Here is a 278652-nt window from a genome sequence, read left to right as displayed (position 1 = left end):
AGACTTTATGGTATAATTGCATATGTTAAATTACCCAGATCTTCAGTGCATTGTTCACTGAATTTTAATGGCCTTGTGCATTTATTTTCTGTTGCTATAACTGAAAACCACAGAACTGAGAATTTTGTCCAGAACAGAGACTCATTTAGCTCAAAGGTCTGGCAAGCTTCATGGTGCCAGTGTCTGCTAAGCATGAGTGAGGGCAACCCCAGTGGGTCATGACATAGCAAAGGGCAGCACATGGCAATAGAGCAAATATGCCAGGGGGAGCTTCAAACAAGGCTACTTTATGACCCATTAATCCACAAATCTGTGAGTGGATTACTCCATTCACAAGTGCATCTAGTGCATAGCCCTCATGGCCCAACCTTGTCCCAAAGGTCCTACTTCCAAATTCTATAAACCATGAATTTGGAGAGCAAATTCCTAATATAAGAAATCTGGGGATACATTCAAACCATAGCATGTTTACACCCATTACACAATACCTAAGGTACAGAATTTCTATTCCTCCCTCCCTTCCTCCTTTCCTCCCTCCCTCCTTCCTTCTCTTTCTCTTCTGCCTCTCTCCTCTTCCTCTTCCTTATCCATTCTGTCCCATCTTTTTTTTTTTTTTTTCTTGCTGTTGTTTTGTTTTCTAGACATGGTCTCACTGTGTAACACAGGCTGGCCTTGGACTCAGAGCAATTCTCCTGTCTCAACCTTTCACAAGCTTGGATTACAGGCGTGAGCTACCACACCCAGCTCTACCTTTCTTTTCTCTGCCTTTTTTTGTATCACTTTCCCTTGTGGCTGGGACAGAATACCCAATTTCAGGAAGAAAGCATTTATTGTGGCTCAGGTTTGAGGATCTAGTCCTCATGAAGAGAGAAGGGTAACCCAAGATCCCCCATAGTTGTGGCGAAGGAGTGGAGGCCGCATGGCAGTCATAGTCAGAAAGCCCAGGGGGTGGGGCTGCTGCCCACATTCAGGGCAAGCCTTCCCTCCTCAACTAAAGCCCTCTAGAAAAACTCATAGACACACCCCATGCTGTCTCCTAGGTGATTGAAAACCCAGTGAAATTGACAAAGATTAACTATCAGGCCTTTTACAAAATATGTGTTTATTTAGCTGGGCATGGTGGTGCACGCCTTTAATTGCAGCACTGGGGAAGCAGAGGTAAGGTGGCTGTGAATTCGAGGCCACCCTGAGAATACATAGTGAATTCCAGGTCAGCCTGGGCTAGAGAGCAAGGCCCTACCTCGAACAACAACAACAAAAAAGGAACTTACCTATTTATTTTATTTGTGGGGATAGAGAGAGAAAGAGAAAGCAAGTATGAGGTTCCCAGGGCTTCTAGCCACTCCAACAAACTCCAGATGCATGTGCCCTTTTTGCATCTGACTTTACGTGGGTGCTTGGGAATTGAACCTTGGCCATTAGGCTTAGCAAGCAAGTGTTTTAGCTACTGAGCCATCTCCCCAGTCCCATGAGACCTTTAAACTCAGAACTTTGCACATACTAGACAAGTACTCAGTCACTGAGATACAACACCCCCAGTTTTTGTTTGCTTATTTATTTAGTTTTTGGTTTTTTGAAGTAGGGGCTCGCTCATACCCAGGCTGACCTGGAATTCACTATGTAGTCTCAGGGTGGCCTCAAACTCACAGCGATCCTCCTCCTACCTTGGCCACCTCAGTGCTGGGATTAAAGAAAGGCATGTGCCTCCACACCTGGCTTGAATTTTTTTTTTTCCAAATGTTTATTGTTCATATCTACAGTGGCTCTTATATATCATATTCTTTTTAAAAATATTTTTTTTCTTTTTATTTATTTATTTGCAAGCAGAGAGCAAGAGAGATAGAAGAGAGACAGACAGAGAGAGAATGGGAATGCCAGGGCCTCCAGCCACTGAAAATGAACTCCAGATGCATGTGCCTCTTGTGCATCTGGCTTATGTGGGTCCTGGAGAATTGAAACTGGGTCCTTTGGCTTCGCAGTCAAATGCCTTGCCACTAAGCCATCTCTCCAGCCCCATATCCATATCCTTTTTCATTTATTATGGTAGATTATGTGTCCTTATTAATTCATAAGGGCTTTAAAAGGCAGGCTACATATCAGTTCTTTGTTTCCTATGTATTACTGAAATTCAGAAACCCAGTCAGTTGCTTTTTTTTTTTTTTTTCCATAGCTAGGCAAGGACCTGGCTCATGCTTTGGAGGTGCTCCAAAGTGGAACTACTTCCTGAGATCCACTTGCTTGTGTCTGTCTGTTTGCTTGAGACAGGGTGTCATGTTGAATCTGAGGATTACCTTGGACTCCTAATCCTCCTGCCTCTACCTCCCAAGTACTGAGGTTACAGGTGTGCGCCACCATGCTGGTACCCTTGCTTGTTTCATAGTCTTGTTGATGACGCATATTTTTCTTAGTACCTGGGAACTAGCCTGGTACAGGACATCAGTGAGAGAAAGAGTCAAAGGTCGCTGTTAGTTCATGACTTGGATCTAATCAGGAGATTGCTTTCGACTTTATTTCAAAAGCTTGGCTGGTAGTTGGCATGATACCATCACCAAGGAAGCCCTGCTTTGGCCTTTGCTTGGGAAATACTTCTAAGGTTCTGGGTACCTGGTGCCAGGTTCTGAAAGAATTTGTAGATCTTGCCTAGGGCTCGAAGCAGTTTGAGCTTCCTGCAGGGTCACGGTTGTCCACTTATTAACTCCTGGTCCAAGTCCTAAAACCCTCCACCCAGCAGGTAGGATTTCAGGAAGTAAAACAAACACCTTCTCCCCTTGAGCATGTTTGCTCAGGCTTTACCAATATCCCTGACTCTCTGGGTCCCCGTTCTGCTTGTGTTCTGTGACCCTGGAAAATCATGTAATACTCTGTGTCCGCCGTGACTGCTAGTCCTACCTTTAGTTGCCTGCCCCGGGATGTCACAGAATGCCACAGCTGTCCTACCTGGGTTTCCCTGACCCAACTAGCTCACGTTTTCTGTCCAGGTCTTGTGAGAATAGACCAAATAGGGAACATAAGGCCCTGTGGGTTAGCTGAGAGCTACGCAGGCTGGGTTCCAAGGACTTGTAGGTTTGACCAGGAGGGCAGGAGAGTGAGCTAAGTTAATGAAATCAAATGAGCCAGCATGGTGGCGCACACCTTTAATCCCAGCACTCGGGAGGCAGAGGTAGGAGGATCACTGTGAGTTCGAGGCCACCCTGAGACTCCATAGTGAATTCCAGGTCAGCCTGAGCTAGAGTGAGACCCTGCCTCAAAAAAACAAATAAATAAATAAATAAAAATGAAATAATAACAATAAAATAAATAAATCAAATGCACAAATAAATTATGGAATGAACCCATATATACTTGAAGGCATTTGGGGGTACCCTACTGGGAACACATGCTGAAAGTACTGCTCTTGGAAATTTCCACAGACCTGTGGCATTTGGTGGACTCTGTGTAATGAGGGAGGCTGGGTGGAAAGGGTCCAAGTTTGCAGCAAGTGTTGAAACCTTCAAAACATACCTCTGAGCCGGGCGTGGTGGTGCACACCTTTAATCTCAGCCATTGGGAGGCAGAAGTAGGAGGATCGCCATGAGTTTGAGGTCACCCTGAGACCCTACCTCAAAAAAGACACCTCTTATGTCAGGCGTCGTGCCTCATGCCTTCAGACCCAGCACGTGGGAGGCAGAGGCAGGAGACCACCGTGAGGTCCTGGCCAGCCTGAGACTAGAGTGCATTCCAGGTAGTCTGGGCTAGAACAAGACCCTACCTCCAAAAACAAAACAAAAAACACCTCTTGCTGTTTTGCTTTCTTTTTAAAATTATTATTATTGGCCTGACGAGATGGCTCAGCGGTTAAGGTACTTGCCTGCAAAGCCTAAGGACCCAGGTTCGATTCCCCAGTACCCACAGAAAGCCAGATACACAAAGTGGTGCATGCATCTAGAGTTTGTTTGCAGTGGCTAGTGGTCCTGGCATGCCCATTCTCTCTCTCGCTCCTAAATAAACAAATAAATAAAATATTTAAGATGATGATGATGATGATGATGATTGTTGGTTTTTCAAGGTAGGGTCTCACTCTGGTCCAGGCTGACCTGGAATTCACTATGCAGTCTCAGGGTGGCCTCAAACTCACGGTGATCCTCCTACCTCTGCCTCCCAAGTGAGTGCTGGGATTAAAGGCATGAGCCACCACATGCAACCAAATCAGACTTTTTTAAATTTATTTGTTTGCAAGCAGAGAGAGAGAGACAGAGATAGTATGGGTGTGCCAGGGCTACTGCAAACAAACCCCAGATACGTGTGCCACTACTGGAGAATCAAAACCAGGTTGTTAGTATTTGCAGGCCAGCGACTTCACGCTGAGCCAGTTCCACCTTTTTGACAGGATCTTGACACGTTTAACTTCTCAGTTTCCGTTTTTGTCCCCCCCACCCCATAAAGGCCTTTGTCTCCTACAATTGTTGAACCAATTAGCCTAGAAAACCAGCTGGCTAGTGGGTATGGTGGTGCACGCCTGCAATCCCAGCACTTTGGAGGCAGAGGTAGAGTTTGAGGCTGGCCTGGGACTACAGAGTGAGTTCCAGGTCATCCTGAGCTAGAGTGAGACCCTACCTGGAAACAAACAGAAAAAAAGGAATTCTCAAGTAATTTCTAAGGTAGAAATTACCAGCAGATGTATTTTCTTGGTTATCCCAGCATTGGTTATTAATGTATGTACATATTTTCACAGAAGTAATGTGTGTTGATTTTATTTTTACTTTTTAAAAATATCTTATATCTTTATTTATTTGAGAGAGAAAGAGGAAGAGGCAGAGAGAGAGAATGGGCATGCCAGGGCCTCCAGCCGCTGCAAATGAACTCTAGACACATGCGTCCCCTGTGCATTTGGCTTATGTGGGTCCTAGGGAATTGAACCGGGGTCCTTAAGCCTTGCAGGCAAACGCCTTAACCACTAAGCTATTTCCCAGCCCTGATTTTATTTATTTATTCATTTTAAAAATAATTGGAACTAGATCCAACAATCTGTTGTTAAATTTAGTTTATTATGCCGGGCCTGGTGGCGCATGCCTTTAATCCCAGCACTTGTCAGGCAGAGAGGTAGGAGGATCCTTGTTAGTTCAGGGCCACCCTTGGACTACAGAGTAAATTCCAGGTCAGCCTGAGCTACCGTGAGACCCTACCTTGGAAAAGCCAAAAACAAATTTAGTTTATTATTATATATCAACAAGGATTTTTTTTTTTTGAGGCAAGCCCACAGACTGACCTTTTTTTTTTTTAATGTGAGAAATCAAGAAAGAGAGAGAATTGGCACACCAGGGCCTCCAGCCATTGCAATTGAACTCCAGTTCTGTGTGCCACCGTGTGCACATGTGCAACCTTGCACACTTGTGTCATCTTGTACCTCTGGCTTACATGGGATCTGGAGAGTTGAACATGGGTCCTTAGACTTCACAGGAAAGCACCTTAACCGCTAAGCCATCTCTCCAGCCTTTAAAAAAAAAAATAATAATATATATATATATGTGTGTGTGTGTGTTATAAATATATATATGTATTATTTATTTATTTATTTGAGAGAGAGAAAGGGGGGATTGAAGAAGAGAATGGGCACACCAGGGCCTCCAGCCACTGCAAAGGAACTCCAGATGCATGTGCCCCCTTGTGCATCTGGCTAACGTGGGTCCTGGGGAATCAAACCTGGGCCTTTGGCTTTGCAGGCAAATGCCTTAACCACTAAGCAATCTCTCCAGTTCTCCAGCTTTTTTTGTTTGTTTGTTTGTTCATTCGTTTTTCAAGGTAGGGTCTCACTCAACTTTCCCATCCCCCATTCCTGGAATTCACTATGTAGCTTCAGACTGGCCTTGAACTGATGGCGATCCTCCTACCTCTGCCTCCCAAATGCTGGTACTAAAGGCATGCACCACCATGCCCAGCTTGTTTTTGTTTTTGTTTTTTTTCTCAAATTTTATTAATATTTTCCATGGTTATAAAAAGTATCCCATGGTAATACCCTCCCTTCTCCCCCCACCTTTTTTTTTTTTCCTTTTTGTATTTCAAGGTAGGATCTCACTCTACCTCAGGCTGACCTGGAATTCACTATGTAGTCTCAGGGTGGCCTTGAACTCATGGCGATCCTCCTACCTCTGCCTCCCGAGTGCTGGGATTAAAGGCGTGCACCACCACGACTGGCTTATTGTTTTTTTGTTTTTTTTTTTTTGAGGTAGGCCTCACTATAGCCCAAGCAGACCTGGAACTCACTCTGTAGTCCCAGGCTGGCCCTTATGTATCTGGCTAACATGGGTTCTGGAGAATCAAACCGGGAGCCTAGGCAAATGCCTTAACCACTAAGCAATCCCTCCAGTCCTACAAGGATTTTTTTTTTAATTTTTGGTTTATTTTTATTTTATTTGAAAGCGACAGAGAAAGAGGTAGAAAGAGAGAGAGAGAGAGAATGGGCACGCCAGGGCTTCCAGCCACTGCAGATGAATTCCAGATGCGTGCGCCCCCTTGTGCATCTGGCTAATGTGGGTCCTGGGAAATCGAGCCTCGGACCGGGGTCCTTAGGCTTCACAGGCAAGTGCTTAACCACTAAGCCATCTCTCCAGCCCCCTACAAGGATTTTTTAAAACCTTTGTATTGAGGTATATCATATATATCTAGGAACATATGCTTATTTAAATGTCTTATTGTCCCCAGATGCATGTGCCACTTTGTTCATCTGATTTTGGGTACTGGGGTAATCAAACACAGGCTGGCCTTGTACTCCTGGTGATTCTTTTATTTCAGCCTCTTGAGTGCTGGGATTAAAGGCTTGAGCTCCCATGACTGAGAAGCAGATTTTTTTATTTGTTTTTTGTTTTTTGAGGTAGAGTCTCACTCTAGCTCAGGCTGGCCTGGAATTCACTATGTAGTCTCAGGGTGGCCTCGAACTCATGGTGATCTTCATACCTCTGCCTCCCGAGTGCTGGGATTAAAGGTGTGCACCACCATGCCAGGCTCTGAGTCTTAAGTATCTTAACAGTAGCCAAGTGTAAGAGTTTGGTAGCTGTTTTTCTTCTTTTTCTCTTTTTTTGCCCCCTTTTCTCCCTCTGTCCCTTTTTTCCTCCTCCCTTCCTTTTTATTTTTGTTTTGTTTTTTTGAGACAAGGTCTCCTGTGATCCTTCTAGATTTTGGTGGCGTCTGAGAATTACACTGTTCACAGGGTTCCTAAGGAACTTTTTACTAATAAGTTTTGGTGAATGAGGTCAAGGTTTGATAGGTCACAGGGGATTAAGACGTGTTTTTACTGTTAACAAGATCAGTAAGAGGCTGGGGATGTCCATCATTCTTAGGGTGCTTGCCTAGTATGAGGAAGGTTCTGGTTTCAACCCTCCTCCTGCACTGCAAGAAATCAAACAAGGTTAGTGATCTTGTTTGTGAGTCTCAGAGACTTACAGGTTTTTACAGCTGGGTAGGAGTCAGGTTACAAGGAAAGGTCAGGCACTTAAGCTTTTTTTAAATTTTTTTTTTTATTATTTATTTGAGAGCGACAGAGACAGAGAGAAAGACAGATAGAGGGAGAGAGAGAGAATGGGCGCGCCAGGGCTTCCAGCCTCTGCAAACGAACTCCAGACGCGTGCACCCCCTTGTGCATCTGGCTAACGTGGGACCTGGGGAACCGAGCCTCAAACCCGGGTCCTTAGGCTTCACAGGCAAGCGCTTAATCACTAAGCCATGCCTTTTAAAAAAAAGATGGTCTGGGGCTGGAGAGATGGCTTAGCGGTTAAGTGCTTGCCTGTGAAGCCTAAGGAGCCAGAGGCTGGAAGCCCTGGCTCACCCACTCTCCTCTCTCTCTGCCTCTTTCTCTCTCTGTCACTCTCAAATAAATAAATAAACAAATAAATAAAATAAATGCATTTAGTTAATTAACTAATTTCATTGACAACTGCCATACTTACAGACAAAAAACCATGATAATTCCTTCCCCCTCTTTCCCCTTCACAAATCCACTTTCCATCCCATCCCCTCCCTCTCTCCATAAGTCTTTTATTTTGATGTCATCATCTTTTCCTCCTATTATGCGGGTCTTGTGAAGGTAGTGCCAGGCACTGCGAGGTCATGGATATCGAGGCCAGTTTCTGTCTGGACAATTTCATTGTAAGCAGTTCTACCTTTCCTTGGGCTGCTTAAGCTTTTAAGCATGGTTTGCCAGAACCCACATAAGCCAGATACACATGGTGGTGCATGTGTCTGGAGTTTGTTTGCAGTGGCTGGAGGCCCTGGTGCGCCATTCTCTGTCTCTCTGTGTGTGTCTAATAAATAAATAAAATAAAAATATTTAGCCAGGCGTGGTGGCACACGCCTTTAATCCCAGCACTCAGGAGGCAGAGGTAGGAGGATCTCTGTGGGTTCCAGGCCACCCTGAGAATACAGAGTGAATTCCAGGTCAGCCTGGACTAGAGTGAGACCCTACCTCAAAATAAAATAAAATAGATAGATAAATAAAATAAATTAAAAATTAAAAAAAGAAGACAACTTGCTGAGGAGAGGGAAATATACACAGCAGCTTTTTTTTTTGGGGGGGGGGGGTTAGGGTTTCACCTTGGTCCAGGCTGACCTGGAATTCACTATGTAGTCTCAGGGTGGCCTCGAACTCACGGTGATCGTCCTACCTCTGCCTCCCTAGTGCTGGGTTAAAGGCGTGTTGCCACCATGCTCAGCTTACCAGCCTCGGTTTTATGCGGTGCTGGGGATCAAACTCACTCTGAGCTGAGTGCTACAGCTGAGCTAATACCCAGCCCCATATTTTAAATACTTTAATTTGGCTTCTGTTCATTTCCAGGACAGCACATTCCATAAAATCAAGTAAGTGTACAATGGGATGAGGAAAAGAGGTCAGCTGTATAAACAGATGGAATGATATAATAAAAGACAAAGAACAGAGCTGGAGGGATGGCTTAGCGGTTAAGGCACTTGCTTGCAAAGCCAAAGGACATTGGTTCGATTCCCCAGGACCCATGTAAGCCAGATGTACAAGGTGGTGCATGCATCTGGGGTTTGTTTGCAGTGGCTGGAAGCCCTGGTGCGCCCATTTTCTCTCTCTCTCTCTGCCTCTCTGCCTCTTTCCCTCTTTCAAATAAATAAATAAAAATAAAATATTTTTAAAAAGAGGGCTGGAGGGATGGCTTAGCAGGTAAGGTGTTTGCCTGCAAAGCCAAAGGACCCAGGTTTGATTCCCCAGGACCCACATTAGCCAGATGCTCAAGGGGGCGCACGTGTCTGGAGTTCATATGCACTGGCTAGAGGCCCTCACGTGCCCATTCTTTCTCTCTCTCTTCCTCTTTCTCTGTCAACTAAATAAATATAATTTTTTAAAGAAAATGATGTTAAAAGAATATCCTTTTTTAAAAAAGGTGTGCACCACAACATCTTTAAAAACAAAAGAACAAAAGAAGATTGTTGTTTTCTTTTTTCTTTTCTTTTTTTTTTTTTTGTTTATTTTTATTTATTTGAGAGTGACAGAGAGAGAATGGGTGCGCCAGGGCCTCCAGCCACTGCAAACTAACTCCAGATGCATGCGCCCCCTTGTGCATCTGGCTTAAGTGGGTCCTGGGGAATCGAGCCTTGAACTGGGGTCCTTAGGCTTCACAGGCAAGTGCTTAACCACTAAGCCATCCCTCCAGCCCCTTTAAAAAAAATTATTTATTTTTGACAATTTCCATGATTGTAAATAATATCCCCTGGTAATTCCCTCTCTCCCCTCTCCCACTTTCCCCTTTGAAACTCCACTCTCCCTCATAACCCCTCCCCCTCTCAATCAGTGTCTCTTTATTTTGATGTCATGATCATTTCCTCGTATTATGGTGGTCTTGTGTAGGTAGTGTCAGGCACGGTGAAGTCATGGAAATCCAGGCCATTTTGTGTCTGGAGGAGCATGTTGTAAGGAGTCCTACCCTTCCTTTGGCTCTTACATTTTTTCTGCCACCTCTTCTGCAATAGACCCTGAGCCGTGGAAGGTGTGATAGAGATATTTCAGTGCTGAGCATTCCTCTGTCACTTCTGAGCACCATGGTGCCTTCTGAGTCATCCCAAGGTCACTGCCATCTGAAAAGAGAAGTTTCTCTAATCAAAAATGAGAGTAGCATTATTATGTGGATATGAACATTAAGAGAAGTGCTTACTGGGCAGTTTGGTGAGCATAGTATATACATTTAGCCAGAAAGCAGCAGATATTACACCCCTAGGACTCATGACTACCCCTGTTGTATGTTTTCAGTATCAGGGATATATTCCCTCCCATGGAGTAGGCTTCTAGTCAAATTAAAGGGTGGTTGTTTCTCCCATAACAGATGTGCCACTATTGCACTCATTGGCTCATTTGGCCTGACTGGCCAAATATAAGGCTTGCAGTGTCCACTGTTGAGTATCTTCACTGGTGATTTCTCTCTCTCCCATTGAACTGCATGCAGCATAGCTTTTTCCAGCTTTCTGTCTGCTGGTCTACATGGAGGAGATTTTCAGCTCAGCTCCAACAGGATTTCTCAGTGGCCTTGCAGCCCAAGTGTGTGGAGTCTTCAGCAATAAGGTCTTACCATCTATTCCTGGTGGGAAACCAAGGGCTTTGGCAATGGCCTGTAATGTTTTTGGGGCATCAGGGACCTCCCTGGCCAACAACTCACTGGAAGGTATCCCATCCCTGGCACTGAAACTTTTCTAGTAACAATCTATGTCTATGTGTTTCATTGTCCAAAAACGTAGGTATGAAGATTGATCTTTTTCAAATCAGCTTTCTTTGTAAAGCCTAGACAGAGAACAGGACATTTGAGGTTACTTTTTTCTTTGTTTCTTATTAAAAATTGTATTTATTTATTTATTTATTTGAGAGATGGAAAGAGAAAGACAGAGAGGGTGAGTGAGTATGGGCATGCCAGGACCTCCTGGCATTGCAAATGAACTCCAGACACATGTGCCACTTTGTGCATTTGGCTTTTTGTGAATACTGGTGAGTCGAACCTGGGCTGACATACTTTGCAAGCAAGTTCCTTTAACTGCTGAGCCATCTCCTTAACCCAGTAGTGATTTTAATTTTCATTTCATAAACTTGTTGGAAAAATATCTATTCAAATTCTTTGCTATTTTTCTTTTCTTTTTACAGTGCTGGGAATTGAACTAGGGCCTCAAACACTGGTAGGCAAGTGCTCTGCCAGTGAGCTACACCCCTCAATCCCTTTTGCATGTATGTGTACACACACACACACTCATATATATATATATATGCATGTATGTATATATGTATTTTTTTCAACGTAGCATCTCACTCTAGCTCAGGCTGACCTGGAATTCACTATGTTGTCTCAGGGTGGCCTTGAACTCATGGCAATCCTCCTACCTCTGCCTCCCGAGTGCTGGGATTAAAGGCGTGTGCCACCACACCTGCCCCCCCCCACTTTTACCCATATTTTAATTGAGTCATCATTCATTCATCTGGTCATTCACTGGAGTGCATGTTGTGTTCCAGACACTGGGGCACTGGGAATAAAGCAAAGAATGCGTTACTTGCCAACACTGAGAAATTGTCAAGAAAGAAAATATTTTTAACTTCGTTATTCTTGATTTTTCTTATGAAATCAGGTCTGGGCTTTGGTTCCCATGCCAACTCTATTTTTTTTTTTTTTTTTTTTTTTGTCCTTCGAGGTAGGGTTTCACTTTAGTCCAGGCTGACCTGGAATCCATTATGTAGTCTCAGGGTGGCCTCTCACGGAGATCCTCCTACCTCTGCCTCCCAAGCGCTGAGATTCAAGGAACGCGCCACCATGTCCTACTCCATGCCAACTCTTCTTTTTTATTGTTTTTAATATTTTTGGGATTCTTTTTTGTTATTATTTATTTACTTAAGAGAGAGAGAGGGAGAAAATGTGCATGCCAGGGCCTATGAACTCCAGATGCCTGCGCCCCCTTTTGTATCTGTCTTACATGGGTCCTGGAGAATCGAACGGGTATCCTTTGGCTTTGAAGGCAAACATCTTAACTACTAAGCCATCTCTCCAGCCCCATGCCATCTTCTTAAAGGGCATCCTAGGGGAGGCTGTGCCTCCTCATACCACCTACTTGGCTTCAGTCTCACCTGGTTACTCAGGGCCTTGGGTTCTTCATTTCCAGTCGAAATAACAGTTGTCTTTGTTTAGTTCTTTTTATTTTCTGCTTTTTGGTTTCTCAAGGTAGGATCTTTAGCCCAGGCTGACCTGGAACTCACTCTGTAGTCCCAGGCTGGCCTCAAACTCACAGCGATCCTCCTACATCTGCCTCTTGAGTACCGGGTTAAAGGTCTGCACCACCACACCTGGCTTCTTTTTTTTTTTTTTAATTTTTATTAACATTTTCCATGATTACAAAATAAATCCCATGGCACTTCCCTCCCTCCCCACCCCCACCTTTTTTAATTAATTTATTTATTTGCAAGGAGAGCTGGAGAGAAAGAGACAGGAGAGAGAGAGAGAGAGCAAGCGCGAGCATGGGCATGCCATGGCCTCCAGATGTTGCAAACACACTCCAAATACATGCACCACTTTGTGCATCTGGCTTTATGTGGGTACTGGGGAGTCAACCCCTGGTCGTTAGGCTTTGCAGGCAAGAGCCTTAACCACTGAACCATGTGTGCAGCCCCTTCCTTTCGTTCTTTCATGTGAGACCAGGGGGTATTGCAGGTTTTCCTCCAACTCCTTCAGCTTCCTCCTTCCACTTTAAAAACAACCCACAAACTTTTCTTAAAACCTCCCTGCTCTCTCTCTCTGTATGTGTATATATATGTATGTATGTATATATGTATGTGTGTGTGTATATATATATATATATATATACACATACATACATATATATATATATATATATGGATAGATATATATATATGGATGGATGGATGTATATGTATATATGTATACTTTTTTTTTTTGGAGGTAGGGTTTCACTGTATCCCAGGCTGACCTGGAATTCACTTATGTAGTCTCAGGGTGGCCTCGAACTCTTGGTGATCCCTCCTACCTTTGTCTCCCAAGTGCAGGGATTAAAGACGTGCGCCACCACGCCAGGCTCAGGGATCATTTCTAGAGCTCATCACCAGAGAAGCTTCTGACTGTGCAGAGCACCGGAAACCACGAGCGCGGCGGCGCGTTCTCTCCCGAGCGTGAAGCCCGCTCTTGGTGTTGCTTTGCTGCAACTGCCACTTGCCATTGGTGGTCGTTCCTGCCCTCGTTCCGGGCAGCTGGAGGGAGAGGACGCAGGCTGAGTAAAAAAAAGCAGCAGCTACCCCTTTGCACCCAGGTGTTTGGGGTGTGTGCAGAGAAGGAAAACCAGCTTGTTGGTGCTTGGGCTTTGAAATGACTAAATGACTGGGATGGTTCCTATGTTTATGAGCAAATTGCCTTGGTTGGAGTTTCTAGAACTCTTTTAACTCTTTGCAGGAGCTGCGTATTTCCCCCCTCAGTGCTGCCCTGCCCTCTTCCATTGCCTAATAGAAGCATAGAAAGACTAAATTGAGGTTGGATACTCTCTGACGACCAGTCCAGGGCTAAATCTGGGGCTTTCTTCCCTGGGTGAGGTGGGCAGAGCACGTCTGGCTCTGAATTCCCTTTCCAGCTCCATAATTTTCCCTCTGTTGACACCTGACCTCTTTGTACGTCAGCATCCTTACCTTGAGAAAGGGAGTTTGTAATTCTCCCTTGAACTTTAGCATCTCGTGGAGTAGCCCTGGCTGACATAGCTCACTATGTAGTTCAGACTGTGCTCAAGCCTGCCGAGCTCCTCTTGCCTCAGCCTCCCAAGGACTGGGATCAGAGGTGTATCACCAAAGTAGGGGCTTACACACTGAAGGTAGAGTCAAGGAAATGGGAGTTTGTTTTGGGGGGAAGTCCATTTGTGGCTGATAAAGGACATCCTTACTGAGATATTAGCTCCTTTTCTCTTGTTCTCTCTCTCTCTCTTTTTTCAAGGTAGGGTCTCCCCTCTAGCCCAGGCTGACCTGGACTTCACTGTGTAGTCTCAGGGTGGCCTCGAACTCACAGCAATCCTACCTCTGCCTCCGAGTGTTGGGATTAAAGGCATGCACCACCGTGCCCGGCTTCTCTCTTGTTCTCTGGCTCATTGGGTGGTCCAGGAGCTACTGTTCTGTTCCCATTGCAACTCTCTCTGCTTTGCAGCAACAGCTGGGAGTGGAGTGGGAGCATGTGTCTAGATGTCATTAGAACATGGGGCTCTCTTTATCTTCAGGCACCCAGCCTTTTGCTGATGACTTCCAGCTGCCTTTCTGTAGGGCAACGACTTGCCTGGTAAAGCCCTTGCCTATTCTGTCTTTGAACCTCAGGACAGAAGAGAGAAACCGACCCACTGAGAAACCAAGAAACCCTAGGGTTCCAACCCTTGGTCCAAGCATGGGCTTCACTCATTCTTCAGGAAGCACGCTTTACCTCCAGGGTTAGGCAGGGGCTAGGGGTACAGAAGCAATGGTCCCTTGTAAGATATGTCTCTCTGTGGAATAGGCTTGCCCATGCTTCTCTGCATACCTCATCTTTACCAGGAAAGTACAGGAATTTCTTTGTGCCCAACTTAGGGTAGGCTTGACCCCATCTTGCTGCCTTGGATTTGGCTTGAGGTTAGGAAAAGGGTCAAGGTCAGGAGTGATGTAAGCTAAACAAGAAAATCTGGAAAGTCAGATGTAATGGTGCACGCCTTTAATCCCAGCACTTGGGAGGCAGAATGTGGTGGTTTGATTCAGGTGTCCCCCATAGACTTAGGTGTTCAGAATGCTAGGTTCCCAGCTGATGAAGATTTGGGAATTAACACCTCCAGGAGGCAGGGTATTGTTGGGGGGGTGGGCTTATGGTGTTATAGCCAGTTTCCCCATGCCAGTGTTTGGCACACTCTCCTGTTGCTATTGTCCACCTTAGGTTGGCCAAGGGGTGATGTCCACCCTCTGCTCATGTCATCATTTTCCCCTGCCATCATGGAGCTTCCCCCTCAAGCCTGTAAGCCAAAATAAATCCTTTTTTCCCACAAGCTGCTCTTAGTTGGGTGATTTCTACCAGCAATGCAAACCTGACTGCAACAGTAAAGTGGTACTGAGGAGTGGGATTGCTGCTAGACACCTGACTGTGGCTTTGACCTTTTGGAGCTGATTTTCAACAGGAATGTGAAAGGATCTGAAACCTTGGCCTAAGAGATGCCTTGCAGTGCTGTAAATACAGCTTGATGGAGTATTCTGGTCAGAGTTGAAAGACCTGAGTGCAGTAAGAACTATGGGCTGTGAGGTTTGACTTACGAGGGTGAGAAAAAGCTTTGCCTGGACTGGGCTAGCAGTTTCTGTGAGAAGCTTGCTGATATGCTTGGGTCCTGAGAAGTTGTGCAGGGTTGCTTTGCGTAGAAATGAACTGGTGTGAGCAGAGGGATACGGCACAGAAAGAAAATTCTTTGGGGTAAACTGTTGCCTGTTCAGCTGCAACTGAGAGATTACAACCTTTGAGACTGGGCTAGCTGACCTGCACTGGGCAACAGGAAGAATGTAGACTCTTTTGAAGGGGCCTGAGTGCTCAAGGAGTGTCCTGTTCTTCAAAGTCTGCTTTATTCCCCCTGGATTAACAAATTGGCACCCTACCCAGTATTGGAGAGCATAAGAAATGCAGGAAAGAGAGGGTCATTGAGTTTGCAACACGCTCTTGTGTTTTGGAAATGGCCATGGGCAGTGTGAAGCTGGTTTGCAGGATGCCTGCATAGAGACCCTGCATGGGGCCATGAGGATGAACCATGGATTGCAGTGGAGACCCAGTGGAGATGCCAAGACCATGAGATGGCTGCTAAGGAAAACTGTCGGCCCCGAAGAAGTTTCCCAGGACTGAGTAGCCTAGCTGGAGGGGCAGAAGTGGAATGCCAGAGACTTGTTGCTGGTTAGAATTATCAGACTTGGAGATTTGTCACTGGCTAGAGTTTTTGGACTTGGAGCTACGGAGTTTGATGTTTGCCCTGGTTGTTTTAAATTTTTTTGTTTTGTTTTGTTTTTTGAGGTAAGGTCTGGCTGTAGCCCAGACTGACCTGGAATTCACTATGGAGTCTCAGGGTGGCCTCAAACTCATGGCAATTCTCCTACCTCTGCCTCCCAAGTGCTAGGATTAAAGGCGTGCGCCACCACGCCTAGCTTACTTAAATCTTATATTGGCTGAATATTTCTTTGCTATGCCCAATGCTATTTTTTGCAGTGTGAATGTTTATTCTGTGCCATTGTGGGGTTTTGGAGGATTTTTTTTTTTTTTTTTTTTTTTTTTTTGTATCATGGCTCAGTTAAAAGATCTTGTGGGCTGGAGAGATGGCTTAGCGGTTAAGCGCTTGCCTGTGAAGCCTAAGGACCCCGGTTCGAGGCTCGGTTCCCCAGGTCCCACATTAGCCAGATGCACAAGGGGGCGCACACGTCTGGAGTTCGTTTGCAGAGGCTGGAAGCCCTGGCGCACCCATTCTCTCTCTCCCTCTCTATCTGTCTTTCTCTCTGTGTCTGTCACTCTCAAATAAATAAAAAATTGAACAAATATTTAAAAAAAGAAAGATCTTGGATTATGGGGATGTATGAACATCATTGGAATTGATAAAAACTAAAAACTATGGGGACTTTTAAAGTTGGACTGAATGCATTGTATTTTACATCACGTATGGCTGTCAATTTATGGGGGCCAGGGGCAGAATGTGGTGGTTTGATTCAGGTGTTCCCCATAAACTTAGGTGTTCTGAATGCTAGGTTCCCAGCTGATGAAGATTTGGGAATTAACACCTCCAGGAGGCAGGGTATTGTTGGGGGTGGGCTTATGGGTGTTATAGCCAGTTTCACCAAGCCAGTCCTGTTGCTGTTGGCCAGGGGGGTAATGTCCACCCTCTGCTCATGTCATCATTTCCCCTGCCATTGTGGAGCTTCCCCTTGAGCCTGTAAGCCAAAATAAATCCTTTTTTCCCACAAGCTGCTCTTAGTTGGGTGATTTCTACCAGTAATGTGAACCTGACGGCTACATAGAGGTAGGAGGATTGCCATGAGTTCAAGGCCAACCTGAGACTACCTAGTGAATTCTAGATTAGCCTGGGCTAGAGTGAAACCCTACCTGGAAAAAAAGAAAAGATCTAGAGAGAATAATGATGCAGCTCCGTCAATACAGTGCTTGCCTGAAGCAATGCATGAAGCCCTGGGTTAGGTTCTAGCACTTCATAAAGTAGATGTGGTGGCTCAAGCCCATGATCCCCATTCTTGGGAGGTAGAGGCAGGAAGGTCAGAAGTTCAAGATCCTCTTTAGCTACCTAGCAATTTCAAGGCCCAGGCTACATGAGAATCTGTCTCAAAAAAAAAAAAGTAGGTTAGGTGTGGTAATGCACACCTTTAGTCCCAGCACTCGGGAAGCTGAGGTTGGAGGATTGCTATGAGTTCGAGGCCAGCCTGGAACTACAGAGTAAATGCCAGGTCAGCCTAAGCTAGAGTGAGATCCTATCTTTAAAAAAAAAAATGCCTTGAGGATGCCAGGCCCCTGGTGCCTTAGTGCCAGGGAGGCCCAGCCTGCCACCATCCAGCTATGACCCTGACCCCTCTCCCAACAGTTCCGTACAGGTAGACTGCACCAGCCCCTTGCCTATTGGAGGCCTCAGCTATGTCCAGGGCCATACCAACCTCCATCTTGTCAACACAACTGTGGGTGGGTGCCTGGATGCCACGGCACAGAAGTTCCCCAACCGAGAGGCCTTGATCATCATGCATGAAAACATCAGGCTGACTTTTGCCCAGCTCAAGGAGGAGGTGGGTATTGACCTGGAACCCTCAGAGGGCAGCTTCGAGTCCCCAGGCTGCCATGGTTGTGTGGTGCTGGAGAGTGGGCACATGGATGTGGGGCAGTGAGCTGGAGTGGCCTGAGGACTCCAGAGGATGACAGCAGAAGGAGACGGAGGCAAAGGCCTTGATGCCTCCTCTCCTGTAGCTCCTGGAGTTCTTGTTGACCTCATGGACACCCACCTCCACCACAGGTCCATTGAGACCCTGAATGAAATCTTCCTGTCCCCCTTGTTCCTGGTGATTCTGATGTGAAGCCCTGGGGCCAAAGGTAAGGGTTGGAATCAGAGATCTCTTCCTGTTTGCTTTCACCTCACCCTTTGCTTCCGTTTGTACCAGGTGGACAAAACTGCTTCCGGCCTCCTGAGCGTTGGCCTCCGCAAGGGTGACCGGCTAGGCATGTGGGGGCCCAACTCCTATGCATGGGTACTCATGCAGCTGGCCACTGCCCAGGCGGGCATCATCCTGGTGAGAAGGGGTCTGCCTAGTACAATGGGGGTGCGTGGAGGGTTGTCATTTCAAGTGCAAGTTCTTAGGCACAGGTCCACACCAGGGCCTGGCTGGCTTTAGATTTGGTCTGACTCTCTCCAAAGGCTTATCAAGGAGCCCTGGTGTGGTGTAGGGTGTTACTTTGGTACTTCGGAGAGTGGAGAAGCGGCAAAAGGGTGGACCATCTATCCAGGACACTGACATTGACTCTGTTCCCCTAGGTGTCTGTGAACCCAGCCTACCAGGCCATGGAGCTGGAGTATGTCCTCAGAAAGGTAGGATTGCTCCTGGGGGAGGGGTTCGGCTGGTGTCTGGCTCAGGGGACCTCTGGCTTGTGGAAGCAGAGGACAGGCGTGTACCCGTGGATAACATTAGAGTGCCCATTCTCAAGCTCTGTGTGGTGGGAAGGAGGTATCAGCTCTACGGAGAGAGTATGGCTCAGTCACGAGGCCAACGTGAATGTGGGGGGGGGGGCGTGCTTCAGGGAGGTAGTGTGCATGTGTGCATGATGCATGGGTGTCTTGGGGTGTGGTGTGCATGTCTTGAAGTGGGGTGCATGTGAGTACACTAGAGGAAGTGTGTGTATCCATGTGTCTGTGGGTGCTACAAGGGTGTGTCAGAGCAGCTATACATGGGTATGAATGAGAAAGACAGTAATCAATTAATTAGAGAGGGTTCCCCTGGCTCCCCAGTCTGAGACTTCCTGCTGACCACAGGTAGGGGCCCTTCCCTTCCACAGGTGGGCTGCAAAGCCCTTGTGTTCCCTAAGCAATTCAAGACGCAGCAATACTACAACATCCTGAGGCAGATCTGTCCAGAGCTGGAAAAGGCCCAGCCAGGGGCCTTGAAGAGTAAGAGGTGGGCATGTCCTGGGTTTGGGGAGCAGCAGTGACATTCCAGACTCTCACACCTACTGAACCCCAGGGCAAGGCTGGACCGTCCCTTCGCCTCAGCCTTAGGCAGCGCTGCTCAGCATGCTCCCTGTCTCCCAGGCTCCCAGACCTCACCACAGTCATCTCAGTGGATGACCCTTTGCCGGGGACCTTGTTGTTGGATGACGTGGTGGCCGTTGGTAGCAAGAAACAGCATCTGGACACGCTGCGGTACACTCAGCAGTTCCTGTCCTGCCATGACCCCATCAACATCCAGTTCACTTCGGTAGGACAAAGGTCTCCAGGCCCTAGCCTAGCTGACACATATGCCCCTTGATCCTGTGACCCTCCTCTGGGGACCGGGACTCAGCAGAGGTCAGGAAGCCACACTCTCTCAGGACACTGATCTGTACGCTTTGAAAACTCAGCCCACTGGTGTGCTTATCACACATCCCTTCTGGGTTCTCTCTTTTTTTTTTTTCCGAGGTAGGGTCTTGCTCTAGTCCAGGCTGACTTGGAATTCACTATGGAGTCTCAGGGTGGCCTTGAACTCATAGTGATCCTCCTACCACTGCCTCCCAAGAGCTGGGATTAAAGGGGTGCGCCCCCACGCCCAGCCGGGTCCTCTTGCTCCCAGTGCAGTGCAGCTTCTCGGAGCTACCGGGGTTCAGAGCAGCAGAGTGGGTGGAATCTTCCCTCACTCAGCCCATGGATGGGGGATTCAGAGGCTCAAAGAGGAAGTTTTCCCAAGCGTGTGCAGGTAGTCAGCGGTGAAGCCTCTGAGCCACCTTATGTGACATGCCAATGATTGGGACCAGGACGGTGGCCTCTTCCTTATTTCTGGGTCCTAGTGTCGGCCCTGCGCAGTACATTGTGTCTAAGCAGAAGAAAAGTGCAGGGTAACAACCTCGTCCTGGCTGCCTAACTTCCAGTCCCCCAGCTTTGGGAAGTGGCCTAGGGTCAGAAGGAGATGGAAAGAGGCCAAGCGGTCCCCTGCTTGTCTTTTTCAGGGGACGACGGGCAGTCCTAAGGGAGCCACTCTCTCCCACTACAACATTGTGAACAACGCCTACCTGGTCGGCCAGCGCCTGAAGATGCCCACGAAGGTGCGGTGGGGCTGAGCCCTGGCAAGACTTACGTGCACGCTGCTGGGCAGGAGCTGGACAGCTTGCTGGGCTCCCCCTGCTGGCCTGATGAACTGGCTCTGTGATAGACCCAGTCTCCTATCTCTATCTCCATCTCCAGACCCCAGAGGAGCTGCGGGTGGTCGTGCCCAGCCCTCTGTACCACTGCCTGGGCTCCGTGGGGGGCACCATGGTGTGTGTGATACATGGTGCCACCCTCCTCCTGTCCTCTCCGAGCTTCAATGGCAAGAAGGCGCTGGAGGCCATCAGCAAAGAGAAGTGGGCATTGGTGGATTGGCCATTCATGGGGTTGATGAGACCCTCCGAGTCCCCACCCCCTTTCTGGGATGCATCTTTCCTCTCTTGCCAGGAACCCTGGGATGGGGAACTCTCAGGAGCCCTTCCTGCCTGTTCCCAACAGCTCTCTGGTCTTGGGCCTTGCTGTAGCTTCATGGTAGGGTGGGGGTGGGGGGTAGGAGAGGGAATTCCTTTCCATTTCCAACCTGATTTTGAGTCCCTCCTTTGTACAGGGGCTCCTTTCTGTACGGCACCCCCACGATGTTTGTGGATGTTCTCAACCAGCCAGACTTCTCCAGTTATGACTTCTCATCCATACGTGGAGGTGGGGCGGGGGTCAAGGGAAAACCAGGCTTGGGGAGGGGACTGCTTCCCCTAAGGAGCCAATCTTATATGCAGGAGGCAGGAAAGGCATTATAGAAATGTGGATGGGAGGGGAGCAAATCACCAGTGTTCCTGGACACCAGGCCAGAAGTTCAGCTTTGAGGTGTTGGGCCAGGTCCAGGGCCAGGAAAGAATTCATACTTTGCCTTTAAATGGTGGAGGGGTCCACTGGGCCTGGGGCATGGGAAACTTCATCTGCTTCTGATCCTTCTCTAACACTGGCAGTCAAGCCCAGGGCCCGGTGCACGCAGGCAAGCATTCCACCATGGGGGGCTGGCTACGTCCCCAGACCTCGCTTGCACCTGTTTTTTTTTTTTCATTTTGAATTTTGAAGCAAAGTTTCACTCAGTTACCCAGGCAGGATTTGAACTTGCAATCTTCTTGCCTCAGCCTCCCAAGTACTTTGCTTATACCTCTAATCCTATCTGCCTCTTTTTTGTTTCTGTTTTTGGTTTTTGTTTTGTTTTGTTTTGTTTCCAAGGTAGGGTCTCACTGTGGCTCAGGCTGACCTGGAATTAACTATGTAGTCTCAGGGTGGCCTCGAACTCAGTGATCCTCCTACTTCTGCCTCCCCAGTGCTGGGATTAAAGGCATATGCCACCACGCCTGGCTCTCTGCCTCTCTTTTGAATTCAGGCTTGATTGCTGGGTCCCCTGCGCCCCCGGAGCTGATCAGAGCCATCATCAAAAAACTGAACATGAAGGAGCTGGTGGTGAGTGGTGGCTGGAGCCAGGGTGAGGTAGGGGAAGGCAAGGCCTGGAGTGAGGATGAACTGACAAGTCAGGCCAGACGCCCTGAGGAGGGCCAAGACACTGACCTCATCAGCACCTGGCGAGCCACGGAGATAGGTGCGAGGGGAGTGAATAGTATACAATACATAAATTTATATTTATAGAAATCTGGGGCAGAAACGCAGCATGGTGGGATGTGCAGCTAAGCACCTGTGTCCTGTTCGCATGTCCTGGCAGGTGGGGCCCAGCCAAGTTGAGGATGGACTTGTGAGACCCTTTCTGGAAACGAGACTGGGACAGGGGCCTGATGTTTGTTTCCAAATGGCAAGGAGGGAGGGTGCTGATTTGGGGAGGGTGGCCATCCTGATGACCAGGTACTCGGTGTGGCCCTGGTGGATTTGGGGTCCAGGGTTAGAAATAGCTTCTCTGGGAGGAGCTATGGCAGGGCCCAGGCACATTGGCTGGGGAGGAGGTCTGTGTCCTCCCTGAGACTCCACTGGGTGGAGCTGGGATCATTCTGGAAAGCCAGGTGCCCCTAGCCAGGACATGTCTAAATGTGGGCAGCTCTGTGCATCAGCAGAGGCCATGGGGAGAAGGTGTGGATGGCGAGGGACGGTCAGTAGTTTCTCCAGCTGAAGGCAGGGGCCAGTCACCAGGACTGGCTGGGTCAGGACCTGCAGTGAGGCAAGGATCGTGTTAGGATTCCAAGTCCAGACAGTGTTGGAGTGGACGATGGGAGACCGAGGCAAATCCCTGGGTGGGGGGCAGAATCCCCTCTTCTCCCCACCCTACCTCCAGAGGTGAGGGTGTCATGAGGGATACTAGCCTTCTGGACAGACACTCCAAAGACTGGCAAGGATGGCCTGCCTGCTCGCACCCACCTGCTTAATGGCGGCCAGCTTTCTTGGATCTCTTGGTGGGGAACTTGCAGCTGCGGAGGGCGTCTGTGTCACGGATGTGCTGGCCCTTGAACTTGGCTGGTGAGGCGCAGGTAGCATCTGGGCGAGAGGTCTTGGCTTCTAACCACCTGAGTTTGGGGAAGATGGATGGGAATGCTTGGGGAAGGCCAAGATGGACTTGGCCCCAGGATAGGTTGGAGCTGTCATCTTCATTATAAAAATGGGAAAACTGAGGCTCTTGGGATCCCAGGCCTACCAGGTAGCAGATCCAGAATGTGTGTATGCCCAGGATGTCATACTGCAGAGCCATCAAGTGAGAGAGGAATCTGGGGTGATAAGGTGGGTAGTCTTACCGTCGAAGACCCCGGAGCTGGCAGGTGCATTTCCAGGGGTTGTTGGTGAGAGTGAGAGTCTCCAAGTTGTCAAAGGGGAAGTTGGAAGGCAGCTGGTTCAGGCGGTTGTTCTCCAGATGGACGTGTTTCAGTGTGGTCACACCCAGGAAGGCACCATCTGAGAACTGGGGAGGTGAGGCGAGCGGCAGGTGTGAACACCCAACTCCAGTGTCCACACTCGCCTGGCTTTATCTCCCCATAGGGGTGGGGTCTTTCCCTGGTCATAAACACTGGACCCTTGAAGAGTTGTACTTTTTCTTTTTTTTTAATTTTTAAATTTTTATTAACATTTTCCATAATTATAAAAATATATCCCATGGTAATTCCCTCCCTCCCTACCCCCACACTTTCCCCTTTGAAATTACATTCTCCATCATACTACCTCCTCATTACAATCATTGTACTTACATATATACAATATCAACCTATTAAGTATCCTCCTCTAAGTTGTACCTTTTTTAATTTTAATTTTATTTATTTGAGAGAGAGGCAGATAGAGAGAGGGAATGGGCATGCCAAGGTATTCAGCGACTGCAAACAAACTCCAGAAGCATGTGCCACCTTGTGCATCTGGCTTACCTGGGTCCTGGGGAATTGAACCTGGGTCCTTTGGCTAAGCCATTTCTCCAGCCCTGTACTTTTCTTTTTTTTGGCGGGGGGAGGGGAGTTTTGAGGTAAGGTCTCATCTGGCACAGGCTGACCTGGAATTGTCTCAGGCCAGCCTTGAACTCATAGTGATCCCCTCCCAAGTGCTGCGGAGTTGAACTTTTCTTAGTAATTTTTTTTTAATTTTTTATTTATTTATTTGAGAACGACAGACATAGAGAGAAAGACAGATAGAGGGAGAGAGAGAGAATGGGCGTGCCAGGGCTTCCAGCCTCTGCAAATGAACTCCAGATGCGTGCGCCCCCTTGTGCATCTGGCTAACGTGGGACCTGGGGAACCAAGCCTCGAACCGGGGTCCTTAGGCTTCACAGGCAAGCGCTTAACCGCTAAGCCATCTCTCCAGCCCCGGAGTTGAACTTTTCAAAGCAGAGTGACCAAGTTGTTTAGGAGAGGTAATCTACAGGGCTTCTCTTTCCTCCCTCCCTCCTTCCTTCCCTTCTTTCCTTCCTTCCTTTCTTTTCTGTGGTAGGGTTTTGCTGTAGCCCAGGCTGTTCTGAATTCATTCTGTATTCTCAAGGTGGCCTCGAAGTCACTGTGATCCTCCTACTTCTGCCTCCCAAGTGCTGGGATTAAAGGTGTGTGCCACCACACCCAGCCACAGGGCTCCTTTTAAGATAGGAGTAGTGACTTCCAAAATACAAATGGAAAACTGGAAAAAAAGTTGGTCCTCTGGCTAGGGTCATGCTAGTGAGTAAATAGTAGCTGTGGAACCACAGCCCCTTGGGCAGTACACTCCCTACATAAACACTGTGCTGGGGTGCAGCCCGGGCTGGCACACAGTGAACCTGGTCAGTGTTTGGTGGGGTTGGCAGTGGGCCCAGGCTCTCCACAGCCCCAGGGTCCCAGGATTTCCCTCAGTGCTCTCCTCACTGCTCTTCTGCTACCTGCCAGGTTCTGTTTGCGGAGCTGGCCAGGTTGGATGGCTCCAGAGGAAATGTTCTATTGGTGCCTACATCTTGCCTTAGGCACCATAATTCCTGCCTGACCGCCTCTGCCTCAGATCAGTCCCTGGTGTGCTGTTCTACTGACCACCAAAAGACCATTCTGGTACTGGTGGGCCATCAGGGAGGGTGTGTCTGCCTTTAGCTGGGGTGGGGCCTGGCAGGCTCCATCCTTCCAGGGAAAGGATGGCCGTTGTCCAGGTGGGATTCTGCCCCCTGTTCCCTGTCTGTGCTTCCTCCCACAGCCTTGTTTGGGATGGGATGGTTTCTAGCAACAGGACAGCCCTCTACCTTATCCTGACCCTTGCCTAATCCTCCTGGCTGAAACCCCTATTCCAGGGTGATTTTCCACTTCCAAGAAAGGAATTCTGCCCCCACCCAATACGCCCCACCTGGCCAGACTAGACATTCCACAGGAGGAAGGAGCGAGGGAGAAGGTGGGCAGGGGATTAGTCTAGTGACTGGGACAGACAAAGGACAGACAGTAGTCCGAGGGTCAGTGAGACACAGCCAGTCCTGAGAGGAGATAGCTGGGGTCTTGTTCCAAGGACTGACAACAGCGTGCTCGCCTCTGCTCCTTCATGGACCCCCACACCTGCAACCTGGGGCAGCCTCCATCCCCTACGACTTGAGACCCATACTCAGTTGAAATGGACCCAAGGATGCGGCGGATTGAGCATGTAACACCCCCCCCGCCCCGCCCCGGGGGAACAGGACACTCATTAGGGTCTCTGGGGGTTTGGAAGCAATGTTCCTCAGGTATTTGCTCCCTCACCCATCAGGCCAGCCCCCTCCAGGAACAGGCTCTCTTTGTGAGTCTGACCCTCCCAGCTTCTCTGGAAGCCTCTTCAGCAGACAAGCCTTCCTTTATAGGGCTGGAGCCTGGGGAAAGGCAGCAGAGGAGGGGAGGGGTGTGGAAGGCCCAACAGGAAGAGGTGGCTGCTGCTCACAGTGGGGGTTTGGGCGCACTTGGAGGTGCCTCCTCAGAGGTCATTTGTGAGGACAGCGCAGACCCCTCTGCTCTCACAAAGAAGTCCCAGAGGGCAGTGGCGGAGGTTCAGCTAGACAGGGAATCAGGTGGCCATGCGACGAGGCGACGGAGAGAGGTGGCAGGGGAGATAGCCAGAGGGACAAGGTTTGGGGGGCCCTGGCCTTTGGGAGAGGAAGAAGGAAGCAGATGGCACCCCAGAGCCAAGCCTCACCTTCTCCAGGTTGGTGTTGTCCAGCCAGAGCGTCTCCAGGTATCTGCCGAAGGACTGGAAGGCGTGGTCGGGGATGCTCTTCAGAGGGTTGTGCGAGAGCTTCAGCTCCTCCACCACGCGCAGTTTGCTCAGGGCCGCCGAGGGGTAGCTGGAAAGCTGGTTCCTGTCCAGGTGGAACTTGGCCAGGTTCTCCACGTCCTCCAGGGCCCCGGGCTGCAGCGAGCTGAGGGCGTTTTCCGACAGGTAGAGCCAGCGCAGGTCCTTGGCCCCCTGGAAGGCGCCGGCTCGAAGCTCGCGGATCTTGTTGTTGTTGAGTTGTAGGATGAAGAGGTTGACCAGAGGGGACAGCAGCCCCCGGGGCAGCTCCGTCACCTTGTTGTGGTCCAGGTAGAGGTAGGTGAGCTCAGTGAGGTCATCGAACGCACCCGCGCGCAGCACGCGGATGTCGTTGTGGGACAGGTACAGGTAGATCAGCTGCTTGAGGCCGCGGAAGGCGCCCGCAGCCACCTCTCGGATTTGGCAGTGTTGCAGGTGCAGGGATACCAAGTTGGGCATGGTCCGGAACGAGTCGGCCGCCAGCACGGGGAAGTTATTGCGCTGCAAGTTGAGCAGCTGGGTCTTTTCTGACACCTTGGGGATCTTCTGCAGTCCCACCTTGTCGCAGATGACATGCTGCAGGTCCCCGTGACAGTGGCAGTTCGGGGGGCAGGCGGCCAGCAGCGGCAGCAGGCTGCCCAAGATGCCCAGACTGAGGAACAGCGTGCGGGCCATGGCCAGGGTGGCTGGAGCCGGAGCCGGCGGGGGTGGCGGGGGGTGCTGCGGGGCGCAGACAGCAGCAAGTCCCGGGCCCTCCGGGTCTCCCGTCCTATTTATAGGACGGCCCCAACCGCAACCAGCATCCGAGCCAGCTATTACGTGGAGCGTCCAGTCCACCCGACTTAACCCCCTCGTATCCAAAGATGCTCTCCTGCCCTCGACGGCTAGGGTCCTTCCCACAGCTGGCGACCATGCATGCATGCATGGGTGGGGGAGACCTTACCCTGAGCCGGAGCCCCTGCCCCTCCCCTGCTTCCCGCTTTCAGACGCCTTGCTATCCCCCCACCTCTTCTACCTGGACCCCCACTCCCACCCCTTCTCAGGTGATGGATGTGTCTAGGGCCCTGAGTTTACACCAGAGCAAGGGAGGTGTTGCCTGGACTTATTTATTTGCTCAAATTTGAGTCTCCACGCCCCCTCACCCCATGCACCCGCCGCGGGCAGGGCAGGGTGCCCTGGACAGGAGGAGGGAGGAAGCGAGGAGGTCCGACAGCCGGATGCGTCTCGCTGCGGTTGGCGATTTAATGGGGCTCTTGTGCGGCGCCGGCGGAGCGTGAGAGCCGCTCTGGCGTGCGTCCGTTCCCCAGTCCTGGCTGGACATCCCAGAGCCCACCCCAGGAAGATGCGAGGTTTCATTCACACCGGTGCCCTCGCCTCTGCTGCTTCCCAGAACCCATAGGCCCGTGGCCCGCATCAGCCCAGGTGGTGAGCGCACCTCTGCGCCCTCCCTCTGTCTGAGATTGGCATTCTGTCCCTTGCCTAGCCATGCCCCCCTCCTTTCCAGGGCTGGGAGAAAAGTGGTAACCGCAGTGGGGGGAGGGTGTTGACCCACAGGATTGGCAAAAACTCCGGAGACTACAGGCCACTAATGAGCACAGTCGTATCTTCCTCTTCTTAATGTCCCCCAAATGTCCTCACCCCCTCCATGATGGTTAGGACCAGCCCCTGAGGGGGGGGGTGTCTCAGGGTGGCAAACCCACTGGCGCCAAGGTGTACTTGGCAGAAGCCACACTTGGGCAAAGGCCCCAGGGCTGTGAGGACGACTGAGGTGGAGGGTGGGTTAGGTCCTGGCTAAACGTAGCCAGCCCCGGGTGGCTCCGGCTGCCAGAAGCCAGGCTATGGGCAGCCCCACCCCAGAGGGCCACTTTCCGTGCACTCCCTTACTAGCTGCTGTGCCTGGTGTCCTGTGGGTGGGGGAGGGTGAGCAGGCAGGTCACAGCTCTGGCCCAGGGTGAGCCCTGGGCTGCCTGGCAGGAGATGTCTGCTTTGGGGGAGGTAAGAGGGGGAAACCAGAACCCAGCTCACCAGAGCTTCACCCTTTGATACTCAGGAATGGGGGCTACCGGCCGAGATCTAATAGAGTAAGCGTAGCTAGCTCTGCTCCAGTGGTGGCAGTGGTGGTGGTGTTTGGGGGCTTGGTCTCCAGGGTCTGTTCTCCCAATCCCCTCCTTACCCCTTGTCTCTAGACTAGGGATCATGCTTGGCCTAGAACATTCCATGATGGCATTTAGGCTGGCTTCTGGTTTTTCTGTTGCTCAGGATGTTCTGACCACTGAAGGGAGGTGGTGGGTTGCCACAGGCCTTTAAAAATCCCTTTCTGGCTGTATTTTTATTTTGATGAAAATAGATGTACAAGGAAGTCTCCAGAGCTTGTGGGAGGGGGGTCACCCACCTTAAGACCAGGCACTTGGCCCTGGCTGAGGGAGAGTGTTGTCTGTACCACTCCTAGCTGGGCCAAGGGCTGGCTTTCTCATCAAGCTTTTGGGACCTTTGGCTTGGAAGGAAGGGCCAGGGGATGTCACGGCCTGAAAACAGGAAGTTGGGACTAAAGCAACGTGGGGACAGGGGGGCAAGAAGTTTGAGAGCCGTAATGGCAGGAGCCATGGGCACAGACAGACTGATCAAGGAGGGCAGGGCACTCAGAGAGCCCCGGCTAAGAGAGGCTGGCTTTCCTCCTCTCAATTTGATTTCAAATCCAGGATCCTTCAGAGATCAGCACATCTGGCTCCTGACCTGCCCTCTCTGCCCTACTGTGATACTGTCTGGGTCCTCAGGGGAGCTTGCTATCACTGACTTCCCTCCAAGTACTCTTTCTGGACCCTCTAGGTGGTTTATGGAACCACAGAGAACAGTCCTGTGACCTTCATGAACTTCCCTGAGGACAGCCTGGAGCAGAAGGCGGAAAGTGTGGGCAGAATTATGCCTCACACAGAGGTGAGCCCCTGACCGGGACCCCCCACCACCCACCGTTCAGTGATGCGTGTTGTTTTCCATGAGGGATCCAAACGGCTCCCTGAGATGCAGAAGGCCCCTGGTAGCAGGGGCTTGCTGGGCCTGGCAGTGCCCTGTCTGTGGGCTCAAGCAGGAAAGGGAAGAGTTGGGACAGCAGCCCTGAGCAGCCGCCAGTGGAGCCTCTCCACAGCCTCCCTTCCTGTCTGAGGTGTGTTTTTGCCAAGCCCACTGTCTGTCTAGGGCGGCCAGGGCAGTCTCAAAGAGGAGCCAGAGCACAGAGATTTTTTTCCTACCCAGCTCTTTCTTCCCCACAGGCCCCTGCCTCACTTCACTGAGTTCCTGTTTTGGCTGGACAGAAACCCCTTTACTTGCTTTCTATCCTTGAGGGTCCTGTGCACTTCAAAGGCCTCCCCAAAGCACACCTCCATCTCAGAGTCTTAGCTATGACTCCTTCCTTGCTCCAACCATGGGGCTTTATGCAGACAGCTCCAAAGTGTCCCTGTCCCTGTGGGGTTAGTGCCAAGGTGCCCACACGATTGCACCTTTATGGGTTGGCCCTTGCTCCTAGCACAGGTTTTTTTCCCTGCTCTGTCCTCTGTAGCAGTCCTTCGGGAAGGAAGGAATGTGCAGGATGAGTGTATCCATGATGCCCCTACCCCCTCCCTGTGTTCTGACTGTCTCACTAGCCCCCCACCCCCTTTGGGATGGGCCCTGCAAGTTGGTGGAGCAGGCATCATCAGTGTACCCCATACCCCAGAGGCCGACACCAAGGTACACAGACCCAGCCGCCCTTGGCATGTTGGCTGTGGCTCTTTGTCTACTAGGCTTTCAGGCTGCCTGCTCACATGGCACTGCCACGCCACCCTTTTCGGCCTGTTTTGTTGCCTCGTGGGAAGTGAGCAGAGAAGACTGCCTTCCCTTCTGCCTGGTTTATCTCGGCAGCTGGCCTGGTCCTCCGCAGAGGCCTCCTCCTTCACAGCAACTCCCTGTGGGGTTCTGTCCTCAGCACCCTGCTCAGTGCATCAGCTGTTCTTTCAAACCCAGCTTGAGTCTCTGCCTGGGGATGGGTCAACCCTGGCATTTCTCTCCCTTCCTCGGATCGGCATTGGTAGAACCATGGGCCTTGATTCCTTGGGTGGGGGGAGGAAAGGCAAGGCTCTTCCCGTTCCTGGGGCAGCCCCTCCTAACACAAGAGGGTGGGAGGCCCAGAGTCTGAAACTGACTTGCCCCAGGCCCAGATTGTGAACAGCGCGACAGGGGAGCTGGCTAAGCTGAACACGCCAGGAGAGCTGTGCATCCGAGGGTACTGCGTCATGCAGGGCTACTGGGGCGAGCCCATGAAGACCTTTGAATCAGTTGGACAAGACAAGTGGTATCGGACAGGGTGAGGCGACAAGACGGGGCTGGCACGCCGGCTGCCAAGTGGGGCTGTGATCCTCAGGCTAAGGTGGGACAATTAAACTAACGCAGGAGACACAGGTGCTAAGACGGTCCCTTCCATCTTAGAAATTTGATATCCAGAATTTGGCTGAGGTTATAGATCAATAGTAGAGCACTTGCTTAGTGTGTGTGAGAGTCCTGGATTCAATCCTCAGTACCATTTTTTTAAAAACTTACTTATTTATTTATTTAGTTAGTTTTTTGAGATAGGGTTTCACTCTAGCTCAGGCTGACCTGGAATTCACTATGGAGTCTCAAGCTGTCCTCGAACTCATAGTGATCCTCTTCCCTCTGTCTCCTGAGTGCTGGGATTAAAGGCGTGAGCCACCATGCCTAGCCTCAGTACCATTTAAAAAACAACAACAGAAAAAGGCAGGCCAGGAATGGTGGTGCACTAGGTAGGAGGATCACCATAAATTTGAGGCCAGTTCGGGACTGTAGAGTGAGTGCCAGACCAGCCTGGGCTAATGTGAGACCCTACCTTGAAGTAGAAGAAAAAGAAAAAAAAAGAAAGAAAAGGGGGGAAAAAAAAACCCTCGGAACCAGATAGAATAGGTGTGCTGGCTCATTTCTGTGATCGCAGCACTGGGGTGGAAGAGGCAGAAGGATTAGAAACTCAAGGTCACCTTCTGTTTGAAGCCAATCAGGGATACATGAGACCCTGTTTCAAAACAAACATTCCCACAAACCAAAATATGTACCAAGGAGGTGGATAATCCTATCTGGCATGGAGGCAAAGCACTAGGACAGCATGACACTTGTACCCCAAATTCCGAGCCCGAATTCAGTCTCATTTATCAGCTTAGCGCATCCTTGGTACACACCTGCCGTGTGACATGCCAGCGCTGTTCTCGACCCTGACGGGCCGGTGGAAGCAAGATGAGAAGGACCCTGCTTCCACTTCTCCCATGTCTGCTGGAGGGAGACAGATCATTTCAGACATCAAAAATTTAAATAGGGTTACAGGAGAGGAAGTGTCTGTGGCGGAGAAGGGAGCTTTTCTTAGACCAGGTGGTCAAATTTTAGCTGAGACCTAAATGATTTTTTTAAAAAAGAAGAAAAAGAAGCCATCCATAAAAGCAAAGTAATGTATAAATAGGAAGAAAGGGGGAGAGAGAGAAAAAAGAAAAATTCCAAGGAACGTGTCTTGCTCCAGCTGTGACTCCAGGAGCGGTGGGGGACAGGTGGCAAGTGTTCAGTAAATGTTTGGTGACTGAGGGCGCTGGGGGGCTAGCCCCGTGGAGCAGGGATGGCAAGAGATCATTCCCAAGCTTTCCTTAGAGACATCGCGTGCATGGATGAGCAAGGCTTCTGCAAGATCGTGGGCCGCTCCAAGGACATGATCATCCGGGGCGGTGAGAACATCTACCCCGCAGAGCTGGAAGACTTCTTTCATACGCATCCACAGGTGCAGGAAGTGCAGGTGAGGCACTCACCCTAGGGGAGTCCAGGGAGATCCAATGGGATCATGGACAGATCCCACTCAGCGAGCTGATGCTTGACTCTGATCCTGAAAGGTGGTGGGGGTCAAGGACAAACGGATGGGGGAGGAAATCTGTGCCTGCATCCGGCTAAAGAGCGGGGAGACCACCACGGAGGAGGAGGTCAAAGCTTTCTGCAAAGGGAAGGTGAGAGCCCCCAGCCGCCCCTTGCCTACTCACCTGCCTCTCCCTGCCAGCCAGCTGGGGTGGAGATGTGCTGTCCTGAGGAACCTGACTCCCCAGCCAAGTGAGCCCTCTTGCCCTCCCCTAACCCTGAGAGCTTGCCCAGCCTCGTGCATTCCCTGTCTGGTCTGCAGATCTCCCACTTCAAGATTCCCCGCTACATCGTGTTTGTGGACGACTACCCCCTCACCATCTCAGGGAAGGTGTGTGCAATGGAGGGGGGGGGGTACTGGTGAGGGGCAGGGCATTTCTGGGGCTGGTGGACTCAGGTGCAGAAGTGCCAGGTGGCCCTCACCTATGCCTCTTTCAGCAATGAGCAGGCAAGGCTGGCAGTAGAGGGACCAACTGGTCACTTCATCCTGGTTTGACTCCAGTTAAGCACTCCAAGCCCGAGGGCCCTCCTCCCCCACAGTGGCTGGCAAACCACGCTGGTTGGTCACCATAGTGGCAGACTCTCACTTTGTTTTTGTTCTAGATCCAGAAATTCAAACTCCGGGAGCAGATGGAACAGCATCTAAAACTGTGAAGCAACGGAGGAGGGGGGCCTTCCTGGCCCTCCCTAATCCTCCCCCACCCCCTGGTCATCTTTGTGACTTGGCATAAAAAGTTCTGTTTGGCTGGCGTCTAAATGTGTCCTTTCTGCAGTTCCATGGGATGGAGAAGGGAAGAGACAGGAAGGGAGCCAAGCCATTCAGACCTGCTGCTCTGGGCACTTTCAATGCATCATCTATTAAGTTACCCTTTACGCCATCCCTTTGAGATTCCAAGTCTGGGGTTTTATTTCATTTTACTTTTTAAAATTTTCTCTTAAAGGCTTTACTCAATTCCTTTTCACATATGTTGCCGCATATTAGTCCAGCAAGAATTTACCTTCATCAATGTGTAAACACTGTCATCCCCTCGGTAAGAAACTGTACTCTTCCAAGTGTGGTGGTACATGCCTGTAATCCCAGGATGGGAGGCAGAAGTGGGGGTATTTTCCAAATTTAAGTACAGCCTTGGCTACATAATGACTATATACAAAAGATGTTTTGTTGTGATTTCTTCAAGGTAGGGTCTCACTCTAGCCCAGGTTAACCTGAAACTCACTCTGTAGTCCCAGGCTGGCCTTGAATTCACAGTGATCCTCCTACCTCTGCCTCCTGAGTGCTGAGATTAAAGGTGTGCACTACCACACCTGACCTAAAAAAATTTTTTTTTGTTTTTTGAGGTAGGGTCTTGCTCTAGCCCAGGCTGACCTGGAATTCAGTATGGAGTCTCAGGGTGGCCTTGAACTCACGGTGATCCTCCTATCTCTGCCTCCCGAGTGCTGGGATTAAAGGTGTACGCCACCATGCCCGGCTTCACAAACATATTTTTGATCATAGCGAAAAGGCTGAGAAGCGGTACAAACACATTTTTGAGAAATGAAAGACAAGTTGAATGATTTAACTGGAGAAAGAATAGAAAAGAGGCAGGTCTGAGAGTGGGGTACTTAGGAGCATCCTGTTTAGCCCAGGTTGGCCTCCTGATCCTAAGATATTGTGGGGATAAAAGACCTTACACAATGAAGTCAGGGCTTCTGTGGTTTTCTCTGGGTCTACTTACCTACTACCTTTGGGCCTCCTGGCGTCCTTCCATCTTGACCCATTTTGCTTTCTCATTCTGTCTGAGAATGAATGGGCACGTTTGTTTATTTACTACTGAGAGAGAGAATGAATGGGCATGTCAGGGCCTTCAGCTGCTCACAAAGGAACTCCAGATGCATGCACTATTATGTGCGGCTGGCTGACTTGAGTTCTGAGGAACTGAACCTGAGTCTTTACTCTTAAGTTTTTCTTTTCTTTCTTTTCGAGGTAGGGTCTCACTCTGGCTCAGGCTGACCTGGAATTCACTATGTATTCTCAGGGTGGCCTCGAACTCACAGCGATCCTCCTACCTCTGCCTCCCGAGTGCAGGGATTAAAGGCGTGCACCACCACGCCCGGCATGAGTCTTTACTCTTTGAAAGCAAGTGCCTTAACTGCTAAGCCATCTCTCCAGCCCCCCCCCCATTTTTTTTTTTAAATCAGTGAACCTGGGGCTTTTCTCATACATACAACCAGATAAAGCAAGCTGTAGCTTGACTCAAGAACTGAAAGATAGCTGGATTTCACAAGGCACATGGGTATTATTACCAAACTACACCCATTTTGCCTCTTGCACAACATGCCAATCACTGAAATAATGAGCTTTGTGAAAAAGAAAGTTTATTCGTGAGTCATAAAGTAGCCAAGCATGTCAGACACCCACCCACTTTGCGGAGGGTAAGGCTTGGCATCTTAATCTCTGACTTTGTAATGTAGTCCACACTGAGTGTCTTAGCCTCCTGAACACTGAGATTGCACTGTCAGCCGTCTTGCCAAGTCAGGTTAGTGGGTATTAACAGGATCAAGAAGCAGAATGAGGGCTGGGGAGATTGCTCAATGGTTAAAAGTGCTTGCTCTTAATGCCTTCTGACCTGGGTTCAATTCCTCAGTAGCCATATAAAGCCAGATACACAAAGTATCTGTGTACGCAGCTGGAATTAGTTTGCAGTAGCAGAAGGCCCTGGCACACCCATTCTCTCTCTTTCAAACAATTTTTTGTTTATTTTACTTATTTGAGAGTGACAGAGAAAGAGGCATATATAGAGAGAATGGGTGCACCAGGGCCTCCAGCCACTGTAAACGAACTCCAGATATGCATGCGCCACCTTGTGCATCTGGCTTACATGGGTCCGGGGGAATTGAGCCTCGAACCAGTGTCCTCAAATGTCACAAGCAAGCGCTTAACCCCTAAGCCATCTCTCTGGCCCTAATCTTTTTGGTTTATTTTTTATTTTTAAGAAGCAGGGTGAGCCGGGTGTTGTGATGCAGGTCTGTAATCCCAGCACTTGGGAGGTAAAAGGCAGGAGAAGCAAAATTCAAGGTTATTCTTAACTGCATAGTTTGAGGCCACTGTAGGCTACATGAGAACTTGTTTCAGAAAGCAAAAACAAGAGTTAGGGAGATTGCCTAGCAGTTAAAGGCTCTTGCTTGCAAAGCCTAGTGGCCCAGGTTTGGATTCCTAGTATCCACCTAAAAGCTAGATGTACAAAGTGGGCATGTGTCTGAACTTTGTAAGTCCAGGAGGCCCTAGCATGCCCATGTGTGCTCTCTCCCAAGCCCTCTCTTTCACAAAACTAAATACAATGATATTTTAAAAAATCAATAGCCAGTGGGGCATGGTGGCATACACCTTTAATCCCAGCACTTGTGAGGCAGACATAGGTGGATTGCCACGAGTTCAAGGCCACACTGAGACTACATAGTGAATTCTAGGTCAGCCTGGGCTAGAGTGAGGAGACTCTACCTCAGGGGAAAAAAAAGAGAGGGGCTGGAAAGATGGCTAAGTGGTTAAGGCACTTGCCTGTGAAACCTAAGGACCCAGGTTTGATTTCCCAGTACCCACATACACCAGATGCACATGGTGGTACATGTGTCTGGAGTTCATTTGCAGTGGCAAGAGGCCCTGATGCATCCATTCTCTATCTCTCTTTGCCTCCTCTCTCAAATGAATAAATAAAAATTAAAATTAAAAAAAGGGTGATGACTGGTGTGGTGCAAGATGATTGGCTGTGAAGTGGCATGCACGTGTCCTGTTGACACTTCATGGGTCACTTGTTTGGAAATCGCATTGGCCAGATCTGGGGGTCGAGTTTTTCGTCCTCAGTTGTCAAACGGTCACCTACTTGAAGTGGGGCATGGTGGTACATGCCTTTGGATGGAAGGATCACCATGAGTTTGAGGACGGCCTGGGACTGCACAGTGAGTTTCAGTTCAGCCTGGACTAGAGTGAGGACCAATTGTGAGATTGGGTGGAGGGGGGGAAAGGAGAATGTCACCCACTGGATATTTAAGCAATCCCAGATGTCAGGTCCCCTCAAAAGTAAATGTAGGCAACTATTATTATGATCACAGTTCAGGGGTGTCAGCTACAACAAAGCTGGTGGGAAAATATAAATAATGGTTCAGCTGTGTGACCACCAAAATCAGAGATGAATGTTTATACTAAAAGGGATGCAATCTACAGGGCCTCTCCCCAGCGAGGCCGGCGTTCTACCACTGCATCTTGCTACATCCCCACGATAGTTATTGTTTCTTTGAGTTAGGGTCTCAAGGATCCCAGGCTGGTCTCCAAGTCACTGTGTAGGATGATCTTAAACTGATTCTCCTGCCTCCATCTCCCAAGTTCTAGGATTACAGGCGTGTACTACCAGGGCTGGCTCCTAGTTGTTGATTTTTTGTTGTTTTGAGGTAGAGTCTCACTCTAGCCCAGGCTGACCTGGAATTTGGTGTAGTCTGAGGGTGGCCTCAAACTCAAGATGATTTTCCTACCTCTGCCTCCTGAGTACTAGGATTAAAGACATACACCACCACACCCTGCTCCAGTTGTGTTTAAAGTTAAATAAATGCAGGTGACTGAAAGCAAGTAAAGCTACATTGTATTCAGGTTTTCCTTCAATGTTGGTTCCTAGTAAGAAGAGAGAAACTGGGCTGGAGAGACGGCTTAGCGGTTAAGCGCTTGCCTGTGAAGCCTAAGGAGCCCAGTTCGAGGCTTGGTTCCCCAGGTCCCACGCTAGCCAGATGCACAAGGGGGCGCACGCGTCTGGAGTTCGTTTGCAGAGGCTGGAAGCCCTGGCGCACCCATTCTCTCTCTCTCCCTCTATCTGTCTTTCTCTCTGTGTCTGTCGCTCTCAAATAAATAAATAATTAATTAAAAAAAAAAAAAGCAAAAAAAGAAGAGAGAAACTTTGCTCTTGCAAGCAAGCCTGGACCTCCCAGCATGTCTGTTCCCTCTCACTCCCCAAAGCAGCCAGTGGTGCCTCCTTACCTTTAAGAACCGTGTACTGTTTAAGCTGCTCATTAAGGGCCAGGCACAGTACTAGATGCTTTCACATATATCTCTTGAGATCTTCCCAACAGCCTCATTCAGTAAAGCATCAACACTCCATTGATGTCTAACTTAAACCACAAGGAAGTCCAGGGCTGTGAAGCCTCCTCGTGAAACCTCCCCAGCATTTGTTAAATTCTCTCCAACTTAGATTTTATGTTCTTCCCTCCTTTTTTTTTTTTTTTTTTTTTTTTTTTAATGAGAGAGAGAATTGGTGTTACAGAGCCTCCAGTCACTAAAATTGAACTCCAGATGTGTGCGCCAACTTGTGAGCATGTGTGGCCTTGTACACTTGCATCACTTTGTGTGGCTGGCTGACATGGGACCTGGAGAGTTGAACCTGGGTCCTCAAGCTTCGCAGGCAAGCACTTTAACCACTAGCCCATCTCTCCAGCCTTTGTTTTTTTTTTCCTTTTTTTGTGAGGCAGGACACCTAGGTTGGCCTTGATCTCATTCCATCCTCTGCTTCAGCCTCCCCTGTGTTGGGATTACAAGCGTTTGTTGTTGATTTTGTGTTCTTTTCTTCTTGTGGTTGAACTATACATCTAGGCTATATAGAAACATTAATCCCTGCACTGCCCCACCCAAGTACTCCCTAAACCAAGCTACTGGAAAACTTGCACACCTGGCGATGACATGAGGTAGATGTTGGAGCAGGAATTGGCCTAACATGGGCTGGTGAGAGCTGGAGAGATGGCTTAGTGGTTAAGGCACTTGCCTGCAAAGCACAGGACCCATGTAAGCCAGATGCAGAAGGTGGCGCATATGTCCGGAGTTTATTTGCAGTGATTGGAAGCCCTGGTGTGCCCATTCTCTCTCTCTCTCAAATAAATAAAAGAAAAAAAAAAGGAAGTGTCCGCTGGGCATGGTGGTGCACGTCTTTAATCCCAGCACTCAGGAGGCAGAGGTAGGAGGATTGCCAAGAGTTCGAGGCTACCCTGAGACTACATAGTTAATTCCAGGTCAGCCTGGACCAGAGTGAGACCCTACCTCGAAAAACTCAAAAAAAAAAAAGGAAGTGTCCTAATAAAAACCAGATATGGGGTTGGAGAGATGGCTTAGTGGTCAAGGCACTTGCTTGTGAAGCCTAAAGACCCAGGTTCAATTCCCTGGTACACATGTAAGCCAGATGCACAAAGTAGCCCATGTGTCTGGAGTTCGTTTGTAGTGGCTGAAGGCCCTGGCATGCCCATTCACTCCCCCCCCCCACTCCTCTGTCTGAGCCCTCTCAAATATTATTGTACATGAATAAAGAAAAAAAAGGAAATTACAACCTACTCTCTTGGACAAGCCAATCCCCTAAGGAATTCTCTCTCTTTCTCTCTCTCCTACTTTTTTATTGACAATTTCCACAATTGTAAACAATATCCCATGGTAATTCCCTCCCTCCCCCCACTTTCCCTTTGAGACTCCACTCTCCATCATCCCCTCCCCCTTTCAATCAGTCTCTCTTTTATTTCGATGTCATGATCTTTTCCTCCTATTATGATGGTCTTGTGTAGGTAGTGTCAGGCACTGTGAGGTCATGGATATCCAGGCCATTTTGTGTCTGGAGGAGCATGTTGTAAGGAGTCCTACCCTTCCTTTGGCTCTTACATTCTTTCTACCACCTCTTCCACAATGGACCCTGATCCTTGGAAGGTGTGATAGAGATATTTCAGAGCTGAGCACTCCTCTGTCACTTCTTCTCAGCACCATGGTGCCTTCTGAGTCATCCCAAGGTCACTGCCATCTGAAAAGAGAAGTTTCTGTGGCCAAAACAGAGTAGCATTAATATATAGATATGAACATTAAGAGAAGTGCTTACTGGGCGATTTGGTGAGTACAGTATATACATTTAGCCAGACAGCTGCAGATGTTACACCCCTAGGACTCATGATTACCCCGTTGTAGATTTTCACTATCAGGGATGTACTCCCTTCCGTGGAGTGGGCCTCCAGTCCAATTAGAGGGCAGTTGGTTTCCCCCATAACAGGATCCGCTATTGCGCCCATTGGCTCATTTTGCCTGGCTGGCCAAATATAAGTCCACTGTTGAGTATCTTCATTGGTGATTTCTCTCTGTCCCATTGAACTGCATGCAGCATGGCTTCTTCCATCTTTCTGACAGCTGGTCTACATGGAGGAGCTTTTCAGCTCAGCTCCAGCAGGATTTCTCAGTGACAAGTATGTGGAGTCTTCAGCAATAGGATCTTACCATTTATTCCTGGTGGGAAACCAAGGGCTTTGGCAATGGCCTATAATGATTTGGGGGCATCAGGGACTTCCCTGTCCAACAACTCACTGGAAGGTATCCCATCCCTGGCACTGAAAAATTTCTAGTAACAATCTATGGCTCCTGAGTGTTCCATTGTCCACAAAAAAAGTAGATTTCCATATAACTTATTCTCTTGGTTTTTTTTATTTTTTTAATATTTATGAGAGAAAGAGAGAATGGGCATGCCAGGGCCTCTAGCCACTGCAAACAAACTCAGATCCATGCACTGCCTTGTTCATCTGGCTTACGTGGAACCTAGGGAATCAAACCTGGATTCTTAGGCTTTGCAGGCAAGTGCCTTAACTGAGAGATCTCCATCCTCCTGTTTAGATTTTGATTAGTCCTCACTGCACCTTTCCTTTACTCAATCTCTTCCCCGACCTCACTTAGGCCTTTTCACCCCCATTAATCTGTTCTTCTGTTTACATATCAACAATACCATCCTGTTAAGTTCCCCTCCCTTCCTTTCTATTCCCTTTATGTCCACTTTGTAGCTTACTGGAATCTCCTTCTGAATTTTATTCCTACTCACAAAGAAGTTCAATCATTTGTAGCTAGGATCCACATATGAGATTTGAATGGGTAGCTTTGCAGGATAAACCAACCTTGGTTGACAGTTGTTATCTTTCAGAACTTGGTATACTTCACTCCAAGCCCTTCTGGCTTTTAAAGTTTGTATTGAGTAATCAATCTGCTGTGATCCTGATGGGCTTGCCTTTGTATGTGACTTGATTGTTGTCTAATTGCTTTCAATATATTTTCTTTGGTTTGTATGTTTCGTAGTTTAATTATAATATGGTGAGGAAAGGTTCTTTCCAGGTTTTGTCTGTTTGGTGTTCTAAAGGCTTCCTGTTTCTGCATTGGCATTTCTTTCCCAATTTGGGGGAAGTTTTCTTCTATGATTTTGTTGAAGATGCCTACTATGCCTTTGAAGTGAAATTTCTCCTTCTACTATACCCTGAATTCTTATGTTTGATCTTTTCATAGCATCCCAAATATCTTGAAATTCCCATTCATACTTTTCTATAAGTTTGTCTTTCTCTTTGTTGGACTGTATTAGATCTGCCACCTGGTCTTCTAGGTTAGATAGTCTGTCCTCTCCTTCATCCATTCTACTGGTGAGATTTTCTAATACAGAGTTTTTTATTTCACTGTCTGTGTTCTTCATTGTTAGTGTTTCTGACTGGTTTTTCTTTATTATTTCTACTTCCTTATTTATATCTTGTATTGTCCTCCTTATTTCATTAAATTGGTTTTTTATGTCTTCTTTCATTTCTTTAATTTCCTCAAACATATTGATAACCATTGTTTTGAAATCTTTCTCAGGCATTTCCTCTAAATCATTCTCACTGGAGGTCATTTCTGATGCGTTAATACGTTTTGGTGGATTTATATTGTCTTGATTTTTTGTGTTTGTGCTAAAATGTACATATTTTTGCATCTTGGATTAATTTAATGCTTGGACTTTCTAATTATCTGCAGTATTATTAGATGTATCAATCAATTTGATGTTATATATTTTCAGGGTAGGAGCTTAAGGTGCTAGGTGTGTCTCTGAGGACTCTCAGAGTAACTACAAAAGTGATCCTAGATGTTGGGTTTGCCTGCTATGAGAGTATTCAAGTAGACTGAGTGGAACAAAATACAGGCAGATTCTAAAATTTAACTAAACAATGTACACATTCAATGCAAAACAGCACAGAGCATTTATGCAAGAGTAAGTATTATGACAACCAGATCCTCTAAAAAAGTCATTGTCCCTTATGATGTATGTTGACCCACACCCTTAATCCCATCAACTAGGAGGCTAAGATTTCTGGTCTGTTGAGGGTTCCAAGTCAGCTTGTAACCAAGCAAGACCCTTCCCTAACAAATGACAGAAGAGGAAACAAAGGCACTATAAACCAGAAAGCAACAAATGACAAGCCCCAAAATAGCTTATTTAAGAATGGCAAATCCTGCCATCCATCATATTTAACATATAATTTATCCTGACATGGAAGGTGCAATTAGCACTTCTGATTCAGGCCTATATGCCAAGTTTATTTGGTGGGTACTGACCTTGTGTAATCCCGTTTACCTTTTGGGATGGTTTTGGTCTCAATTATGCTGCGCTTCTGCTTGGTTCCCTCTTTGCTGTGCTGTGGGCTCAGATAGGCTGGTGCGTCAGTGGATCACTGGATCACTGCTCCGATCTCCTGTGCTGGGTGCTGTGTGAGTAAGCTGCCTTCCCCAGGTTTCTGGTGCTTGGGCTGGCGGTGGGGGAGGGGAGGCTGTGGATGGTGGCTGAAGGTCTCCCACTGGTCCTCACTAGTTGGTCCCTGCTGTCTTCTCTTCACGTTTCTTGAGTTTGCGAGGAGGCTGGTGTGAGTGGAGAATCTCCTCACCTGCCTTTTCCTGTGGCTCAAGCCAAGCTGTAGCCACTCAGACCTGGTTCCGCCACTGCCTGAGCTGCTTCTGTGGACTCTAGACGCTCTGGATCTCTCCTGCTTCTCTGCTGCAGTTGATGATTTCTATACACCTCACTTTTTAGTAGAAGAGTGCATTTTGCTAGGGCCTTCCTTCCTTGCTTCTTTCCTTCCTTCCTTCCTTCCTCCTTCCTTCCTTCCTTCCTTCCTTCCTTCCTTCTCTCTCTCTCTCCCTCTCTCTCTCTCTCTCTCTCTCTCTCTTTCTTTCTTTTTGGCTTTTTCTCCCCTAGGCTGTTTTGGTGTAGTTCTAGAGTGAAACCTTACCTCAAAAAAAAAAAAAAGGCAAAACAAAAAGAGCTCAGGTAGTTTAGGTTGCCCTCAAGCTTATAACCTTGGATGACATTAACTCCTGATCTTCTGGCCTCTATTCCCAAGTGCTGGAATTATAGGATTGTGCCAATAGGCCAAAAAGAAAAGAATTTTTTGGGAGAGTGTCATATATTATGTTGCTAGCCCCGAAATCACCATGAGGATGACCTTGAGCTTGTGTCCTCCCTGCCTCCTCCTGAGAGCTAGGGCCACAGGAATGGGTGCTGCCGCTTCTGGTTTATGGGTGTTGGGGATGGAGTCGGTGCTAGACAGGCACTTTATCCACTGGGCCTCATCCTCAGCCTTCTTTGATGTTTTTTCTTTAATATTTTTGTTTGAGAGAGAGTAAGGGGCACCGGGGCCTCTTGCCACTGAAACAAATTCCAGATACATGCACCAGTCTGTACATCTGGTTTATATATGTACTAGGGAATCAAACTGGGGTCATCAGTCTTAACAAGTGAGTGCCTTTAACCACTGGGCAATCTCTCCAGCCTGTCTTTTGGTTGTATTTTGGTATGTGTTTTTTCAAGGTAGGGTCTCTTTTAGCCCAGGCTGACCTGGAATTCACTATGTAGTCTTAGGGTGGCCTCTAACTCACAGTGTTATTCCTACCTGGGCCTCCCAAGTGCTGGGATTAAAGGCATGCGCCACCACACCCAGCTGTTTTTTTTTTTTTTTTTTTTTTCTAGACAGGGGTCTCGCACTGTACCTCAGGCTAGTCTGGAACTCACAACAATCCTCTTGCCACAGCCTCTCAAGTGCAAGGATTACAAATGTGAGCCACCACCCTTGGCTCCTGCGGGATTCTCTGTTTCTCTAACATGGAGCCCAAGATCTTCCTCCCCGGTGACTCCTATGCCCTTGTAACCTACTGTCCCACAGCCCTGAGCAGCGCGTCCAGACTTGTGGGTTGGCTTTTCACCTGTTAGACGGGTGTCCCGATCTCAGGCCCCAGGGTGTCCCCAGCTCAGAGTTCCCGCAGGAGTCGCCGGGACCCTGGGGAAAGGACAGACCGAGAGCTCCCGCCGGCGTCCGGCAGGTGGCGCCTCAGTGCCGCGGCCCCGCGCCGGGGGAGGCGGGCAGAGGTCGCACGGACCTTTCCTCCTTCCGCCGGGACGCCGCGCTCGGCCCGGAGCTCTGCGCGTGGGTGCCCCGAGCGGAGCGCGCCTCGGGCTCCGATCCCAGCGCCATGGTTCTCCCGGGGCTGCAGGCCCGCAGATGGCTGAGCACGGCCGCGACGGCTCGGAGGCGCCACCGTACGGAGGACACCCCGAGTCCCGAGCCCCCGGGCCGGCGCGCTGCGCTTTACGTGCACGTGAGTGGGCGTGGGGAGGGCGGAGCGCGGAGGTGGCGTCCCAGAACCGGGGTGTCGGGGTCACGCCGAGGCCACCCGCTCCCTCGGGATAGGCTCTGCCCCTCGCCACCACCTGCCCCGCAGAGACCTCACGTCTGGTACCCTCCATCCCGGTGGCCATTCCGAGCCTGTTGTGTCGCCCATTGAAGTAGGTACAGTGAGCTCACTGCCACCTGCCTCGGGCCGTAGAGCGGCTTAGATGTCACAAGCATCGTTGAGAGAGCTCAGAGTGGGGATGTGTGGCAGGGACCCTGCAGGTGTCCAGAGCCGCCTCGAGTGGCGCCTCAGCCCGCCCCTGCACCCTCCTGTCCCCCCAGTGGCCCTATTGCGAGAAGCGCTGCAGCTACTGCAACTTCAATAAGTACATCGCGCGCGGCGCGGACGAGGCGGCCGTGCGGGACTGCCTGGTGACCGAGGCCCGGACGCTGCTGCGTCTCAGCGGGGTGCGAAGGTCGGTTCTGGGCGTGGGGAGGGGTGTAGGCGGGGTGCAATGTGCCTCTCCTCCCTCCCCAAGGCCTCACCTGCCATCCTCTTCTTCTAGGGTGGATTCTGTGTTCTTTGGTGGGGGGACCCCTAGTCTGGCCAGTCCTCACACTGTGGCTGCTGTCCTGGAGGCTGTGGCCCAGGCAGCCCACCTGCCTGCAGACACGGAAGTCACGTTGGAAGCCAATCCCACTTCGGCTCCAGGTCCCAAGCTGGCAGCTTTCGGGACAGCGGGGATCAACAGGTTGTCCATTGGCTTGCAGGTAACCCGTCTCACCACCTTGTCTATCTCAGTGCACCCAAACCTTCAAGGCAGTCTCCTTTAGGCTGGTGCTTATTTTATTTTAGTTTTTATGTTTTGAGGTAGGGTCTTGCTATCTAGCCCAGGCTGACTTGGAATTTACTATGTAGGGTGGCTTCAAACTCATGACAGTCCTCCTCCATCTGCCTTCTGAGTGCTGGGATTAAAGGTGTGTGCCACCCCACTCGGCTGCTGGGATGATGTTTAAGCATTGGACAAACATTTCTGGGTGCCAGGGCCCAGTAGTCAGCAGCCCCTGTGGTAACATCTTTTTTTTTAAACTACTTTGGAGGCTGGAGAGATGGCTCAGCCGTTAAACGTAAGGACCAGGATTCAATTCCCCAGTACCCACCTAATACAGATGCACAAGGTGGCACGTGTGTCTGGAGTTTGTTTGGTGGCTGAAGGCCCTGGCATGCCCATTCTCTCTTTTTTATGAATTAACTAATTTTTAAGTATTTTTGTGAGGCAATCCCAACAGACTGGTCTTTTTCTATGTGTGAGAGAGAGAGAGAGAGAGAATGGGCACACCAGGACCTCGTCCACACAAGGACTGTGCGACCTTGCATGCTGTGTCACCTCATGCGTCCCGCTTACATGGGACCTGGAGAGTCAGACGTGAGTCCTTAGGCTTTGCAGGCAAGTGCCTTAACCACCAAGCCATCTCTCTAGCCCTCTGTCTTTATCTATTTGCCTCTCTCTTGCTCTCAAATTAAATGAATAAATAATAAATTAACTGCTTTGTTGCTATGCTGGTCCATAAGCTTCCTGAGGCAGGCCTTGCCTCCCTTACTTATTATTTTATTTTCACAAGGGTTATGCCATTTTATTCAAGTTTGTCGTTCCGTTTTGAACCTCCACAACAAAAGCAAATTGACAACCAATACACAAGGGGTTAGCTTGTCAAAGTAGACTTCCTTGTGTTAATTTTAAGGGTTTTTTTTTTCTTACTATATTTGTCTTACAAGCAGATACAGGTAGATGTATGAAAATTTGCCTGTAAAATTTGCATTTATAAGTGTTTTGCCAGTGGGTCACATGGGCCTGTACACATACCAATTATTGTGACGACTTTCATCTTAAAATCAAATCTAGGCTGGGTGTGGTGGCACACGCCTTCAGTCCCATACTTATTATTGTTATTAATATTAATTATTTTAAGATAATGTCTCACATCAGCTTTCTTGTCTCAGCCTCTTCCTCTGAGCACTGGGATTACAAAGGTGAGGCCCAGCTAGGATGCCCTTCTATACTTCAGATACCCAGCATTGTGCCTGGCACACAGTAGGTAAACAAAGAGAGGGAGAGTAACCGGCTAGAGAAAGATCCTACCAAACCAAAAGGAGAGATTGATTGATTATTGTGTGATTGGAGACATTGTTGTGGTCTGGCAAGCACTGCCTCTAGAGGGGAATCCCTACAGAAGCCTTTCAGAGTATACTCTGAAGGGAAGCCCCGCCTGATGAAATCCTGGAAGCTTGCCTAGAGGAGGTGATGTGTGAGTGAGACAGAGCAGGTGTTCACCAAGTGAGAAGGTGGAGCAGGAAAAGACAGGATATGGAAAGGTTCTGGATATCTGGGGGCAGCCGTGAGTCATTTATTCCTTGTAACTCAGAAGGCTGGAGACAAGGCTACCAGATGGGGTCTGAAAGCCTTTAGCTCCTATGGAGTTTGGGTTTCTCCCAGTGTGATATAGGAGCCAATGGAGGTCTGTAAGCCAGGAGAAACCTCTTCTGACTGGTTGACCTCTAATGTCACCACTTTTCACTATCACCACTTGCCAGGAGTGCCTCATGCTGGGTTTGAAGTCATGAGCTTTGTCCTGGTAGAATAGACTGAGATGTTCTTGCCCAAAATGCATATATTGAAACTAATGGTGAGAAAACATTAGCTAGACCTTTTTGAGGTAAAGTCTCATTCTAGTCCAGGATGACCTGGAATTCACTATGTAGTCTCAGGGTGGACTCGAACTCATGGTGATCCTGATGGAGGTGTTTTTAAAAAAATATTTTATTTATTGGAATGAGAGGGAAAGGGAGAAAGAGCGGGAATGCAAATGGGTGCACCAGGGCCTTAGCCGCTGCACACTAACTCCAGACACATGTACCACCTAGTGCATCTGGCTTACATGGCTACTGGGTCTTTAGGCTCCACAGGCAAGCACCTTAACCACTAAGCCATCTCTCCAACCCCTGATGGAGGTACTTTTTATGCTCTTTCAACTTTTCTATAGGTCTGAGTTATTTATTTCTTTTCTTTTCTTTTTTTTTTTTCTTGGTTTGAGTTATTTCAAAATAGAAGTAAAAGGGTGCTCAGGAGAAGCTCAGTGGGTTAAGGCTTGCTTTGGAAGTTCAGATCTCCATCACCCACAAGAGCCAAGTGTAACAATGTAACAGGATCCTAGTGCTGGGGAGATAGAGATGGTAGGATCCCTAGGGCTTGCTGGCTCGCTAGTCTAGCCTAATTGGTGAGCTGTAGGTTCAGTGTGGGACCCTGGCTCCAAAAAAGAAAAAAAAGGGGGAAGCTGGAGAGATTTCTTGGTTTTGTTTTGTTTTGTTTTTTTCGAGGTAGGGTCTCACTCTGGCCCAGACTGACCTGGAATTCACTATGGAGTCTCACGGTGACCACAAACTCACGGCAATCCTCCCACCTCTGCCTCCTGAGTGCTGGGATTAAAGGCGTGCGCCACCACGCCTGGCTTGGAGAGATTTCTTAGTGGTTAAGGGGCTTGCCTGCAAAACCAAAGGACCTAGGTTCAGTTCCCTAGAACCCATGTAAGGCAGATGCACAAAGTGGCGCATGTGGCTGGAGGCCCTGCTGTACCCATTCTCTCTTTCTCTTTCTCTTTCTCTTTCTCTTTCTCTTTCTCTTTCTCTTTCTGCCTCTTCATCTCTGTCTCTCTTAAATAAATAAGTAAAAATAAAAAATATTTTTTTAAAAAGGTGAAGAGTGACTGAGGAAGATACCGGACATCAACCTCTGACTCCATAACACATGTACCTGTATACATGTGAATGTACACACACACACACACACACACACGAAAGGAAGAGCTGGGTGTGGTGGCACAGGCACTTGGTAGGAGGATTGCTGTGAGTTTGAGGCCAGCCTGGAACTACAGAGTGAGCTAGATCCAGGTCAGCCTTGGATAGAGTGAAACCCTATCTCAAAGAAAAGAAGAAAGTCTATTAGATTTGCCCAAAATTCTATGTCTGATGACAGTTGTTTGGCCCCAAGTCAGTTACTTAATCTCTGAACTTCAGCTTTCTCATCTGTAAAATGGAGCTATTATCAGAGGGTTGTGCCAGTCGATGAACAGCAGTTCTGGGTACTGCCTTGATCACCCCTCACCTCATCCCAGCTCCCTTCTGTGTGTTGTGGATGCAGTAAGGCAGAAACTTTTGGTCTCCCCCTGAGCTGGCCTGCATGTTCACTTCCGAACCTCTCCCCCCTTGTCCAGTCCTTGGATGGTACTGAACTGCGGCTGCTGGGGCGGACACACTCAGCCCGCGACGCACTGAGGACGCTGGCGGAGGCCAGGCACCTCTTCCCTGGACGGGTATCTGTGGACCTAATGTTGGGGCTGCCTCAACAAAAGGTGGGGCCCTGGCTCCGACAGCTGCAGGAACTGCTGAGCTGCTGCGATGACCACCTCTCCCTGTACCAGCTGACCCTGGAGCGGGGCACCACACTCTTCGCCCAGGTGCAACAAGGGGTCCTTCCTGCCCCTGACCCGGAGCTGGCTGCTGAGATGTACCAGGAGGGCAGGACAGTCCTCCGAGAAGCTGGCTTTCGTCAATATGAGGTTTCCAACTTCGCCCGGAACGTGAGTGCTGGGCTGATGCTGGAGGTGTGGAATGGGTCTGCTGAGGTGTGACCAGGGGACAAGGCCTGCTGAAGAGAAGGGCTGTGTTGGGCGTCACCGGCCATGTACCCCTTCCCCGAGCGGAACCAGGCTAGGGTTAGGGACCTGCACTGACTGTTCCCTCCTTCCCTGCAGGGGGCGCTCAGTACCCACAATTGGACTTACTGGCAGTGCGGTCAGTACCTTGGCATTGGGCCTGGTGAGTTGCCTGTGAAAGAAAGGAGGAATGATTCAGGAAAGGAATGTCCTGGCTATGTGAACTTGGGTTGCTGATTTAACTTCTCCAAGTCTGTATTTCCTCATATGCAAAATGTGGCAAAACCTAATACCTACCTTGTACATCTGTGGAGTGACTGTTTAAGAATGAGAAATCTGACCATCCATCAGATTTAACATATAATTTATCCTGATATGGAAGGTGCAATTAGCACTTCCGGTTCAGGCCTGTATACGAGGTTTATTAGGTGGCCTGGTGCAATCCCAGTTACCTTTTGGGATGATTCTGGTCTCAGTTATGCTGCGCTCCTGTTTGGGTCCCTCTTAGGTGCGTTGTGGGTTCAAGTAGGCAGGCTGGGTCGTTGGATCTCTGCTTTGGTCACCGGTGCTGGGTGCTGTGATCTCCCTTCCGCTGGTCTCTGGTGCTTGCTGGCGCTTGCACTGGCGGCGGGGAAGAGAGACGGATCTGCTCCTCCGTTGTTCACTGTGGTTCTTCCTTCACATTTCTTGAGTTTGGGAAGAGCTCCGGTGTGAGTGGAAAATCCCCTCACCTGGCTTTTCCTGCCGCTCAAGCCGAGCCTGGCGGCTGTGGCCCCGCAGACCTGGTGCCCCCGCAGCTGGAGCCGCTTCTGCCCGCCTGTGTGGGCTCTGGATGCTCTGGATCTCTCCTACTTCTCTGCTGCCTTTTTGATTTCCTATACACCTCACTTTTTTAGGAGAAAAGTGTGTTTTGCTGTTTTGTTTTGTTTTTCTTTTTTCTCCTTTCTCCCTTAGGCTGCTTTGGCATGGTTCCTATGCCCCCATCTTAACTGGAAGTCTAGAGTGACTGTTGTGAGGCCCTTGACATACTGTCTGGTGCTGTGGTTGAGTCTTTAGCATGTATCAAAAGACCCTCCAAGGATTGTTGCAACCCAGAATGCTGCCCCCCCATCCAGAATTTCTCATCGGCCAGAGCTGGAACAGGGTTTACATTTAAAGCTTATTGGATGCGGTTCCTCCAGGGATGATTGATTAGCCCTGATTTAAATCAAGTAGGGGTTGGAAAGATGGCTTAGTGGTTAAGGCACATGCCTGCAAAGCCTGAGGACCCAGGTTCAGTTCAGTTCTCCAGATCCCATGTAAGCCAGATGCACAAGGGGGCGCACACGTCTGGATCTCGTTTACAGTGGTTGAGGATTTTGTTTACAGTGGTTGAGGCCCTGGTGTGCCCATTCTCCCTCCCTCTCTTTCTCTCCCTCCCTCTCTAATAAAATAAATAAATAAATCTTTAAAAGTACATATTTAAATCAAGTAGCTCACCACATCTCCTCCTAGGGGCACATGGGCGGTTTGCACCCCAGGGGCCTGGCAGTCACGCCCGGGAGGCACGGATCCAGACTCTGGAACCGGATAACTGGATGAAGGAAGTAATGCTGTTTGGTCATGGTACCCGGAAGCGCACCTCCCTGGGCAATCTGGAGCTGTGAGTACTTGAGGCACAGGGCTCTTCACCTAGGGTCCCCTGTACTCCAGGAGCTCCTTCATGTGGACATCTTTATTCCCTGCCTTGTCTCCCTATCCCCGTCTCATAAAGCATGAGCCCCAGAGCTCACCCAGCAGCAAGTCCTGGCACTGGGGTTGGAGAGTGTGAGGGCTGCAGGTCTCTCTCAGAGCCCTGGTGACTTCTCTTTCAGGCTGGAGGAGGTTCTGGCCATGGGGCTACGCACTGATGTGGGAGTCACTCACCAGGTAAGGGGTTGGGGGGTTCTTGCAAACCATTTGCTCCTCAGTCTTGCAGAATTGATCAGTTCCCAGACCTCCCCTTCCCTCTCCCCCTTCCTCATAGTCCTCCCCATCCGCTGGGTTGGCAGCTGGAGGTTGGGACCTTGGGCCAGCTGAGGCCCAATGGCAGAAGCATTAGGCAGTGTGGGGCAATGGTGAGAACTTCGGACTAGCGCTGCAGAGACCTGGTTCTGGGCCTCATTCTACTGTAACCTTGAGCACAGATTCTTCTACCTCTCCACATCTCCATTTCCCAGCTATGTGCGGGACTAAAGTAGATAAAGAGTTTTAAAGGATTTCCAAATGTATATATTTATTTAAGAGAGAGAGGGAGGGAGAGAATGGGCACGCCAGAACCTTCAGCCACTGCAAATGAACTCCGAATGCATGCACCAGCCACCTTGTGCATCTGGCTTATGTGGGTCCTGGGGAATCTGGGTCCTTTGGCTTTTCAGGCAAACACCTTAACCACCAAGTCATCTCTCTAGCTCCCCTTTTTTTTGGTGATACAAAGGATTTAACGTAGGGCCTCACATAGGCTAAGCAAGTGCTGTACCCCGACTTGTATCCCCAGCCCTTCAAATGTCCTTAAGCACCCTGAAACCTCATCTTGGAAGTACAGTAGACAGTAACTGATCAGTATCAGCTACTGTGGATAAAGTCAGGGCCATGAAATGTTGACCATTCAAAGGGACAAGGGGAGAAATAGAGGAGGAGGAGGAGGAGACCTGGCTTGGCTGGAAGCTAAGTTTGTGCCTGCCCATAAAGCAGGAGTGCAGGTGCTGACCTCTCCAGCTCACTGACCTTTCCCAGCGTTCGTGAGTGTCAGCCAGCTCATCACCCCGACTCTTCTGGTTTCCAGCACTGGCAGCAGTTTGAGCCCCAGATGACCCTGTGGGATGTGTTTGGAGCAAGCAAGGAAGTGAAGGAGCTCTTAGAACAGAACCTGTTGCTGTTGGACCACAGGTGTGTTTGGGACATGGACAGTGGGAGCTTAGAGATCCTCGGGAGCCCTGACTGCAAATCTAGAGACCCTAGAGAAATGAGAAAGATCACTGTGGAGGGATCTGTGGGGTGCGGGGCTTCTCCACAGATGGGGATGGGCTTGAATGTAGTAAGGTGAAGGAGTGAGTCATGCCCGGGTCTCTTGGTTTTCCAGGGGTCTGCGGTGTTCCTGGGACGGTCTGGCTGTGCTGGATTCTCTGTTGTTGACCCTACTGCCTCAACTCCAAGAGGCTTGGCAACAGAGAGGCCCACCCCATGTGCCAGGAGGATGACCGAATGTTCCTGTGCTGCCAAGCCACGGCGTGTGTGGACTCCAGGCGCTGGGCGGCCCCGCAGGCATCTCTCCCCTGCCGCAGGTGCTGCTCTGCTTCGAGCTGTCACTCACTGCCTGGCCCTGGTCTCCTTGGGGAAGGACACTGCTGGATGGGACACTGACATTCTACCCAGCGTCTCAGGACTCACAAGCCAATGTGTATTCCCTGGCTGAGAGTTGCTCTTCAGACACACCAGCTTTTGTTGGCCTTCTTAGGTACCAGATCACAAGCAGTGTTTGGAAGTTTTTTTTTTTTTTTTTTACAAGGGATCACTGCCATAAGAGGAGCCCTCCTCACACTGCAGTGAGGCCCTGCGATAGCTTGTGTGAGTCAGTAAAACCAAATCCTCTCCAGGTATCTTCAGAAGAAAGGGATTTATGATAGGAATGAAGTATTTATAAAACCATTGAATCTTTCAGTCAAAGCCACATCTCCTGTGGAAAGTGTCCCACATTCTAACTATGTCTGATTGTTTCCCAAGTATTGGATTTAATGTTTAGTGTTAGCAAGAATATTACATGGATCCGGGCGTGGTGGTGCACGCCTTTAATCTCAGCACTCAGGAGGCAGAGGTAGGAGGATTGCCGTGAGCTCAAGGCCACCCTGAGACTCCATAGTGAATTCCAGGTCAGCCTGGGCTAGAGTGAGACCTTACCTCAAAAATAAAAAAATAAAATAAAATAAAAATTACATGGGGGGTGGGGAGGTGGCTCGGCATTGAAGTTGCTTGCTTGCAGAGCCAGCCGGCATGGGTTCAATTCCCAAGTCACCCATGTAAGCTAGATGCAAAAAGTGGTGTGAGCATCTGGTGTTCATTTGCAGCAGCAAGAGGCCCTGGCAGTCCCATACATGTACACATGCGTGTGTGCACATAGGTGCAAATAAGTAATTTAGTTTTGCTTTGTTTTTTCGAGGTAGGGTTTCACTCTGGTCCAGGCTGACCTGGAATTCACATGTAGTCTCAGGGTGGCCTTGAACTCATGGCAATCCTCTTACCTCTGCCTCCCGAGTGCTGGAATTAAAGGTGTGTGCCACCATGCCCAGCTAATAATTTTTTGTTGTTTTTCTGAGGTGGGGGTCTCACTCTAGTCCAGGCTGACCTAGAATTTAATTTGTAGTCTCAGAGTGGCCTTCGGCTCATGGTAATCCTCCCACCTCTGTCTCCCAAATGCTGGGATTAAAGGCATGCACCACCATGCCTGGAAAATAATTTTTATTAAATTACTTTGATATTTTCTTACTGTATTTTTCTTTATTTGTCAGAGAAAGAAAGAAGCAGAGAAAGAGAGAGAATGGGCATGCCAGGGACTCTAGTCACTACAAACAAACTCCAGACACATGCGCCACCTTGTGCATCTGGCTTATATGGGTCCTGTGGAATGGAACCTAGGTCCTTTGGCTTCGCAGACAAGAGCCTTAGCCGCTAAGCCATCTCCCCAACCTCTATAAAATTAATTTTATTTATTATTTACAAGCAGAGAGAGAGAGAGAGAGAGAGAGAGCACACGCATACCAGGGCCTCAAGCCACTGCCAACAAACTTCAGATGCACTTTGTACATCTGGCTTTACATGGACACTGGGGAATGAACCCGGGCCATTATGCTTTACAGGTAACTACCTTAACTACTGAGCCATCTCTCCAGCCTATGTATGTATGTATGTAGTACACACACACACACATACATATGTATGTATGTATATGTATATCTAATTTTTTTTTGGGGGGGGGTTGATTTTCTGAGGTAGGGTCTCTCTGTACCTCAGGCTGACCTGGAATTTACTATGTAGTCTCAGAGTGGCCTCCAGCTCTGGGCAAACCTCCTCCTCCTGCTTCCCAAGCGCTGGATTAAAGGCATATCCACTCCCGACCTCCATATTTTTTTAAAGAATACTGTATAGATGTTTAGCAGTGCCCGTGGGGCCCGGTCAACCGCTGTCACAAGTTTGATCACTTGGGAAGGTGACAAGGGGAGGATGTCCTGTGTCTCCATTGTGTGGCTGTGTCTTTTCCTTGAAATGAAGTCACTCATCTTCTGTGGCATAATACCTTGAGACCAACAAGTGAGCCTCCCGATCCCTGACGATCATTTGCCCAATGACTTTGGCATCGATTGATTCTTGTCCGAGTGACTTCTCAAATTGAAGGTTGCCAAATGTTAGTTTCTGACTCTGTTATCCTTTTGACATTCATTCTTTGCCATTTCCCCATTAAAAAAAAAAAAAAAAAAAGCTTTTCTTTTATTGTTGTAGTGTTGAGGATCCAACCCACGGCCTTGCTCAGGTTAGACTACTGCTGCTCCACAGAGCTACACGCATGGTTTCTGCTTCCTTCTTTTCTTGTTTAAAGGGATGAGCTTCACCTGGAAACCTTATGGGGTGTGTGTGTATGCACGCTTATGTGTAATGAGAGTCATTTTCTTGAAAAGAGACTCTAAAATTTGTTTGTTTATTTTTTGGTGCAAGGGACAGAACCCAGGGCCTCTTGCATGATAGGTAAGCCTCTATTACTGAGCTATACCCTCAGCCCAAGACTGTGTAACTTTATTGTTTTTTGTTGCTGTTGTTGTTTTTCTTAAAAATTTTTTGTTTTTATTTATTTATTTGAGAGCGACAGACAGAGAAAGAGGCAGAGAGAGAGAGAGAGACAGGGAGGGAGAGAGGAGAGAGTGGGTGCACCAGGGCTTCCAGCCACTGCAAATGAACTCCAGACGGGACGCGTGCGCCCCCTTGTGCATCTGGCTAATGTGGGTCCTGGGGAATCGAGCCTCGAACTGGGGTCCTTAGGCTTCACAGGCAAGCGTTTAACCACTAAGCCATCTCTCCAGCCCTGTTTTTTATTTTTCTAGGTAGGGTCTCACTCTAGTTCAGGCGGACCTGGAATTCACTACATAATCTACGGTGGCCTCGAACTCACAGCAATCCTCCTATTTCTGCCTCCAGAGTGCTAGGATTAAAGGCGTGTGCCACCATGCCCGATGCTGTGTAACTTTAATTTCTTTTTCTTTTATTTATTTATTTTGGTTTTGGTTTTTCGAGGTAGGGTATTCCTGCATCCCTGAGAGACCTGGAATTCGCTATGTTGTTCCAGGGTGACCTTGAACTCATGGTGATCCTCCTACCTCTACCTCTTGAGTTCTGGGATTAAAGGCATGTGCCACCGTGCCTGGCTAACTTCCATCATGTCAAAGGGTACCATGGTGCCAAAGTAGTTTAGTACCTCAGCAGGTGGAGCCATGCAAGGCTCAGCCTCTTGTGGGTGATGGAGGGTGGGGTTCCCTCACCTCTCAGAACTGAGCACGTGCATTTCCTGTGTGCCAGTGGGTGTGGATGTCAGCCCTTCTGTGACCCTGCAGTAACATGGTGTTACTCCCTCTCCTGTATTCATGAACTATTCATCTGGGGCACCAGTGGTGTGCCGGGCACTGTTCTGGGCGCAAAGAGAGGAACAAGTCCTGTTGCAGCTGTCAAGGAACTTGCTGCCATGTTGGCAGATGTGCAGAGAGATCAAACCCAAGGGCTGTCAATCAAGGCGTGCACGCATCTCTGGGAGGCTGGAGCACATTTGCTTCTGAGTGCCTAGGAGAATTTTTTTTTTTTTTTCTCTTTACCAATTCCTGTTACCCCTAGCAGCCTGGAAGTCCCAGCCTTAGGGCAGCTTGTGGGTGGTCCATGCTGCCTAAGGAGACCTTTTCCTGAACCTTCCACTGATCTTGATATTCAAGTAGCTAACACGGGGCCAAAGCAGGTGCGCCATCAGATAAGGCATGCCCACTCGGGTTTCTCCCAACTGCCCAGGCTCGTGCCACCTGAGAGGTATGGGCCCTCCCTGTTCAGGCACCTCTCAGAGCCTGTGCAGAGGGCTGGATGAGAGCCAGACCCAGGTCAAGGTGGCCCAGATCGCCTTCCATGACTCATCTCTATCCCCACCCTTCCTTAGTGAATCAGAACCTCCTGGAGGTGGAGCCCAGGGGTCTAGCTGTTGGCTGCTTCCTCAGTGGCTCCCGTGACCCGTCTGCTTTGGGACATACCAGTGCCCTAGCTGCAGTCTCTGGCCTCCATCCTGGGTGGGAGGAGGCACATGGCTGCTTCCAGACATGGCAGTTGGGGGAGGGGGACCTTCTGTCCTCATCTGTACCGTGAGGCCTACCTGTCAGAAGTCTCCTCCGCCCTGGGACTTTGGTGTTACCTTCTCAGCTGCCCTACGTGTATGTGAACACATACTAGGGGTGAATGCCCATTTTGGTAATAAGATGAAGAGAGAATCTGGGGACATGTATGAATGAATGAGTGGTTACAGCAAGAAGGACCAAGCCTTCCATATCGAAGAGCGCTAACCTTTTCCTTCCTCTCCCCTTCCCTCTATTTCTTTCCTCTCTCCTTTTCCCTCCCTCCTGCCCGTCTTGCTCTCTTTTTCTCTCTCCTCCTTCTTTCCTTTCTATTTTTAAAAATATTTTATATTTATTTGTTTATCTGAGAGAGGGAAAGAGGCAGAGTGAGAGAGAGAATGGGCATGCCAGGGCTTCCAGCCATTGCAAATGAACTCCAGATGCATGTGCCACCTTGTGCATCTGGCTTACGTGGATCCTGAGGAACCGAGGTCCTTTGGCTTTGAAGGCAAGCACTTTGACTGCTAAGCCATCGCTCCAGCCCCTCTTTCTATTTTGAGGCAGGGTCTCACTCTAACCTGGACTGACCTGGAATTCACTTTAGCCCAGGCTGACCACAACTTACAGCCATCCTTGAACAGACTCCCAAGTGCTGGGATTAAAGGCATGCACCACCACGGCTGGCTGTTTTTATTTTTTATTTATTTTTAAGCAGAAACAGAGAGAAAGAAACAGAGAATGGGTGCATCAGAGCCTCTAGCTGCTGCAAACGCAGTCCAGATACATGTGTCCCTTTGTGCATCTGGCTTTATGTGGGTATTAGTTATTCATTTACAAGTGGAGAGGGAGAAAGTCTGGATACAGCAGTGCTCTTCCATAGTAAACCAACTCCAGATGCGTGCACCACTCTGCATCTGCTTTACAAGGGTACTGAGGAATCAAACCCAGGCTGTCAGGCTTTGCAAGCAAGGGCCCTTAACGTCTGAGCCATCTCTAGCCTGAACACTGACAATTTTAATGTCTTATAATTGAGACCCCCCCCACAGTGTAAAATGGCAGAACATCTATTTTAATTTAATTTCCATTTTTGCAGAGGGAAACATTCAAAAAGATTTTTTTTTTTTTTGAGGCAGGGTCTCAGGCTAGCTCAGAAATTCACTATGTAGTCTCAAGGAGGCCTCAAACTCACTCTGCCTCCCGAGTCCTGGGATTAAAGGTGTGTGCCACCATGCCTGGCTTAAAAAAGGTTCTTTAATTTTTTTTTCAATATATTATTTTTTATTTAGTTGAGATAGGGAGAGAGAGAGAACAGGCACACCAGGGCCTCCAGCCACTGCAGACAAACTTCAGATATATACGCCCCCTCTTTTTTTTTGTTTTTTTGAGGTAGGGTCTCACTCAAACTCTGACCGACCTGGAATTCACTATGTCATTTCAGGATGGCCTCGAACTCATGGCAGTCCTCCTACCTCTGCCTCCCAAGTGATGGGATTAAAGGCGTGCACCACCACACCTGGCTTTCAAAAAGAGTCTTGATCTGGTAAACGCAGTCATGTGTCAATAATGGGGATGTGTTCTAAGAAACACCTGGTTAGAAACTGGGCATGATGTTGTCTTACGTGCTCTGCCACATCCCAGAGCTTAGGAGGCAGGAGCAGGAAGATCATGAGTTCAAGGCCAGCCTGGAACACACAGTGAGATCCGTTCCTCCACAGTGACTTGATAGATGGTATTACTGTTTTGTGAACATTATAAAGTAGTACTCACACAAGTTGAGATGTCTAGTATATCACCTGAGGACCACCACCAACTATATGGTCTGTCATTGACTGAAATGTATAGTGGTAGCAGACACTACCATCCAGAACTTTCTGTTCCATCATTTAATAATTACTTTGGGCCCAGGTCAATTGGCCTGCCTTTATTTTGTAGTATTCTTTTTCCTTTTTTTCTATTTTTCAAGATAGGGTCTCACTCTAGCTCAGGCTGATCTACAATTCACTATGTAGTCTCAGGGTGGCCTCAAACTTCTGGTGATCCTCCTACCTCTGCTTCCCAAGTGCTGGGATTAAAGGAGTCTACCACCACACTCGTTTGTTTGTTTGTTTTTTTTTTTTTTTTTGCTTTTTTAAGGTAGGGTTTCTTTCTAACCCAGGCTGACCTGGAATTTACTATGTAATTTCAGGCTGGCCTTGAACTCATGGAGATCCTTCTACCTCTGCCTCCGGAGTGCTGGGATTAAAGGTGTGTGCCACCATGCCCTGCATGTGTTTCCTTTTTTTCAGGTGGCTCAGGTTGACCTTGAATTTCTGATCCTCCTGCCTGTACCTCCTGAGTATTGGAAGTAGGTGTGCACCAGCAGGCCCAGTTTGTTGGACTGGGGACCAGACTCAGTGCTTTGCAAATGGCAGGCAAGCATGCTACCAAATGAGCCACATCCCCAGCCCCTGCTGAGACAAGGTCTTGTGTAGCCGAGGCTGGTCTCAGACTTGCCATGTAGCTGAGGATCACCTTGAGATCCTGGTTCTCCTGCCTCCAATCCCCAAGTGCTGGCATAATAGGTATGCAGTACCACGCCTGGCCTCCTCTCCTATCCTTAAAATTCAAGTCATCTCTAGGTTATATGCAATACTTAATACACTATAAATGCTGTGTAAATAGTTATATTGTTTAGAGAATGACAAGGAAGAAAGTTGAAACATGTTTGGTACAAGAGACATTTTTTTTCCTCCTGAATATTTGCCATTGGGAATTGGTTGAATTTGCAGACGTGGAGCCCACAACAACAAAGACGCACTCCGTTTAAAACCTCTCCTTGATCAGCTCTGTGTTACATGTTCCTCTGGGCCCCACCTTCCTGATGCATCCATTTTCTGGGCTAGACCTGTGCTCTTCTTGACCCATTCCACAAAGAAAGGAGCATAAAGCCACAGGATGAAACTGATGTGGTTCAGTGTTTGCTGCTGTTCCTTGGAATGTGGGAGGATCCTTATTGAACTTGGGACGGGTATGAGACTTGCCCAGCCCTAGTGTAAAGAAGTGGTGGGTACACTGTCTTTGTTGTCCCTCTGTCACAGTGACCTGCACTGTGGATCCCAGAGTCAACACTGGGCAGAGGAGCAGCTGGCCATGGTAGATGAACAGTAGACAGAAAAGAACACTTGCTCTGTGACCAGTAGATGTTTTAGGCTGTTAGTGCAGCAGAACTGAGATAAGCAGGCAGTGGTCTGTAGTTCCACTGTCCAGAGCTTAGCCATGGTTGGGCTTGAGGTTGTGGCTCAGTGGGAGACTGTTTACCTAGCGTGCACAAAGCTACACCCAGCACCAAGGGGGAAAATGAACTACTATTAAGATTATGGGCTGGGCGTGGCTGCACACGCCTTTAATCCCAGCACTTGGGAGGCAGAGGTAGGTGGAGCGCTGTGAGTTTGAGGCCATCCTGAGACTACATAGTGAGTTCCAGGTCAGCCTGGACTAGAGTGAGACCCTACCTCGAAAAACAAAAAACAAACAAACAAACAAACAATATATATATATATATATATATATATATATATATATATATATATATGTATATGTGTGTGTGTGTGTGTGTGTGTGTGTGTGTATGATTATGGAGCCAGGCGTGGTGGTGCACACCTGCCTTTTTAAAAAAATATTTTATTTATCTGAGAGAGAGAGAGAGAGCGAGCTAGGCAGAGAGAAAATGGGTATGTCAGGGCATCTAGCCACTGCAAACGCAATCCAAACACATGCCATCTTGTGCACCTGGCTTACATGGGTACTGGGGAATCAAACCTGGGTCTTTAGGTTTCACAGGCAAGCATCTTAACTGTTAAGCCATCTCTCCAACCTTTGTGTTTTTTTGTTTTTTCTTTTTTGGAGTCTCACTCTAGACCAGATTGACCTAAAACTCACTGTGTAGTCCCTAGCTGGTCTCAAACTCACAAAGATCCTCCTACCTCTACCCCCAAGTGCTGAGATTAAAGGTGTGAGCCACCATGCCTGGATCCATGGGGTTATTTTAACGAAAATTCATTTATTCTTTTGGCTTTTCGAGGTAGGGTCTCACTCTAGCCCAGGCTGACCTGAAATTCACTACATAGTCTCAGGGTGGCCTTGAACTCACTGCAATCATCCTACCTCTACCTCCCAAATCCTGGGTTCAAAAGCGTGTGCCACCACACCCGGCAGAAATTCTTTTTTTTCAAGGTAGGGTCTCACTCTAACCTAGGCTAGAATTATGGCCTGGAATTCGGTAATCCACTATGTAGTTTTAGGCTGGCCTCAAACTCACAGGGATCTAATCTCTGCCTCCCAAGTACTGGGATTAAAGGCATGCGCCACCACGCCCAGGTAATTACCTTTTAAAAAATGTTTATCCATTTAAGAGAGACAGAGAATGGGCACTCCAGGGCCTACAACCACTGGAAATGAACTCCAGACTCATGTGCCACCTTGTGCATCTGGCTTACATGGGTACTGGGAAATCGAACCTGGGTCCTTAGGCGTCACAGGCAAGTGCCTTAACCACTAAGCCATCTCTCTAGCACCCCCAGTGAATCCCCTTTGAATTTCTCTTACCCAGAAGCCTCCTTCCCCATTGGAAGAATCCCAGATCTCCCTTCTGTCTTCTTCCTGCCTTCTATTCTTGTCCCTGAGGGGAATCTTAAAGCCAACATTTGAATTATTATTAGACAAGCAACATAATAGAGTCATTCGTATTCTGGGGCTGGGGAGATGGCTCAGGGGCTTCAGGTGCTTGCTTCCAAAGCCACCCATGTGAATACCGGGCGGGCATTTGTTTGCGGTAAGAGACGCTGGCGCGCGGGCACATGCAGACCTGGGCGATGGGGTGTGTTCTCATTTGCTTGGCCCCTCTCCTGTCCTTGTCAGACACCTGTGACGTTTTTGCTGAGTCTCCAGACGCAGGCCTAATTTTTGCATTCTGTCCCCTTTCGCTTCTCATTTTTCATGAGCACTTTTCCACTGTGCTCTGTGGTCACCATCTTTCTCTTTTAATTGTTGCACAGTGTTCCAATGAGGGAATAATTTAATAATCATTACCCTAATGCAAGTCGCTTACATGGTTACTTGATTCTCTCTCTTATGAATAATGGTGCTGCGTGTGTTTTTACGGCCCTGGCTTCTTCCTTTATTTGGATTACTGCCTCAGGTCAATGCTCTGGAGAGAGATAGCCCGGTTAAAGGGTATGAGTATTCAGTGATTCTTGGCATGAATTGTTATATTATTTTCCAAAGAATTTTCCTTTAAGACAAAAAAAAAAATTTCCTGCTTCAAAAAAAATATGCAAGTTCCTTTTCAACCCTGTAGAAGCAAAAATTATACTACAGAAATTACTACATTTGGATGACAGTCCTTCCAGACTTCTTCTCTTGGTGCACAGATATACATATAGATGGGGAAACAAAAATAATTTTTCACAAAAGAAATCAGACTTCTGTGCCAATTTTTCAGGCTTTTTTTTTCTTTTTCTCAACAACATGTTCTGGGGTTTTCTAAATGGTTCTGTCACTAGCTATGCCTAGGTGGTGACATAATGTAGCATGGTAATTGCTATAAGACAGCCACTGGATTTTATCTGAGTTAGCTCATTTATGTGCCACAAGAACCCAGTGAGGGATCTGGGGAGATGGCTCAGCTATTAAAGTGCTTGTCTACAAAACTTACCGACCGGGGTTTGATTCCCAGTTCCCATGTAAAGCCAGATACACAAAGGAGTGCATGTGTTTGGGGTGCCTTTGCAGCTGCAAGAGGCCCTGGCAAGGCCATTTTCTCTTTCCCTTCCTCTCTCATTCTCTCTCTTTCTCTCTCAAAAAATTTTTTAAAAATATTTTTAAAAGCAGGGCGTGGTGGTACATGCCTACAATCTCAGCACTCAGGAGATAGACACAGGAGGATCACTGTGAGTTTGAGGCCAGACTTAGACTACATAGTAAATTCCAGGTCAGCCTGGGCTAGAGTGAGACCTTTCCTTAAAAAACAAAAAAACAGAGCTGGGCGTGGTAGCACACGCCTTTAATCCCAGCACTCAGGAGGCAGAGGCAGGAGGATCGCCGTGAGTTTGAGGCCACCCTGAGACTACATAGTGAATTCCAGGTCAGCCTGGGCTACAAGGGAGACCCCCACCTCCAAATACATTTTAAAAAGTAACTTGGAAGAGTGTGAAAGCCCCTTTCTACAGAAGTTGGGTGAGTGTATCAGGTGTATGAGTTTAGCTTCACTTACATACAGAGAAAACCAAAATACCATAGGCTTAAACAAGGTAGAAGTTTACTTCCCCCCTCTCCTACGTGAAAGAGGTCTGGGTAGTTTCTATACCCATGGCCATTGATCATTGCGAACCCAAGCTTTTCACTTCATGCTCTGCATCCACAGTTCACGGCCCCTCTTGCCAAGGTCTGCACATGGTTTCCTCGAGTCCCCAGAGCTCCAGCCCCCATGTCTGCACTCCAGGCAATGAGAAGGAGAAAGGCTGGAGGGGCGGAGTGTGCGCCCTCCCAGCGGAATCTGCCTCCCCTAAAGTCTGCCCCAGGGTGTCAGCTTACTTCTGATTGGTCATCTTTCTCCACAAGGAAGCCTGGGAGGTATAGTTTTTAACCACCTTGCTGCTTCTCCACCTCCCACTGCTCATAATGAAAGAGCCTAGTTAATAAAAAGATCTTGGTTAATAAAAAGAGCTTGGCTAATAATAGGAATGGGAGTGTGGATATTAAGAGTCAACAAGATAACTGCTATCATTTATATTCTTCCCAGTACTTTTCTACAAATTTAGATTATGTACATTTATAAGACATGTAAATGGTACCTTTTAAATTCACACTTTGAAGGTTTACTGACTAGATTAAACATTGCCTATTAAAAATTTATTTCAAGCCAGATGTGGTGGCACACGCCTTTAATCCCAGCACTCAGGAGGCAGGGGTAGGAGGATCACCATGAATTCAAGGCCACCCTGAGACTCCATAGTGAATTCCAGGTCAGCCTGGTCTAGAGTGAGACCCTACCTCGAAAAAACAAAATAAAAAAAAATTTTTATTTCAGTTTTCATATTGAGTGCACATTTAAGTTCATTGCTAATTTAGCCAATTAGAGCGCCAGTCTGTCATTCTCTCTCTATCCCTCTTTCCCAGACTGACCTCAAACTCCCTATGAAGGTGATCTTAAAATCAGATCCTCTTGACTCTATCTCCCAAGAGCTGAGATTACAGGCATGCACGACCATGCCTAGTTTATCCTGTAGGTGCTGGGGATTGAACCCAAGGCCTCATGTGTACCACTAGGCAAGCACACTACCAGCTGAGTCATATCCCAGCTCCAGCTCCAAGTGTTGCTTTCATGGTCAACTTAAATGAACTGTCTAGACAGATGGATGGATGGATGGGTAGATAGCTAGCTGGCTGCTATAATCATATTATCTCTTTGCCTTTCTTTTTTACATTCTCTTTCTGTTTACTGAGGCAGGGTCTCACTGTAGCCCATGGTGACCTTGAACTCACAGTATCCTCCTGCCTCAGCCTCCCAAGGGCTGGGATTAAAGGTGTGAGCCACCTTGCCTGGCTGTTTGCCCTTCTTGCTACAAATATTGCTTCCAATGTTCTACCTTTATCTTCTTTTTTTTTAATGCTACCCTTTTGTATTGTTTGTTTTTGGAGGGAGTTTCACTTATGCTTGGTCTTCCTCCTACATGCTGAGAAGACAATCATGCTTGTCTCATTGCTACCCCTTAAAAAAATGTATTTATAAACTGGGCCTGGTGCCTTTAATCCCAACACTAGAGCAGCAGAGGTAGGAGGATTGCTGTGAGTTCGAGACCATCCTGAGACTACATAGTGAATTCCAGGTCAGCCTGAGATAGAGTGAGATCCTACCTTGAAAACCAAAACAAACAAACAGAAATGTATTTATAAACTGGACCTAGCACTAGGGAGGAGACATAAGAGGATCGTCATGAGTTCAAGGCCACCCTGAGACTACCTAGTGAGTTTCAAGTCAGCCGGGACTAGAGTAAGAACCTACCTTGAATCCCCCCCCCCCCCAACAAAAAGTATTGATTTGCTCGAGGGACAGGAGAGAGAGAAAGAGAGAATATGGGCACACCAAGGCCTCTTGTCAATGCAAAACAACTCCAGGCACATGTGCTACTTTGTGCATCTGGCTTTATGTGGGTGCTGGGGAATCGAACCTAGGATGACAGACTTTGCAAGCACCTTTAACTGTTGAGCCATCTCCCTAGTCCCCCCCCTCCAGGCAGGGTCTCACTCTGATCTGTAATTCACTCTGTAACCCCAGGCTGACCTCAAACTCATGGTGATCCTCCTACCTCAGCCTCCCAAGTGCTGGGACCAAAGGTATGCACCACCATGCCTGGCTTATTGCTACCCTTTTTATCCTTGGTAGATTTTTACTCTTTTTTTTAAATTTTTTGTTCATTTAAAATTATTTATTTGAGAATGACAGAGAGAGAAAGAGGAAGATAGATAGAGAGAGAGAGAGAGAGAGAGAGAGGGAGAGAGAGAGAGAATGGGCATGCCAGGGCTTCCAGCCACTGCAAATAAACTCCAGACACATGTGCCCCCTTGTGCATCTGGCTAACGTGGGTCCTGGAGAATCGAGCCTCGAACCGGGGTCCTTAGGCTTCACAAGCAAGCGCTTAACCGCTAAGCCATCTTTCCAGCCCGATTTTCACTCTTTTTAAAATTGAGTTTTCTAGAAGTTTCAACTATATGTTGTTGAATCCATCTGTTCCCTCCTGTAGAAATCTGGTCAGTGCTTGAGAAGTTGGCTGTCTCCTCCCAGAAGAGGCAGTCTAATGGTGGTGTTGGGTAGGTCTCCTGGCTCTGAATCTTTACCCTGTCTCTCCCCACCTGTGTAACTAGGTGGGACTTTGTTCTGTGGGTTCTGAGCTTCCTGAGTATGGAAAGGCTTGGACCAGCCCCAGGTCCTCACATTTGTGTATGCATCAGAAGCTCCATAAAATGTGCTTTTGTGCTTGCTTCAGTGGGTCTCCAGAATCCACATTTCCGAACGTGTGGTTTCCCAAGCTCTCTCATGAGCTCCCGCTCAGATCTGCTTCAGAGTCACAGGACCAACCAGAGTTGTGATGGCTTCCTAAGCAGACTCTAAGCGGTCAGTGAGTGAGAGAGGCCAACAGTGGCCTTCGTGTTCTGGAGTTGGTGGCTCTGCCTCTTCCTCTTGGCCAGAACTTCTACTTTCATATCTAGCCTAGACAACAGCCTGATTCTTGCCTCCTTGGGAAGGGAGGAGAGGTGAGGGGTGGTGGGAATCTTGAGGGCTGCTTATTGTTGGGGGTGGGCTTATGGGTGTCATAGCCAGTTTCCTCTTGCCTGTGTCTGGCACATTCTCCTGTTCCTATTGTCCACCTGATATTGGCCAGGAGATGATGTCCACTCTCAGCTCATGCTGTCATTCTCCCCTGCCATTGTGGAGCTTCCCCTCAAGTCTTTAAGCCAAAATAAACCTTTTTTCCCTCACAATATGCTCTTGGTCAGGTATTTTCTGCTAGCAATGGGAACCTGACTGCAGCAGTAAAGTTGGTACCGAGAGTGGGGTCATTTGCTGCTCAACACCTGGCTGTGTGGCTTTGGCCTTTTGGAGCTGATTTTCAAGAGGAATGTGGGAATATTTGAAACCTTAGCCTAAGAGATGCCTTGCAGTGCTGTAAGTATAGCTTCATGGACTATTCTGGTCAGTCTTGAAAGACCTGAATGTGGTAAGAACTACGGACTGTGAGGTTTGGCTTATGAAGGTGAGAAAGAGCTTTGCTTGGACTCGACTAGAAGCAGTTTGTTTAAGAGGCTTGCTATTATGCCATTGTCCTAAGAATTTGTACAGGATTGCTTTGCTTAGAAATGGACTGGTGTAAGCAGAGGCATATGGCACAGAAAAAATGAAATTTTAGGACCAAAACTGCTACCTGTTTAGCTGCATTTGTATGAGAGATTATAACCATTGAGATTGGGCCAGATGACCTGCATTGGGACAACAGAAAGAATGTAGTCTTTTGAAGGGGTCTGAGTGCTGAAGGAGTGTCCTGTTCTTCCAAGTCTGCTCTCTCCCCCTCCACCTGCCCCCTGGATTAACAAATTGGCACCCTACCTGGTATTGTGGAGTATAAGAAATGCAAGAAGGAGAGGGTCATTGAGTTTGCAATGCGATCTTGTGTTTTGGAAATGGCCATGGGCAGGGTGAAGCAGATTTGCTGGATGCCTGCACGGAACTGTGAGGATGGACCATGGGTTGTAGTGGAGACCCACTGGAGATGTCGGGACCACGAGATGGCTGCTAAGGAGAGCTGCCAACCCTCAATGAAGTTTTCCAAGACTGTGAGTAGCCTATCTGGAGGGGTGGAATTAGAAATCCAGAGACTTGTTGCTGGTTAGAATTATTGGACTTGGAGATTTGTTATTGACTAGAGTTGTTAGACTTGGAGCTACAGAGTTTGATGATTGCTTTGCTTAAATCTTTTTTGTTGTTGTTGTTTTGTTTTTTCGAGGTAGGGTTTCACTCTAGCCCAGGCTAACCTGGAATTCACTATGGAGTCTCAGGGTGGCCTCAAACTCACAGTGATCTTCCTACCTCTGCCTCCCAAGTGCTGGGATAAAAGGCGTGCGCCACCACGCCTGGCTTTTGTTTAAATCTTGTATTGGTTGAATATTTCTTTGCTATGCGTAATGTCATATTTTGCAGTGTGTTTATTCTGTGCCATTATGGTTCTTTGGGGGATTTTTTTGGTATTATGGTTCAGTTAAAAGGTCTTGGACTATGGGTATGTTTGAACATCATTGGGATTGATAAAAACTATGGGGACTTTTAAAGTTGGACTGAATGCATTGTTGTTGTTGTGGGGTTTTTTTTTGATGTTGTTGTTTGTTGGTTTGTTTTTTGTTTTCCAGGGTAGGGTCTCACTCTAGCTCAGGCTGACCTGGAATTCACTATATAGTCTCAGGGTTGCCTTCAACCCACAGTAATCCTCCTACCTCTGCCTCCCAAGTGCTGGGATTAAAGATGCACCACCACGCCTGGCTGCACAGACAAAAGTAATAAGTCAGGAAAATGTGACAAACAAAGGGGCTTGGATTAGAGGAGTTAGCTGAGTGGAGAAGGGACATTCAGATTTTCTTTGATCTCAACTTCCCATCTTTTTTAGAGAGAGAAAGAGATAGAGAGTTGGTGTGCCGGGGCCTCAGTCACCACAACCAAACTCCAGATGCTCGTGCTACCTAGTGGGCATGTTCAAACTTGCACTTGCCTCGCCTTTTGTGTGTCTGGCTTATTTGGGATCTGGAGAGTTGAACATGGGTCCTTAGGCTACACAGGCAAGCGTCTTAACCACTAAGTGGTCCCTCCAGCCCATCAACTCCCCATCTTTGATGGTGAGAATTATATTGCTCTTTTGGGACAGAGGCCATTGTTCAAATGGGAATTTTTGTTTATTTGTGTGCTTTATTTTTTTGTTTTGTTTTTCAAATATTTTATTTATTTAATTATTTGCTTATTTGAGAGAAAGAAAGAGGTAGGTAGGTAGGTAGGTAGGTAGGTAGATAGATAGATAGATAGACAGACAGAGGATGGGTATACCAGGGCCTCCAGCCACTGCAAAAGAACTCCAGGCACATGTGCCACCTTGTGCATCTGGCTTATGTGGGTTCTGGGGAGTTGAACTTGGGTCGTTAGGCTTCACAGGCAAGCACCTTAACTGCTAAGCCATCTTTTCAGCCCCAAGTTTTTTTGTGTGTGTATGTGAAATAGGGTCCCACTGTGGCCCAGGCTGACCTGGAATTCACTATGTAGTCTCACTATGTAGGCCCAGCTGACCTGGAATTCACTATGTAGGCTGGCCTCAAACTCACAGTGATACTCCTACATCAGCCTCCAAAATGCTCAGATTAAAGCCGTGGGCCAATACACCCAGTGGGGATTTTATTTAAAAATATTTTATTTATTTGAGAGGGAGGGAGGGAGAGAGAGAATGGGCACAACCAGAGCTTCTAGCTGCTGCAAATGATCTCCAGATGCATGCACCACTTTGTGCATCTGGCTTTACATGGGTACTGGGAATCCAGGTTGTTAGACTTTGTAGGTAAACACCTTAACAGTTGAATTATCTCTCCAGCTGCACAGAATTTTTTTTTTTTTAAGACAGTAGCCCAGTGATCTTGGACAATCAATTCTCCTGCCTCAGTCACAGGTATGCGTGTGTCATCATGCCCAGACGACATGGGAACATCATTTACTTTTTCTTTTTTAATTTTGCATTGCTGGTGAGGTTACCTTCCCATTGCTAGAATCTAACACCCAACCCAAAGCAGCTGATGGGAGGAAAGTTTTTACTTTAGCTAACAGTCACAAGAGAAGCTCCCTGAAGCAGGGGACAGCATGGCACGAGCAGAGGCTGGACGTCACCTCTGCCACAGCAGATGGACAACAGAAGCAGGAGAGTGAGCTGATCTCAGGCGAGAGGAAGCTGGATTATAACACCCCTAAGTCTGCCCCCACAACACACCTTGGCTCCACCAGCAAGACTCTACCTCCTAAACTGTCACCAGGCTGGAGACCAAGCACTCAGAACACATGCATTTACAGGGGACCTCTGATTCAAACCACCACAGCTGGGGACGAGCCTAGGGCCTCATGCTAGGCAAGCACTCTACCAAGTTTTTGGTTTCCTGAGTGTTGAAAGTGCTGGACAAGGCCCAGGTCCTCAAATTTATTTATGCATCAGAAACTCCATAAAATGTGCTTTCCTGCCCGCTCCATCAGCGCTGCAGAACCCAAACCTCTGAAGCCAGCAGTGTGCAGTTTCCTAAGCTTTCCCGGGAGCTCCTGCCTACACCTGCTTTATCTCTACCTCAGCCTCTCATCTGCTGCCCTCGAGAAGAATGAGGAAGGTCAGAACCATCTTGCAATTGCTGTTTTTCTAACACCTTTAACTCAAAATAGTCAATATGCTGAGCGTGGTGGCATACGCTTTTAAAATTTTTATTTATTTATTTGAGAGTGACAGACAGAGAGAGAGGGAAAGAGGGAGGGAGAGGGAGAGAGAGAGAGAGAGAAGGAGGGAAAGAATGGGCACGCCAGGGCCTCCAGCCACTGCAAACGAACTCCAGATGCATGTGCCCCCTTGTGCATCTGGCTTACGTGGGTCCTGGGGAATTGAAACTGGGACCTTTGGCTTTGCAGGCAGAAGCCTTAACCGCTAAGCCATCTCTCCAGCCCCTAATTTCTTGTTTATAATAGCCACATGAGTATGAGAGAATTACTAGCACCATTTTTGCAGATGAGGAAACTGAGGCACAGAATGGCTAAGAGTCTTGCCCAAGATGAGCAGCAGAGCTGGGCTGTAAACTCATACTCACATGCTGTAGGACTCCAAGTGAGAGCCATTTATGGGTCCTGCGTTCAAGCTGGGGAGCACGAGTGTGGCCCACACTCTGCCCAGGGACCTCCAAGTTTTATTGAAGATTAGGACTGTCAGCCTGATGGCTTTCATAGATCATTTATTGTTTATTAATATGAATACTTACCTGCAAAGCCTGCTGGCCTAGGTACCACAACGTGCACATGCATCTGGAGTTTGTTTACCATGCCTAGAGATCCTGGCATGCCCATTCTCTCTTTTGCAAATTGATAAATGAATTAATTTAAAATATTAAGCTAGGGCTAGACACAGTGGTGCACGTCTTTAATGTCAGCACTTGGGAGGCATTCTCTAATGGCAAGTGAGTTCAAGGCCAGTCTGAGACAAGTCAGTGAATTCCAGGTTAGCCTGGGTTATAGCAAGACCCTACCCCGAAAAATTATATATATGATATATATATTCGGGCTGGAGAGATGGCTTAGCAGTTAAGACACTTGCCTGTGAAGCCTAAGGACCCAGGTTCAAGTCCTACATCCCACGTAAAGCCAGATGCACAAGGTGGTGTGTGTTTCGGGAGTTCGGTTGCAGTGGATGAAGGCCCTGGAGTGTCCATTCTCTCTATATATATCTGCCTTTTTCACCCTATCTCTCTCAAATAAATAAATAAATTACACACACACACACACACACACACACTCTAGAGATAGGTGACTCAGAGGCTAAGGCACTTGCCTGCAAAGACTAATGACCCAGGTTGAATTCTCCAGTATTCACATAAAGCCAGATACACAAAGTAGTGCACGTATCTAGAGTTTATTTGCAGTAGCTAGAGGCTCTGGTGCATGCCCGTTCTCTCTCTCTCTCTGCCTTTTTTTTTTTTTTTTTTTTTTTTGAGATAGGGTTTCACTCTAGTCCAGGCTGACCTGGAATTCACTAGGTAGTCTCAGAGTAATCTTGAACTCACAGCCATCCTTCTACCTCTGCCTCCTGAGTGCTGCGACTAAAGGTGTGTGACAACATGCCTGGCTTCTCTGCCTCTTTTTAAAGATATTTTATTTTATTTTGATACATTTATTTGAGAGAGAGAGAGAGAGAGAATGAGAATGTCAGGGCCTCTAGCCACTGCAAATGAACTCCAGATGCATGCACCATCTTGTGTATTTGGCTTAGGTGGGTACTAGAGAATCGAACCTGGGTTCTTAGGCTTTGCAGGCAAGCACCTTAACTGCTAAGCCATCTCTCCAGCCTCTCTCTCTCTCTCTCTCTCTGCTTCTTTTTTGCTCTCACTCTCATAAATAAATAAATAAATAAATAAATAAATAAATATTGGTGATGGCAGTTAAGCGCCTGCCTGTGAATCCTAAGGACCCTGGTTTGAGGCTTGATAACCAGAACCCACATTAGGCAGATGCACAAGGGGGCGCATGCATCTGGAGCTCATTTGCAGTGGCTGGAGGCACTGGCGCGCCCATTCTCTCTCTCTCTCCCTCTCTCTCTCTCTCTCTCTCTCTCTCTCTCTCTCTGTATCTGCCTACTTCTCTCTGTCTATCACTCTCAAGTAAATAAATAAAAATAAACAAAAAATTTAAAAATATATTTTTTTCTTTTTTCATTAAGGAGGCAGTGAGAGAGAGCCTCCAGCCACTACAGACAAACTCCAGATGGGTGCGCTACCTTGAGGATCTGGCTTATGTGGGTTCTGGGGAATTAAACCTGGGTCCTTAGGCTTCACAAGCAAACACCTTAACTGCTAAGCCATCTCTCCAGCCTATTAAAAAAAATAATCTAAGCCGGGCATGGTGGCACACACCTTTTTTATATATTTATTTTTTAAAAGTTTATTTTAAAATCTAATTACATATCAATACATCCTTGTTATAGTAAATTTGCAAAACAGAAAAAATTGAATAAAGAACATACAGATCACCAGTAATTTCAGCACTCAAATATAATCATTATTGGCATTTTGTTGTCCTTTGTTCTCTTTTCTTATGCACATTTACAAATATGTTTCAAACAAGCCTCAGAGTTTGCCATATAAACAAAGCACACACCTTTAATCCCAGCACTCAGGAGGCAGACGTAGGAAGATCGCTGTGAGTTCAAGGTCACCCTGAGACTACATAGGGAATTCCAGGTTAACCTGGGCTAGAGTGAGACCCTACCTCGAAAAACAAAACAAAGCAAAACAAAAAAATCTAAAGAGGCCATGTTTGACAGGGACTGGAAGGAGGCATATTTCCATGGCAACTTCCTTAATGACCAAAAGATGAGACTCTACCTATTTTTGCCCACTTATTAGGGAGGCCAACACCCTTAGTAAAGGATCCTGACCTCTCCCTGGGTAAGAAAGCTCAGAAAAGCCCTTGAGGCCTCTGTAAGTTGGTTAGATCCAAGTACAGGGAGCAGTCTCAGGCTAAGTCAGAATGGCAAGAATGGAGATGAGGAGGTCTAAAGTTTGGAGAAGGAGACCAGAAGAGACATGATCCAGAGGTGGGCACACAGGAAAGACTTACTCTAGGCAGCCCAGGGATCAGGGGTCTGGGAAGCAGATGGGGGAAGTCCTGGACTGAACACCACCTGAGGAATGGGGTCATTCCTGTCAGACCTGCTGGGGACAGCAAGAGCACCCAGTGAGGAGTCACACACGCCGGTGCCCACTGCCTGGAGCTGGCTAGTCGTTCTGTGGCACACACCCTCTGAGCTAACCAGGAGGGAACAAGTTCTCCACTGTGCCATAGAGAAAAATTTCCAGGTGCCAAGGACTCCCTGCTGACAAGTTTCTGTCTCCCGGGGAAATGACAGAGCTTGCTCTGTGTCGTCAGACAGCAGGAATCCCCGCTGTGGATCCGCATTCCCCAGGGCTGGCATGCCCAGGACGTGCTGAAGGCCTTAAGAACATGCTGCCCCAGAACAGGCCACATGGGCATATTGAAGTTTTTTTCTTCTGTTTTTTCGTTTCTTCGAGGTAGGATCTCACTCTGGCCCAGGCTGACCTGGAATTCTCTGTGTAGTCTCAGGGTGGCCTCGAACTCACAGAGATCCTCCTACCTCTGCCTCCTGGGATTAAAGGCCAGCCACCACGCCCGGCCCTGTTTTGCTTTTGTTGTTGTTTGTTTTTCGAGGTAGGGTCTTGCTCTAGCCCAGGCTGACCTGGAATTCACTATGTAGTCTCAGGGGGGCCTTGAACTCACAGCAATACTTCTACCTCTGCCTCCCAAATGCTGGGATTAAAGGTGTGCGCCACCATGCCTGGCCTTTTTTGATTTTTCAAGGTGGGGTCTCACTCTAGTTTAGGCTGACCTGGAATTCACTATGTAGTCTCAGGGTGGCCTTGAACTCACACCGATCCTTCTACCTCTGCCTCGCAAATGCTGGGATTAAAGGCATAAATCACACCTGGCTAAAACTTTTTTTTTTTTTTTTTTTGAGACAGGGTTTTGCATAGCCCAGGCTCATCTCAAACTCCTGATAATCCTGCCTTTATCTGCCAGCTGTTGAAATTACAGGTGTGTGCCACTGCACCTGACTAATAAAACATTTAAATTAATTAATTTGTAAACGGGGGGGGGGGAGAGGAAGGCGGGCATGGGAGGAGCGCACCAGGGCCTCCAGCCACTCTGAACAAACTCCAGATGGTGTGTCGCTTTGTGCATCTGGCTTTACGTGGGTACTGGGGAATTGAACCTGGGTGGGGAGGCTTTGCAGATAAGTGTCAACTACTGAGCCATTGCTCCAGCCCCTGGAACATCTTTATTTTAAAGATCACTGTCAAGATAATCAGCTGGGGGCTGGAGAGATGGTTCAGAGGTTAAAGGTGCTTGCTTGCAAAGCCTTGATGGCTCAGGTTTGATTCCCTAGTTCCTACATAAAGCCAGAAGGAGGCAGAGATAGGAGGATTGCTGTGAGTTCTAGGCCAGCCAGGGACTACAGAGTGAGTTCCAGGTCAGCCTGGATTAGGGTGAGACCCTAACCCCAAAACAAACAAACCAACCAAAAGGGCAAAGTGGTGGTGTGTGCAACTACAAATCCCAATGTGCCTATAGCAGTGGGAAGCAGAGCCAGGCGAATCCACAGGGTGCAAGGGAGGCAACTAGTCTGGCACATACTTAGTGGTAAAAACAAGAGAGAATCTATTTCCAAAAAAAAAAAAATAAATAAAAAGAAGGTGAAAGTCGGGTGTGGTGGCGCACGCCTTTCATCCCAGCACTCAGGATGTAGAGGTAGGAGGATGGCTGTGAGTTCGAGGCCACCCTGAGAATACAGAGTGAGTTCCAGGTCAGCCTGGGCTAGAGTGAGACCCTACCTCAATAAACTAAAACAGAGAAAAAGAAGAAATAAGTACTCTGAGTTTGTCCTCTGACCTCCATACCTGCCCCATTACATGCATGCACGCACACAAACAACAAGTTTTTTCACACACAAAGTTGTTTTTTGGTTTTTTGAGGTAGGGTCTCACTCTAGCCCAGGCTGACCTAGAATTCACTATGTAGTCTCAGGGTGGCCTTGAGCTCTTGGTGATCCTCCTACCTCTGCCTCCCGTGTGCTGGGATTAAAGGCATATGCCACCACGCATGGCTCATGATCATAACTTTTTTTTTCTTTTCAAATTTTTTAACAACTTCCATGATTATAAAAAATATCCCGTGGTAATGCCCTCCCTCCCCCCACTTTCCCCTTTGAAACTCCATTCTCCGTCATATCCCCCCCGCCCAATCAGTCTCTTTTATGTTGCTTCATGATATTTTCTTCCTATTACGATGGTCTTGTATAGGTAGTGTCAGGCATTGTGAGGTCATGGATATCCAGGCCATTTTGTCACACACAAGTTTGTTTTTTTTTTTTTACACACAAGTTTTTAAATGGGAAAATAATTTGAATAAGCATTTCTGCAGAGAAAATACCCAAATATCTAGTAAACACATGACACGGATGCTCAGCATCATTAGGCAGGAAAGAAATGGAAATCGCAACCATAGCGAGATGCTGCTGCACACCCAGCAGGGTGCTTACAATCTTTTTGTTTATGTTTTTTTAACTTTCCTTTCTTCCTTTCTTCCTTTCCATTTTTTTTCAAGGTAGGTCTCACTCTAGGCCAGGCTGATCTGGCATTCACTATGGAGTCTCAGGGTGGCCTCGATCTCCTGCCTTTGCCTCCTGAGTGCTGGGATTAGTCGCCACCACTCCTGGCCTTGTGTTTTTAAGTTTCTATTGACAACTTCTATAGAGACAATATAACATGATCATAATCCTCTCCCACCATCCCCCCTCCCTCCTTCCCAGTCTCCCCACCACTGAACCCCATCTTTTTTCCAACTAAGCATCTCTTTTATTTTGGTGTCATCTTTTTTTTTTTTTTTTTTTTTTGAAGCAGAATCTCACTCTATCCCAGGCTGGCCTTGAACTCACGGTGATTCTCCTACCTCAGCCTCCCCAGGGCTGAGATTGAAGGGATGCACCACAAGGCCCAGGATAGGGATGTAGTTCGGTGGTAGAGCTCTTGCCTGGCATGTGCAAAGATCCATCCCAGCACCCACATAAGAAAGGGAAAATAAATGTTGATTAGGATGAGAAGACAGAATCGCATACACTACTGGTGGAAATGCGCAATGGGCAGTGTTACAGATCCTCAAAGAGCTAACCGTGGGGCTGGGACATGGCCCCGTGGATGAGTGCTTCAGCTCAAGCTGGAGTGCCTGAGTTGCATCCCCAGAATCTACATGTGAAAAAGAAAAAGCACCAGGTGTGGTGGCACATGCCTTTAAATCCCAGTAGAGGGGCTGGAGAGATGGCTTAGCAGTTAAGGTGCTTGCCTGTGAAGTCTAAGGACCCAGGTTACATTCTCCAGGGCCCACATATGCCAGATGCACAAAGGGGTGCATGCATTTTGAGTTTATTTGCAGTGGCTGGAGGCCCTGGTGTGCCCATTCGCTGTGTCTCTCTGTAAATAAAAACCTTAAAAAGTGTTTAAAAAATAAATTCCACCATAGGCAGTGGTAGGAGAATTGCTATGAGTTTGAGGGCAGCCTGGGCTACAGTGAGACCCTACCTCAAAAAAAAAAAAAAAAAGAAAGAAAGAAAGAAAGAAAAAGCCAGCAGCTGGGATAGGTTCCGCAACTAGAGTAAAGCTGATGCTGACTGAAATTTTGGAGTTGGAGACAGGCAAATTTCCCAGAAGCTCGTGGTGAGGAGCTTAATAAAGAACCACAAAGAAGGGCTAAAGAGTCAGGCGTGGTGGCACACGCCTTTAATCCCAGCACAGAGGCAGAGGTAGGAGGATTTCTGTGAGTTCGAGGACACCCTGAGACACAGAGTGAATTCCAGGTCAGCCTGGGCCAGAGTGAGACCCTACCTTGAAAAACCAAAAAAAAAAAAAAAAAAAAAAAAAGAAAAGAAAAAAAGATGGTTCTTGCCTGTGAAGCCTAAGGATTCACGTTTGACTCTCCAGATCCCACGTAAGCCAGATGAAGTGACACAAATGCACAATGTCACACATCTGCGCAAGGGGGTGCCCGTAGCCTCTGGAGTTTGGTTACAGTGCCTGAAGGTCCTGGCACACCATTTCTCTCTCTCTATCTCTAACTTACACACACACATAAAAAAATAAAATCAGGGCTGGAGAGATGGCTTAGCCATTAAGCGCTTGCCTGTGAAGCCTAAGGACTCCGGTTCGAGGCTCGGTTCCCCAGGTCCCACGTTAGCCAGATGCACAAGGGGGCGCACGCGTCTGGAGTTCGTTTACAGAGGCTGGAAGCCCTGGCGTGCCCATTCTCTCTCTCTCCCTCTATCTGTCTTTCTCTCTGTGTCTGTCGCTCTCAAATAAATAAATAAAATAAAATCAGTCTGTTGGGCTTGCCTAAAAAAAATCCCAAAAATCAGCAGAGCAAAAATCCAGTGAGGTGGAAGGGCTGAGGACTGACCCCAAAGTCATTCTCTGACCTCCACATGTGTGCCAAGGCTCCCCCACTCATACACACATGGACATGCACACACACACAATAATAAACAATAAATTTAAACCTAGAATTAGCATATGAACTAGCAATTCCACCCCTACGCATGTGTGCATATACACACCCAAGAGAGTGTAAATATATGGTCATTTATGCACAAATGTTCATAGCAGCCTTGTAGACCTCCCTACAGCCCTTGGCAGATTAATAGATTAAATAAAATGTGGTGTAGCATACAGTAAAATATTATTCATCAATAACAAGAAGTAAAGCAATACTTTGTGGTTGAACCTTGAAAACATGATGCTACAATGAAAGACACCAGACACAAAAGGCTACACACTGCATGACTTAGTATGTATGAGGCATCTAGAATAGGAGCGTTCACGCAGACAAAGCATAGATTAGTGGTTTGCGGGGATTAGAGGAGAAGAGGGAATGGGGATGTCTAATAGGTATAGGGTTTCCTTTAGGGTGGTGGAAATGTTCTGGAATTGGATAGTGGTGACAATTGCACAACCTTGTGAATGTATCAAACACACACACACACACACACACACACACACACACACACACGGTGAATTCTGTGTCCTATAAAAATTTGTTATGTGAATTGTCTCAATTTAAAAAAAATATTTCATTTAAAAAAATACATTTTTTTTAATTTTAAATTTTTTTCATTAACAACTTCCATGATTATAAAAAATACCCCATGGTGATACCCTCCCTCCCCCCACTTACCCCTTTGAAACTCCATTCTCCATCATGCCCCCTCCCCATCTCAATCAGTCTCTCTTACTTTTGATGTCTTGATCCTTTCCTCCTCTTATGATGGTCTTATGCAGGTAGTGTCAGGCACTGTGAGGCCATGGATATCCAGGCCATTTTGTGTCTGGAGGGAGAATGTTGTATGGAGTCCTGCCCTTCCTTTGGCTCTTACATTCTTTCCGCCACCTCTTCTGCATTAGACCCTGAGCCTTGGAAGGTGTGATACAGATATTGCAGTACTGAGCACTGTGGTCATTTCTTTCCATCACCATGATACCTTCTGAGTTGTTCCAAGGTCACTGCCATCTGAAAAGAGAAGATTCTCAACCAAAAGTGAGAGTAGCATTAATATAAGGGTGTGAACATTAACAGAAGTGCTTACTGGGCAGTTTGATAAGCATAGTATATACATTTGGCCAGACAACAGCAGACGTTACACCCCTAGGGCTTATGACTACCCCTGTTTTAGGTTTTCAGTATCAGGGATGTATTCCCTTCCCTTGGAGCAGGCCTCCAGTCCAATTAGAGGGCAGTTGGTTTCCCTCATAACAGATGTGCCACTGTTGCACCTGTTGGCTCATTTGGCCTGGCTGAAAAATTTAAGGCTTGCAGTGTCCATTGATGAGTATCTTCACTGGTGATTTCTCTCTCTCCCATTGAACTGCATGCTGAATGGCTTCTTCCAGCTTTCTGTCAGCTGGTCTACAAGGAGGAGGTTATCAGCTCAGTTCCAGCAAGATTTCTCAGTGGCCTTGCAACCCAAGTATATGGAGTCCAAGTATATAGGGTCTTACCATCTATTCCTGGTGGGAAACCAAGGGCCTCGGCAATGGTCTATAATGTTTTGGGGGCATCAGGGATCTCCCTGGCCAACAACTCACTGAAAGATATCCCATCCCTGGCACTGAAAATTTTCTAGCAACAATCTACATACGGCTCCTGAGTGTTCCATTGTCCAAAAAAGTAGGATTACGATGTTTTATTTATATCCTCTTAGATTTTGATTAGCTGTCCCTCCACCTTTCCTTTACTCAATCTCTTTCCCATACCTTATTTTGGCCCTTTTCACCTCCATTAATCTATTCTTCTACTTACATATATACAATACCATCCTATTAAGTACCCACCTCCCTTTCTGTCTCTTCCCTTTCTATCTCTTTTCTAGCTTACTGGCCTCTGCTACTGAGATTTTTCCTTCTCACATAGAAGCCCAGTCATCTGTAGCTAGGATCCACATATGAGAGAGAACATTCAATGCTTGGCTTTCTGGGCCTGGGTTACCTCACTTAGTATAATCCTTTCTAGATCCATCCATTTTCCTGCAAATTTCATAACTTCATTTTTCTTTACTGCTGAGTAGAACTCCATTATATAAATGTGTCATATCTTCATTATCCATTCATCAGTTGAGGGACATCTAGGCTGGTTCCATTTCCCAGCTATTGTGAATTTAGCAGCAATAAATATGGTAGATCATGTACTTCTAAGGAAATGAGATGAGTCCTTAGGATATATGCCTAGGAGTGCTATAGCTGGGTCATATGGTAGATCAATTTTTAGCTGTCTTAGGAACCTCCACACTGATTTCCACAATGGCTGGACCAGATTGCATTCCCACCAGCAGTGTAGAAGGGTTCCTCTTTTTCCACATCCTCACCAGCATTTATGGTCGTTTGTTTTCATGATGGTAGCCAATCTGACAGGAGTGAGATGGAATCTCAATGTAATTTTAATCTGCATTTCCCTGATGAGTAGGGATGTAGAACATTTTTTTAGATGCTTATATGCCATTTGTATTTCTTCTTTTGAGAATTCTGTATTTAGTTCCATAGCCAATTTTTTAACTGGCTTGTTTGATTTCTTATTATTTAACTTTTTGAGTTCTTTGTATATCCTAGATATTAATCCTCTATCAGATGTATAGCCGGCAAAGATTTTTCCCATTCTGTAGTTTGCCTCTTTGCTTTATTCGCAGTGTCCTTTGCTGTACAAAATCTTTGTAATTTCATGAGGTCCCAGCAGTCAATCTGTGGCTTTATTGCCTGAGCAATTGGGGTTATATTCAGAATGTCTTTGCCAAGACCAATATGTTGAAGGGTTTCCCCTACTTTTTCCTCTAGCAGTTTCAGAGTTTCAGATCTGATGTTAAGGTCTTTAATCCATTTGGACTTAATTCTTGTGCATGGAGAGAGAGAAGAATCTATTTTCATCTTTCTACAGATAAATATCCAGTTTTCCCAGCACCATTTGCTGAAGGCTGTCTTTTCTCCAATGAGTATTTTGGCATAAAAAATACTTTATTTATTTATTTGACAGAGAAAGAAAGAGGGAGGGAGAGACTGAGAGAGAGAGAGAGAGAGAATGGGCACGCCAGGGCTTCCAGCCACTGCAAATGAACTCCAGACTCATGCGCCCCCTTGTGCATCTGGCTAATGTGGGTCCTGGGGAATAGAACCTGAGTCCTTTGGCTTTGCAGGCAAATGCCTTAACCTCTAGGCCATCCCTCCAACACTGTCTCAATTTTTTAAAGGCGTAAGAATGTATCAAATGCTCAGAAGGCTGCTGTATCCATGAATTCTCAGAAGAGTTAGTCATTTCATTTAGACTATACTGGATTTGGGGGCTGGCTCAGATAAGGTAAAAGAGAAGCATAATTCTAAAATGACAACATCCTTTAGAGATGATTTTTCTTATTTTATTTTTAAATTTTTTATTTGTCTATGTTAATTATGCATTCATTATACCCTGTCTTTTCCCTTTCCCACTCCTAGTAATGGCATTTTTCCCAACTAGTCTCCCGTCTACTGTCAATCTTTTTTTTTTTTTTTTTTAAGTGACCCATGAGTTTAATTAGGGTTGCTTACAGAGGCATGGGTGAGGGGTTATTTATTGAACATGGGCTACTTGCCAGTGACTACACCACCGGAGAAAATGTCTCTCCCCACAGCAACCACGAACTGCCTATAGATCCTCAGGAAGGAGTGAGGTTTCATGGGTTCCTCTACTGTTTTGAGTTTTTGGGACAGGCTCTCATATAATCCAGGCTGGCCTCAAAATCAGTATGGTTGGGTGTGGTGGTCCATGTCTTTATTCCCAGCACTTGACTTTAATCCCAGCACTTGGAAGACAGAGGTAGGAGGATTGCTGTGAGTGCAAGGCCACCCTGAGACTACATAGTGAATTTCCAGGTCAGCCTGGGCTAGAGTGAGACCTTACCTAGGGAAAACAAAACAACAGCAAAAAACTAAAAACTAAAAAATAAAAATCACTATGTAGTTAACTGTCCTTGAACTCCTGATCTTCCTGCCTCTACCTTCCAAGAGCTGAGATTACCAGTATGTGCCACCATATCATGCTAGAGACTGAAATGTCATAGTTAATATATGTTGAAGCACTTATTTGCATATTTAATCTTGATTTTTTTACATACTTTATATGTGTGAGTTCATTTATAACACAAGCATTTTTGGTGCTTGCTAGCACATATACTAAACTTGGAACAATACAGAGAAGAGTATAACATAATCATTTATGCCCAGGTACACACCTGTGATCCCAACACTTAAAAGAGGATCAGGTTTACCAGGTTTTGAAGTCTGCCTGGGATATATAAGACCCTGTTCCAAACAAGAGTGAGTGTGTGGTTAAAGGTGTTTGCTTGCAAAGCCTGCTGGCCTGGGTTCAGTTTCCCAATCCCCACTTAAAGCCAGAAGCACAAAGTGGCACACGCATCTGTAGTTTTTGTTGTTGTTGTTTTATTTTTATTTGAGAGTGACAGACACAGAGAGAAAGAGGCAGATAGACAGAGAGAGAAAGAGAGAGAGAATGGGCGCATCAGAGCCTCCAGCCACTGCAAACGAACTCCAGATGCTTGCGCCCCCTTGTGCATCTGGCTAACGTGGGTCCTGGGGAATCGAGCCTCGAACCAGGATCCTTAGGCTTCACAGGCAAGCGCTTAACCGCTAAGCCATCTCTCCAGCCCGCATCTGTAGTTTTTTTTGCAATGACAGGAGGCACTAGTATTCCTGTCCTCTCTCTGTCTCTGTCTCTGTCTCTCATGCTCTCTCAAATAAATAAATAAATGCATTAAAAATATTTATTTATTTTATGAGAGAGAGAGAGAGAGTTGGCACACCAGGGCCTCCAGATGTGTGTGCCACCTTGTGTGCATGTGTGATCTTGTGTACATGTGTCACCTTGTGCGTCTGGGGTTTACATGGATTCTGGAGAGTCAAGCCTGGGTCCTTAGGCTTTGCAGGCAAGCACCTTAATCTCTAAATCATCTCTCCAGCCCTGAATTTTTTTGTTTTTGAGGTAGGGTCTTGCTCTAGCCTCGGCTGACCTGGAATTCACTATGGAGTCTCAGGGTGGCCTCGAACTCACAATGAACCTTCTACTCCTGCCTCCTGAATGCTGGGATTAACGGCGTGTGCCACCACACCCGGCTTTATTTGGGTAGTTTTTGAGAGAGGGTCTTGATACATAGCCCAAGCATAGCTCAAACTGGTCTGGAACCCATGATCCTCCTGCCTCCAGTGTTGGAATTACAGGTGTAGTCCCCCACGCCCAGCTGCTTATGTTAGTTCTTATTACTGCCATAACAAGTGACCACAAACTGATCGGCTTACAACAACACAACATCTTATCTAACATTCTGAAGGTCAGAGGTCTGCAGTGGCTAAATTAAGTTGTCAGCAGAGCTACATTCCCCCTGGGGCTCTAGAAAAAAAATAATTGGTTCCCCAGTCTTCCCAGCTCCTCAAGGCTGCTGCACTCCCTGGCTTTTGGCCACCATTACCGACTTCTGCTTCTGTCATCCTGTCACTAACTCTGACCCCTCTACCTCCTTTTTAATGACCTTGTGATTATTGAGGTCACTGGATAATCCAGGACAATCTCTGAATCTCAAGATCCTCAATCACATCTGCCAAATCCTTTGTCCTACATCAGGGAACATATTCACAGCTTCCAGCAATTAGGAAAGGAACAGCTTTGGGGAGTCACTATTCTGCCTACCAAGCTGCCTAAGAGAAATTATGTGGTGGATTTGAGTGTCCTGGGCCTTAAGTATAATCTCTTTCATCTGGAGAGATTTTAGAGTGCTTTCAAATACACGCTTCCCCCTCCTTGAATTGATCCTGGGAAATCAATGATGGAAGAACAAAGCTTACACTGTAAAAGGTAGATGGAACTCAAGGGAGGCACATAGCTGCTGCAAAATGACTCAGGCCAAGAGCTGAGCGTGAATACGGAAGCTAAACATTAGACCCAGGGCCCCGGATGTGATAGGCAAAGAAATATGCTCTACCAATAAGCAATTTCCCCAGCCCTTGTTTTTTTTTTTTAAGATTTATTTTTTATGTATTTATTAGAAATACACACAGAGAGAAATAGTGAGAATGGGCGCGCCAGGGCTTCCAGCCACTGCAAATGAACTCTACGCCTGCGCCACCATGTGCACCTGGCTTACATGGGACCTGGAGAATCAAATGTGGATCCTTAGGCTTTGCAGGCATGCTCCTTAACCACTGAGCCATCTCTTCAGCCCAAGCCCTTGCTTTTTTGACAGGGTTTTTGGTATGGTCACCAGTTTGGCTTTAGCTTTTCATTTTTATTTTATTTATTTGAGAGAGAGAAAAAGAACTAGATAAAGAAAGAATGGGCACATCAGGACCTCCAGCCACTGCAAATGAACTCCAGATACATGTGTCACCTTGTGCATCTAGCTTATGTGGGTCCTGGGAGGTCAAACCTGGGTCCTTAGGCTTTGCAGGCAAGGGCCTTCACTGCTGAGCCATCTCTCCAGCCCCAGGCTGGCTTTCGATCTGTGGTCCTCCCAAGTGCTAGGATTGCAAGTGTGACCACTCGACCCAGCCCTAAGAGCTTTTATTTTCATTTTCTTTATTTGAGATGTGGGAACTCACTATGTGGCAAAGGATGGCCTTGAATTTCTGATCCACTTCCCAAGTGCTGAGGTCACATTACATGTGCCACCATGCCGGCTTTTATGCAGAATTCATGTGTACTAGGTGAACCCTTCTACTGACTAAGCTATAACCCCAGTCCCCGAAGTAATGATGCTTCTTTTTTCCCAGAAGTAGGCCAGATTAAACCCGGGGCTTTGTGAATGCTAAGCAAGCGCTCTACTACTCAGCTCTATCCCATTCAGAGTCCACACTTTTGTTGTTGTTTGTTTGTTTGTTTTTCAAGTTAGGGTCTCACGCAAGCCCAGGCTGACTTGGACTTCACTATGTAATCTCAGTGTGGCCTTGAACTCATGGTGATCCTTCTACCTCTGCCTCCCAAGTGCTGGGATTAAAGGTGTGTGCCACCACACCTGGCAAGAGTTCAAAGATTTTTTTTTAAATTAGTTTATTTATTTGAGAGAGATAGACAGAGAAAGAGAGGGAGAGAGAGAGAGAGAGAGAGAGAGAGAATGGGGATGTCAAGGCATCCAGCAACTGAAAATGAATTCCAGATGCATGTGCCACCTTGTACATTTGACTTATGTGGGTCCTGGGGAATCGAACCTGGGTCCTTTAGCTTTTAAATGCCTTAATCGCTAAGACATCTCTCCGGCCCAAGAGTCCAAACTTTCAATTCAGTTCTCTTACCCACAGTTTCCAGCCATGCACTTCTAGAACAATGTTCTCCCTGGTGCAGTGGGGTGACTCCACCAGAGGCCCGCAGTCTGTAGGACGAAGCCCCGTGAGCTGTTCCCTCAGCTTGGTTGCGCCCGCAGGAGGCAGCCCTGTGGCTAGGACAGGCAGGGAGAGGGCTGGCAGGAAAGCTTCTTTGTGTGGCCTCCCTTGGCACAGAGCCCCAGAACTCAGTGTTCATCCATCTAGGACATGTCCCCCACAGCAACCCGAGCTGGAACCCCACATGCCTGGAGAGGGCTCGGATTCTTAGAAAAGTCTTCTAAGAGAAATCTCCCAGAACTGTCTTGGTATGGTTTATGGTTTCGCCCTTGGGTGCTGCTGTGTGAGGAAAGCCAGCTCTGTCGGCCACACACATGCTGGAAGAAGCTGCCACCAAGCTGGACACACCTCCAGGCAGGCGCCCTCCTCCACTCTGTCCACTACGACGGCCTGGGAGTGCCAGGCTGTTCCAGGAACTGGGGTGCGTTGGATCTGACATCAAGGCCCTGCTCCCTGGCTTGTCTGCTTCAGTGGGGATGCATGGATCCCGTGCAAGTGCATGTGATAAGGGCTCTGAGGAGAACAAAACGGGGCTGGCATAGAAGGTGACTGGGGCCTTGTGCTCAGACAACGTCCCGCTCTAAAGATGACAGCCAGGAAAGGGATGGACTGCTCGGGAACCCAGGAGCCCATCCCTCTTAATTGCAGCGGCCTCCAGAAAGGATACTTTGTGTCCCTGTCAAGAAGGCAAGAAAGCCAGGCGTGGTGGCCCACACCTTTAATCCCAGCATTCAGGAGGCAGAGGTAGGAGGATTACTGTGAACTCAAGAACAGTCCGAGGCTACATAATGAATTCCAGAATTCCAGGTCAGCCTGTGCTAGAGTAAGATCCTACCTTGGAAAACCAAAAGAAAAAAAAAAAAAAAAAGGAAGAAGAGGGCTGGAGAGATGGCTCAGTGGTTAAAGGTGGTTGCTTTCAAAGCCTTCCAGCCTTTAATTCTCCAGTTCTCACGTAAAGCCGGATGTACAAAGTGGCACATGCGTGCGGAGTTTGTCTGCAGCAGCAAGAGGCCTCTCATGCACCCGTACTCTCTTTCTCTTGCTCTCTCAAATAAATAAACAAAAAGTCTATTTTAAAACGTTTTTAGGGCTGGAGAGATGGCTTAGCAGTTAAGGCATTTGCCTGCAAAGCCAAAGGACACGGGTTCGACTCCCCAGGACCCACGTAAGCCAGATGCACAAGGGGGCGCATGCATCTGCAGTTTATTTGCAGTGGCTGGAGGCCCTGACATGTTCATTCTCTATCTGCCTCTTTCTCTCCTTCACTCTTGCCCAAATAAATAAATAAAAATTAAATACTAAAAAAACTTTGTAAAGGTTTTTAAAGGCTGGAGAGATGGCTTAGCAGTTAAGGCAGTTACCAGTAAAGCCAAAGGACCTAGGTTCGACTCCCCAGGACCCATGTAAGCCAGATGTACAAGGGGGTGTACATATCTGGAGTGGCTGTAGGCGGCCCTAGCACGCCCATTTCTCTCTCTCTCTCTCTCTACCTGCCTATTTCTGTATCTCTCTCTATCAAAAATAAATAAATAAAAATCAAATACTTTAAAATGGTTTTAAAGTGCCAAGTGTGGTGGTGCATGCCTTTTAATCCTAGGGAGGCAGAGGTAGGAGGATCCCCATGAGTTCAAGGCCACCCTGAGACTGCAGAGTGAATTCCACGTCAGTCTGAGCTAGAGTGAGACCCTACCTCAAAAAAAAAAAAAAAAAAAGAAGGGAAGAGGAATCCAGGCAGGGTGCCCACTCCAGGAGGCTGGGTGATCACTGGCATGAGGACCTGGGCTAGACCCCAAGAACCCCCCACAAAAATCCAGGTGTGATAGTGCGTGCTGACAACCCTAGAGCTAGGGACACAGGGGCTCCCGGGGCTTGCTGGTTAGTCTAGCCTAATTGGCTAGCTACAGGCCAATGAGAGACTTAGTCTTTAAAAACAGAAAGAAAGAAAGACCAGTCTCTAGGAGTGGGGGGGGTAAAGAGTTTTGGCCTGGGGCGGTGTCTGGTCCATGTGGAATCTGAGGCTGGGATCTGCCCACTGGGCGAATGCCTGGCTGTGGCCTGCAGTAACGTAAGACGCTGGCGGTGTGTTCGAAACAAGGCTGCAGAGAGGAGGCAGCGCCTTTAAGAAAGGTGGCAGCCAGATGTGCGGAGAGTGAGCCAGCTGTGGAGAGCCTGAGTGCTGTGAGCGGGGGATGGCCAAGTCCAGGAGGGCTGGAGAAGGTGGGGGGATGAGGCAGGTGTCTACAGAGGCGGGACAAAGTGGGGAGCCAGAGGATGAGCCACGTGTAAGAAGCCTGAAGACAGGTCACTCCAGCTTAGGCTTCAGGAGGTGTCTGCCTTTGGGTAGTGGATGATGTGGCCTGGGTGTTTAGCTGCTGGAAAAGACGAGCTGACAACATCCATTGCACCTGGCTGGGTGGAAATAAACAGACATGAAGCAATCGTTTATTTTGTGCCTTCTGTCAACCCAGTCACCTCCTCCTCCCTGGGCTACAGGAAGTTGCACAGTAATGCCATCTGGGAGGAGACCTCAGGAGTGGTGCCTTCAAGTGGAGCTTCCTCCTTGTGGGCCTTGGCACCTGCGTGTCGCCGCCTGGAGTGCTTGCCACTCACCCTGTCTAGAGAACGCAAACATTACAGCCTCTAAAGCTTGGCTACTCTCCTTTCAGATGTTCTCCGGCTGCCCCTAAGCGTCTCTGCCCTTCCCTGGCACATAGCTTCAGAGCAGGAAACCTGCTTCCAGGCCACCCAGCTCCGGGGTTAAAGTACACTAACTTTTCTTTCTCTGTCCCCACCCAGGGACACATGAATGAGTTTTGGGGAATTCTTGTGGTTGAATAGGAGTTGTGCAGATGAACGGATAAACTGTGGTATATACTGTGTACTGTTCAGCCATGAAAAGAAACAAAGCTACCTGCTAAGCCAAATAATACCAAATAACTTATATAACAGTACTTTAGTGGTTGACAGGGTCTGGAAGATGGGGAAATGGGGTGTGTGTGTGTGTGTGTGTGTGTGTGCGCTTAAGAAACACAGAGCTGGGCATGATGGTGCAAACCTTTAATGCCAGCACTCCAGTTGCAGAGGTAGGAGGATTACTATGAGTTCAAGGCCAACCTAGGTCTATAGAGTGAGTTCCATGTCAGCCTAGGCTAGAGTGAGACTCTACCTTAAAAAACCAAAATGACATATAAATACATAAATAAATAAAGTTAAATAAAAAAGAGCTGGGCATGGTGGCACATGCCTGTAATACCAGAACTTGGGAGGCAGAGGTAGGAGGATCATCATGAGTTCTAGGCCACCCTGAGACTATATGAAGAATTCCAAGTCAGCCTGAGCTAAAGTGAGACCCTGCCTCGAAAAACCAATAAACAAACAAACAAACAAACAAATAAATAAATAAATAAAAAGAGAGATAGAGATACAGGCTTTTGGGCTGGATTGAGGGGAGAAAAAGGGATAACCCAATGGGAATATGATAAATTTGCAATATGTTCATATATCAAAGTCTCTAATAAATATTAAGAAAGAAACATAGGATTGCCTTCTGGGAGGATGAAAATATTTTAGTACTAAATATCAAGGATTAGCTGGGCATGGTGGTGCACACCTTTAATCCCAGCATTCAGGAGGCAGAGGTCTACATAGTGAACTCTAGGTCAGTCTGGACTAGAGTGAAACCCTACTTTGAAAAACAAAAACAAAACAAACAGTAACAACAACAGACAAAAAACTAACTAAATATCAGTGGTGGCTGTACGACACAGGGTCTATACTAAATGCAGCCAAGTCATTTAGATTAAAAATGACAACTTTTAAGTGACCTGTATTTTGCCATATTAAAAAAAGTCAAATGCACATTCCTGGGAAAGGATTCTTAACTTTGATCAGATTCTCAAAAAGTTAGATGGCTGTGATCTGGTCCAGCACTTTCATGAGGCACAGAGGGAATGAGACCTGTGCAAGGTCACTCAGGGGCTGGTGGCAGAGCCCAGGCAGGTTGCATATCTGCCTGACCATACCCTCCTACACCCTCCCTTCCCTTGCCTTTAATCCCACTGCAGCCTCCTATCCAGGCTATCCACAGCTGTATAACTCAGCCAAGTTTTGTTCAAAGGCCTCCAGGAAGCTGGGAGTGGATTCGAGTTTCAAAAGTGCTTGTCTTTTCTCTCGGTGGACGCGGAGCACTGCGGGGGCAAAAGGAGACCCCTCACACTTTCCCTCATATCTCAGGCAGCTCCTGAGGCGGCCCGAGGGCTGAGTGGTCCTGTCTCCTTTCAAGAAAGAAGTTGCTGCTCACCCAAGTGGAGGGCACTTAGCTGGCAGCCTCTGAGGCGCATTCTTTGTCCAGAGGACATACTGGTGACCTAGACTTTGTCAGGTTTGCAGTAGTCTCGGGCTCTTCTCACCAAGGCCTGCTGCCTACCCCTTAATATTTGTGAGGGTTTTTTTTTTTCTTTTTTTTTTTTTTTTCCCTTTTCACTCTAGCCCAGCCTGGCCTTGAACTATACCTCAGCCTCTTGAGTGCTACTAAGCCCAGCCATATTTTAAAGTTTTTATCATTTATATTTGCATGGAAAGAGAGAAACCAAGAGAATGGATGCACCAGGGTGTCCTGCAAAAAAAAAAAAAAAAAAAAAAGCCTGCACCAGATGCATGCACCACTTTGTGCATCTGGCTTTATGTGGGTACTGGGAAATTGAACCCAGACCATCAGGTTTTGCAAGCAAGCATCTTTAACCACTGAGGCATTTTTCCAACCCTATCTTTTTTTTTTTTTTTTTTTTGCGGGGGGGATTGAGGTAGGGTTTCACTCTAGCTCAGGCTGACCTGGAATTCACTGTGGAGTCTCAGGGTGTCCTTGAACTCACAGCGATCCTCCTACCGCTGCCTCCCAAGTGCTGGTATTAAAGGTGTGCATCACCATGCCCAGCCAACACCATCTTTTTAATTTTTTAATTTTAATTTTTTTTGTGTGTGTGTGTGGCCAGGCATACTGGTGCACACCTATAATTCCAGCACTTGGAAGGCAGAAGTAGGAGGATCACCATGAGTTTGAGGACACCCTGAGACTACATAGTAAATTCTAGGTCACCCTGGGCCAGAGTGAAAGAAACCCTACCTCAAAAAAAAATTGTGTATGTAATGTGTATGGCGTGTGTATATGGGCACATACATGTCAGGGCAGACCACATGTAGAGATCAGAGGACAACCTTGGGGTATTTCTCCTCTCCTTCCACCTTATTTTTATTTTTATTTTTTAGGCAGGGTCTCATTCTAGCCCAGGCTCACCTAGAATTCACACTATAGTCCCAAGCTGGCCTTGAACACACAGTGGTCCTCCTACCTCTTCCAGAACTTCTTGCCACTGCAAATGAGCACTAGACAGATATGCCACTTTGTGCATTTGGTTTTACATGGGTATTGGGGACCTGAACCTAGGCCAGCGGTCTCTGCAACTGCTAAGACATCTCTGCAGTCTCCATCTTTTTATTTTTATTTTATTTTTTTACTTTGTGAGGCAGGGTCATGCTATGTTGCACAGCTGGCATGGAACTCACTCAGGCTGGCCTCACACTTGAAATTCTGCTACCTCCTCACCAGGGCTGGGATTACAGGCATAAATAACCAGGCCTGCTAAAATTTTATTTTATTTCTAATCAACAGATAATAGTTGCGTATGGAGTACAGTGTGATGTTTTCAGTCTCCTTCCTTTATTGGCCCTCCTGAAGATGCACATAAACCTCCAACCACTGAGAACCAATTTTCAGAAGTTTCTATCTTCTCTCTCCTGTAGATTAACCACACAATAAAGTTAGCCAGGAATGTGCAAACTCTCCCTTTCTAGGCCCTTGCCTAGGCCCAAGTTGCAGGAGAAGGTCACATGGTCACCCCTGGAAGGGTGCTTGCCAGAAATGCTGACCACAGAAGAACACACAGACACAGACACACACACACATTACTTTAACCAATACAAAAATTTTGGTCATTTATATCTTTTGGTGGGGAGAGAGGGAGGGAAGGATCTTGTGTAGCTCAGGCTGGCCTTGAACTATGTAGCTGAGGATGACCTTGAATTTCTGTTCCCTACTGCTAACTCCCAAGTGCTGGGATCACAGTCATGTGCCACAACACCTGATTCATTTCTGTCTTCTTTAGATCCACTGGTCTACAACTCTTGAGACCTACGAGAATGAGATAAGATGTAGAGCCCACCCTTCAGAAAGGCTATTTTATGAAACACTGGGCAATTGAAATCCTACTTGTCTGGTATTCACATACAGTCCCTTGCTGAGCATGTAGCTCAGTGGCAAAGTACTTGAGGAGCAGGCACAATACACAAGGCCCTGGGTTCAATCTCCAGCACTTAAACTAAAAGAAGGGCTGGAGAGATGGCTTAGTGGTTAAGGCGTTTGCTGGTGAAGCCAAAGGACTCAGGTTCAATTCCTCAGGACCCATGTAAGCCTGATGCACAAGGGAGTTCGTTTGCAGTGGCTGGATGCCCTGGCGTGCCCATTCTCTCTCTCTCTCCCCTCTCTCTCTGCTTGCAAATAAATAAATAAAATAATAATGAAAAGTGTTATTTTAAAAAAAACCTTTATTTTCAAATATTTTATTTATTTGAGAGAGAAAGAAAGAAAGAAGCAGAGAGAGAGATGCAGATAGAGAAAGAATGGGCACACCAGGGCCTCCAGCTGCTGTAACTGAACTCCAGACACATGTGCCATCTTGTGTATCTGGCTTATGTGGATTCTGGGGAATTGAACCTAGGTCCTTTGGCTTTGTAGGCTAGTGCCTTAATTTCTCTCCCCTAAGCCATCTCTCTAGCCACCCCCCCCCCCGCCTTTTCTGAGGTAAGGTGTCATTCAGGCTGACCTGGAATTCACTCTGTAGTCTCAGGGTAGCCTTGAACTCACTGAGATCCTCTACCTCAGCCTCCTATGTGCTGGGATTAAACCATGCTTGGCCCAAGCAACCTTTTAGGCAGGCATTGTTCTGCATGCATGTAACCCCAATACTTGGGAGGTGGAGGCAGAAGAATCAGGGGCTCAAAGCCAGCCTTCGCTACATACAGTTTGAAGGCAGCTTGAGTTACGAGACCCCACATCTCAAAAAAAAAAAAAAAAATCGCAAGACTCTTAGGGCAAATTGTCAGATGGTCATGGTTGCCAAGGAAGCTCTTTCTCCATCAATCACTTACTTCATTACCTAAACCCCATCTCTTCCTGCTACAAACCTCTCCCTTCTATCTCCATCCCAGTACCTGCTTCCTGGAAGGTTCCTGAAACAGCACCCTCCGGATGTGCCCTACGTGGAGTGAACTTAACTGGAGACTCTCCGGCGGTTGAGGGAGGCTGGTGCCTGTCTGTGCCCCCTCAGGACGGGGCCACCTTGGAGGATGTGTCAGTCATGAGCAGTGAGGTCTAGAGGGGCTGTGGAGAAGGGCCCTGGCGCTGGAGAGGTGCCCAGCAGTGGGAGCACCCTCAAAGACAAGACAGAATGCATTAGGGCTGTGGGGAGGAGGATAATAAAGCAGATGCCGGGCTGGAGAGATGGCTTAGCGGTTAAGGCACTAGCCTGCGAAACCTAAGGATCCAGGTTCCATTCCCCAGGGCCCGCGTAGGCCAGATGCACGAAGTAGTGCACGTGTCTGGAGTTCGTTTGCAATGCCTAGAGGCGCTAGTGCGCCCATTCTCTCTCTTCCTCTCTCTCTCAAATAAATAAAATAAAAATAATAAAGCAGATACCTTATTTGAGCTAACAAGGGCTACTTTGTGGGGAACCAGGGGCAGCAGCTCAAGGACAGAGACAGGCAGTGTGCTTCAAGCTCGCACTTCTGCCCGGGGAATGACGGAAGGCCTAGGGGGCTGCAGAGCCTGGGCCAGGCAGGTCTGAGGCTGGGGACGGGGTGCTGGGGCCCCTAAAACCAGGGGGAAGCGGTCCAGACGTGGTCAGACGAATCTGAGTGGGGTGAGTGGGGGTGGGCGAAAGTCGGGGAGGGGGTGGAGGTTGATCAGCACTCGGGGTCTGGGGTGCGGGATGCAGCAGCCGTCCTGTCCCCCCTCCCCCTCAGCAGAGGTCCTGGCCCCGTTGCCCTAGCCCTGCGGTGACGTCACGGCGCTTGCACGTGCGGCCTGTGACGTCACGGGCCCGACCCGGGCATTGGGAGGGGGTCTGCGCGCAGAAGGAGGCGCCTGCGGCGTGCGCGCGCCCGGCCCGGCCCTGCAGTTCCCGCCCGAGCTGCTCGGCGCGTGCGCGCCCCCGCGCTGGCCGCCGGTTGCTAAGGACGCCGCTGGCGGGCGGGGTCGCGGGGGCCGCGGCTGGGCGACTTGGCCTTGGGGCTGGGCGGCGCGGGGCTCTGGCTCGTAGGCCCGGAGCGGCACCATGAAGACCATCAAGAAGGAATCCCGCGTCAGAATCCCAACGGGCAGGTTCTTGGACCCCGCGGAGAACGTCAAAGGTTGGCGCTGGCTGCCTTGGGTGCTCCGGAGAACCGAGAAGGATGCTTTTGGGCCGGGGTGGGGACCGGGAGCCAGCGCGGAGGTGGGGGGGGTGCAGTGAGGGTCACTGGGACTTGAGCTGTAGGACCCAGGAAGGGAGGACAGCGCTCTGGGCCTTGGGGATGGAGATTTAGCAAGCAGGTGACTGACAGAGAGAGGTGGGGCTTCAGGGGTCAGTGGCAGGGAGCCTTGGGCAGTTGTGAGAGATGACCACCTCTGACCATATCTGAGGGTGTGGCTAAGGTGGCAGGATGGGTGATGTGTCCAGAGCGAGGGAGCCGTTTAAGGACAGGGGGGTTCAGGAAATAAGTCTTTGCAAAGAGGAGTTCAGGAAAGTGCAAATAAATAAATAAATAAATAAAACAAATAAAACCAAAACAAAAAACAACAATAAAGAAACACGTTGCACACCCAGTTTTGGGGGCTGGGGTGGCTGTCATCTATAGGCCCTGCTCGGATAAAATCCAGGAGAGAAAAACAAAAACGTACAAACAACAATAAAAAAAAAGCCCAACTTTACTAATTACAGACTACATGTTCCTACCACCAGCCCTTTCTAACCTTATGTTACATACCCAGTGTTTTTTTTTTTTTTTTTTTCGAGGTAGGGTCTCACTCTAGCCCAGGCTGGCCTGGAATTCACTATGGAGTCTCAGGGTGGCCTCGAAGTCACAGAAATCCTCCTACCTCTGCCTCCCGAGTGCCTCCCTAGTGCTGGGATTAAAGGTGTGTGCCACCATGCCCGGCTTCATACCCAATGTTTTTAATTTTATTTATTTATTTGAGAGAGAAAGGGGGCAGATAGAGAGACAGAGAAGGGTGCTAATGAACTCCAGATGCATGCACCACCTTGTGCATCTGGTTTCCTGGGGAATCGAACCCGGGTCCTTTGGCTTTGCAGGCAAGTGCCTTAACCATCAAGCCATCTCTCCAGCCCAAATGTGTAGCACAAATTGGCCTCCAACTCCTGATCCTCCTGCCTCTGCCTCCTCAGCAATTTCCTACCAGCATATGCTACCACAACTGGAATACCCATTTAAAAATTATTTTTGTTGTTTTTTGAGATGAGGTCTCACATGTCTCCAGGCTGGCCTCTTAACTCATTGAGGATGATTTTGAACTTCTGATCCTTCTGCGTCTACCTCCTGAACACTGGGATCACAGGTGTGTGCCAACATACCCAGTTTGTGTGGTACTGGGAATCTAACCCAGAGCTTCATGTATGCTAGGCAAACACTCTACCCACTGAGCTACACTCCCAGCCCCCAATTGTTTGCTTTAATGTGAATGTGGAAAGTCACCAGACACAACTACTTCCATCTTTCCATTTGCAACACATTCCCTTTTTCCTGCCCCCGTGATGAGATGGAACTCAGGGCCCTGTGCTGGGCAATTATTCTGCCTCTGAGCTTCAGCCCCACCCGTTTTTATTCACGGAGAGCCTGACATGTGTGACAGTATACATATAGAGTGTCGTGAGACTGAAGCCCTCCAGAAACAGTCTAATAAAGACCCAGAGACCAAAAAAAAGACCAAAGGAACCTGCCGCAGGTGTCCCATCAGGGTCAGGGACACTCAGAGCCCTGTGACCCAGGCCTAGAGGGGTTTCTGAAGTAGCTGACATGTTTGGCAGGTTAAAGGGGAAAAGCAAGGAGGGGCTTGCTTTTCCAGGCTTGCGGGACAATGTGAGTTCATGGGCCAATGAGCGTAGGAGCCAGAGGGGCCTGTGCAGGAAGGCAGGGGTCAGGCCCGCATGTGCAAGGTTCAGAAAGTCTGGGTTGCACTCCTGCAGGACCTGGGGGCCTGGGGTGGGCAGCCTCAGAAGCATGCCGAAGAGATGCGCAGGATGGGAGTTGGCAGAGTCCCCTGGGAGGCCCGGAATACTAACTCGAGCTTGGTCGCTTTGGGGTATGGTTTTCTTTCATGCTTCTTCGTGGTATAAAAAGTGGATGCTGTTTCGTGACATACTTTTTAATAGTTAAGAGAGAAAGAGAGAGAGAGGGAAAAATAATCGGCTCCCTTTCCCAAGGGCAGTCAAGGGCTTTCCTAGCCGCTGCCTCCTGCTCTCCTCCTTGCTCTGTGACCTTAATCCCATTTGAACTTTCTGCTGTAAACAAATCAAGGAAAGATTTTCTTCACTGCGTGTTTATTTTTAATAACAGAAGAATTCAGTTTGTTAAATAGTCCTTGAATTAAGAACATGCACCAGAGTGTGTGTGGTGGGGGAGGGAGATTAAATAGAATACTTAGCAGGCAAGAATTGCTCTTTTTTTTTTCTTTTCTCTGAACTTTTTCAGAAGCACTGGGACAGTACTCTCCCCTCTCCAATATCATGTGTTCGGTCACCTCCTAGATCTCTGAATCCTGAGCAAAAAGACAAACAAATGCTACTGGAAATAACATTTAGACAGAAAATTCGAGGATTCAAGGCTGGAGAGACTGCTCAGTGGTTAACATGCTTGCCTGCAAAGCCTAACAGCCCAGGTTCAATACCCCACTACCCGCATAAAGCCAGATGCACAATGTGGTGCGTGCATCTAGAGTTCACTTGCAGTAGCTGGAGGCCCCGGTGCACCTATTCTCTCTGTCTATATGCCTTTTTATCTCTCTGTCTCTCAAATAAATAATATACATAATTTTTTAAAAAAGGATTTATTTATTTGAGAGAAAGATTATGGCCACACCAAGGCCTTTTGCAGCTGCAAGCAAACTTCAGATGCATGTGCTACCTTGTGCATCTAGCTTTATTGGGTACTGGGGAATCAAACTGAGGCCTGTAGGCTTTACAAGCAAGTGCCTTTAATCACTGAGCAGTCTCCCCAGCCCCCATGTTATAACCCTTTATACTATTTTCTCTGTCCTTTCACAGCACATAGAGAGTGTTTGATGAGCTGAGCATGGTGGTTCATAGCTGTAATCCCAGCACTTGGGAGGCTGAGACAGGAGTATTGTCATAGATTTAAGGTCTGCCTGGCTAAAGAGTGAGTTTGAGGCTAGCTTGAGTTACAGAGTGAGATTCTGTCTCAAAAGCAAAGCAAAACAACAAAAATTGAAGGCTCTTGGTGACTATTCTGTGGGATGAACTTAACTTTAAAATGTGCATATCATGCCAGGCATGTTGGCGCACGCCTTTAACCCCAGCACTCGGGAGGCAGAGGTAGGAGGATCACCATGAGTTCAAGGCCACTCTAAGAATACAGAGTGAATTCCAGGTCAGCCTGGGCTAGAGTGAGACCCTACCTTGAAAGACCAAATAAAGAAATAAAACTAAATAAAATGTGTGTATTGTTTTAATGGGGATGCAGTTGAGCAGAACGGCTGTACACAGTGACAGGACATTTTCTATGCTGCATTCAAGACAACCTTCTCGGATAAACCTCCCACCAGAGTTTTAATGAGCTGCTTCAGTCTCAATCAACCGTGACAAATCAACTTCTGTGTCACTGAGAGGGGCAGAGCTCTGGCCCCCAGAAATCTTAAGCAGCGTTGAAAGTTTATGTTTCTATCCACCAGTAATTCTGTATCCATCAGGAAAAAGACACATCTGGAGATGTTTTGTCCCTGGAGATGTAGAGAGCACCCAAGGTGATGGGCGGAAGAAACAAATGTCCTGGAAAAAAAAAAAATCATACCAAAGCATTTCTAAAAGCAGACCTTGAACGGGTAGCAATTCTCTTGTGGGCTGCCACCCATTTTGATGTCTGTATAGAAGGCAGAGGGAAGTCGAAATCAGAACCCCAGCCAGTCAGGATGACTGAGGCCCGGAAGTCCAGCTCTCAGGAGGCTGAGGCAGGAGAATAGCAAGTTCCAAGGCCAACCTGGGTGACATAGCAAATCCCTGTGTAGAAAGAGACAGACAGACAGAGAGAGGGAAGAAGGAAGAAAGGAAGGCAAGGGAACCAGATATGGTGGCTTAGGCCTGTAATCTCAGTACTCAGGAAGCTGAGGCAGGTGGATTGCCATGAGTTCAATGCCAATCTGGTCTACATAGTGAGTTCAAGACAGCCTGGGATGCAGAGTAAGACCCCATCTCACAAAAAAGAGGGACTGGAGAGATGGCTCAGTGGTTAAAGGCCTGCTGGCCTGTGTTCAATTCCCCAGCACTCATGACACACACAAGACAGTCATCTGGCATTCATTTACAGGAGCCAGAGACCCTGGTGTGCCCGCACACACACTTGCAAATAAAAAAAAAAAATTGCTGAGCGTGGTGGCGCACGCCTTTAATCCCAGCACTCAGGAAGCAGAGGTAGGAGGATTGTCATGAGTTCAAGGACATCCTTAGACTATGCAGTGAATTTCAGGTCAGCCTGGGCTAGAGTGAGACCCTACCTCAAAAAAATATTTTTTAATCTTTTATTTATTTATTTATTTGACAGAGAAAGAGAGAATGGGCACACCAGGACCTCCAGCCACTGCAAATGAACTCCAGACACGTGCGCCCCCTCGTGCTTCTGGCTAACGTGGGTTCTGGGGAATCAAACCTGGGGCCTTTGGCTTTGCAGGCAAATCCCTTAACTACTAAGAAGTCCCTCCAGACCCCCATTTTTTTTTAAAGGAAGGAGGCCAGGCATGGTGGTGCACACCTTTAATCCCAGCACTTGGGAGGCAGAGGTAGGAGGATCTCTGTGAGTTCAAGGCCAGCCTGAGACTACATTGTGAATTCTAGGTCAGCCTGGGATAGAGTGAGACCCTACCTCAAAGAACCAAAAAAAAAAAAAAAGAAAAGAAAAGAAAAAGAAATAAGGAAGGAAAAGGAACAAGAAAAGAAGAAAAATCAAAACCCAAGGCTGCATCTCCACATGTGGTGGCAGATCAGACCAGAGCCGGGTCAGGCAGCTGGGCCCTGCGTGTGTCTGCGTGTGTGCATTTCATAGACAGGCACTCCTGAGCCGCTTCTCCTGGGGAGGAGAAGGGACTGTGGCTGGCAGACTGCATGTTTGAAATGGTTCTACCTTTTTAACAAAACCACCTGCTATGTGGACATTTCCTTTAAAAAAAAACGAGTTTGATTGTGTAAACCAAAACCCCTGCCTTGATGTTGTAGTGGCTTGGTCTCTTAAAGATTAGAGCACTTTGAGGAACAGTACATAAAACCAAATTTTGTTTTAAATGCCCTGAAGGCTGGGTTTAGATTTTTTTCTTTTGATTGTTTTGTATAGGGCCTTACATCAAACCCTTCTCAAGTGCAGGGAAAAGGATGGTTTTACCAGCCAGAGAAATGAGGTGTACTGTTGAAAGAGTTAAGCCACCTCTCGGGAAGCAGCCAGAGTGTGTCCTCGTCAGAGAGTGGCCACTTCTGCCCCCTGTGTTGTCAGTGTCCGGTGCTCTGGCTGCCACTTGAGAGACCTCAGCTGTTGGTTCTCTGCCTCTCTCCAGTCCCATGAGCCACTGTTGTCATCCATCACTGCAAATAATCTTGTCCTCCATCCTGTCCCTTGGACTGTCCCTGCCCACTGGTCCCTCTCGAGAAAGCCTAAGTCTCTGCACGGCTCACTGAGCTGTCCTGAGGTGGCTCCTACTTCCCTTTGCCATCCTGCTCACCACCTCCCACCTTGCTCAGCTGCAGCGATTTCATAACACATGTTTTGAGTTCCAGAGGGTGTACCCCTCCCCCCCACTCCCCCCTCCCCCGCCTTCTGGCCTCCAAGGTGTCTTCATGCCGTTCCCTCTGGAAGGCTTGTCTCCCATTGCCACTTTGTCAGGCTGCTCGTCCCTTCTTCACTCTTGGTTTAAACAGCACCTCCTTAGGAAGTACCCATGGACATCCGCTAGTCTGGGTTGGGCCTTCTGGATGCAACCTCTAGTACCCCAAATTCAGTCTGCTTTTTTTTTAATTGAGATAAGCCCAACATACTGCTTAAATTTTTTTTTAATTTATTTGTTTGAGGGAGTGAAAGAGGCACATAGAGAGAGAGAGAGAGAGAGAATGGGCACACCAGGGCCTCTAGCCACTATGAACAAACTCCAAACACATGCACTACCTTGTATACCTGGCTTATGTGGGTCCTGGGGAGTCAAACCTGGGTCCTTTGGATTTGCAGGCAAGCACCTTAACCACTAAGTCATCTCTCCAGACCCCCTTTTTTACGTGAGATGAGAGAGAGAGAGAATTGGCGTGCCAGGGCCTCCAGCCCCGCATTGGCCCCTTGTACACTTGTGTCACCTTTACATCGGGCTTACGTGGGACCTGGGGCGTGGAACCTGCGTCCTTAGGCTTCACAGGCAAGCGCCTTAACTGCTAAGCCATCTCTCCAGCCCTGACTGAGCTTGCTTTATTGCAGTCTTTGAGGACTGAGACTTGGTCCCGGTCTTCCCAGGACCAAGCATGGTGCCTGGCATATAGAAGCCACTGATACAGCCATTATTAAGTGAAATAATATGAAACAAAGGGTTGGTGGTGAATGTTCTCTTCCCCAGCCCCCTTTCCCAGCCCTTGCATTTTAATCTTTTTTTTTTTTTTAACCTCCAGGATAGGGTCTCACTGTAGCCCAGGCTGACCTGGAATTCACTATGTAGTCTCAGGGTGGCTTTGAACTCGTAGCGATCCTCCTACCTCTGCCTTCCGAGTGCTGGGATTAAAGGCGTGCGCCACCACGCCTGGCTTTTTCCTGTTTTTATAAGAGGAAGAAAGCAAGTCCAAAGACATTAAAGGATGTACCCAAGGTTGTCCAGCTTGTAAATGACACAGTTTGAAATAGACCATCTTTTGATTTCAGCTTCTATTGAAGTCTCAGTCACTATGGTAGGCCAGGGGAGTGGGCAGCAGAGCCCTTAAAGAAAGCTCACCACCCCAGCAAAGTTCTGCCCACTGCGACAGCCTCAGCCATTCTGCCCAGGTGGCTGCCTTGGCCCTCCACTGTGCATTCTAACATGGCTTCATTTCTTTGAATCAGAATCTTACTATGTAGCCTCAAAGTGGCCGTCTTCCTGCCTCGGCCTACAAGAGCAGGTATTACAAACCCGTACCACCACTCCTGGCTTACTTTATTGATTTGTAATGTTGGGGATGGAAGCCAGCGCCTCGCTGCCTCACACATGCTCAGCAAGTGTCCTGTCAGCCGCGTCCCCAGTCCTCGGTGCATTGTCTTTGTTGGCGTATTTATATGTACATAGGGAGCTCTTCAAGCACATGTCACTTTCTGCTCTCAGAAAAGAAGCGAGCGAAGGCTGCTGAACAGCCCACACCCCCCATTCAGGAAGAGCCCGAGCCTGTCATCAGTGTTCTCCAAGGAGACGACATTCTTGCCTTGGCCATTAAGAAGGAAGACTTGCAGAAGGTGAGGCTGCCATTCAAGATCCCTTTCCTGCCATCTCTTCCTGCCAGCTTATGATAGGTGGAACACTAGCCATGCCCACTTTCTCTCCACGGGCTTCCTAGCCTCAGAGAGTCCCCAGCTCCGTGGGGGGAATAATCCACTGAATATACATCCTTCCACTCTGGCATCTGAAGGAATTTACAGGGCTGTGTTTTCGCCTTGCCGAGATTCAGTTAGATCCACAAGACAACAAGGTATCTTGAATGGGGCCAGTGTGCCCGTTTCGCAGGGGCAGAGAGGGTTCAAGCAGTGTGAGTAGAGATGTGCACAGACGGCCAAGCTCCCTTCAGCTTCTGTGCTTTCCCGTCAGCCACGTCTCACTTCAACTGTCTGGAAGCTTGTCCGATGTTACCCCTCCCCTCTGTCATACCCCCACTCCTGCCCAATCAGCCCCTGGTGGTGCCCAAGTCTCAGATCTGTTTCATAGGCGTTTCCTGAACAGGACATATGGGTGGAACTGGAGAAGTGGATCTGTTAGCTTCCAGCAAGAACTGGGACAAATGCAGGGGGTAGTGTGTTCTCTTATCTCATGTGGAATTCTGTTTTGTTCCTTTTTAGCAACACATTCCTCAACCTACAGAAACAGGCCATAAGCCTGCCATTTCCCAGAAATTTATCATCCGAAAGCTCAAACCCAAGGTTTCGAGCAGGAAAGTCTGCCACTTAATAGCACATCCTACAAACCCAGATGTAGCCGCAAAGCCCATAGACTACTCTGGTATGCTCCTCTTGGCTCTGGCACTGATGGGCTCTGCATGCGTGGGTCAGCCTGGCAAGAAAGCATGGACTCCATGGAAACGTTGACAGCTTGTCGGTCTCCCTCCCTTTGCCCTCCCAGGTCCTGTAAATAACTTTTATGGCAGTGAGAAGATTCTTCCTCACCACATCCTGGGGACTCTCCAGGACTTTAAGAGAATTGCACTTGCTCGAGGGAACACCCAGGTTTGTTTGTAAGGGCTGAGAGGTTACTGAGGACATTTTTACGTATGTCCCCTGCAAAGTCAAGCAGCGGGGATTTGCTATAAGAAATTCAGAGCTTGCCTTAGGAACCCCTGGGTCTGGGTAGGTTGAACCCCAGGAGGCAGCAGGGCTCTGGGCCCCGCTCTTCATTCTCTGTGTGGACTTTATTTTCCCCTTCTCCAGAAACTGGTCTGCTGAAGTCCTCGGTGGCAGGAAGTGGATCCCCTCTGTTTCCTCTTCCACCTTCCTGTCACACAGTGCTTCTCTGACTCAGAACGTGCACTGGACAGGTGTCAGGGGATGTGAGGTCAAGCGAAAGTGGCTCAGTCACCCTGGAGAAAGGTCCAGTTGTGAAGAAGGGAGCCTTACTAAAAGTTGCTGAACATTGTTGGGGTAAAGGGCTGAGAGTGCTCCTCAGCCCCCTTGCCCCATTCCTGTGATTTTCCTGTCACTTGTCACCCAGAGGTCCTGAAGTGGAAGGATTCTCCACAGATGGGGACAGAGCTGGGATCTAGAAACCTCTGGAGGCGCGGGTCAGAGCTTCCTCACCACCCTCCACGGGACCGTCTTGTACTTTCCAGCTTGCGGAGCTGATGCACACACAGCCCTGCGTGATGACTCTCATCTCGGCAAAAGCAGAACCAAAGCCAAAGGTTCAGAAGGATGAGAAGAGACCCCCCTGGGCCCCGCCTCCTCAGCACAACTTCCTGAAGAACTGGAAGCGCCATGTCTCTGGGTGGAAGAAGCAGCAGGAAGCCCTCAGCGGTGAGCAGAGCTGACAGGACCCCCACCTGGCTTCCATCTGGCCCGGAGGCTCTCCCTGAGCCTTTTCCTTCCTGCACCTGCCCAGGGCCTGGGCTCAGGCTGATCGTCTTCCTGCCATCACTCCTGACAGCTTCTTGCTTTTCTTAAGCCTCCATGGGCCCTGAGCTGAGCCCCACGAGTGCCCTGCTCCATGCGTAGTGCCAGGGCCCATGCGTCGTGTTGTGGTTGGCAGCTGCACTCTTGCCTCTCTCTTGCTCTCCAGAGCACCTGCAGAAGCCGGTCGCTGAGCTGCTGATGAATGCTGGAGAAACCTACAGAAAGATCCAGGAGGAGCGGGAGCTCATTGATCGTGCACTTCCAACGCAGCATGACAGGAAAGTGAGGACGCCCTTCCCAAGTGCCTGTGGGCTGGGGACTGAGGAAGTGGCTTGTCTCAGGTTGCACAGCTGGGGAGAAAACAACCTATCACATTGCCAAGCCATGTTAAGCCCTCGAGGCCTTTGTTCTATTCTATTCTATTACTGGGTGTTACGCCCGGTCACTTTAATAATTCAGCATGTGGTGGTACCACTCCGTGAGTCTCGATGTTTGTCTCCTGAAGGCTTAGACCCGAGCTTTTGCTACCCGCAAGGCCACACCACCATGCTTTGTGCTAGTACATCAGTGGATACCTGGATCGAGGCTAGCTTACCTCATCTTTCTGGGGACAGTAAAGGCTTCTGAAGAGCATCCTATAAACAAGAAAGTAGGCAGCTCTTTTCTGCCTTCAGGGCACAAAACGCCTTTGGTCTGTGGTACTCCTGTCTTCCCAGGCTCTCAGCACCCCCTGACCCGGTTACAGAGGTGACCTCATTGCTCTGTCCTTCCTTGTCAGGGGTATAATAAGACCAGTGGGTTCTGGAATCCACTCGACTACCTGGGAGATGAGATGACAGGTCTGCTCATGACCAAGACCAAAACTCAGCAGGGCCTGGCGGAGCCCATCACGCACATCAGAAAGCCCCGCTGCATCCAGGTGGAGACGGGTGAGGAGCAAGGCTGAACCAATTGGCTTCTTGGGGTCTGGTACAGCAGGTGGGGCAGCGTGCTGGCGACTGCTGAGAGACACACCGGGGACCAAATCCTGGTCACTGTGGCCTAGCGCAAGTCCTAGACCCTTCCTTGGGTCCAGGCCCCCTTCTGTAAAACAGTGATGGAGTAGAGGAAAGGCAGGGTAGCTAGATGCATGGCTATAGAGGTTCCTTGAGCCATATGCAGCTGTCAAGTCTCTGGAATATGACTAGTCTGCATAGAGCTGAGCTATCAGTGTGGATTGTGAAGGACTCTTTCCGATTTGACAAAAAAATTATAAATAATTTTCGTATTGATTGCATGTAGGAATGGTGATATTTATTTGCAAACAGAGAAGAGACAGAGGAGAGAGAGAGAGAGCTCCATGGCTTCTTGCCACTGCATATGCATGCACCACTTTGTACATCTGGCTTTATGTGGGTACTGGGAATTGAACCCCAGCCAAACCCAGGTCGGCAGCCTTTGCAAGCAAGAGCCTTTAACCACTAAGCCATCCCCCCAGTCCTGGGGTAGCAATATTTTTTATAAAGTTAAATAAACTATATTAAAATAAATCTCCCAAAAGGTTGTTTTTTACCTTTTCAAAGCTGCATCTAGAAAATTTGAAATGGCACGCATAGCTTGCATCTGTGGTTGGCACTGTGCTTTTGTGGCATAGCCATATCTTAGAGCCCTCCAGCCTGCACGTCTTCATGTCCTAGCTGTGCTGGCTTTCTGAACTCCTGTGAGATATTTGGCTCTGGCCCTTGACTGTCTACCACAGGGTTATGAGAGGGTTAAATGAAACATGATAGGTATTTAAGAGGTTCTGACTCCTTGTTAAGCACTCAACAGAAAATAGCTTCTCTTGTTATTGTTACTGTAATCCAGAAGTTTGGCTATTTAGTAGCTAATCTGTGGGAGTTCTGTTGGTCTTCTGAGGAGGCGTGGGGCTGGTGGACCAGCGTGGAGCTGCCTCACGGAAGCTGGATTCCTTCATCTCCATCCCTCTCAGAAGAGCCGTTGGGATGGTTGTTCTCAGGGTTCCTGAGCAGTGTGTGAGGGTGGGGAGGGGTCCTTGATGGCAGTCTGGGTTGAGGGGTCTCCCTCCGACCCCACCTTAGGATTATCAGCCCAGAAGGATGCTTGGTATCGCTACACCTGGGACCGGAGTCTGTTTCTAGTCTACCGACGGAAGGAGCTACAGAGCATCCTTGCTGAGCTGGATTTCAGCCCGCAGGTTGGTGATGCCTCTACGCCCCAGCCAGGGACTCCTGAGGGTGCTTGCTTCCTTTAGCCAGTTAATCTTTGTGTGTGTGTGTGTGTGTGTGTGTGTGTGTGTGTGCATGTGCATGCATGCATATGTGTATGTATGTTCTGAATGTGGGTGCAAGTGTGTGTGTGTGTGGTCAGAAAGTGACTTTAGATGTTTCCTTCCATGCTTTCCACCTTATGTATTTAGACAAGGTCTCACAGTGAATCCAGAACTCACTGCTGCAGTGAGTCTTGCTATTCATGGAGCCCCAGGGTTTCTCTGTCTCTGCCTCCCACGTGCTGGGATTACAAGCACACACCACCGTGCCCCGCATTTACGTGGGTGCTGGGACTCGAACTCAGGTCCTCACACTTGGACAGCAAGTGCTTTACTAACTGAGCCGTCTCCTCAGTCCCAGCCAGATCATCTTTCTTCTCTTTGCCTCTCCTGAGGATATTGATGGCCTGGAGGTTGTGGGCCATGGACAGCCCTTCTCGTCTGTCACAGTAGAAGAGGGTGTGACATTTGAAAAGGACCAGGAGAGCTCCTCTGAAGACACAGATCACCTGTGAGTTAAGTGTGCACCTCAGGGGGAGTCTGGAGAGCCTGTTTCCCCTGGCACCCACTAGCATTACAGGGAAGGCTTTTCCTCTCTAAAACTGAAATGGGGGCGTTTGCATCCCAGCCACACTAGTGGCTGTCCACCCCTCCCTCCCTAGCCCATTCCGGTATCTCTGCTAGCTTCCTGCTGCCATCTTTCTCCTAAGAACTATCTCCTAACAAACACGTCTCAGACATTGCTCAAGTGCTTATGTAGGCTCCTCAGAGCTTCCTATGGCCACGTACAGAGAATGGCCCTGGACGGAGGCCTGAAGAGTCCATGTTGCCCCTAAGAAGCTCCTGCCTCGAGGAATGGATCAGGAGGAAGCTGAGCCAAAGCAGGACTGGCCATGTCTTTCCACGGAGGGTTCCAAGTGGTAGGACTGTTCAGCTGTGGGAAATTTAAATTGTTGGTTTTTCTTACAGAGACTCGCTGACCAGCATCCCTGAGGGGGTCCCCATGCCTGTTCTTGGCCCTTCACTGCTGTTCTGTGGGAAACCAGCTTGCTGGATCAGAGGCAGTAACCCAGAGGACAAGGTAACTGACTTCACCTTCACACACCTGCCGGAAGGGCCTCCCTTGTGGGTGCCGCTCTCAGGTGACCCGTGGCAGTCACGAGGAGTCCACACGGTCTCCTGCTTGTGTTTTTATCTGATCACACATTTTGCATGTCTGAAAATGGTACCAGCAACACTAACTTGAGCAAGAATGAAATCACAAGGCTGAAAACAGTATCACAAGCTACCAAGTTTGTACCTAGCCCCCTAGCAGGTAAATAATCAAACTCTTTAACACAGATAGTGCTATAGGAAGCTTCTAGAATATTCTTTAGATGCTAAAGAGCAGAAATGAGCATTGAGTATAAAATTTATTTTTCTTCTTCTTCTTCTTTTTATTTGGGGGAGGGCTTTCGAGGTAGAGTCTCACTCTGGCCCAGGATGACCTGGAAGTTACTATGTAGTCTCAGGGTGGCCTTGAACTCATGGCAATCCTCCTACCTCTGCCTCCCAAGTACTGGGATTAAAGGTGTGCACCACCACGCCCGGCTTTTCTTATTTTTCGGTGGTAACCTTAGAGACAGATACTCTTGGTGTTTGAACCACTCAGGGCTGCTAGTCAGGGAGGGCCAGCAATATTGGACTTCCAGAGAAGTCCCAGGTGAACTGGAGTGAGTTGATCATGCTAGGCCAGGACCTTTAGTCAGGACAGTTTTCATAGCCCCTCTTTCCCCAGAAAAGCATCGGAATTGGTGTTCGCTTGACCTTTGAAACTCTTGAAGGGGAGAAAACATCTTCAGACCTGACGGTGGTCAATAACGGCACTGTGGCCATTTGGTATGACTGGCGACGGCAACCCCAGCAGGACTGTTTCCGAGACCTGAAGAAAAACAGGATGCAGCGGTTTTACTTTAATAACCGGGAAGGTAGTCCAAAGATGCTCTCCTCACCAGCTGTCTCTCCATTGTTCCTCAGTGTCTGAGAGACCTCGGTATGGCATCAGCATGGCATCCAGCTACTGCCTGACTCCTAGGATATTCCAGCCCCTCCTCCTGCCTTGCCCCTCCCATTTCTCCTGTGAAGTGTGTGATCTACTGTGCACTTCTGTTGACAGAACAAGGGAACTCTTGAGCCCTCAGAGAGGGGAAGCCATCAGGGAACAGAAATGCTCTCTGGTTCAGTTACTGGTTTGCACAGACCTAGGGCCAGTAGGACCAACTGTCCTTGCTTGCCTGGAACTTTCCCGACTTGAATCCTCAAAGTCACATGTTATAGGAACAGTCATAGGGCCGGGCTGGTCACCCACCAAAGCTGGGCCTCAGTGAACTCTCCATGTGCAGGCTGGGGGTTCAGCCAGCACCTCCTGATTCAAAATCTCTGTCTCTGTCCCTCTCAGGTGTAATTCTGCCTGGGGAAACGAAACAGTTCACCTTTTTCTTCAAGTCTTTGGTTGCTGGCATCTTTAGGGAATCTTGGGAGTTCAGGACCCACCCCATCCTTCTGGGAGGTGCTGTCCTGCAGGTCACTCTCCATGCAATCTCCCTTACCCAGGACATTTTTAGAGATGAGAGGAAGTTGCTGAAGGTAAGGGACCCGTGACTTCGTCCATGGGGACACCATTGGGGTTCTCTGTTTTCTCCAATGTCAGGAGTCTTCCTCCTTTGTTTTCCATATATTGTGTGTGTGTTTTCTTTTGATAGGACCTCATGTAGATCAGGCTAGCCTGGAACTTGTTTTGTAGCTGAAAATGACCTTGAGTTTCTAATCCTCCTGCCTCCATGTCCTGAATACTAGGATTATGGGCATGCACCACCACACCCAGTCACCCAGTGTCTCCCCCCCACCTTGGATCTTTCACCAAATCTAGAGCTCACCAGTTTGGCTAGACTAGGTAGCCAGCGAACTATAGGGATCCACCTGTCTCTACCTCCCCAGCTCCGAAATTACAGGTGTGTGGCTGCCACACCAGCATCTTACGTGAGTGCTGGGGAGTCAAACTCAGGTCCTCCAGCTTGTGCAGCAAGCACTTTACCCTGAGCATCGCCCTAGTCCACAGAGGTGGGTTTTTTCCTTTTCCCAAACATAACTAGGTAACTACTTTTGCTTAACAAACACTAGCCAGGGCTTTGTGATGTAGGAGATGGGTAAGCAGCCCCACCTTGCAGTCCCTGAGTTAGAAAGGAATGGGATGGAGCCCTAAGATGCCGAGTTCACGAAAGTACTTCTGAGAGCCTCATGTAGCTGTCAGAGTTCTCTTGCTGGGGTGTGTCTTGGTCACTGGTCTGCTACTCTGCCGTGGAATGGCAGTGGCATTGAACTGGTAAGATTTCCAGGCCAGAGACAACAGTTTAAACAGCCTCCCAGGTACCCCACTCCATAAGCGGCCACCTGGGTTGACTGTGAGATGAGAACCGGGGTCTACTGCACCTTCTCAGCCCCAGTGTGGCTGTCTCTGGCCATGCCTTTTTGTTCACTGAGACCCTCTAGACTCAGCCAGCTACCGCAGCTGGGGCTCAGCCAGTGGTGATCAAAGGTAACTTTGATAATGTCAGATTTGCTTTGTTCATTGACTGTAGGACCCATGCATTGAGAGATGCCCTTCTCCTGGTGGCTTTGACACTCATCATATGGTCAGGCCAGGTGAAAGTTCACTACCATTCTTTTTTTTAAATATTGTATTTGTTTATCTGAGAGAGGGAGAGAAAATGGGCATGCCAGGGCCTTTAACCACTGCAAACAAACTCCAGACACGTGTGTGTTCACCTTGTGCATCTGGCTTTGGGTGAGTACTAAGGAATCAAACCTGGGTCCTTAGGCTTTGCAGGCAAGCACCTTAACCACTGAGCCATCTCTCCAACCCCATTACTACCATTCTCAACAGTGCTTAACCTTGTCCCACTCTTCCTTCTTTTTTTAAAAACTACTTTTTTTGAGGTAGGGTCTCACTGTAGCCCAGACTGACCTGAAATTCACTATGTAATCTCAGGATGGCCTCCAACTCATGGTGACCCTTCTACCTCTGCCTCCTCCCCAATGCTGGGATTAAAGGTATGCGCCACTATGCCCAGCTTTATTTTTATTTTTATTTATTTATTTGAGAGAGAGAGAGAATGAATGAATGAATATGTGTGCACTGGGGCCTTAAGTTGCTGCAAATGAACTCCAGAGGTATGTACCACCTTGTGTATCTGGCTTATGTGGATCCTGGGGAATTGAACATGGGTCCTTTGGCTTTGCAGGCAAGCACCTTAACCACTGAGCCATCTCTCCAACCCCATTACTACCATTCTCAACAGTGCTTAACCTTGTCCCACTCTTCCTTCTTTTTTTAAAAACTACTTTTTTTGAGGTAGGGTCTCACTGTAGCCCAGACTGACCTGAAATTCACTATGTAATCTCAGGATGGCCTCCAACTCATGGTGACCCTTCTACCTCTGCCTCCTCCCCAATGCTGGGATTAAAGGTATGCGCCACTATGCCCAGCTTTATTTTTATTTTTATTTATTTATTTGAGAGAGAGAGAGAATGAATGAATGAATATGTGTGCACTGGGGCCTTAAGTTGCTGCAAATGAACTCCAGAGGTATGTACCACCTTGTGTATCTGGCTTATGTGGATCCTGGGGAATTGAACATGGGTCCTTTGGCTTTGCAGGCAAGCACCTTAACTGCTAAGCCATCTTTCCAGCCCCTCGCTCTTTCTCCTTACCAGGGGGGCTGGGAATCTGAAGATACATAAGAATGGCTGTCCTCTGGGACTGGCCTCTGCTAGATGCCTTTTGTCCTTTTTTTCATGGGGGGCAGGCAGGATGTTTGGAGAGATCAAAAGGTTTTTTGAGCCTTGGCCTAGGTGTCTGTGCAAACAAAGAGGACTAATATTCAGGCAGGAACTCAGACCTTCATCCTGAGGGATGTGGCTCTCTTTGAGGATGCATGGGCATTTAGTACCTAGGCTGCCATCTTGTGCCACCTTTCCTCCCCCAGAGCAAGCTGTCTGCCCATGAGGCAGTCACCATTGTGCAGAGCGTGCTGCAGGAGCTGTTGAGGGGGATCTTGACTCCAGAGCGCACTGCGTCCCCCATGGATGCCTATCACACTGAGGAAGACTTGTTCCGCCACAGGAATCCTCGGGTATGAGAGTGGCTGTGTGCGCGCTGGGTGATTGCAATGGCATACCCTTCTACGTGCCAGGGTCTGTGCAGAGAATCTTCCATGAGTAATTCGTGCTCTTCTTACAGCAATCCCAAGAGACATGGGTGCTGTTTACATCCTCGCCTTTCACTGAGGAAGTCGAGGCCCAGAGAGGTTAAAGAGTGAACCCAAGACAGTTCTTAAGAGGGTGGACTCTTGGTGGGGACCAGAGAGCATCATAAGCTCTTTTATACAAACCTAGCCTCTCTTGCACACCCACATGTTAAAAAAAAGACTAAATCGGTGATGCCAGGTTGAAAGGGAAGTAGGGAGCCCTTGTGGCACCAGTTACCTTCCTCTTTGCCTTCTAGTTAGTGCCCTCAGGCATGGGAGAAACTACAGTGGCTGACATAGGTTTGGGGTATCCTGGCCAGTCTCCCCCTCACTTGTGCTCACTCACTTCACCTGCAGCTGCATTACCAGCATCAAGTGGTACAAGACCTCTGCCAGCTATGGGACCAGTATATAACCACGCCTCTCAAGGCTGAGGAGACCCAGGCAAACCAGGGGGAACCCCGGTACTTAAGGTCCCAGCTGGCAGCGGCCTTGGCCAACACTGGGCAGTTGAACCTCACGCATCCAATCCTGGAGCCTTCGCCTCCCTGGCAGGAGATGGAGGCCCTCGGGGACTCCCGAACTGCCTCCCTGTCTCAGAAGCCTGGCACAGGCACCAAGAATTCTTTACCGACGAGCATCATGGAAAAGATTCTGGTGGAGGAGAACCCAGACATGGAGAGGACAAGGACACCTCAGGAGTGGGAAAGCTTGCCCTTGCCCAAGTGGAACTTCTGTCTGGAGGACTTCAGAAAGGTGCTTCTGAGACCCAGAAGGGGTTGGTGGAGAATAACCTTCAATAACTGTGTACATTGCTTCTGCCTGGAACCAGTGGGGTCAGCTCCAGAAACCTCCCACAGTTTGTGGGCAGACACAAGACCTTCCGAGGGCCCAGAGGAAGTGATTACTTATTTATTTATTTGACAGAGAATGGGGGGGGGGGAGACAGAGAATGGGCATGCCAAGGCCTCCAGCCACTGCAAATGAACTCCAGACACATACGCTCCCTTGTGCATCTGGCTAACATGGGTCCTGGGGAGTTGAACCTGGGTCCTTTGGCTTTGCAGGCAAACACCTTAACTGCTAAGTCATCCCTCCAGCCCCCCCTTTTTTGATTTTTGGGGTAGGGTCTCACTCTAGCTCAGGCTGACCTGGAATTCACTATATAGTCTCAGGGTGGCCTCGAACTCATGAGCTCAGTGATCCTCCTACCGCTGCCTCCTGAATGCTGGGTTTAAAGGTATGTGCCACCACGCCCAGTAAAAGTGATCTTTTGAGTCAAGTCTTTTTTTTCGGGGGGAAGGTTCTGAGGTAGAGTCTCACTCTAGCTCAGGCTGACCTGGAATTCACTATGTAGTCTCAGGGTGGCTTCAAACTCATGGTGATCCTTCTACCTCTGCCTCCCAAGTGCTGGGATTAAAGGCATGCACCACCACACCCAGTGAGTCTAGTCTTTTTTATGAGTGGCTATGGTGCAGGAGTGGTTCCATCTGTGACCATGTAAAACCTTGGAGAAAGGGGTTCATGGGTATAGATTTCTGAGAGAGGTGGCAAGTTCCCATCCTGGAAAGATTTCATGGCTCTTGGTTCCTGGTCCTTAGCCACTTCAACCCATGTCACCATGCCCATCGCTAAAGATCACAGGGACCCTTGGAGTCCTGGTGCAGAATGGTTGCCCATGGTACTCATGGCCCTCACTAGGTAGTGCTGACCCTCCCTGAGGAGCCCCAGAGAGAGGCCGCCCTAATCCGGCTCAACAAGGCAGCCTTGGAACTGTGCCAGGAACAGAAGCCGTTGCAGTCAGACCTTCTGTACCAGATGTGGTAGGTGCCTCCACCCAAGAGAGAGCCACCCCAGCTCTTTCCCTTGGTAGCACCTGGACAGGGTTCCTGCCTAGAACCCCAAGGGGCTGAGTTTAGGATGCTGATATTTCAAGCTCTGGAACCCACCACAACCCCCACCCACCCCCACCCAGCGGCCAGCTGCTCTCTGGGGATTGGTCTCAGCAGAGTAAATTCTTGGCTGTGTTTCCCCTTCCCCTTCTCCTGCTCCTCAGCGAGCCGAAGAGGGACAAAAGGAGAACGCACAGGACACTGAGAAGAGAAGGCTTACTGAAAACTTTGCTTCTCCGTGGTCACCTTCCCCGTTGCTTATTTGGAACTTGCTTGGATAGGCTTGGGGGTCTTTTGCAAGGCCTCGAACACAGCCCCAGGAGCCTCATGCTGGAAATCTCATATAAAGCTCAGCCCTTCCCGCGGGGCTGAACTCAATTAAGTCTTGCTGGGGCTGTAGGTTGGGGTTTAGACTGTGAAGCAGGACTGAGCTCATACAGGCCCTCCTGACCCAAGTCCCAGGCCGTGTCTTTTGGTTGCTGACGCAGGGAAGCCAGACCTTCATGTGAGCACTGGCACAGTGCGGGGAGGATGCGGGCTGCTTGGCGACATGGCATTCCATCGGCGGTTCCCAGCACTGAGATCTTTAAAGGCCTTGAGGCACCTGAGCCTCTTGAGGTTCAAGGACGGCCGAAGGGTGAGCAGTCTTGCCTGGTGTGTTTCGCCCTCTAGTTTGCAGCTGTGGAGAGATGTGATTGACGGCCTGGTGAGCCATTCCATGTGGCTGAGGGTTCTCCTGGGCCTGCCTGAGAGGGAGACAGTCTATTTGGATGTTCCAGAAGAGCAAGGTTGGACAATTCTGAGGCCGCATTTCTGTATTGTCCTCGCCAGCCCTCTCCCTGTCCCCTGCGCTAGACACTTCGTCAGGTTGAGCCCCCAGCCGTGTTCCCCAGCCAACCTTCTACCCTGTTGCCAGGGGTTTGAGACTCAGCTTCAACTTTAGTGACCGTCATACTGCAGTCCCCTTGTTTGTTTGGTTTGCTTTGCATGTGCATGTGGCATATGCGTATGTACATGCTTGCTGACTGAGCCGGCTCCCCAGCCCAGTCTCCGAGTTTGCAGGTGGAGTCTCAAAGAATTTAAATGGCTGTAGTGGAGATGGTCTAAGGTCATGCGCCTGACCGGGGGAGGTGAGGGCTCAATGCAAGCTTCCTCAGGGCTCCCTCCGCTTTGAGTTGAGCCTGTGGGAATTCTCCCAGAGCTGCTGAGAACAGGGCACAAAAGGCTATCACCCCTCCATCTTGCCTCGGCCTGGCCACAGGCCTTTGGATTTGTCCAGGTCTCAGTGGGCCTGCTACCTTGTCTTCAACTCACCCACCTTTAGATCAAAAGTCCCCTCACGTCACGGAAGTGAAGGTGACCACTGGGAAAGCTGGGAAGGAGGAGCGGAAAGTGGCCACCCAAGAGAAAAAGCAATTGGGAATCAGAGACAAAGACAATAAAAAAGGGGCCAAGAATCCAGGGAAAGAGGCATGTGGGGACCTGGTCTGCACCTTGGGTGGGGCTGGGGAGAGCCATGGAGGGGCCAGGGAAGGTGGGCAGCCACTTCAGCACCATGCCCAGCTCTCCCAGAGAGCTGCTATTGGAGCGTGCTCCAGACTCCCTCAGGAGCTGTTGAAGGCCATGTGTGAGACTCCATCTCTCCTAGCAGGACCGTGCCAATAGCAAGAAACAGAAGGTGAAAGAGGACAAAAAAGTAGTGAAGTCTGTAAGCCGGAGCAGGCTTTCCTCAGAAGATCCTACCCCTGACATCATCACCCCGTCTCAGGAGCCCACCGTCGATCCTTTGGTCTTGGACAAATACACCCAGAGGCTGCAAACTGAGGTGAAGGGAAGAGCGAGCAGCCACACCTCCCTCCCTCCCTTCACACCTGCATCACTCATTCCCTTATTCCGCTGAGAAGTGCCTGCTCTGTCAGGTGCCCTCTACAGAGAGGAGGAGAGGTGGACAGGTGGCAGAGGGAAGCCGCTGACACAAGCGACAGGGCGTGCGTGGGGGGGGGGGGGCGCAGGCAGGCCCTGTGGGGTTTTCTCTGAGTGACCAGAGGAGTCATGCAGAGTTCTGACTGAGCAGGGATGTGGTTCGGCTTGTGCTTCTGAGGGTCACTTATTTGGAAACCAAACTCTAGGGACAGACAGGAACGAAGGCCTCCTCTTTATAAAGCCACTTTCACCTCCCCTCAGGTACGCTGGGTAGACAGATGTGCTCCTTAGGAGTGCATCACAAGGGTTGTCGTGGTCCTCTTTCTGTCACTGTAAGTCTGTAATTTGTAAGAAAAGTTTGTTTTGGACTGGGAAATCTAAGCGCTGGGTGCTGGGGACAGCTGTGTGCTGCTTAACACGTGGCAGAAAGTGGAAGGGCAAGCGGGCACGTGTGCAAAGAGCAACCAACAAGGATCCTTGTTTTCTTTCTTCTTTTTGCCAGGCATGGTGGCACATGCCTTTAATCCCAGCACTTGGGAGGCAAAGGCAGGAGGATCGCCATGAGTTTGAGGCCACCCTGAGACTATATAGTGAATTCCAGGTCAGCTTGAAGTAGAGTGAAACCCTACCTTGAAAAACAAGACAAAACAACAACAACAAAAAGTTTTATTTACTTATCTGAGAGAGAGAAAGGGACATACAGAGAGAAAGTGGGTTGTGGGTTATGGGCATGGCAAACAAAATACTGACCCATGTGTCACTTTGTGCATCTGCCTTTATTTATGTGGGTACTGGAGAACTGAGCTCAGGTTATCAGGCTTTGCAAGCAAGCACCTTTAACTGCTGAGCCATCTCTCCAGCCCAAGCCTTGCTTTCTAAAAACAACTAGAATTCACACTGTTATAGAGGTATTAATTCCTCCAGGAGGGTAGTCCTCATGACTCAAAGACCAGTTAAAGGTCCTACCTCCTCTCAATGCTGTTACATCTGGAATCAAATTTCAACATGAGCTTTGAGAGGACAATTCACATTTAAACGAATATAAACAGAGGAAGTACTGGGAAGACGTCATCATGAGCTGACCTTAAGCAAGAGTCTTAAGGCCCTCAAAGATGTCCCTGGGTTGTTCTTGTTTTGTTACTGTGGTTTTGGATGACTGGTCCACAAAAACCACATTCAATATGTGTCACAGTGATGCTTTGCCTGCCTCTGATGGGGAACTGGGTTTACATCACTGTGCATTGTAGGAACACTCCAGATCTCATTTGACCAGGATTTCTATTTGCTGCTGGTGACATCATTGAGCTTTCTATGGGATGATGGGGTCTAGAAAGTCATTTCAGGGCTCTGACGACTGTGCAGTATAAACTCTTGCTTGGCTCAGATACTAAGAATTAGTGTGCTCAGGCTGTGTGGTCCAACCCCAGTGAAGGGCTCAGTCTTAGAAACCTTTCAGCATGTGGATCTTGTGATCTCTGAGGAAAGAGAGTTGGTCTCTGGAAGGCCAGCCTAGAATTGGGGTGGAACCCAAGCCCATTCCAGGCTTGAAAAATACACCAACTTGCAGCCATACAAATTTTGCAGAAACTCTACAGCTTTGGCTTTCTATTTCTCTCTCTTAAAGCACAGTTGACAAGTGCTTTGTTCCTTTTTTTTTTTTTTTTTTTTTGAGGTAAGGTCTTGCTGTAGCTCAGGTTGACCTGGAATTCACTATGTCATCTCAGTGTGTCCTTGAACTCATGACAGTCCTCCTACCTCTGCCTCCGGAGTACTGGGATTAAAGGTGTGCATCACCATATCTGGCTAACATGTGCCTTTAAAAAAATTATTTATTTGCAAGGGGAGCGCGAGCGAGAGCGAGAGCATGAGCGATCTAGGGTCTCTAGCCTCTACAAACGAACTCCAGATACATGTGCTATTTTGTGCATTTAGCTTTACATGGCTACTGTGAAATTGAATCCAGTCGTTAGTCTTTGCAGGCAAGTGTCTTAACCACTGAGCAATCTTTCCAGCAGAGCAGAACCTTTGCCTTTGATATCTGTCCCATTCTTCCAGGTCTATGGGCTTCTGGACAACCTGGTGACTGATCTGATGGCCTTGGCTGACGAGCTCAGCCCCATAATGAGCACCGAGGAGCCTCTGCGCCTTTGCAGCTGACTCTTGGCCTAAGTAACCTCCCAGGAAAATGCTTAACAAGCACATCAATAAAGAACCTTTAGGTTCCTACTACTTTGATCATGCCTCTGGGGGTGCCGAATCTCAACTCATTTCGTGGCCGAGGTCCTGCCATGCCCCACCTTCCCTCAGATCCTCCTTCCCCTGGTTCGCTGACATTGGCCTTGTAGTAGCTGCCTCAGGCCCACGGTTTTAGGGTCATGCTTCCTGGAACCAAGTCAGGCGTCATCCAAAAGTATGACGAAGTGTGAGACTAGAAAGAAAAGCAGAGCTGGTGGGAGCTGGGTCCCTGGGATCTTCCACTTCAGCTACCCCAACCCCCACCCTCGTCCCCAAGGGCAGTGCTCTTCGTTGTCAGGTCTGAAGACTGCAACTTCTTGTAATAATCTAAGTTCAGTCGAAACTCCCATAGCCACTGTTTCCACTTTTCCATCCTTTCTCTCATATCAAACCAAACCTTGTCCTAAGGTAGGAGTTAGTAAATTTGGTTTCTAGTCTATTTTATTCCCCCTTCCCCAACTCCTGTCAGACCATCTTGACCTGGAGCCATTGTGATATACACCTGTAACTCTAGTACTTGGGAGACTGAGGCAGAAGGATTGTGAATTTGAGGTCAGCCCAGTTTGGGCTACAATAGTGAGTTTGAGGCTAGTCTTGGCTACATGGTGGGACTATATTTTTGAGAAAACAAAAAACAAACACAAGGGCTGGAGAGATGGCTTAGCGGTTAAGCGCTTGCCTGTGAAGCCTAAGGACCCCGGTTCGAGGCTCAGTTCCCCAGGTCCTACGTTAGCCAGATGCACAAGGGGGCGCACGCGTCTGAAGTTCGTTTGCAGAGGCTGGAGGCCCTGGCGCGACCATTCTCTCTCTCTCCCTCTATCTGTCTTTCTCTCTGTGTCTGATGCTCTCAAATAAATAAATAAATAAAATTTAAAAAAAAAAACACAACCTGGGGAATTTCTGCTCCCTTCTGGAACAAAGGAATGTGGGAACGTGAAGTGGCTGAAGGGCAGTGGCTGGGGAGGTGAGGAGCAGGCGGCTCAGACCAGCGCCACAGGAGTTTTCTGGTGTAACAGCTGGCGCAAGGCTGGTGGACTGGTGCTGTAAGAGCAGCCACGGTGTGTAGGGTGGCTGGAAGCCCCTAGGGTTCACGCTGGTATTTCTGGCAAGGGCATTCATGGGCCCCCAGCTCCCTGCAGTTGAGATACAGTAGGAGAAAGAAATTCAGAGTGGGCAGGGCACTCCCTCCCTGAGTTAGGGAGACAAAATCCCCACGCCCCTCAGGGTGGTTGAGGAAGCCAGTTGGGCGCCCACCAAAGAGGGGTCCTCCTGGTCCAGAGGAGGAGAGGCAGGGTGTGGCGGAGGTGTTGGAAATGCTCCCCGTTTCCAGCCGAGGAAGGGTTAACTCCCTACGAACCGGGAGTGGGTCACGTCCAGATCTGCCCCCTGGGTTTGCCCAGTAGGTTAGGCTGGCTGGCAGGCAGGCCTCCACCTCTGCGAAGGCACCAGGCACCTTCACCCTGCTGGCAGCAGGAAGGGGTTAACCGGCCCGCCCGCCCGCCCTGCGTCCTCCTGGGTCCTGTTACCGCCGAGGCAGACCTGCCGGGCCAGCCGAGCAACTTTCCTCCCGGGCGTGCGGCCGGCGGGAGTCCAGGAGGCGCCAGCCCGCGGCTCAGCTGCGGCTACTGGGGGGGACCCTGCTGCCCTTCAGAGGGGTCTTAGCCTCCCTGAAGAGGGAGAGGGTGGGGCTCCTGGACGAGGGTCCATGGTGGATGGCTCTGGAGCCGCCCCAGAGGCTGCGCCGTCCCCTTGGGGTCAGAGGGTCACTGCGGAGGCCGCTTGGGCCGGGGCAAGGGAGCCCGCGCCGGAGGTAAGCATCCTCCCGGGGGCGGGCGGGGTGGGCCGTGGAGGCACCCAGCCCGGAGGTTGGGGGGGGGGGGAGTTGGCTCGGGGCGTAATCTTCTTCACTTGAAAAAGGGTAGGACGACAGAGCAAAGCTATAGAGGACCTCGAGACTTCTTACCTGTGCCCCTCCCTACCTTCCCGCCACCCTCAGGAAGGGACGGGGGGGGGGGGGGGGGGGTCGGGCATCCCAGGACTCTCTTGTTTGGGGCGGTATTCTTCTCTGATTCTGACACCTTCCTGCAGTTCCCTCAACCTCTCCTGCACCTTTAATCCCAGGACGGTCCTCAGCCCCTTTCGGGTGCTGGTGCTCCCGGAGCTCAGCTGCCCCAGGGTCGATGAAACCAGACAGCCGAGGGCTAGCGCTCAGTCCCCTGCCCCTCCAGCAGCAGAAAGGGCACTGCCACTTCCCCGCTGCTCACACTGGCTCTGTCGGGGGCAGAGGTTAGAGAGGGGTGCTGGCTGCTGGGGGCGCACATGCACTTTGGCAAACTCATGCATGTGATTGGACGACTCCGGTTCCCTCCATCTCTCTGAGCCCCCACCCTGGGGATGCCATCTGCTTCCTTGGTGAGCTGACTTTTGGGAATCTCTCCAGCCCCTACCCTGGCATCCCTCTGGGCCAGTGTCCCGAGAAGTCCCCTCCCCCAGTTCTCCTGGGAGCCCGGTATATGGGAAATGGTTTGTACTTTACCCTTATCCCCCAGCCCAGCCTAAGTTCCACCTCTGCCAGTCCCCCCCTGCCTCCTGCCTTCCTCTCCTCATCTCTGAAGCGGCCTCCCCTGGCCCTAGCTTCTGCGTCCTTTCCTCTACCCAGCAGGGTCTGGCTCAAGGTCACTGCAGTAATTCCATACCCGCTGCCTGGGGCCGCTGCCACCGCCTTATCGGCAGCTGGGCTTGTGTTTCACTCCTTTTTATTCCTGGGCATATTGTGTTCGATAAAACCCTCTGCTTGTAACCACCGCTGGCAGGGCTCCCAGCCGCTCCTCCCGGCCTTCCTTCCCTACTCCAGAACCATGCTGTACCTTGCCCTGCCCCTCTTCTTCTCTACTGTACCCCTCAAACTCCAACGGAGTGGAGAAGTGGTGGGGGCGGGGCCCAAGCAGCTCCCTGTTTGTTTGTTTGTTTGTTTTCAAGGTAGGGTCTCGCTGTTCACTATGTAGTCTCACGCTGGCCTTGAACGCTGGGGGATCTTCTACCCCTGCCTCCCAAGAGCTGGGATTAAAGATATGCAGCACTCCAGGCTCCCTGTGGACTTTTGGTTTTTGTTTATTTGTTTGTTTTTGTGTGTGTGTTTAAATTTTTATATTTTTAATTTTCTTTTAAAACTTCCATAATTATAGACAATAAACCATGATAATTCCCTCCCCCCTTACTTTCCCCTTCTTAACTCCACTGTCCATCATATCCCCTCACCCTCTCAATTAGTCTCTCTCTTATTTTGATGTCATCATATTTTCCTCCTATTATTAGGGTCTTGGGTAGGTAGTGTCAGGCACTGTGAGATCATGGGTATCCAGACCATTTTATGTCTGGAAGAACACATTGTAAGCAGTCCTACTCTTCCTTTGGCTGTTACATTCTTCCTGTCACATCTTCCACAATGGACCCTGAGCCTTGGAAGGTGTGATAGATATGTCTCAGTGTTGAGCACTCCTCTGTCACTTTTTCTCAGCACTATGGTGCCTTCTGAGTCATCCCAGAGGTCATTGCCATCCTTGTTTTTTTTTTTAAATATTTTTTATTTTTTGAGAGAGAGATGTGGGGGGGGCAGTGGGAGGAATGGGCATGCCAGGGTTTCTAGCTACGGCAAATGAATTCCAGATGAATGCGCTACCTTTTACATCTGGCTTATGTGTATACTGGAGAATCGAACCTGGGTTCTTAGGCTTCATAGGCAAACACCTTAACTGCTAAGCCATCTCTCTATCCCACCTTTCTGTGTTTTTGACCCTTCTTTCCCAGCTCCAGCAGAGGTGTGCAGAGAATGCCCACTTTCTTCTTAGGAGAAAAGTCCAGGCAGGGCCACAGGGCCCACATGGAGGGACCCTTTTCTGGGCCCCTGGACCAGAGGGCCCAGGTAGACAGACCCAGGTAGGGCTCTGGTGGAATCAGGATGTCCAACTGGCTCTGCAGGTTCCAGAGGCCAGCAGGGAGGAGCATGCACCGGGGCGGGCTTCCGCACAATTATTCCCCATCTTGACCCTGCCTCTGCCAGCCTGCCCTCCCACTGGGGAGGTGAAGACAGATCTGAGTCATTAGTAAGAGGGAGGGCAGGAGTTAAACAAGTTGTGGCTGTGGCATCCCCACAGAAGGCCAGCCACAGGCTGGACAGAAAGACAGACAGAAGATAGAAGATAGAAGGTAAGCAGTGATATGGCCCAGGTACCCTTCTAGCTCCCAGAGGATCCCATCCTCTGGCCAACCTAAGCTCTTCTGGGGACCTGAGCCCTGATAGGACCTGCCAAGACCTGTTAGGGCGCTTTGAACTGAGTCAAATCTGTTTGTCTGCAGAGCTGGGGCCTGGGAGTGGGACAGCCTACTGATAGCTGCCTGTGGCAGCCTGGGGACAATTGAGGCACAAGGTGGGGGCTAAAGAGTGATATTGGGAGGAACAGTATCCAGTTGTGGGAAAGTAAAGGCACTACAGGCCCAGCTGTGTGTGTGTGTGTGTGTGTGTGTGTGTGTGTGTGTGTGTGCACACGCGCGCGTGCGCACTCGCATGTGTACCCAACTATACCATTGCTAGAGGAATGGTGGTGGCAGGAGGATCCTGCTTTGGGTTTCTGGTAGGGGGAACTGTTCTCTGGTGGGCAGGGAGGTAACTGGTCCTGATTCTCTGCTGGAGTCTTCACTTGGGGACTCACTTGAACTATCACTGCCCTCAGGGAGCTTGCATTCTGGCTGGGAAGGTAGGACCAAGACTGTAAAGTCATTAGATTAACTAATTACCAAACTAGATGACGTTGACAATAAGTATTGAATTAGTCTCATGAAGATCTAGGTGCTGTCAGTCCCAGCCCTGCCACCTACATACTCTGTGACGTGAGCACCCCATGTGTATATAGGGTTAGCTGGGGACAACTTCCCAACATGCTCCTTCCCTGGGCCTTCTGACTGGGCTCACAACGTTTCCCGCCTTGCTGGTTCCCTCAGCCTCCTCATTCTTCCACCTGGGTCTCTAGTCTCCTGGACCTCCTCCAGGAAGTCTTCATGATTTTCCTAGTTTGTGCCTTCTTTGCTCCTTGGCATGTCCAACCTGGGCTGTGATTGCCTGTGTCCGCTCAACTGGACGTCAGTGGCCCACAGATGTAGTGCCAGCCTCAGCAGTAACAGCAGCGGTTCCAGGAGATAGGTGTTGAATGAGTCAAACTGTAAGAATTGGCCATATTCTCAGAGAAAAGAGGAGAGTGAAGGGATCAGTTGGGAAGATCGCAGAAGAGACAGAAAGAGCCAAGCAGGAGTGAGGTGGGAGGGTGACATTCCTGCTGGTCACCTTGGAGTCCTCAAAGCCACACATTCAGGTTGGGGGACCTGGGGCTGTACTCCCACTCACCAGCTCTGAGACTTAGGCAAGCCGTTGCCTACTCTGTCATTCTCCCCATGTGTGGCTGGAGATAGTGATTACAGTGCCCTGATGCAGTGGTTGGCTAGGTGGAGCATGCCATTCTAGTGCGGCCTAGGAATTGTGAGTAAAACAAGAGGTGGATGAAAATTGTTCCTGGCAGCAAGGACTCTGGTCAGGCCTTAGTTGGTCACTGTCTGACTGCCCAGTAGGGGACTGCTGGCCCTGAGTCCCAGACCCTTTTCTTCCTCAGCCTCATGTGGAACCCAAGGACACAGCCGCCCTGCTGAAAGCACGGCGGCCCATCCTTCGAGACCGTGACCTCACGGCGGTGGCCCTCCTCAGCCCTCCACCTCCCGCGGGGGCAGAGGCCACCCACCTCCAAGTCCCCAGCCATGACGACATCCGCACTGCGACGCCAGGTGAAGAACATCGTCCACAACTATTCCGAGGCAGAGATCAAGGTGCGCGAGGCCACCAGCAATGACCCCTGGGGACCACCCAGCTCGCTCATGTCAGAGATCGCCGACCTGACCTTCAACACAGTGGCCTTCGCTGAGGTCATGGGCATGCTGTGGAGGCGACTCAATGACAGCGGCAAGAACTGGCGGCACGTGTACAAGGCCCTTACTCTACTGGACTACCTGCTGAAGACGGGCTCCGAGCGCGTGGCCCACCAGTGCCGCGAGAATCTCTACACCATTCAGACGCTCAAGGACTTCCAGTACATCGACCGGGACGGCAAGGACCAGGGTGTCAATGTGCGTGAGAAGGTCAAGCAGGTAATGTCCCTGCTCAAGGATGAGGAGCGCCTGCGGCAGGAGCGAACTCATGCCCTCAAGACCAAGGAGCGCATGGCGCTGGAGGGCATGAGCATCGGCAGTGGGCAGCTGGGCTTCAACCGCCGCTCTCGTGGATCCCCGTCCTCCTTCACGTGTAAGTGAACCCCGTGGGTGTGTGCATGGGACCTTGGAGGAGGTGTGCGTGCCCAGTGCACAGTTAAGAGCCCCTACTTCAGAGGGAAGCTGCAGCGAGATGAGGAATGCTATGTGCTGGCACACAGTAGGTGCTCAGCAAGTCAGCTGAAATAATCTCACGCTCATGTTCTTGCCGTTGTCAGCCAGCTGTTGACAAGATTAGGAATGGTGGTAGGAGCACAGGCTCTGGGGTGGAATGTCATTCATTTTGCCCCTTCCAAGTTGCGCAGCCTGGGGAACCCGCTCCTTGTAAAATGGGGATATGCCCGCCTGCCTCCATCATTCGATCAGAAAGTTAAGTAAGACTAGGTCTGCACATGCCCTTGACCCTTTCCTCAGATGCATGGCATTCTCCCTATTCAAAGATCTTGCCCTTGGGCTGCAGAAATGGCTTAGCAGTTAAGCGCTTGCCTATGAAGCCTAAGGACCGCAGTTCGAGGCTCGATTCCCCAGGACCCACGTTAGCCAGATGCACAAGGGGGCACACGCATCTGGAGTTCGTTTGCAGTGGCTGGAGGCTCTGGCACGCCCTTTCTCTCTCTCTATCTGCCTCTTTCTCTCTGTTGCTCTCAAATAAATAAATTAAAAAAAAAAAAAGATCTTGCCCTTGAAAACAGGGCTGGCTGGGCACTTCCTGACTGCGTCCCATAGCACTGGAGGCCTCCGTGACCTAAGGAGTGCTAGAACACCCCCCTTCCATCAAGTCCATGATGGATCTCCCAGGGCTCAGAGACCGACCTTGTCTGACTGGCAGCTCTCTGTCTCCCAGTCGCCGTGACCACCCCCATTAGATGGGGTCCTGCTGGAAATGTCGAAGAGCTGGGGGCCAGACCTGGGTTGGGTCCTGATGAGGAGGCTGGCAGGGCACCACCCCCTGAGTTGTCTGCCCTCTGACATCTGCACCACCAGTTCAAGTGGGAAAGCCACAGGGGGTGCTTAGTATACCGCCTGGCTCCTTGACCCCTCGGTGTCCCATTGTTCCCTTTGCCTTGGGTTCCCTCTGTAAGCCTTGGTTGGCTTTCTGGCAGGCACAGGGGCACGGGCCCATGGGTACTGGTCTGGTCACAGAAGCCATTATGTTTGTTATAGCTGCATCCTCATCCCCACGGTATGCCTCAGACCTGGAGCAGGCGCGTCCCCAGACCTCAGGAGAAGAGGAGCTCCAGCTGCAGCTGGCCCTGGCCATGAGCCGCGAGGAGGCGGAGAAGGTGAGGCCTGTGGCCGCAGAGAGAGAACAGGAGCCTGGTTCCGTCCCGGACTCCACAGACAGCACGCACAAAACCTGTCCGTGTCAATGGGCTTGTTTCAGGCAGAGAGTCCTACCTTCAGTGCTCTTGGGCTGGGCCCAGAAGGGGTGGTGAGTGTGTGCTTAGGGTCCAAGATCTGCCTTAGGGGCCTGCGGCCTCCTCATGGTGGAGGAGGGACGCCGAGATTTCTAGTCTTCCTTCAGTTGTCCTTTGAGGGAACGGGGACAGTGTCTCGGTTACTGTCCGCCATGACCTCTGTGGGTCTGGGCAGATCAAACAGGAAGCAGTTGCGCCCCCCAGGGGAGGGATAGGAAAGTTCTGGAAGTTCTCAGATGCAGCCTCCTGATCCTCCAGCGGCAGCTCCAGGGCAAACGGAGGGCTCGCTGCCCACACTCACATGTCTGTCTCTCCATCCCCACGCCCTGGGCCAGACTGCACTGCGTCTGGGGCCCCGGTGAGCGCTGCTGGGCCAAGTTCACGGCTCTCTTCCTCCCTCACAGCCCGTGCCCCCAGCCTCCCACAGGGATGAGGACCTGCAGCTGCAGCTGGCTCTGCGCCTGAGCAGGCAGGAGCACGAGAAGGTAGTGAGAGGCCTGAGCTGCCTAGGCTGCCGGTGCCAGCGTCGGTGCCAATCCTGGTGGAGGTGCTGCTCTGGTGCTGGTGGAGGAGCTGGCGCACTAACCACTAAGCAATCTGCTCTGTTGCGCTAACCTGGGCGCCTCCCACCCTGCTCTCCTGACCCCAGCCTTGGTTCTCCTTCATGCCCTTCTCCTGGTTCTTCTTCAGGAGGTGAGATCCTGGCGGGGAGATGACTCTCCCGTGGCCAATGGTGCAGAGGCTACCAGCCGCCGGCGGCAGGACCGAGAGCCCGTGCGAGAAGAGAGAAAGGAAGAGGAGAAGCTGAAAACCAGCCAGGTGGGGAGTCAGCGGGGAGTGCCCCAGCTGACCAGGCCTGGATGTGACCAAGTTGTCCTGCACGTAGAGCAGAGCTTGGGATGCACTGCTTAAGTGTTTCTTAAAGGGAAATGGGCGGGGGGTGCATTACTACCTGCTCCCACACTCGGGGGCTGGTGACTGAGCCAACACTGAAGTGGCGTGTCAACAGCCATGATGGAGATCCTGGTCTTGCTGTCACTTATCTTATGACTTGGACTTGAGGCACCTCACTGGCTTCAGGTTCCCCCTCCCCCCCACTTTTTTCTTTTCTTGTTTTGTTTTACCAAGTAGGGTCTTGCTCTAGCCCAGGCTGATCTGGAACTTACTATGTAGTCTCAGGGTGGCCTCAAACTCACAGCAATCCTCCTACTTATGCCTCACAAGGGCTGGGATTAAAGGTGTGAGCCACCAAGCCTGGTTCAGTTTCTTTCTTTCTTTCTTTCTTTCTTTCTTTCTTTCTTTCTTTCTTTTTTTTAATATATATGTTTTTTATTTGGGCAGAGACGGATGGATGTGTGCACCAGGGGCTCCTAACAATGCAAACAAAATCCAGGTGCATGAACCACTTTGTGCATCTGGTTTTATGTGGGTACTGGGGAATTGAACCTGAGCCGTCAGGCTTTGCTAGCAAGCACCTTTAAATGCTGAACCATCCCTCCAGCTCTCTGTTTCCCTTTTGTGTAGCATGGTTTAGACAGGTTTTAGCTCTGACACAGGATCATGTGACAGGTGGATGGAGGTTAGTGGCTGGCGTAGGCTCCCTGGGAGGGGGAGCAGGCAGCTACTGAGAACAAGACCACCTTCCACACGTTCATGTTGCCCATGGGGCACCTCTGTGCCCTTCCTGCCTATATTCATGGTGGCCAGTGTCTCTTGGGTACTAAGCTAGGGAGGTAGGCTCACTATTAAAAAAAATGAAAGTTCCATCTTTTCCCTGACTGTCCCCTTTTGCTGGCTTGGGGTCTAGCTCAACTCTGCTTCTCCTTGGCTGCATAACCTCCGGGGAGAACTACTTCACCTTTCTGGGTTTCCACTGGCTCATCTGTAAAGTGGGCACATGAGCCACCTCACGGGGTTGTTATGAAAGCCGGCACTAAGTGAATGAGGAAATGCTTTATAAACGGGATGCACTGATCAGAGGTGAGGGATCATTAAGGCATGCTTGTGGAATGATGAAAGGAGGGAGTGAGGTAGAATCAGGCTGTGGGTCAGGCTTGCCTTCTCTCCGGACCCCGCCCACTTCTGAGCCACGCGGCCTCTCCCCTCCACAGTCCTCCATCCTGGACTTGGCTGACATCTTCGCACCAGCCCCGCCCTCCACACACTGCTCTGCGGACCCATGGGACATTCCAGGTGGGCCTCAGGCTGCTCCCAAGCTGGTTCTGGAGAGACCCTTCCCTCCAGATAATTGCTGGCAAAATGTCTCCCCCACCCCCAATAACCGAGGGTCGCTGCGAAGTCAACCCACCTCCCTGAGCCTCTGGGGTGTGGCTTTTGCACTGAGGGCCCAGGGAGCCCGGTTCACCTGTCAGCAGATCCTTGGTGGGGCAGGGGGCTGGTGCTCCCATACTTGGGAGTCCTTGCTCCTGGGCTAACTTGCTAAATGAGGGTTCCACCCTATGGCATGGTCCCAAGTCAGCATCCCACCTGTGAAATGGGTCCCACACCTCCTTACTCGGGCTGGGGCCAGGGACGTGGTGTGCCTGCTATCACATCTATGGCTGACCCTGCCCACTTCTAGGTCTCAGGCCAAACACAGAGCCCAGTGGCTCCTCCTGGGGACCCTCTGCAGACCCCTGGTCTCCTGTCCCTTCTGGAAATGTCCTGTCCCGAAGCCAGCCTTGGGACTTGCTTCCTACTCTCTCTTCCTCTGAGCCCTGGGGCAGGACCCCAGTGCTGCCCGCCGGTCTCCTCATCGCAGACCCCTGGGCACCAAAGTCTCCCCACCGCACGCTCCCCAGTGCTGGGACAGACCCTTGGGGGGCCTCCATGGAGACCTCTGACACCCCTGGTAAGTGAAAGGCAAGGGGGTTAAAGGCTGTGGACTTCTGGGTCCCCTCTCCCTCCAATACCAAGGACAATCTGGTGAGAGGGCTACATCCCTGGGAAGGGTCAGACCTGCACCTGCCCCTTCTCCCAGCTCACCCCATCTCGGCTCATTTGATTAGCTCTAGGTGGTACCTCAACCTTCGACCCATTTGCCAAACCTCCAGAATCCTCCGAGACCAAGGAACAGTCGGACAGCGCCCAGGTCCTACCCTCTGGTAAACCTGGCAGCCCTGGTGGTGAGTAGGCGGCCAAGGGATGTCACAGCACCCCTTGCCTTAGGAGAGATCCCAGGGGCAGCCGTGCCCTCCTTCCTCCCCCACCACTGAGTGATCTCGTCTCTTCCAGAGTTGGACCTGTTTGGAGACCGCAGCCCCAGCTGCAAGCAAAATGGCACGAAGGACCCAGACGCCTTCGAGCTGGGCGGGCTCGGGGAGGCGCTAACGGAGCCGAGCAAGGAGGAGCGCCCGTGCAGGACTCCCGAGTCCTTCCTGGGCCCCTCGGCCTCTTCCTTGGTCAACCTAGACTCGCTGGTCAAGGCGCCCGTGGCTGCAAAGGCCCGGAACCCCTTCCTGACAGGTAGGACCCCACCCCATCCGGTTTTTGGGACCTCGCGGGGCTGCCCCTCCATGCCCGCGGCCAATCCCGGCCCTCTGTCCTCTGGTCCTCCCGCAGGTCTCGGCGCTCCTGCCCCCAGCAACCCGTTTGGTGCGGGCGAGCAGGGCCGGCCGACCCTGAACCAGATGCGCGCCGGCTCGCCCGCGCTGGGCACGGCGGCGGGCGGGCCCGTCGGGGCGCCCTTGGGCTCCATGACCTACAGCGCCTCCCTGCCCCTGCCGCTGAGCAGCGTGCCCGTGGGCGCCACCCTCCCCGCCTCGGTCAGCGTCTTCCCACAGGCCGGAGTCTTCGCCCCGCCGCCGGGGAGCCTGCCGCAGCCTCTGCTACCCACGTCGGGCTCGGCCGGGCCGCTGCCCCCGCAGGCTGGCACCAACCCCTTCCTCTGAGCCACCGGGGCGGGGCGCCTGCGTGCGAGGCCCCGCCCCCTCCGCGGCCCTCGTGCCAGCTGGGCATGGATCCAGGCCCCCTTGGCACCCTGGTAGCTCCCGGAAGACGCTGAAAATGGACTGCATCTAAGGGGTGGAGACCACACCCCCATAATAAAGACTGGAACCCACATCCTCAACTTTCACCAAGTGGACTTTTTTTTTTTTCCCTGCGGGGGTGTGGCAGCGGGGTCTGGACCACTGCGTGGATCACCAGCTATGGAACAAACTTCTTCGGGGTCTCGGGGAGCAGACACGCCCCCCCATTTCCCTTAAAGCACTCTCAAACACCCTTCCTGCCAGGTGCTCTCAGTCTGTCATTCTTGGGTCATTTGTCACACATCACCACATGGGGATGGCCTGACCATAAGGGACAACAGGCATTCGTTTCCCAGTTGTTTCTTCTTTAATGTGCTGAGCGCTTTAGGCAGATAATGCATTTATCATGCAACGAGACTCTGTGGCAGATGTACGCCTGCTCCCGTTCAGTGATGGCTGCAGGCTCTGTGGGGCCCTGAGCAAGCTGAACAGGTATGTGTTTCTCATCCAAAATTGGGTTAAGATTTCAAAACAGGGTCTGATGTGGAGGAGCACACCTCTAATCCCAGTACTCTGGAGGCTGAGACAGGAGGATCACAAGTTCAAGGCCAGCTAGGACTAAAAAAAAAAAAAAAAAAAAATGCTTTCCACAGAGAGCAGAATATCAGGCCGAGGGCATGGCCCTCCCCAGTGTGACCACACGGGTCTCTTTCTCTCTTGCTGCAAGTGGCTGTTTAATGAGACGTCGCGCACAGAGAGGTGCAGCAGCAAGCTGGGGTACTATGAGGCTGGGATGCAGGGCTAGACAGTCTCCAGAGAGTGGCCAGCAAGTATCGACCGCTGCGGACAAAGGACTTAGGCTGGTCCGGAAGGGACCGGAGATCACTCCGCCCACAGCCACTGGGAGCTCAGAGTGCTGCGGAGCAGGCAAGCCAGCTGCATGGATCCTGCTGCCCCACAGCCAGGCACAGGAACCCCCACATTTCTAAAGCCCAGCTCTGCCCCAAACCCTGTCACCAGGGCTGACTGAAAACACTTCAGCCATCACAGGTCATCTGGCCCTTCTGGGATCAAGAGTGGGACAAGGGTCTGGTCCTTGACCCCGAGGACCACCACACTCACCTGGCTTCTACGCACCACCTATCTTCCTTTCCCTGGGTCACTACGCAGGGATGTGTCCTCACAGCCTGGGGCCAGGCTTAACAGGTAGCCTGGTGTCAGCTCCACCCTCTTTTTTTGGTGGGGGGCATAGGGGGAGAATCATAATGTCAGGCTTCAGGCCTGAAGCACTACATTTGGGGAGGTGAGTCAACTCCCTGTCCTTCCTGGGGAGGAACTGCTCCCACAGGGCTGATGCAGGCAGAAAGGCGAAACTCCTTCCTCAAGAGTCAGCCTGACCTGCAAACTGCTCTGAAGCTGAGCTTAATGATCATCGCTTGATAATAAGTGGTTGTGAACTCTAACCTTGAGTAAATCATGTCACCTCTCTTTGTCCCTGCCTCTGTTTTCCTTGCTTGCAAATGGGATCAAGAGTGCCTTCATTGTGGGGTTCCCAGGCAGATGCTCCCAAGCTAGTGTCCATTCACGCCCATCTATCCTCCGCCACACTTGAGCCTGGAGGGTTTCTGTACTGACCTCTGTCCCCCATGCCTTGGATGCTTTCTAAACTAGCTTTCCCTGCAGACTCCCTAGGGGAGCTGTTCTCTCTTCCCCCAAGACCAGGTTGGTGGCTTTGCTTACTGAAGCCACTCAGGCTGACCTTCCTCCTCAAGGCTGGCACCTCCACCCTGCTCAAGGCAGCCACTCCTCATTCCCATCGTGTTTTCCTCCTGCCTCATGTTTTCTCACCCAGCTCTCACCTCAGCCTGTGTGTGACTCCCGCAGCCCTGACTTCTCACCCAGCTCTCACCTCAGCCTGTGTGTGACTCCCGCAGCCCTGACTTCTCACCCAGCTCTCACCTCAGTTCTGTGTGTGACTCCCTCAGCCCTAACTTTTCACCCAGTTCTCACCTCAGCCTGTGTGTGACTCCCTCAGCCCTGACTTCTCACCCAGCTCTCACCTCAGTTCTGTGTGTGACTCCCTCAGCCCTAACTTTTCACCCAGTTCTCACCTCAGCCTGTGTGTGACTCCCTCAGCCCTGACTTCTCACCCAGCTTTCACCTCAGCCTGTGTGTGATTCCCTCAGCCCTGACTTCTCACCCAGCTCTCACCTCAGCCTGTGTGTGATTCCCTCAGCCCTGACTTCTCACCCAGCTCTCACCTCAGCCTGTGTGTGTGATTCCCTCAGCCCTGACTTCTCACCCAGCTCTCACCTCAGCCTGTGTGTGTGATTCCTTCAGCCCTGACTTCTCAGATGCTCTTGCCCTTGACCATCATCACTCTGAATCCTCCATCATCCTCTTCTCCCATGAGAACCTCAGTCCCTGTACTGGACTACATTTTCAGAGCACCCCAGGCCTCCCAGCCTGCTGTCCCCACCTCAGAAAGTCTCGGTGTCAGGGAACTCGTCGCTCCAGGCCTTCAATCCTTTACTTCCAACCAGATCCTGCCCACCTATGTGGCTTCCTTAGTTTTTTAAATTTATTTATTTATTTTTTTTTTGAGGTAGGGTCTCACTCTAGCTCAGGCTGACCTGGAATTCACTATGTAGTCTCATGGTGATCCTACCTCTGCCTCTCGAGTGCTGGGGTTGAAGGTGTGCGCCATCACACATGGTCTAGTTTCACCTCTTTTGAGATCAGGAACCCATCATCTTCACCCAGTTTCTCCTTCCTCCACCTTGTCTAGTGAGTGGGTCTTCAGCCCAGCCAGATGGCATTGCCATGAGGTCCCTGGGTCTCATCAGGCCAGAGGATCTTTCCTTCTCTGCAGTCCCTCCGATGCTGCTGCTGTTCTCCTCTTCCTTTACTTCTCATTCTCCTTCTCCTGTAACCCTGGCTGGCTTCAAACCCATGAGCCAGGTGTGGTGGCCCATGCCTTTAATCCCAGCACTTGGGAGGCAGACATAGAAGGATCACCATGAATTTGAGGACACCCTGAGGATACACAGAGAACTTCCAAAGAAGCTCACGATACTCCCTGTCTTAAGTCTCCCGAATGCCAGGATTACAATGTGAGCCACCTGCCCAGCTCCTCTATCCTTCCTGTAACCACAATGCTCTGCCTCTGGGTTACCGCCCTCCCTGAAATTCCACTCGGCCTTTCCTCGTCTGTAGCTTTTTATTTATTTATTTATTTATTTTATTATTTATTTATTTATTTGATAGAGAAGGAGAGAGAGAAAGAGAGAGAGAAAGAAAGAAAGAGCACGTCAGGGCCTCCAGCCACTGCAAATGAACTCCAGACACGTGCGCCCCCTAGTGCATCTGGCTAATGTGGGTCTTGGGGAACCGAACCTTGGTCCTTTGGCTTTGCAGGCAAATGCCTTAACTGCTAAGCCATCCCTCCAGCCCTTGTCTGTAGCATTTGAGGTTCTCGAGTCTAGGCCTGAGCGCTATGTTTCTGGTGTATTGTCTCCCCTGTGGCTCTCCACACTGAGAACTCCTTCCTGTCTCCCTATTCCCAGCCCTGTGCACACATCGCAGAGGCACTCAAACGGGTCCAAAAATGATCTCACAACTTACCCCATCCCACATTCACTTCAGGGAACGGCTAAACTCTGCAAGTAGACCGCCACACCCCATGTTTTCAGGCCTAGCCCCCAGCCCAGCCCTTTCTCTGCAGTCCCACTCGATCCCCTGGCCAATCTCTCCTCTCCCATGGGTGCTGCCGTAGGTCCTTACCGGCCCTGCTCCCAGTCTTGTCCCTTTTCAATACACTCTCCACCAGAGAGCCAATGCATCCAAAACACAGCTCTAACCAGCCACTGTCCTGACAAAGCCCTTCGAAAGCATCCTTCACCTCTCACACCAAACCCCTTTCTCTGCTGGAGACATGGCTCAGTAACGGAGAACTTGCCTAGCGTGAGCAAAGCTCTGGGCCTGTGCTCAGCGCCCGTCACACACACACCTTAGGGTTCTCAAGTCCTCCCAAGACCTGCCCCCTCCACCCCCACCTTCCTAGCATCATCTCCTACCTGGCTTCGCTTTGCTGTCTGCCCTCCAGCCAAGCTGACTCCTCTTACCCCTAACTCACCAACAAGGACCTTTACACAAACCGTTCTTCCTTCTGCTTCTCTGACGTCCTTCCCCACACTCCAGGTTCCAGCCTCTAATTTTCTGTGGCTACCACACAAGTGAGGTTTCTCAAGGAAGCCTTTTTCCCGCCCTTTCTACCAGATCGCCTCTCTTACTAGAGGACACCCTTTCGTGGCACTGGTCACTGTGAGTGGTTATATAGTCACACGTATGGCGGCTGTTAGATTAGCCTTTCTGAGCAGTTTGCGAGCCAAGGAAGGAGAGACCATGTCTCCATGCCCATTGCTGTACACCCAGTGCCTGGCACCGTGCGCGCGTGCTGTTGGGGGGGGGAACATGCTATAGGTCTCATCTGCCCATTCAGGGAAAGCTTCGTGGAGTGAGTGGACCCTGAGATGGGGCAGGCTCGGCCAACCAAAACTTGATAGCTGGACAAGACATGCCTTCAGCTCCAAGATCCCATTTCTCACTTGTGAAAGTGTTAAGGAAGCCGGGTGTCCTGACACACGCCTTTAATCCCAGAGTTTGTGAGGCAGAGGTAGGTGGATCGCTGTGAGTTCGAGGCCAGCCTGAGACTACCTAGAGAATTCCAGGTCATTCTGGGCTAGAGCGAGACCCTACCTCGAAAATCCAAAAAAAAAAAAAAAAAAAGTGTTAAGGGTTGGTCAAGATGAAGGGAGGAGGCAAGGAAATCCCACAGGCCCTCCTTGTGGGTTACTGCTCCAGTTTCAGTCAACGAGCTACGGCCCTGCTGTCGGACTGCATTTCTCCACTTGACCGCCGGGCGGCGCTCGGAGACCAGCCACGCGGCCGGAGACTCGGCGAGGACCAGCCCGGGCTCCGTGGGCGTCGGGCCCGCCCCTCTCAGCCTCCCGCCCCGCCCGGCCGCCCAGAGCAGCCATGCTGGGAGCGCGAGCCTGGCTGGGCTGCAACCTCCTGCGGCCCCGCGCCGGGCTGAGCCTCGCCGCGAGCTGCAGGTACGAGCGAGGCCGTTGCGGCGTGCCCTGAGCCTGCCCACGGGCGACCCCCGTGCTCTGGCTCCCCGGCGCGGGTCCGCAGAGTCTGCTCGGACACCCTGCATGCTTAGCTCTCCCCAACCCCACCTGGCCCTGCCCCCCCTTCCTCTGCAGAAAGCCCCCTCACTTCCCTTCCTCTCACATATGCCACCTTGGTACTGCCCTGACACCACCTTCAGGAAGCCTTCTTTGAACACAGTGCTGGGCCAAGGGCCCTTCTCCATCAGCATCCTGCCTCCTGTCCCAGTCCGTGCTGCTTGCACTAGCCTGTCATCATTTAGGTCTGCTCCCAAGGCCACCCTTCCAGGCTGAACTTTCAGGCAGGTGTATGTGGGTCTTGTGTGTGTGGGTGGGTGGGGGGGGTCTGACATAAGACCTGGCCTACAACGTGTCCTATACTCTGGTAAGTGGAAGGAGCAATGTGATGTCTGCTTATTCTGTTGGCCTTGGCCCTGGCCAGTCCCAGACCCATCCAGTCACCAGACCTCTGGCGTCTGACCTGTCCAGACACCAGCAGTAGCCACCTCCCTATCCAGGTCACCGGTGTACATGTCAGAGACACCTACAGTGTAACCAACCCAGGGAGGGGCCCTGCGAGGGGTGCAGAATGGAGGCGGAAGGACCATTCTGTCCATTGTGACCCGCCCTGATCTCAAAGTCATCCTTCCCACCATCGGATCGGAGAGGCTGGGGGAGATTAACCTGGCAGGGAGCCCCCAATGAGCCACCTCTCCTCACCCCCCCAAAAACAGAAGGGGGAGCACAAAGGCCACAGTCTCCCCCGTGGTTCAGACAGGTGGGCTGGGCTGGGTGCACCTTGAGGCTGGGTGGAGGTGGGGGAGCCTCTGGGGCCAGCAGGATGGGGTGGTCCTCATCAGTGTGACCTACGTGTCCACCCCAGGGGCAGCTCCTCCCGGGACAAGGACCGAAGTGCTACAGTCAATAGTTCTGTGCCCATGCCTGCCGGAGGGAAGGGAAGTCGGCCCAGCTGCACTTCTGCACCCCAGAAGGTCCCCAACCGCCTGATCAATGAGAAGTCACCGTACCTCCAGCAACATGCCTACAACCCCGTGGACTGGTAAGTACCCCTCCCCAGGGGGGCCACCTCAAAACAGCTGGTAAGCTTCTCCAGGATTTTCTAAACTGTCCAGTAATGCCACCTCCTGCTGGATTTAGGTACCCCTGGGGACAGGAAGCCTTTGACAAGGCCAAGAAAGAAAACAAGCCAATTTTCCTCTCAGGTAACACACTCACCTTCCCATTAGGGAAAGGCAAGTGGTTGGGGGAAAGGTCCTCTGTGCTCCATGTGCTTCTTCCCGTCCTCCGTGCCCCACTTCCGTTCCAGTGGGTTACTCCACTTGTCACTGGTGCCACATGATGGAAGAGGAATCCTTCCAGAATGAGGAGATTAGCCGTTTGCTCAACGAGGATTTTGTCAGCGTGAAGGTGGACCGGGAGGAGCGGCCGGATGTGGACAAGGTGTACATGACCTTCGTGCAGGTGAGCTGGTCTTCCGTGGTGACGCTTAGCGTACTTGTGTGTGGCAGCTTCCTGATCCTGGCCCCTCTCCCCCTCAGGCCACCAGCAGTGGTGGGGGCTGGCCCATGAATGTATGGCTGACCCCCAACCTCCAGCCTTTCGTCGGGGGCACCTACTTCCCCCCTGAGGATGGTTTGACCCGAGTGGGCTTCCGCACGGTGTTGCTGAGAATCCGTGAACAGGTGGGTGTGTTCGTCAGGGAGTGAGACCTCAGGGTCGGAGATGAGAGACTATGCGGGACTCTCGGCCCATGCTGACCCATGCGCTCCTTCCTGCAGTGGAAACAGAACAAGAACACCCTGCTGGAAAACAGCCAGCGCGTCACCACAGCGCTGGTGGCCCGGTCTGAGATCAGCATTGGTGACCGACAGCTTCCACCTTCTGCAGCCACCATGAGCAGCCGCTGTTTCCAGCAGCTGGATGAAGGCTATGATGAAGAATATGGTGGCTTTGCTGAGGCTCCCAAGTTTCCCACACCTGGTCAGTGACCTGCATAATGACCTTCTGAACTGGTCAGTGACCCAGGGGCTCATGGTACTGGCCTGCTCAGTAAGTGTCTAGTCCTCTGTAGGCTGATGATATTCTGACTTCTGGCTTGGGCAATGACCTTGTGTCCCCTCGGCTGATGATGAACAACCCTCAACTTCCGGGCTGGCGAGACCTCGGCCCCTCACCCTCACCCTCCCTTTCTTGCTCCCCATAGTGATCCTGAGTTTCCTGTTTTCCTATTGGCTCAGCCACCGGCTGACCCAGGATGGTTCTCGGGCCCAGCAGATGGCCTTGCACACCCTGAAAATGATGGCAAATGGGGGCATCCGAGACCATGTGGGACAGGTGAGGGGAGGCTGGGCATGCCCTAGAAGGGCAGTAGGAGTCTGTGGGCTGGGGGACAGAGGCTGGGATCAGCTTAGCCCTGCCCCCTGCCTGGCACAGGGCTTTCACCGCTACTCCACCGACCGCCAGTGGCAAGTCCCCCACTTTGAGAAGATGCTCTATGACCAGGCACAGCTGGCAGTGGCCTATTCTCAGGCCTTCCAGGTGATGCTTGCCCCTAGCCCTTGTCTGCCACTTGCAAGGCATCTGCAATGACTGTGTCTTCCCTCCCCAACTGCCCTGGGAGAATGCCGCCACCCCATGAACCTGAGTTGCCACAGTCACCTCCTTGACAGTTCCTCTCCCCACCTCCGCCAGATCTCTGGTGATGAATTCTACTCCGAAGTCGCCAAAGGCATCCTACAGTATGTGACCCGGAGCCTGAGCCACCGGGTATGTGCCCCTGAGGCAATGTATGTATGGTTGTGGAAGGGCTTGGGGCCTCCACAGATTTTTTTTTAGGCAGCAGCTGGCCGATTCTCCCCCCCCCCCCCACCCTACAGTCTGGAGGTTTCTATAGTGCTGAAGATGCAGACTCGGCCCCAGAGCGCGGCATGCGGCCCAGGGAGGGCGCCTTCTACGTGTGGACCACCAAAGAGGTCCAGCAGCTGCTCCCCGACTCTGTGCTGGGTGCCAGCGAGCCACTGACTTCAGGTCAGCTTCTCATGAAGCACTATGGACTCACCGAGGCAGGCAATATCAGCTCCACTCAGGTAAGGACTGCTGCGGACAAAGGAAGGCATCAGGGCTCACTAGGTCTGTGGGCTCCTCCGGACCAGAGCTGTTTTCCTCAGGACCCCAAGGGGGAGCTGCATGGCCAGAACGTGCTGACGGTGCGCTATTCCCTGGAGCTGACTGCGGCCCGCTTTGGCCTGGATGTGGAGGCCGTGCAGACCTTGCTCAACACAGGCCTGGAGAAGATCTTCCAGGCCCGGAAACATCGGCCCAAGCCACACATGGACAGCAAGATGCTGGCTGCCTGGAATGGTGGGGCGGCCCTGTCTGAGGATCCTGTTTGTCAAACTCACCTTCACCAAGTCCCTTGCGGGCCCATTCTTCCTTCGTTTAGGTTTTCTTGGCCTTAACTTACAAATGAACAACTTGAGGCTTAGAGAGAGGCTCAGTCGCTCATGTGGTGCTGGGAGCCTGGGATGTGTGGGGAAGGTTCCCCTGAAGGTCTCTAGCCTGCCTCTCACTCCACTGCCGTCTCCTCCCTCCAGGTCTGATGGTGTCTGGCTTTGCCGTGACCGGCGCTGTCCTGGGCTCGGACAGGTTTATCAGCCAGGCCACCAGTGGTGCCAAGTTCCTCAAGAGGCACATGTTTGATGTGGCCAGTGGACGCCTAAAACGGACATGCTATGCTGGCACTGGAGGAACAGTGGAACACAGGTGAAGGGCTGGATAGATGGAGGCCCCCTCCCTGCACAATCCCAGCCTTCCCTTCCTCTGCCGTTGATCGGCAATCCTCACTCAACCATGTACTCACTGTGAGGTTTTAACCCCCTTGGGCCCGTCCACTCATCTGGGAAAATGTGTTGCCACACTAAAAGAATGCAAGAAGAGTGTCCCCCTCTGTTTCCCTAGCCTGTCCCCCTGACTTGCCCTCTCACTTGTGTCCCCAGCACCCCACCCTGCTGGGGCTTCCTGGAGGACTATGCCTTTGTGGTGAGGGGCCTGCTGGACCTGTATGAGGCCTCACATGAGAGCTCCTGGCTCGAGTGGGCTCTGCGTCTACAGGACACCCAGGACAGGCTCTTCTGGGATGCCCAGGGTGGAGGCTACTTCTGCAGCGAGGCTGAGCTGGGGGCTGGCCTGCCCCTGCGGCTGAAGGATGGTCAGTGTGTGCGTGGGTGGGTGGGGGGTTCTGGCCTATGGTCTATGGTCCCGTATCTAATTGGGGCAGGGAGGTGTCTGTGTTGTGTGGTAGTGAAAAGCCCACAAGGGCCTCCTGGCCTCACATTTGTGATCTATATGACTTTGGTGGTCTCTTCATATTTTTGAGCCTGGCTCTTTTTTTCTTCCGAGGAAGGGTCTCGCTGTAGCCCAAGCTGACCTAGAACTTACTATGTAGTCTCCTATGTAGTGGCCTTGAACTCACAGCAATCCTCCTACCTCTGCCTTCCAAGTGAGGGATTAAAGGCATGTACCACTATGCCCTGCTCTGGTTTGTTTGTTTGTTTTTTTGAGCTAACCTGGAATTTCCTGGGTACTCTCAGGCTGGCCTCAAACTCACAGCAATCCTTCTACCTCTGCCTCCCAAGTGCTGGGATTGAAGGCGTGTACCACCACACCTAGATACCTCTTTTTGTTTCTTTAAAAAAAAAAAAAATTGGGGGGACTGAGAGATGGCTTAGTGGTTAAGGCATTTGCCTGCAAAGCCTAAGGACCCAGGTTTGATTCTCCAGGTCCCACGTAAGCCAGATGCGTATGGTCGCGCATGTGCCTGGAGTTCATTTAAAGGCATGTGCCACCATGTCTGGCTTTTGGTTGTTCCTTAATATGCAAAAGAGAGCTAGTAATTACTTCTTTATTGATTTTGGTTTTTGAAGTAGGGTCTCACTCTAGTCCAGGCTGACCTGGAATTCACTATTAGTCTCAGGGTGGCCTCAAACTTCTGGTGATCCTCCTACCTTAAATTATTAAAGGTATTTATTAAATTATCAAAGGATTAAAGGCATGCACCATCACACCTGGCTAAAAGAGAGGTAGGATTAAGTGACCCTTAGAGTTTATGGAAAGATTGTTCTAACAAGCTTGGGACAGTCTTTGGCCTTCATGGATTCATGACCAAAGCTGTTTGGTTCCTGCTCTCAGGAGCCTTACATTGTATAGTGGGGCTGAGGGCTGAGAAGTAGCAAAAGTGCCCACACCACATATTGTCACCTGTGGTCCGTGCTGTGGGGAAGCAAGAGCCCTGTACCAGGGGCCTGCCTAGTCTCACCTCAAGCTTTGGCTATTGTTGATGGCTTCCTAAAGAGCAGGGCTTCCTGTCACTTCTGTATCCCCAGGGTCAAGTACAGCCCTGACACGTAGTGCTCAGTAAATGTTTGCTGAATGAACGGAAGGTCCTGGGGGAGGGAACCACAGGGGAGACCCAGCTTAGCTTTGGGAAAACCAGACTAAACCTGTGACAGGCATCATTGGACCAAGCTCTGGGTGTCAAGTGGAGCCATGTCATCATGGAGACACTTAGGGGAGAGTTTAGGCAGAGGAAACAGACTAACAGGCCCAGAGGGGCCCAGCCTGTGTGATAGAGGATAGAGGCTTAGGGTTGGCGAATGAGGACATCTCTGAGGCGAGGGCAAGGAGAAGAGGTTTTTAGTGGATTTTGACCTGCTCTGGCTTAAGTGTAAAGAGGTCACTGTGACCGTGGTGGAGCTAGATGGGAGTAGAACAGTCAGGACAACCCATTAGGAGGACACTGGCATTCAGTCCCGAGATGACTGGTAAAGGCTTAGCCAGGGGTTGACCTTGAGCTGGGAGCAGTGGAGGTACGGGGCCTGCTCTGGTAGCAGTCTAACAAGACACAGATGGGTATGAAAAGGGGGGAAAAGAGCCAGGATGATGTTTCTCTGGATGCCCCAGCATCCAGAAACTGGGCAGGGCACAAGCAATGAGGCGGGGAGGCTGGGAGCCCATAGCCTATGGATTGGAGGGGCCCATGAGGACAGTCACTTACTGCTGGAGCCAACATTGAACCCTCAGACCACCGAGGGGCATTCTTCCTCCATCCCATCCTCTCATGACCTTGGACTGAGTACCAGGGCAGGGTCTTAAAATTCAGTGGCCTCCACCTGTGCCTCGTAGACCAAGATGGAGCAGAGCCCAGTGCCAACTCCGTGTCTGCCCACAACCTGCTCCGGCTGCATGGCCTCACGGGCCACAAGGACTGGATGGACAAATGCGTGTGCTTGTTGACCGCCTTTTCTGAACGCATGCGCCGTGTCCCAGTGGCATTGCCCGAGATGGTCCGTGCCCTTTCAGCACAGCAGCAGACTCTCAAACAGGTGGGGGTGAGGGCAGGAAGGGAGCTGGGGCTGCAGTGGAGGATGGGAACAGGGTACGGGGTGCCAGAGCTGTCCCCAGAGCTCACGTCTATGTGTGTGGGTACATGTGAGGCAGGTCTGTGCCCCATGCAGTGGGGGTATTTGTGGGTGGGTGGCGTTTGAGGAGACAGGCCTTCAGCCTAGGCACGTGCCTGTGAGGGCCTGTCACTGGGCTCTCAGAGTATGGGGGCAGGAGGTAGGGGCTAAATATGGGTCCCTGGTGGCTGGTGAAGTGTTTCTCTGTAAGGCTGTGCGTGTCAGTCTGGTTATTTCTGTCCCTGTATGTCTTACTGCTGAGAGTGTACGTTACCTCAGAGGTGTGTGTGCCTGATTATCTGGGTACGTGCTAGGGTGTGTCTGTCTGTCTGCATGTGTATCGTGTGTATGTTTCTGTTTTCAGGTTTGCCTAAGTGTGTGTGTGTGTGTGTGTGTGTGTGTGTGTGTGTGAAACCTCTCAATGGGCAGGGCATCTGCTGTGTGTGTTTATGACTGTTCTGTGTTTCCCTGTAGATGGCTGTGTGTTCATCCAGCATATCAAGTCTTCTGGGAGTATGCTCCCCTGTACATGACATTGTCACTTGTGTATACTGTGTGTGTGTGTGTGTGTGTGTGTGTGTGTGTGTGTGTGTGTGTTTCTACTTGCCAAGCATACAGTCTGATGAAGCCTCCTGGCAGCTGAGTCCCTACAAGGCAGCTGTGCCTTGTAGACCAAGATGGAGCAGAGTCCAGGAGTCCAGTGCCAACTCCGTCAACCTGCTCCAGCTGTGTGGCCTCCCGGGTCACAAGGACTGGATGGACAAATGCTTGTGCTTGTTGACTGCCTTTTCTGAATGCATGCGCCATGTCCCAGTGGCATTGCCTGAGATGGTCCATGCCCTTTTGGCATAACGGCAGACTCTGAAGCTTAGGATACCAGGTGGGGTGGAGGAAGGATAGGGAAGTCCTGGTGGGTTTGGGACCTAGCCTCTGACACTGGCTGACCTTTCTGATCTGGCCAGATTGTGATCTGTGGAGACCCCCAGGCCAAGGACACCAAGGCCCTGATACAATGTGTCCACTCCATCTATACTCCTAACAAGGTGCGTGTCCCCATGGAGCCTGGCCAACTTTCCACCTTCCCTTCACTGCTAAGCCCTGCCGAGATCCCCAACACCTTGCCCTCTAGAGGCCTGGGGAGATGGTCATCTCCGGTCTCTCAGTGGGCACCACAGTGTCTAGAACTCTCCTCCAGGTAACCCTTTATGTTCCATCACTGTCCCAGGTGCTGATTCTGGCAGATGGGGACCCCTCAAGCTTCCTGTCCCGCCAGCTGCCATTCCTGAACAGCTTGAGACGACTAGAAGACCGGGCCACAGCCTATGTGTATGAGAACCAAGCCTGCTCGATGCCCATCACTGAGCCCTGTGAACTACGAAAGCTACTGCACCAGTGACTTCCTGTCCCAAACCCCTTGAGCTGCCAGAAGGTGGAGCTTCCCAGCTGACCTCGGGCCCTGCAGGGCCGTGCTGAACCTGTGGCCGGCCCTGGGCACCCTGCCACCAGGTGACCATGGCCATCCTTCCAACTCCCCTATGGACATCTGCTCACCCTGGAATAAACCTAACAACATCCCGAGGGTGACATGAGGGCCTGAGCCTCACTTGTGAGGGAGGGGCCTCTGCTCCAGCCTGGGACCCTGCAGCCTGGGGACCCTTCCACTGAGAGTCCCCAGCTGACCCCTGTACTTTGTCCTGTCGTCTCTTCATCTTCTTCATGGACCCCCTAGGCTGAGCTGGCCCTTGTCCGTGGTTATTGATCCTGAGTGAACCCGAGGTCAGGGGACTAAAAACCAAGTACAGAGAACCTGAATGGGGATTGGGTGCCTGTCCGCCCAAGGGAGAGGAAAGCCCAGGCCTTGCCTGGAGCAGAGGGTAAGAAGGAGCCTGCCTTCCTCCACACTGTCTCCTCCTCTGGAGCTAAGGAAGGGACAGGAACCTCATTATATGGGCTTTGATATTTAACAGAAAGGCAGTATTTGCCTGCATCCTGGTGCACTGTGGAAGCTGCTGTGACAAGGACTTAAGACATTTCCGTTGGGATTGCCTGGCCAGCCCCCTGCCTCACAGCAGGAGGCCATGCTGCTCATCCTCGGCTTCCTGCAAGCCGATCTGGGAAAGGGCTGTCTAGTATGTGGATCATCTGTTGTGTTGGAAGCCCTTCCCCAAATCCATTTGAGTCCTTCCTGCTGCACAGGAAGCTGGCACCTTTCTGGGACCTCCTCCTGTCCCCTTGATGTTGGGAGATGCTCTTGATCCCATCTTTGGCATGCGCGTCTTCACAGGCTCCAGAAACCCCACGTGTCCCCCACCGGAGGAGGAGGATGGGAGATGTGCACGGAAGGGCAGGTGCAGAGTGCCGGGGCCATGCGATGGCAGAGGAGCCACTCCTCTGTTGTCTTTAGGGGTCTGCTGAGCCCGGGGTTCCTACTGACACCTGAGCCCAGCAACACGGGTTGCCAAAAGAAGCTGCCAGAGATGAGAGGTGCTGAGTTGGTGGTGGGGGTGTTACTGGGGGATGTCAGCATTGCAAGAGGAGCCGTGGAGCAGGAAGGGGCTGGGAGATGGAAGGAATATAGTCATCCCAGGGTCACACACAGCTACACATGGTCACTGGGACCAGAGTTGTCTCTGTCTGGGCAGGAGGCCCTCAGTGCAATCCACCAGCCCATCTGGAGGGGATTAGCACTCTGGCCAATGAGGTCAGCTGGCCCTTTTCTTAGTGGAGCCCACTCGGTCTTGCCAGCAAGTCCAAGGCTGGACACGTGGAGCCTAGCCTGGGGGAAGCAGGGAGGCAGGGTGCAGTGTGGTGAGGCACAGGTGGCCTTTTTGGCAGCCTCAGCCGTGGTTTTGGAACAGTCTAGGCGGTTTGCACAGCTTTCTTGTCACTGTGGTCTCACTGACCCTCGTGAGGGAGATTGTGAGGTAATGACCTTCATCCTGGTAGAAATAGCTGTTGGAGGCCCCAAGAGGGTTAGTCTAGACTGAGAGCCATGAGCCTATCAAGCTTTCCTGAAGTCGTTGGGGCACAACAGAGATGGCCGAGGCTTCCTGTTCAGCCAGGAAGTCCAGCCTTGTCTGTGACAGAGGGGTACATTTCATATTTTTCCTCTGCCTTGTCTTCCCTCTACATCTCTTCTCTCTCTTCTATCAGCAATGGGATCCTGGAAATTCGCTGAGGGGGAATCACTTCTCCCAGAAGGATTGTGCCTTCCAAAGAGCACAGGCTGAACCTAACTCTTGCTGGTGGGTGGTCTGATTGATCTGCAAGACCATTCCTCTTGGCTGTTCCTCCCCATCCCCCATGGTGCCCCCTTTTCTGTTGGCAGGAAGGCAGGTTCCCTGTGACAGGATCACAGGATGCAGGACTGCATGGTTTGGGAGTCACTTGAGTCATTTCTTCTCTTTGAGCCTCAACTTTCTTTTTAAAAATTTTTTTTTGTTAATTATGTATTTATTTGAAAGTAACACCCCCACCACCAACTCAGACAAAGAGGGAGGGAGAGAGAGAGAATGGGCGCGCCAGGGCTTCCAGCCACTGCAAACAAACTCCAGACGCGTGCACCCCCTTGTGCATCTGGCTAACGTGGGTCCTGGGGAATCGGGCCTCGAACCCGGATCCTTAGGCTTCATAGGCAAGCGCTTAACCGTTAAGCCATCTCTCCAGCCCGAGCCTCAACTTTCTTATCTGAGAAGTGGAGGACCACCCACCCAGTTGACGGGGGCTGTGGAGGTGACCAAGGGGAATAGTGTTTGTGTGGCATCCCTGAGCAGGGTTTCACAGATGGGTGATTAACTAGGTTCCCAAGGGGGCCAGAAGGCTGCAGAAGACTGGAGGGGCTGGCTGAGCAAGGTGCTTGTAGGGGACCTCTGTCAAACCCAGAAGACAGCTGTGGCCACATATAAGCCTAGCTTGGTCAGAAAACTGAGGCACTAAGAAAACTTCTTGTGTCTTCCCTTCCACTCCCTGCCCGAGGTTATTCATCTAACAAAAATGATGTAAGCACCTACAATGTGCCAAATACTAGGCTAGGATCTGGTAAACATAAGGGACTTTGCCTCCCCCCCCCCGTCCCCCTCCCCTGAGTCCTTGGGGGAAGGAACACAGAGCCCAGGGGTGAATACAAATCCACCCGCTGAGCTGAACACTGGGAGGTTTCCTACTGTTTATGGGCTCAGTTCTCTATCCTCAGCACTGAAGAGGTAGTGAAAGAGCTATTGGAAAGAGAGCCACTCAGGGGCAATATGAGAGCTAAGATGTGGAGGGCTTCCCCTTGCCTTCTCCCCTCCCCACTGATAGTGGACAGCAGGGGCCCCTACTATCCCAGGTACAGGGACCAGGATCGGCTGGGTGGAAGGTGTCCCCCAGGTAGGACATTGAGGAAAGCATATCTCAATTTACCCAGCGGGTGCGCGCAGGCTGGCTCCTTTTCTGGATCTATTTTCTGTAACAGCACCCCAGGGAGGAAGATTTGGGGCCTTGCTGCCCACTAGAGAACTTGACTATTGGATTGGCCTAGCTTCTTTGGTCCCATTTTCCCATCTGCAAAGACTGGACCACGAAAGGCCTTACCTTCCAGTGCCAACCCGGGGCTTCAAAACCCTGGCAAGCCCACCTGCCAGACCGTGGACATTTCAGGAAGGTAGAAGGTGTGGGACTCAGGGAGGAAGCAGTAAGTAGCTCCTCTCTTCCGGAAGAGGGCCCTGAGTTCAAAACCACAGCCTCACACTCGCAATGTGAGCAGGGACTCCTGCCAGGAGAAATAGGCACTTAGGGGATCTGCTCATTAGCATGAAATGCAATGCAAATAGGCCCAGCTTCATTTGCACAACCCAGTGCCCGGATCTGGCGAAAGGGCAACCTGGGAAGCGGCGGTGGCTGGCGCAGGCAGCAGCCGCTCTGCCCTCCCCATCCCACCCCCGCAACCGACCGGAGCGGGAGCCGACACGTCGTGGCGGGAGGCCTTCGGGGCCTGCGTGGGAGGCACAGTTTTGCTAAAGCGAGGAACACCCAGGAGTCAGCGGGTGCCAGAGGTTATCCGGTCCACCCCCCGTCCCCCGGCCTCGCCTCTCGACAGTGGCGTGAGCGTCCCCGAATCTTCAGGGAGACTCGACCCTAACCCCAACCTGCGCGGTTCTTCGGTGCCTAACACCCGCGGGTGCCGGGAAGGTGCCGCTGGCGCTAATCCTCCTCGCTACCCTGCCGGTGGCGCTGGGTTCTCCAGCATCCACGGCTTTGGGGACGGGGCTCTTTCTTCCCTTGCCTTCCTCCCCTCCCCACTCAGTGGATAGCAAGGGCTCCTGGTGTCTCAGGTACCGGGACCAGGATGTGCTTGAAGGGGTGAGAGCTGACTCTGGGCCAGAGCCCAAGGAGGCGAGGGCCGGGCTCCACGCGCGTGTGCGCGCCCCGGGGAAGCACAGGCGCCGCGATCGTCACTCCGGGTTGTGTGGAGGCGAGCAGTCCCACGAAGCTCCTGTCCCTCTCGGTGTTCTCTATTTTGGGCATCCGAAGGGAGAAACTGAGGCTCGCAGTGGGGCTTTGCAGGCTGAGCTGGTATAAAGCCCAGGTCTGTGACGCCACCCCCTCCCCTCCCACAACGCTCGCAGGTCCTTCTCCGACGGGAGGTCCTCGCTTTTGCGGCCCAGCTGGCCACGCAGACTTTGCTGCCTGGTTCCACCTGCCCGCAGCTGCGCTTTCCAGCACCAAGCCCCCGAGCCCAGTCCACGCCCTCCAAAGAGCTCTATGAGCAGGGGATGGAGCTCGGCGGCATCAGCGTGAGGTCAGGGACCGTGGGTCAGGGTCAGACGAGGGGCTAGCTCGTCTAAGAAGTGAGCCTGCCACTAGGACCAGTAAGCCCCAAAGGCCGAGAGAGGCCACGCCCACGCCACGCCCACACACCTCTGCCGTCCTCAGCTCCGCCCTAAGACCATTCCCCTCCAGCTTGAACCCCACCCCCAAGATGCCCCGCAGCCCTCCCCCCTTCCCCAGTCTGGCTCCCTGGTTCACGTGCCCGGTGATTAATCAGGTGTAGAGCCCGATTTTGCTATGGGACCCTGGTGACACCCCTAATATCTCCGCCTACCGCCTCCCAATTTTTTCCCCCCAGTCCCTATCTGAGCTGGCTGCGGTCCAATTCGGGGGTCCGAGACAAAGGATGCCAGAGGCCTGTGGGGATACCCCAGGACCCGAAAGCCAAATACTCTGATTCCGAGAGGCTTCTTCCCGGGGAGTCCCAAAGACCCCCCTCTCCCCTAGAAGCCAATAGGAAAGTGGGTTCTGTCTGGGCAAGTGGTCTGATTGGCTCCAGCCTTCGTGAGCCGGACCCAGGGACCAGGGGAGGGGAGAAAGGCGGTCCTGGTTTTGGGGTGGGAATCGGATTCCAGCTGTGGTTCTCTCTCTCTCCTCCTCCCCTCACCCTAAACCCCGGCGCCCCCGCCCGCACTGCCACGGCGGCCGACCAATGGACGCGCTGCTCGGGGCCGGCGGCGCGCGGCGATTGGCTGCGAGGTTGGCTGGGGAGAGGCGGGGCCGAGGCTTGAAGTTGGAGTGAGGGATCCAGCTGTGGCGTGCGCCGGGCCGGCTCCTCGCCGCCGCTCTCCCTCGCTCCACGCTCGCTCGCTCTCTCCGCGGCTCGGCGGCCCGAGGAGGAGGCAGTGGCGCCGGCGACAGCTACGGCAACGGCAGCCGCGGCGCCCGTTTCTCCGCCTCCACCCTCTCCCGGGACGGCCCCCCACGGTCTCCCCGCCCCTCTCGGACCGTGAGCTTTGCCGCGGGGCGGAGGAAAGAGCCGCCCCCCCCACCCCTTCCAAACCCACCCCCAAAGACATCCCTCCTCCCCTCCCCTCCCCCCGCCGCCTCTGGCGCGGAGCCGGGACGATGCTGACCCCTTAGATCCTGCTCCAGCTGCGCCGAGGGGAAGAGGGGGCGCCCCTCCCCGGACACCCCCACCCCACCCTCCACCGGGCGCCCCTTTTCTTTCTCCCCTTCTCGGGGCCGCTTCGCCGAAAGGTAGTGCCGGTTGGGGCCACCGGAGCCTGAGAGCGCCAAGCGAAGAAGCCGGAACAAAGTGAGGGGAAGCCGGCCAGCTAGCCGGGGAGACCCCGGGGACCCTGGGGAAGCGGGACTTTTGCCAGGCGGGGCTTCCCTGCGACCTGGTGCCCCCGCGGGCAGCATGCCCCTGCGGGCCGGGGGACCTGGGCTGAACTGGCCCTCCCGGGGGCTCAGCCTGCGCTCTAGAGCCCCCCAGATGCGCCCCCGCCGGGGTCCCCCGGTTGCGTGAGGACATCTCTTCTGAGGGGCTCCGCTCGCCCCTCTTCGGACCACCCCCCACCCCAGGGCCCCAGCTGGCCAGAGGATGGACGAGGAGGAGGATGGAGCGGGCGCCGAGGAGTCGGGACAGCCCCGGAGCTTCATGCGGCTCAACGACCTGTCCGGGGCCGGGAGCCGACTGGGGCCGGGGTCGACGGAAAAGGACCCGGGCAGCGCGGACTCCGAGGCGGAGGGACTGCCGTACCCGGCGCTGGCCCCGGTGGTTTTCTTCTACTTGAGCCAGGACAGCCGCCCGCGGAGCTGGTGTCTCCGCACGGTCTGTAACCCATATCCTTCGGGGCACGACGACGGGCCCGGGCTAGGGGGTCCGCAGGGGGCGGTCCGCGCCGCGTCGCCGCCGGAGGGGACCAGAAGCGAGGTGAATGGGAGAAGTGAGCCTAGTGGGCAGTTGAGAGGGGGCTTGCTAAGGAGGGGAGGGGGCGTCCGAAGATGCGAGCAGGTCTGATCGGTACCCAAGGCGAGCCCCACCTCCGTTACACACACACACACACACACACACACACACACACACACGCCCCTCAGCCTCCCTTGTGGGATTAGAATCCAAACCAGAAAGACAGGAGACGTGACCCTCTGGTTCTCAGCTGGATGCTCTCCAGATGCGGGCAGAGGAAGGCAGATGCGGGCAGAGGAGGGCAGATGTGGGTAGCTTCAGGAGCCTGGGCGCTCTACTCTGCCGCCCGCCCGCCCGCCTGCCCGCCGAGGAGGGCTAGCGAGCTTGGTTTGCTCTCCGAGTTTGGGGGCAGGGGTGGGGAGGAAGCTGCGGGGACGGAGGAGGGGAGACTGCAATCTCCTGGGGTTTCCTCCTGCCCCCGCCCCAAAGTTTGCGGCGGATTCCAGCCCCCGTCCCCATCGCCTGGTCCTTTAGGCTGAGGTTTTTAACTGACCTAGAGGAAGATGGGGGGCGGGGACCAGGTCCTATCCCCTCAGCTCTCCCCCCACCCCTTCAGCCCGCGGGTTGGAGGCACAACAAGGAGATTTCGGCGGCGGCTGATGTCAGGGGTGCAGAATGAGAACAAGATGTGGAGGGGGAGCTGTCTGCCCCCAGAGCTGAACTGGAGCCCCTTTCAGCGGGAGCCCAATGCGGCCAGCGCCCCCTCCCCCTCCCCCTCCACGCGAATTCTTTATCTGATGTCGAGTAGCTTAAGGTTGGGTTGGGGAGTTTTGTGCTGGATTTTCTTTTTTTCTTTTTTCCTTGTGGAGGGAGACTGTGGCAAGAGCTTTTGGCAAGTGGGGGATGGGATTAAGCGGTTCCAACTACCCCTCCCCTTTCACAAATAAGAGTGCTTCAGCGGATGGGAGACCAGGTAATGAGGGACCGCAGCCCTGAGAAAAGTACTGGGGGGAGCCAAGACGGCCAGCGCGTTGCTGTTCGCTAAGGAGGACTTGGGTCCAGCACCCCAGTGTCTACTCTGTGGACAGGTTGGGGGGAGTACTTGTCCCATATGCCAGACAGCTAGATTTAACAGCGCACTTCGCCTCTGCCCAGCCTGGAAGGGGTCGGGGAGACCCCAGTCCTAGCAACCCACAGCACAAAAGCGCTGCTTGACTAACGCCCAGCTCCAGGCTACCGGAAAGGTGGGGGCTGGCTGTGCAGCCATCCCAGGTCATGAGAGCTTCTTGCCACTCCTTTGTAACAGCTCAGAGGTTATCTGGGTGGGAGGCTCGAGGTCTCTCTTGTAGGCTCTGAGAGCCCAGCCGGGGCTCTGCTTAGGGAAAGAGGGGGGGAGCCGATAGCTTGGTGCTACCTTCACTCCGCAGCGCTGCTGCTGCTGCCGCCGCCGCCGCCGCCGCCTCTGCCTCTAGTGCGCAAAGCAGGATGTGAGCCTGGGTCCCCCCACCCCTGTTCAACACCCTGTGACTCCGTCTCTCCTTCCCTGTGCTCTGCCCCTCCCTTTCTTTTGGGTCTGAAAAAGGGGGGGGGGGGTTGCTCTGAGATCTGTGGTCCTGCTGAACTGGCACATCTGATCTGTCTCCAGGTCCCTTTCTCTGTGGCAGAGATGGAGGTGGGCAAAAGAATGTCACTAACAAGGATGGGCTAACCACCTAGTGAATGGGAAAGCCACCACCAGTTCCTGACTCCTCAGCCCCCCCCCCCCAGGCAGAATGATCTCATTCTCTTATCTTCCTTCTCTTCAAAAATAAACCTTCAGGTAGGGGGTCTAGAGGCCTCTGACTTCCTGGAAGGAAGCAAGTGACAAGGTAGCCAAGGAGGAGGGAAGAGGTGGGAGCCCAGTGATCATCTTGAGGGTGAGGTGAACGAACCCAAGGAAGTGGTGGTCTTCAGCTTGGACACCCGCTTTCCTACTAATCTGGACTAGTAGCTGAGTCGGGTTGGTTGAGGATATATTGAGAACAATTTCTTGGCAAGGGGACTGTCTGACCCCTGCCCCAACTGTTCTTATCATGCCCAAGTGCTAGGGGCAACCTATGTTTCTACTGCCAGAGGGACTCCGATGACCTCCTTAATCTGTCTTCCTTTTTTTTTTTTTTTTGTTTATTTGTGAAGCCTCCATTGGATTCCATGAGGTTTGCCCCGTGGGTCACGCGGACACTCACACCGAGAGCGTGAGGGCAACCCCCAACCTAACTGATGCTAGTTGCCCTTTTCTTGTCACACCCTTCTTGATGCCTTCCACTTTGCTTCTCAAGACACCAGGTTTCCTAAAGCAGAGATTCTAGGACGTAGGTAGGAAGTGTGTGTGAGAGTGGGTATGAGTGTGTGTTGGGGAGAAGGGAAGGGCAACAAAAGAAAAAGAGACAAAAGTGTGTGTGTGTGTGTGTGTGTGTGTGTGTGTCAGTATTTGAGAGCACAGGGGCACTGGCCAGACCTGCCCTGGGGCTAAAGGCCCCTGCCTCCCAGGTTATAGGGGAGGGCTGGCTTTTGGACTCATTACTTCCAGTGTGAGGGTGTTCGCTTCCCCTCCCTGGAAGGAGATCCTGAGCATTCCCTCTCCACTGTTGTGTCACATCTGGAAGTTTGTGTAGGAGTTTCTCCAAGCTCAGAGCCCAGCACAGCTTTTTCTCATTTGGAAATCACAGGCTGGCATTTGGGATGCTGAGAGAAGGGGAGTGGGAGGGGGGCTGAGGGGGAGAGGGGAGCTTGCCAGGATTTAGGGGGAGGAGAAGGGGGAGGCCTGAGCGGCAGGAGCCCTAATGGCTTCCAGAAGTGAATGTGAGTGCGGGACAGTGCGTCACTGTGTGTGCCTCTAGAAGGGAGGGGGCCCCCAGGAATTTCTGGAGTCTTCCCTGCCATTGTCCCAGTGCCCAAAGTCTGTCTGTTCATCCCTAAGGAGGATTCTTCACTGGGTCCTCAGAGGAAGTAGGGAAACTGGGTGGGGGAAGGGGGGCTCTTGTTCACATTTCCTCCTCAGTTCCCTACCATTTCCAAACCCTAGGCTCTCCAAGGAGGATTCTAGGGAGAAGAGCTGGGGTGGAGGAATGAGTGGAACTGGGGGAACAGAGCACCCCTGATACTCTGTCCCAGGCCCACCTTCCTTCTGGGTCACACATACTCCTTCCCACACACTGCTCCACTGCACTGCTGGGGGACTCCCCATTACCCTTAGTGCCAATTGGAGCCATTCCTGGGATTACCCCCCTACCCCCCTTGCCTGCTCCCGCCCCGGCTCTCACCCCGCCCTGCCCGCCTTAGCCAGGATGGCGACACACTGCTCTCACACACAGACATGCGCATGCAAACACACACACACACACACAGTCACAGACTTTGAATCAGATTTCTGGCCTATTTTTCCTCCCAAAGATTCCAGCAGCCCTCTCTCTTTCGCGTCTCTCTGCGTCTCTGTCTCTGTCTCTGGGTGGGGCCTGGCTGGGCTGCTTTTCTGCCGGCTTCAGTTTTCAGTTAGGCTGGAAACCTCGCTCCCCACACGCCTACACACTGGAGCTAGGGGTGCAGAGGGGGGTTATGATGGGGAATCCCCTATTCTGAGTGAGAAAGCCTACCAGGATGAGCGCCTATATCTGCCCCCACCCTGAGGAGTACTGGATATCACAGACAGGACACCAGCATCTCTCGGGGATGGGTGAAGCAAGGACCCCCCCCCCACCTCTCCAACTCTTACTCGAAGGCCAAGATTCCTGGGTCTAGGCCCATTTCCTCCTTAACGTTCCACAGTCTCAGATTTCCAGACTCTGAGGAGGCAGTGAGGCAGCTGGAGAGCCTGCTTGCCTTCTCTGGCCTTGGAGGTACCCAGCCTACCTCTGTTACCTTGCGTCTATAGTTGCCAGGCTAGGAGAGGGCGCCATCTAGATAAAGCCCGTGGAGAGGACCCATTTGTGGAGAGAACATGCTCTACTTCCCTCCTGTGAGGGAAAGGAGAGTGGGATGGAAGAGGGGTTCCACTTCTGCCATTTCCTCCCCTCCCTGCTTTTGATGGTGGGTTGTGGGGAGAAGAAAGATCCTCCCCTCTCCTGCCCCCACCCTTTCGGATCCACTCCAGCCTGGACAGTCACCATAGCAACAGTAGACATGTGACTGCACAGGTCTCTCATAGTCACTATGGCAACCAGTGTCCCCCGTTCCCTTGGTTACCATGGGGATCTATCACATGACTTCCCCCCCCAACCTGATAACCTGTGGGTCTCCAGCTTCCTATTCCCTGTATAAGGCCAAGAGAACAGTCTGGGCAAGGGGAGACCTGTGTGAAAGGGGCTCTTTAATTACCATGGCAACAAAGCCACACCACCTGGTGACACATCCTCCTGTTGTTATGGCAACGGAAGAACATCACACAGTGACATACTGCCATGTTGCCAAGGAAACATGCCCCACTCGGAGAAGGGTGAAAGATTCTCCCCCCTTTCCACTGGTATTCTTCTATTCAGTGTTCCAAATTTACCTGTTCCTTTGCGCTCACCTACAGTAAAGGGGGAGGGGGAGTGCAAGCGGATGTACCTGGGCACAGGCTAGGTTGCCAAGAGGTCTGGAAAAGGCATATCTGTGGTTAAGAACTGGATGTGGGCTTGTTTAAAGGTAGATTCTGTCTATGAGAAGTCCCAATATGACAGGAGGGCCAGCTCCTTCTTGGGGGGGGGTCAACAGGACCTCTCCCCCATCATTTTAATTGGTCTGTCACTGTTGAGGGACACAGCAGGAAAACATAAATGGGAAGACACATCTGGCTTGTAGACAAGCAGACTGACTAATTGATGCACTGGCTCATTCATTCATTCTTCCCATGCACTGATCATTTGCTAAGGGCCACCCACTACAGTCAGCTCTGTAGGGGGGAGGGAGACTTAGAGATGAGGCAGAGTACCCCAGCTTGCCAGGAGCCCACAGCCAGCAAGGAAGACAAGTCAAGTGCATAGATGACTTAGCTGGTGGTGTCACTGCTGTTAGAGGTCCAAACAGATGTTGCGGAGCCCCTCTCCCCCACTGTGTGTTCCCATGGGCCCCTCCCATGCCCCTCCCCCCTCACAGGAGAAGACAAGACTAGCTTGGGGAAATCAGGCAAGTTGATTAAGGCTAATTGTTTCCTTTCCTTTCCAAGTGATGGCTCCCTCCCTGTCCCCCTTTTCCAGAGTGACCTCTGGCTGACCCTCATTCTGGGGAGAGATCCATTGGTCTCTGGCTACACTCAGGAAAATAGTTCCATAGAAACAGCGCTCTTTATATATTTCTGTCCCACCTCCTTAGCCCACAAACCTCGAGCATTAAATTTTTAAAATTTATTTGCAAGGAGATTCAGAGAGAAAGAGAGAATGAGCCCACCAGGGCCTGCTACCACTAACTTCAGATGCATGTGCCACTTTATGTCTGGCATCTGACTTTACATAGATACTGGTGAATTGAACCCAGGCTTTGCAAGTAAGCACCTTAACTGTTGAGCCATCTCTCCAGCCCACTTTTTTTTTTTTTTTTAACAGACATTCTTGTAAGGGATGGAGATTAGGGGACGTCTATAGTGATAGGCAGAAGTGGTGATAGAGATGTGTATCCAAGGACAGAGAACCTGAGTGACAGGTAGGGTAGGAGGGATTCAGGGTAGCTGAGGGAGACATCTGAAATTGGGGATAAAGGTGGGGTATGGTGGGGACCAGCTGGGAGGAAAGTGCTTGGGTTCCTGGATGTTCCTACTGACTTCTTCAAACTTGGCTGAATTTTCATTCTAGAAGCAGGGTTAAGGCAGGAAAAGTCTAAGCTCTGGGTCCTGAGTTGAATTGGAGGTGCAGGCAGTGGGTTGCCACGAGCTCTGCTGTCTCTCTTTCTGACACTGTGCTTACCTCTATCCTTTCTGTTCTTCCTGCCTTCCTCATCTTTTCCATGAGAAAACCACGCTGCTTGGTCGTTCATCTGTTTTTCCGGGCTCTAAATCTTCTGCATTCAGAATCTATCTCGTATATCTTCCTGTTAATGGGCTGCTGCCCCTTAACAAAACCCACCACACAGACCCGTTTAGGGTTCAGAAAGAGCACCCTCTACCTCTGCCTTCTTGGGTCTGGGCTGCAAGGTACAAGGAGGTATGGTGGCAGCCTGGCCATATGGTGTGAGGTTACCGTCCACTTCTGTGAATGTGGGTTTGTGCCTGGTCCAGGGCCTGGCATGGAGTGGAGCCTTGATTCTGAACGTGTCTAGAGGCTTTGAGAAGTCAGGAAGCTGGCAGTTGACGAGAGAGCTTTGAATTCTTGTGTGGTGTCAAGGAGCCTGCGCATGCAAACTCACTTGCGTGTCTGGTAATAGGGCCGTCATGACAGCCCCTTCTCTGCCCACCTGAGTGGCTGTGGTGTGGGGAGGCTGGTAGAGTAGATAGCAAGCTTGGAATCCTAAATTCCATCCTAGTTTCTTTTCTTTTTTTAATTTATTGAGAACTTCCTCAAATATACACAATATCCCATGGTCATAATACCACTCACTCTCCTTTGCCCCCACTGCTACTCCCATCTCCCCTCCAGTGAATCTCTTCTTGATTCCAACAAGTCTATCCTGGTTTCATTTATTCCTTCCTTCCTTCCTTCCTTCCTTCCTTCCTTCCTTCCTTCCTTCCTTCCTTCCTTCCTTCCTTCCTTCCTTTCTTTCTTTCTTTCTTTCTTTCTTTCTTTCTTTCTTTCTTTTTGAGGTAGGGTTTCACTCTAGCCCAGGCTGACCTGGAATTCACTATGTAGTCTCAGGGTGGCCTTGAACTCACAGCAGTCCTCCCACCTCTGCCCCCCCCCCCCCGTGCTGGGATTAAAGGCTTGTGCCACCACACCCATATCCAGATTTCTTGAGCAACTTCAGCACGTGGCTTTGACTCTGTGGGCCTCCGTGTTCTTGGAGAATAGAATGGGGAATAAAATGATCACCTTGGCTGCTTCATGGGGCTGTTGCGAGCATCAGCCGTGGCACGGTGTGAAAGTGCGTGGTAAACTGTAAGGCAGGCATGATCTGACTGTAGGTTTGTGTAACACATTCGCATACATTATCTCACTTGCTTCTCACATCTACCCTGTGAGGTGGGGAGGAGAGGATCAGATTCACAGCAAACTCATGGTGTCTGGCATTTTCCACCAGCACGATCAATTCTATTCCCCAAATGGCTTGTGCAAATAGTCAGGGTATTTCTGGCTTTGCCTACCTTTCGGTTGAGGAAGATAGGTCCAAGAGAAATGAGATGACCAGGGAGGGCCAGGGCCCTCCCGCCATGTCTCCAAAGGGGTTGTGAGGTTGACTGACAAGCGGCAGGTGTTAAGGAGTGGCACGGGGGTGCCCCTCCAGCTTCAGCCCTGCCTAGCTGTTTCCTTGACACCTGATACCTGGTTCGAGCGCATCAGCATGCTGGTCATTCTTCTCAACTGTGTGACCCTGGGTATGTTCAGGCCGTGTGAGGACATTGCCTGTGACTCCCAGCGCTGCCGGATCCTGCAGGTGAGTGTGCGCGTGTGTCAGAGGAAGGGGCGGGTGGTTGTTGATCTTCAAGCCCTGGACTTGTACCCTTCCAGAAGCTGTGATCCAACTGGTGGGTCCCGGATGGGGTGGATGTGTTCCCCATCCTTCTCAGTTTCAGCAGCCTCTCCTCTCCACCTCAGGCCTTTGATGACTTCATCTTTGCCTTCTTTGCGGTGGAAATGGTGGTGAAGATGGTGGCCTTGGGTATCTTTGGGAAGAAATGTTACCTGGGAGACACTTGGAACCGGCTTGACTTTTTCATCGTCATCGCAGGGTGAGGGCCTGGGCTGAGGTGGGAGAGCAGTGGACAGAACAGTCGCATGCCTGGCTGCCCACTTGGCCAAGGATGTTTGCCTGCAGTGCTCTGATCTGTTCTCTGAATCCCACAGTCTTCCTCCTGGGTCTCTTCCCTCCCTGAGGGATGCTATTCTTGCTCGGGGGTGTCCCCACCAACTCCCCGCCCCCAGACAGCTGATCTTCAGGATCCACTGGTGGAGCAGAGGGAAGAGTTCTGGGTTGTCTTACTGCTTCACAAGCAGGATTCTTCACTGGCCTTCCCACTGTGGTGGTCTGGGGACTCAAAGGGCGTCCTTCCCGGCTCCTCCCTGCAGGATGCTGGAGTATTCGCTGGACCTGCAGAACGTCAGCTTCTCAGCAGTCAGGACAGTCCGTGTGCTGCGGCCGCTCAGGGCCATTAACCGGGTGCCCAGTGAGTGACCCCTTGGCCCTCATCCCCTGGACAGAGGGCCCTAAGAGGAAACATGGCAGTTTATACAATGCATCTGTGACCTGGCCATTCCATGTGGAGGCAGACAAGGGCTCAGCAGGGACCCAACAGAGCCCCTTACCCTGGTTGTGTCATGAGGAGAGTCACCAGGGAAGACCCCTCCCCTTATTTCAGCCTGGCTTTGGGCCCCTCCGAAACTCAAAAACATCAGGTATCCTTTTCCAGGGAAATAACTGGTGGGTGGGGAACAGTGGATAGAATGTCAGGCCAGCAGGAAGGGACACAAAATAAAATGCTAATGGTTTTTTTTTCTGGCCAGAACAGCATCTCACACAGCTCGGTTCTGGTCTCGATAAACAGGACTTCTCTCAAGATAAGGCCACACCATGCTTTACCCTCCTGCTGTGGCTGTGTCCCCTTCCCCCTCCCAACCCCCTTCCAACTCTGTTGCAGCGACTGCGGGGACCATTATCCAAATTAAACCGCATTGGCTTCTGGAGCCAGCAAAGGTTTGGCAGCTGTAGCTCCCCTGATGTCTTGCCCCTCCTCCTTTGCTCAGGCCCCTCTGCAACTCCCCAACCTCCAGGAGCTGTAGATGGTCCCCAGTACAGGGGACCCCAGAAGTGGCACTTGGGGGAGTATGGTTCTGGAACACTGTACCCAACTTTGTGCCTGATGCAACAACAGCCCTTTTGCTCTGTGAGTGTGTGTGTGTGTGTGTGTGTGTGGTGGTGAGGCTGTTAGTGGGACAACAGAGTTATTGAATATGTGTCCTAGGTGTGGGACTGAGGTGCTTCGTGTGAACAGGAGCTTTAGGGGAGGGACAGGCTGGCTTTCTTCCAGGCCCCAGGTGCTGGCTGACAGATTGATAAACTATGGGCTAGCCACTTCTGTAATTCCCTTAATGCAAGCCCTGAGGAATTGATCGTGGTTGGAGCCCAGAGGACCTGAAGGGGGATGGGAAGAGCTTAGGGAAACTAGTACTAGCTGGTGGGTCAGAGCAGAGTAGTTAGTTGCCAAGAGTTAGTTGGCTGCTACTGTTATTTAGAAGCTTTGCCCAGGAGGTCGCAGGGGCCACATGGGGGAGGACACTTTGGCAGGGGGTGGCAAACCAGCCACTAGAGATCCATCTATTTGAGCTTGGTGAAGGCTGAGTGGCTTGGGTCCTAGACCCAAATATTCAAATATTTGGGTCATAGAACTGGAGTGAAGAATGAAGAAGGATCCTTAACAGAACTTTTATTTGTGGGGAATGCAGTAGCTTTGTCCGTGAAGAGGTTGGTTAACTGCTGATCTCTTGAGAATACAGGGTTGTCTCGTCAGTCCCTGATTTTACACCTGGTGAAATCTCTGCCCTGGTTGAGGAGTTGGCTTTTCAAAGTGAGATTCTTGCCTGATAATCTCTCTCCTGGAGGGTTTTGCCTCAGTTTCCCTCATGAGCCCAGGGGTCACCACTTAGGAAGATTAGGTGAAGATTCCTGGGAAGAGAAGGAAGTAGGAGTTATGTGTGCTGTGCCTGTGCTCTGGGGAGAAGGATTTGGAAGCACAAAAGCCTAAATTTAAGCCCAGGCGCCTACATTTAGCAGCTCTCATTCTGAGTAACTCGTGTCACTTCTCTTGAGCCTCAGACTTCTCATCCGTCAACTGGGGGTGATATATGACCTGCCCTGTGGTGACGTTGGGAGAGTGAGGTGGGACTCGAGTCTAAAAGGGCTTTGGAAGCCATAGTTATTCCTGCTCGGTGGAGGTACTGTGCACAGACTAATATAGGAGGGTCGAGGGGGCTGCAGGCTTCCCTGGAGGGTGAGAAGTATCTGTTGGTGTCCTCCCCAGCTGCAGTCAGGCCTCCTCAAAGTCCCCAGTGGGCTACGCTGGGAAGGCTGCCAGGCCCATAGCAGCCAGCCTCGCCTGGCCAGCCTGGCGCCCCCAGCGTGGCTTCTGTCCCCACAGGCATGCGCATCCTCGTCACGCTGCTGCTGGACACCTTGCCCATGCTGGGCAACGTCCTGCTGCTCTGCTTTTTTGTCTTCTTCATCTTTGGCATTGTTGGCGTCCAGCTGTGGGCAGGGCTGCTTCGAAACCGATGCTTCCTCCCTGAGAATTTCAGCCTGTGAGTGCTCCACCAGGTGTGGTGGGGGAGGGGATTTGAAGCCGACTATGGGATTGGGACCTTCCCTAGTTTCTGGATTCCTGTTGTCATGGTTACACCAGCTCTCATATCTGGGCCACGCCTGGTTTTCAAACCTGGCTGCGTATTGGAGTCACCTGAGGTGTTTGACAATTCTTGGTGCCTCCTTCTAAAGATTCCAGTTGCATTGGTCTGGGGCTCAGCTTGCATACAGGGATTTAAAAACTGCTCCAGTGGTCCTGATAGGCAGCAGAGTTGGAAAAACTTCTGCTCTAAGATGTAGCCCTCCCTCCAGCACCCTAACTGTGGACTTCTCAATGCAGACCTCACCTCCCAGTGCCCCTGTCCCTGCCCACAAAGTCCTGCCCTGCCAAGCCTCCCCTCCCACCCCGGGTCTGGCCTGCCTACCGCCTACCTTTGCTTCTCCATGCGCCCACAGCGGGGCTTCCCCGTGGAGGACGCCACTCCTCAGCCTCATGCCTGTCTTCTTCCCCACACGATAGGCCACTGAGTGTGGACCTGGAGCCGTACTACCAGACGGAGAATGAGGACGAGAGCCCCTTTATCTGCTCCCAGCCACGAGAGAACGGCATGAGGTCCTGCCGGAGCGTGCCCACACTGCGTGGGGAGGGCGGTGGTGGCCCACCCTGTGGTCTGGACTATGAGGCCTACAACAGTTCCAGCAACACCACCTGTGTCAACTGGAACCAGTACTATACCAACTGCTCCGCAGGAGAACACAACCCCTTCAAGGGCGCCATCAACTTTGACAACATCGGCTATGCCTGGATCGCCATCTTCCAGGTGGGGCCTCTTGAGCCTTGGGACATTCCCCAGAATGCTCAGCCAAGGACATAGACTGGGAGTGGTTGTTTTGAGGTTGCCAGGGTCGGGGACCCGGAGTCAGTCTGTCTCTCTTGGCCTCCTCAGGTCATCACACTGGAGGGCTGGGTCGACATCATGTACTTTGTGATGGATGCTCATTCCTTCTACAACTTCATCTACTTTATCCTCCTCATCATCGTGAGTGACTCCTACAGCCCCCATAGGGATGGGAGATCCCAGGGGACATGGGTGAGGGCAGGCCAAAGAGAGAAAGTTCTTAGCTCTCAAGATAAATCTCATAGAGGTAGTATTTGTCATGTGGTGGGACGGATACCAAGTGAGGAGTCAGGAGGGATCCAAGATCAAGGCCTGACTCTACCAGTTACTACTGTTAGGACCTTGGGCAAATGATTGTCCTTATGAATAAGGTGGATGGTTCTCAAACCAGGATACCTCCCCTAGCAGTGCTTGGAAATGGAAAAACATAGTTCTGTGGTTTTTCAATATTTTTGTTGTTTATTTTTATTTATTTATTTGAGAGCAACACAGAGAGAGAGAGAGAGAGAGAGAGAGAGAGAGAGAGAATGAGAATGGGTGCACCACCAGGGCCTCCAGCAACTGCAAACGAACTCCAGACACATGCACCACCATGTCCATCTGGCTTATGTGGGACCTGGAGAATTGAACCAGGGTCCGTAGGCTTCGCAGGCATGTGCCTTAACCGCTAAGCCATCTCTTCAGCCCTCTGTTTTTTTTTTTTTAACTTTTATTTATTTATGTGTGTGAGAGAAAACGTGGCAGAAAGAGAGAGAGAGAGAGAATGGGTTCATTAGGCTTTTAGCCACTGCAAATGAACTTCAACACATGTACCATCTTGTGCATCTGGCTTATGTGAGTACTGAGGAATCGTACCTGGGACTGTAGCCTTCACAGGCAAGCAACTTAATGGTTAAGCCATCTCTCCAGCCCCTAGTTATGGTTTTTGTAAGCTTTAGGGGAGCACTTTTGGCCTTTTATTGGAGAAGAGAAAGATACCAAACATCCTGAAATGTTTGCAAACAAAGAATTGTTCCATCCAAAATTCCGATCAGTGTTGAGAAATACTATGTGATCTTTTATTCCTTCCAGCTCTGAAATTCCAAACTGTACAAAGGCAGAAGAGATGCAAAAGCAGCGATTGTTGATCATTTTAATCACTACCACTCATAGTGAATGCTTCCATGGCTGTCATGAAGAGCCAACGCTTATGCTCACTGAGCACTTACTATATGCCAGCCACTGCTTTCTGCATTTCATAAGTGCTGGGCATTTAATCCCTGCCGTAATGCTGTTACTGCCTTCATTTTACAAATCAGGAAACTGATGTTCCTTCATTATCTGTCCCTACCATGCCCTTTGCTTAAGCTGCAGATTAGTGATGCTGTGATGGGGGTGTCACTGCTGGTGTGTGCTGTTCAGCTTTGTAAGGTCCTGTGAGGTGACCACTATAAGGATGGTGGTTCTCAACTCCTTAGTGGAAGTCTGAGCCCCAGAGTATTGGCCACTGAGCCAGCATCACACAGGTAACCAGGGCTGGTTCAACTCCAGGCTACCAACTCCCAAATCCAGCCTTTTTCTGTCACCAAGAGCCAGAGGGAGAAACAGATATTGAGAGAACAAGGTTAAGGGGCTAGGAAGATTGCTCAGTGGATAAAGCACTTGCTGTGTAAGCATGAGGACCTGAGTTCAACCCCCAGAACCCACATAAAGCCAGACACAGTAGTGCATACATCTGTGATTCCAGCACCCCCATGGCAATGGGAGGTGGAGACAGGAGACTCTCCAGAAACTCACAGGCTGGCTAGCCTGTGGCAAACAAGAGATCCAGATTTAAACAAAGTGGAAAGCCAGGAACAACACCCAAGGTTGTCCTCTGATAGGAAGAAAGAAGGCCAGGCATGGTGGCTCACCTATAATCCTAGCACTCGGGAGGCTGAGATATAAGGATTGCCATGAGTTCAAGGTCAGCTTGGGCTACAGTAGTTTGAGGCTTGTCTGGGTTACAAGTCAATTCCAAGTCAGCCTTGGCTAGAGAGTGACCCTGCCTCAAAAAGGGGGGAAAAAAAAAAAAGGAAAAGGGAAAGAGAGAGAGAGAGGAAGAAAGAGGGAAAGATTAAGATTTACTCAGAACCTAGGACAAGCACCAGGGGAGAGAGAGACTGGGGCTAGGCCTTGAGAAAGAGCAAGTCCCCAAGGCCACCTCCTCTTGTCTCCATTCCCTGGTGCGGAAGAATGGCCAGGCTTGGGCCCATTGCCATCCCTAACCGTCATTGCAGGGTGAGGTGGGTGCTCCAGGGAAGCTGCTCTTCTCAAAACTGCCATCGTCCTCAGGCTTGGTTGGGGAAGGGGAATGAACTAGGGGCCTAGTTTCCACCCTCCCACACATCCCCTGAAAATTTTTTCCCAAACAGCTCTCTGAAATCACACTAGTGAAGCTAATTATCATAATTACTAGGACATGATCTAGAAAAAAAATTCTGCTTTGTCACCATAAATATTCATTTCCATCATTCAGGATTGTTGAGCAAGTAAAATTGCCTTCCCAGGGTCCTGGGGAAACTGAGGCATAGGGGTGGGGGCTGGGAAAGAATGGGCAAGTCAGAATGGTAGTTAGGCTGGTCTATAGGGCCCCCGTTTCCAGGTGAGGATAGGGGGTTGTGCTTAAGGGTCTTGCCCATGGACACACAGCTGGAGTTGGGACTACACGTGGGAGTCTTTTTGGAAGTAGATTTCAAAGGCTCACTCCACCTTGGATGCCCCATGTTCTGGATATTGAATTTGTTTCCACGCCATTCTCTATTCCTCACAGGAACTGGGGAGGATGCTGAGCGTCTCCATGGGTGTGTGTTTAGGGCAGAGCATTAGGATATCATCTCACAGGATCACGTCACCAGCTATCGCAAATTCTTGGAGTTGGGCGGGCCTTGGTTTTAGTCTTAGCCTTGCTTGGTGATCTTGCTGAGTGATCTTGGACAACTTTCCTTGGCTTCTCAGAGCAATAGCTTCCTTACTTCCCCAATGGATGTTCCCAGGAACAGTCCTGAGGCAGTCATGAGAACTAAACGAGATAATGCTGGAGAAATCATGAACTCATACCTGGCCCACAGGAAGCTGTCTGTGGTGGTTGGCTGTGAGATTCGCTTCTCTTCAGGGCGTCTCTTCTCCCTGTCCCCACCCCTACAGGTGGGCTCCTTCTTCATGATCAACCTGTGCCTGGTGGTGATTGCCACGCAGTTCTCGGAGACCAAGCAGCGGGAAAGTCAGCTGATGCGGGAACAACGTGTGAGGTTCCTGTCCAATGCCAGCACCCTGGCGAGCTTTTCCGAGCCAGGCAGCTGCTACGAGGAGCTACTCAAGTATCTGGTTTACATCCTTCGCAAGGCAGCCCGTAGGCTGGCCCAGGTCTCCCGAGCCTTGGGTGTGCGGGCCGGGCTGCTGAGCAGCCCAGTGGCCCTGGGAGGCCAGGAAGCCCAGCCCAGCAGCAGCTCTTCTCGCTCACACCGCCGTCTGTCTGTCCACCACTTGGTGCATCACCACCATCACCATCACCACCACTACCACTTGGGCAATGGGACACTCAGGGCTCCTCGAGCCAGTCCGGAGATCCAGGACAGGGATGCCAATGGGTCCCGCCGGCTCATGCTGCCACCACCCTCCACACCCACCCTCTCTGGGGGTCCTCCAAGGGGTACAGAGTCTGTGCACAGCTTCTACCATGCCGACTGCCACTTGGAGCCAGTTCGCTGCCAGGCGCCCCCTCCCAGGTCCCCATCTGAGGCATCCTGTAGGACTGTGGGTAGTGGGAAGGTGTACCCCACTGTGCACACCAGTCCTCCACCAGAGACCCTAAAGGAGAAGGCGCTAGTAGAGGTGGCCCCCAGCTCTGGGCCCCCAACTCTCACCAGCCTCAACATCCCACCCGGGCCCTACAGCTCCATGCACAAGCTCCTGGAGACACAGAGCACGGGTGAGCGCTGGCAGCAGAGCTTGCGTCCCTCGGTTGGGAGCTGGGTGGTGGTGTAGAGAGGTCTAGGGGTCTGGAGTCACAGGGACCAAGGTTCAGTTTCCCACACTGCCTCTCATGGCCTTGCCACCTTCACTTTTTTGTTTTGTTTTGTTTTTTGAGGTAGGGTCTCACTCTAGCCCAGGCTGACCTGGAATTCACTATGTAGTCTCAGGGTGGCCTTGAACTCACGGCGATCCTCCTACCTCTGCCTCCCGAGCGCTGGGATTAAAGGCGTGCGCCACCACGCCCGACTTCTGTCACTTCTTTTGAGCCCTAATTTTCTCATCTGTTCAAATAGGAATCGCAATTCCTACACTGTAGTAATAACTGTTATGCCACGTGCACTCACTGTGCGCTCTGCTTTATGCTGTTGGCCGTAACGCCTAACCACTGTTGCCCGATGGTGTGCCTGTCACATGCTTTGCAGGCAAGACCCGCTTGAGTCCTGTGGACAGCTCAGGTGATAAGCTCGCATAGCATCCCGATTGTATGCATGAGGATAAAGGAGACTGAGGGGTTGGTGGGGGCAGCTTCAGGGCCATCCGACTCTGAAGTCTACTCCCCGCCCCCACCCTCAGCCTTAGCTTGGCGGGGAAATGGGGTGTGATTGTGTTAGCATGGTGCCACACACCAAGGGAGCTAGCTGATAACAGAGATGCAGGGCTGGAATGGCCCAATGGGTGGGACTCTGTGACATGAAGGAGTGGAGACACAGGAGTGGAAATTGGCCCGTGAGGATGTGCTTGGGGACCAGAAAATGTCATCACAGGACACTGAGCCAAAGGTTCTGATCGCCAGCTCTCCCATTGCCCTGCCATGGGTCACGAGCCAGTTACATCACACATGCACGTTTCCATGTGCCCCATGCAATAGGAAGGATTGGGACCATCATGAACTATGGGGGACTTGTACAGATGGAACCCGGAGGGAGAAGTGTCTGTGGCTGCCAGGGGCTAGGGCTCGAAGCCGGCGCCTTGCCGTGCTTTACCTGGGTGGTCTTTGAGGTTCCTTTCAGCTCTTGTGTTCTGTGATGAAAGCAGGATTTAAACAGACATGGATGCCCCGGGACAGGTCACTTTGTGTGTTCAGGTGCACATCTGGTGTCCAGATGTGTGTTTGTGTGCATGGGGGAAGGGGTCTGGTGTGTGCATGGGGACATAATTATCTGGGGCTTACAGTGAGTTATGCACCTGGTACACATGCACACGGGCATGGCGCTCGTTCCTGTTGTGTCTGCGCACACACGCGTGCGGGAGGTCTGGTGTATGCGCACCAGGTGGCATGAATGTGTTTGGGGACATGTGTGCTTGGTGTGTGCATGTATATCGTGATGTGCCGATAGTGTGTGCATACTATACACGTGGTATATGAATGTGTGCATGTAAGGCACATGTGCATGTGTGTTTCTAGTGTGTGTGTGGTGACATGTGCCCACGTGTGGGTGGGTCTTAAGGATCCCTTGGAAAATGTCACTCAGTGCAGTCTATGGGTGCAGGCCTGACTTTCCTGGGGAGGGGAGATGTTCTGTACTCCTCGCTGAAGGCTCCTGGGTCATAGAAGCTGTCTGTAGGCCCTTAGAGGACATAGAAGCCACACCCCTGCCTCAATCCCAGGACACTCAGCAATGCTATCTATGGAGTTTTCTTGGCACGGGGTAGTTTGGAGTACCCCTGGAGCACCCCGGTTTCTGTAATCCCCACCCTTCCACCTGCACCGTACATCCTTTGAGGGAAGGAAGGCCCCAGGTGCACGCCCCCGAGCCTCTGACTCTTGTCCTCCTGCTCCAGGTACCTGTCATGGCTCCTGCAAGATCTCCAGCCCTTGCTCCAAGGCAGACAGTGGGGCCTGTGCTCCAGACAACTGCCCCTACTGTGCCCAGCCAGGAGCCAGGGAACTGGAGCCTGCCGATCGCGAGGTGCGTGACTCCGACAATGAAGCTGTTTATGAGTTCACGCAGGACGCCCAGCACAGTGACCTCCGGGACCCCCGCAGCCGGAGGCGGAGGCACCGGCGTCTGGGCCTGGACACGGAGCCTGGTTCTGTGCTGGCCTTCTGGAGGCTGATCTGCGACACTTTCCGGAAGATTGTAGATAGCAAATACTTTGGCCGGGGAATCATGATCGCTATCCTGGTGAACACTCTGAGCATGGGCATCGAGTACCACGAGCAGGTAGGGATGTGGTCCAGGCTGGCTCCAGGCAGCTGCTTCTCCCCTGGGGCCGGTTTCTCTCCCTGCTGGTGATGCCAGCCTACATAGACAGGAAGGGGGGCTTGGAGAGGTATAGCGATGAGTGGGGACCCTGGAGGGTAAGCACCGAGAATGCCGTGTGCTTGGAGTGTGGAGGTGTCTCGGCAGGCAGCCCAGGTGTGTTCTGTCTGGGGATTTCTCAGAGGAGGCGGTTTTTAATGTGGATAGATGATGAGCAGGAGCCGGGACAGACCGGTCACCGGAAGGAATCTGGGTGTTCAGAGAAGGCATAACAGGCCGGGGGATCCCCAGTATTCACCTGTCTCAGCCGGTGATTGATGAAACAAGAGAGCCCTGCAGGCAGGAGTGAGGGCGGGGGTGGCGAGTGGCTGTGCCCGTGCTTGGATGCATGTTGGGGTGCAACAGAGAGACAGTCTTGGCCCGGCCTCTGGTTGGAGCCTCGTTGGAAACCAGGGCAGCTCTGGGCGGATGAGAGTGCCCAGCATGGCCGGGAGACTTGAAACCAGGGCGTTTGAGGAGCCGCTCTGAGAAGCAGGGTGTTTAGCCAGGAGAAGTGGAAGCTCAGCAGGGACGGCGAGAGCCATCTTCAAATATTTGAAGGGCTGTCATGTGGAAGAGGGAAGCTTGTTCTGTGGGCCGATGGCTGCGAGCTTTGGGATCTGGGCTGAGGGGAGGAGGTTACTCTCCTCTGAGCTGTGCAGACAGAAAGCATGGCCTGGGGGACCCTGCTGAGCCCACGTGCACACCATGAGGAGGCCAGTGGGCAGGGGCTGCAGCCCATGGGCCATTCTGTGCTTTCTCCTACTCTGCTCTTTGCGCTCTGGCCATCCTGAGGCAGTGGGGAGGGAACTGGCCTCCAGAGCCTCATCTTTCCCAGTTTGGGTCTGAGCATGGGCACTCCTCTTCCCATCGCCTAGCCCTGGGGCAGAGATATGGGAGCCTTGCGCCAGTCCAGCTGGCATGGGTGGGGCGTCTTAATCAGTTGGGACCTGGCCGGGGTGTATGGGTGGTAAGTGACACTGTCACCTCACAGGGGACTCTTAAGCCTCTATTCCTGCCTCACTGACCTCTCTCACTCCAGTTGCCCTGTCACACACCTCCCCTCCTGTCACATCATATTGGCATCCCTTCCTCTTGCCTCAGCAGCCCACATGGAACAGCTTTGCTGTATGCCCTGTAACTTCTCTATGGTGGCAAAGGCGTGGGGGTGGAGGGGAATGACACTGGCTGCAGTGCCAGCAGGTGGGCAGGCATGGCACTGGGTGGGTGTGTTGTGTCTGGGCTGCGTGGGGCGTGGGCATGAATGCACAGGCTGCCTGTGCCAGCCTCCTGTGGAGAGGTGCTCCACTCTGTCAGGCTGCTGGTGGTGGGTGAGGACAGCAGGGTTTTTTTGTTTTTTTCTTTCTGAAACTCAAGAGGTGGCAGCTCCTAACCTCTCCCACCTTGGCTCCCAAACCTGAACCTTCTCTACTTCATTTAGTGCTGGCTGTGGCCAGATGCCTCTCCCCCCAACCCGGGGGCGGGAGGGGGGCTTCTGGGAGGGCTCCCCTCTCCCTCTAGGGGATGCACCCAGCAGTTCCTACCCAGCCAGATGCTGCTGGTGAAGGTTATGATTGCATGGGGGAAGAAGCTGAGTCACACAGATCGAGGACAGATGAAGCCACAGCAAGAGGGCTTTCAGTTAGACGTCAAGAAGGATGCCCCTTTGGAAAGGAAAGAAAGGCCATCATTTGGGGTACTTCCAGCGTCTTCTCATTGCTTAAGTTTCTAAGGAAAAGGAGGGGTTCTCCTCCGCCCTCGGCAGCAGGAGGCCCTCATTCAGTGGTGGCAGCATCTGCTGTAGGGATGAGTTTGTCCCAGTACCTGGTTGCTGAAGGCCCCGTGGGGATGAGTGGGAGTCCTCAGTAGGTTGGGCAGATGACTGGCTGCTGCCTGGCTCAGAGTGGGGCGGGCCCGGGGGGGGCATGAAACCCCAGAAGCTGCCATGGCCCTGTGCTTGCAGGCACTGCGGCGTGAACACCCCACCATCTGGGCCCCTGAGCAGGCTAGAGGAGATGGCAGGGAGGGCAGCAAGGAGGCATGAGGGCTACAGAAGGGACACAGACAGAGGGGCCCAGAGGGGAGACAGGAAGGAGAAAGATTCACAGAGGGAGTGATGGAAACTGGGGAGAAGGGGACAGAGAAGACAATGAGAGCTGGGAGGTGTTGAGACAGAGACTGGAGAGGGGTGGGAAGGGAGGCAGAGACAGTCAGAGACACAGGGGGAGACAGAGAATGCTCAGGCAGAGACTGAGGCCCAGGAGGACAGAGACAGGGCGGGGAGGGGGAGCTCGGGGCTCAGATAGAGCTGACTGCTGGAGAGGTGGAGCCGCATGCAGACAGAGCTCCGCAGATGCTTCGGCAGAGGCTTGCGGGCCAGGGTCTCCCACTTGCCCTGCGTGGCTCTTAATGAGGCGAATACAACCATCTAGCCCAGTATCAATCAGACTGAGGAGCACTGGACAAGTGATTGCTGTGACTCCCTGGAGGTGAAGGCCCAGGCTTTTGTCTCTCTCCAGACCCTGTCCTCGTCTAGTGCCACCTGCTTTACCTGGCATTCAGCTCTCCTGCTGGGGATGAGCTCCTGTCCCCCCCCACACACACCCTTACGCCCTGCTTAGAACCATTTTGTTATACCCCAGTTCCCATCCCAGGCTGGCCCCATTCTCTCCACTCTCCCGTTTCACCTACCCCTTAAGTACCACATAGCAAAGAATTGGCAGGAGTAGTGTGCCCAGAGGGACTGGTGAGAAAGAGAAAGACACCGGGGAGGCAAGTAGAAAGAAAATGACTGGACTTAGGCATTGCGTCAACTGATGCAAGATGAGCGCAAGTGTTATGCCCCAACCACTAGGGGGCAGTACAGGGAGGCTGGAATGGTGAATTGGGTGACTCATCTCTTGGTCCATCCATCCTCCTGCCTGTCCCACACTCAAATCCTGTGCATCAGCATTGGGCCTAAGCAGGGTGTGGTGATAAATATTTAACATCCAGTCCTCAAAATAGACCAAACAAGCCAGGTCTGGTGGTACAGGCCTGCAATCCCAGCTACTAGGAAGGCTGAGGCAAGAAAATCAAAAGTTCCAGGGCTGGAGAGATGGCTTAGCGATTAAGGCACTTGTGAAACCTAAGGACCCTAGTTTGATTCCCCAGGACCCACATAAGCCAGATGCAAAAGGTGGCGCATAGGTCTGGAGTTCATTTGCAGTGGCTGGAGGCCCTGGCGGGCCCATTTTCTCTATCACTCTGCCGCTTTCCCTTTCTGTCAAATAAATGAAATGAAATAAAATAGTTTTTTTTAAAAAGTTTGAGTCTGGGCTGGAGAGATGGCTTAGTGGTTAAGGAGCATGCTTATAAAGCCTAAGGATCCAGGTTCGATTCTCCAGGCCCCACACAAGCCAAATGCACATAGTGGCTCATGCATTTGGAGTTCGTTTGCAGTGGCTAGAGGCCCTGGAATGCCCATTCTCTCTTTCTCTCTCTCTCTCTCTCAAATAAATAAGTAAATAAATAAAATATATGTATTTTTTAAGTTTGAGGCCAACCTGGGCAACTTATCTAGAACCTGCCTCAAAAACTTTTTAAAGTGAAAAAAAAGAAAAGGAAAGAGAGCTGGGGTGTGGTTCGAGAACAGAATGCCTGCCCAGCATCCACAGGATCTAAGGTTCACTCCCAGTACTACAAAAACAAACAAACAAATGAACGAACCAACCCAGTTTGCCAATTTCCATGGTATAAATGCCCCCACCATAGCCAGTTTTAATGTGTCACTGAGTGGAGTGTGGAGTTGGAGAGTCTGAAGGACAGGCAGGGTGCAGCCATCCAAGGGCACAGCGACAGGGAGGTCCAGAGGCGCCAGACGTCAAGACTGAGGGCAGTTGTTCAGAATGAGTGAAGCCCTGGGCGGGGGCTGGGATAGACAAGTGACAAGAAGCGAGGTTGGTAAAAAATGCAGGGTCAGGCCCCGAGAAGCAAAAGAAGGAAATGGATTGTGTCCTGGAGGTGATAGTTCTCAGCAAAGATTTAAGCAAGTCTGTGCGTGATATGATCAGTTTTTATGTTCTATCAAAAGCCTTCCGGAAGCCATGTGGGTGTAGAGGGGAGGGAAGGAGACGGGAGGCAGTGTGCCAACGAGGGGCTCTTGCAGCGGTCTGTGCTGCAGCTTTGTTGCTGGAGAGAGAGGAAAAGGGCCGGGGAGCGCTGACACCAGGGGCACCAGGTGGCTGTTAGAGGTGGGGTTAGCAAAGCTGACCCCAGGCTTCTCCTGGGGAGACAGTGTAGAAATTGAGCAGGTATGAGCTGGTGGCCACCCTGGTACCTCTCTGAAAAAAAATATAAAGCTGGACTCTGTCTCCCATCTGGGGCTGCATGAGGACCAGATACCCTCAGGAGGAAAGGAGGGAACAGAATGGGGTCTCCACATCACAGGTGCTCCTTGATCATTCTCTCGAGTCGTAACAGGGGTGCAGGTGCTAACTTCTCATCCTAGAAGCAAGAGGACAGCACATGGGGCTGGACAACCTGAGGGAATGGTTCAAGGTATATGATCTTGTAGGACAGGAGAGGACAGCAGAGTAGTGGACAATTTTGCTTGCCACTCAAGTCTCTGGGCCCATCCTGTCACTCTAGATATATGTCCAGAGAGGGTTTCTATTTATAAGTGAATGAGGCTGGCTGTTCACAGCAAGGGAAGCTGGGGGTGGGGCAGGGGTCCAGATCTGCTGTATCTCAACTTTTGATTCTATTGAAAGCTGGGGTGTTCTCCCCCCAACACACACGCATGCATGCACGCATGTATGCAGCACAGACATTGCAGCTGTGGCCTTTGAGGGCAAGGCTTCCACCCAGACCTGTCCCTTGGCCTTCAGGTAGAGGATCTGGGGGCTGGGGGCCAAGCAAGGCTTAATGGACCGTCCTTCGATGGCTTACTTGGACCTGCAGTTTCGAAGGGTCTGGGATATGGGAGCAGGAGAGTGCTCTTTTGGAAATGTCTGGTTGAGGGGTGTCTTTGTCCTTTCAGGAGTCCCTTGGCTCTAGGTTACCCTAGTTCCACACAGGGAGTACATCCTCAGCCCAGCTCACTAAAACAGAACTCTAGAATGCCAGGGGTTGCAGATAGAGCCAGAGAACCCAGTAAAGCAGGCTCTGGTGCAAAAGGCGTTCTGTTTCATAGACAATTCATGACCAGTGACAGAAGCCAGACTGCAGGGGACACAGGAAAGGGGTTTCTACTTCCACCCCAGGAGAGGGAGATGTCTTTAGGAAAAAAGCCCTGGGAGGGTGAGGGGACATTCCAGCAGCCTGACTGGGAAATGCGCTGGGTGGCACGGGGCCCCAGGCGCTTGAGTCAGGGGTGATGGTGGCATGATTCTAGCTCCAAGGAAGAAAGCTGGAGGTGCCAGTAGGTGTAAGCCAGGCCGGGGTGGGAGCCTTTTCTACCACTCAGAGAGGCCGTGAGGGCCCCATGCCAGGTGAGTGGTGAGCAGACGAGGAGAATGAGGGGTGGACAGGACAAAAGTCTCACTGGCAGGGTCTGGGGCTTTGGCACCTGACTGTCGGGAGAGATGAAGGGCAGGCATGACTCCCGGATAACCCCAGGGTTCCAAGCCGCAATCTGCAAGCACAGGAGAGTGGGCTGAGAGGGAAGGAACAGGTTCACCGAGGAGAGGAAGGGAGCGGTTTGCTTTGGATGTGCTGAGTTGCAGATGGCCGCGGGCCATGCTGAGAGGGCTATCAGGCCTGCACTTCTAGCTCCCTGGATGAGGAGCCAGGGGTTGATGGGAGCTTGCTTAGTGTCCTCTACACCCCGGTGACAGCTGGAGTGAGGTGATGGTGGAGAGAGGGCGCCAAGGAGAGGGCCGGAGCCTAGACTGAACTCTGCGGAATGTTGGCCCAAGGGGAGAGAGATGCTGGAAAGCGGCCCATAGAGAGGCGGGGAGTGGGTTACACGTTGCGGGGAGACCTGGGCCAGCACAGGACAGAAGGGAGCAGTCTTGGCTACATGCTGCCAAAGCACCCACTACGAGGAAAGCTGGGAGTAAGGTTCCTGGAGAGGGCCGGCCTGCTGGGCCCCAGAGCAGAGTGAAGGGGGAAGTAAGGCATAATGGGGATAGGAACGTAAGAGAGCTGGGCGACTCGGGGCCGAGGGGCAGATCCCGGTGCAGGCGGAGGAGGAAGGGAGGGAGGTGAGGAGGATGCAGGACTGCCACCTGTGAGGCAGGAGTGGCTATGGGAAGGGGCTGGGGGAAGAGAAAGGTCTGGGGCGGCTCCAGAGGGAGATGGAGACCAGCACAGGGGTTCAGAGGACTGGGGCTAAAGAAAACTGCAGGCTGCTCAGCCAGCATGGCCTCGTTCGTGACTCTGACTAGCGCGGCTCAGCGGCTCCAGGGCTCCAGAGAGGCGTGGGCATGAGGGCTCACCGGGGCCAAGGGGAGCCCTCTGCGGTCTGTATGATGGTGGCCTTCAGATGGTCCACCATGGGCTCCAGACCAGAGCCTGTCTGGGCGGGTGAAGAGTACAGTGAGATTTCAGAGTCCCTTTCCTTCCTCCTTCCCTCCCTCCCTCCCTTCCTGGTATCCACATTGCAGCCCTGGCTGGCCTCAAACTCAATATACGGCCGAGAATGACCTTGAATTCTTGGTCCTCTTGCCTCTGCTTCCTGAGTACTGGGGTTCCGGGCGTGTGGGGTGCCACCATGGCTGACTTGAGGCTCCAGAATTCTAAGGGCCAGGGGCCTGGGTTGGCTGTCTCGAAGCTGAGCCAGCACTGTGTCTGTGCTGCAACTTCCTGTCCTATATTTTTACTTCAGAGCCTTCTGGCACCTGGAGAGATGTGGAGGGACCAAAGCCGACCCTTAACTCTGCCCCGGCTGGGAGGTCCTAGTGACAGTGACGTGAGGGTGCTGGAGGGGGCTGTGCTCTGAGAGGTGAGGCCCAAGCCAAGGGAGAGGGCCAGGCCCTGCTCTGTATGTGCCCTGTGGGATTCCTTGGGAACCTCCTGCCACCCACTGTCCCCTGACTTCTCACACCTCCTTGAAGGTTCCTGACTTCCGGAACCTCATCCGTCCCTACAACCTGCCTAGACCTTGGCTCCTGGGTGAGTGAGTGAGAGCGGCAGGAAAGACCACCCTTAGCCGGGCATGATGGTGCATGCCTTTGATCCCAGCACTCGGGAGGCAGAGGTAGAATTGCTGTGAGTTCGAGGCCACCCTGAGACTACAGAGTGAATTCCAGGTCAGCCTGGGCTAGAGTGACACCCTACCTCAATAAAGAAAGAAAGAAAGAGAGAGGGAGGGAGGGAGGGAGGGAGGGAGGGAGGGAGGGAAGGAGGGAAGGAAAGACCATCATTAGCAGGGTTGAGGTGAGCTGTGGAGTCCCAGTGAGTGAGCAGAGATTTAAGGCTGGTGGAGCAGGTGGGAGCTGAGGAGGTAGGCTGGGAGCGAGGCTTGAACAGGGTTGTGGTGGCTTATCCCACCTCCCTTCCCTGGGAAAGACATATCCCTGTCTGTCAGAAATGGCTCTCAGACCTCCTGCCTGAACTGCTGCAGTATCCCTTAATTGCTCCTCCCCTCCAAGCCACCCTCAAACTGCCAGCACCGCAGCTGGATTAATCTTCTTAACACACTGCTTTGCATATCTCCTCTGTCCACCGCCCCAGAAGCATTAGGGGCAGCGCTATAGGCCAAAGCTCCTCTGGCCTGAATTGAAGGTGGAGGCCGCCGTGCCTGGGCCCTGGTGGGTCTTGCAGCTTCATTTCCCCACTGTCTTTTCCATCCACTTTATTTTTGGACTTGAGTATGACCCTACACATTCCCTCCTCTGCCCTGCGCTTCTGCTGCCCTCCCCCCAGCTGCAGATGCCCTCGATGGGCACTCTCCTGCATCGTCTTCCCCGCTGGGTCCCTGGCCTCAGCTGGCTTTGAGCTGCATGGCATTCCCGGCTTTTGCTCCTGCAGAGCTGCACCTCACAGACGCTCTGTCCTGCCACACCTGAGGCCTACCCCACCTCCCATGCCCACAGGATCACCCAAGCCTGGCCCTGGTTTAACACCTCTGCTCTGCAGATTAGCCTCATGAAGAGGTGATGGCACTCGGTTTAGCAGAAGAGGCTCCTGGGGTTCCAAGCTGCTAAGGGATTTGCCAGGGTCGCACAGGTAGAGAGGCTCAGCTTTGGCAGGCCTGTTGTCTTCAGGTTCAATTCCACCTTTTATCTGGAAATTCTTGCCCACACAGGGCACTTGAAGATGCCATGTACTAAGCCAGGCGTGGTGGCACATGCCTTTAATCCCAGCTACTCGGGAGGCAGAGGTAGGAAGATCGCCATGAGTTCGAGGCCAGCTTGAGACTACATAGTGAATTCCAGGTCAGCCTGGGCTAGTGAGACCCTACCTCAGAAAAACAAAACAAAAAAAAAAAAAAAAGAAAAGAAAGAAAGATGCTATGTACTGAGGGCCTACCTCACCTGGGCCCTAGGTGATAGATAGAGGGGAGGGTGGGTAAGGGGTCAGGAAAAGAGATCCATAAGTGAGTATTAGCCTGGAACAGAGGTCAGAATCTCAGGTCCAGGTGTCCTCTGGGCCCTGACCTCTGGTGACTGCAGATATGGATACAGCTGAGACCGGAAAAAGGATTTTTTATTTTTTTTGTTTTTTGTTTTTCGAGGTAGAGTTTCTCTCTAGTCCAGGCTGACCTGAAATTCTCTCTGTACTCTTAAGTGGCCTCGAAATCACAGCAGTTCTCCTACCTCTCTTTAGAGGTGTGTACCGCCACGCCCTGCTGAGAAAGGCATTCTAAAGCCAGGGAGCCAGGGAAGGGAGGTTAGAACCTGCTAAAAGACCTTGTGTGCTTTCTTTGTGGCTTTCTGGGTGAGTGTAAGGCTGACATTGTGAAAAGAGTCCTGAAGGCCATGTGTGACCTCCGTCAAGTTCCATATCTCTCCAAGCCTCAGCTTACTGGGCTGCCTGAGAGCTCTCTCCTCTTTCCCTCTCTTCTTCTCACCCTCCTCTCCCTGCCTCCCTCCCTCCCTCATTTAGCTGTGAGTACAGAGGAAGTACCCTCAGCCCCATTGTTCGGAGCTGGGTACTAGTAGAACCTGGCTATGCCTCTGCCCCTTTGAGGTGGCAGTGGTCAGGATTACACTGCAGTCCCCTGGGGCAACTGTGTTACTAAGATTGTGTCTGGGTCCTGTCCTGGGTTTGCAAAACATTCCCAGCCTCCGACTTAGTAACTTGGAGAGACCTGGCTGTCTGGCTGTGGCTTTCTGGGGGGTGGGATAGTGGGTTTGGGGAAGAAAGAGGCCTGGCTGGCTCCTAGGTGTGTGCAACGGAGTGACAGCGCCAAGTGTCACCAGTCCACCCGCACCAAACAATCCTACTTCTCCAGAGCTGCTTGGCAGGGTGGGTGGGGGCCTTTAGCCTTTGCTACTGCTTCTAATTGATGGGCACCATGATGCCAGCCTCAAGGGGTGTACAGGTGAGAGAAGTGTGCATGTGCTCCTGGACTGTTGGTTCCAGTCATTGACTGAGGGCTTCATTGATGACACTGGCCGAATGAGACCAGCCGTCTATGCACATGATTCGCTGATAGAGTAAATGCCTGTTAAGTCTATGATGCTGGCTAAGTATGGTGACCCACACCTGGAATCTTAGCACTTGGCTGGGGTGGGGGGGCTCAGGAGGATCATGAGTTTAAGTTTGTCCTGGGCTACTGTTTCCAAAATAAATAATGACTTAAAGCTATTGGGATTTTGGCTGATTAAAAAAGTAAGTTTCAGGCTGGAGAGGTGGCTTAGTGGGTACGGCACTTGCCTGTGAGCCAGAAAGACCTAGGTTCGATTCACACATGGTGGCGCATGCATCTGGAATTCCTTTGCAGTGGTTAGAGGCCCTGGTGCACCCATTCCTCCCTCCCTCTCCTGACAAATAAATAAATAAAATAAAGAGAAAAAAAGTTTCATTAAGAGCCAGGCTGAAGAGATGGCTTAACAGTTAAGGCACATGCCTGCAAAGCCTAAGGACCCAGGTTCAATTCTCTAGGTCCTATGTAAGCCAGATGCACATGGTGGTGCATGTGTCTGGAGTTGGTTTGCAGTGGCTAGAGGCCCTAGCATGCCCATTCTCTCTCTGCCTCTCTCTCTCCCCCTCTCTCTGTCTTTAATAAATAAATAAGTAAAAATAAATCTTAAAAAAAGAATATAAGAGCCAAGCTGGGTGTGGTGGCGCACACCTTTAATCCCAGCTCTCGGGAGACAGAGGTAGGAGGATCGCTATGAGTTTCAGGCTACCCTGAGACTCCATAGTGAATTTCAGGTCAGCCTGGGCTAGAGTGAGACCCTACCTTGAAAAACCAAAATCAATAAGTAAGTAAATAAATAAATTTAAACAAACAAACAAACAAAAAGGGAATGTAAGAGCCAGAGCGAGGATGGGAGGAGGGAGGAGCACTCTGAAATGCCATCTTCGGGACACGAAGCAGCTCCTGCATCTGTGACCTCACAGTAACCAGGGTTTCCTGTACCAGAACCGCATGATATTGGGCTCGTCAGCATTTAGTCATGGATGGTGGAGGAGGGGGACAAAGACATCAAAAAGAAGAGGGGTGCTAGAGAAATGGCTCAGCAGTCAAGGTGCTTGCCTGCGAAGCCTAACCACTCAGGTTCAATTCCCAAGTCACTACGTAAAGCCAGATGCACAAAGTGACACATGCATCTGGATTTTGCAGTGGCTGGAAACCCTGATGTGCCTATTCTCTGTCCCTGTCTCTCTTCTCTCTCTCTCTCTGTATATAAAGAGACAATTTTTTTTTTTTAAAAGAGGGACTAAAGCTGGACGTGGTGGCCTTATACCGGCATTTGGGAGGCAGAGGTAGGACAGTTGTGAGTTCAAGACCACCCTGAGACTACAAAGTGAATTTCAGGTCAGCCTTGGCTAGAGCAAGACCCCACCACAAAAAAAAAAAAAAGTCAAAAAAAGAGGGACTAGCTGGAAATAAGAGATTCAGTGGAAAGGGGAGGGGAAAAATTAAAAATAAGTGACAAAAGGAAAAACTGAAAAATAAAAAATTTAAGGAGTTTCATTAATATTTATTTTAGTAGCTTTTTTGAAGTACAAATTGAATTATCTCATATTCGTTCAAAATGTTTGGGACCAGAAGCATTTTGGAGTTTTGGATGTGGGATTCAGGAGTATTTGCATGCACATCATGAGACATCTTAGGGATGGGACCATGCTTACATTCATTTATGGCTCATATACTCCTTATACACTGACTGCCTGGTGGTGGTAATTTTTATACTACATTTTCAGTGTGCTTTCTTTGACTGTGCCCCATTATATGAGGTCAGGTGGGAATTTTCCACTTGTGTTAGTGCTTAGAAAGCTCTGGAGTTTGGCACATTTTGGATTGGAGTTTTCAGACCAGGGATGCTCAATTTGTACAGTTTTTTAAAAATAAAATATTATTTATTTATTTTAAGCAGAGAGAGGGGGGAATGAGAATGGACATGCCAGGGCCTCTAAAAGTTGCAAACAGGGCTGGAGAGATGGCTTAGCAGTTAAGGCGTTTGCCGGTGAAGCCTAAGGACCCTGGTTTGATTCTCTAGGACTCACGTAAGCCAGATGCATAAGGGCACAGTATCTGGAGCTAGAGGCCCTGGCGCACCCATTCTCTCTCTCTCTCCCTCTTTCTCTCTCAAATAAATTAAAAAAAAATTTTTAAGTATATTTAAAAGTTGCAAATAAACCCCAGATGCATGCACTACTTTGTGCATTTGGCTTTATATGAGTACTGGGAAATCGAACCACAGGTCATTAGGCTCTGCAGAAAAGTGCCTTAACAGCTGAACCATCTGTCCAGCCCAATTTGTACGACTTACATGACACAAAACCCACCTGTAAATGTGCCTTGGCTATGTTTTCATGACACTTTGTGCTTTTATTCGTTTGAAGTACAATTTGGAGCACATGCCTTTAATCCCAACACTTGGAAGGCAGAGGTAGGAGGATCGCCCTGAGTTCAAGGCCATCCTGTGACTACATAGTGAATTCCAGGTCAGCCTGGGCTAGAGTGAGACCTTACCTCAAAAAACCAAAAAAAAAAAAAAAAAGAAAGAAAGAAAGAAAGAAAAGAAAAAGAAAAAGAAAGAAAGATACAATTTTGTAGACCCCAGAATATATGTCAGGGCTGGTTTAGCAGTTAAGATGCTTGCCTGCGAAGCCTAGGGAGCCAGGTTCAATTCTCCAGGTCCCAAGGTCCCAGGTAAGCCAGATGTACAAGGTGGTGCATGAATCTGGAGTTCGTTTGCAGTGGCTAGAGGCCCTGGTGCGCCCATTCCCTCCCCATCTCTCTCCTCTCTCTTTATTTCTGTCTCTAACAAATAAATGAAAGTTTAAAAATATTGAATAAAGAAGATATGTCCTATATTTAGCTCCTCACGTCTCTGGATTCACAGGCCTCTCACCATCTCTGTGGCTTGAGTCTCAATCCTGACTGTGTGGTTACTGGGGTCAGGGTGTTGTGTGATTGACTCTATCCCTGTCTCTTCCTGCCCTGTGACTTGGAAGTCATCACCAACATTTCTTGGCCTCTTCTGATCCCTGTAGCATGAGCAGAGGAGGCTGTTAGGCGGGTGGCATGTGGCGAATTACCACACCAGTGCGATCAGTGCTTAGGGTGAAAGTGTGGACAGGTAGCTGACTGACAGGGAGGGAGACTCCTCGACCACCACTCCCTGACAGCTACCTTTGGGAGTGCAGAGTGGAGTCAGGAGGGGTCTGAGCCTTGGGCTTTGTCTCACTTATAATGGCCTCTTCCCCACCTTCGGCTCCATAGTCACACTGGAGGGACTAAAGGTCCCTAGTCTTGGTGTGACCCCATTAACAAGGTCTGGTGGCAGTCTATCTTCCTCCTCCATTATAGCTTGTGAAGCAAATGCACGCTTGAGATGTGCTGGAGCAAGGCTGAGGGTCACAGAAATTCCCCTAATAGCCGCTCACCCTCTGGCCAGCTCACCCAAGGCCTGCCTTTAGGAAGAACCCTGTATATGGTCTGAGAGGTCCCCAAATATCCCCACCTGCTAGTGAGAAGCCCTTTCCTTCCAGCTCCTCCCAGCCTGGCCACACAGATTGGGGCCATTAGGATACATTTGGTCGTTCCCAGAACCTGGCTTCGTGCTTGGGCAGCCAGACGAGGCAGCTGGGTGAGCAGGAGGAGGTGTCTGATGGAATAAGGGCCTCATGTGGCTAGTTCTTAATTCAGACTTAATAAAACAATCTTCTGTGTGTATATATATATCTGTGTGTGTTCAGGTGTGAGTGCTGTGCCAGGGTGTGCATGTAGGGGTCAGAGGACAACCCTGGGCGCACGTCTTCACCTTCGGCCTTGTTTGAAGAGGGACCCGAGTTCGCTACTGCTTGTGCCAGGCTAGCTGGACCGGGAGCTTCCGGGCTCCTGTCACAGCCTCTCATCTCACTGGAGGTGCACTGGGGTTGAGATGCATGCTCAGGTCTTCACGCTTGTGTGGTTGGGTGGCTGGTGCTGAGCCCAGCCTTTTGCTCTGGCCCAGGCTGACCTGGAATTCACCATGTAGTCTCAGGGTGGCCTTGAACTCAGGGCGATCCTCCTATCTCAGTAGTGTTAGGATTAAAGGCTTGTGCTACCACACCCAGTTTATTGATTTATTTTAGTTTTTATTTACTTATTTGCAAACAGAGAGAAAGACACACACACACACACACACAGAGAGAGAGAGAGAGAGAGAGAGAGAGAGAGAGAGAATGGGCATGCCAGGGCTTCTAGTCACTGCAAACAAACTCCAGACGCAAGTGGCACCTCATGCATCTGGCTTTACATAGGAACTGGGGAATTGAACCTAGGCCCTTTGGCTTTGCAGGCAAGTGCCTTAACCACTAAGCTATCTCTCCAGCCTTTGGGTTGCCTTTTATCTGTCGGGTAAGCAGCAGCACCCCTGAGCCAGTCGCATCTCTGTCTGTATCTTAGCCCTCAGTCAGACCACACTCCTCCCTTCTCCCCCAGAGAGAAGCTGCCCTGTTGCCCATGCACCCCACCCCTCCCCGCTCCTCCCCTGGGAGACCCACTTGCCCTTGGGAGTTCATTTCAAGTGCTGTCTCCTGACAGCCTTTCTTAGCATCTTTACTCCTCACCTTCTCTCCCTTGAACTCTCAGATTAACTGTCTGGATCATTTGTTTTGGCACCAAGGCAGGGTCTAAGGCCCCTTGTGGTTACTCAGCTGTTTAGTGTGTGTACAACTTGTTTCCAGCTAGACACCAAGCTCCTGGGAGGCGGGAGCTTGGCAGGCCTGTTTTTACAGCTCCTTCAGTGCCTGTTATGTTGCTAGGCATACAGCGGGCACTTCGTACTGGAGAGGCAGCAACTAGTGAGCTGAAACAGCAGATGTGATGCGATTTGTTGTTTTCTGAGGGCCTCACGAGGATGCATCCTTGGTCCCAATCCCAGACCCTCAGTAAGAGCATAAAAAGAATTACCTCTGGTGTTTTACAGTTGGCCAGAGATTGGGAATCTTATGGAAGGTCATAGAGTGAGTGATGTTGAGGCTTATTTCAGATATCCTGGCTTCTCTGACTGAGACCCCTCGTCCTCGGGGCCTCCCTCTTGCCCATTAACACATGCGTGACCAGGAGCGTGTCCATTCACGCTTGTTGAGGGGGGGGGTTGGAAGGAAGGAAGGAAGCAGAGCTGCCGTTACCTGAGAGCAGACTGCCCAGTCCACGGCGTAGCTGCAGAACGCGTGTAACTTAGTGGGGCTGTGTGACAGGTTGTACACATGGGAAGCCTTGGCTGTGGCCCTGGGGTTGCAGCCCAATCACCTGGCTGTCCCGAGCCTTTGCACTGGTGTGGCACCATGGGACAGGCAGCTGTCAGAACTCCCGTGAGAGACAGAACAGAACTCACATACAAGCCTCCAGTAAAGGCGAAACCCAGTCCTGCGGAACGATTGGGAATGGGGTTCATGGGTCCCTTTCCTGGGGTGGCTGCCCTTGAGTGCCTTTCCTCCTAGATGGTCCTCCTCTCCCCGGGGCCCCGTGCTCAGGAGGCGGGCATGCAGGGCTGAAGGGTAAGTGTGCTCCTACATCCCCCTGCCCTCCAGCCCGAGGAGCTCACCAACGCCCTGGAAATCAGCAACATCGTCTTCACCAGCCTCTTTGCCCTGGAGATGCTGCTGAAGCTGCTCGTGTACGGTCCCTTTGGCTACATCAAGAATCCCTACAACATCTTTGACGGCGTCATCGTCGTCATCAGGTAGGACTGCTCCCCTCCGCCTCTGGCTGGAAGAATGCCATCAGGGATGGCCTGAGGTATGGGGCCTCACCTGGTTCTCCCAGGGCCAGCAGCTCCTTTGGCCAGGCCCCTGTCCCTCCCGTGTGTCTGCCTCTAATCCTCAGCCCCACCAGGCCTGGGGTGGGTGAGGGTTGCAGAGTTGGAGAGGAGGCAGAGTAGAAATGAGGTCCAACTCGCTTGCCCTGCTCACAGGGTGCTCGGAAACCAGCTCAGATGCCCAGCAACTTGCTTTAGGGTTTCCAAGACCTTGGGAAAGAATTCCAACCCCCTCCCTCTCCCCACTCGCCACCACCACCACTCCACTTAGGCCTGGGGCCAGGAGAACTGCTTTATTAGTTTTTGGAATTGGCTTTAGATTTCATTAGAAAAGAACAAAGCAAATATCCCCCAACTTGATGTTGTTGCATTGGCCCGATTTCAGGGCTGCCCGCTGCCAGGCAGTGATGTGTCTGGCTAGGAGGGGACTGTCAAAGGGGCTGTGGCTGTCACCTGGATTCTCAGAATCTTGCTTGGAGGCCCTAGGAGGGCCATGCATGTCCCTTCCCCCGAGCTGGGTTTGGCCAGTGCAGACCCCAGGTGTGACGACCGAGGCCTCTGAAAGGGGAGGCAGGAGGAGGCAAAAGTTCAGGGTCTCAGGCCGCCTGCACCCCACCTCCCCACAGCGTGTGGGAGATCGTGGGCCAGCAGGGGGGCGGCCTGTCGGTGCTGCGGACCTTCCGCCTGATGCGGGTGCTCAAGCTGGTGCGCTTCCTGCCTGCACTGCAGCGGCAGCTCGTGGTGCTCATGAAGACCATGGACAACGTGGCCACCTTCTGCATGCTGCTCATGCTCTTCATCTTCATCTTCAGGTGAGCGCGGCTGAAGGCCACTTGCGGGGTGGGCCGGGGTGGGAGCGCGGGGCCCTGACCCTCTCTGGGGTTTCCCTGTCTCCAGCATCCTGGGCATGCATCTTTTCGGCTGCAAGTTTGCATCGGAACGAGATGGGGACACGCTGCCAGACCGGAAGAACTTTGATTCCCTGCTCTGGGCCATTGTCACTGTCTTTCAGGTGCAAGGGTCACAGGGCAGTGGTGAGTCGGGGAGGTTGGGGTGCACAGACCAGCCCTGACTCCTGTCCCCTGCTTGCAGATCCTGACTCAGGAGGACTGGAATAAAGTCCTCTACAATGGTATGGCCTCTACGTCATCCTGGGCTGCACTTTACTTCATCGCCCTCATGACCTTTGGCAACTACGTGCTCTTTAACCTGCTTGTCGCCATTCTGGTGGAGGGCTTCCAGGCAGAGGTAACCCCCTGCTCTGACCGCCTCACCCTGCCTAGGACAGTCCCATTCCCAGGAGGAATGGCTACTTGTCTTGAACTCCCCCCTCCCCCGACGGCTGGCTGTCAGTCCTGTGATCCTGCAGGCAGCGCCTCTTGGACTAAGCCAGGCTGGGCCTGAAGTAGGAGGTGTCCCATGCAGCCCCTCATCGAGGACGAGACAGGATGGGTATGCGCGGTGTCCCTAGGATATAGGCCAGTGGGCATGGGTTTCAGTTACATACGTCCCCAGAAAGTCAGAGAAACCAAGTGTCGGGACCCACGCAGCTAGACCGCAGAGCAAGAGCCCCTACACGGGACATCTGGAGAGGACTCATCCCAGCTGAGGGCGGCGGGAGGCTCGTGTGCAAGACATTTGAGCACAGACTGAGCTGATGAAGATGCCACTAGGGCTCCGGGCAGGGCTGAGCTGCCCAGGGTGAGAAATGAGCCCAATTAGCTGCGGGCATGGCAGAGCTGAGCGTCCTATTTCCAGCCCAGACTCCCATCGCCTTCGTCACAGGCAGCGTCATCAATTAATATTGATTCACATTGATCCTGCCCTGGCTGTGCCAAGTCTCAGCCTCTGTCCAAGGGTCTCACCCCTTTCTCCTTCAGCTCTGCCGGCCTTTCCCACCAAAACCCTCACACCCACCCCCAGCATCCTGGTACCTCAAACAGGACAGGTTGACCCAACCTAGAAATGTGCTAGCTTGGGCCTGAAGAAGCTCTTGGTCCATTTCTCTCTGGGTGACCCGGATGGAAACTCCCGCTGCGGCCTGGTCTATAAATACCCAGCACACACGGTGGAAAAACAAAAATCTATTTTCCGACTCTTTCCCAGCCTTGCAAGGGAGGGCTGTTCCCCGTGGGCCAGGCTGGGCTTTGGGGGTGCCGAAGCAGCTGTTCCACACTGGTCTTTCTTCTACTTCTTGTTTTAATTCGGTAGTTATCCATCATCACATTTCCTCCCCGCTGGGTGGCAGCGAGGGTAGCTGGGGGGCGGGGGGCAGGCTTTGGTGATAGATGGACCTCTTGCAGGGACAGAGAGCCAGTGATACTCTCCCTATAATGGGACACGTCTTTGAGGTTTCCCCAGGGCCTGAAGAGTTGAGGGGTACCACAGGGCTCCCCCGAGAGCCTCATGCTTAGCAGTTGCAGGAAGAGGAGGAGGAAGAGGAGCTGCTGGGGATGGGTCCCTTCATCCCTTTCCCAAAGCAACTCAAAATGGGGTCCCTCAGGGGGGAAAGTCCTATGGCACAATGCAGAGGGAAGTGTAAAATGCCTCAAGCTAGTTTCCTTCACTGCGCCGCCGTGGCAGTCCTGGGGTGTCCAGCACAGAGAGCTCCCCAACACTCAGCTTTCACAGACACCTGGTTAAATTGAGTGCAGCCGAGTTGGCCTGGTTGCTAGGCAGCAGTGATGTCTGAGTGTGGGAACGGAGCTGCCTGACCCTCACGTGCCTGGCCCGGTCAGCCTGGCCCTGCTGGGGGCCTGAGAGCTCTCCCAGCATCAGAGGGGGAGTTGGTAAGGGCCCCAGAGGCTACCCTATTCTCAACCTTTGTAATGCAAGTGCCCTTGCGGGAGGGTACCTCAAAGGACCTGGGGCCTTGGGCTGGGATGTTTCAGGTGTGGGGTGGGATGGAGGAAGGATTTCGAGGTTCAATCTCTCCCCCATGGGGAAGGTAGCAGCTGGAGGCCCTTAAGTGCCTGTGAGAGGAGCTGGACCAGATGCTCCATTGTCCCCATGTGGTGGCGCGGCTAGGGGATGGTCATTCAATGCTGATGACCTGCACACCTCTAGGGCCACCTGCCCTTTTCTGTATGGGGTCTCAGGAGGTTCCATGGTCAGGCAGGGGAGACTGGCTTTGGGATTGTGATGGCCTGGGACATTGTTTTCTTTTGTTGGTTCAAATAAGGCAACTTGCATTGGTGAAGGGGGTGACTGTCCCACTTCAACAGGAGATTCCTTGCTGGCTTTGCTGAGAGTGGGCAGGGGGTGCCCTTGGGGGAAAAGCCTGTTTGGGCTGCCGATTTCCTAACTCCCAGGGGGCAGTGCCCTGAATTCCTGTGTATTTGTCATCCATGCACTTAATTAAATGAACAGACAGTAGGCTCTGTGTGTGGCCATTAATTGATCCTAAACAACATCATAGCCACCATCCCACTGTCACCGGTCACATCCCACCTCACATGGGGCAGACACATTTCCTCTGAGCTGAAAGGAATGAAGCCAAGAGACTTAGAAATGACGAGGCCTCACTTTCCTCCTCATACAGGCCCCGTCCCCTGCTTCTCTGCCCACTCCTCTTTCCCGCTCTCCCCTGCCACTTCCACGTGCATGCCTCAGGGCAGGGAAAAGAGGAGCTGCGTTTCCAGCCGGAGATGCAGGCAGTTTCCTTAACCTCTCTGACCTCAGGTACCTGCCCTGGAAGATGGGTGTAGTGGCACTATCTCCTGCCTTTCCAGGAAGTGAGCTGATGTTAATAAGCACTCTGGGGCTGGGCATGAGGCTACATGGGCATGGGAAGCAGCACCATGCCTGTAATCCCGGCTGTGGCTGAGGCAAGAGGCTGCATAAGTGAGAACCTGTCTCAAAAAAATAAATAAATAAATAAATAAATAAATAAATAAAAATTAAAAAAAAAAAACCCAACAGCTGGGGGATATAGTTCAGTGGTAGAGCAATTGCCTGGAATGTGCAAGGTCATGGCTTGATCCTCAGTATCACACCAAAAAAAAAGAAAGAAAAAAAGAAGAAAAGAACCATGGTCACTGTTACCAGGATTCCCGGGGTGGGGGGAGGCGCTTGATCCTCTCCTGCCCTTGTCCCGTCTCCATGGCTTCTGCCTTCACCCTTCAGATTCGCTCTGGCCTGGGCGCCTGACGTTGAAATCTGGAAGGCTGCGCTGTCCCACTCCCCCCACCTGGTGTCTCTCATTTCCTTTTCTCCATCCTCTTGGGACACTGCTGATATTTGAAGGCCCGAGCGCCTGTGACCAGCGGCCCTCCCCTGCCTCCCCCTCTCCCTGTAGGAAATCAGCAAACGGGAAGATGCGAGTGGACAGTTAAGCTGTATTCAGCTGCCTGTCGACTCCCAGGGGGTAGGTACACAATCACGAGTTGGCATGCCCCTGCACCCGGTGCCTCCTCTACTCTACCCCTGTGTCTGTGCTCAGCTGCTGTGCAACCTGTGGTCGCCGTGGTGGTCATTGGTGTTGTGAGGTTTGCTTTGATTTTAAGTCCCTTCCCCCCCCCCACCTTCCCCAGGACACAGAAGGGAAGAGCCTCTTTGCTTCTGTCCCCATCAACTCGCAGAGGGCACAATCTCATCAGACAGTCGGCTGGTGGATTGGGCCAAAGAAGGAAGGGACTTAGAATCCTCTGTGTGCACGTGTGTGTGAGCGCCACATGAGTGCCTGTCTATACCCAGGTCCTGAAAGAGTCTGGGACCTCTGGCCTCAGTGAAGTTAAGACCCCTGGCCACAGAACATGCTCCCCCACCTCTGTCCCTTCTCCCTTTGCCCTTTGGAGACCCCCCACAGCTGCCTCAGCTCAGAATAAGTCCTTGGAGGAGATGGGGATAAGATGTGGCTTTTGCCAGAATAGAATTTTAAACCCACCTAAGAGTCTGGCGACCCAGCCACCTGATGAGGTCCAGCCAGCCCTCTCCAGGCATGTTCCTCCCCTGACCCCTACAATGAGTCTGGGCCCTGCCGTTTCCTGCACTGGCACTAGAATTTGGGGCAAAGCCAGGCTTCCCACGGGACCCCATGGTGCTACGCGTCCCTAGTGGCCCCCTGGAGATCCTACTTGATAATTAAAGGTCTCGTTAGGGATGTAAACTGAGTTAATGAAAATGATCCCCTGAGATGCCAATTACCTAATATTTATGTCCTTATCAACAGTAGCAATCAAGTATTTTTTAATAACTTCTTAAGGAGAAGTGTGTAATTACTGGGAAACCTACTGACCTGCCAAGAAGGAACAGAGAGAGAGAGAGAAAAAAGCTATCCCAGAGACAGAGAGGGCAGTAGAAATGGGGCCAGGGAGGAGTTGGGGCCTGAGGCAGGTAGAGGAGAGAAGAGGGGCATTCTTGCACTGGAGTCTTTAAGTTTCCTTCTAGGGTCTTTCTAGGCATGAGACTCAGGGAGGTGCGTCATGGAGAGCAGGCAGGGAGCCTCAAGTGGACTTCTGGAATTGAGGCTCTACTAACCACTTCAACCAGGTCCTCATCCTCTCTGGCCTGTGCCACCTGTCCATCCAGCCACTCCTTCTTTCCCCAGCCAGCCTTGGTGCCAGTCCAGCCAGGCTGGTTATGCTGTGGGCTCGGATTAGCTGTGGCCTTTTCTAAGGTGTGGCTGGTGGGAGGCAGAGGCATCAGCCCTGGGAAGCCTCAGGCCCCCCCCCAGCCTGGGTGGTCTGGCCTGCCCCCATGCATGCCTCGTGCCTTGGTTGTTGGTTCCCGTGGCCTATATGTAGTGTGTTTGTGTGAAGAGAGGGAGACCTGGGCCCATCTGGATGACAGCTGCCTGACCAGGGTCGTAATGGTCCACTGTTTCCCCACCCTAGGGAGATGCCAACAAGTCCGAATCAGAGCCTGATTTCTTTTCACCCAGTGTGGATGGCGATGGGGACAGGAAGAAGCGCTTGGCCTGTGAGTACATTTCTGTAAGTACAGACCCTAGCCATGGACCTGCCCTAGGTGGACTCAGGCTCTCCTCCCTTCTCCCTGCAGTGGTCTCTCTGGGGGAGCACCCGGAACTGCGGAAGAGCCTGCTGCCGCCTCTTATCATCCACACGGCTGCCACACCCATGTCTTTGCCCAAGAGCTCCAGTACAGGCCTGGGAGAAGCACTGGGCCCCGGATCTCGCCGCACCAGCAGCAGCGGGTCTGCGGAGCCAGGGGCTACCCATGAGATGAAATCACCGGTAGGGAGTGCATGAGGGTGCCTCACAGTGGGAGATAATCAGAGGATTGGGGGATGAAGGGATGGAGGTGGAACAGCCCTTGGGTAAAACAGGGCCTGTTTGTGCCTGGACAAGCCTCAGAGCTGTCAGGGCTGGTGAGGCAGGCAAGTGTCAGAGCCCTAGCCTTGGGAGTGAAAGAGCAGGGTTCTAATCCTGCCTCTTCGGTTCATCTGCTGTGTGACCTCTGGCAAGACTCAACCTTTCTAAGCCTCTTCTATAAAACGGGAATGAGGCGCAGCTCCCTCCTTTACACATGATCATAGTAACCAAAGCCCTCATCTAGTTCCTGATTCTGTGCCAGACACTGCTGTAGATATTCTGAACATTCTAGACTTCCTCACTGCCTGCCGGGTACCATCATTGTCCCCAGTGACGGACCTCAGTGTCAAATGGCTGATGTGAATGACAGAACTATTAAGAATCTAGTCCAAAAGGCTGGTGGCAGAACCCATGCTCTCATTGTCATTAATTTTTAAATTTTATTTACTTGAGGGGGTCAGATAGAAAGAGAGAGATGTTGGGTGTGCCAGGGTCTTCAGTCACTGCGAACGAACTTCAGATGCATGCACCACGTGTGTATCCTGCTTATGAGGGTCCTGGGGAATTAAACCTGGGTCCTTTGGCTTTGCAGGCAAGCACCTTAACTGCTAAGCCATTTCTGCATCCCCCTGTCATTAATTTTTAATTTTTAACTATTTTAAGATTTATTATTACTATTTAATTTTATTTGGACTTAAATTTTTTTACTTAGTTATATGTGTGTGTGTGTGTGACAGAGGGGGGGGAATGTGGATACATCAGGACATCTTGCTGCTGTAAATGAATTTCCAGATGCATGCACCATTTTGTGCATCTGGTTTTATGTGGTACTGGGAATCAAACTCTAAGCCAGCAGGCTTTGCAAACAAGTACCTTTAACCACTGAGACATCTCCCCAGATCTTGTTGGCTTTAAATTTTTTTTTTTTTTTTTTTACAAAGAGGGAGAGAGACAAAGAGAGAGATAGAGAATTGACACACTAGGGCCTCAGCCACTGAAATCAAACTCCAGATGCTTGTATCACCTAATGGGCATATGCAACCTTGTGCTTGCCTCATCTTTGTGCATCTGGCTTACAGATGGGATCTGGAAAATTGAACATGAATCCTTAGGTTTTGCAGGCAAGCACTTTAACCACTAAACCATCTCTCCAGCCCCTTTTTGGCTGTTTTCGTTTTTGGATTTTTTTTTTTTTTGGTATTTTTGAAAAATCATTCTTTTATTTGAGAGAGAGAGAATGGGCATGCCAAGGCCTCTAGCCACTGCAAACGAACTCCAGATGCATGTGCAACTGGCTTTCATGGAATCTGGAGAATCAAACCTGGGTCCTTAGGCTTCACAGGCAAGCGCCTTAACTGCTTTTTGATTTTTAAGGTAGAGTTTCACTCTAGTCCAGGCTGACCTGGAATTCACTATGTAGTTTCAGGGTGGCCTTGAACTCGTGGTGATCCTCCTACCTCTGCCCCCCGAGTGCTGGGTTAAAGGCGTGTGCCACCCACATCTGGCTTGTCTTTGTTTTTTTTTTTTTAATATTTTGTTCATTTATTTATTTGAGAGTGACAGACACAGAGAGAAAGACAGATAGAGGGAGAGAGAGAGAATGGGCGCACCAGGGCTTCCAGCCACTGCAAATGAACTCCAGATGCATGCGCCCCCTTGTGCATCTGGCTAACGTGGGATCTGGGGAACCGAGCCTTGAACCGGGGTCCTTAGGCTTCACAGGCAAGCGCTTAACCGCTAAGCCATCTCTCCAGGCCTTGTCTTTGTTTTTAATGGGCAAATAATTGTACAAAGTTGTAAAATGAAATAGGAGTTTGGTACATGTATACATTATGGAATGATTAAATTAAGCTAATTTATATATCATCACCTTACATACTTCTGTAGCATAAACATTTAGGGGGCTGGAGGGGATGGCTTAGCAGCTGAGGCATTTGTCTGCAAAGCCAAAGGACCCAGGTTCGATTCCCCAAGACCCATGTAAGCCAGATGCACAAGGGGCTGCGTGCATCTGGAGTTTGTTTGCTGGAGCCCTGGTGCACCCATTCTCGCTCTCTCTCTCACCCTCTTTCTATCAAATAAATAAATAAAAATAAAATATTTTTAAAAACATTTAAAATGTACTCTGTTAGCAATTTTTCTTTCAAGGTAGGGTCTCACTGTAGCCCAGGCTGACCTGGAATTCACTCTGTAGTCTCAGGGTGGCCTTGAACTCACAGCAATCCTCCAACTTCTGCTTCCCAAGTGCTGGGATTAAAGGCATGAGCCACCATGCCCGGCTCTCTGTTAGCAAATTTGAAAAAAAGAGTTAAGTCATTGGTGACTGTAGTCACCATGCTATGTGGTGAATCACAAAAATGTATTCTTTCAGTTTAATTGAAACGTTGTACTCCTGGACCATTATTTTCCCATTCCTCCTCCTCCTCCTAGTGTCTGTGAGCCACCACCATTCTCCTCTCATATAAGTTCAGCTTTTCCGGAGTCTACACAGAATTGTAATCGTGGGGATTTGTCTTTCAGTGCCTGGCTTATTTCAGAGTGCAATGTCTTGTAGGGTCACCCATATTGATGGCAGTGACAGGATTTCCTTCTTTTAATAGGCTGAACGCTGTTCCACTGTCTCCTTTATCAGTTGATGAGTACTTTGATTAATCACTCATCTTGACCGTTGTGAATACTGCCGCAACATGGGCATACATACATCTCTTCCATATGATAGGTGTGCTAATGAACAGTCTCACCAACGGTGCACACAGGTTCAGCACGGGCGTGCATACATCTCTTCCACATGATAGATGTGCTAATAAGCAGTCTCACCATCAGTGCACAAAATTTTGCTCTGTATCCATTTTGTACTTTTCAAGATAGTATCTCACTCTAGCTCTCTCTTTCTCTCTCTCTCACTCTCACTTTAGCTCAGGCTAGCCTGGAATTCACTGTAGTTTGGGGGTGGTCTTTAACTCACGGCGATCCTCCTACCTCTGCCTCCTGAGTGCTGGGATGAAAGGCTTCTGTATCCATTTTGATAGCAGTAGTCTAACAGGCTCGAGGCATTAGCTCATTGTGGCTTGAATTTCCCTGATGAGCAATGATATTAAACATTTCCTTCCCATAGATCTTTTTATTATTATTATTATTATTGGCTTTTCAAGGTAGGGTCTCACTTTAGCCCAGGTTGACCTGGAATTCACTCTGTAGCCTCAGGATGACCTTGAACTCACGGCAATCATCCTACCTCTGCCTGGGTTTAATGGCGTGCACCACCACATCCGGCTTTTGCCCACTTTTTGATGGGATTGTTTTCCTGCTATTGAGTTTCTTCTCACTGTTATTTTATATCACCTCTCAGTGATCATAATACTCCTTTCAGGGCTGAAGGGATGGCTTAGCAGTTAAGGTGTTTGCCTGCAAGGCCAAAGGACCCAGGTTCAATTCCCCAGGACCCATGTTAGCCAGATGCACAAGGGGGCACACATGTCTGGAATTCGTTTGCAGTGGCTGGAGGCCTTGGCGCTCCCATTCTCTCTCTTTCTCTCTCTCTCTCTCTCTCTCTCTCTCTCCCCTCCCTCTTCCTCTGTCAAATAAATAAATAAATAATACCCCTCTCATCAGAACAAGTGCTATTGTCATATCTGTTTTAAAGATGAGGAAATGGAGGCACAGAGAGGTTTAATAATTTGCCTTAGGCCACACAGCTCAATGAGATGAGCCAGGATCTGAACCCAGGTTTCAGATTCCAGGACCTTTGCCCCCAAGGTTAGGGATACTCACTGGAGGAGGGTATACATGAGGGGTGCAGGGGTGGGGAGGGAGGGGGACTTGCAGCTCCCACTGAGATCACTCCCTCCTCTCACTCTGTAGCCCAGTGCCCGCAGCTCCCCTCACAGCCCCTGGAGCGCAGCAAGCAGCTGGGCCAGCAGGCGTTCCAGCCGAAACAGCCTAGGCCGGGCCCCCAGCCTGAAGCGCAGGAGCCCTAGTGGTGAGCGAAGGTCCCTGCTGTCAGGCGAAGGCAGGGAGAGCCAGGATGAGGAAGACAGTTCGGAAGAGGAGAGAGCCAGCCCAGCAGGCAGTGATCCTCGCCACAGGGGCTCCTTAGAGCGCGAGGCCAAGAGCTCCTTCGACCTGCCTGACACACTGCAGGTGCCAGGGCTGCACCGCACAGCCAGTGGCCGCAGCTTTGCCTCTGAGCATCAGGACTGTAATGGCAAGTCAGCTTCAGGGCGTCTGGCCCGGGCCCTGCGGCCTGATGACCCCCCACTGGATGGGGATGACGGCGATGATGAGGGCAACCTGGTGAGAGTCTCTCCCCTCCCAACCCTGACTTCCCAGCACAGTGGCCTCTCACTCCTGATCTAAAGAGAGGGTCACTTTGCCCAGCCAGCAGTTGAAGGGACGTCATTACTCCAAGCCTGAGGGTCCTCAAAGGGGTGCCCAGCCTGCGAGCTGACCTCCGGGCAGCAGGCTCTCTTCTCCCTCTGCCGTTCTGCAGAACCCCGGGTCCTTGTCGTGCCTGGGGCTGCTACTCTGCTGTCCTTGGTGGATATGAATGATTTTGGGCAGATGTCTATGAATCTTTCATGGCCCTCCCCCTGTGACTCAGAAAGACCATCACTCATCTCTATAAACTGATGTCTCTCCCTCCCGTGCCCCTTTTTCATCTGGACCTCATCACCGGTCTTGACTTCTAGCCTGTTCTGACCCACTCAGTCATCCTCCCGCAACCCCCTCACCACCCCATTTACCCTGAGCACAGGGACAGGGGACACAGGGTTAGCACGGGAAGCAAAGGACCAGTGTCTCCTCTGCCCAGGTGTGTCTTTGAACAGACAGCTGTGATGTGTTCAATGTATGATAATTGATGCCGCTTCCAAGCCCAGCCAGGAGGCCAGGGGTGGGGGCTGGCCTGGAGACAGCAGTGGGGGAAGCTCAGTGCCTCTGCTAGGGCCCAGGGGAGAAATGAAGAAGGACAAAGTTCAGGGGTGGGGAGGACCTGCAAGGTTTCTAAGGAGCCCCAGGGTAGTTTTGGAGTTCAAGATAGAGAAATGGGGCAGAGGGCTGGCTCCGAGGTTGGGGAGGGTGGACCCGGGTGAGGGTCTTCGAGCTGCTCAGAAGAGTCAGGGGTCACGGACTTGGAGGCCTGGTCCTGCTCACACCTCACTGTTCCTTCCACAGAGCAAAGGGGAGCGGATCCGAGCCTGGGTCCGAGCCCGGCTCCCAGCTTGCTGCCGTGAGCGAGACTCTTGGTCTGCATTCATCTTCCCTCCTCAGTCAAGGTGGGTTCCGGTGCAGTCGAGGGCTGCTGGAAGTGGTGACGTGAGTGAAGGTCCTCGGAGCAAAGTGGCCAATGGTGGGGAGGGTCCGACAGGGTTAGAGTCTGTAGGCAACACCTCCCCCACTCAGCCTTTGCCTCTGTCCCTGGGGCAGGTTCCGTCTCCTCTGTCACCGGATCATCACCCACAAGATGTTCGACCATGTGGTCCTCGTCATCATCTTCCTCAACTGCATCACTATTGCCATGGAACGCCCCAAAATTGACCCTCACAGCGCTGTGAGTCACCAGGACTGCAAACATGGCTCTTGAGTTCTGCTGGGTGTCAGATTCCTCCTGGGTCAGAACAAGCAGAGGAGGCGAGAAGGCCGAGACTATCACCAGTTCATGTAGGGCCACATGTCATAGACAGTAGGAGAGCCATGACGCCCCCTTAGGTCTCCTGAGCTTCTGCCCTTACTTCAGGTCCAGCTACCATGCCCCCATGTCCTCCTCTCCTCCCTTTACTGATAACACGAGCCCAGCTGTGTGCCTCGTGGTTCTCTTCTAGGCTAAATGCAGCTGACTGGTCTCCTGAGCTTGGGAGGCATATGTATGGGAGACCCATGAGCAGTGGGTGACACACTTATGACACTGGTCCTGAGTGGGCCCAGCAGTGCTGCTCTCCCTGTGCCCAGCCAGGAATCTTTTTTGTTTTGTTTTGTTTTTTGAGGTAGGGTCTCACTCTAGCCCAGGCTGACCTGGAATTCACTATGGAGTCTCAGGGTGGCCTCGAACTCACTCCTGAGTGCTGGGGTTAAAGGCGTGTGCCAGCACTGCTGGCAGGAATCTTAGTATCCCTGGAACTGATGCCTGCTGGGAGACATCTCAGCTGTCTCCCCTGAAGATAGTGCAGGGCATTATGGGAAGCTACTCTTTGCTCCTTGTAGTCCTGATAGGTCATAAACAAATAGGTTTTCTGGGGCCTTAGGGGGCACATTGGTCACGTCTGCTTGGCAGGAGAGGCCAGAAGCCTCAGTACTGCACATCCTACCCAGGGCCCTCAGGGTCTCCTCAGGACAGGCCCATCAGGTTTCCCAGCGTGGCATCAAAACCCCTCCTGCTGGTAGCAGTTCAGGTTCTAGAAGGACGGTGGGGGGTGGGGCGTGGCCTGTTCTCCCCCTCAGCACTTTGCACCATTTACTTGGAGGTTGTCAGAAGTCCCCCTCGCCTCTCCCCACTTCCTCCCCATCATTGTTTGGATTTTAGCACTGCTGGGGCTTCTGTTTTCCATTAGGGTGGGCTCCAGCCAGGCTGAGGAGAGGGTGGAGAGAGCCCAAGGATTAGAGGGGCTGGTCCAGGACTAGGTAGGTGAGAGTGCCAGCCCTGGGGACCCGTCCCTGCCCCAGCCGGCGGACTTCCTGCTCTGTGCCCGCTTACTGCTCCTCTAAGGCTCCTTCCGTCTCCAGTCCTGTCGCCAGCCAGCTCTCTTCCACCCTCTCCGTTCATCACACTGGCTCTCTCTTGAACTCCCCTCCCTCAGTCATCAGGGACAACCAGAGACACTTAGGGTCTGGCCCACCCAGGCCCGGCATCAATACGGTGGTTAGGGAAGCACAGTGTGTACCCAGGCCCTTAGGTTTCCCGCTGCCCCACTTCTGGGGCACAGAGCAGGAAAGCAAGTGTGAAAGGTAGGATGGCGGGTGTGGGGGGCGGGGTGGTTCAGAGATCAAGTTAAGTCCTGCTCCAATTTCAAGAAAGAAATCAAGGAATTGGGCCTGGACTTCGGGACTGGGCTAACAGCACTGTGGGGTAGAACCTGTCCGGCCCTGGTCATACGGTGGAGGTTTTATTCAGGGGTAGGGGGCAAGACTTTCCACAGAGCTGCAAGCGAAGCCGAGAGAAAGAGAGAGAGAGAGAGAGAGAGAGAGAGAGAGGGAGAGAGCTGGTGATCACAACATACAAAATTGTCTGTGTGGTTGGGAAAGAGGATCATCTTCCTATATCAGAAGTTTGAAGCAGTGCTGGCTTCCCTATGTAGAGCAGACCTGGCCCATAGACCGCGCTCCTGGTGGGCAGCATCCACCTTCTCTCTCTTGTAGGAACGCATCTTCCTGACCCTCTCCAACTACATCTTCACGGCCGTCTTTCTGGCTGAAATGACAGTGAAGGTGACGTAGGGGATGGGCACTGGCATGGGCCCTCTGGTTCCCAGTGGGCGTGGGGTTAAGGGAACCATCAAGGGGTGAGAGAGGCTGGATGTAGTGGAAAGGAGAGTTGGGGACCCCAGAGAATGTGGCCGGTGACAATAATGTGGTGGTGGTCCCTAGGTGGTGGCGCTGGGCTGGTGCTGCGGGGAGCACGCCTACCTGCGCAGCAGCTGGAATGTTCTTGACGGGCTGCTGGTGCTCATCTCGGTCATCGACATCCTGGTGTCCATGGTGTCTGATAGTGGCACCAAGATCCTGGGGATGCTGCGGGTGCTGCGGCTGCTGAGGACCCTGCGCCCGCTCAGGTGACACCTGCTGCCTCGCAGGGCGTTCCACACTCCCTACTCCAGCAACGCGCTTTCCCTGGGGGCACCTTTCAGGAAACGAAAGCTGCGCCTCAGCTCCGCCTCCTGTACCCCGCTGCAGATGACACTCAAATTACGACCCTGGACACTTCCCCTCCAAGACACATGCCATGCTCAGTTCTTCACTCTCCTCCTTTCCAGTCTGACATGCTCCAGGGGCCGCTTTGTGTGACATGTTATGACCAGCCCTTTCAGGGGTGCCATTTAAGGGGCCACAGTAAGGGACTTCCAGCTGCCTTGGGTGTCCTCTTAAGGGGATGCTTGGTGGCTACCTGTGAGGAGCTGATGCATCCTCTGGCTGGTTTCCCCCACCTTCTGCACCCTTTAGGGACCATCCTTAGCCAATACTTCTCCTGAGAATGGGGGTTGAGATGTGGGGAGGGGGTGCTTACATCCTGTTTGGAGATTACAATGGAGGGGACTCTGTGAAAAGAGGGTCCTGTCTGCACAGCGACCTCAGAGGGCAGAGCAAAGGTTGAAGTAGAGGAGAGGAGGGTCTCAGTAGGGTCAAGGGTTAGGGAGTGTTTGCTGGGGACCCCCTCTCATCCTCCCTCTCTGTGTTCTCCAGGGTTATCAGCCGGGCTCAGGGGCTGAAGCTGGTGGTGGAGACATTGATGTCCTCGCTGAAGCCCATTGGCAACATCGTGGTCATCTGCTGCGCCTTCTTCATCATTTTTGGTATCCTGGGGGTGCAGGTGTGTGGAGGGTCTGTCCGCACAAGCCCGACTAGTAGTCTTTCTCTTGGCCCCTGGTCAGACCCCTGCCACCACCCTTCCAGACACGAATACACAATGCCCTAGGCCTTGGGTCCCTTTGCATGCCGGGCGTTTTGTAGGAAACCAGGAATCCAGAGGAGGACCCCCACAAGGGAACCCGGCTTGAGAGAGGCTTCAGGCCCATGGTACCTGCAGCCTCCCCTGATGCACGTCCTCACAGACTCTGGTCTGCTCCAGGATCTCTCCTTTCTTCTTTCCCTGCTCGAGCATGGCGGGCTGGGTGCCAGGCCTGGGGATCCAGGGCCCAGACAGCTGGGCCAGGTTAGCGGAGTGCTGGCTGGCAGGCAGGCGGGCGGGTGTAGACCCCAGACGAGGCAGGAAGTGGGGGCTGCTGGGGGAACTTGGCTTCTGGCCCAGGGTGGAAACCGTTTGGGAAGAAAAAGAGCCAGAGTTGCCCGCAGGACCCAGCCGACACCTCAAGAGCCGCACTGCCCCATCTTTGCCTTCTAGTGTCCCTGCCACAGCTGCATGTTAAACAGCTGGCTGTTGAGGCAGTATGGGAGCTCTTGGCTGGGTAGTGCCTGCTTCCTTCCCTCCTTCCTCTCTCAGTTTCCTAGAGTTCCCATTGTACCCCGGAAAGGAGCTGTTCCCTGTTTTCCTAGAAATCTCTAGTCCCAAGGCTGTTTACTAAAGTTGTGCAGAGCCTGAGGACCTTTTATCCCACAAGTGGGCCAATGCACACGGCCTTCCCCACTTCCCTTGGCTTAAGAAAGTGAGCCATCCTTGAGCGTGCTCTGTGGACTTTGGTTTATCCTAGATGACTACCTCTGGCCCCTGGTCCTCCCTTTCCTCAAATCCTTCCCTTCAACAGTCATGGCTTAGCTTACATAGGAGTCAGGGGTGTGCTTTCCAGATAGACATGGATTTGCACCCTTTTCTGTCAGTTAATGACCTTAGGGGTTCTCTGAGCCTCAGTTTTTCTCATCTCTAAAGAGGAGCTGAAATTCACACACCTTTCACAGTTGCTGTGAGAATTAAATGCCTAGCCCAGTGGCCCTCAAATTTGAGCATGCTTTTAGAATCATCTGGGCAGCTTATTAAAAGATTGGGGGATTGCCAGGTGTGGTGGTGCACACCTTTAATCCCAGCACTCAGGTGACAGAGGTAGGAGGATTGCCGTGAGTTCCAGGCCACCCTGAGACTCCATAGTGAATTCCAGGTCAGCTTGGGTTAGAGTGAGACCCTACCTCAATAAACCAAAATAAAAAAAGGTTGGGGGGGCACCACCCTAGTATTTCAGACCCAGTAAGTCTGGCTGGGCTGGAGTAGCATTTCCAGCATGTTCCAGGTGATGTTGATGGATGTCTTCTCCCTCACCTGGAGCATCATTGACAGCCCTTGGCAGAAGATGAATGACTGGCCCCCGGCCCCTACCGCCCTGTCCTCCTCCTGCAGAGGAGGTTCCAGTCAGAGTCCTTGACTTGACAGGCCCTGGGGGCTGAGAGGCCACTCCCTTTCCCAGGGTGTGCCCAGAGCCCCTGGTCTCCGAGCTGGGCTGGAGGTGGTATGAGGACTCCGGGGCTTCCTGGATCAAGGCTCATTCTGCTCTTCGTGTGCTTGTCCAGCTCTTCAAAGGGAAGTTCTTCGTGTGTCAGGGCGAGGACACCAGGAACATCACCAACAAGTCCGACTGTGCCGAGGCCAGTTACCGGTGGGTCAGGCACAAGTACAACTTTGACAACCTCGGCCAGGTGAGCACAAGGTTTGGGATGGGCAGGGGCCTGAGGGGAACATGGGCCATGCTGAGTAATGCAGGCTGACTTCCCCTGGAGGTGGGCAACCATGGAGAGATTGATCCCCGGCTGGCTAACCACCACCCTGTACCAGAGCTAGTTCATCCATACACTCCAGTGAGCAGTCAGTCCATGGGGTCCCCCAGCCCTTCTAGAGAAGAGGAGATGGAGGCTCTGAGAAGGTAGGGCACTGCCCAGGACCATAGGGCTGCATGGCAGAGCAGAGAGAACATGTGAGGTTGGGAGCAGACAGCCTGGCACCATCACTGTCAGCTCAGTGACCTTGGACAGCTGACCAGCGGGAGCCTCACTTTCATCATCCGGTGAATAGGGCCATGATAATGTTTCCTTAGGGCTTATAGTAGTGACGATACAATGATGACGAAATGGAGAGAGTGCATATTGTTGAGATGGTTCCTTCTTGCTCCACAGTTTGCAGAAACAGATACAGAAAGTGAAGTGCTAGGCGGGAAATATAGAGGAAGGGAAGATTGCTCACCTAACATGCACAAAGCCTTGGGGTGGGGGGTCAGTCCTCAGTAATGCCAAAAAGAAAGTGAAGAAGCTTACTCCATTTTCCTGGCTTGTTTTCCAAACCTGGATTCTCAGGACTTTTGGGTCCCTTTGCCGTATGTGGCTAACATCTGGGGATTGGTCATCTTTCATGGTTTCTGGTCAGCCATGGGCATTCTGGGACAGAGAGCTCTCCTGAGGCCTGGAATAGGGGATGGCTTACCCACCCTGTTAATTTCGAACAGCCTGCCTTCTCTTTCCCTCCTTGCTCACACCCTAGGCCCTCATGTCCCTGTTTGTGCTGGCCTCCAAGGATGGCTGGGTGGACATCATGTACGACGGCCTGGATGCTGTGGGTGTGGATCAGCAGGTAAGGTTGAAGGCTGCTGGACCATGTCTGAGCTCAGGTCATTCATCCCGGGCTGCTCACCAAGTATAACCAGGCAGGCCCTGTCCAGAAGAGCAAGGAGGTGCTGAAGCTTTCCCACGGAGCTGTAACTGGAGACCCATGGGACTGCAACATCTTTAAATTTTGGGGTGGGGGAGGTGGGGTAGGGAGAGGGAAATTGCTCAGCCAGTCTTGCTTGCCTCGTAAGCATGGGAACCCGAGTTTGATCCCTAGCATTTATGTAAAAAAAACCTGAGTGTGGGCCTGGAGAGATGGTTCAGTGGTTAAGGCACTTGTGTGCAAAGCCTAACAATCCAGGTTTGATTCCCCAGTCCCCACATAAAGCCAGATTCACAAAGTTGCTCATGCACCTGGAGTTTGTTTGCAGTGGCTACAGGCCATGGTGTACCCATGCGCTCTCTCCCTCTCTCTCTCTCTGCTTTCAAATAAATAAATAAAAATAAAATTTGAGGTCAAGTGTGTTGGCGCATACCTTTAATTCCAGCACTCAGGAGGCAGAGATAGGATCACCGTGAGTTCAAGGCAGCCTGGGACTACTTAGTGAATTTCAGGTCAGCCTGGGCTAGAGCAAGACCTACCTCAAAAGACCTAAAATAAATAATAAAAAGAAAAGCTGGGTGTGGGGGTGCAGACTTGTAATTCCAGTGCTGGAAAGGTGGAGACAAGTGGATGTCTGGGGCTCGGTGACGTGCTAGCCTAGCCTAATTGGTGAATTTCAGGTTAGTAGAGACCTTGTCTCAGATAAAAAGGCATATATGGTGCCTGAGGAATGACATCTGAAGCCACCCTTTGGTCTCCACATGCATGCCCATACCCACGCATACATACATGCACCCACTCGAAACATTTAATAAATTTTTTTTGGCCGGGCGTGGTGGCACACGCCTTTAATCCCAGCACTGGGAGGCAGAGGTAGGAGGATGGCTGTGAGTTTGAGGCCACCCTGAGGCTCCATAGTGAATTCCAGGTCAGCCTAGGCTAGAATGAGACCCTACCTCGAAAAACCAAAAAAAAAAAAAAAAAAAAAAAATTCTGTTTGTTCATTTTTATTTATTTATTTGAGAGCGACAGAGAGAGAAAGTGGCAGACAGAGAGATTGAGAGAATGGTCGCGTCAGGGCCTCCAGCCACTGCAAATGAACTCCAGACACGTGCGCCCCCTTGTGCATCTGACTAACGTGGGTCCTGGGGAATTAAGCCTCTAACTGGGTCCATAGGCTTCACAGGCAAGCGCTTAAGCCATCTCTCCAGCCCCAAAACATTTTTAAAACTAGTGGCAAACATTTAAAAATTGGTAACTTTGGTGTGAAAATCCAGACTGTGGCATACTCAGGGAAAGCCGGAAGGTCTGGGCACACAGGCCTGCCATTCCCTCGGGCAGAAGTCGACTGGAACTAAGAAGCAGCTACTGGCTAGGGAACATTTGCTCTCCCTCCCTGTAACCCCCACCCTTTCCTGTTGCCTGACACCAACGGAGCACATCCCCATTCACCTTTGGGGTCCCTGGAGCTGTGGGAGCTTCCAGGAGCCCAGCCCAGGTAGGCCGGATCAGAAACAACTCTGCGTCAGGCTGACCTCTCCACCTGTCCTTCCTGCCCCCCCGCCAGCCCATCATGAACCACAACCCCTGGATGCTGCTGTACTTCATCTCGTTCCTGCTCATTGTGGCCTTCTTCGTCCTGAACATGTTCGTGGGAGTGGTGGTGGAGAACTTCCACAAGTGTCGGCAGCACCAGGAGGTGGAGGAAGCCCGGCGGCGGGAGGAGAAGCGCCTCCGGAGACTGGAGAAAAAGAGAAGGAGTAAGGAGAAGCAGATGGCCGGTCGGTAGTCTTTCCACATCTCTCTGGGTCGTGCTTGACCTTGGCCTTGCGACTGCAGGGGGCTGGAGACTGGGGCAGGGGTCAGGGGGAACTTGCTCCCGGCCCCTTCCTCATCTCCTTCCCCCCAACAGCATGTCAGCCTTTAGAGCCCGCATGAAGCAGACCAGGTTAGCCCCATGGGGGAAGGAGCTTGCACCCCACGGAGCTCCCTGGCTCTTAGCCTCATATTCCCCAGAGGTTGCCAGGTGGGAATTAACACGTGGAATCTTAGCTGGACTCTCAGGGATGGGAATCTAACCTGACACTGCTTCCCAGGGCTGGTATACAAGACCTAGTGATTGGCCCAGATGCCAGCTTAGCCCACCCTACGGTTTCCCAGCGAGTGATCTTGATGCACACACCTGCTCAGAGTCTGTAGCTGCTGAGCCTTAAGAGTTTGCAAGGGACAGTAGCTGAGAAAGAACCCCAGATCCATCGTCCCTTCTTCTTTACAACAAAACTACCTGGCCTCCGATGGATGGAGTTGGATGGTTTCTCACCCCTGTTCCTCAATAAAGAAGGAAAAGCCGGGCGTGGTGGTGCACGCCTTTAATCCCAGCACTCGGGAGGCAGAGGTAGGAGGATCACCGTGAGTTCGAGGCCACCCTGACACTCCATAGTGAATTCCAGATCAGCTCTGGGCTAGAGTGAGACCCCACCTTGAAAAAACAAAACCAACAACAAAAGAAAAAGAATGAAAGAAAAGCCAAGCACAGTGGTGCATGCCTGTAACCCTAGCACTCAGGAGGCCAAGGCAGGTCTGGGCTACATGATACATTTGAGGCCTACTTGGGATACATAGTGAGACAATACATGTCCCAAAGAACCAGAAGGAAGCAAGGGAGGAAATTTCCCATTCCCACGAAGGTTCAGCGTCCTAGGAACGTCAAACACCACTCTTGCCTCAGTCCCTCACTTGTTCTCCAGCATCTTTTGCACAGGGCAGGCACGGCCCCATTCTTTCCTCCTCATGCTCCTTGCCGTGAATGGGCATAGAAAATGGGCAGGAAAGACACCCCGAGTGTGGAAGGAGGGAGCGCAGCGCTGGCTGCTTTGTCTCTGGCCCAGGTGCAGGTGTGTGCGCACCTGACTGCCATCCTCAGGGCTCCTGTCTGTCTGGTGCTCCATCCGTCATCTCCCTGTCAGTCACGGCCCACGTTCCTCCACGCGTCTCTCTGTGTGGGTTTCTAAGCCTTTGTGTGTGTCTCCCTGTTTGGTCTGTGGGTTCCCCTCCTTTCTACCCTCTCGCAAACCGTCTGCCTTCCGCCAATCAGATGCGTACCATGTTCTGAGTTTCCCTTTGGTGTGTGGAGGTGTGAGTACGATGGAATGAGCTAGGGGATCCGTACCCCCGTCTTGCTCTGGCCCTGGCTATGACCCCTGCTACCTGCGGCAGGCGCCCAGAGGAGGGAAACCGTGTGGGAGTTAAATGAGGGCTGGGGTAGGACAAGACCAAGGCTTTTGCGTTAGGCCACGGAGAGGACCCTGACACCCAGGCAGCCACAGTCTCTGTAGTTTCCCATGACAAGTATTCACCCATGTGACCTGTGAGGACCCTGCTTGGCTCTAGGTTGGGGTCTGGTCTCCCTGTGCAGTCTGAAGCTGAGCAGGTGCCCTGTCCCCAGCACCGCTCCTGCCCCTGCAGTGGACTGCCTCGTAGGGCATCTACAGATGGGGTTCTCTCGGCAGGAGGCACTGTGGCCCCTGCCTAGCCAGCTGGCTTCCTTCTGGGGTCTGTAGCTGTTCAGGTGCATCTGAGGCCACCACGAGGGTAAGAGGGGACATCTGTTCTGATGACAGGCCGCTTGCCTCTCCCCAGTACCTCCCTGCTCCTGTGACTCCAGCAAACTGGCTAGATCTGGCTAGCTTGTCTTCCTCAAGTGCCCTGTGCCCCACAGTTTGGGACTGGACATTCAGAACCAGCTACCCACGCTCAGCACACCCCAATTTTTTCAGGCAGAGTGAGGGTTGGAGCTGAGGGGGAGTGAACCACTGAGGGGCCCTGCCCAGCACACCTGGTCTGGCCAATGACCAATGTCGTGTTTCGTTCTTTTAGATCTAATGCTGGACGATGTAATTGCTTCCGGCAGCTCAGCCAGCGCTGCGTCAGGTACTGCGTCTGGGGCGTGGTTTCATGCGTGTGGGGACGTGCTCTTTGCTCCCTCTCCATGGCTCATTGATTCTATCCTCTAGGGGAGCAGGGCTAAGGGTCACTGGGCCCCCAAGAGGGCAGGGCCTGAAGCGCTGGGTCCGTGTCATCCCGCAGGCCCATGCTAAGCTGTATGGAGGGTGCAGAGGGCCTGGTGCCCCTGGCTTGACAGCTCTTGGAAGAACCAGGTCCTGTGCCGAGGTCTCAGGCCGAGCCCTCAGTGCCCGGCTATCCTCTTCTTAGCGCCTTCTCCCTGCCCTCCTGGCTCTCACCATTGGCTTACTAGAACTGCCCATCCCCCTGCCTCCTTTTGTCTAAAGGAGAGGCTTTGATCCAAGGGAGGAGGATGAGAAGAGCAGTGAGGGAAGGTTTTGTCTTAAAAATGTAACGATGAATAATTGAACAGACTCATTAATAATCAAGTAATCACGGTGGCCACGTCATCGCCACAAACAGCAGGGATTGGGAATCGAAGGACCGAGTTAGCCACAGCTTCTCCCCCACCTCCAGTGGGTTGGGAATGAGTCCTTACCTCCAAGAGCCGTGTTGCTGGGAAGGCTTCCCAGGGCCGCCTGCCTCACCCCACTCCCATCCCCAGCGCGTCCGTTTGTCTCCTGATCCCCTTGTACCTGTCTCCGTGTGGAGGTTGAGAGGATCATGGAGTCTGGCAGAGCTGTGGGGCCTCATCACACCCCGATGTCTACACCTAGTGGTTCCCAGGCTGTTTATTCCAGGGTACCTCTCACTGTCTTCTCCGACAAACCCCACAGTTTGGAAGACTGAGGTTAGGAGCATGTTAATAGCAGCTTTGTTTCACTGTTTTGACTAACCAAAGGCACATCTAATTGTGGATCAGAGCTTCTGAGCAGCAGAAGGTCATGCATTGAAGGATGGCAAAGAAAAGCTGTTTTGCCATTAAATTCGTGTGTGGCGTCTTGACACGGGCAGGTGTATGACTTCTTTTAAGCTTTTAGAAATATTAAGGAACCAACAGATCCCCATATGATTGCCTTGTTAGGCTGCCGAGGGCTTGGGACTTCAGCCTGGGAACCACTGACTATACATGCCATTCCCCACTCTTCTTCACTGCCTGGCTGAGACAGGCACTAACCTGGGAGTGTGGGTTACCTGGCCTCTGGGGATTCAGGGACTTGCTCAGGGAGGGACTCTGGACCTCCTACCTATGGGCCATCCCTGAAGCCCTTGGGCATGTCATCATCTCCTTTGCCCATGGTGCTGAGCTATGGTGGTTGACATTGACATCTCTCTGGGGGCTCAGGAGTCTCTGGTTTGTGGCTGGATTGCTGGGGTCTTTATGTCAGGCTCTTTTGCAAGTCTATGAAGTGTTAGGGGATGAGGGAAAGGTGGTGGGCAGTAGGTTTCAGCCTTTCCTTTATGGGTGGGTTGCAGACTGGGTTGAATATCAAAATGTGTATATACTTACTCTCATCCCTATCCCCTGCTCCAAATGCCACTCTGGCACAGGCGTGGCCCTCTGAGGTTCCTCTACCAATGGGACTGTCCCATGAATTAGCCCCCAAGACGTGCTCCATGGCAAACACTGGCTGCCCTCATTTTGTGTACACACAAACACACACACACACACATACACACATACACACACACACGCCCTTATGGAGACCTCTGTCTGGCATGTTCCTTTTGGCATGTGCGTTATTTTTCCTGGCTGTTAATGAAGACCTCAACTGTGAACAAGGCTTTAGACCCCCGCCTCCACCCCTCTCCCCCCCGTCCCCACATCCCTCTTCCCAGGGCCTGGAGTTCCTTAGGATGCATACCAGAGCTTTCTAAATTTTCTGTGGATAGAATTCACCTGGAGATCTGGCCAGCAAGCTGAGTTGCTTAGAGCATGGTGGTTGGGGCTCACCCGGAGGGCAAACACAGAGATCTCCAGGTCCCGTTCCAAAGGTCTTCTCTAGTGATCCTGGGTCTGCATTTCCAATAGGCTCCAATAGGCTGATGATACTCAGTTGACCTGCCAGGGAGACAGGGTGAAGCTGACTCTTCTCTGGAGCTGCTGGGAGTAAAAAAAAACATATGCACTACCTCCCCACTAGAACCCCCACATCCATGCTGCTACCTCCCCGCTAGAACACCCCACATCCATGCTGCTCCCAGTAGGAGGCATCACCCCACCCGAGGTGGAGGAGGAAGGCTAGATTGCCAGAGCCCTGGGTCTGAACACTTGGGTCTAGATAGGGGGGCCAGCGCGTCTGGTTGATGAGGCCATCCCCTGTGACGCTTGGCCTCCAGCAGCAGTTTTACCTCCTCACTCAGTCACCTGTGTCCTCCACCGTCACTAACCCTCTTTCCTGCCACCAGGCCAGAACTCATGGCAGCAAGGCCTACGACAGTGTGGCCCTCTGCAGTGAGGACCTGTGTCTAGCTTTCTGCCTACTCATTCCCAGTGCCCTTCCCCTCTGCCCTGGCTGTGTCTCAGACGCCCTGTGACCTCCCACTAACACACCATGCCTGTGGCTGGCACTCTCAACCTCACAAACCCCTTCTTTGCTCCTGGGACCTCCTTGGCGGCCTGGTCATCTTCTCCTTGCTGTCTGACTTTGGGCTTTCCTTTGCTAAGGCAGTTAGTACTGGTGGAAGGCAGGGAGATGGAGCCATGACTGAGGCTGGAAGTTGGGGTCCTGCTGGCTCATGCCTTGGAAAGCTGGGCCATTCGCCTTTGGATGGGCCTCTTCTTATGGTAAAGGCTCCCCCTGGAAGACAGGCTTCTCTGATTACCTAGTGTTCTTTGGATCTGTGTTCTAAGAGGAGGCTTTCCTGGAACCTCAGCATCTGCTGAACTGGGATAGGAGTTAGGAGTGGAGGGAACGTGTATGCACCCCCTAAACCTGGAACCTGGGCACGTAGGATGCCCTGTCTCAGTAGTCCTCATCCTCGTCCGCCCTCCTTCAGGTCTCTCGGCTGAATCCAGGCGCCTGCTACTCGGACTTCTTGAATAAGACCATGAGGCAGATTCTGTCGTAGCCACAGCTCCATTTGGCCCTGGGGTGACGAGACCTCTCCCTTCCAGTCTCCCCTTGACATTGTCTCAGCTAATAACGGGGCTAATAAGGAGCCATTTCTTCTAACCTAATTGTATTCAAACATTTTAGTTAATTCTCCATTCATATTTTAGCATAATGGGATCGGGTGCTCCCGGCATTTATGGAGATTAATGCAGAGAAAGAGTTCCGGCTGCTGAGGCAACGCGGGGTGACTAGCGCCCTCTGGTTCTAGTGGTACTGAAGGAAGGGAGTCAGGAAGAGGCCTGCTCAGCCAGACCACCCTCCACCATCGGGTGTGGATGACCTGCAGGCTTATGGTGTCCCTTGCCCTGGGCATCTCCACCACCACACTTGCACTGGTCAGGAGGGCTTTCTCAGCAAACATAGCCACACTTGGTTGGCCCATATCTAAAATCAAAGACTTGGCCGCGTGCACCCCTGACCTGATTGAGTCTCTCCGGCCCTGGTCATCCACAGCTCAAGGCTGATGTGGAGAGGGGCTGGGCGGGCCCAGAGCAGAGCCGTCCACGACTCTTCTTCCTTTGGCCTTTGGTGGGAGCTCACACCAGGCCACTCCCTGCCTCAGTTTGCCCCTCTGTGGAGAGGGCCTCTGCATGGGAAAGGACCGTTACATCTGAGCTGGCCTGGGCCCAAAGCTTCCTGCTGCCCCTGAGCCAGCTGGTCCCTGGCACAGGCCTCAGAGGCTGCAGCCCTTGCTGACTGGCTTCCGGCAAAACCTCCCGAGAGGGGAAGGGCTGTCTGGGACCTGAGGCTCCCCATGCCTCCCCCAGGGTGGGGTCTTCTCCCTCACCATGGCTGCTGAAAGACCAATCTGTTAATACCTCCCAGATAACACGTGCTGCCCCCCCTGGCTGGCCCCTCCTCAGCACCTGGAGGAGGCCCCCTCAAATCTCCTGCCAGCGCGGCAGGCTCACCTTCTGGCACGGTGATTTTTCTAAGTGGTTGACTAATTACAAGAGCAATACCATGCCTGTGACAGATCTCAGACAGCGCTTCCAGCCCAGCCTGCGGTGTTAGGCCGCCCCAGTACCTGGGGCAGGCTGGGCACAGCCTCATTAGAAACTAGGTGAGTCCGCGGGTGGTGCCCTCCCAGCTTGAGCCTGGGACGGAGCAGAGCCCTGGACCTCCCCTCAGCCGTTCCCAGATGAGGGTGTAGAAGGCCACAGGCGCTGCCCTCTGGAGACCCTGTGGTGGGTCAGCACAGCCAGCCAAGATGTCTAGCTTCCTATCTCTGGTCCAATCTGCAAATCCTCGGCTCTGTGTAATCCTCCCGATGCCCTCTGGGGCTGAAGTTGGAAAAGGCATCAGAGCCTTCACCCCGGTGGCTGGAGCTACACTCAAAGCCCGATTACGTCGGGGTCTGTTTCATCTTACTGATGGGCCTCCCTGCAGAGCACTGAGTTGAGGGCATTTACAAGGGGCTGGCAGATTTTAGAGGCTGCCATGAGGAGGGGACTCACCCGGTATCTAATGTAAGTTGGGGGCTCTGCATGTCCTGCCCCATTCTGCCCCCACTGCAGCTGGTAGAACAGATGCTTGGAAGGGGGACAGGCCAAGACAGCTGTCCTCCTCCCCACAGAGAGCGGCCACAGGGCTGGGATGCTGGTGACGTGGAATGTTTCAGCTCTGGGTTAGAGGCTGGCGGCAGGGCGGGCGTCGCGGGTGGAGGGGTGCAGAGGGCAGGGGCCCAACGCTCGCTCCCCTCCCCGCCCGCCAGAAGCCCAGTGCAAGCCTTACTATTCTGACTACTCCCGCTTCCGGCTCCTTGTCCACCACCTGTGCACCAGCCACTACTTGGACCTCTTCATCACAGGCGTCATCGGGCTGAACGTGGTCACTATGGCCATGGAACATTACCAGCAGCCCCAGGTAAAAGCAAATGTGTATGTGTGGGGGGATTACTAGCCTTGGGAACACCTCTCTACCAGGGTGAGACGATAGCCTGAACCATAACCTCTGTATCAGGCAAGTGTTAAGGGCACTACACAGGTTCCTCTTGCGCCCCTGGCAACTCCCTCAGAGGTGGGTACCACCCCGTCTTATAAATGAGAATGCAGAGGCTCAGACATGTTAGCTGGCTGACCGAGGTCACACAGCTAGGGAGTAGGTGACTAGCCCGCTGTTAACTGAGCGTCTAGTGTGTGCTGGGCTCCGGACCTCTTAAGTGAGGCAGGTTGATGTTTGCCCTTCTAAAGTTATATTCTAGGAACTCGTCTCTAGTCATCCTCTTCAGCTCCCTCTAGCTCTCAGTTTCCCCATTTGTGCAACAAGGACGTTGAACTGGTAATACACAAGTTCCCATCCAGTCTCAGCACATTCTCATGTGGACTCTCACCATCTCTTTTCGAGGTAGGGTCTCACTCTAGCCCAGGCTGATCTGGAATTCACTATGGAGTCTCAGGGTGGCCTGGAACTCATGGCAATCCTCCTACCTCTGCCTCCCAAGTGCTGAGATTAAAGGTGTGCGCCACCACGCCCAGCTTTAAGGAAGGGTTCTTTAGCACCAGGTTGGAACCATAGAGTGGATGAGTACTCTGCTTTTCTCTGGGGTGGGGCCAGCTCAGCCATCTCGGCAGGAAGAGGGAAGGCAGGTCACTCTGCCTCCCAGGTCTGGGAGGAGTGGGGGTGCGGGGGTGGGGCCGACCTGCAGAGAGCCTGCATCTGGTCTCCATCCCTGCCAGGTCCTGGATGAGGCTCTGAAGATCTGCAATTATATCTTCACCGTCATCTTTGTCTTGGAGTCAGTGTTCAAACTTGTGGCCTTTGGTTTCCGTCGGTTCTTCCAGGACAGGTAACGGAGCAGAGGGCTTGGGGAGAATTGGAAGTGGGTGGGCTTTTAAGCCTGAAGACCCTTGGTGACTCCTGGGGTCCAGCCCCCACCCTGCGGCTGATGGTGATGGGGATGGTGATGGCTGGGGAGCACCCAGGGCTTAGGAGGTGAAAGGGTGCAGGGGCTGATGGGGCAAGGAGGGATCTGGCAGTAAGAAACCAATGTGGCCACTGAGCCTGGAGCAGACTTCCTGGGCTGGATTCAAACCTCAGTTCTACCACTTAGTGGCTAGTGACCTTGCGTAAGTTACTTAAATTCTCTGTGCCTCAGTTTCTTCATCTGTTACATGGAAGGTAATAATAATACCCACAGCAGAGTTATGAGTTCCTGAATTCCTATGTGTAAATCTCTCTTGATAGAATTCCAGGTCAGCCTGGGTTAGAGTGAGACCCTACCTCGAAAAGAGATGGTGAGAGTCCACATGAGAATGTGCTGAGACTGGATGGGAACTTGTGTATTACCAGTTCAACGTCCTTGTTGCACAAATGGGGAAACTGAGAGCTAGAGGGAGCTGAAGAGGATGACTAGAGACGAGTTCCTAGAATATAACTTTAGAAGGGCAAACATCAACCTGCCTCACTTAAGAGGTCCGGAGCCCAGCACACACTAGACGCTCAGTTAACAGTGGGCTAGTCACCTACTCCCTACCTCTAAAACCAACCAACCAACCAAACAACAACCAAAAAAAAAAAAGAAAGAAAAAGAAACCAAGTGTATTGGCTCATACCTATATAATCAGTACCCTGAGAAACTGAGGCAAGAAGATTGAAGTGAGTTCAAGGCCAGCCTGGGCTACATATAAAGACACTGCCTCAAGAAAAAAAAAAAAAGGAAAAAATAAGCCCAAGGGTAAAATCATAACTCTTCCTGTGTCATCAGCCAGCTATGTGACCTTAGATGAGCCATGCCCCTTCTCTGAAGGAGGGGAGGCCAGGCCAGCTGACCCCCACCTTTCTCCTCAGCTCTTTCTGTCCAGCCCATGGTTCCCTCCCCCGTGCATCCTTGCCTCACTCAAGGTGCTTTGTCCCTGGCTTTCCAGGTGGAACCAGCTGGACTTAGCCATTGTGCTACTGTCCATCATGGGCATCACCCTGGAGGAGATTGAGGTCAATGCCTCGCTGCCCATCAACCCCACCATCATCCGCATCATGAGGGTACTGCGCATTGCCCGAGGTGGGTCCGGCTGTTTTCCTTCATGCCCAGGATGCCCAGCTTGGGGAGATGGCAATTGTGCAAATGGCTGTGGATACCCAGGGGGCGCTCTCTCGGTCTCTGCCAGACGGGGTGGTTCAGGGTGAGCGGGTGTGGGCGCAAGCTGGCCACTCCACCAGCTCCAGCCCCAGCCTGGCGCCGCTCTCTCAAGCTGTGTGGCTGAGGCCCGGCCGTCTCTCGTTCCACAGTGCTGAAGCTGCTCAAGATGGCTGTGGGCATGCGCGCGCTGCTGGACACAGTGATGCAGGCCCTGCCCCAGGTAGCCGCAAAGTGGGGTGGTTGGGAGGGAAGGGTTCTCATTGGGGGGAGGAGGAGGTGCCCTCCACTGGGGCAGGGGGCTCAGGGAAGCTGACTGGAGACCCAGCAGCACCTTTTCCGTTTCTTTTCCTCTTTTCCAGGTGGGGAACCTGGGACTTCTCTTCATGTTGTTATTTTTCATCTTTGCAGCTCTGGGCGTGGAGCTCTTTGGAGACCTGGGTGAGTTGAGGTCTGGGTGAGTGGAGGAGCTGGGCTGGAGATCAGGGGCTCGTGGACTCAAGTGGGCCTCTCTCCCTTGCCCTCTTCCCCTAGAGTGTGACGAGACACACCCTTGCGAGGGCCTGGGCCGGCATGCTACCTTTAGGAACTTTGGCATGGCCTTCCTGACCCTCTTCCGAGTCTCCACGGGTGACAACTGGAATGGTATTATGAAGGTGAGAGCTCACGATATCGATCCACTCTCAGAACTACTTGGGCACTAGGGAGGCAGCCCTACTCTGGAAGCCAAGATTCCTTGGGAAGACCATGAATAAAAGGCATACCCCACTGGGCACCTTTAGTCTCAGCGCTCAGGAGGCTGAGGTAAGGAGGATCATATTGAGTTCAAGGCCAATCTGGGCTACAAGGAGACCCTGCCTCCAAAAAAAAAAAAAAAAGAAAGAAAAAAGCCTCTCCCCTTTTCACACATGCCAGAAAACTCTGGAACTGCCTCTCTCCAGAACATGCCCTTCTCCTATCACCTTCTGTCGCCAGGACACCCATCTCCTTCCCTCTCCAGTTCTCATCCTCTCTTTCTGTCTCCTGCTGTGATTTTCCAATGACAGCTCCACGCACTGTCCTCCCTGGTCTCACACCTCTGTCCCAACCTCCCCCAGGACACCCTCCGGGACTGTGACCAGGAGTCCACCTGCTACAACACGGTCATCTCGCCCATCTACTTCGTCTCCTTCGTGCTCACGGCCCAGTTCGTGCTGGTCAACGTGGTGATCGCTGTGCTGATGAAGCACCTGGAGGAGAGCAACAAGGAGGCGAAGGAGGAAGCAGAGCTGGAGGCCGAGCTGGAGCTGGAGATGAAGACGCTCAGCCCGCAGCCCCGCTCCCCGCTGGGCAGCCCCTTCCTCTGGCCCGGGGTGGAGGGAGTTGACAGCCCCGACAGCCCCAAGCCTGGGGCTCCGCACGCCGATGCAGCCTCTGGCTTCTCCCTTGAGCACCCCACGGTAAGCAGTAGTGCCTCTGCCAGAGGGCTGAGGGGGCCTTGGCGCAGGAGAAGGGCGGGGAGGGCAGGGTGAGCAGCAGCTCAGTGGGTGTGGATGGGAGCCCGGCAGGCCCCAGGCTGCCTCCTCCATTCCCTTGCCCCGTCTACCTGGATGCTGAGGGATCAGTGGCCACCTGCCCCTCCCCAGAGATGGCAGCCCACACTCACTGCACAAGGGCACCCTCAGCGAAATGACCGGCAGACATGCCTGCTCCTCCAGCCTGGTGTTGCCTCCACTTCTTGACTTAGGTTCAAGGCTAAGTTCTCTGTTTCCTTCCTGTCTCTTTCTCACCCTTACCCAATTGCCAAACCTCTTTTCCTCCCCACCCTTTCCAACCTACCTATTCCCTTTCATCTCGCCATCCTTCCCTCTTCTCTTTGCCTCTCCCTCTCCCTTTGGGCCCTGCTCAAACTCCATCTCCCATCTCTCCTTCCTCTCACTTCTTTCCCAACCCTCCTTTCCTTGTCTCCTTATTGCTGTGTGTGTATATGTGTGTGTGTGCGTGCGTGCATGGATGTCTCATGGGTTTCATTTCCACTTTCTCTCTCTGTGCCCCTCGCCAATCCCCTGCCATAACACTTCTCATTGCTGCCCCTCTGACCCCTGCATTCCCCTGGCTTTCCCGCTCCCCTTATGGGCTGGTCCTCCCAGGACAGACAGCTGTTTGACACCATCTCCCTGCTGATCCAGGGCTCCCTGGAAGGGGAGCTGAAGCTGATGGACGAGCTGGCAGGCCCAGGGGGCCAGCCCTCTGCCTTCCCTTCTGCCCCCAGTCCGGGCGGCTCCAACCCACAGGTTACTGTGCCCTGTGCTGTGCCCCCTCCCCTGACCGTGCCAAGCTATGCCATGCTATTGCTGTGCTTCTGGGAAGGCTTGGGGGTATTGCCTGCCCACTGGGTATCTGGCAAAAGAGCAGCTTCAGAGCCTCAGTTGAGCACTGGTCCTGGTAGAAGGCAGTCTAGGGATACTCCAAGCTCTGGAAGGTAGGGAGATGGCGTCCCCTTCCAAAGAAGAGGGCCAGATGGGAAGAGGCTTCATCAGAAAAACCCTGGGAGAGAGAAGGGATGGGGCCATGAGACCTTAGAGGAAGAGAAAGCTGGGTGTCAGGCCCAGACAAGAAGGGTCTCTGAGGATAGTGCGGGTGGCCATGAGACCCACAGAGGCACCCGTCTCAGGCCAGTCCATTTCTTCTCTGGAATACAATACTCCCGCACCACCACCACCACCACCACCACCAGTCCTCTGGTGGCCTTGGGAGCCATAAAACCAATTGGGCATGATGATGGGAGTGAGTTGATGGCTATTGCTGTCCTGAGAGCATGGAAGTCGATTCTGTCATCTTGACTAGCTTCCCAATCCCCCCCCCCCCCGCCTCCGGGGCAGCTCCTTCCCACAGCACCTTGGGTTCTTCTCCCCAGGCCCAGCTCATCTTGAGCTACTGCTTTCTGAGCCCCTCTAGTCCCACTCTCCTCCCTCAGCCCAGATCCTCACCAAACCACCCCTAGGACAGGGGTCACAGGCCCGGAGATGAGGGAGCCCGGTTCCACAGGCCTTGCTTCGAGAAGGGCTCGGCACACAGGTTCCTAGGAAGCCTTCAGTCTGATAAGAAATGGACAGTGATTCTCACATGGTGAGGGCCCCTATCTCTTGTTGGAATTCAGTCTCAGAGCTGGCAGGGACCTGGAATGATCAGTGAGAAAGTGAGTCCTGTCAGTCCCCTCCCCGGGCCTTCCATCCTGAAGGAGGCTCACAGGAAAGGTGGAGGGAGAGAGGGAGACATGACAGAAAAGTGGTCAGAGCAACCCACTCATTGGACCTCCATTGGATCCTGGCGTTCTCCAAGCCCTGAGCCCCCCACCCCCAAGATCCTATGGGAGCCAACCAGCCCAGTGTGGCCCCTTCAGGCTGGCCAGGAGAGCACCTCCCAGGGCTCGCTTTGCAGAAAGCGGGCAGGCTGCTGCAAGAGGAGGAGGAGGGCCTGTGAGGGGAGAAGACAGGATCTGGGGGCAGGCCAAGTCCTGCTAGGCTTTTGGAAGCAGAGAGAACAGGCAGAAAACACCATCAGGTTGACGCCATTGTCCCTAGCACACAAGCCCCCATGCCGCTCTGTCTGCAGAGAGGAGACGGGCTCTGCCAGCCTTTCTTCGTTCTTGTTTTGTTTGCCATATCATCTTGATGAAAGCCGAAGCCCTCATTCCTCATCTCCCTCCCTGGGTGGTGGTAGTGTGGGAGGGGGCAGCTAAGGTGCCTGGGGTGTCTTCAGAATGTGTTTCTGCGTTTCTTGGTCCCTTCGCTTTGTCGGTGTTGGCTCTGGCTCTTTGGTACCTGCTGCAGCCTCTCTGATCAGAGCGGGGGGTTGAGGTGGGAGAGGGGAGGCACTGTGGGTATATTGGGCAAGGGGGTTGGGGAGAGAGAAGGGATGCTTCCCCACCCCGCCCCTGCTTTGTGGAAAGGGGAAGCGGGGGCCGCGTGTGTGCCCAGTGTGTGTCCTGGTTTCTCATGCCTGCTCATCTCTCTCCTGTCTAGATCCCTCTAGCTGAGATGGAGGCTCTGTCTCTGACGTCAGAGATTGTGTCTGAACCGTCCTGCTCTCTAGCTCTGACGGATGACTCTTTGCCTGATGACATTCACACACTCTTACTTAGTGCCCCGGAGAGCAATGTACATGCACACACCCCTCGCTGACTCCCCAGCCCGGGCTGAGCTGGCTGCATGGCTCCAGATCCTCCTCCCTCCTCTACCCCAAGGTCCCGCCCAGAGGTGTCCAACCTGCGGGCAGGAGATGCCCAAGCCTTTGCTGGCATGAGTTCTTCTGAGTCTCCCATGGAGGACAAAGGAGTTAGATAAGATAAAACTGAGGCCTTGCCTGGAGGGGCGCAGGGACAACAGTTATAAGAGGGCTATTCATAGAGTGACGTAGACCAAATCAGAAGTGGCCTGGGAGCCAGTCTCTGTTTGGAGCCCTGTACCAGCCAGCCCTCCTTCCCCGCTCCCTTCCTCCTGCCTCCCTGTCGTGAGACATCCACTGTGGTGTCCTGGGTGAGAGCCACAATCTCTGCTGCCACCACCACGCCCTTTCCCCCACATCCCCTGGGAGCTGTTCCTGTCTCCTTTGTTACTGTCCCTGTGTGTCCTTTCGTCCTGTCCTCAACAGTCCATGGGGGGAGGGGCCTCTCTTGTGTTTTGACAATCTCTCCACCCGCCCTTGGCTCCTTTCTATCTCCTTCTAACAGGGAGCAGCCCCCTACTTCCTGATATCAGAGCAGGTCCAGCTGGGGTAGGCTCTTCACCAAAGGTGGAGGGACCCATGAGGGTCACAAGTAGCTGACAGAGATGGGGTCTGGGGTGGAGAGCAAAAAGAAAGGACCCGGGCTGTCCTTGGCATAGCCATCTTCCACCTGCTGGGACTGTGACCAGTTAGGCCCACCTGGGGCCTCCCTGGGGACTGGGAGTGGGTAGTCCAAGGGAAAGGAGGTCACAAGGGGCACAGAAACCCTTTAAGGGCCAACTTTGGTCCCCTCTGCTAGGTCCCAAGGTTTATCATTGTAGTTTTCCCCTGACACGGGTGCTCCAAATACCACTCTCATCCTGAGTGTGTCCACTGAGAAAGGAACTGAATCCAGTCCCCAGGCCCGCCCGCCCGCCCTCTCCCACCTCCAGAACCCCTGTGGTTCAAGAGGAGCAGGGAGCGGGAGCGGGATGGGACGTGACCCTAGTGTCCCCTGTCACTCTCCGTGCCGGACTCAGCTCAAGCCTGTCCTCTTTGATCGGATCCTCTAGGGAGTCCTTAGGCAGCAGCCCAGGGACCATGTGCAGGGGTGGGGGCTGCTCTCCCTTCCCCAGCCCTCCTCACCCTCCACCTTACCCACAGCTCGGAGGCTCACTGGCCATGGTGTGAGCACGCTCTCGGGGCAGGGCCTCTCCTTGCCTCGTGGAAGTTCATCCTGTGTCTGCCCCTCCCCCACCATGCTCATGCCCATCCCCTTGTCCCGGGGAAACACGGGTGGGCTTCGGCCCTAGGTGGGGAGGGGCTGGTCCCTGTTGTCCAGCTGTGCCTCAGTTGCCAAAGCCAGCTGCCTGCTCTTCACCTTGTCCCCTGCTCCTTTTGCAGATGGAGCCCCACTTTGAGGGGATGCCAGTCCCCCTGGGACCAGACCTGCTGACCGTGAGGAAGTCTGGCGTCAGCCGGACACACTCTCTGCCCAACGACAGCTACATGTGCCGTGATGGAAGCACTGCCGAGGGGTCCCTGGGACACAGAGACTGGGGGCTCCCCAAAACCCAGTCAGGTACCAGGGCTGGGGCAGGCCAGCTTGGCTCACGCAAGGACACCCGACCTTGCCTGAGTCTGCTCCTGGCTGGAGGTCACAGAAGCAACAAGACGGGTCTCTTTTATAAACTCTGGGGAGCCCTGGCCCAAGAGGGACACCCAATCTCTGTCTGATGGTGACCCTTGCCTGAGCGAAGTAGCCTTCAGCCCGGGGCAGAGCGAGTAGATGTCTGACGGGAAGGAAGGCTGGAAGAGAGGTGCCCAGGGCTCTTCTCGCCACCTCACCCCTCCCCAACACCTCCCCACAGGCTCCGTCTTGTCCGTTCACTCTCAGCCAGCAGACACCAGCTGTATCCTACAGCTTCCCAAAGATGCACCTCATCTGCTCCAGCCTCATGTGGCCCCCTCCTGGGGCGCCATCCCTAAACTGCCCCCACCAGGCCGCTCTCCTCTGGCTCAGAGGCCACTCAGGCGCCAGGTGAGCAAGTGTGCGGACTAGACCTGGGGCCGGGGATGGGAGATGCTGTTGGGACTCCTAGGCCGTGCGCAACAACACTTCCATTCTGCCAGCAAACATGTCTTGTGTGTCAATGATACACCAGCTCTAAGTACTCAGGGATGCAGTACTGGGAGGAACAGACGTGGCTGGAGTTTGCCCCCCACTCCAGCCTACCCACCTTGTTTCACTGAAGAGAGGCCGGGGGACCAGGGAGCAGTGGTTGCCAGGGCAACAGACATCCAGTAGAGGTGGTATTCAAGTTTCAGGCCTTTCCTTCCCCAGGCCCAACTCTTAGTTCTTTCCAGTCCGGGAAGAGCTGAAGAACATAGGCAGGGTTTAAATATACTCACTTCTGGCCAAGGCTAAGGCCCACCTTCCAGAACCCACATTCCACAGGCCCACAGTCAGACTAAATGGAGCCAAGTAAGACTCGGGGTCCCCGTACTGATGACCATAGTCCCTGAACATGGACATGTGAGGATGTGTTTGGCTTCACGCCCTTGGAGAGCCAGTGCAGGCCCCCTCAATTTGCACCTATGATTGTGCCTGTGGTGATGGGAGCTAAGCTACAGCTCTTGCCCTCTGAGCTTACAGCCTGAAAGTGGAGACATCAGTGCCATCAGGTTACTGCAGCCATAGGTCACAGCTGTGCCAGATGCTCCTGTGGGCCATAGCAGGGAGCCCAGAAGAGGGAGGGGTCAGTTTGACTCGGGGCGGAGGATGGCGAGGCACTCTGTCACAGAGAACCCAAGTCTGTATAGGTGAGGGTGCTTGCCACAGGGAAGGGGATTCAAGACTGAAGAGATGGCCTTGCCCTCCCTGCAAGCTGGAGGCACAAAGGAGCTAGCTGGGGAAATGGAGCTGGTTCTAGAGTTTTCTTGCCTCCTAAGGGTTAGAGGCTGCAGAAAACTCTTTCCGCAGGCTTGGGGGAGGCAGGGCAAGAAGAAAGGAAGACAGGTTTTGGGCTGGAGCCATGGTTTAGCCATTAAGACACTTGTGTACGAAGCCTGAGGACCCAGGTTCAATTCCCACTTCAGCCAGATGCACGTGGTGGTATGAGTCTGGAGTTCGTTTGCAGTGGCTGGAGGCCCTGGTGCACCCATTCTCTCTCTCTCTCATAAATAAGTAAATATAATTTTTTTTTTAAAGAAAAAGGAAGACAGGCATGGGGGTTGAAGAAGAGATATGGATGGTCATGGCTGCCATCTCCCACAAAGAGCAGCTACTGGTTGGGGTTCCTGCTTAGGGTAATCCAGAAGCTGCATCAGGTGGGGGCTGCCCAGCCTGACAGGAGAAACAGGGACAATTCATGCTGGAGAGGAAAACCTTTGGCTGAGTTCTCTACCTGTTCTTCACAGGCAGCAATAAGGACTGACTCCTTGGATGTGCAGGGCCTGGGCAGCCGGGAAGACCTGCTGACAGAGGTGAGTGGGCCCTCCCCACCTCTGGCCCGATCTTCCTCCTTCTGGGGCCGGTCAAGCATCCAGGTGCAGCCACGTTCCCGCAGCCAGAGCAAGGTCTGGAAGCACATGCTCCCGCCAGCCCCTTGCCCAGGTTTGGAACCTGGTTGGGACAAGGACCCTCCAGAGACCAGAGGCAGCTTAGAGCTGGACACGGAGCTGAGCTGGATTTCAGGAGACCCCCTGCCCACCGGCAGTCAGGAGGAGCCCCCGTCTCCACGGGACCTGAAGAAGTGCTACAGCGTAGAGGCCCAGAGCTGCCGGCGCCGGCCTGTGTCCTGGCTGGACGAACAGAGGCGACACTCCATTGCAGTCAGTTCCCTGGACAGTGGCTCACCAGACCCCTCGAGCCTAGGGGGCCAGCCTCTTGGGGGCCCTGGAAGTCGGCCCAAGAAAAAACTCAGCCCACCCAGTATCTCCATAGATCCCCCAGAGAGCCAGGGCCCTCGGCCCCCACCTAGCCCTGGCGTTTGCCTCCGGAGGAGGGCACCGTCCAGCGACTCCAAGGATCCCTCGGCCTCGGCCCCCCCTGACAGCACCGCTGCCTCGCCCTCCCCCAAGAAAGATGCGCTGAGTCTGTCTGGTTTGTCCTCTGACCCAACAAGCCTGGACCCCTGAGTCCCACCCACTCTCCCTCTTACATTTCTCCACTGGGTGCAGATACTATTTCTGCCTCTGGGGCCTATTCCTGAAAAGCCCCGGGTACACACTGGGGAGGCCTGCGGGCCTTCTGCGGTGGCTCAGGGGCCCCGCGCGAAGGACTTCCAGGGAGTCCGGAGGTGGAGCAGCCCTGGAACCTTCAGCTCCGGGCAGGAAGAGAGGGACAGGCCCAGAGTGGCCGAGGCTCCAGACACCAGGAGCTGTTGGGAGAAAGCAATACGTTTGTGCAGAATCTCTATGTATATTCTATTTTATTAAATTAATTGAATCTAGTATATGCCGGATGTATGACATTTTGTGACTGAAGAGACTTGTTTCCTTCTACTTTTATGTGTTTCAGATTATTTTTGAGGCGAAGGCGTCTGTCTCTTGGCTATTTTAACCTAGAATAACTAATCTAGTTATATTCCCTGTTCTTGTAAAGCACAAGCTGTGAGTGCATTACAGCCCGACGGTGGCCCGCCTTCCCACCTTCAGCGGAGAGCAAGAACCATTCTGGAAACTGTCATGTACCATGATTTTCTCCTTTAACCTCGTCATCATTTTCTGTAGGGGGAAAAAAAAAGAGAAAAAGAAAAAAAAAAGAAAAAAAATCGAGATTTTACAAATGAAATGGAACCTTTTTATATATACATACATACATATCTATATATCTATATATCTATATAAAATAAAGTAATTTTCCAAAATAAAAAGTTAATCACAGTCCAGAGTAAAAGCAAAGGGGATGGAGAGTTAGGCGTGTCCAGATGGCCACGAAGAGTCAAGAGATGGGGAGTGGGCGGTGGGGAGAGAAGGTTTGGGGCTGCGTGAGCGCAAGTACAAGTGCGTGTGCGTGTGTGCGCGTGTGCGTGTGTGTGTGTGCCTGTGTGTGTGTGCGTGTGTGGTGTGATGTGCATTTGAGAAAGGGAGAACCCAAATGCTAACCCTGGAGGGCTGCCTCTCTGCACTTCCCCTCCCAATGTGGAGAGAAGAGGACCCTGTTTCTGGCGAGGCTGGGGGTGGGGGCTCCTGCTTTTCTGTCAAAGCTTTATGGCATCCTTGGAGCCAGGCAGCTCAGAGAATGTGAGTAATTCCAGATTAACTCTTATTTCTGCTGACAGCTATCAGCCGCACACTGAAAACTGGAAATTGGCATAATGAAGCTGTTTTGGTTAATGGGGCCGAGGGAGGCTGGGAGGCAGACTCGGCTGCCGCAGATCTGAACCTAGGGGCTGCTGGGGAGGGGCATTTCTGGGGTTTCCTCCCCCGGCTTCTGTCTGAGATTTGCCACACTCTGGCTGGGTAGTGACCTGAGGGGGCTAAAATCTTTGTCCCACCTGCCTGCTGGCAATGAGATTAAGCTGTGTAAACAGAGCAGGCTATTCCCTCTGGAGGACGAGGATGCAGAGACTGGGGCTGCAGTCCAGAGGTGACCACCTGGTGGAATTAATAGATGGGGTTGATGGGAGCTGGCCCCCTGAGGGGTTGATGAACTGCTCCGTCAAGGTTCTTAGCTGCTCTACTGCTGCGTGCGCAGTGGGAAGGAGTCGGGAGGGGGAAGGTGGCCACCTCGGCGGGAGGGGCAGAGCAGGGGGAGCCAGCTGTCCCAGAGCCAACTTTCTGATTGATGCCACCACCGACAACAGTCTTTTGTCTAAAACCCTGGTGTCAAGATGCAGTGACCATGGGTTCAGCCAGCGTGTTGGGTGCCAGCCACCCACAAACATCTGCCCTTTCCCACTCACACAAGCACCCCTGTCCCTTTAAACCCACATGGGATTTATATTTGTGCTGTGTGTGTGTGTGTGTGTGTGTGTGTGTGTGTGTGTGTGTGTATCTGTCTGTCTGAAAGCACTTGGTGATAAGAATCAAACCCAGGGTTTCTGTTTATGGGAGGAAATATTCTACCGCAGAACCACACCCCTCAGCCCTAGATCGGATTCTTGAACCTCAGTTCACTCACAGGCCCCATCTGTGTGGGCAGCTGAGAGCCCAGAGTGCCAGGCTGCTGGACGGCTGGACCTGCAGGCGTCCATCCTGCAGCCTGTTTCTCCTAAGCGAGGGGAGAGTTTTTCTAATTGCTCTTTTGGACAGAAATGCTACCAGACCTTGAAGCAAACACCTGGTTTGATCTTCCTAGGGAGCAGGATAGCTCTGATTCCCCGGCCTTCTTCACTGGAGGGGGGCGGTGCTTGTAGGAACTGGCTTTTTTTTTTTAACAAAGCTGAACAAAATTCCTAGAGTTTTGCCACCTGGGTCTACAGATTAAGCTTTTATATTTTTGTAAAATTCTGTAGCTGTCTATTCCCTGAGGGTGGGCGGTTTGGGGAGCGGGTTCTGGGCTCTTTTCTTCTTCTAGTGGCTGGGGGGATTCTGGGTCAAGGTGAAGTAGAAAGCTGGACTTCTACCCCCGCCCTTCCCCCATCCCTCCTTTGTCACCCACCTCAGCCTCCGTGAAGGGCACAGCAGTGCTGTAATTCTATAATAGACTTGGGGTGATGCCTAATGTGCCTAATTCTGTCTGAGGCCCCTTCCCCTGCTTCACTCTTCCCAGTAGGAGCCAAGGAAGGTTGTTGGAAGAACACCGGTGTGCTTTGAGGTTACTTTCCAGAGGCCTGCAGGGGTCCACTTGGTAAGAAGGAAAAGGTTAGGACTCATCCGCCCCTCACCCCCATTGGTGGCCCTGAGTGTCCCTGGCTGGAGGCAGTACTTGGTGGTGTTGCAGACCTATTTTTTTGTTGTCGTTTATTTGATTTTCGAGGTAGGGTCTCGCTCTAGCCCAGGCTGACCTGGAATTCACTATGTAGTCTCAGGCTGGCCTCGAACTTTCAGTGATCCTCCTACCTCTGCTGGGATTAAAGGCGTGTGGAGCTATTAATAACAGAGTTTAGGTTACTGTTTGGGGGAGAAGTCTTGTGGCCTCTCCCCTGACAATGTTAAACGTTTATCACCATCAGCCCGTGGCAGCACATTTTGTAATCTCAACCTGGGCTATGTGAGATCCTGTCTCAAAAATAAAAGAGCCGGGCGTGGTGGCACACGCCTTTAATCCCAGCATTCAGGAGGCAGAGGTAGGAGGATCGCTGTGAGTTCAAGGCTACCCTGAGACTACAGAGTTAATTCCAGGTCAACCTGGACCAGAGTGAGACCCTACCTTGAAAAACAAAAAAAAAATAAAAATAAAAAATAAAGAAAAGAAGCAGACTTCGTCAAGGAGGGAAACTGTTGTCTCACTACAAGGATTTGGAGATTTGGAAGTGATTTGGTCTTTGAACAGTAGTCATAATGCTGATGCTGGCCTGGGGGTGCTTGTCTGAGTGGCTCCTGGAGTCTGCGTTAGGGTAAAGGGGGTAGGAAAGAATGAAGCTGGGAGGGGGAGTTGCTGGGAGTGAGGGGACCGCAGATCTTGTGTTAGGTAGGGCCTCCATGGCAGACTGGGAACTACCCAAAGGTTTTAGAGATGTGGGGGTTTTGGAGGGCAGAACATCTCCCTGGGTATTTTGCCCTCAGTCTTCTCCCTAGGAATTCACAGGAAATTATGTCAAGAGTACCAGGCCCCCACCTTGGGCTTGGCTTCTGCTTCCTCCACCCCCAAGGCTCCAGGAAAAGGCCTGTCTGGGGGTGGGGTACTGGAGAGAGGAGTGAGCGGAGCTGGTGCTAAAAACAAACCCGAGGCTCACATGCAGTCTCTCACTCACTCCCTCAAAATGCTTAAGCAAGGAAAGCACCCGTGCTAGCGTGTTTCCAGGCAGCAGTGGATTCTGAGAGGTTAAGGGACTTGGCCAAGGTCACACAGCCAGAATATAGCAAATATATAGTTAGGATTTCACGCTGGGTCTAGCCGTCAGGCAGCCCAGTCAGTTCTCACTGTGGAGGGAAATGGGGCATGATGGGAAGAATCGTGCTCACAAACTGTAAAGGGTTTACAAGAGGGCTATGGGATTCTTCCCCAAAGCAGTCACGTTTGGGTCTATAGATATATATATGCTTGGTATGCAGACGCTCAGACAGACAGGCCTACTGCCTCCCACCCGGTGGGATTATAGTCTCCCATGTCATTTGGGCCACAGGGATGGTGAAGGTGTCACTCAGCCCCAGGTGCTGTCCAGGAGCTAGCCAAAGCTTGCTAGCCATCCGTCACTCCAGGTTTCCCGGTAACACCTTTTCCTATTGTGGCCCTGCCTCTGAAGCCGGCCACCTGTCCTCCTCTGCCCTGGCCACCCTTCTCCCTTCCTGTCCTCTAAGCCTGCCCCACCCAGACCTCACCCACTTTCCAAACATGCGTCAGCCCCACCTGCACCCCTGGGCCCCACCCACCACAGCCTAATGCCCTATGGCCTCTTCCCTTTCTTGGCGGCTGCCAACATGCCCCCTCCCCCATGACAGCGATGTAGTGAGAGCATCAGACACTAGGTGGCAGCACATAGCACCCTCACCTTGGTACCACCCAAAGCTGCTCCTGCGCAGGGACCAAGCCAGAAAAAGAACAAGCTGCAAGGCGGGAAGCAGACTCGCCCCGTCCGGTGAAGGACTTCTGGAAAAGCCCAGACGGGAACGAGCCCCGGTGCCTGTGATCCCCCACCCAAGTCCAATGGGCTGATCCCACACAGAGGCGGCCTGGAAGGGGTTTAGGTCTCAAAGCAAGTTTAGTTGTGGACTGGCGCCCCCTTCAGGGCACGGAAGGGTGGATGAAGGAAACAGCTCTTGCAGTAAACTCCAGGAGGGGATTCTAAGAACCCTACACTCTACATGCATTAGGCCAGATCCAGGTGTGGGAGCTTTGCTTGTGGCCCATGCTGCCCATTAATTCTTACACTGAAACCTCTGGAATCGAGTGCCGTAGCCCAGCCCTCGCATGCATGCCAATTAGATGGGGAGCAGTTGGGACGGAAGGCAGCCTTGCTGACACTGTGAGGGGACGAGGTGGCCTCATCAAGGCTGAAGTCTGGAGGAAATGGTCCTGCTGTTTAGGAGGCCAGAAGAGGAAGGCAGGGTGTGGGAACTGGAGCATAATTCTGGGGTGCTCCTGGCCTTCAAGGGACTTAAAAAGAGCCAGGCAGTGAGGTTCAAGAAGCGTAGTTTTTCCTACACCTACCTGCCTGTCAGGTTGGACCTGACAACCCGGGCAGCATTACCTATGCCTCAGTCTCCCAGTTCCCTTTGCCCTGCTTCCTTCTTTCTGCTGTTATGCCTGCTCCCAGCTGTGCCTTGCAGTCCTCTCTTCTTGCCCTCTCTCTGCCAGGAGACTCCCCCAGTTCGGCCACTGGTGTGGGAGGCACAGCAAGTGCTCCGACCACACCACAGTCAAGCGGAAAGTTAGGGAGAGGCACCAGCCACTAAGGCCATAGGAGGCGCTGTCCCTGTCTGCCTCCATCCAAACCGCAAGGCCTTTGGCTGCTCCTCTCAGCAGCTCATGTTTCTTTTTCTTTTTCTTTGTTTGAGGCAGGGTCTCTCTCTAGCCCAGGCTGACCTGGAATTCACTATGCCATCTCAGAGTGGCCTCGAACTCACGGTGATCCTCCTACCTCTGCCTCCCAAGTGCTGGGACTAAAGGCGTGGGCCATCACACCCAGCAGTTCACGTTGCTTTTTAAAACTCAAAAGTTAAGCCGGGCGTGGTGGCGCACGCCTTTAATCCCAGCACTCGGGAGGCAGAGGTAGGAGGATCGCCGTGAGTTCGAGGCCACCCTGAGACTACATAGTGAATTCCAGGTCAGCCTGAGCCAGAGTGAGACCCTACTTCGAAAAAAAAAAAAAAAAAACTCAAAAGTTGGAGGACGGGAGAGATGGCTCAGCAGTTAAGGTGATTGCCTGCAAAGCCTAATGAGCGGGGCACAAAGTGGTGCATGCATCTGAAGCACATTTTGTAGCAGCGTGAGGCCCCTACTGCCCGTTCTCTCTATACCTCTTCTCTCTGTCTGTATCTCTTCTCTTCTCTTTTCTCTCTCTTTCTCTCTGTCTGCTTGAAAATAAATTTTAAAAATATTAAACCCTATCCTGGTAAATGATTGCTTATAGAGGCACTGTCGCAAGAAGACCAGTTTGATCCAGGACAAACCAGGTGCAAGGGTGCACAGGCACACAATGTCACACATACACACAAGGGGGTGCATGGTGGAGTTCATTTCCAGTGGCTGAAGGCCCTACTGTGCACATTCCCTCTCTCAAAATAAATAAAAATAAATTTTATAAAAACCTTTACCAGGTAGGTGGCACAACCTTACCAGCCCGGAGTCAGAATGGGCTGCTGTGACTCAAGGCACCAGACGAATGATTAGTCAGCTGGCTAAGGGAGACCCTACCTCAGAAAACTGGAAAAAAAATCACTCCAGGCTGTTTGGCTTAGCGTTAAGCGCTGCCTGTGAAGCCAAGCCCGGTTCGAGGCCGATTCTCCATGACTCACGTTGCCACTGCACTGGGCGCGCATCTTTTGTTCAGTGGCTGGAAGCCGGCGGCACGTCCCCCCCATCTGCTCTTTCAGTCTCTTACTCTCAAATAAATAAATAAAAATGAACAAAAAAAATTTTTTTTAAAAATCACCTCACAAGTAGAGTGGATAGTGCTCAGTGCCAGGTCTGTAGCTCAGGTCACAGCAGCTGCAGTACCTACAATTTCTTCTTAGTCAGTTGTCAAACACTTCCTGAGAACTTGGTCAAGCACTGCCCTGGGTGCTGAGAAATACAGTGATAAATAAGATTCAGTCTCAAAGCCTGGGATTTCTTGCTCTGGTGAGGAGAAAACAAAAACAAAAACAAAAAAAAAACTAATAATGTCCTACAAACACTGTGCTCATTCTTCAAGAACTGTGTGAACAGCACCTCATCCCATGAGTGGTCAGGAGGAGTTCACCCCAACGCCTCAAGAGATGGGGGAAGGCAAGGATTGCCTCGGGTTCTGCCCTGGCCTTAGAACCTCCTAGGCCAGGGGATGCAGTGGCTACATGTAAAGCTGAGACTACAGAGGATGGATCTTTGCTCCATTTTGGAAGCCAGAGTCATGGGTTTTGCCCCAAATTGGAGCTTTAACCAGTGGACTACAAGCTAACTCTATGGCTGGAAGGTCTCAGAGAACCATACTGGGCCTGGTCTTCCCTTCTTAGGAAGATGTGGGTGTTCTGGGGAGATCATTCCCTAAAGGGCTCAAAGGAAGGTCTCCCGGTCTCCTCAAGCCCAGAGCTAACCTTCCAAGTTCATCTGGTGCCTGTGACCCCAGAAACCTAAGACATGGGATGGCAGAGAACAGAAAGTCAGGGAGAAAATGCGGGGCATGAGGGCTGGGGAAAGCCGCGACCAAGATCAACAGAAGGCTTGGAGGGCCGTTCCCAGCAGCTCAGGTCTTAGACCCCTTGACCACCAGGGCTGGAGGACACCTTCGATGGCACCTGGTCCACCTTGCTCAATAAACTGGGTCCCAGAGACATTGAGGGGCTTGTTGAGGTCACATAGTACACAAAAGGCACTGCCTAAGGCCTGGAGGGGGATTGGAGGTGACTCAGTCGGTTGCTGCCTTTGGGGACCTCTCAGACTGGCGGCGAAGACAGATTCTTCACAACTAAATATAACCCAAGGCATGCGGTGACAAGATGTGAATGCTCTGTAAAGTGTTCTGTCAGAAAGAGGGCTGTTGTGGGGAGAGGACAGGGTAGGAGCTAGGAAGGGAGGGAGACATGGACTGAGGGCCAAGAGGACTTTCCCGGTGAAGGAAGCCCCCCGACCAACTGCCTGGGGAGGGAAAGCCTTGTCCTCTCCCATCCACCCCCACCCCACCGGTTCACCTCTGTTCTGATACAAAGGGATCTTCAGGTGACTTCTTGCCTGCCTAGGCCAGCCCTCACACCACACCTACACCGAGCCTCAGAGGATGGAAAGACCCTGTCCAGAGAAGAAGCGCTGACTGCCAGGTAAACCCCAGCGGCTTCCAGGAAGGACAGGGGAGAGGAGGGCCGGGGAGGGCCTACCATGGAAGATTCCTGATCAGCCCCAGGAAGGGGGATGGTGAGTTGGGGTCCTGTTAGGATGTGGACAGGGTAAGGAAAGATAGAGGGATCCCAACATGGCCAAGTTGTGAGAAGGCCACAGATCCCAAGCCCATTTCATAGATGGGAATGTGGAGCCTCAACATTAAGTTGAGGGTGCTGATGTAGGGCTCCTTCCTGGAGTTTCGCCTGTCCATCTCCCATCACAGCCAGGCTGAAGTGAAATGAGCATGTTCTGGGTATCTAGAAAGTGTCCAAGGAATAAATATACTTTGCAGACCTTCCCATTGACCACTCAGAAAACCCAGTGAGGACAATTCTATTCTTTTTTAAAAAATGTTTTATTTTGGGGACTGGAGAGATGGCTTAGCGGTTAAGGCACTTGCCTGCAAAGCCAACAGACCCATGTTCAATTCTCAGTACCTATGTAAGCCAGATGCACAAGGTGGCACATGTGTCTGGAGTTTGTTTGCAGCAGCTGAAGGCCTTGGTGCACCCATTCTCTCTCTATCTCAAATAAATAAAGAAACAAAGAAAAACAAAATATTTTTTTCAATTTTTTTTTATTAACAACTTCCATGGTAACCAGGTGTAGTGGTGCATACCTTTAATCCCAGCCCTTGGGAGGCAGAGGCAGGAGCATTGCCATGAGTTCGAGGCCACCCTGAGACTCCATAGTGAATTCCAGGTCAGTCTGGGCTGGAGTGAGACCCGACCTCGAAAAACCAAATATATATATATATTTTTCCCCCCATGGGAATGCCCTGCCTCCCCCTCTTTCCCCTTTGAAACTCCATTCTTCATCATATCCCCGCCAACTCTCAATCAGTCTCTCTTATATTTTGATGTCATGATCTTTTCCTCCTATTACGATGGTCTTGTGTAGGTAGTGTCAGGTACTGTGAGGTCATGGATATCCAGACCATTTTGTGTCTGGGGGGAGCACATTGTAAGGAGTCCTACCCTTCCTTTGGCTCTTACATTCTTTCTGCCACCTCTTCCTCAAAAGACCCTAAGCCTTAGAAGGTGTGATAGAGATATTTCAGTACTAAGCACTCCTGTCACTTCTTTCCAGCACAAGATGCCTTCTGAGTCATCCCAAGGTCACTGCCATCTGAAAAGAGAAGATTCTCTACCAAAAGCGAGAGTAGCATTAATATAAGGGTATGGACATTAAGAGAGGTGCTTACTGGGCATTTTGATAAGCATAGTATATACATTTAGCCAGACAGCAGCAGATGTTACACCCCCTAGGGCTCATGACTACTCCTGTTTTAAGTTTTCAGTATCAGGGATGTATTCCCTCCCATGGAGCAGGCCTCCAGTCCAAATAGAGGGCAGTTAGTTTCCACCATGACAGACATGCCATGATTGTACCTGTTGGCTCATTTGGCCTGACTGGCCAAATATAAGGCTTGCAGTGTCCACTGAAAAACAATTTTTTTTGTTGTTTTGTTTTTCAAGGTAGGGTCTTACTCTGGTCCAGGCTGACCTGGAATTAACTATGTAGTCTCAGGGTGGCCTTGAACTCACGGCGAGCCTCCTACCTCTGCCTCCTGAGTGCTGGGATTAAAGGTGTGCACCACCATGCCCGGCTTTGAAAAACAAAATATTTTATATTCAAAGAGAGAAAGAGAAAATGAATGGGTACACCAAGGCCTCCAGCCACTGCAAACGAACTCCAGATACAAGCAACACTGTGCATCTGGCTTTATGTGTGGACTGGGGAATCAAAAGCAGGGTCCTTACCCTTCTCCAGCCCCAATTCTATTCTTATTATCCATATTTTACTAACACAAAAGTAGAGGCCTGGACAACACCAGGATGTCACAATTTAAGAGGACCATGAGAAGCCATGTCTTCTGATGCTGGGACCTGCCTCACACTTTGCTCTCCAGTACACACAGGCGCGCGTGCGCGCACACACACACACACACACACACACACACACACGTTGGTGTCTTCCAGTTGTCTCTGGCAACTCATAGTAGATTGAGCTCATGGAAATTGCCATTTTACAGATGAAGAAACTGAGCTCTAGAGATGACCTTGACCTCATGAAGCAATTCGTTTATAGTGGGGAGGATTACTAAATCCTTCTCCATGCCTCCCTTTCTCTCCAGGACCCGTGGAGTGTTTGGGGTGAAGGCACTTGATTTCCCGTCTCCCTTCTCTCCCCCTCTCCCCGCCCCCATCGGACACTCAGCTGGAAGGGGGTGCGCAGCAGCCTCGGGGTCTACAGGGGCATCTTTATTCTGCAGCCCAGAAGGAACTGGAATGTGGACATGTGCCAGCAATACGACCGTGCACTTTCACAGAGGCGCTGTCGCAACCCACAGGGATGGTACAGCCCGCCCCAAGGGCCGGAGGGTAGGGCTCGGGGGCGGGCGGGGCGGGGCGCGGAGTGGAGGCGCCCATCTGCCCCCGGTCCTGGCACGGACTGAGCCAACCACCAGATAAGCTTTCTTTGCTCAGCGCCTAGGCCACATGGACGCCCTGTGCGGCTCGGGAGAGCTCGGCTCCAAGTTCTGGGTAAGGCACGGCTCTGGGGGCATGGAGGGTGGTGTGGGGAGGGGCCATCGAGGGCAGCCTGCTCCCTCCATCCTTGCCTCCCAGGGAGGGATGGGGTGGGCTGCAGGTGTCGTCCAGGGACCGACCGAAAGCACAAGTGGCCGGACCTGAGATAGCCTGCGAGTCCGGGAGGGGGCGATGGGGCGCCGAGAAGGGGGTCTCATGGTCCCAGGCCTTTCCTGCCCTGCCTTTGTCTGCCGCAGTGGGGAGCATCAGGTCTGGAGTGAGGCCCGCGGCAGGGCAGGGCAGGGCATGCCAGCGGAACTGGGAAGTACCCCTCACTTGCCTGCCCACCCAGTCGCCTCAGGTTGATCCCAGGGTACAGAAACCCACAATCCTAGTGAATGACCCCTCCAGCACCTGGCCCACCGAGCATGATTTTGGTTGTTCACCCTATACTAATGCCCTGTACCCCCGGGGGCATCCAGAGTCCCACTCAACCAGGAGCTGGGTACTCGGGACACCTTCCTTCTTGGGAAGAATTCCTGTCACAGTTTTTTTTTTCCCTAAATATTTTATTTATTCACTTATGAGAGAGAGAGAGACTGATAGAGTGGGCGTACCAGGACGTTCAGCTGCTGCAAACGAACACCAGACACATGTGCCACGGTGAGCATCTGGCTTATGTGGGTTCTGGGGAATGGAGCCTAGGTCTTTTGGCTTTGCAGGCAAGTGCCTTAACCACTGAGCACTCTCTCCAGCTCTCCTGTCAGTTTTTGTGTGCAAGAGCCTCCTGGCTGCAGATCTGTGGGGAGGTCATCCTTACACCTGGTATTCAGGAGGGAAAGACAGACCCAAGAGTGCCTTAGCCCTGCCCTCTCCTTTGACACATGGAAAAGGAGGTCCACAAAGGGACTTGCCCAAAGGACCTCAGTTCCATGAAATCAAAGCTGCAATTGAAAAAAGAAAGAAAAAACAAAAAGGAAAGAAAAGAAAGCCTTCGGAGGTGGGGGTATAGTTCAACGGTATGGCTCCAGCTTAGTAAGCAGGAGGCCCTGGGTTCAAGTCTCAGCACTGCAGAAAAAAAAAAAAAGAAAGAAAGAAAAGAAAAGCAACATTTGGTGATAATCATCACGTCTTTTTCTAAGACATCAGGCAGATACAGCCTAATGCATCCAATACAGGGCTTGGGTGCATTAAATGCATATAGCGTCAGCTCTCCTACCAGGTGGGGCATCTGATGGTGCAGCCTCCTTTTCACAGACAGAGCTGACATTAAAGGGCTATTCCCAGTTGTCCGGGGGCTTTTCATTCTAGGCTGGCTTCAAATCCAGACTCAGACTCCGAACCCCTAAGTCTCCCCCACTACTTTGCTTATACACAGTCCATTGTATATATTCCCCATTGTATAGAGACATGTGTGAAGGGGGTGTTATCTATAGGTATGGGCTGTAGAGCTGTCTGTACAGGTATATGTGTGGAAGTCAGGAACCACTCTCGAGGGTTTTCGTTTCAGGAATCTTGGAGGCTGGGTGTGGTGGCGCACGCCTTTAATCCCAGCACTAGGGAGGCAGAGGTAGGAGCATCCCTGTGAGTTTGAGGCCACCCTGAGACTACATAGTGAATTCCAGGTCAGCCTGGGCAAGAGTGAGACCATACATTGAAAAATTAAATTAAAAAAAAAAAAGGAAAGAAAGAAAGGAATCTTCGACTGGTATTTAAGGTTTGGGCTGTGCTGAAGGTGTTATATGGATTTTGGTAAAGTGAGGGCAATGGAGAACCTACGGGGGGAAACGTGTCGTTGGAAGCTGGGATGGTGGTGCATATCTTAAGCAGGAGGATCATGAGTTCAAGGTTAGCCTGGCCTACAGAGCAAGACTTTTTTAGAACAGTAACGTGCCGGGGCTGGTGCACACCTGTAATCGCAGTAGATGGAGGTGAATCAGAAGGTCATCCATGGCTCCATAGTGAGTTCCAAGCCAGCCTGGGTTACAGGAAGACACTAATTCAAGTGTCTTTGGTTGATTCTGGGGAAATGGCTCAGTGGATAAAGTGTTTACCGTGTAGCTCAGCATTCCTGAGTTCAAATTCCCAGACCCCATGTGAAAGCTGGAAAGTATAGCAAGATTGTGTAATGCAGCATGCCTTATGAAAATGAGGTGGAAGGTGATGATTGATCAGAATGTTGTCATCTGACCTCCACATGCACTCTCACACACACATACACACACAGAGAGAGAGAGATTAACAAAAGGTGGCTGAACCGTTCTCTTTCTTGGAATCGCTAAGGGGTTCTGACTCAGGCCCACAAGAAGCCCATTTGTCCTTCAGCCTGGAGCAGCCACTTGTCACTGAGGTCCAAAGGTTGTACCGTGGCTTTTTAGCATGCTTCACTGCTTGCTTGGACTTGGCTAATGTGGCCCCAGCACAACTTTGGTCACTAGGTAAAAGGCTTGAAACTGTCCTGCCCAAGTGTCTTTGATCCTGGGTGGTAGCAAAATCCTGGCTGCCTAGAACTGTCCAGAGCAGTCCTCCCATAACCTGGAGCTGGGGATCTTGGGACTTCCTCCTGTCCCAAGATCAGAGATTTTTGGTTACTATCTATCCTTCCATGTAATGGTGGAAGCTTGGAGCAAGGTAGCCCAATCTTTCATTGTAAAGTTTCAGAGACAAAAAAAGTCACCCGAGCTGTGTATGATGGTACATGCCTTTAATCCCAGCATTCGGGAGGCAGAGGTAAGAGGATCACTGAGTTTAAGGCCAGCCTGAGACTACATGGTGAATTCCAGGTCAGCCTGGGCCAAAGTAAAACCTTACCTTAAAAAACAAACAAGCAACAAAAAAAGAGGACATGGTGGTGCACACCTTTCATCCCAGCACTCAGGAGGCAGAGGTAGGAGGACTGCCATGAGTTCGAGGCCACCCTTAGACTCCATAGTGAATTCCAGGTCAGCCTGGACTAGAGAAAAAAAAAAAAAAAAAAAACAACAACAACAAAAGGCCACCTGGCTGATAGGGCTATAACAATGTCACAGTGTCATGCTGTTATCTGTACGAAGAGTGCTGGGCTGAAACCTAGGATGCCTAGGATATGGCGCCTGGCTTCACCTTTGTGCCTCAGGCACTCTGGCCCTGGAATATTGTGCTGCCTATAAGGCCCTGTGGGTAAGAGCCTCTTCTCTATTGTGAAGTCCTCAAGGGGTATCTGCTTATTTATTTATTTATTTGTTTGTTTGTTTCTTTGTTTGAGAGAGAGAAAGAGGCAGATAGAGAGAGGATGGGCACGCCAGGGCCTCCAGCCACTGCAGACAAACTCCAGATGCGTGTGCCCCCTTGTGCGTGTGGCTTATGTGGGTCCTGGGGAATCGAATGGAAATCTTTTGGCTTTGCAGGCAAACACCTTAACCGCTAAGCCATCTCTCCAGCCCTTAGATACTTCTGATGGCAGGAAAATTACTAGTCCCCTGGCCCCTCCCAGCCTGGGAACATCATGTTCCATGTGATCTTCTTGGTTTCTGAAGGCTGTTCTGGCTGCGCTGGTCTTTGCTGGCAATTTGGGATGGGGTTGAGAAGGCGACAAGCAGCTCTCAGCTCAGTCTCAGCGGGTCTCCAGAGATGGGATGACAAAGGGTCGTGGGCTGAGAGTCTGGAGCCTAAGCTGTAACTCAGTTATCAAGAGGATGGGACTCTGGGCCACGCCTGTATACCATGCTGTGTTACATCTCATTTGCATCACAAATGATCCAGCCATACCCTCCTTTACACTCACGAGAGAGAAATGACCGGGGTAGCCAGGAAATGCCTGAACCCACAGGGACAAGGCGTGAGGTATGGAGTGGGCAGGCCTCTCTGGACTCCTTATGTACCCAGCTTGTCCTCACAGTCTGGCTTTCTCCACCTGTGAAATAAAGAGAGCCGGGCGTGGTGGCACACACCTTTAATCCCAGCTCTCGGGAGGCTGAGGTAGGAGGATTGCCATGAGTTCGAGGCCGCCCTGAGACTCCATAGTGAATTCCAGGTCAGCCTGGGCTAGAGTGAGACCCTACCTGGAAAAAAAAAAAAAAAAAAGGAGCCTCCTGCTACTCGTGAGATTTTGTGGAGATCAAATGAAATAGGGCATGTGAAATAATATTGAGAACGAAGAAGGCCCTGCTATTCCTAACAGTGAGAGAAGAGACAGACAGAAATGAGGTTAGAAGGGGTGTCGGAGCCAGAGGTCCCACAAGAGAAGAGCTGCGGGAATTATCAGTACACTGATTGCCCCTGCTGCTGCTTTCTGGGGAGAGGGGGAGTTGGCCCAGCCAAACCCCTCGTTCTCAGCCCCGGCTTACCCCGAGCTTCTGAGTCAGGAGGCCACGGCCCTGTGGACAGATGGACACATTCACTGTACTTTCACACACGTCACATGCTAGATGTATGACTTCACTCGCCCCCCTCTTTCTACCTTACTGGGTACATTACCAGTATCTTTGAGCACACTTTGAAGTTTGTGTGGAAATAAACTCCAAAAGAAGGGCTAGAGAGATGGCTCAGCAGTTGAAAGCGTTTGCTCTCTGGACTCCTTATGCTTTCAAATCCTGATGGCCTGAATTTGATTCCCCAGTACCCATGTAAAGGAGTTAAACAAACAAACAAACAAAAAATATAGGGTCAGGCATGGTGGTGCACGCCTTTAATCCCAGCACTGAGGAGGCAGAAGAAGGAAGATCACCATGAGTTCAAGGCCACCCTGAGACTACATAGTTAATTCCATGTCAGCCTGGGCCAGAGTGTGACCCTACCTCAAAAAAAATTATATACATACATACATACATACATACATACATACATACATACATATATATATATATATATATGGACTGGAGAGATGGCTTAGTAGTTGAAGTGCTTGCTTGTAAAGCCCAAGGCCCCAGGTTTGATTCTCAAGTACCCACATAAGCCAGTTGCACAAGGTGGTGCATGCATCTGGAGTTCATTTGCAGTGGCTAGAGGTCCTGGTATACCCATTCTCTTTCTCTCTCCTTGTGTGTGTGTATCTGTCTTTTTCTCTCTCTCAAATAAATAAATATTTTTTAAATTTTTTATTTATTTGAGAGCGACAGACACAGAGAGAAAGACAGATAGAGGGAGAGAGAGAGAGTGGGCATGCCAGGGCTTCCAGCCTCTGCAAACAAACTCCAGACGCGTGCGCCCCCTTGTGCATCTGGCTAACGTGGGACCTGGGGAACCGAGCTTCGAACCGGGGTCCTTAGGCTTTACAGGCAAGCGCTTAACCGCTAAGCCATCTCTCCAGCCCTAAATAAATATTTTTAATTCCAAAAGTATAGACTGTGTGTTGGCTTAGGCCTGTTATCCCAGCATTTAGAAGGCTGAAATGGGAGGACAGCAGCAAGTTCAAGGCCAGCTTGGCATATACACTTGTACATGCATTACATACACTCACATATATATACGCACCATACCACACAAACTACAAACATGTTAACTTAAAAAAAAAAAAAGGCCATCCTTGGCTATGTATTGAGGCCAGCCAGGGCTACAAAGCAAGAACCTGTCTTTAAAAAAAAATCAAACCAAGCATGGTGGCATACGCCTGTAATCCCAGCACTTGGAAAGTAGAGGCAGGAGGATCAAGAGTTCAAGACCAGGGGGGCTGGAGAGATGATTCAGTGGTTGAGGTGCTTGCCTGCAGAGCCAAAGAAGCCAGGTTTGATTCTCCAGGACTACGCACATAAACCAGGTGCACAAGGTAGCACATGCATCTGGAGTTCATTTGCAGTGGCTGGAGGCCCTAGCACACCCATTTTCTCTTTCTCTCTCTCTCTCTGTTTCTGTCTATCTGCCTCTCTCTCTCAAATAAAGAGATGAAAATAATTTTTTTTTTCGAGGTAGGGTTTCACTGTAGCTCAGGCTGACCTGGAATTCACTCTGTAGTCTCAGGGTGGCCTCGAACTCACAGGGATCCTCCTACATTTGCCTCCCAAGTGCTGGCATTAAAGGCGGTTGCCACCACACCTTGAAAAATAAAATATTAAAAAAAAAAAAAAGTTCAAGGCCAGGGCTGGAGAGATGGCTCAGTGTTTAAGTATGATTCCTGAGTAAGTTTGATGGTCTCAGGGGCCCTTAGAATGCCTGAGTTAGATTCCCTCAGCACCCACATGAACATATGTCTGTAACCTCTGTGGGGAGCAGAAACCAGAGAATTGCTGGGGCTCCTGAAAAGAGACAAGCTTCAGAATCAGCAAGAGACTCCACCTCAAGGACAAACAGGTGGGTGAGTGGTGGAGCTGGATACCTGACATTTGCCTCTAGCCTCTGTGTGTATCAGCACATACACTTACACATGCATATACATGCACACACATCTACGCACCACACATACTACCCACATGTTTAAAAAAAATTAAAAGAAAAGGTCATCTTTGGTTATAGATTGAGTTTGAGGACAGCTTGGGCTATATGAGACCTTCTCTCACACACACACACACCAAAAGAAAATTTCAGAAATTTCCAGAAGAGTGAATGAGTTATGTGCCCAAACTACCTCCCAGTTCATGAGGTCAGAAATGCCTCCAGGAGAAAGGAGGCTGTGGTTTTCTCTTGCTCTGCCTGCTGCCCCCGCCCCGTCCAGAGGTTTCCTGTTTGTCCTGGCACTGAAGGTTAGCTAGCTCCCAGTGGGGTGGCGGGAGTACATAGAACAGGGCCAGCCGTGGACACTCGGAAGATTTTGGCCTGTTTGCGGGATTCATCTTGACCTCGTGTGCTCAGAACTTCAGAGGTTGACCATGAAAGTGTCCAGAGATAAGCATGGCTCCCTGAGAAACAGGGAGTTCCCTGTCACTAGGGATGTGTAAGCACCTGGTCAGTGACCATTTGCTAGGAATGGTGACTCAAGCCAGGGAAGGAAATGGCTACACCTTGAGATTGTGTGACCAGCTGGGAAGAGGGAAGACACAGCCAATGTGGACTCACCCTTGCTGTTGGCATGCAGAGAATGCAAAAGCCTGCCATTGCTTTTAGCTTCTGCTTGGGGGTCCTCTTTCCCTGCTCCAGAAAGGATTTACCTACAGCAGCTCTTGGTCAGGCCCATGGATTCCCCCCTGGCCTAGGCCATGTGGGGAAGGTGTCCTCAACTGTCTCTCCAGTCTAGGGAAGGGCAGGGCCCTGGTCCCTTGGAGGCCTAGCTCCATGTCTCCTTCTCCAGCTAATCTCAAGTCTATCGTCCACTAGCTGTATGGCACTATGGGAAAGTCACTCAGCCTCTCTGGATATAGCTGGGCTTAGGTGGGTTCTGGAGCCCCTTTCAGGTCTGGGGTTGCCCAGGGTTGATTCTGAAAGGAGAACCCTCCAGCTAGGGAGCCAAGACCATGATTAAGACCTTTAGGGTCTCAAGGATCAAAGATTCCCAGGTTTCCTCTTGGGTCATTGCCAGTGTTAGGCAGCCACCAGGCTGTTTGAGTCATGCACAAGGTTCATGTATCGATGGATTTTGGCTTTCAAATGCAAATAGCAACACACAAAGCTGTGGGGAAGCTGGAAGTAAACAAGGCCTTTGAGTGGACAGGTGGGTGGGAATTGGCTATTCCTTAGCTTACTGGGCACTGGAATTTTTCCTTCTAGCAACTTAACCTTCCCTGCTGGGCAAGAGCTGCAGGAACCCCACCCTCCCCCATCCCAGCTGAGCTGGAGCTATTGAACCTTGAGATGGCCGGCTTTGCCTCTGAGCTCTTAGCTCCTGGCTAGCATATTTGTAAGAATTTTTGTTTTGTTTTGTTTTGCTTTATTTTGTTTTTTCAAAGTAGGGTCCTGCACTGGCCCAGGCTGACCTGGAATTCACTATGTAGTCTCAGGCTGGCCTCGAACTCACAGTGATCCTCATACGTTTGCCTCCCAAGTGCTGGGATAAAAGGCGTGCGCCACCACGCCCCGCTGGCTAGTATATTTGGTCTCTCACTTTGGTGTGTGTGTATATGTGTGTGTGTCCCCGTGTGTGAGTATGGTTACATGTATGCCACAGTGCATGCGTGGCAGTCAGAGGACAGCTCTCAGGTGTCGGTCATTCACCTTCCGCCTCATTTGAGGTGGGGTCTCTGGTTCTTGTTGCTCACTGCTGCTCACGCCAGACCATCTAGGTCACGAGCTGTGGACAAACTCTGCTGTTTCTGCCTGCCATTGTGCCGTCAGCATGGGGAGGCTGCAGAAGCCTGCCACCGCTTTTAGCTTCTGCATGGGGTCTGCGGCCCTAATTCGGTCTCTATTTTTAATATTTAAGTCATTTTTATTTATTTATTTGAGAGCGACAGACAGTGAGAGAAAAAATGAATGGGCACGCCAGGGTCTCCAACCACTGCGAACGAACTCCAGATACGTGCGCCCCCTTGTGCACCTGGCTAACGTGGGTCCTGGGGAATCAATCCTTGAACCGGGGTCCTTAGGCTTCACGGGCAAGCACTTAACCGTGAAACCGTCTCTCCAGCCCCCTAATATGGTCTTTCATGGCCCCCAAACTGTCTACTCCAGTTCCCTGGACCTGGGTTGAAGGCAGAGACTTGCGAAAGGAAGTGAGTCAGGGTCAAGGTCTAAGGGAGGGAGATTTGCAAAACCTGCCAACTGGCCTCACACACAAACATGGCCTTGAAGGGCTGGGGATGTGGTTCAGCAATTAAAGGCTCGTGTTTTCAAAGCCTGCCTGCCTGGGTTTGATTTCCCCAGTGCTCATGTAAAAACTGGGCACAGAAAGTGCTACAAACATCTGGCAAAAAGAGACCCTGGCAAAGGTACGCATGCACACATACACACACACTCACACACACTCACACACACTCACACACACACTTGCAGATATATAGGTAAACAATATTCTAAAAACTGGTCTTAGGCTGGAGAGCTGGTTCAGCAGTTAAAGGTGCTTGCTTACAAAGCCTGATGTGGAACATCCCAGGACCAACTTAAGCTAGGCAGTGGCACATGCATCTCAAGTTCATTTGCAGCAGCAAGAGACCCTGGCGTGCCCATACCTACTCTCTGTCTCTTTCAAATAAATAAATAAGCCTGCAAGCTTTACAAACATGGTCTTGCTGGGTGTGGTGGTGCCTTTAATCCCAGCACTTAGGAGGCAGAGGTATGAGGATCATTGTGAGTTCGAAGCTAGCCCAAATCTACATAGTGAATGGGCTGGGGCAAGACTCTACCTTGAAAAAAAAAAACCATAATGGTCTTAAGGCCAAGTGTGTTGGCATATGTCTTTAATCCCAGAACTCAGGAGGCTGATGCATGTGTAGCAAGACTGTGTCTCAAAACCAGGGCTGGAGAAATGGTTTAGCGGTTAAGGCATTTGCCTGCAAAGCCAAAGGATTCCGGTTCGACTCTCCAGGACCACATAAGCCAGATGCACAAAGGGTCGCATGCGTCTAGAGTTCATTTGCAGTGGCTGGCATGCCCATTTCCTCTCTCTCTCAAATAAATATTGAAAAAAAACATCAAAAAAAGACCAAAACAACAACTGCTCTCCCCCCACAAAATCAGACTCAGAAGATGGCTCAGTGGGTAAAGCACTTGCTGTCCAAGTGTGAGGGCCTGAGTGTAGACAGCCAGCGCCCACGTAAACGCTGGCCGAGAGTGTGCATACCCTGGTCTGTAATCATCAGTACTGGGGAAGGAGAGAGACGGAAGGATTTCTCGAGCTTACTGGCTGACTGTTTACCTGATCAATGAGATCTGGGTTCATTGAGAAATCCTGTCTCAATCAATAAAGTAGAGAGGGATTGAGGAAGACATCCAGCCTCGACCTCTGGCCTCCACATGCACACACATGCACAAGTGCCCCCCCCACGTGTCCCACACACACATGCACACACCACACACACATGTTAAAACAAACAAAAAATTGTCTTGGCATGCCAGATGGCCTTAGGGGAGAGTGACCCCCCCACAAGGACTCCAGCTGACCGATCTGAAGGGCAGGGTCAGAGTTCCTGAACTGTGACTCTCCCCTGCTCCCAGAGCTGTCCTCCCCGCCCCCCATGGACCCTTGCTGAGGCATGAGACCTGGGTGTGCCCTTGCTAGGGTGGCTGGGCTCTCCCCTCGCCCACTTAGAGCTGTTGTTTCTGAGGCTGGTCCCGGGGGTGATATGGAACAGGATGTGCTGGGAATGGTGGGGGGGGGCACTCTGGATTGGGTTTTCCCCTTCGAACTGGATCTTCAGGTTTCTGATCCACTTTCTCCCAGAACCCCCGCTTTCCCATTGCCCAGGTGTTGACAGCCCTTTGTTCTGTGGAAGAACTGCAGAAGCTAGGCGACTCTGGGGGGAGGGTGCCTGTCTCCAGAAAGACCGTGGCGAATTTACCGGCCGCCCTGCCTGGGCTCAAGTCTCCTACCAGGCAAGTCCCGGGGCCCTGCGTATTCCAGGGGCGCTGGGGAACCAGAGCCGGCGCGGCTGGCGGCACCTTCCGGGCACCGGAGGCGCGAGCAGCACGGCGCGGCTGGGCCTCGCAGGCTTCCTGTTTTACTCCGTTAGCTCAGCGAGGGTAAAGGGGGATCCGCGCACCCCCCCACCCCCCACCCCCACTTTCTGGGCTCCAGGTTCTGCTGAGACGCGTGATCTTGTCAGCTAGTCCCTTCCCAGCGGCCTCAGGAGCCGCCCGGCGCCGAAGCCCCCGCCTCCCCGCCTCGCGGGTCGAGGAAGTCATGCATCTTCTCGTGACAGAGCCTGTCAGCAGGCTGGGGCGCTGCGCCCGGGAAGTCCCTGGCAGAACTGGGGCACAGGGCTCCAGGGTCCTCATCCCCCCCCACACACACACACACACAAGCACTGGCTGAGGTCTGCGGGGATTTCAGCCTTAGTGCCCACTGAGGGGCATTAGCCCTGTCGTCCACTCGGGGTGCTGGACCTTCTGCCTTATCAGCTCCATCCAGCTGTTTAATCACAGTATTAGGGAAGCTACTGTTGCTGTGGAAACTGTGGGGGTCATGCAGGCGGCGTGCGGCTCTCGAGCTTGAGCAGCCTCCCAGCTGGTGTTCCTCACACCGGGAAGGGAACCTGGAGGAGCCTCCCTCCGTCCTGTTCTGAGGAGGCGCAGAAAGCAGTGTCCACGGACTCTGCCTTCATCCATTTACACAAGGTTCTTTGGGCCACAGGTCTGTTTGAGCTACCAGGATGGTGGCATTGGTGCCAAGGAAAGAGCATGCTGTGCTCCTGGCATTTGGCTGCCAAAGCTGGGGTTTGGGAGGACGCTCAATCATTTCTTTGCTGATGGTTTGTTCCTTCAATCTTTTATTTATTTATTTATCTATTTTTTTTTTTTTTTTAGGTTTTCGCGTTGCACAAGTAGGGTCTCACTCTAGCCCAGGCTGACCTAGAACTTGCTATGTAGTCTCAGGCTGGCCTCGAACTCACAATAATCCTCTTACCTCTGCTTCCTGAGAATTTAGATTAAAGGAGTGTGCCACCACACCCGGCTCTTAAATCTTCTTTTAAAAAAATTGGGGCTGAAGAGATAGCTTAGTAGTTAAGGCATTTTCCTGCAAAGCCAAAGGACCTCAGTTCAATTCCCAGGGACCCACGTAAGCCAGATGCACAAGGGGGCACATGCATCTGGAGTTCGTTTGAAGTGGCTGGAGGCTGTGGCATGCCCATTCTCTCTCTCCCTTCTCTGTCTCTTTCTCTCTCTCTCTCTCTCAAATAAGTAAATAAAAAAAAATTCAGGTGGTGTGTGTATGTGTGTGTGGTGTGCATGCATGTGTGTAAGTTTGCATGTGTGTGTCTGTATGCATGTGCACAGGCCAAAGGTGGGTGTCAGGTGTCTTCCTCACTCACATTCCACCTTAATTTTGAAACTAGAACCTGGAGCTCACTGGCTCAGCACAATGGACAGGGTTTTGCTGAGGGATGGAATGTGGTTGTGAGGCAAAGAAACAAGCTGGGCTGACCCTAAAGGTTCTGGTCTGGTGCCAGTCACTGAGGTGGACAGGCTGCAGAAGATGGCTGTGGTCCAGTTCCCCGACCTGTTGTATATGACATGTTTCACAGATGACTTAGCAAGAGCTCTGGGGTGAGCAACCTGGGGACACAGGAGCGGGCAGGTACGCGCTGCCACCAAAGGGGACTGTGCTTCTCTCAAAGGAGTCCCTCTCTCCCCCTCCCCAGCAATGGGATGACAGTCACACACCACCACACTGGGCTGGGCATATGGGATCTGAACTCAGGTCCTCATGCTTGCGTAGCAATCACTTTACAGACTGAAACACCTCCCCAGACCCAGTTCAGTCTTTTTTAAACAATATTTTATTTTTATTCATTTATTTGAGAGAAAGAGGCAGAGAGAGAGAGAGAGAAGGGGAGAGAGAATGAGAACAGGCACATCAGGGCCTCCAGCCACTGCAAACAAACTCCAGATGCCTGTACCACCTTTTGCATCTGGCTTACGTGGGTCCTGGGGATTAGAACCTAGTCCTTTGGCTTTGCAGCCAAGTGCCTTAAACTGCTAAACCGTCTCTCCAGCCCCAGTTCAGTCTTTTTTGATCTGCTTTTTTGTTGTTGTTGTTGTTTTTTTGAGGTAGGGTCTCACTTTAGCCCAGGCTGACCTGGAATTCACTATGTAGTCTGAGGGTGGCCTTGAACTCATGGTGATCCTCCTTTTCTAGGCTGGACATTGATCTGGGCAGTGGATAATACCATGGTCAAATGATGCTTTTTTATTGTTTTTATTAGTTATGTACACAGTGTGTATACAGCCATGTTGTTCCCATCGTTAGCCTCCTCCCTGTTCTCCCCCCTCTGCAGGGACCCTCCTCGTTGGGGTATGTGGGTCGTGCATTGTGGGGTTAGCTATAGGGAAGAGGCAATGTCTCTGTGCATAATGCCCCAACATGTGGCTTTAACAATCCTCCCCCCTCCTTCCACGAGTTTCCCTGAGCCATGTTGGGTTCTGTCCCGACCCGCGGGACCTCGTTATTCGTGGGGGCGAGGAGGACCCCAACCTGAAATAAGATGGGCGAGAGAGAGGAAGGGACTCAAGCAAATGTACACTTGTCAAGAGTCCAATTTTATTGAGCCACAGCGGCCTTTTTAAGGGTTAGGGTTAGGGTCTTGGGGGGGGGGCTGGAGGAGGCAGGTGGTGGAAAGTTACAGAATCTTCTTGGCCTTTGGCCTAGGACAGTTTGCAGTTATTCTAAGAATTCCCGGTATAGTTCTCACGTCTCTGCAGTCACCAGGCAGGATGTTAATTAGTTAGGTGTGGCGGGGTGAGGGGATGGAATCAGGTATGGCAGGGTGGGGGGATGAGGAAAGGTCGGAAGTTGCTCAGGGCAGAAGTTATCTCAGGGCAGAGGTTATTTCAGGGCAAAGATCTGTTCAGGGCTCATCTCCTCGTCTCCAACATCTCCCCCTCTTCTGTATACAAGGACCAAGATAGGGAGGTTACCGCGACCCCTTAATGATGTCCCAAAGAAGGGCTTGTTTTGGTGGCCGATTATTTTTGTTTAAGAGTAAAAATGGATCCAGAGGAGCAACCTGACAGTAACCTGACATTAGAGAGGCGAGCGAGCAATCCCCAGAGTAGGTTGAGCGCTGTTACTCATAGGTCATTGATTTTGATAAAGTCATTTGGATTGACCTAGAACAAGGGGCACAAACGGTCTGAGCCTGTTAGAAGGGCAGTGCTGGACCCTTACCCGTCATTGGATCGGCCTCCTCTCGGCGAGGTCGTCCTGTCTTAGGCGGGTCGAGACTTAGCCACCCGTTCCGTCGCTGACTTACCAGACCACTCACTTTGTGGAAATGTAACGCATTTTGCTCTCAACAAGACCGTCAAAGCCCCATAAGGATCCTGGAGGAAATATGTTTGGTAGCCAATTAGTATGAGGGGTCGCGGAGACCTGAGTTATTATTCGGAGGGGCGGGACCAAAATTTCCACCCCAGGGTAGGTTTTTACAGGGAGGTAAAGTCTAAGGGTCGAGATGGGGGGTTGTCTTGTTCTTTTGGCAGGTCAGCGGCAGGTTTCTTCTGTGGCGAGGCGAGGTAGTGGACTTCCACCGGCTTGATTGCAGAATCTACCTGACTCTTAATGAAACTGGTTAGTCGTCTGAAGGCCCAGGGGCCAAAGGAGATAAGCAAAAGGAATCCAACAAAAGGGCCTAAAAGACTGGGAAGCAAAGTAGTTAGCCAGGGAGATGTGGAAAACCAATTTTTATACCAAGATTCTTGTTGTTCTCGAGTCCTTTTTCTATCCTCTAGATTTCTTTTAACTTTATCGAGGCTATTTTGTATTAGCCCAGTCTTATCTAAGTAAAACAACATTCTTCTTTGAGGGCTACACAGAGTCCCCCTTCCTTTAAGAACACCAAATCTAGCCCTCTCCAGTTTTGAAGTACAACCTCAGAGAGCGAGGCCAAAGAATCTTTGAGATCTTGTATCCCCCTCATGTATGAGGTTAAGATCTCTGTCCACTAAGGCACTGAGTTGTGAAAAATGCTGTTGGGAAGTTACCAATGAGGCAATACCTGTCCCGGCCCCTGCAGCACTAAGTCCCAGGAGCACAGTCAGGGTGAGGGCAGTTAAAGGCTCTCTTTTTGGTCTAATGGCAATGCCTTGATCTATAGAAGTTGTAAAACTTTCAGAATCATGAATGAAAAATCGTGGCAAAACTATAACTACAACACAATAGTCCTTAGTCTGTAAAAAGTCCTTGTTGACAATAAAGGGAGTCAGCCCCGTGGAACAAGCAAGATAGGAGTTACTAGGGGCTTTAGTATATATAAAGGAGTCATTGATAATAGCAGTTTGGTTGCATACTGGTTCAAGAGTCAGAGGAGGGAGCATATCAGGGCCTAATAGACACAGTCCGAGGCCGGAAATGGATGCAAGAGTAATACCCCCCTCTGGGGCAGAGTGCCAGAATAATCCCTCTGCACTGTTAGTAGACACAGGAGATGTAAGGATGGCAATTCCCTCATAAAAGGGAGGTCCTAGAACTTTTAATCTGTATGGCATTTCAATCAAGCTCTATAATTTTATTTGAGGAACTTTAAATAAACTTATTTTAAGTAAACTTTATCTATGACAACAGGAATGTATGGTATAGACAGTCTATTTCCCTTTTATTTCTCCCTCTCATGAGAAGACACTCTAACTGCTTTAGGGGGCTGGGTCGAAGACATCAGATCATTTACTACTTCCTGCTGAATGGGACACGAAGTGGAGACTTGTTGCAGTTAGAGAATCTCTCCTAGAGAGGGGAACTATTTTAATGTACCCCAGAGTGTAGGAAGATAATCTTGAAAGATAACTTTGGAAAGAAAGAATAAAAGTAAGGAGTTACTGAGAAGTGAACACACAGCAAACTGGTCTTTTTGTAGGTCGAGGGAATCCAGGTAGACAGGCTTGGATCATCTCAGGACCATCTGAGGATGAGCTGGCTGAGATTTTCTTTCAGAACTGTTCATTAAATGGCACAGTAGTATTTAACATGGCTTGTAAAACAGATGAGATGCTAGCAGAGTTATCAGAAACATATACATAACATTTAATCTTAATAATAAAGAGCTATTTTTTATCTTTGGTTATACATTTTTCTCTGAGTGTTTAAGACCTTGCAGATAGCCAAAAGTTAATTAAGGATTAATTTTGGAGGTCATTAATGGCTCTCCAAAGAGACTTTAGGGACACAGGAGTAGCCCCATAGCTTACTGGTGTCTTTGGCCTGTTAGGATGAGTCAGGGCCATGCTGGCCAAGTAGTTTTCCCTTCTTTGGGAAGTCAGGAGGACTGATTGCTTCTCAATTGTGACTCTCCTGTTTTACATTGTACACCACTTTTGTTTGGGTCTCCATATCCTCCCTGCTCAGGAAGACAGGTGACTTATCAGGGGGCCAGTGTAGAAGTGTCCCATCATCTCCAGTGGCCTCATGACATAGGAGCACAGGCCAAAATATTGACACTTTTTACTCCGATGATTCCAATTGGCTTTGGCTTCTACATAGGTGATTAACACACTTAGAAAGGAAGTTACATCAGCTTGGATGTACATACATATGGAGCACATTTAATTACTGAAATAGACTTAACTAAAGAATGGCACAGGGCTTCTAAAATCATTTTGTCCTATTTTTAAAATTTTTGTTGTACTGTGGTAGCATAAGCCATATATCTGAGGTATAGAAAGTAGGCACATCTCCCATTTTAAATATCCAACATTTATAAGTATAGGCAGAACCTGTTATCAGTCTTGAAAACAGTACCAGTTGATTTACAAACTTAACTTATTTAACCTAGAAAACAAGACAGTATAAGGTCTTAGCACCTGTGTGAAAACATCTTTGATTAGTTCAGATACCTGTGTGGGTACAAATTACCCAGAGAACATTGGAAACAGAACCATTGTTTGAGCATGAGGCTGTGCCCTAAAGTAGGGAAGATGTCTTAAGGGTTAATTTTGTTATAAGCACTGGACTTAAGATGCCAAAATTGAGACAGTTACTTTACATATAACAGAATAGAATCTGGTCTTTTCTGAGCCCAAAAAGCTAGCTAAATATTAATATAACCCTTGATAAATCTTTTTGAAAGAAAAAAACATTATTTGACAACCAATGATTTTGGCTTAAACTTGATAGCTATTGATTTCATGCACCACAGAAATTTTTTATTAACATAAAACAATTTTATGTTTTACCCATGACTTAAATTTGATAAAGCTCAAGCAAACTATCCCAACATACTTAAGCCTGAAAATTTTTTTTTTTTTCACATCCACACATCTTCATCTACATACTTTAACATTCTGATCTAAGTACCACTCAAAAGACATTTTTAACAAGCACTCTATGTCCCAACATTGAAAAATTCCTTCCCAGTTTTTTTTCTTTTTGGGGCATTCGTGAACCCAAGATCCTCTTTCCTTGCAATACATACATTGATCCTTCTCAAGGGGCTTCCTAAAGCCCTCAGGTTTTTTTTTTGTTGTTGTTGTTGTTGTTTGTCTGTTGCCCAGGTACCCTGGCTGTCTAAGTCTTCCTGATCCTGATGCTTTTTTTTTTTTTTTTTTTATCACTGTATCCAATATCCTATTTAAGTTCCTTTTTTCTCTCTTCTGCTTCCTTTTTTTTTTTTTTTCTTTTTCTCTCTCTCTTATGCTAAACCTTTTCAGCTTCCTTAATTATGTCTGTCAAAGCTAGATCTTGTAAATCCTCCAGATGTTGTAATTTCTTTTTAATGTCTGGAGCGGACTGCCTTATCTATGTCATTGTTATCGCTGCCTGTTGACTCGGAGAAGTAGGGCCAAAAGGAGTATATCTCCAGTGAGCCTCCATCAAGCATTCTAAAAAGATAGAGGGAAGTTACTTTAGCCAGATTCGTGGGGCAGCGAGCAGCTCCCCTGAGACCTGCCATCAGAGCGTGGCGGTAGACTATCAGTTGCTCCCTACCTTCTGCTGAGTTGTAATTCCATTCAGGTCAGGTGAGAGGGAATCCCACATCAATCTCATTTGGGAGCTAGGTAGGCTGCTCATTTGGGCCTGAGACATGCTAGGGTCAGGGGAAGGACCAAAGGCTCGTGGAATCAGGTCCTTCAGTTTCTAGTCCCTGCAGTGGGCCCATCTCCTCCTCGGGCAAAGCTGGAGCAGGGAGAGCAGGGGGCTAAGGTGGGGGAGATGGAATCAGGGCAGAGGGCCACTCGGGAGGGTCCTCTATTTCAGGATATATTTTGGGCTGAGCCGAGGGGTCTGTGGCCATTCGGCTTGGTTTTCTCGTGGCTTGTTGGGCCACTGCCAGGACTCGGGAGCCTGACCGTGGTGGGGGGTGGATCCAGGGCTTGACCCATGCCGGGGATCCATCACTAGGCTCTCCCAGACCAGGATGTATGGCTGTTGATCTGGGTGAGAATGGGTCCCTTCTGAAAAACAATATTCTTAACAGCAGAAATAATGGTTAGATCAAATGCTCCCTCTGGCAGCCACTCAAAGGAGCAGAAAGTCTGTTATTTACCTTTTTTAATTTTTACAGATAAGTCATGAGCCTTACTTCTAACTTCAGAGAAATGAGATACCGTCAGAGTCAGGGGGGTCGTCATAGTCTGTCCCATAATTAGAAACAAGAGTCCACAAACAAACACAAAATAGATACTGACAAAAAGAAACCAAAAACCGTGACACCTCCGATGCGTCCAGAACAGACAATCAAATGCAGTTTCAGATGGAAGATGCCTCTGTGGTTTCTCCTGAAGGAGAAATACACAATCTTCTTTTACCAGATAGGAGACTGTCAGCCACCCTGACTCTCCTCAGATCCTGGGGCGTCCCCCAGGATTGCAGCCTGTGGTCCTGCCAACCACCATTGTCAGGTCCTCACGGTCCTGAACAACAGCTGCCCAAACCGAAATTAAAACAGATCAGAGCAACAGAAATCACAGAAATCACTCAGACAAACACTCAGACAAACACTCAGACAAGCAGTACTGCAGACATTTACATTGTTTACCTCCAAGGGGGTCTCCGGAGTCCTGGGTAGACGTGCAAATCCCTGGACGAGCTCTCAATTGAAAGACCCCCAGAGGGAGACCTTCACTCAAGTCTCGAGATAGCACGCACCCAAAGACACACGGGAGACCCAACTTGCTGCAAAAGCATGAGGCTTTATTTAGGAAACCAGAGCTCTGGGGTCGACACATATCTCACGCAGGAGACAGAGGTGTCGACTCTTTGCCATTTCTTCAGTAGTAAGTTTTGATTTAATTCTTTATTGACCCTTTGTCATTTCTTGGGATGAATGTTAAGTCCATCAATCATAAACCATGGACATGTCTTATCAAAAAAAATAAAAAACTGTATAAGATCCTTTTTCTATACCCGTATTCCTCGCTCTCTGAGAGAGGCTTTTAAATCCTTTATGAAAGAAGCCTCTTTAGACAATGAATGGCCCATCTTGATGGGACGGAATGAAGAGGGAAAACTTACCAGGTCTTGCCGTCTTCTTGGGTGGAGAAGCGGTGACCACTTAACAAATCCTCCGGAGGTCGCTGAACTGGGGGTCTCCGTCCGGTAGGAGTCCGTGCCTCGAGCCGCCACGTTGGGCGCCACTTGTCCCGACCCGCGGGACCTCGTTATTCGTGGGGGCGAGGAGGACCCCAACCTGAAATAAGATGGGCGAGAGAGAGGAAGGGACTCAAGCAAATGTACACTTGTCAAGAGTCCAATTTTATTGAGCCACAGCGGCCTTTTTAAGGGTTAGGGTTAGGGTCTTGGGTGAGGGGGGGCTGGAGGAGGCAGGTGGTGGAAAGTTACAGAATCTTCTTGGCCTTTGGCCTAGGACAGTTTGCAGTTATTCTAAGAATTCCCGGTATAGTTCTCACGTCTCTGCAGTCACCAGGCAGGATGTTAATTAGTTAGGTGTGGCGGGGTGAGGGGATGGAATCAGGTATGGCAGGGTGGGGGGATGAGGAAAGGTCGGAAGTTGCTCAGGGCAGAAGTTATCTCAGGGCAGAGGTTATTTCAGGGCAAAGATCTGTTCAGGGCTCATCTCCTCGTCTCCAACAGGGTTCATTTTAGGTTACTTCAGAGATGAGGTCTTGGGGGCCTCTGTGTCTCTGGATATCTGGTTTGGTATGAGTTGAGGGTTCTCTGTGTCTATCTCCTTCACCCTTGTGCTGGTACCAGTTTCACCAAGAAAGCAGTATTCTTGCTTATTTCCCCAATTACTCTTGGTTCCAGCTGGGGTCCTATGATGCTGTCTTTTAACAAATCTGTCCTCAGCACATATTCTAGTGGGAGGAGGCAGAAAATCAGTAACTGTGACAAATAACTCAATTATAATGATGATGAGGGAAAAAATGATGGGGCCCATGAGAAAAATAGAATACGCAGGGGATGGGTGGAGAGACAGAAGAGAGGCTGGGGGCGGGCTAGAGTTTTCATGAGGAAGGTCAGGACTCACCTTCATGGGGGATGCAACCTAAGCAAACCTGGCAGGCAATGACAGTGTGAGGCACAAGATAGTCTGGCCCAGCGGCCCGGAGGCAGACGCAGGTGCAAGGAGCACAGGGCGGCCACCAGGGACCAGCCTGGAAGAAGAAAGGTGGGCGGAGGTCAGACGTGCGGGGGAAGCGGTAGCAGGGTCCTGAGAGCCGTGGGAAGTTTTCTACTTTTCCTTAGTACCAAAGAATGCTCTGTGGGTTGAAATGTAGGCGTGGCATGAGAGCAAGGTCTGGCTTAGGTTTCCCACGTGTCTCTCTGTAGCTACTGTGCTAGGGAAGACTGAGGGGGGCAAGTGACAGGGCAGAAGCGGGGAGCCAGAGAGAGTACTATGGAGAAAGTCTAGGCAGGCGAGCGGAGGAGGGAGAAAAGCTAAGATTCTGGATAGATCGGGGTGAAATGGGTGAAGTTGCCTTTCCAGAGAGTTGAGGACAGTGAGAGGCAGCACAGCAGAGAGCTCAAGCTAAGTTTTTAAAGGCATTTTTGTTTTTATTTATTAGAGACAGAGAGAGTGAGAGAGAAATATGGAGTGAGTGAGAATGGGCGCCCCAGAGCCTCTAACCACTACAAACAAACTCCAGACACATGTGCCACTGTGTGCATCTGGCTTATGTGGGACCTGGAGAATCGAACCCGGGTCCTTAGGCTTCACAGGTAAACGCCTTAACCGCTAAGCCATCTCTCCAGCCCCAAGATAAGTTTTGTGTGTGGGTTTGGGTGTGACTGATTGACTGTTTGCAGACAGAACCTTGCTGTGGATCCTAGGCTGGCATAAACTCTAAAGTCCCCGTAGAGTCCGGGCTGTCCTTGAACTTGTGATCTTCCAGCCTTAATGTCTTGAAGGCTTTGAATCACAAGGCATGCACCACCAAACCTGCCTTTCAACCTGATGTTTTTGAAGCAGAATGGACAGGGTTTGCTGAGGGAAAGAATGTGGGCATGAGGCAAAGAAGTAAAGCTGGACAGACCCTAATGATTCTGGACTGGTGCAGTTACTGAAGTGGACAAGCAGCAGAAGAGGAGCATGGTCCATCTCACAGATAACTTGAGCTCTAGGGTGAGCAATCTGGGGACACAGGAGTGGGCAGGTACTTGCTGCCACCAGGGGGGACTGCGCTTCTCTCAAGGGAAAGTACCCAGGTAGGACCTCCCTGAGGTCAGAGCAACCATTCAATCCTCACTCCCCAAGATCACTTAGTTGGGGCCACAGTGTGTCTGTGAAATGAAATATGATCCCAATAGTTTGAGGCCCTGTCACCTGCTTCCCCAAGTGTGACATCTGGTTGACATCTGAGCCCTTCACTGTTCAGCCTCTCCCCCTTGGGAAGTAGCTGGGAGTCCGTCATCACTTGCACGTGGAAACTGCAGTTCCGAGGGTTGCAGGAGCTGACTCAAAAGCAGCAGAGCCTCCATGCACCAGTTGCATCAAGGTTGAGTTAAAGCCACCCCTGTGGGCCCTAAAAAGCCAGGCCACTGGCCTGCCCAGCCACAGCGTGCCCTCACACTTGGGCTCATGTCCCACACACACTCTTCTGTACTCATTACACAGCTTCTGGTCTTCTCCAAAGCACCTGGTTTTGTACTGGGAACTGGAGAGGGTGGGACAGAATAGGCAAAAAGCAAGAGGGCATCCCCCACCCCGCCCATGTCATAAAGAACCACATGGCTAGAGAGGCACTGCTTCTTGTATACAGGTCCAGGCGGTACGGATGTTGAGAAACCTCATGTGGCATTCCAAAGCCAAAGCATTTCCAGCGCCCTGCTGCCAGTTGCCCTTGAACCTATTACCAGTGCAGGTGGAGCCCTTTCTCTTCTGTAAACTGGGCTCTGTTTTATTCTTCAGGAAGTTGTTCTGAGACAACCACTGGGCAATAAAATACCATCAGGGGACTTTATCACTCTCGCTTAAAATTGAAGGGCTGGGGAGATGACTCAGTGGTTAAATGCACTTGCTTGCAAAGCCTGGCAGGTTGGGTTCAATTTTCCCCAGTACCCATGTAAAGCCAGACCAACAAGGTGACATGTGCATTTGAAGTTTGTTTGCAGTGGCACGAGGCCCTGCTGTGCTCTCTCTGTCTCTCTTCCCCTCTCCTCTTGCAAATAAGTGAAATAATAAGATAAAATACCTGCTGAATGCCAACGTTAAGTTAGAGAACAGGCATAGTGGCACAGCCTATAAGACACAAGCCTCGGGAGTCTGAGGCAGGAAGGTCACAAGTTCAAGGCCTACCTAGGCAATTTTGTGAGATCCTTTCTGAAAATAAAGAGTAAAAATAAAAATAAATAAACAGGGCTGGAGAGATGGCTTAGTGGTTAAGGAGCTTGCTTGTGAAGGCTCAGGACCCAGGTTTGATTCCCCAGTCACATAAGACAGATGCACAAGGTGGTGCACGCATCTGGAGTTGGTTTGCAGTGGCTGGAGGCCCTGGCATGTCCATTCATTCTCTGTCTGCCTCCCTCTCTCTCTCTCAAATAAATAAATAATAAAATATTTCTTTTTCTTTTGTTTTTGTTTTTTCAAGGTAGGGTCTCACTCTATCCCAGGCTGACCTGGAATTCACTAGGTAGTCTCAGGGTGGCCTCAAACTCATGGTGATCCTCCTACCTCTGCCTCCCAAGTGCTGGGATTAATAAATTTTTTTAATAAATTAATTAAAAAGAGTAAAAAGAGGCGGAGGTTGTGGCTTAGATGTAGAGCACTTGCTTAGCATGCATGAGGCCCTGAGCTCAATTTCCAGTTCTACTAAGGGGAGAAAAATATTATTAAACATGTACTTGTGTTTGTGTGTGTGTGTGAGAGAGAGAGAGACATGCATGTGTAGATGCACATGCCCAGTGCACGTGAATGAGGCCAGGGAACACCGGGTGTCCTCCATTGCTCACTTGCATGTCTCCTTGAGACAGTCTCCCACGGAACCTGGAGCTCACTGATTTTTACCTTAAAAAACAAAACATTTTTTTATTCAGTCGGACTGGCTGACTGCTGAGTCCTGTGACTCTTCTGTCTGCCCCACCTCAATCCCATGCCTGGGATTGCAGGCATGTGTGGCCATGCCCCGTTTTTCATGTGGGTTCTAGGGATTGAACTCAGGTCCTCACGTTTGCACAGCAAGAAATGAGACATCTCCCCAGCCTCCAATATGGAGGTTTTTAAAAATACATTATTTATTTTAGAGAAAGAAAGAGGCAGATATACATAGAGAGGAAATGGATGTACCAGGGCCTTCGGCCACTGTAAACAAACTCCAGACGCGTGCTCCATCTTGTGCATCTGTACTGAATCAGGGTCCTTTGGCTTCGCAGGCAAATGCCTTAACCACTAAGCCATCTCTCCAGCCCCAACATAGAGTTTTGAAAGCTTAATACATATTGAGCTGAAAGATGAACTCTGTTCTCAAAGAGCTTAGTCCACTGACAAGTGACATATTCTTACACAACTGTCAGAATAGAGAACATTTGTTGCTTGTCATTCTAGCAAGAAGTGTCTTTTAAAAGCATCTGACATGGCTTGGGATTCAGCTCAATGTTTGGGTGCTTACCTGGCATTCCAGAAGTCTTGGGTTTAGTTTCTAGTGCTGAAAAAGCAAACAAAAAAACAATATTCTCTCTCTCTCTCTCTCTCTCTCTCTGTGCCTTTCTCTCTCTGTCTGTCACTCTCAAATAAAAATAAACAAATTTTTAAAAAGGGGGCTGGAAAGATGGCTTAGCGGTTAAGCACTTGCCTGTGAAGCCTAAGGACCCCGGTTCAAGGCTCCATTCCCCAAGACCCACGTTAGCCAGATACACAAGGGGGTGCACGCATCTGGAGTTCATTTGCAGTGGCTGGAGGCCCTGGCGTGCCCATTCTGTCTGTCTGTCCGTCTGTCTCTCTCTCTTTCTCTCTCTGTGCCTTTCTCTCTCCATCTATCGCTCTCAAGTAAAAATAAACAAATTTAAAAAAAAACAAACAATAGCAAAGTTAGAGCTGGGGTGCCCGGAAAGGCCTCCTGTGGGGTGTGAGGCCCGGAGACCAGAGGGTCTGAGTTAGGAGCAGCCTGAAGACAGGCTTTTGGGGTGGGGTGTGTGGGCTTGGCCAAAAGAAGTGAGACAGTAGAGACACACACCATGTGGTTTCATTTCTAGGAAGAGTCAAAATAGGTAGACCCATCCATGGTGTTCGAAGTCAGGCCTGGTTCCTGTTCCGGTTCCTTGGGGTGGTCAGTGGCCGGGAGGAAGCCAGGCCCCTTCTGACACCAGCGTTCTGTCTCTTGATTTAGATGTTGGCCACACAGTTTAATACTCTCAAGTGTGGAAAATCATGGAGGTGTTTACTTCAGGTGTATGCGTGCTTTTGTATAAATATAAAAAACTTGAATTAAAAAATACCTTTAAGGGCTGGAGAGATGGCTTGGCGGTTAAGTGCTTGCCTGTGAAGCCTAAGGACCCCGGTTCAAGGGTCGATTTCCCAGAACTAGCCAAATGCACAAGGGGGCGCATGCGTCTGGAATTTATTTGCAGTGGCTGGAAGCCCTGGCACACCCATTCTCTTCCTCCCTCCCTCCCTCCCTCTCTCTCTCTGCCTTTTTCTGTCTGTTGCTCTCAAATAAATAAGTAAAAATAAACAAAAAAAAATGCTTTTAAAATGGGGGCCCAGTGTGCTGGCATACGCCTTTAATCCCACCACTCAGGAGGCAGAGGTAGGAGGATTGCTGTGAGTTTGAGGCCACCCTGAAACTACATAGTGAATTCTAGGTCAGCCTGAGCTAGAGTGAGACTCTACCTCGAAAAACCAAAACAGAAAAAAAAAAAAAAAAAAAAAAAAAAAGAGTTCTGGGGCTAAGAGGGATGGTTTAGCAGTTAAGGCATTTGCCTGCAAAGCCTAGGGACACAGGTTCAATTCCCCAGGACACACATACCTGATGCACAAAGTGGCACATACATCTGTAGTTCATTCCAGTGGCTGGAGGCCCTGACACCCCCTTTCTCTCTATCTGCCCCCCTCTCTCTCCAATAAATAAATTGATTAGTTAAAACATTTATTTAAAAAAACACCCAAGATCTGGGAATATAGCTCAGGCAGAGCACTTACTTAGCATGTGCAAGGCTCTGGGCTTGATAAAACATAGTAAACAACCACCCACTACATTCTCAACAAGGGTCTGGAATATAGCATGTATGGGATGTAACCCCAGCCACCCAGTTGGAGGGAGGCACCCCAGGAACCACGTGTCTTGACTACAGCCTCCCCAGGCTGCTGTGCGTGCAGGCCAGTTCCTCACCAGAGCATCTTTGGTGTAGGGATGCTGCATCCAGAAGCGGTGCCCCAGCACATTGTGTGTCCAAAGGAGAAAGGAAGCTCATGGGCTGGAGGGATGGCTTAGCAGTTAGGGCATTTGCCTACAAAGCCAAAGGACCCAGGTTTGATTCTCCAAGGACCCACATTAGGCAGATGCACAAGGGGGTGCACGCGTCTGGAGTTCGTTTGCAGTGGCTGGAGGCCCTGGCATGCTCATTCTCTCTGTCTCTCTCTCCTTCTTTCTCTGATAAATAAATAAATAAATAAATAAAATATTTAGAAAGGAAGCTCAGGATGGAGAAGTCTGTCCTGGCCTGCTCACTGAAATGATGGGGGTCTCACTGAGCCACAGGAAGAGAGACCAAGCCAAGCAAAAGTGTCTGGGTGGGAATCTCTGAGCAGGCCCAGGGTGGAGGGAGTTGGCTGTAGGGGAGGGAGAAGGAAGATGGAGGTGAAGCTTGCTTGTGTGGCTTGGCTCGATGTGCTGCAGGAGCCTCTGCCACTTGGTTGGTTTGTGACAAAGAACACAAAACTGCACTTCAGAAAGAGCCATCTGCAGCAGTGGCCAAGGCACTGAGCGTGGCTGGTCACCCAGAGAAGATGAGGGAGGGAAGGAAGAGAGGAAGGGAGGGAGGGAAGGAAGAAGGGGGAAGACAGGCTGAGGTGAGGGAGGCAGGATGTGCAGGTCTGTTCGGACAGATTCATAGAGGTAGACTCAGGACCACCGAGAGTTCAACAGCTCACGTGGGTAGATCATTCACGGCCAGCTGAGGGGTTTTGTGTGGCCCAGTAAGAGACTTAGACTTTGTCTTCTAGGTAGTAGGGAACCACGAAAGGCTTGAGGAAGGGTATGTTATCCTTTTATTAACTCATTATTTTTTCAATTACTGTAGGCCGGCCTTGAATTCACTAGGTAGCCCAGGTTGTGTTTGAACTCCTCCTGCCTTACCCTTCTGAGAGCCAGGATTATGCATCACTGTGCCTGGCTTCAGTTCTTCAATCAATGTTTGATTTATTTTTTTCCCTGAGCACCTACTATATGCTGGGCATCGTTCTAAGGAATTAGGCTGTCAATAAAAGAAATAAAGCTTCTTTACTTTCAGGATATTATGGGTTAGTGGGAAGAGATGAATGAAAACATAATAAAGGAGTAAATTATGCGTCATGTTATGTGATAGATGCTATAGAGTGGATGCTTGGGGTATGTGATGCAGAATTGAACAAGGTGGTCAGGGTAGGCCTCATTAAGAAAGAAAGACTTGCCGGGCGAGGTGGTGCATGCCTTTAATCCCAGCATTCAGGAGGCAGAAGTAGGAGGATTGCCGTGAGTTCGAGGCCACCCTGAGACTCCACAGTGAATTCCAGGTCAGCCTGGGCTACAATGAGACCCTACCTCAAAAAACCAAAAAAAAGAAAGAAAGAAAGAAAGAAAGACTTAGCCAGGTGTGGTGGTGCACTCCTTTAATCCTAGCACTTGGGTGGCAGAGATAGAAGGATTGCTGTGAGTTCGAGGCCACCCTGAGACTACATAGTGAATTGCAGTTCAGCCTGGGCTACAGAAAAACCCTACCTTGAAAAAAGAAGGAGGAGGAGGGGAACTTAAAGGGAAAGGTGCATCAGGAAGAGAGGAGAGCACATGCAAAGGCCCTGAGGCTAGAATGTGTTTGGAGCAGCAAAAGGGCCAGTGACTGAAGGGAGGCAGAAGGCAGTAAGAAAAGTCTTGGGTGAGGAGGAAGACGCGCTGCAGATCCTCAGGGGGCTACCATAGGGTGTGTGGAATGTGGAGATGTCTAGTCCAGAGTTGAATGTAGGGCTAGAGAAATGGCTGAGCAGTTAAGGTGCTTGCCTGAGAAGCCTAAGGACCCAGGTTCAACCCCCCAGTGCCCACGTATGCCAGATGCACAAGGTGGTGCATGAGTCTGAAGTTTGTTTGCAGTGGCTATAGGCCCTGATATGTCCATTCTCTCTCCCTCTCTCTCTCTCTCTCTGCCTCAAATAATAAATAAAATATTTTTTAAAACAGGAGTTGGATATAGCATTGGGGATTTGAAGAGCAATGGGAAGCCTGAATGTCACTGGCATATAGACGGTGTTGTAGTTATCTTCACATGGCTGGGACAAAACACCAGAACAAAAGCAGCTAACTGGAGGAAAGGGTTTATTTATATAGTCTCGAGGGGAAACTTCATGATGGCAGAGAGGGGATGGTAGAGCAGAGACTGGACATCACTTCTTGCCACAGCATCTGACAGAAAACAGCAAGAGAGTGAGCTGAACTCTGGCAAGGGAGGGGGAAGGCTATAACACCTCAACGCCCCCCCTTAGCAACATATCCACACTGCCACCAACTGGGGATCAAGCATTCAAAACACTCGAGTTTATAGGGGGCATCTTATTCAAACCACCACAGCTGGGGAAGTCCTACGAGACTGGGCGACATGGCCAAGGGGTGAGTGCAGACAGAGAGAGGAAGGGACCGAGGCCTGGGCACTGTCACGCTTAGAGAGGGAGCCAGAGAAGAGACTAGACAACATGGCCGAGCAGAAGGGGAGGACCAGTATAATGGGTCCTTCGGGTATTGGAGGAGTGCAGATCCCTATGGCAGCTGCCCATGAAGAGGTGGGAGCTGGTGTGATGGTGAGGGACCAGGTGAGTCCAAGGACCTGGCAGGAGAGTCCAGATAGGAAGGCCCAGGTGGGATGTATTACCATTCTAGCATCACCTCTGAAGATGCCAGGGCCCACAGAGGTGAGGCCCCTTGCTCAAGGTCACATGCCTGCCTGGCTTCTGTTCCTCCAGCAAGAGTCCAGGACCTAGAACCCCTGTGGCATCTGAGGGTGCTAGGAACATGGCCGTGGCCTTGGCAGAGGAGCTGTTCCTGGCAGAGAGTGGACAAACTTGGTATGTGTGAGAGGACAGATGGGGAAGCTATCTGAGAGGTCTGGGGGGGGGCACTGGAGCTGTTGATATGGCTTTGGGCCCCCACCGTGCAAATCTGTGAGCTAGGATGCCGAGAATGACTGGGATTGGTATGAGGAAGAGCCAGTAAGGAATGCATGCTGGAGGAGCAGGAACTCTGCGAAAAGGCCATTTCTGAGTGTTCAGAGCAAGCAAACAGTACTGCAAAGGCCCTGTTGGAGGGGGGCAGGGTGCTGAGGGACCTCTTTAATTTATAGCTGAAGGGACTTCTGATTCTGGATGGGGAGGGGAGAGGGGCTGGCACAGTGGTCTTTATCCTCAGACCAATGAAATGCCAGCAAGGAGTGAAAGACACAGTCCTATAAGGACAAAGAAGCGGGTCGACGGCAGCAGCCAAGACATCAGCCCCTGGAAGGTGGGAAGCTGGCATAGGGATGACCACTGGCTGCAGAGGATGACTGAAGCCAGTGTCCATACTGTCTGGACAAGAGCAGGGACTGGCAGAGGGGCTGTGATGCAGAAGGCAGGGCGGGACAGGGCTGTCCCAGCTTCCCAACTTTCCTCAAAGTTGGGCCAGCCCCAGCCACCCCCACAGAAGACTAAATGGCTCTAAGGTGTTTAGTAACATGCCTGTTAATGCATGGAGCAAATTAGCCCAGAGAAAGGTCTCCAGATTCTGCCAGTTATGGCCGGGTTTCGACTTTTTTTTTTTGAGGTAGGGTCTCACTGTAACTCAGGCTGACCTGGAATTAACTATGTACTCTCAGGGTGGCCTCGAACTCACAGTGATCCTCCTACCTCTGCTGGGATTAAAGGCATGCGCCATCATGCCCAGCTCAGATTTCTACTTTTTAAAAAATTGTTTTTATTTATTTGAGAGAGAGAGAGAGACAGAGAAAGGGAGGGAGAGAATAGGCATGCCAAGGTCTCCAGCCACTGCAAACAAACTCCAGATGCAGGCACCACCTTGTGCATCTGGCTTACATGGGTCCTGGGGAATCGAATCTGGGTCCTTTGGCTTTGCAGGCAAGCGCCTTAACCACTAAGCCATCCCTCCAGCCCAGGTTCCTACTTTTACTCCTCTATAGGGGATCACAGAACCCTAACCCAACCCATAGGGTGTCCATCAGCATTTTCATAGTCATTTGAAAAGACTGAGACAGCCAAACCTCCAGAGCTACTCACATTTGAGAAATTTCTGACCCAAATAACAGAAAGCAAACCGAACCTCCAGGAAAAGCACACTCATGCACACATATAACTTGGATAAAAATTAAGTGATAGTCATTTAAACGGGTGGTTAGGAGGTAGGCGGTTATATCCTCAGGCAACAGTTGTCTCTAGGTGGATGGGATGGTGGGTGGCTTTTTTTCCTCATTATTTGTTTATGTTTTCTGTAAAGGACATCACACGCTTTGTGAGAAGGGGGAATGATGAGCACACTGGAGGACACCACCTCAGCACAGCATGCTGCTTATGAATGAATTACTCCATCTTGTTCGAACAAAAGCTTTGAGGCACAATTATAGCCCCATGCAAAAGCTATGACATGAAGGTGACCAACCAACCTGCGTGGCCTTCATTGAGCTGAGTGGTTGGCCACCCTAGACTTTGTAATTTGAAAAGACCTCGGCACAGAGCCTTTTCCTGTGAATCTTGTGCCCTCCCAGTAAGGCAAATGGAACATGGGATAGCTGCCCCATCTTAAAGGTACCTCGGCCAGGGACGCTTTTTCCCTTTACCTGGGAAAGGCCTGGAAAGGAAGATGGCTCTGAAACTGCCATGTTACTTTGATAATTTTTTTTTTTAAAGTGGGGGTCTGGGGAGATGGTTCAGCAGTTAAAGGCACTTGCATGCAAGGCCTGCTGGATTGGAGGTTGGATTCCCCAAAGCTCATGTAAAGACAGAGGCACAAAGTGGCGCATGCTTCTGGAGTTCGTTTGCAGTGGCTAGAGGCCCTGGTGCACCCATTCTCTCCCCCTCCCTCTCTCTCTCTCTCTCTCTCTCTCTCTCTCTCTCTCTCTCTCTCATAAATGAAAATATTTTATTTAAATTAATGGGGAAAGTAGGACCAATAACTGGTAGGAACCCAGCAGCCTGAGGGGGTGGGCTGCAAGGAGACAGGGGATCCTGTGGGATGATGGAAACATTGTTTCTCTATTGCAGCCGTGCTTTTGAGGGTTGTGCAATTGTCAAGCTCGTCGAATTGCACACTTTCAATGGGCAGAGTTTATTGTACTTAAGTGATACCTCAATTAGAGTATGAGGCAATGGGAGCTCTGTCCAGGCCAGCCCCTGCTTTCCTGTTCACGCGCGTGCTCAGGCTCCCGTCCTTCCCCATTCTCTCCCTCCCCAGGTGCATGGAGTGGCTGTATCCCTGAGGATCCCTAGCTATCTCCCTGAGGGACAACTGGCTCACTCAATTTCCCAGGAGACTGTCCTAGCACCAGAGCTGTTCTCTCTCTCTCTCTGTGCCTAGGACTCCAACCTGTCTGTGTACACCGACACTCCGGACCTGACCCCATGTTTCCAGAACTCCCTCCTCGCCTGGGTCCCCTGCATCTACCTGTGGGTGGCTCTGCCCTGCTACCTGGTCTACCTGCGGCACCATCACAGCGGCTACATCGTCCTCTCCCACCTGTGCAGGCTCAAGACGGTCAGGGGCTCAGGGGTGTCCTCTGGGTGGGAGAACCCATGAGACTCTGCTTTTACTAAGCTTCCCATCCCCACTGCTAGTTGGACTAGGCTGAACCTGCCCCACAGCTCTAGGCCATGGCAGCCTGCCAACCAGGCCTACGGCCAGCCAGGCAAGTGAGCTGTTTTCTGCCTTGTTGAAATTCAAGAAAGTTCAGTAAACAAATGATAGAACTTCCCATCTCTCACTCCCAAGAAGCTTCTGGCCAGGCCCCAGCAGATCTGATGGCTTCTGGTGTCTGTAGGAGCAAAGACCCCCTCCCCAGCAGGGGCTTGGTCCTGCCCTTGGGGTTGAGGAATCGAACCTGCACCCTATTCACAGGCCCTGGGCGTCCTGCTGTGGTGTATCTCATGGGCCGATCTCTTCTACTCCTTCCACGGTCTGAGCCGCGGCTGGGCTCCTGCCCCAGTCTTCTTTGTCACACCTCTGGTGGTGGGGATCACCATGGTTAGTGTGGGGCCCAGGAGGCTGGGTGAGGGGGTCTCCAGTGGGTTGTAATGGGGAACCAGGGATTGTAAAGAGGAAGCCAGACACCTGGCGGTCTCAAGAAGATGAAGGTGACTCCAAAGACCATCTGGCAACATGGGAAGGGGGACAGAGCATGTGCAGATATGTGTGTGCTCCGGTCAAGCCTCTCCTCCCCTCCCTGCCCAGCTGCTGGCCACGCTGCTGATCCAGTATGAGCGGCTGCGGGGCGTGCAGTCCTCCGGAGTCCTCATCATCTTCTGGTTCCTGTGTGCGCTCTGCGCCATCATCCCCTTCCGCTCCAAGATCCTGTCGGCCGTGATGGAGGTAACGGGGACCGGCGGCCCAGGTCCAGCCCAGTCCGCGGGGTTGACTCCGGGGCTCAGGGTCACGGCCGGATTCTAGGCCTCTTGTCCCTCTCAGGACCTCCCCTGTGCAGTGCTTTTCAGGCTGACTTCCCACTGGGTGCATCTGTGCCCGGCAGCCGGGAGTTGAGGGACCTGGGTAGGCAGGGCACTGAGTCAAAGACGCCACAGTGCTAGATGCTTTTAGGAGGACTGGAGACTCTGTAGTGCCACCCCAAAGTCTGGCACGGGTGCTGCTCCATATCTGTCACATACATGCTCAGGTGTGTATGGAGCATTACTTTGTTTTCCCACCAGCTTCAGCCCCTGGCTTTTCTCTCCTCTTGGGGAGGGTTGGGACACTGGGGGTCAGTTGAGTGTGCCCCCCCTCACACACACACAGTTTCTCCTAGGCAGGGATTATAGTTCGAAGCACAGGCTCCAAATCCATCCACTGACTCTTGTGGGATCTTGGGCAAGTTGCTTCGGCCTTTGGGACCCAGTGTCCTAAGTCACAGCACAGGTGTCCCCAAGCTAGTGTGACTGTCGACTGTCCAGGTGAGACAATGCGACATTAAGTGCTAACACAATGCCTGGCTCAGGGCAAGTCTTCACCGGACCACAGCCCCAACCCTGTGACCCTCCCTCCTCTCCCAGTGCCCTCTGGGGGAACCCCAAGCCCTCCGCCCCTGGCCTCTAGTGTTGCCTCCTGCCCAGAGGAGCCTGGCATCTTGCGGACGGGGCCGACGCTCCGGGCTTCCCGGTAGTTCCTGGTGCTTGTCTCCCTCAGGGTGCAATCGCAGACCCCTTCCGCTTCACCACCTTCTCCGTCTACTTTGCCCTGGTGCTCTGCGCCCTCGTCCTGTCCTGCTTCACGGAGAAACCGCCACTTTTCTCCCTGAAGAGCACGGATCCTGTGAGTTGGCCACGGGGGGTGTGGGGTTTGTCGGCTCGCACCCCAGCCCAGGCACTACCAGTGACCCCCATCCCTCCAATTCCATCCGAAGAGGAGGTGTCATGAACAGGCTGAGAACTGGAAGCAATGGGGTCCCTGTGCCTCTCCTGTGCTTAACGCACTGTGCAGCGCAGCTGATGTCCTTGTCCCTCCTCTCGCCTTCTAGAATCCCTGCCCAGAGGCCAGTGCTGGCTTCCTCTCCCGCTTGACTTTCTGGTGGTTCACAAAGTAAGTTGGCTCTTGCTCCTGCCTGAGCCTAAAGAAAGAGGAAAACGGGAAGGAAAAGAAGAGGGGGCAGGCCAGAAGTCCAGGGACCCCAGGAATTGCTCTGGCTGGCCCCTCACCTGTACTGTATATAACTCCAATGGCCAGGGGGCCAGGCCAGGGTGGGCAAACATGGCTGCTAGGGCAGGGGGGGTCTGAGTCCAGAGACTGAACCTGGCCCTGCTTCACTCCCAGGCTACAGGCCAGCCCTGCATCTGGCAGGCCGCAGGGACAAGCCCAGGGGGCTGGAAGGAGACTCTAATTAGTTTTGAGCTCTTCCGTCTGGAAGAACCTTGCAGCTTGTCATCTCCTTGACTGCCCCTCAGAGCGGCTTGGGCAGGGTAATTGTGTCTGTGACCTGGGTGCTAACTCATTAAGCACCCGCACCTGCGGCTGGCCTGAATCCGCCCTGCCTTGTGCATACTCAGGCCCCCGCCAAAATGGATTTTGTCACCAGGATTTCAGGAAGAGGGGGCATGTGGGGACAGAGAGAGAGGTAGGAGTCTGGAGGGAGAAGGCAGCGACCTGTTCACTGTGGGAATAACTGGAACACCTCCCTTGGGTGTTATAACCAAGAAGGACCCCTACTGGGTCCCTAAAGACGCTGGTCCTGGCTCCAAGCTACTAATTTTGACCCTCTGTGGGCTGCCTGCCCCGCCGTAGGCTGGCTATCCTCGGCTATCGGCGTCCCCTGGAGGAGCAGGACCTCTGGTCCCTGAATGAGGAGGACAGCTCCCATGTGGTGGTGCAACGGCTGCTCAAGGCCTGGCAGAAGCAGCAGAAGCAAGCTGCCGGGTGAGGCCCCGCCCCCATCATGTCCTCAAGTCACACCCTCCTGCCCGGTGTCCCCACTTCTTGGTGGGGGACACGAGGCCACCTGCTGCACTTGCTGGTAGACCTGGGACACCTAGCATGCCGAGAACCTATTTCAATCTCTCAACAGCCCCGTGGGGTCAGCTCTGCGTTCTCATAGCGCAGGAAGTGACATTGAGGCACAGGAGTTTAATAATACACCCAAGCTGGTGGTGGTAGGGCCAGAATTCACACCTAGCAGTCTGCTTCTTATCTTATCACGGCTGTAGCTCACCTGACTTCAAGGGGGAGATTCCAGGCTTCCTTCAGGTAGGCAGGGCCAGCCCTCTGCATCCCGCCTCTGCTCTCTGGAAGTGAGCTTGAAGAAAGGACGCGACCCATCTCTGACCCACTGCCCCCAGAGAGGGTGCCGCCTTCTTCGCACACGCTGATCTCGTCACCGAGCCCTCTTTCTTTCTGACTACAACCCAGAAGCTGGGAGGTCAGCGTGTGATCAGCCCAGATGCCTCGATGGCCTCTAAGCAGTTCACCGAACAGGACTTGGATAACAGTGCCTTGGCTCCCTGACTTGGAACTTCTAGCGAGACCCCCGGCCCCGCGGCTTCCTGCCACACCTATTCTCTGTGCTCCTCGTGCCCTCTCGGCCCTGTCACTGTTTGACTACACAAAGACCCCACCCCTGGTCCCTTCGCCCTGATCTCCTGCTCCATCTCACTATCCTTGCTGGAGTCCGCCCTGGGAGGATGGGAGAGAGCTGGGTGTACAGTCCCTGGAGCAAGGGTCTGCCCACCGAACACACGGAACAGACAGAGAGAGAGAGAGAGAATGGGTGCAACGGGACCTCCAGCCACTACAAATGAACTCCAGACACGTGCGCCCCCTTGTGCATCTGGCTAACGTGGGTCCTGGGGAATCGAGCCTCGAACTGGGGTCCTTAGGCTTCACAAGCAAGCACTTAACTGCTAAGCTGCCATTCCTCCAGCCCTTTTTTTTTTTTTTTTTTTTTTTCATTTCTTTGAGGTAGGGTTTCACTCTAGTCCAGGCTGACCTGAAATTCACTATGTAGTCTCAGGGTGGCCTTGAACTCACAGCGATCATTCTACCTCTGCCTCCTGAGTGCTGAGATTAAAGGTGTGCACCACCACACCTGGCTCTGAAATTCTTACACTGTCTGTCCCTCCTCTCGTTTCTAGTTCTGAGAGGCAAGAAAACAGCTCCCTCTTGTGACAGAGGACTTTGAGACCATACCTTTTAGGAACAGGAATTTTATTTAACTGCTCCAAGAAAGTCTTAATGCAAAGGAGGAGGGATGAGGAGCTGGAGAATTGGGGGGGAGGGGAGAAGGCGGCGGCTATAATGCTGTGAGCCCAGGAGCAACAGCAAGAGGAGGGGAACCAGTTGCCCCTCTTCCTCCTCCCTTTCCTTCCCTTCTCCCCTCCTCCCCTTCCCACCCCTTTCCCTCCTCTTCAACCTCCCCACCTGCCTATCGGGGCCCTTATCTTCCTGGGATCCAGGTGTCTGTTCCCACCTATGGCTTATTCTTCCCCAACCAGGCCTCAGGCTACAGCACCTGGAGAGAAAGACGTCCTGCTGGGGGGCCGGCTCAAGTCCCGAAGGCCCTCCTTCCTGTGGGCCCTGCTGAACACCTTTGCCTCCAGCCTCCTGATCAGCGCCTGCTTCAAGCTCATCCAGGACCTCCTCGCCTTCGTCAGCCCACAGCTGCTCAGGTCTGGCCGCACTTCCCACTGCTACCGCCTGGGTAGAGGGGCTGGCCCCGCGAGGCCCACCGCCCCTGGTGAAAGAAAAACAGCCCCAGACCAGCAACACAAGAGGCTGTATCTGCTCTGGGTGACCCTCGGCCAGCGCCATTGCCTCTGTGCCTCAGTTTCCCCATTCACATTACACGTACCTGGTGCCCTGCCTGATTTATATTAACAAACATTCCCTCATTCACTTTTCCCAGTCACCCTTCATGAGGGTGCCCCTAATTTCTTTTTACACACGAAAAAGGCAGATACTTAAAGAACTTGGGCAAAGGGTACGCAGGTAGTAAGATCAGAGTCCAAAGCTCTTAAGTATAGTTACAGACCATCAGCCTCTGTCACCTACCACAGAGGTATGAACAAGGGGGAGCGCTCAGATGTCAGGGTGGCATGCAGCTCTGCCTAGCAGCTGCGTCCCTCCCCCACTAGTCCTGTGTGCACATTCCTCACAGAGCCCCCAGCCAATAGGGATAGAGAGATGGTCAGGCAGGGTCTTCAGGTCTGATAGAGTTACTGTTGAAAGAAACCAATAGTAATTCAATCAGAATACACTAGGTGCCAGGTGTGATGGCACGCACCTTTAATCCCAACACTCAGGAGGTAGGAAGATCGCTGTGAGTTCAAGGCCAGCCTGAGACTACTTAGTGAATTCTAGGTCAGCCTGGGCTACAGGCCCTACCTCAAAAAAAAAAAAAAAAAAAAAAAAAACAGAATACACTAGGTCAAAGGTGTGCCAGGTGCCTAGAAAATCCTGGGAAGGGTCAGGAAGCCAGCTTGCAACAGCAGGTACCAATTCCAAAGGGGCAAGTAGGTGAAGAAAAAAGGGAGGGCACAGGCCAAGCCCCGTCACGGGGAGCTGAGCTAGCATGACTCAGGAGTTGCCTCTTGGGACTGTTGGAGGAAAGAGTCCCCGAGGGAGGGGCAGGAAGAGGACGAGGAGAGAGCAGGGAGGGGTGTCCAGTTGATGTTTCAGAAGGTTGTCACCGCCAGCAGGGTAGGGGATGGCTGGGTGGAAATGGGCCAAATCGGTTAGGTGGTGCCACTGGCCAGAAAGGAGATGAGGACTCGGGAGCTGATAGGGAGATGGGTGGGTACCAGGAAGAAGAGGAGGCTGGGCTGCTTGCTGGCCACGTGGGTCTTCCAAGAGGAGATGCTACAAAGACCGCTGGAGAGTTTGCAGGGCTGCCTGACAAATTACCACCGCGTGGGTGATTTAAAACAACAGAAGTGTGTGTGCGGCGCGTCCGTGTGTGTGTGCAGATAACATGCACCTGGTGCGCATGTGTGTACATGCCAAAGGGCTCAGGATGTCCTCTTATGTAATATTGCCCATCAGCCTTATTTCCCTGAGATAAGAGTCTCTAACTGAGCCTACAGCTTAATGTTTTTCTGTTAGATTCGTTGGCCAGGGATCCCTGGTGTTTGAGTGATAGGCATGTGCAGCCTTTCCTGACTTTTTAAATTTAAATTTTATTTTATCGTGTTTGGGATTTCGAGGTAGGGCATCACTCTAGCCTAGGCTGACCTGGAATTCACTATACAGTCTCAGGTTGGCCTCTAACTCATGGAAATCTTCCTACCTCCACCTCCCTAGCACTGGAATTAAAGGTTTGCGCCACCATGCCTGGAATTCCTGACTTTTTTACCTGGATGCTGGCAATTGAACTCAGGCCCTTATGCTTGCACAGGAAGTGATCTTACCTGCTGAGTCATCTCCCCAGCCCTCAGAGCAATAAAAGTTCATTCCCTCTGTTCTGGAGGCCCAAAGTCTGAAGTTAAAGTGTCAGTAGGGTTGGGTTTTGGGAACAGTCTCAGTATAGAGTTCGAGCTGGTCTTTATTCATAACAATCCTCCTGCTTCAGCCTCTTGAGTCCTGAGATTACAGGAATGTGCCTTCATGTCTGGCTTTTTTTTTTTTTTTTTTTTTCTGCCCAGAAGCTCTGAGCCTCTCTCCCAGTTTTGGCAGCTGTCAGCAGTTCTTAGTGCTGCTAATGTGTAAATTCATCACCCAGCCTTCTGCCTTTATCACATGTCTTCTCCACTGCCTCTCTCTCTCTCTCTCTCTCTCTCTCTCTCTCTCTCTCTCTCTCTCTCTCTCTCTGTGTGTGTGTGTGTGTGTGTGTGTGTGTGTGTGTGTTTGTTGTAAATCTTCCTATCTGTCCCTGACAAAGAGAGCAGTCCGTGAATTAGGGCCCCACCCCATGCTACTGTGACCTCAACTTGATTTCAATTGCAAAGACCCTATGTCCGAATGAGGTCACTTTCATAGGTACCAGGGATCAGTGTCTGAACATACCTTCTTTGGGAGGCCCAACGCAGTCTCTGACAGAAGGGTAGGCCTAGCTCTGGTGATGGCTGGAGAGCCCCGTGGGGTCAAGGAAAGTGTGTCCCACTAGGATGGGCTACATAGAACCTTCAGCCACCCGGGAGGAGGAAGGTCCAGTCAGTGGAAACGTGGCAGGTCTTCCTGCTGTGTGGTTCGAGGAGGTGAGGACAAGCAGGTGAGGCTGGCCATAGCTGACAGAAGGGCTGAAGAGCTGGTCCGCAGAGACCAGGGGAAATGGGTACAGACCAAGAGAAGCACGCCGCTCCTCACGCTTTGCTCCCCGCCCCACCCCCGGCAGCCTGCTCATCCGGTTTATTTCGAACCCCACGTCGCCCACCTGGTGGGGCTTCCTGCTGGCCGGGCTGATGTTCGCGAGCGCCATGATGCAGACGCTGATCTTTCACCAGTACTGCCACTGCATCTTCGTGTCCGCCTTGCGGCTGCGTACGGCCATCATTGGTGTCGTCTACAGGAAGGTCAGCTAACAGCGGGGCATGCGTGCGTGCATGGGGAGAGGCTGGTCCTGGGGGTGGCCTGGGAGAGGTCCAGGGATCTGGTCCATCCACTGCTGTCCAACCGCAGGCACTGGTCATCACCAACTCAGTCAAACGTACGTCCACGGTGGGAGAAATGGTCAACCTCATGTCGGTGGACGCCCAGCGCTTCATGGACGTCTCCCCCTTCCTCAACCTCCTGTGGTCAGCACCCCTGCAGGTCTTCCTGGCAATCTACTTCCTCTGGCAGGTGACTCCCAAACCCTAACCGCTGCCCCATTCCTGTGACTGCCGATGGGATGAACGGGGTAGTCCAGGCCAGCAGAGGGGCTGTGTGATGTCCATGAGAAAGTCCCCAGGTACCAGGGTACTTCAGGACCACCGCTATTGGTCACTGAGCCTTCCCATCCTGTGCTGTAATATGGCCCCCGAAATTTGGGGATGAGGTGTACTTGGAGGCAGAGTGAGTATGTCTGTGGCTGTCATCTTCTGTATTACCTTTCCTACGTGTGTGGACAACCTCTTCTTCCTCCTTTTAACCCTTCCTCCTCCTCTTCCTTCTCCTCTGCCTCCCTTTTTTTTTTTTTTCTGTGATAGCAGTTGAGATTGAACCCAGTGCTTTGCATATGTAAGGCATGCATTCTATTACTGAGATCCTCTGGTTTTTAAATTTTTATTTGGAGACAGGGTCTCACTAAGTTGCCCAGAGTGATCTTGAATTTTCTGTGTAGCCCAGGCAAGCATTAAGCCTCCAGACCTGTGCCACCATGCCCCAGCTTGAACATCCTTCTATCTGTGCTACTGGCCCGTCTGTGGCCATTATTCGGGCTGTTTCTTTCTGCCAGTGTGGTGGTTGTGGCTTTCTTTCTGCCTGCCTGACGAAAGTCTCTTGCCTTCTGCCCATCACACTTCAGGTCCACAGGCCCGTCTGTTGGTTTTGTCTGTTCACCTTGGTTTTATGTCCATCTGTCTTATCCCGCATCTCCCCACCTTGGCCTCCACAGATTCTGGGCCCATCAGTCCTGGCTGGAGTGGCTGTCATAGTCTTGCTGATTCCACTCAATGGAGCCGTGGCCATGAAGATGCGAGCCTTCCAGGTGGGTGTTCTCAGGGGCTCCTGATCCCTCTTGGAGTCCAAGCCAAAGATCTGGGGGCTAATGTTCACCCCCTACCATCGAGGCTTCTTGACTCCCTGGACTGAGTATGAATGGCCACGGACTTTCACAGACCTACCTTTCTCTACCTCTACCACCTTGAGAGGGTTTTAGTGACAACCTCATTTGGCAGCTAAGGGACCAAGGCCTAGAGAGACTGTGGCAGTGCAGAGTCAGACAGAACAGGAACTCAAACCTGTTCCCACTGCACATCGAATAAATAAGAAACTTCCTAAGACCACCCACCAGAGTCCCTTGAACCTTTCAAGTCTCCTTTCCCAAAGGGATGGCCCAGTTTAAGCCAGGCTGGCCTGCTTTCTTTCCCTCAAGAACCAAACTCTATGTGCCTCTGGACTACCACACCTATTGTTTCCTGTCCCTGGAACATTCCTGGCCAAAGGACCCAGGTTTGATTCCTCAGTACCCACGTAAAGGCAGATACACAAGGTGGCACATGCATCTGGAGTTTATTTGCAGTGGCCAGAGGCTCTGGAGCGCCTATTCTCAGTCTCTCTCTCTGCCTCTTTCTCCCTCCCAACCATTAAATAAATAAATAAATAAAATTGTGAAAAGAAAGAAGGAAGGAAGGAAAGAAACACTGGGAAGTGGGCAGAGGATGCTGCCCAGCACGATGCCCAGTGATGGTGGCACTGGGGACAGAAGTGGATTTCTCAGGCAGTGGACTCGGGATGCAGGAGATGGGGTGGGGGACGGGCACCCCAGGGAGTGCAGGGAGGCAGCAGGTGAAGGAAGGTGTGATGAGCAATGTGGAACGACTACAGTGGGTGAGAAAGCATGGAGGGCATGAGGCCTGGGCATAGGGGGTCTGCGGAGGAGGGTGTGCCACGGCTCCTCTCCACGGCGCAGGTGCAGCAGATGCAGTTCAAGGACTTGCGCATCAAGCTGATGAGCGAGATCCTGAATGGCATCAAGGTGCTGAAGCTGTACGCCTGGGAGCCCAGCTTCTTGGAGCAGGTGGAAAGCATCAGGCAGAACGAGCTCCAGCTGCTGCGCAAGGGCGCCTATCTTCAGGCCATCTCCACCTTCATCTGGATCTGCACTCCCTTCCTGGTGAGGCTGTCGGCCATGGTGGGGTGCCCGCTGGCTACTGGGCTAGCCTAGGTCTTGGGGTCCCAGGTGTGGATGGGATCCAACAGATTTCAATGTGGCGCCCACTCTCACGCTACTCAGGTGACCCTGATCACCCTCGGGGTGTACGTGTGCGTGGACGAGAACAATGTGCTGGATGCTGAGAAGGCCTTTGTGTCTGTGTCATTGTTCAACATCCTCAAGATGCCCCTCAACATGCTGCCTCAGTTAATAAGCAATCTGACCCAGGTAAGCCCTGGCCACGGTGGGTGTCCCTAGGCTGAGGGCTCGTGATGAGATGAGGCAAGAGCCACTTAGGATCATAGAGCAATCAGGGGAGTGGCCCTGGGGTCAGAGAGGGCCACTGGCATAATAAAGAGTTGGTCAAGCCGGGCGTGGTGGCGCTCGTCTTTAACCCAAGCACTTGGGAGGCAGAGGTAGGAGGATCCCCATGAATTTGAGGCCATCCTGAGACTACACAGTGAATTCCAGGTCAGCCTGGGCTAGAGTGAGATCCTATCTTGAAAACAGCAAACAAACAAAAAAAAAGAATTGTTCAAGGTTGCAGGTGGTGAAGAGGGTCATTTTGGGTCACAGGAGTTAGTGGGACTGAGTACTGGATGACAGCCTCCTCTTTCCAACCTGGACCTCCTCTTCAGTCAGTGGGGGTCATGGAAGATTTGGTTACAGAAGGGGGTTCCAGCACCAGTGAACCTTTGGTGGGGGTGGGGCATACCTAGTTCCAAAATTTGAGGAGCACTGAGAAGTGATAGGACTCAGGGAGGGGAGACTAGAAGCCTTCAAGGCTAACTCACACCCTCCTGCAGACTAGTGTGTCTCTGAAACGAATCCAGCATTTCCTGGACCAAGATGAACTTGACTCCCAGTGTGTGGAGAGAAATACCATCTCCCCAGGTCTCAACATCCCCCAGCTGGGCTTCCCTGGCTCTTTCTGTAAAAGAGCAAACTTCTATGGCCTCTTTCCTTCCTTGCACCTCCGCTTTCATTCAGTGCACCCTCTCCCAGGCCCTCTGCTCTCCGTCTCTCCCCCAGGGCTCTCCCTCCTTCCTTTCCTCCCTTGCCCAGGATCCTCCCTGGCCTCTGTGTCGCGTCCCACACCCTGGGCTCCCTGACCCTGTGTGCCTTGGTCCTCCCAGGCCATGCCATCACCATACACAATGGAACCTTCACCTGGGCCCAGGACCTGCCGCCCACCTTGAACAGGTACCACCAGCTTCCACTCCCTGCTCCACTGCCCAGAGTGGTCAAGAGGTCAGGTCAATGGCGGCATCCTCCCTCCCCTCTGTCTTTGACCTGGAATGAAGGAAGACTCTGTACTTGCCAGGGTGGTATGTGGGAGGGAGGAAGGCTTGGGTCTGCAGGTGAAAGGCCAAGCACTAAACCCGATCCCTGCCTCTGACTCCTTGCTCCTAGTGTAGACCTCCAGATCCTGAAGGGGTCATTGGTGGCTGTGGTGGGGCCAGTGGGCTGTGGGAAGTCTTCTCTCATGTGTGCCCTGCTAGGAGAGATGGAGAAACTAGAAGGCACAGTGTGTGTGAAGGTGAGATGGAGATGGAAAGGGGTTCATGGAAGAAGGCATGAGGCTTGGCCAGACTCGGGCAAACCCCAAGGTAACTTTTTCTCCTGTGGCCAGGGTTCTGTGGCCTATGTGCCCCAGCAAGCGTGGATCCAGAACTGCACGCTACAAGAAAACGTGCTGTTTGGCAGAGCCATGAACCCTAAACGCTACCAACAGGCTCTGGAGACCTGTGCTCTGCTACCTGACCTGGAGGTGCTACCTGGTGGGGACCAGACAGAGATCGGAGAGAAGGTACAAGGTCCCTGAGGAGCCAGTTCATGTAGCTGCCAGGCCCACAGCCCAGGTCCCCGCATTCATTCTTTCATTCATTCATTCATTCATTTCTCATTCAGGTAACATCATCCTCAACTCTGTGCCAGGCACTGGGGAAAAAGGTCTATTACTGGGGCCTGGGAGAGGACAGTTTATGAAGAGGCAGGGGCCCCAGAATGCCTGGGGTGAGGCTGAAGCCCTGTACAGGGTAGAAGTACATGCATCTGGAAGGCGGGGTGCAGGGAGAGGGAGCTAGAAGGTAGATGATAGATAGATATGTTTGGTTTTTCAAGATAGGGTCTCACTCTAGCCCAGGCTGACCTGGAATTCACTATGTAGTCTCGGGGTGGCCTTGAACTCATGGCAATCCTCCTACCTCTGTCTCCCAGGTGCTGGAATTAAAGGCATGCAGCACCATGCACGTCTGATTTATTTATTTATTAGAGGTGGGGGAGAGAGAATGGGTGTGCCAGGGCCTCTAGCCACTGCAAACGAACCCCAGACATGTGCTTGTGCATCTGGCTCACATGAAACTTGGAGAATTGAACCTGGGTCCTTAGGCTTCATAGGCGTGCGCCCTAATGGCTAAGCCATCTCTCTCTCCAGCCTAAGACTCACTTTAAAAAAAAATTTTTGTTTATTTTTATTTAAGAGTGACAGAGAGAGAAAGAGGCAGAGAGTGAGAGAGAGAGAGGGAATGGGCATGCCAGGGCTTCTAGCCACTGCAAACAAACTACCAGACACGTGCACCCCCTTGTGTATCTGGCTAATGTGGGTCCTGGGGAACCGAGCTTCGAACCAAGGTCCTTAGGCTTCACAGGCAAGTGCTTAACCGCTAAGCCATCTCTCAGCCCTAAGACTCACTTTTAAGCTGACTGCTAACAGCTCATTCATTGATTTGTTCATTCATCCATTAGGCTTTCATTAAACACCTACACTATGCCAGGCAGTATTATATGATGGTGAATGCTCCAGGATAAAAATCTCTGCTTTCATATACCTTACATTCTAACAGGGAAAAAAGGCAAGAAGCAAGAGAAATAACACATAATTTATATTTTATGTAATCCTGAGGGGAAAGAAATAAAGGAAGGCAGGAATATAAAAACATGAGCTGTACTGAATGGTTAGAGTGGCTTGAGAAACTGTGGCTGAGAAATAGAAAACTGAACAAGAAGAGGAAGCTAGTCATATCTGAGGACCATGCAGCCCTGTCCAAGGGCCACAGAGCCCTGTCTGGAGTCATCTGAGGCAGAGAGAGCAGGCAGAAAAAAAAAAAAAAAAAAAAACAGCCTCCGGCAGGAGTAGCAATAGACTGACAAGGAAACCAGTGTGGCTGGAACAGAGTAAGAGGTCAGGAGGAGAAAATGAAGTTGGAGGGGTCACTTAAAGACTAGCTCTCAACCAGGTGGGGAGGGTCACATCTATAATCCCAGCACCCAGGGAACTGAAGCAGAAGGATCACCCTGAGTTCAAGGCCAGCCTGGATTACATGGTAAATTCCAGGTCAGCCTGGGTTAAAGTGAGATCCTGCCTCATTTAAAAGAAAGGCGAAGCCGGGCATGGTAGCACATACCTTTAATCCCAGCACTCAGGAGGCAGAGGCAGGAAGATTGTCAGGAGTTTGAGGGCTCCCTGAGACTACATAGTGAATTCCAGGTCAGTCTAAACTAGAGTGAGACCCTACCTTGAAAAACCAAAAAAAAAAAAAATAAATAAATAAATAAATAAATAATATATGTAATTACAATGATTGTAATGGGGAGGTAATATGATGGAGAATGGAATTTCAAATGGGAAAGTGTGGGGGTGTGGAGGGAGGGAATTACCATGGGATATATTTTATAATCATGGAAAATGTTAATAAAAATTTTAAAAAATAAAAAATAAATAAATAAATAAAATAAAAATATTTTTATGTATTTGAGAGAGAGAGAGAGAAAGAGGCAGATAGAGAGGATGGGCATGCCAGGGCCTCTAGCCACTGCAAATGAACTCCAGATGCATGTGCCACCTTGTGTATCTGGCTTATGTGGGTCCTTTTACTTTGAAGGCAAGTACCTTAACTACTAAACCATATCTCTAGCCCCCTTCTCTCTCTCTCTCTTTTTTTTTCAAGGTAGGGTCTCACTCTAGCTCAGGCTGACCTGGAATTCACTATGCAGTCTCAGAATGGCCTCGAACTCATGGCAAGCCACTTACCGCTGCCTCCCAAGTGCTGAGATTAAAGGTGTGCACCATCACACCCAGCTCTGTCTTTCATTTTAATTGTAGTAAAGTATACATAATGAAAAATGTACCACCTTAGGGCTAGGGAGATGGTTCAGCAAGTAAAGGTACTTGCTTGCAAAGCCTGCCTGCCCAGATGTGACTTCCCCAGTATCCATATGAAAACAGATATGAAAAATGATGCATGTGTCTGGAGTTTGTTTGCAGCAGCAAGAGGCCCTAGTGTGTCCATTTTCTCCCCCCCCATACACACACACACACACACACATACACACATATAAGTAGATAAAAATATTTTTTAGGGCTGGAGAGATGGCTTAGCGGTTAAGCGCTTGCCTGTGAAGCCTAAGGACCCCGGTTCGAGGCTCGGTTCCCCAGGTCCCACATTAGCCAGATGCACAAGGGGGCGCACGCGTCTGGAGTTCGTTTGCAGAGGCTGGAAGCCCTGGCGCGCCCATTCTCTCTCTCTCCCTCCCTCTATCTGTCTTTCTCTCTGTGTCTGTTGCTCTCAAATAAATAAATAAAAATTTAAAAAAAAATATTTTTTTAGTGCCAGGCGTGATGGCGCATGCCTTTAATCCCAGCACTTGGGAAGCAGAGGTAGGAGGAGCACTGTGAGTTCGAAGCCACCCTGAGAATACATAGTGAGTTCTAGGTCAGCCTGGACTAGAGTGAGACCCTACCTCGAAAACCAAAAAAAAAAAAAAAAATATATATATATATATATGTATATATTATATATATTATATAAATATAAATATTATATATTATATATATTATATAAAATATATATTATATATTACATATTATATATTATATATTATTATATATATATTTTATATATATATAATATATATATATATTTTTTAGAAATGTTTCACCTTAATTATTGTTTTTCAGTGCCCAGTTCAGTCAATTAGCTACATTTGCAATGTTATGCAACTATCTCCAGAACTCTTGTTATTCCAAATGGTAACTCTGTCCCCACAGAACTGTAACTCCCTATTCCTTCCTTCCCCCAATCCCTGGCAGCCATCGTTTGGTTTCTAGGAATTTGGCTGTTCTAGATACCTGTGAGTAGATTTATACAATATTTGCCTTTTTGTGACCAGCACCACTTGGCATAATGTCCACAAGGTCTGTCCAGGTTGGGGCATTGGTCAGCATTTCGTTCCTTCTTTGGGCTGAATAGTAATCAGTATATTGCTATTCCACATGTTTTTCTGTCCATTGCTCATTGAGCACTTGGGTTGGGCACAGCAGCCACCTGGACAAGGCACTAAAGCTAAGAAGAGAATGGCACCATCTGCCCAGGGGACTCTGGGAGCCTGGCCCCTTCCTCTGTAGCTTCATAGAGATAGACAGACATCCTATGCAATGCAGAGTTCGAGCTGGGTGTGGTGGGACATGCTTGTACTCTATATAGAGGTAGACACAAGGTCCTTGGCTACACAGTGAATTTGAAACCAGCCTGTCTCAAGAGGCCCAGTCTCAAAACAACAATATAAAAGGAAGGGAGGGAGGAAGGAAAGGCAGAGAGGTAAGTGCCTTTGTCTACTGAGCCATCTCCCCAGCCCAAGGAAGGAAAAGAAAAAAAAAAAAAGAGGGGCTGGAGAGATGGCTTAGCAGTGAAGGTGCTTGCCTGCAAGCCCAAGGACATAGGTTCAATTCCCTAGCACCCACATAAGCCAGATGTACAAAGTGGTATGTACATCTAATGTTTGCAGTGCCTGCAGGCCCTGGTGCACCCATACTCTCTGTCTTTCTCTCTTTCTCAAATAAATAAACAAAATATTTTTTAAGAAAGAAAGAAATAAAAAGAGAGCTGGGCATAATGGTGCTCACCTTTTATCCCAGCACTTGGGAGGCAGAGGTAGGAGGATTGCCGTGAGTTTGAGGCCACCCTGAGACTACAGAGTGAATTCCAGGTCAGCCAGGGCTAGAGTGAGACCCTACCTCAGGGAAATAAAGAAAGAAACATAAGTTCGGGGTCTTGCTAAATGGTGAACAGGCCGTGTCCCCTTGGTCCTGTCTGAGCCTTCTTCCATCCAGTACCCAGCTTCCACTGCCTCCTCCCTCCAGGGTATTAACCTGTCTGGGGGCCAGCGGCAGCGTATCAACCTGGCCCGAGCTGTTTACAGCGACGCGGACATTTTTTTGCTGGATGACCCACTGTCAGCTGTAGACTCCCATGTGGCCAAACATATCTTTGACCAAGTGATTGGGCCAGAAGGTGTGCTGGCAGGCAAGGTGAGGTCATAAGAGGCTAAGGGTCTGAGGTGAGCTATGGGCAAGAAAAGGTGGGAGGCCAAGGGGGCTTGGGAACCAGAAGGTGGAGGGGGATAGGGGTGGCAGGGGAAACCTGTGGGCACACATACCCCGGAGGCTCTGAGCAGACTGTGGTGAGCATGGTGTGAGTCACAGATGAGGCTACCCTTGCTCCCTGGCATACGACTCCTCACCCATACTCTGTGGCTTGGTGCCTGTGACTGGGGGGGGTTGCCCGAGGGTGTTGCAGCTTAGTGCCAGACGCCTTCCCCGCAGACTCGCGTGCTAGTGACACACGGCATCAGCTTCCTGCCCCAGATGGACTTCATCATAGTGCTAGCCGACGGACGGGTGTCTGAGATGGGCCACTACGCGGCCCTTCTGCAGCACGACGGCTCCTTTGCTAACTTCCTCCGGAACTACACGCTGGATAAGGATGAGGAACACCTGGAGGAGAGCACGATCGGTACCCAGCATCCCTGGCCCTCTTGACTCCCGTGCCCTCCCGGTGTCCACCTTGTCCCTGTCTGTGTATCTGTGGACAGGCCTGGTATGACATCAGGGCAATTCTGAGGAACTTGTATGATAGCTAGACCTCACCAAAGGAAAAGGGAACTGGTTATAGCCAGCTCCTAGCTCCTCCTCTCCCCTAATTGTGGGTTGCTGCGTTGGTCTCCGAGCCTCAGTTTTCCCATCTGCCACAAGCATACATCATGGAGCTAACGCAGTTGCTCAGTGGTTAAAGTCGCTTGCTTGCAATGTCTTCTGGCCTGAGTTCAATTCCCCAGCACCCACTTAAAGTCAGGTGAGCAAAGTTGCACATGAATCCGGACTTTGTCTGTAGCTGCAAGAGGCCCTGGTGTGGGCTGAAGAAATGGCTTAGTGGTTAAGGTGTTTGCCTACAAAGCCTAACAACCAGAGTTCAATTCCTGAGTACCCACATAAAGCCAGATGCACAAAGTGGCACATGTATTTGGAGTTTGCAGCAGCTGAAGGACCTAGCATGCCTCTCCTTTCTCTTTTTTTCTCTCTCTCTCTCTCCCCCTCTCTCTCTGCTTGAAAATAAATAAATAAATAAATAAATAAATAAATAAATTGGGGGCTGGAAAAGTAGCTTAGCAGTTGGGGCACTTGCCTGCAAAGTATAAGGACCCAGGTTCAATTCTCTAGTATCCATGTAAGCCAGATGCTCAAGGTGATGCATGCGTCTGGAGTTCATTTGCAGTGGCTAGAGGCCCTGGCATACCCATTCACTCTCTATATATATGTCTGCTTCTCTCTCTCTTTCAAATAAATAAAACATAAATTTTAAAAATAGATTTAAAATTTTTTTTAATAAAGAGGCCCTGGCACACCCATGCACTCTTGCTTTCTCTGAAAAATAAAGTTTTTTTGTTTTTTTTTTAAAAAATTAATTTATTTATTTGAGAGCAACAGACACAGAGAGAAAGACAAATAGAGGGAGATAGAGAGAATGGGCGCACCAGGGCTTCCAGCCTCTGCAAATGAACTCCAGACGCGTGCGCCCCCTTGTGCATCTGGCTAACGTGGGACCTGGGGAACCGAGCCTCGAACTGGGGTCCTTAGGCTTCACAGGCAAGCGCTTAACCACTAAGCCATCTCTCCAGCCCCAAAAATAAAGTTTTTAAAAAGCATACAGGAGACAAGAGAGGTTGTGCCAGGACCTCCAGCTGCTGCAAATGAACTCCAGATGCATGCCACTTTATGAATTTGGCTTTATGTGGGTACTGGAAAATCAAACCTGGGTCATTAGACTTGCAGGCAAGTGCCTCAACCACTGAGCCATCTCTCCAGCCCTTATTTGTTTTTTGTTTGTATGTATGTTTGTTTTCTTTTGAGGCAGTATCTCATTCTAGTCCAGGCTGACCTAAAATTCACTATGTAGTCTCAGGGTGGCCTCAAACTCATGGAGTTCTTCCCACCTCTGCCTCCCAAGTGCTGGGATTAAAGGTGTGCACCACCACTCCCAGCTTATTTGGATTTTTTTTTTAAATTTTATTTATTTATTTATTTGAGAGCGACAGACACAGAGAGAAAGACAGATAGAGGGAGAGAGAGAGAATGGGCGCGCCAGGGCTTCCAGCCTCTGCAAACGAACTCCAGACGCGTGCGCCCCCTTGTGCATCTGGCTAACGTGGGACCTGGGGAACCGAGCCTCGAACCGGGGTCCTTAGGCTTCACAGGCAAGCGCTTAACCGCTAAGCCATCTCTCCAGCCCCTTATTTGTATTTTTAAGACAGGGCCTCACTCTAGCCCTGGCTGGTCTAAAACGCACAGTGATCTCTTCTCACAGTCTCTGGAGTGCTAGGAATAAAGGCATGCACCATCCCCAGCTCAACAAGATTTATTAAACAACATGACCACACACGATCTCGGGTACTGAGAGATAGCAGTGAGCAAACAAGGTCCCAGGCGGCATAAAGCCAGGTGTAGCCTCTGGCTCACAAAGGCCCCACTTCTCCTCCCCACGCTGAGTGGGCCTTTCCCTGGACTTCTCTACCTGCTGCCGTTGTACAGGCAGTCTCCCCAAGCATTCTCATGCCCCTTGCTCACTCCTGGACATACACTCTTTTCTTAACTCACAGTATTGGCGATGCTGTGGGCTAGCTAGCTTCCATTATCATTCCTTGTTCATGCATTAAGGAAGTAGGATTTATGCATAGCCAGGCCTGACTCCAGAGTCCAGATCCCCAGCCTATTTGAGTCTCCCCCCTCCACTTTTTTTTTTTTTTTTTTTTTTTGGTTTTTGGTTTTTCGAGGTAGGGTCTCGCTGTAGCCCAGGCTGACCTGGAATTCACTATGCAGTCTCAGGGTGGCCTCAACCTCTTGGTGATCCTCCTACCTCTGCCTCCCAAGTGCTGGGATTAAAAGTATGCGCCACCACGCCCGGCCTGATTCCCCTTCTCTAGAGTCCCTGAAGGGAAATGCCTCAGGTTGCCTACCCCGTGTCTTTCTGGTTGTCCCCCTCTTTTCCCCTGCATGTCTGTCCAGGCTGCAAACTGGGGTGGGGGCTGGGCCGCAGGGCTGTAGGTGAGCGGTCAACCTGAGAGGCTCTCTTCCCCACTGCAGCCTTGGAAGATGGAGAAGAGGTACTTCTGATCGAAGACACTCTCAGCACCCACACAGACCTGACGGACAGCGAGCCAGTCATGTACGAGGTCCGCAAGCAGTTTATGAGGTGAGGGTGAGCTCCCCTGTCCCCGAGTCTCTGGAAGGCTGCCACAGGGTCCCCAAGCCCTGGCAGGTGGGATGCGAGGGGGCCTTCTCCTTGACACACCTGGGGGCGCGGATTGAAGGCCTCCTGTCTGGGCCTGACCAGCTGCCTCCACAGACAGCTTAGTTCCATGTCATCAGAAGGGGAGGGCCAGAGCCGGTCTGTGCCCAGGAGACACACAAAACCACTAGAGAAGGCGACACAGGGGACGGTGACAAAGACAAAGGAGACTGGGGTGCTAATTCAAGAGGAGAAGGCGGAGACTGGCACCGTGAGTAGGGTGGACATAGCCTGGAGATCACGAACAGCCCTCAGGCACTTCCTGTGTCTCCAACTGCCGTGGCCACTCTCTACAGGTGAAGCTGAGGGTGTACTGGGATTATGCCAAGGCAATGGGACTCTGCACCACCCTGGCTATCTGTCTCCTGTATGCTGGCCAAAGTGCAGCTGCCATTGGCGCCAACGTGTGGCTCAGTGCCTGGAGTAACGAGGCAGTGGTGGATGGCAGACAGAACAACACCTCCCTGAGGCTGGGCGTCTACGCGTCCCTGGGAATTCTGCAAGGTGAATCCGGGTCGCGGGAGGGGTGCACAGAAGGGGCTCCCGTCTCCCCGACCTCTGGCTTTCGGCACCACCGCTCCTAGCCATTCCTTTGCCCTCAGAGCCTCTGTCACCCACCTGGCCATCCCCCGTGTCTCTACCTGCCCGGCCCCTCCCTCCGGTGAGTGAGCTACACTCGGCCTCTCCCAACAGGGCTGCTGGTGATGCTGTCAGCCTTCACCATGGCGGTGGGCGCCATCCAGGCCGCGCGCCTGCTGCACAAGGCCCTGCTGCACAACAAGATGCGCTCGCCGCAGTCCTTCTTCGACACGACGCCCTCGGGCCGCATCCTCAACCGCTTCTCCAAGGACATCTACGTCATCGACGAGGTTCTGGCCTCCACCATCCTCATGCTGTTTAATTCCTTCTTCACCTCCATCTCCACCATCGTGGTCATCGTGGCCAGCACGCCGCTCTTCATCGTGGTGGTCCTGCCTCTGGCTGGGCTCTACACCTTCACACAGGTGCCAGAGTGGGTGGGTGGAGCTGGCGGGGGCAGCAGGGCATGTGGGTGTGGGCACATGTGATATAGGCCAGATACTAGTGCGGACTAGGATGTAGCTGGTTTGGATCAGGGATGGTAGTTCACTAAGTATTCCACCTCCTTGAAACTCCTTTAACCCACCCGTAAAATAGACTCTTAGAACCTACCTTATAGAGTTGATGCAAAGATCAAATTCATAACCTGTGCCAGCCCTTTCCTGTTGGCCGTATTTTAGTAAAATGTTGTTAATAGTTTAGGACACATTGTTCCAAACGTAAGTTGCTGAGCACTCAGACACCTCTCACTGGAAAGCCTGTGGTCACTAGGACCTCGGTTCTCAGGGAGGTGATCAGTTGATGAAAGGAATCCTTCTGGGCAAGGAGACCTGTGCTCTGGGCTGAACCAGGGGAGACTCCTATGTACCCATCCTGTGCAGAGCTGCTCATTTTGGGGCCCACTAGGAACAGAATAGAAACTGAAGGCCAAACCATGCTTTGTAAAGCTTAAGCTAACTAGGGTAAGGGGGACATTTTTCAGGAAAAAAAAAAAAAGAACATAGAATTATTCTTTGCAAGTTTGGCAAAATCATTTGACTATGAGCATACTGCTAAGCCCTCATAAGTGGAGGGAGATGTTTCACTACTCAAGAGGCCAAGCAGGATCAGTGGTGTGAGCCGCACACGGTGATGTAGGCTCAAGCCAAAGGGCATCTGGGAGGACTTCATAGAGGAGGTGGCCTGGAAGACTGAGTGAAGGTGATCAGAGGGAAAGGGCAAAATGTATGTCAGGACTCTGCTCCCTTGGGGTTTAGGGTGATGGCTTAGTGGTTAAAGGTGTTTGCTTGCAAAGCCTGTTAGCTCTGGTTCAGTTCCCCAGCCATCCACTTAAAGCCAGATATACTCATTTGCAGTGGCAAGAGACCCTAGCATGCTCATACATACACACACATACATAAATAAATAAAATCTCTTGTTTGTCTGCTTGTTTGCTTTGTTTGTTGTTTGTTTGTTTCTTCGAGGTAGGGTCTCGCTTTAGGCCAGGCTGACCTGGGATTCACTATGTAGTCTCAGGGTGGCTTCCAACTCATGGTGATCCTCCTAACTCAGCCTCGTGAGTGCTGGCATTACAGGTGTACGCCCCACACCTGGCATAATTTTGTTTTGTTTTGTTTTCTCCAAGGGGAACTAGGAGAAGGCAGTATGGCTTTGTGGAACTGGCTAGTAGGAGGCTGGAGAATCACAGAGAGACTGAGTTGGGGAGTTTATGATCCTTAACACCACGCTCTCTCCCCTCCCCCCCCCCCCAGCGTTTCTACGTGGCCACGTCACGGCAACTGAAGCGGCTGGAGTCGGTCACTCGCTCTCCCATCTACTCCCACTTTTCAGAGACGGTGACCGGCACCAGCGTCATCCGGGCCTATGGCCGCAGCGAAGACTTCAAGATTCTCAGCGATACTAAGGTGGACGCCAACCAGCAGAGCTGCTACCCCTACATCGCTTCCAACAGGTCAGGAGCCTCTTTCACCCCTCGCCCTCGAATGCCCACAGGCTCTTTGAGGGGGGCCCCAAGTGAAGGCCCCCTGCCGCTGTCCTACGCAGAAACCCAGCCTCCCTGCACCCGCCCATTCCCTCCCTGTTGGTCCCCACAGGTGGCTGGGCATCCAAGTGGAGTTTGTGGGCAACTGCGTTGTGCTCTT

The 278652-nt window shown here is 51.2% G+C and overlaps 8 protein-coding genes and 1 non-coding gene across 32 annotated transcripts in view; 8 read left to right on the top strand and 1 right to left on the bottom strand.

Moving 5' to 3' along the window:
- The window catches only part of Acsf2 (acyl-CoA synthetase family member 2), a 37246-nt gene extending 4674 nt beyond the window's left edge, over positions 1–32572 (top strand). The window contains exons 2-16 of the mRNA XM_004655575.2: positions 17575–17770; positions 18140–18268; positions 18511–18564; positions 19029–19147; positions 19282–19447; positions 20172–20267; positions 20407–20564; positions 20816–20907; positions 21602–21678; positions 28720–28827; positions 30078–30229; positions 31567–31708; positions 31803–31913; positions 32084–32152; positions 32425–32572. Coding sequence (XP_004655632.1) covers positions 17575–17770; positions 18140–18268; positions 18511–18564; positions 19029–19147; positions 19282–19447; positions 20172–20267; positions 20407–20564; positions 20816–20907; positions 21602–21678; positions 28720–28827; positions 30078–30229; positions 31567–31708; positions 31803–31913; positions 32084–32152; positions 32425–32475 — 1720 coding nt within the window. The 3' untranslated portion in view covers positions 32476–32572. The remainder of the gene's footprint in view (positions 1–17574; positions 17771–18139; positions 18269–18510; positions 18565–19028; positions 19148–19281; positions 19448–20171; positions 20268–20406; positions 20565–20815; positions 20908–21601; positions 21679–28719; positions 28828–30077; positions 30230–31566; positions 31709–31802; positions 31914–32083; positions 32153–32424) is intronic.
- Positions 13040–13245, top strand: LOC123463670. Its single transcript, XR_006639069.1, has one exon. It is a non-coding gene; the product is annotated as a small nucleolar RNA U3 (small nucleolar RNA).
- On the bottom strand, positions 21887–26683 carry Chad (chondroadherin). The gene is made up of 4 exons (XM_004655574.2): positions 25798–26683; positions 22950–23113; positions 22579–22724; positions 21887–22371 (listed from the first exon to the last, which is right to left on the bottom strand). The coding sequence occupies exons 1-3, from the start codon at positions 26566–26568 to the stop codon at positions 22583–22585; spliced, it is 1077 nt and encodes a 358-aa protein (XP_004655631.1). The 5' UTR covers positions 26569–26683; the 3' UTR covers positions 21887–22371; positions 22579–22582.
- A 10533-nt stretch (positions 32573–43105) lies between the features above and the next one.
- Rsad1 (radical S-adenosyl methionine domain containing 1) lies at positions 43106–51763 on the top strand. Its single transcript, XM_004655576.2, has 9 exons — positions 43106–43231; positions 43588–43721; positions 43812–44016; positions 47515–47880; positions 48055–48118; positions 49450–49597; positions 49809–49863; positions 50759–50862; positions 51056–51763. The coding sequence occupies exons 1-9, from the start codon at positions 43106–43108 to the stop codon at positions 51171–51173; spliced, it is 1320 nt and encodes a 439-aa protein (XP_004655633.2). The 3' UTR covers positions 51174–51763.
- A 39711-nt stretch (positions 51764–91474) lies between these two features.
- LOC101595329 (MYCBP associated protein) lies at positions 91475–114391 on the top strand. Of its 6 annotated transcripts, none has more exons than XM_045157931.1 (19): positions 91475–91610; positions 98803–98930; positions 99528–99687; positions 99808–99911; positions 100511–100694; positions 100957–101072; positions 101569–101719; positions 102869–102984; positions 103452–103567; positions 104026–104137; positions 104834–105023; positions 105494–105681; positions 108081–108227; positions 108699–109097; positions 110043–110164; positions 110906–111021; positions 111558–111703; positions 111885–112058; positions 114212–114391. In XM_045157931.1, exons 1-19 carry the CDS (start codon positions 91535–91537, stop codon positions 114311–114313), a joined length of 2847 nt encoding a protein of 948 aa, XP_045013866.1. In that variant the 5' UTR covers positions 91475–91534; the 3' UTR covers positions 114314–114391. The 6 variants fall into 6 exon arrangements, with proteins under 6 accessions (XP_045013866.1, XP_045013865.1, XP_045013864.1 ...); XM_045157930.1 differs by having other exon boundaries at positions 111882–112058; XM_045157929.1 differs by lacking the exon at positions 110906–111021 and adding an exon at positions 110722–110870 and having other exon boundaries at positions 111882–112058.
- A 1565-nt stretch (positions 114392–115956) lies between these two features.
- Positions 115957–126710, top strand: Epn3 (epsin 3). 3 transcript variants are annotated; one of them, XM_045158920.1, is made up of 10 exons: positions 115957–116201; positions 120052–120734; positions 121865–121983; positions 122523–122603; positions 122809–122937; positions 124230–124311; positions 124700–124969; positions 125127–125243; positions 125353–125583; positions 125680–126710. In XM_045158920.1, exons 2-10 carry the CDS (start codon positions 120194–120196, stop codon positions 126006–126008), a joined length of 1899 nt encoding a protein of 632 aa, XP_045014855.1. In that variant the 5' UTR covers positions 115957–116201; positions 120052–120193; the 3' UTR covers positions 126009–126710. The 3 variants fall into 3 exon arrangements, with proteins under 3 accessions (XP_045014855.1, XP_045014856.1, XP_045014857.1); XM_045158921.1 differs by lacking the exon at positions 115957–116201 and adding an exon at positions 116505–116803; XM_045158922.1 differs by lacking the exon at positions 115957–116201 and adding an exon at positions 118498–118597.
- Positions 126711–131117: 4407 nt separating this feature from the next.
- Spata20 (spermatogenesis associated 20) lies at positions 131118–139311 on the top strand. Of its 4 annotated transcripts, none has more exons than XM_004655579.2 (16): positions 131118–131200; positions 132141–132317; positions 132416–132480; positions 132585–132739; positions 132817–132960; positions 133057–133258; positions 133482–133612; positions 133712–133816; positions 133970–134044; positions 134155–134364; positions 134446–134638; positions 134872–135040; positions 135274–135485; positions 137459–137658; positions 138696–138776; positions 138959–139311. In XM_004655579.2, the coding sequence occupies exons 1-16, from the start codon at positions 131124–131126 to the stop codon at positions 139127–139129; spliced, it is 2367 nt and encodes a 788-aa protein (XP_004655636.2). In that variant the 5' UTR covers positions 131118–131123; the 3' UTR covers positions 139130–139311. The 4 variants fall into 4 exon arrangements, with proteins under 4 accessions (XP_004655636.2, XP_045013827.1, XP_045013828.1 ...); XM_045157893.1 differs by lacking the exon at positions 131118–131200 and adding an exon at positions 131439–131559; XM_004655580.2 differs by lacking the exon at positions 131118–131200 and adding an exon at positions 131931–132035.
- A 5335-nt stretch (positions 139312–144646) lies between these two features.
- Cacna1g (calcium voltage-gated channel subunit alpha1 G) lies at positions 144647–215884 on the top strand. 14 transcript variants are annotated; one of them, XM_004655581.2, is made up of 38 exons: positions 144647–145329; positions 152821–152932; positions 153094–153227; positions 153565–153662; positions 155631–155790; positions 156312–156612; positions 156739–156831; positions 159856–160639; positions 162466–162848; positions 178050–178201; positions 178903–179088; positions 179174–179288; positions 179369–179524; positions 182574–182642; positions 184111–184195; positions 184277–184470; positions 188410–188841; positions 189721–189821; positions 189973–190096; positions 191899–191967; positions 192127–192311; positions 192940–193066; positions 194713–194838; positions 195674–195763; positions 197409–197601; positions 199718–199771; positions 204575–204726; positions 205539–205648; positions 206727–206860; positions 207088–207158; positions 207298–207376; positions 207470–207591; positions 208033–208374; positions 209065–209208; positions 210940–211074; positions 212525–212702; positions 212992–213161; positions 214541–215884. In XM_004655581.2, the coding sequence occupies exons 1-38, from the start codon at positions 145088–145090 to the stop codon at positions 215258–215260; spliced, it is 7122 nt and encodes a 2373-aa protein (XP_004655638.1). In that variant the 5' UTR covers positions 144647–145087; the 3' UTR covers positions 215261–215884. The 14 variants fall into 14 exon arrangements, with proteins under 14 accessions (XP_004655638.1, XP_004655639.1, XP_045014686.1 ...); XM_004655582.2 differs by lacking the exon at positions 199718–199771 and having other exon boundaries at positions 197409–197622; XM_045158751.1 differs by lacking the exons at positions 209065–209208; positions 210940–211074 and having other exon boundaries at positions 159907–160639.
- A 9647-nt stretch (positions 215885–225531) lies between these two features.
- Positions 225532–278652, top strand: part of Abcc3 (ATP binding cassette subfamily C member 3) — a 70316-nt gene continuing 17195 nt past the window's right edge. Inside the window, exons 1-26 of the mRNA XM_045158560.1 lie at positions 225532–225602; positions 225741–225790; positions 256406–256582; positions 256943–257068; positions 257276–257413; positions 258221–258346; positions 258552–258613; positions 259313–259444; positions 261016–261189; positions 263850–264027; positions 264134–264295; positions 265050–265142; positions 266067–266270; positions 266391–266537; positions 267116–267203; positions 267446–267512; positions 267723–267849; positions 267943–268119; positions 272452–272619; positions 272914–273103; positions 275728–275836; positions 275990–276143; positions 276229–276436; positions 276626–276936; positions 278263–278462; positions 278605–278652. The exon at positions 278605–278652 is cut by the window's right edge and continues 79 nt beyond it. Of these exons, the coding sequence (XP_045014495.1) occupies positions 225536–225602; positions 225741–225790; positions 256406–256582; positions 256943–257068; positions 257276–257413; positions 258221–258346; positions 258552–258613; positions 259313–259444; positions 261016–261189; positions 263850–264027; positions 264134–264295; positions 265050–265142; positions 266067–266270; positions 266391–266537; positions 267116–267203; positions 267446–267512; positions 267723–267849; positions 267943–268119; positions 272452–272619; positions 272914–273103; positions 275728–275836; positions 275990–276143; positions 276229–276436; positions 276626–276936; positions 278263–278462; positions 278605–278652 (3683 nt within the window). The 5' untranslated portion in view covers positions 225532–225535. The remainder of the gene's footprint in view (positions 225603–225740; positions 225791–256405; positions 256583–256942; positions 257069–257275; positions 257414–258220; positions 258347–258551; positions 258614–259312; positions 259445–261015; positions 261190–263849; positions 264028–264133; positions 264296–265049; positions 265143–266066; positions 266271–266390; positions 266538–267115; positions 267204–267445; positions 267513–267722; positions 267850–267942; positions 268120–272451; positions 272620–272913; positions 273104–275727; positions 275837–275989; positions 276144–276228; positions 276437–276625; positions 276937–278262; positions 278463–278604) is intronic.

Source organism: Jaculus jaculus, chromosome 9 (genome assembly GCF_020740685.1).
Source record: "Jaculus jaculus isolate mJacJac1 chromosome 9, mJacJac1.mat.Y.cur, whole genome shotgun sequence".
NCBI lineage: Eukaryota > Metazoa > Chordata > Mammalia > Rodentia > Dipodidae > Jaculus > Jaculus jaculus.
Note: the sequence above shows the minus strand (reverse complement) of the source record. Positions and strands in the feature narration are given on the sequence as shown.

Coding starts and splice junctions, on each gene's coding strand:
- Chad (XM_004655574.2), bottom strand. CDS start 26,568: ATGGCCCGCACGCTGTTCCTCAGTCTGGGCATCTTGGGCAGCCTGCTG. Junction 23,114..25,797: donor ACAACACCAACCTGGAGAAG/GTGAGGCTTGGC, acceptor TCACCTCCCCAG/TTCTCAGATGGTGCCTTCCT. Junction 22,725..22,949: donor CAGCTCCGGGGTCTTCGACG/GTAAGACTACCC, acceptor CCCCAAACTCAG/GTGGTTAGAAGCCAAGACCT.
- Rsad1 (XM_004655576.2), top strand. CDS start 43,106: ATGGTTCTCCCGGGGCTGCAGGCCCGCAGATGGCTGAGCACGGCCGCG. Junction 48,119..49,449: donor GTACCTTGGCATTGGGCCTG/GTGAGTTGCCTG, acceptor ATCTCCTCCTAG/GGGCACATGGGCGGTTTGCA. Junction 50,863..51,055: donor CTGTTGCTGTTGGACCACAG/GTGTGTTTGGGA, acceptor TTGGTTTTCCAG/GGGTCTGCGGTGTTCCTGGG.
- Cacna1g (XM_004655581.2), top strand. CDS start 145,088: ATGGACGAGGAGGAGGATGGAGCGGGCGCCGAGGAGTCGGGACAGCCC. Junction 206,861..207,087: donor GGTACTGCGCATTGCCCGAG/GTGGGTCCGGCT, acceptor CTCGTTCCACAG/TGCTGAAGCTGCTCAAGATG. Junction 209,209..210,939: donor CGGGCGGCTCCAACCCACAG/GTTACTGTGCCC, acceptor TCTCCTGTCTAG/ATCCCTCTAGCTGAGATGGA.
- Epn3 (XM_045158920.1), top strand. CDS start 120,194: ATGACGACATCCGCACTGCGACGCCAGGTGAAGAACATCGTCCACAAC. Junction 120,735..121,864: donor ATCCCCGTCCTCCTTCACGT/GTAAGTGAACCC, acceptor TGTTTGTTATAG/CTGCATCCTCATCCCCACGG. Junction 121,984..122,522: donor GCCGCGAGGAGGCGGAGAAG/GTGAGGCCTGTG, acceptor CCTCCCTCACAG/CCCGTGCCCCCAGCCTCCCA.
- Spata20 (XM_004655579.2), top strand. CDS start 131,124: ATGCTGGGAGCGCGAGCCTGGCTGGGCTGCAACCTCCTGCGGCCCCGC. Junction 135,041..135,273: donor GGAGGAACAGTGGAACACAG/GTGAAGGGCTGG, acceptor TTGTGTCCCCAG/CACCCCACCCTGCTGGGGCT. Junction 138,777..138,958: donor CCATCTATACTCCTAACAAG/GTGCGTGTCCCC, acceptor TCACTGTCCCAG/GTGCTGATTCTGGCAGATGG.
- LOC101595329 (XM_045157926.1), top strand. CDS start 91,535: ATGAAGACCATCAAGAAGGAATCCCGCGTCAGAATCCCAACGGGCAGG. Junction 101,720..102,868: donor CTGCATCCAGGTGGAGACGG/GTGAGGAGCAAG, acceptor ACCCCACCTTAG/GATTATCAGCCCAGAAGGAT. Junction 105,682..108,080: donor ATGAGAGGAAGTTGCTGAAG/GTAAGGGACCCG, acceptor TTCCTCCCCCAG/AGCAAGCTGTCTGCCCATGA.